Source organism: Pieris rapae, chromosome 2 (assembly GCF_905147795.1).
Source record: "Pieris rapae chromosome 2, ilPieRapa1.1, whole genome shotgun sequence".
Lineage (NCBI taxonomy): Eukaryota > Metazoa > Arthropoda > Insecta > Lepidoptera > Pieridae > Pieris > Pieris rapae.
In genome coordinates this window covers 9,766,165-10,007,500 of record NC_059510.1, presented here as the reverse complement: position 1 = coordinate 10,007,500, position 241,336 = coordinate 9,766,165, and the positions used below count along the sequence as shown (strand labels likewise).

At 33.0% G+C, this 241,336-nt stretch overlaps 21 protein-coding genes across 42 annotated transcripts in view; 10 read left to right on the top strand and 11 right to left on the bottom strand.

Annotated features, from left to right (window-relative positions):
• The window catches only part of LOC111000670, a 66,154-nt gene extending 7,002 nt beyond the window's left edge, over positions 1-59,152 (bottom strand). For 2 of the 5 annotated variants that reach the window (XM_022270206.2, XM_022270209.2), the window contains exons 1-10: positions 58,969-59,151; positions 34,756-34,798; positions 26,430-26,494; positions 7,284-7,420; positions 3,331-3,414; positions 2,483-2,620; positions 1,892-2,028; positions 1,323-1,528; positions 571-732; positions 1-121 (exon numbers count right to left, since the gene is read on the bottom strand). The exon at positions 1-121 is cut by the window's left edge and continues 33 nt beyond it. In XM_022270206.2, the coding sequence (XP_022125898.2) occupies positions 1-121; positions 571-732; positions 1,323-1,528; positions 1,892-2,028; positions 2,483-2,620; positions 3,331-3,414; positions 7,284-7,415 (980 nt within the window). In that variant the 5' untranslated portion in view covers positions 7,416-7,420; positions 26,430-26,494; positions 34,756-34,798; positions 58,969-59,151. Of the gene's footprint in view, positions 122-570; positions 733-1,322; positions 1,529-1,891; positions 2,029-2,482; positions 2,621-3,330; positions 3,415-7,283; positions 7,421-26,429; positions 26,495-34,755; positions 34,799-58,968 lie in introns of all 5 variants that reach the window. The other 3 variants (XM_022270208.2, XM_022270207.2, XM_045631599.1) reach the window with 3 other exon arrangements.
• LOC123689093 (cysteine-rich with EGF-like domain protein 2) lies at positions 42,545-45,769 on the bottom strand. Of its 2 annotated transcripts, XM_022270212.2 has the most exons (4): positions 45,595-45,768; positions 44,536-45,503; positions 44,113-44,151; positions 43,514-43,637 (listed from the first exon to the last, which is right to left on the bottom strand). In XM_022270212.2, exons 2-3 carry the CDS (start codon positions 45,489-45,491, stop codon positions 44,136-44,138), a joined length of 972 nt encoding a protein of 323 aa, XP_022125904.2. In that variant the 5' UTR covers positions 45,492-45,503; positions 45,595-45,768; the 3' UTR covers positions 43,514-43,637; positions 44,113-44,135. The 2 variants fall into 2 exon arrangements, with proteins under 2 accessions (XP_022125902.2, XP_022125904.2); XM_022270210.2 differs by lacking the exon at positions 44,113-44,151 and having other exon boundaries at positions 42,545-43,637; positions 45,595-45,769.
• Positions 59,153-59,841: 689 nt separating the features above from the next.
• Positions 59,842-63,780, bottom strand: LOC111000683 (casein kinase II subunit beta). 2 transcript variants are annotated; one of them, XR_006751034.1, is made up of 8 exons: positions 63,664-63,780; positions 63,421-63,496; positions 63,236-63,338; positions 62,908-63,007; positions 62,230-62,321; positions 61,887-62,076; positions 61,233-61,549; positions 59,842-61,193 (listed from the first exon to the last, which is right to left on the bottom strand). XR_006751034.1 is itself a non-coding variant. In XM_022270231.2 (7 exons), exons 2-7 carry the CDS (start codon positions 63,490-63,492, stop codon positions 61,444-61,446), a joined length of 663 nt encoding a protein of 220 aa, XP_022125923.1. In that variant the 5' UTR covers positions 63,493-63,496; positions 63,664-63,780; the 3' UTR covers positions 59,842-61,443. The 2 variants fall into 2 exon arrangements, 1 of the variants encoding a protein (XP_022125923.1); XM_022270231.2 differs by having other exon boundaries at positions 59,842-61,549.
• Positions 63,781-64,711: 931 nt separating this feature from the next.
• Positions 64,712-69,127, bottom strand: LOC111000688 (xaa-Pro aminopeptidase 3). Its single transcript, XM_022270239.2, has 10 exons — positions 68,942-69,127; positions 68,610-68,860; positions 68,130-68,279; positions 67,851-67,987; positions 67,421-67,659; positions 66,966-67,136; positions 66,637-66,743; positions 66,093-66,230; positions 65,337-65,457; positions 64,712-64,946 (listed from the first exon to the last, which is right to left on the bottom strand). Exons 1-10 carry the CDS (start codon positions 68,985-68,987, stop codon positions 64,777-64,779), a joined length of 1,530 nt encoding a protein of 509 aa, XP_022125931.2. The 5' UTR covers positions 68,988-69,127; the 3' UTR covers positions 64,712-64,776.
• Positions 69,128-70,075: 948 nt separating this feature from the next.
• Positions 70,076-75,290, top strand: LOC111000668 (casein kinase II subunit beta-like). 2 transcript variants are annotated; one of them, XM_022270202.2, is made up of 8 exons: positions 70,076-70,179; positions 70,410-70,485; positions 70,571-70,673; positions 70,920-71,019; positions 71,214-71,305; positions 71,984-72,173; positions 72,778-72,872; positions 75,146-75,289. In XM_022270202.2, exons 2-8 carry the CDS (start codon positions 70,414-70,416, stop codon positions 75,175-75,177), a joined length of 684 nt encoding a protein of 227 aa, XP_022125894.1. In that variant the 5' UTR covers positions 70,076-70,179; positions 70,410-70,413; the 3' UTR covers positions 75,178-75,289. The 2 variants fall into 2 exon arrangements, with proteins under 2 accessions (XP_022125894.1, XP_022125893.1); XM_022270201.2 differs by having other exon boundaries at positions 70,085-70,285; positions 75,146-75,290.
• Positions 75,291-76,132: 842 nt separating this feature from the next.
• Positions 76,133-96,083, bottom strand: LOC111000677 (amidophosphoribosyltransferase). Of its 3 annotated transcripts, none has more exons than XM_022270222.2 (14): positions 95,928-96,083; positions 88,570-88,763; positions 86,553-86,661; positions 84,389-84,535; positions 83,569-83,692; positions 82,786-82,916; positions 82,345-82,463; positions 82,114-82,149; positions 81,038-81,127; positions 80,323-80,481; positions 79,382-79,509; positions 78,497-78,718; positions 77,804-77,924; positions 76,133-77,175 (listed from the first exon to the last, which is right to left on the bottom strand). In XM_022270222.2, exons 2-14 carry the CDS (start codon positions 88,754-88,756, stop codon positions 77,021-77,023), a joined length of 1,728 nt encoding a protein of 575 aa, XP_022125914.2. In that variant the 5' UTR covers positions 88,757-88,763; positions 95,928-96,083; the 3' UTR covers positions 76,133-77,020. The 3 variants fall into 3 exon arrangements, with proteins under 3 accessions (XP_022125914.2, XP_022125915.2, XP_022125916.2); XM_022270223.2 differs by lacking the exon at positions 95,928-96,083 and adding an exon at positions 89,021-89,176; XM_022270224.2 differs by lacking the exon at positions 82,114-82,149.
• Positions 96,084-96,424: 341 nt separating this feature from the next.
• LOC111000679 (multifunctional protein ADE2) lies at positions 96,425-103,228 on the top strand. Its single transcript, XM_045631915.1, has 8 exons — positions 96,425-96,585; positions 97,457-97,660; positions 100,368-100,625; positions 101,118-101,243; positions 101,833-101,918; positions 102,180-102,348; positions 102,431-102,648; positions 102,917-103,228. Exons 1-8 carry the CDS (start codon positions 96,567-96,569, stop codon positions 103,115-103,117), a joined length of 1,281 nt encoding a protein of 426 aa, XP_045487871.1. The 5' UTR covers positions 96,425-96,566; the 3' UTR covers positions 103,118-103,228.
• An 11,380-nt stretch (positions 103,229-114,608) lies between these two features.
• LOC111002089 (uridine-cytidine kinase) lies at positions 114,609-127,858 on the top strand. 2 transcript variants are annotated; one of them, XM_022272195.2, is made up of 6 exons: positions 114,609-114,807; positions 115,571-115,830; positions 116,065-116,204; positions 118,763-118,860; positions 121,084-121,132; positions 121,784-125,161. In XM_022272195.2, exons 1-6 carry the CDS (start codon positions 114,622-114,624, stop codon positions 121,915-121,917), a joined length of 867 nt encoding a protein of 288 aa, XP_022127887.1. In that variant the 5' UTR covers positions 114,609-114,621; the 3' UTR covers positions 121,918-125,161. The 2 variants fall into 2 exon arrangements, with proteins under 2 accessions (XP_022127887.1, XP_022127886.1); XM_022272194.2 differs by lacking the exon at positions 121,784-125,161 and adding an exon at positions 126,016-127,858 and having other exon boundaries at positions 114,610-114,807.
• Positions 127,859-128,704: 846 nt separating this feature from the next.
• Positions 128,705-143,970, bottom strand: LOC111002093 (dual specificity mitogen-activated protein kinase kinase 7). Of its 2 annotated transcripts, none has more exons than XM_022272201.2 (16): positions 143,724-143,970; positions 142,854-142,945; positions 142,364-142,507; positions 141,891-142,118; positions 140,625-140,804; positions 140,088-140,234; positions 139,713-139,789; positions 138,961-139,212; positions 137,944-138,042; positions 137,278-137,359; positions 136,753-136,853; positions 136,551-136,624; positions 136,177-136,255; positions 135,037-135,152; positions 132,750-132,864; positions 128,705-132,365 (listed from the first exon to the last, which is right to left on the bottom strand). In XM_022272201.2, the coding sequence occupies exons 1-16, from the start codon at positions 143,866-143,868 to the stop codon at positions 132,287-132,289; spliced, it is 2,010 nt and encodes a 669-aa protein (XP_022127893.1). In that variant the 5' UTR covers positions 143,869-143,970; the 3' UTR covers positions 128,705-132,286. The 2 variants fall into 2 exon arrangements, with proteins under 2 accessions (XP_022127893.1, XP_022127894.1); XM_022272202.2 differs by having other exon boundaries at positions 132,750-132,792.
• A 338-nt stretch (positions 143,971-144,308) lies between these two features.
• Positions 144,309-173,928, top strand: LOC111002090 (receptor-mediated endocytosis protein 6 homolog). Of its 2 annotated transcripts, XM_022272196.2 has the most exons (33): positions 144,309-144,914; positions 145,556-145,779; positions 149,272-149,439; positions 149,923-150,135; positions 151,085-151,268; positions 151,761-151,949; positions 152,088-152,197; positions 152,810-152,995; positions 153,650-153,831; positions 154,593-154,710; positions 154,950-155,091; positions 155,462-155,565; positions 155,815-155,923; positions 156,467-156,590; positions 157,443-157,546; positions 157,801-157,899; positions 162,635-162,702; positions 163,005-163,131; positions 163,489-163,583; positions 164,230-164,409; positions 164,763-164,975; positions 166,016-166,222; positions 166,811-166,938; positions 167,426-167,588; positions 168,434-168,545; positions 168,957-169,165; positions 169,343-169,485; positions 169,591-169,680; positions 170,231-170,345; positions 170,751-170,898; positions 171,205-171,318; positions 171,814-171,990; positions 172,555-173,928. In XM_022272196.2, the coding sequence occupies exons 1-32, from the start codon at positions 144,621-144,623 to the stop codon at positions 171,967-171,969; spliced, it is 4,818 nt and encodes a 1,605-aa protein (XP_022127888.2). In that variant the 5' UTR covers positions 144,309-144,620; the 3' UTR covers positions 171,970-171,990; positions 172,555-173,928. The 2 variants fall into 2 exon arrangements, with proteins under 2 accessions (XP_022127888.2, XP_022127889.2); XM_022272197.2 differs by lacking the exon at positions 166,016-166,222.
• On the bottom strand, positions 171,779-176,258 carry LOC111002091 (40S ribosomal protein S23). 2 transcript variants are annotated; one of them, XM_045634407.1, is made up of 5 exons: positions 176,151-176,258; positions 175,645-175,804; positions 175,028-175,226; positions 174,526-174,612; positions 171,779-171,988 (listed from the first exon to the last, which is right to left on the bottom strand). In XM_045634407.1, exons 1-4 carry the CDS (start codon positions 176,152-176,154, stop codon positions 174,544-174,546), a joined length of 432 nt encoding a protein of 143 aa, XP_045490363.1. In that variant the 5' UTR covers positions 176,155-176,258; the 3' UTR covers positions 171,779-171,988; positions 174,526-174,543. The 2 variants fall into 2 exon arrangements, with proteins under 2 accessions (XP_045490363.1, XP_022127891.1); XM_022272199.2 differs by lacking the exon at positions 171,779-171,988 and adding an exon at positions 174,173-174,244.
• A 1,107-nt stretch (positions 176,259-177,365) lies between these two features.
• LOC111002094 (DNA-directed RNA polymerase II subunit RPB9) lies at positions 177,366-177,935 on the top strand. Its single transcript, XM_022272203.2, has one exon. The coding sequence runs from the start codon at positions 177,500-177,502 to the stop codon at positions 177,878-177,880; it is 381 nt and encodes a 126-aa protein (XP_022127895.1). The 5' UTR covers positions 177,366-177,499; the 3' UTR covers positions 177,881-177,935.
• A 78-nt stretch (positions 177,936-178,013) lies between these two features.
• LOC111002095 lies at positions 178,014-193,590 on the bottom strand. The gene is made up of 7 exons (XM_045634189.1): positions 193,118-193,590; positions 192,676-192,822; positions 189,560-189,638; positions 185,008-185,157; positions 181,656-181,785; positions 180,796-180,885; positions 178,014-180,502 (listed from the first exon to the last, which is right to left on the bottom strand). The coding sequence occupies exons 1-7, from the start codon at positions 193,513-193,515 to the stop codon at positions 180,318-180,320; spliced, it is 1,179 nt and encodes a 392-aa protein (XP_045490145.1). The 5' UTR covers positions 193,516-193,590; the 3' UTR covers positions 178,014-180,317.
• Positions 193,591-193,608: 18 nt separating this feature from the next.
• Positions 193,609-195,683, top strand: LOC110991868. Of its 2 annotated transcripts, none has more exons than XM_022257415.2 (3): positions 193,609-193,714; positions 194,431-194,500; positions 194,584-195,683. In XM_022257415.2, exons 2-3 carry the CDS (start codon positions 194,438-194,440, stop codon positions 195,568-195,570), a joined length of 1,050 nt encoding a protein of 349 aa, XP_022113107.1. In that variant the 5' UTR covers positions 193,609-193,714; positions 194,431-194,437; the 3' UTR covers positions 195,571-195,683. The 2 variants fall into 2 exon arrangements, with proteins under 2 accessions (XP_022113107.1, XP_022113106.1); XM_022257414.2 differs by lacking the exon at positions 193,609-193,714 and adding an exon at positions 193,858-194,070.
• Positions 195,684-196,692: 1,009 nt separating this feature from the next.
• LOC110991861 (BTB/POZ and MATH domain-containing protein 2) lies at positions 196,693-198,175 on the top strand. Its single transcript, XM_022257403.2, has 2 exons — positions 196,693-196,865; positions 196,946-198,175. The coding sequence occupies exons 1-2, from the start codon at positions 196,848-196,850 to the stop codon at positions 197,909-197,911; spliced, it is 984 nt and encodes a 327-aa protein (XP_022113095.2). The 5' UTR covers positions 196,693-196,847; the 3' UTR covers positions 197,912-198,175.
• A 599-nt stretch (positions 198,176-198,774) lies between these two features.
• Positions 198,775-210,236, top strand: LOC110991804 (protein SMG7). Its single transcript, XM_022257307.2, has 18 exons — positions 198,775-198,957; positions 199,031-199,130; positions 199,307-199,432; positions 199,595-199,713; positions 200,379-200,595; positions 201,068-201,198; positions 201,749-201,895; positions 202,665-202,758; positions 203,674-203,860; positions 204,278-204,418; positions 204,486-204,612; positions 206,260-206,382; positions 206,448-206,617; positions 206,874-206,968; positions 207,692-207,808; positions 207,963-209,126; positions 209,206-209,301; positions 209,671-210,236. Exons 1-18 carry the CDS (start codon positions 198,926-198,928, stop codon positions 209,752-209,754), a joined length of 3,270 nt encoding a protein of 1,089 aa, XP_022112999.2. The 5' UTR covers positions 198,775-198,925; the 3' UTR covers positions 209,755-210,236.
• A 768-nt stretch (positions 210,237-211,004) lies between these two features.
• LOC110991837 lies at positions 211,005-224,500 on the bottom strand. Of its 3 annotated transcripts, none has more exons than XM_022257365.2 (7): positions 224,188-224,500; positions 222,653-222,885; positions 217,843-218,053; positions 216,679-216,798; positions 215,735-215,782; positions 214,592-214,955; positions 211,005-214,298 (listed from the first exon to the last, which is right to left on the bottom strand). In XM_022257365.2, exons 2-7 carry the CDS (start codon positions 222,861-222,863, stop codon positions 214,212-214,214), a joined length of 1,041 nt encoding a protein of 346 aa, XP_022113057.1. In that variant the 5' UTR covers positions 222,864-222,885; positions 224,188-224,500; the 3' UTR covers positions 211,005-214,211. The 3 variants fall into 3 exon arrangements, with proteins under 3 accessions (XP_022113057.1, XP_022113058.1, XP_022113059.1); XM_022257366.2 differs by lacking the exon at positions 224,188-224,500 and adding an exon at positions 223,853-224,120; XM_022257367.2 differs by lacking the exon at positions 215,735-215,782 and having other exon boundaries at positions 224,188-224,498.
• Positions 224,501-225,998: 1,498 nt separating this feature from the next.
• LOC110991825 lies at positions 225,999-229,314 on the bottom strand. The gene is made up of 8 exons (XM_022257349.2): positions 229,047-229,314; positions 228,589-228,909; positions 228,325-228,480; positions 227,993-228,081; positions 227,471-227,590; positions 227,197-227,298; positions 227,036-227,105; positions 225,999-226,845 (listed from the first exon to the last, which is right to left on the bottom strand). The coding sequence occupies exons 1-8, from the start codon at positions 229,167-229,169 to the stop codon at positions 226,669-226,671; spliced, it is 1,158 nt and encodes a 385-aa protein (XP_022113041.2). The 5' UTR covers positions 229,170-229,314; the 3' UTR covers positions 225,999-226,668.
• Positions 229,315-229,504: 190 nt separating this feature from the next.
• On the top strand, positions 229,505-231,716 carry LOC110991799 (iron-sulfur protein NUBPL). Of its 2 annotated transcripts, none has more exons than XM_045632177.1 (5): positions 229,505-229,522; positions 229,844-230,015; positions 230,278-230,443; positions 230,855-231,039; positions 231,132-231,716. In XM_045632177.1, exons 2-5 carry the CDS (start codon positions 229,916-229,918, stop codon positions 231,497-231,499), a joined length of 819 nt encoding a protein of 272 aa, XP_045488133.1. In that variant the 5' UTR covers positions 229,505-229,522; positions 229,844-229,915; the 3' UTR covers positions 231,500-231,716. The 2 variants fall into 2 exon arrangements, with proteins under 2 accessions (XP_045488133.1, XP_022112991.2); XM_022257299.2 differs by lacking the exon at positions 229,505-229,522 and adding an exon at positions 229,529-229,776.
• Positions 231,717-232,094: 378 nt separating this feature from the next.
• Positions 232,095-238,580, bottom strand: LOC110991800 (surfeit locus protein 4 homolog). Its single transcript, XM_022257300.2, has 6 exons — positions 238,426-238,580; positions 237,262-237,423; positions 235,478-235,579; positions 234,525-234,755; positions 233,441-233,620; positions 232,095-233,064 (listed from the first exon to the last, which is right to left on the bottom strand). The coding sequence occupies exons 1-6, from the start codon at positions 238,474-238,476 to the stop codon at positions 232,978-232,980; spliced, it is 813 nt and encodes a 270-aa protein (XP_022112992.2). The 5' UTR covers positions 238,477-238,580; the 3' UTR covers positions 232,095-232,977.
• A 214-nt stretch (positions 238,581-238,794) lies between these two features.
• On the top strand, positions 238,795-240,024 carry LOC110991869 (ubiquitin-like protein 5). 5 transcript variants are annotated; one of them, XM_022257419.2, is made up of 3 exons: positions 238,795-238,950; positions 239,248-239,454; positions 239,818-240,024. In XM_022257419.2, the coding sequence occupies exons 2-3, from the start codon at positions 239,277-239,279 to the stop codon at positions 239,859-239,861; spliced, it is 222 nt and encodes a 73-aa protein (XP_022113111.1). In that variant the 5' UTR covers positions 238,795-238,950; positions 239,248-239,276; the 3' UTR covers positions 239,862-240,024. The 5 variants fall into 5 exon arrangements, with proteins under 5 accessions (XP_022113111.1, XP_022113109.1, XP_022113110.1 ...); XM_022257417.2 differs by lacking the exon at positions 238,795-238,950 and adding an exon at positions 238,991-239,100; XM_022257418.2 differs by lacking the exon at positions 238,795-238,950 and adding an exon at positions 239,028-239,115.
• Positions 240,025-241,336: the final 1,312 nt, after the last annotated feature.

Here is a 241,336-nt window from a genome sequence, read left to right as displayed (position 1 = left end):
ATGGTAGATTGTGGCGATGGTGGAGCTGGGGGTCGTTGAACTCTGACGCGGACGTCAAAGGCGGGCGGCGCGCCAGCGATTCGAGAGTGAGTGTGTGTCGTCTCTTGCGACTCATTGTAGCCTAATGAAATAGTAACGATTTATCATAACATTTATTTCAATTAGACCACCTAAAATGGCACGTTAAATAAAATATAAAGATAATTCTAGTTGCCCCTTCCAAAAGGTATATTCGTGTGGAGAAGAATGGGCAAGAACCTCCACAATAACTCTTTTAAAATAGAATTTACAATACTAGAATACATGAGTTAAATATTATATGTGGGATATATATTTATTTATTTTATTTATTTTTTAACACTTCGTTACATTACAATATAAAAATTTAACTGTGAATAAAGGAAAAAAATAAATTATATTAGATAAGGTAGGCAAGAAGTGCAAATATATTTAATATGTAATATTTATAATAAATTAACAGTGACTTTCTTTGAAATCGAACCCAGACCAACCAGTTACTAAACCATATAAAAAATACACGCTGCAACTTCTAGTATAAACACCAATTACCTTCACTTTGATATTCGTCTACCAAGAAGCTGGGGTTAACGTGCGCATGCTCAGTTTCACTTGGAGTCTCCGATGGATAGTCTGAGGGTATGGTATCTGATGCTACACTGGCGCTTTCGGCAGCCACCGGATAAACTGGGTGTGCTCGGGGTATCTTCACTTCTGTTGACACACAAACATATTTTACTAAACATTATTTCGTAAACCTATAGCTAACATAAATAATATGCAACATAATAATTATGATAATAATAATAATAAGCCTTTTTATTTCCAGTTTAACAATAGTTGGTAGTTGTTATATAGGCAACTATTTTTTTTTTCTTTTTATTTTTTTTTATATCTCATATCAATTTTTATTCTTTTTTTTTATTATTGTATTTAGTGTGGTTATGTGTGTGTGTTTTATATGTGATAAATGTTAAAAAAGTTGCTCTGTTTGTAAAAAAAATGATTTTGTTCGTCCGCTTAGAATTTAGATTATTTTAGTAATATCTTTATATTTTATTTATTTAGGAACTTGACTAAACCTTTCCTGCAACCAGTTTTATTTCATCTTCTCATCTCTTGTAGAATACGCCTTTTTTCTTTTTTCAGTTTTTTAGATTAGTGAAGTAAATCTTCATATAATGCATGAAATGAATTCTCTTTGTGATGTCCTCTATCTTTGTCGTGTTCCTAATGTTAATATTTCTAACCATTTCTTTTGTTTATAAGTAAACATCAAGCACTAAACATAATGGCGTACTCACCTTGAATACTCTCTCTACTAATGATGGAAGCTGAGGAGTCATCAATAAGTCTTCTTGGCACGGGGAGAGCTCTTCTACGCAGACATAAGTAAGAGACGCCGAGACCCAGTAAAAGAAGTGTCAAGAAGAGAATAGCGCAGATTATCATAAGTATATGTGTTCCTGCTAACGGTGCCTTGGCTGGTAATGGACCTGCTGCTTCTGGCCTGCAACATACATCGGATTAGATTCTAAGTAGAGTTTTAATGAGTTGATCAATGAGTTGTTGCTACTCCTATTAATATTTGTTTTTAATTTATTTTATTATTTGATGTCATATGGAACAAGATGTAATGGTTGCAGCTCCTTACAAACGTTGTGTAAAACATGCCGATTAAAAAGAGTGGTGGAGAGTTTATTGCCAGTTCTTTTTTTCTATTCTACGCCCTTGATTTGAGAACTGGCAGTAAATGTTAAATTACAAGCATTTAATGTATATTTCTTTTTTGACGTTCATAAGTGTACATTATGTTACCTACATGAATAAATTATATTTGAATTTTGAAGTTTTTGAATTATTGATTACTTACGTTGCAATAAAAGGCTTAGCAACAGGCACTATGGGTGGCGGATATCTGCAAACGATTGTGATAACTTCATCGCCATCCATTTCCAAACCTGGATGGAAACGAACCACAATGTTGTTCGTGAAAACACGCAATGGATCCTGCAAAGAATGTATTTTGAAGTTTACTTTTTGTTACCACTAAATTTCCAAACCAAACCACCAAACTCACCAAATACCATAAAGCAAAATCAAAAGAACTTCATTTATAAGTTAAGTAAGTAAGCATTATGTATACAAAGATTAAAGGTGGAAAACCCAGGTATATAGGGAGGTTCAAGTGGAAGAAGGGGGCGCTCCAAAAAAAGGTTTATAGAATGAATGGAAACCTTAGCATGAAGCGAAAGAATAAAAGCCAAGGACAAAGATAATTAGAAAGTTACTGAAGGGAGATAGGATAACAAGAAAAAAAATTAATAAATCTAAGCTGTTTTAACGAAATGAGACGCGTTTATTTATATTATAAACGTGACAACTTAATTTCTCGCCCAAGTACATTTCTTGAATAAATATTAAATTAAATTCTTAATCATTTGTAGTTATTTCAATATATTACCTGTTTAGTTCCACATCCCTTTAATGGAAGCTCGAGTTTGTAGGAGGTAGCACCCTTACCAGCAACCTGGCACGCGGAGTTTCTGTCGAAATCTGCGTATGCAATTCCGTAGAATTTCTCGTTAAACTTTAGTTCAATCTGGAATGACACAAATTTTTTTCATTTTAATATAGTAAGAGACTTTTTACATATACTTTGAGTGTTGAGATTAGAGATTTTTAAAGTGAAATGCAAATACGAGAGAAAAAGCAGTATAAGAACACATACTTTAAAACAAAAATACCATTACAGTAAAATTGTAATTATTGGCGCCTACTAAAAATATATAGCAAATACTCGTGGAATTTTAGGCGATATTGCGATGCGACAGAACTACATATTTTACATATGTGAAAGTTAATTTAATATTAGTTTCAGTAGTCTCCATATTATTTTTTATTAATAGTTTATTTCAAAAATCTTGTTTACCACCAAATATCTCACGACGATTTAATTAGTATTTTTAATACAGTTGCTCAAAAAGTGGCATATTGCAGGGACATATAGCGTTCGGGATGAGGGCTGTTACACACTCGTCCTTTTTCTTTACCTTTCCTGCACTCGTGCGTTCTCTTTCCCAACTGACAAGCACGAAGTTTACTAAAAAAAACACCTTCCCGGAACAGAAGAACAGGGCAGACATTTCGTCGGTTACATAGATATAGGCAAGTTAGTAATAAGTATTATGTTATGATAAATTGATACGATTTTTGATTCTTAAATGCCATACTTTTGCCATACGAGATAATGAGTTATGTGTACATAGACAAAAAATATTACTGGGTAGAATGTTTAATTCTAAAACAGACCTGCATAGAACCAGCTGCACAGTTTAACGCCGCCCTCGTTCGATTCAAAAATATAACTGGACTGAGATCATCCAGTTTCGTCACCTGAAAGAAAAAATAAAACGTGAATCAAGATAGTAAGGCACATTATCATTAAATGAAGAACCGTTTCCCTAAGAATTCGCGAATAATACCATATTGCTTTTCTGGTAAATAAAACTGCAATTTCACACTGGGTTACCCGTTATTTATTTTTTCCTTACTGCGAAAGTTGTAGAAAAGCTTTTATCTTATATCTCTTACAAATAAACGGTGGCGCTGCAAACCTTGGCCAACTTTCTGTGCCTGACACACGGCGTCCACTTTTTGGTTCAAAACCATGCCAGTTTCCTGATATTCCTTCCTGATATTTAATGGGTGCAACGTCAGAGATGCTGAACTGCTGTATTATATTATTAATACAATTTTTACATACAATTGAAGATCCTAAATCTGATGTGCCACTAACAAACTAATTAATAACTCTAAAACTATATCGAACGAAAGATGGGGAACGAATTTAAATATTGCACATCATTAGCCAAAACGTGTCCAATATGAGGGGCAAATGTGATGACAGGATCCTTATGTTATACATTATAAGGGTAAATATGCCCCTTATATAATTTTTCACAAAGCCACCAATGTAGTCTAACTTAAAGCAATAGCAATACAGCTAGTGATGTAATGCATTTTACCTAGGTAACACTAAAATGTTTAGAAAGTGAAAAACGGGTTAATGCACAACGGTAGCCAATATTTTTATTGTTTTTTGAAGTTATCTCCGTTCCTCTCTACACATCGTCGCATTCGATGGAACCACTGAGAAAAGCAGTGGGCCCATTTTTCCTTAGGGGTCTCTTATATGGCGTCTTCGTATGTTTTCATCACATTTTTAGGCCTCCTAAAGAGAATACCTCTAATTTAAGGTTTTAATACATTACGACTGAAAGTTTTCTCGCGTTAGCTTCATTTTCAGGTGTAACAAGAGTTTTAGATTTGCCGCCAATTCATAAAAACAAATGACAAATGAATACAATAAACTACATACATAACTTACCAAAAAGTTTTAAAGTTGAAATACAAAAAAGTTTTCATAAGCAATGTTTCTAACTGGCCAGTTCTAAACATTTTCAGTGTTACCCACGTATTGGGATCGACGATGTAGCTAGCTTCAATAAACTAGTGATGTACCTAGAGTTATAATTGCGTTCAGAGTATAGGTGCAGCACTATATTTAGCGGGCTGTCAGACTGTCTCGATAAATCCAGCCCGGCTAATTATTTGCCCGCGGTTATCTATTGGGGTGGATTTCCACTAACCAACGGGTAAAAATTGTTATAATTGTAATTATGATATCGAAACGATTAAACGATTTTGATTTTGTTGTAAGCAGTAACATTGGTTTGAAATATTTAGTATTATTTGTTGTTTTAAAAAAAATCACTTTTCTTTTGATTTTTTATGTTTTATTTTTTTATTTATCTATTAATGTACTTACTTGTTTTCTGATTCATATATATATATATTGTTTATCTTTGTAATGTAAAAGAAATAACCTTTATCATACTATTTAATAGCCTGTTTTCGTCACTACTGTTGCAAGTTAGTTTCAGTCGTAGTTTAGTAGGTACTTTTGGCGTGCTATATGTCTTACAATAAACTATAGATTTGTGTGTTATTTGTTAAATTTATTTTATTTATGATTCATTATTGTTGTTTCTTGTATTCAATCCTGTATTCGTAAAATTACTGTATCGTTATCTGATAAGTCTTCTGTTTGTCTGCTGTTTTACTTTATTTACTAATTTTTTAAAACTTTAATTATAAGTATACATATTGTAATATGTATACTTATAATTATTAAGCGTATTGTACTATTGTATTAGTATATTTTCTCATGTAAGTTATGTAAGTGATGTTCTTAATGACAAATAAATTACTGAAACCATAAGATCTGTTCAATGATTTTCTTACTCTCGTGTCTTTAACTAATTTAGTTATAGTATATTTTTACAAACTATATGAGACTTATAAACTAAATACCGCTTTAAAGTCATTCCTTAAAACACTCATTCAAAAGGTAGTATATATTATCTAATTAGTATATAAAACAAAATGGCGTCCCTTAGTTCATACGTTGAAATCTTCTAAATCTTTAGCATTGACATAATTTTATTTGAATAAAAATCTACTTTAATTGATAACCAAGGTAATAATTTGAATTGTTCAGGAAATAACATCTTACATATTTACCTAAACTGGATTTATTTACACAATAATTATATATGAATATGTATTAACAATAAACTGAAAAAATATGCATCAACGAGAGGGCTTTTTTATTTATTTAAAACTTTAAATTAAAATAATATAAATTAGGGGTGCAGGCGACCTTATCGCTAACAAGCGATCTCTGTCTAGGCAACTCAAGTAAAGAAAACAACAACAAATAAATTAAGCTTAAAGTGCAAGAAGTGCATAGCCAAAAAAAACACACAGCAATCTCTTTGAGACGACCGTTAAGAAAACAGTTTAAAAAATTAAACAGCTAATAAAATATTATAAGCACGGCTATCGACTACAAAATATCGTCTGTCAGTGGAACCAAAGCAAATACGTATTTTATTCGCGCGGTCCGTTTGTGCGTTGTGATTGCCGAGACAATGTATCGTAGTCGTTAAGACATACTGAATAATTTCTATATGCGATCTGATAACACATTGAATGGACTTTATTATCTTTAGACAAGTTGTACACCAAGACTTTAAATATTTGTAGTACTACGCAGCTCTAAATTCAATTCGAATTCACAATCATTTATTCAAAGTACACTTATGAACGTCGAAAACAGAAATGTATATGAAATTCTAATTTTACATATACTGCCAGTTCTCAAATCAAAGGAGTAGATCGGAAGAGAAGAACTGGCAAACTAAACAAAAACGTGGCGAACTCGAACTCAAACGAAATTCTTTTTAATCGCCACGTTTTTTGTTTTACACATGTTTTTAAGGAGCTGTAACAATTATGTTATTAATAATAATAAAATAAATTAAAAACAAAGATTTGTCCTGTATCAGCAGGAGGCTTGGTGAAATAAGAGTACGCACTTACATTCTCTTGGGAACACGCCAATACGTAGTCGAAATAACTAATATCACCGCATACACGAATTCAAGTACAACCAGTCACCACAAGTAGCAACAAATACCACCACAATTAGTAAAAGTTGGACTTCATTAAAATTATTAGCTTTGTTATTAATTAAATTCGTTTTTCATGACTTATTTATAGCCTTATATCAGAATACAAAATAAGTATATACGCCCACGGGCATAGGCCTCCATTTTCCTTATTGTATAATATATAATTGTCAATCCCGTCCAGGTCCTTCCAGCTATTTTTGATAAGTAAAATTATCTAAATCGTAAATTCTATAAGTCAGGACACAAAAAATTAATGCGTATGAACGTCGGGACGCCATTTTGTTTTTTTGAATCCCTGTCTTTAATTGAATATTGTTAACGGTTTACAAGTCTCATATACACAAAAAGTGACTTTATCCTGTAATTTGTCACTATTTATATTTGAAGGAAAAATGGGATCTTTTTTATCTTGATGATTTTTCAATACTTATTTATTAAGTATACCTTGATAATATTGTAATCGTGTATTTACTACCCCTTAGTGGGGCACCTCCCTCATTTCCCGGTACAGTGAGTGTCACCATCGCGTGTTATCTTTTATCAGCCAATACTGAGCCTTACCATAAATAACAGAACTGATACCAGTTCTTCTTACCCGCTCTACGCCCTTGACTTGCGAACTGGTGGTAAATGTAAATTTACGATTAATTTAATTTGTTTTCCTTGATGTTCATAAGTGTACATGTTTACCTAAATGAATAAAAATATTATGACTATGATATTTACCTTGCCATCAAGCACAGTCTGTTCGGGCAGACCATCTCCCTGGTATTCAACGTTGTTGGCCTGCGATCCGTAGTTCGACTGCCCCTGCGCCGCCGCCAGGACACCAGCAATTATACACCAGAACAACGCCATATTGACTGAAACAAGATGGACAATCATTACTGCGAATTACGATACGTGTCAGATTATAATAATAATTATAGCCTTTATTCAGATATTTGTAATCTACATTTAAACACATTTCCATTTTAATCTTCTATTGTATCTGTGTGACCTTTTTTGGCAAAGCCCTACTCCAAATCCCTCCACTCCTCTCTGCACTTGTCTCTCCACGTGTCAGATTATATGACAGCAAATCTGACACTTTTTTTTATTTATAACATAAGCTTCATCCCTGCCCTCTGCAACTTGATTAGTACGGTATTAACCAAAATAATTACCCCATGTAACGCATGTTTTAGCATATCAAGAGCATATCCATATTATGTTACAAACAAAGCAAGCTGGTACAGCCATAACATTTAATGTATCAGACTTAGACATTCCAAGGATGTGGAACAGTTATATTAAGTGTCAGCAAGTAACATTTTATAACGGTGAACCGTAAGATAAGATGTGATTCCTGAAATCCAGCTGTTAATTCATTTTATGACAATTACCGTAATTATAACATTGAATACATAAACAACCTCTCTAAAAGTCGTTAACGAAATGTTGGACTCCGTACGTACTTTATGTATGAAAGTATTGTTTATTTATTTCAACGAAGAAAAAATGACGGTTAGTGCGAGAATGGTAAAAATTAAGAATTAAAGTTATTATATTTTGTATTATATAAATAAAATGAAATATGTTTCTAAGCACGAAGACGACGATCGAAGACGGCTGGATCAATTCGAGTTTTTTTGGTTTAAGAAGTTTTTTATGGATTTCAGTTTAAAAGTTAAAAATGAAAAATTTTTATTTGTTCTATTTAGTTTTTTAGGTTTTTATTCCAAGTAATTATAGTTTCTGAAACATACACAACAATGAAAGTAAGTTAAAACAAATATTGCATTAGATGAGCTTTATTGAACATTCTTCTTCTTAACAAAATCTACAAAGTATAATTGTTTCGTCGTGCTTACACTTGAGGCAAATTAAAACCAAGAACTGAGGGAGTGTTTCACTTGGGAGGACGAAAGATGTCCTGACCAGTACGTGCCAGTCTAGCCTCAGACTCGAAACCAGTGACTACGGTCGAAAAACTGTATATATATACATAATATATATATATATATATAAAATATATATAATATCCTTAGCGACCTGAATAACGTTAGCGCGTTTAAGGGTATGACGGCATCGCAGTGATTTGTACTCTCTTATATTATACGATATGTATATATTGTAGGTTGACACAATATCCTCTATATAATAGTCCTCCTATAACTCATCTGTTCATAGTCAGAACACAGATTGCACGATGCGCTCTTGGAAAAAAAATAGTGCCATCTTAAATGTACCAATTCTTTTATAGAACAGGGGTAAAAGGGCTGTCTGATATACCCATGGATACTCTCAATGCCGAGGGCTCGCAAGAGTGTTGCCGGCTCTTTTGATTGGTCGCTCTTTTCTTGAAGGACGTTCAGTTTATTTCGATGGCCAACTTTATCCTCAGTTACTATATCGTCATGAGCGCTGTCAAATATGTCAAAGTGCATATACACACATCGCTCCTAAAACTAGATTTAATTTAGAATATAGGCTTAAATTTAGGGAAAATAATTGAATTTTATTTCAGAAATTAAAAAAAAAATTGAATTCTAGCAAAGGCCTTTTTAAGTTCAATGACACTGACAAGAAGCTAATAAACTTATTAAAATGACCAAAAATGTACATGACCACTAGTGTTGCCCAATTGCAAGACCAAGACGAGACTTAGACCAGTCTTGGTATTGGTCTTGCGTCAATACACCTGGTCTTGATCTTGGTATTGGTATTGCGCTCTCAGTCTTGGTCTTGGTCTTGATCTTGCAGCAAGAGTCTCGCAAGTCTCGCAAGACTTGCAAATACCTATTAGCCTATTGCTATTTATTCGTCACTCATGTCAAATTGTAAACATTCACTCCGAAAGCAATAAGAATTTAGAGTACCTAGCTAGGTAAATGGGCGAGAATAATAAATAAGATAGACTCGAAGCGAAACTCAATTAGAAATGACTGAAATTGAAATAAAAACTCATATTTATAAGCACACAAGCCGAAGACCGACAAAGAAAAATGCGGCATTCTTTGATAGATAGAATAAATCTTTGAAAGATTAAAAAACAGAAGTATCAGAATCAAAATCAAATAGGTTTTGTGCCTACGCAAAAATAAAGTGTAGATAATTATGCAAATAATATTGTTTATTATGTTCCTTTTTTATTGGAACTATACGTTGCCTGCTGTTTTATGGAGGTTACTAGCTACTAGAGTAGATACGATAGAAGTTGATAAACCGACACTGCAAATCTCGATTTTTGGAAATGTGTGATTTTAAAACCAAATGCGTAAAGCAATATGACGTCGCTCATATTTGGAGTTTTTCCACGTTTCAAATTTGTTTAAATCACCCACCATCGAGACAGCGTGTCAAATGCCTGTGATACACTTGTTGCAAACCGCGGCGTCTTTGTCGGTAAATTATCAAATATAATATCGTATATAATACACCGACCGACCAACAGTTTATTCGCAGAACGTCACATTTTCCCAATCAACCTTGAACCTTATTTCTCTAGTGTTAAAGTTGAAAATTTGATAACGCCCAAATCTCAGTTTGTCCTAACTGCAAGACGCAAGAGTATTGCAGGCTTAAGTATTGTCTTGCTCAAGTCTTGCAGGCTTCAGTCTTGGTATTGGTCTTGCTATGATAAGGCGGTCTTGGTATTGGTATTGGTCTTGCAAAAATGCAAGAACAAGACCAAGACTGCAAGACCAAGACCGATTTTGGGCAACACTAATGACCACGGTTTTAGGTTCGACGACCGGCGAATCGCATTTTGTTTGTTTCTGACCATAAATTTTGGCGGCATGTGCCAAATGATCCTTGGCGTACTGAACGTTTTTATGATTATTACTTCATAAAGGAAGGATATATGTTCCTAATATAAATTTTCGTTTAGCAAGAATACTTCTCTGCTGGACGAATGCGGGAGAAGATAGAAGAATTCTTCTTCTGTATCTTTTCTATATCGTCCGTTCTACTAAGAAACACTAAGAAACTGAGCTCATTATCTGGTTGGCTCTAAAACACATCTACAAATTGAGTTATCATTCTGTTTAAAAGAAGTGTAATAAATAAAATCAGACTAAAATAAAAGTATCAGTCTTAACATTAGATTACTAAGTAAGTATTCATTAAAATAATGACAACAATACTGCAAACATGATTACAAAAATCAATTTGTCTTTCGAAAATTGGATAATCAATCATTTTAAACCATCTATAATACGACGATCATTTGGGCGTTGTCTCATAATAAAATCACAAAAACCTGGTTTAACACATGCAAGTTTTTGAAGTGAAACTTCTTTAGGCGCATGAGGGTAAATTTTTTACAAATGTAACGTCACGCAAGTATGCAACGGAAGTGTCGAAAAAGAGAGAGAGAGCGATCGAGACCGATTGAGAGACTAAGACAGGGCGAACGTAACATGAAGCAACTAGCGATGGAGTGAGAGTAGGGAGCAAGCAAGTGAGAAAGATCGAGAGAAAAAGTGAGATAGAGCGATTGTCGTATTACGCACAGTGCCATGGAGCGAGAGGTGGGAGAGAGCTATAGTGAGAAAAATTAAACGAGAGAGAGAATAAGAGATATTGAGAAATAATACATGCTATATTGGTTTGTGTATTCGTTTACTAGTGTATTTATTTATATATATTATTATTAGCACTTATACGTACAGTGAATAGAGATATACAAATACATACATGGAGTATTAGGGCTTTTACCTTTTTTTATTTATAAAAAAGCTTGCCAACGGCTTACCTTAGTCATTATTAATTCACAAAGAAGTTTCACTTCTGACATGTGTACTTTGTACGCACGCACTGTTTTTTTATAGAACAGGGGGACGAATTTTTTTTTATAGAAAACGGGCAGGAGGCTCACCTGATGTTTAATAATAATAATAATAATAATAATAGCCTTTATTCAGATAATCTACATTACATATTTTATACATTTAAACAAATTTTCATTTTAATCTAATTCAGGTGCATCTGTGTGCCCTTTTTTGGCAAAGGCCTCCTCCAAATCCCGCCATTCCTCTCTACACTGTGCCACTCTCTGCCATGTACCACCTGCCGTTTCTTTAATGTGGTCAATCCACCTTCTCAGTTGTCTCCCTGTTGGCGACTCATATATAGAAATATAAATATATTATAAGTTAGGTTTGAAAATTGTAACTCTATAAATAGAAATTAAGTGCGAGTGTTAAGAGTTATAAGTTAGACAAAATATGTATACAGATTTAAGTGAGAAATATGGTTCAGTTATGAATGTAAATATATTCAATAAATAAATAGAATACTTCGCCGAATAAAAGGGTCACAGCTCTCGACGCGGTATACCGGCGCAAATGTATATAAGCGTAGCTCTCGTCGCGGTATACTTGCGTAGTACTTAAGCTCGGCGCGGGCGAGTCTCGGGGCAGTCGCGGTTCAGACTTGACACGGTGCAGACGCGCAGTCTCGGTTCAGACTTGACACGGTGCAGACGCGCGTAGAGACTCGGGCTCTTTCCTTTATCCCGTGACAACGAGCTGTGATCCAAGAAAAATCGGCGAAGCAAGAAATAAGAACAAGGCGCAGTTTCACTTCAAGACAACATCTACAATTACGCACTAGCAGGGGTGCGTGGGTCGAGGCGGTACCAGCGTTACGTCGAGCCGTCTTGACAAACGAGTACGCAGTCAAACCCCACCGGTATACAAAGCAGCACCGAGGTTACTTAGGTTACCGCACGGGTGTTATCAAACGAACACGATTTAAACGTACTATACCGTGCGGGCCTGAGTATATCTGTGGTGGCGTGGGAGTTGGTTAACAATTTGGTCCTTCGAGCCGGATCCTGCAACGGTTGTCATCAAGAAGTGAATATTGCGAAAGAAAATGCCAGTCACAAGATCACAGAATGGGATGCAGCGAGGAGAATCGACGTTGACTGTTACCTCCGCCACTAGGTCCGAAGTTCAGACCACAGGCGAAGAGAAAACGATCGAGCAGTCCACGTCGACGAGCGCAGCCAGCCAATCAGAGCAAGCATTGACTCTGAGACCAGCGGGTTATACCCGGCGGGCCGCATCGAGAACCGTATCAAAAGCCAGCTCAAGAAGACTAGCCGAGGCCAGAGAAGAGTTGGCTCGCTGCGAACTGCGGGAAGCGCAGGCTGCAGCACACCTGGCCAGATTACGATTAGAAGCAGAAACGGAAGAGGACGACTCCGTTATAGAAGACGTCAACGATGACCATGAAGAAAAGGTAGCAAACTGGATGCGCTCATCGGAACAAAAGCCAGAAGAAATAGAAACAAAGAGCGACATTCGAGCAATAGCCGACGCAATAAAGGAAGTCATGACGAACCATGTAATGCCGCAACCGAAATACATTCAAGAGCTGCCAATATTTGAAGGGGACAGCTCCGAATGGACGGCGTTCCGGGTCGTATACGATGATACATCTCCCATGTTCTCGGACATTCAGAACATGGCGCGACTACGTAAAGCGATTAAAGGCACAGCGAGAGAGAGTATTAAGAGCCTCTTGTACTCAGAAGCGAAGCCAGAAGAAGTTTTTAACGCTTTACGCCGAAGATTTGGTAGACCCGACGCATTGGTGTTAGCCGAACTTGAGAAATTAAAAGCGCTTCACAGAACGACAGAAAATCCCAGCGACATATGCGTTTTCGCAAGCCAAATAAACAACAGTGTGGCCGCCATAAAAGGATTGAAGAAACCGCAATACCTGTACTCACCGGAAATTATGAAAATTATCATAGAGAAGATGCCTGCGATTCTGAGGTTTAGATGGTACGACTACACGGCTGCGAGGGGAGAGGAATCGTTCTCAGATATTCAAACAATAAGCAACTTCCTCAATTTAGAAGCAGATAAATGCGGCGCATTCGCGGTACTCGAAGACAGCAAATGTGTACGACCGAGCGCAACGATAAGAAGACCGGTGAAGCAAGCTACTTTTAATATTGCTGAAAAAAGTAGACCAGAAGAAATCAAGTGCCCTGTTTGTGAAGGCAACCATAAGCTCAAAGACTGCCAAAGATTTCTGAATGCGGCAGTCAACGATAGATGGGAAACGGTTAAGAGGCTTAAGGTTTGCTTCAAGTGCCTAGTTGGAAAGCACCGGAAAGAAAAATGCCGAAGGCCACCGTGCAAGTTGTGTCGAAGATGGCATCACAGCTTATTACATGTGACATCGGAGAGCGAACAAAGTCATGAAGAGGCAGCGACCAAGACAGCGACGGTCCATACAATTAGTACTCCGAAAGCTATTTTAAAGATGCTTAAGGTGGAGATCTACGGACCGACTGGGAGCAAACAAGTACTGGCGCTGCTAGATGAAGGCTCAACGGTGACACTGCTCGACGAAAATGTGGCTGCTAGCATCGGCATTAAGGGTCCTCGCGAAACCTTAAATATAGAAACTATCGGCGGCGGGCAAATGAAAAATCACGACTCAATGATTGTAGATATCAAAGTGAAAGGGATAAGACAATGCGAGAAGAGCACACTTAAGCGGGCAAGGACTATCAAAGAGCTGAAATTAGCCCCACAACTCATCGATAAAACCCGACTAAAGAAGTGTCAGCACTTGCGGGGTTTACTGCAAGACGTGTGCTACGAAGCTGAGGCGCCGAAGCTGCTCATTGGCCAAGACAGTTGGAAACATATTGTCTCATTACAAATACGACGTGGAAAGCCAGGGCAGCCGGTGGCGTCAAGAACAAAGTTAGGATGGGTTATCCATGGCTTCGATAGCAACGGTGTGTCTCCGATCAATTATGTAAACACATGTGCACATGCAAGAGTCGTCGAAAACCAAATAAATCAGCCAGTGAGAGAACATCTTAATATTGAGTCTTTGGGGGTTCAGCCGAAGAAGCCTTCAACCGATATAAAACAGCGCACACTAGAAATATTGGAAAGAAATAGTCAACAATTGGAAGATGACAGATACGACGTCGGACTGTTGTGGAAAAGGAAAGACGTACAACTTCCAAATAATTTCTCAGCGGCCTTCAACAGATATCAAGGAATAGAGAAAAAACTGCGTGAGGACGCTAAGTTTAAAAATGAATATAGCACGCAAATAGATCTGTTGAAAAGAAACTACGCTGAAGAAGTAACAGCCGACAGCACATCGAACAAAAAGTGGTACCTGCCTCACTTGCCAGTGAAGAAAAAGCTAAGAATTGTCTTTGACGGTGCAGCCAATCACAACGGAGACAGCCTCAACGACCTTCTGCTGTCCGGACCGGAATTCAGGACCGGTCTACAGTCAATATTAGGAGTGTTACTGCGAGTACGTCAAGAACTCGTATCGATAGCGGCCGATAAAAAAGAAATGTTTCTGCGGGTGAAAATATGTGAAGAAGACAGAAACAGTCTCAGGTTCCTTTGGCGAAAAGACAAGAAAGCGCTAGTGAAGGATAACAGAATGTTATCAGTGATTTTAGGAGCTGCGTCACCTTGTACCACGATTTATATGAAAAACAAAAACGCAAAGGCTTTCGTACATAAAAATATAGCAGCGGTACAAGCAATAGAGCAATATCGCTATATGGATGACTATTTGCAAAGTTTTCACTGTGTCGACGATTACCAACGAGTTATACAGCCAGTTAACTTGATCCACATGAAGGCACACTTTGAGTTACGAGGATCGGCGTCGAGCAAAAGAGTGATCTTTGAAGACGACACAGAAGCTCGGAAAAGCTATCTAGAGCATATCGGTAGAATAAAAGATAATCGGCTGCCGCGATGTATGTCACTATTCTGCACTGAGCTGGGGGAGCTGCATACTGTCGCAGACGCGAGTAAGACAGCGTATGCAGCCGTAACTGGAGGTAATGGAGAATACTTAGAAAACCTCGTTGATGCCAAGTCGAGAGTAAAGTCTCGGAAATCAATATCTACGCCGAGACTTGAAATGCAAGCAACCTTGTTGGGGACAGAACACATAGACAATTCACCAATCACGAACCTAGCTGAGAATTCGAAAAAGGAGACGCTAAAACCAAACTACATTCTCATTGAACGATCCAGTGGAGCTGCGCGCATACTACATTTTCCTGATGCAAAGCTGGTGGGCAGAAAAGATTTGAAGTCCGTCCATCGACTCTCTGATCACTTTCGGAAGAGATTGCTACGGGAGTACTTGCCCAAACTACTGCCCAGGAAAACGACTAGACTACAGAAAGGCGAGCAGCTGCAACCAGGCGACGTGGTTTTTATCGTAAAACGAACGCTACCACGATGCACTTGGCCGAGGGGCATCATCGAAACTACATACCCCGGGCCCGACGGAATAACCAGAATCGTGGACGTCCCAACCAAAGGGGGAGTGTTACGAAGACCATCGTCGAGGATCCTGATCTTGGTGCCTGCGGAGTCGCCGTGCAGGAACGACGGTGCTTCGCACGAGGGGGAGAATGTTGGCGACTCATATATAGAAATATAAATATATTATAAGTTAGGTTTGAAAATTGTAACTCTATAAATAGAAATTAAGTGCGAGTGTTAAGAGTTATAAGTTAGACAAAATATGTATACAGATTTAAGTGAGAAATATGGTTCAGTTATGAATGTAAATATATTCAATAAATAAATAGAATACTTCGCCGAATAAAAGGGTCACAGCTCTCGACGCGGTATACCGGCGCAAATGTATATAAGCGTAGCTCTCGTCGCGGTATACTTGCGTAGTACTTAAGCTCGGCGCGGGCGAGTCTCGGGGCAGTCGCGGTTCAGACTTGACACGGTGCAGACGCGCAGTCTCGGTTCAGACTTGACACGGTGCAGACGCGCGTAGAGACTCGGGCTCTTTCCTTTATCCCGTGACAACGAGCTGTGATCCAAGAAAAATCGGCGAAGCAAGAAATAAGAACAAGGCGCAGTTTCACTTCAAGACAACATCTACAATTACGCACTAGCAGGGGTGCGTGGGTCGAGGCGGTACCAGCGTTACGTCGAGCCGTCTTGACAAACGAGTACGCAGTCAAACCCCACCGGTATACAAAGCAGCACCGAGGTTACTTAGGTTACCGCACGGGTGTTATCAAACGAACACGATTTAAACGTACTATACCGTGCGGGCCTGAGTATATCTGTGGTGGCGTGGGAGTTGGTTAACACTCCCTCTTTTGCGCTTGCTGTACCTTGGGCACCAGTTAAGCAGTTTTTTGCTCCACTTTTCTGTACCTCTTGCGATGTGTCCCACCCATTTCCACTTTAGCTTCTTGATCGTTGTTGTAACATCTGTTACCTTAGTTATTTTCCTTAATACTGTATTCTTGATGTTTAATAATTAAGGCTTAATAAGTAGTTTATTGAAATATAGCTAGGTTATTAAATGTTACAGTCAACTTTAAAAAGGTAGGTCGTAGAAAGAGAACCGACGCGGAATGCGAGGCTTACTTATCTATCTTAGTTATGTTTTCAACACATCAAAAAGTATTTATTTAAGTAGAAAAGCTTGCCAACGCTCAGCACACTGATACATTGTCACCCGAAATACCATATTTAATGTTATTTCAATGACTTATAGGCAAACACGAAAACAAAAAAAATACTTTTAAAAATTAAAGGAAAATTGACAAAAGACCTAGCTCATTTATCAGAATGCTCAATGTTTCGGCCAAAACGCGGTCTTCTGAAAGGAGGTAAAAATGGAATGATGGGATGTCTATAATATTTAAAAGGTGGACGAAATTTAATTTGTTAAGGTTAATCAAGCTTATTTACAATTAATATCTCCAACACAAACAATATGTCTATTATCTACGATTCTTTAATGACAACAACAGGTGCTCTAGCGGCCCTGGCTGGATTCATATGTAGGCGACTCTTTTTTGAGATGTCAACGACAAAACCTCTTGATCATCAAGAACGCACAATCATCTTGATACTAAATATTAAAGGTATATAATTTTTGTGAATAAATAAAATGACGCTAAATAATTATACTGTGCTCGTGAAAAGACGTAATACTAATTAATGCCACGCCTTGCGTTTCCTCTACTCTTTATAATATTATTATAGATGTGGTGCCTCCACGTTCGATCCACGATCAATGTGTAAACCAATATCTTACATGGTCGCTTTGGGGCAGAATACATTGATCTAACTTTACAGACTCTAACGCAGCGTATTTTAATTCACTCAGACTAAGAATTATATAAATCATAAACACTTGTTGCTTATAAAATAGACAAAGCAATCTTATGTTACCGCAATAAACATAAAAATTCTTCATATATAAATAGCTACTATATAGTTATGTGATTATATAATGTGTGTATACAGACAGGCCACAGCATTCGATGCCTTAAAAAAATGTGCAAAAAACGCGACTCGTAAAGATCCAACACCTCTAAGAACACCTCATTAAGGAATACTTAGTATAATTATCAACACTTATGTATTTTTTGCACTTAATTGTTTCTGAGATGAAATAAAGCCTGGTGTTGCGACAATGTGATTTAACTGCGATTTTAAACACGCACCTACCTAATTAAATTCATAAATTATAAAAAATATTAATTATTTACCTAAATTGATACCTTCCATTTCTCTCAATCACAGTTTCGTACAGCTATATTTCCAAAATTCTGCTAAAACATCATTTAAATGCCTCGCTTTTTAGATCACATGTTTATAGTTTGTAATCATTCTGTTAGCATTATCATAATCTGTTTGCCTATCCAAGTGTGGCAAGAAAAAACAATGACACGCACAAATCAACTTGGCACCTGATTTGGAGATAGTGACACTTGGCGAGGTGCCTAGTTAACTTCTGCGTGTATTTAGACGTAGGTTCCAGATTATGCGTTTCATAATCAACTATCAATCTGCTAGGAAAGTGGGTCATCAGTCTCCTGTGATTGACACCAGCCATTTTAAGGAAAGCCGGTTTTCTCACGACTCCTTCACCGGGTGAGCAAATGTCAATCGCACACATAGACAAAAAGTCCATTGGTAGACAGCCGGGGATAGAACTTACGACCTCTGCGATGACTTACGTCACCGTAAGACAGGCCAATACTGCCGACCGTTTTCAAACATTTTTAAAATAAATATCTTATATCGATTCTTAATCACGAGAAACGGAGTTTGTCTTTGTATAGAACTAATTTTCGACATAGACAGTAAAATAAATAATTTATTAATGTAAATTCATGTGCCGCTACAGGAATGTAACTCGATTAGCACAAATCAAATTTACACGTAAGCATGAGCATAACTATTTGTTAATGATTTTATACACGAGGCAGAAACGCTACGTTTTTAAAACAAATATTAAATCATAATATTTGCGCGTTATTAACTGTCGTGCCAATATCACTGATTGCTTTATTTTGTCTGTGGTCCAGTGTTCTCTTTATTATCTGTTTTTAACCTTTTGACAGTTGTTTGGTTGTGTCCTTTACATGCCTATATGCAAAGACAACGCGCAATATTAACTACAATGTCAACACTGTTTGTAGGTTTAACAATATAACAATAATAATAAAGGCCTTTCATTTTAAATACTTTTAATTACTTTTTCATGTTCAACACTAGATATCTCTGTAAATACTTTTTGGCAAAGACTCTTGCCTATTTTATGACATTTCCTTAGTATGGAAATGATTATGTAATTAGATGCAATTAAACTTCGATATATGTTTTTCAATTCAGATATTAAAAAGCCTACACTACGATCTGCAGAACTGTTATCACCCATATTTCTTGAAAAAATATTTCGATATTGGAGTAACAGGGACTACAATTCATCATTCAAATAAAACACATAAAACTGATTTTAACCACGTGAAAGTACAATGAACATTACCGAAACGCGGATATCAAGCTGTTAATACGCTCGTGTACAGCGGGCCTACTTATTTATAAGCACTTTGCATGTGAATAGAAGCTCAGTGGGCGATGACATTGCACCCACAACCATTGCTTAATATTACAGCTTGGAATGCTAAACTATTGCCAATTCACGCCTAGCTCTTAAAAGGAAGTTATAAATCTTTACGCGAGGTGAAAAGTACTTTGAAGAATTACAGTCTAGAATTCTCATTTAAAATCTTACTCACAGTATACGTTGGAAAGCAGTACAGCAAACCCAAATTATGTATATCTTAAATTAGATATAGTCAAAAATGCCTCTTAAGGTAATGGCTTGTGATATCGATACTAAGGCTTTGACCATATAATATACCATACATATATCTTATATATACGAACAGTGGTAGCCTAGTAGCCAGTGGCGTAGCTATCATATGGCCAGGTGGTGCAGTGCACCAGGGCCCCGGAGCTCAGGGGGCCCTCAAACCTCAGCTTTGAAAACAATGAGCTACTACACGGAAAAAAAGAAACAGTAAATATCGCAGTGTAAACTGCTTAAACAACGGGGTACCCACTTCATTTTACAGTGGAACAGGGAATTTTCCTGTCCAAACTGAGATTATAACAGTTACACTGGATTGTTTACAGTTCGATACACTAAATTCATCAATGTTTCCAGTAAAAGTGTTCAACTGTCAAAATTAGATGACATCACCGATTTTCATACTGTACGCAGCAGCAATGGTTACAGTGTTAGTTGTTACAGTATTGACTACAGAGCGATTCATTTAATTTTACAGTGTGGCACGGTTGTTTCACTGTTCTTTATACGGTTAGTGACGTTATCACTAGTGTTGCCCAAAATCGGTCTTGGTCTTGCAGTCTTGGTCTTGTTCTTGCATTTTTGCAAGACCAATACCAATACCAAGACCGCCTTATCGTAGCAAGACCAATACCAAGACTGAAGCCTGCAAGTCTTGAGCAAGACAATACTTAAGCCTGCAATACTCTCGTGTCTTGCAGTTAGGACAAACTGAGATTTGGGCGTTATTAAGTAAGTATTTGGTTCAATCCCGTTTTTTGAGAGACGTTCCCCAGTATCAAAACCATAGGTATCGTCATAACACTAAACTAAAGGCTGCAGTTGGCAACGTGCCGCTCGAATTGGGCGGGGAATTCTGTTAAAAATCGTTTTTTCCATTAATTAATCTCATCTGTATAATAAATATTCTATATTGTCATGTGCCTCGTTGTTTATTTATTCCCTTTTTCTTCTATTAAACACATGGAGATTCTAATAGAGACGACGTATGGATTTAGCCTACCAGGGATAAGTTCACTTACTGTTTTCTATTCTTATTCTTATCAATAATTTTGAAGGCCAATATTAGTTCAAACTGCGCGGAAAGAGGGGAGGAGGAGGGCCCGATTCTTTCCCTATGCACCAGGGCCCTTGTCCCCCTAGCTACGCCACTGCTAGTAGCTCCAGCATGCGACTCTCTTCTTTGGATTAAACACTCGCTCGGTGAAGGAAATCATCGTGAAGAAACCGGCTTGCCTTAGACCCAAAAAGTCGACGACGTGTGTCAGGCACAAGAGGCTGATCACCTACTTCCCTATTAGATTGACAAATGGTCACGAAAAAAATACAGAATCTGAGGCCTAGACCTAAAAAGGTTGTATTGTCACTGATTTATTGTTTTATTTTACATACATCTTAAGGATAGCTAGTCATTAAAACTGTATCATTATAATCGTAATCGGTATTTCCGGTTCATAATCAATTGAGTTGCGGTTTGTTAAATTTAAATAAACCCTTTTAATAAATGGTGTAACGTAACTTAACACAGACAAGAATGAAACGAAAGAGATATTACATACATTATACATTGAAACATTATAAAAATAATGTTCTTTCAACCTCGGAAAGGAAGATAAGTTTGCCATATAATATGCGCTGGCCATAGACACTCACACTGCTAGAGCGCAAGTGCGTTGCCGGTCATGGGTATTATACTACTTTCGTACAAAGATACATTTACATTGTTGTCTATATTAATATAGCATATTAATAACTAACCTTAAAATGCAATGTTCTACTCCCTTGATTTGAAAACTGGCACTAAATGTATAATTAGAAGCATTAAGTGTATATTTCTTTTTTGATGTTCATAAGTGTACATTGTGTTAGCTATATGAATAAACGATTTTTGACTTTAACTTTGATTTTGACTTAAGACTATAGTTTTTGAAACATAGGAGTCGAGTTTCGCGCCAAATTATAAAAATTTCTTAGAGAATTATACAAGCTATTTAAGCATTCTGATTCACTGTTATTAAAACACATTTTGTGCAAGCCAAAACACACATAACCTTTAAAACCCACGGCTCTAATTTGTCGAGCGATTCTCAACCGAATCACAAAGCAATAAGAGCTAATATAGATCAATATTGTCTGACGTAATACGACCTCCTCTTTACATTTTTGGTTGATACTTTCACTTTTAGTCCAATGTATTATGTATTCTCATTATGTATGTAACCTGCTGTTTTGTAACAAAAGAATGGCTTAAGTTGTTTCTGACTTCGCCGAATACTAAGAATTTCAAAAGATATATATATGTGGCTCGCTTAATAGCAATACAGCGTAAACCCAATTTGGTAGAAAGAGACGAATCAGTACTTTACTTAAAATAAGTTTCTTAAATTGTTTAAAAGTGGCGAGGACACTACTTTAACACATTAAATACTCATCTCTCAGATCCGAGTGGAGCGGGGTCATAGAAGCGGTGCCGCCCACTCGGATTCGTGCTTGCGTTCAATTTTTTAAACCATTGCCTTCGAAGCATCCCTAGCTTTCGAAGCCGAGTATTGGGCACCCAATGTGCTGTATACCGACCACTCGGATCCGAAAAATGTTTTCAATTTTCAACATTCATATTTTCTTTAAAGTTTTGGTTTCCGGCTATTACTTTATATCCATTGCTTAAGCATCCGATGTGTTAATAGCAATACACACAATTTAATTGAAAGAGACGAAAGAGTTCTTTATGTTTCTTAAATTCTCTAAAAGTGGCGAGGATACTTCAATCCTCAATCTTTTAGCGCAGACATCCCGTAACTATATATTATTTATTTATCAATAAGGAAACATGAAACACACAAGATATGTATTACAACTCATTATTATAGAAGCTTCCTTACATTCTTCTACGGATAAGATTTTTTATACGTGAATGACATAAACGTGATAACAAACATTTTTAAAAATCAAAGTGTACCAGGACAAATTTCATATGACAGAATGCTAATGGCGATATAAAGAACAAGACTAAGAGACGGAAAAGATAAAAAGGAACCTCGAAACTCAGAAGTAAGTACAATCTGGAAAAATGGATCTGTTTAATGACAGGCTCGAATTTAATGACGTGGAATAAGTGATACCATGATGATCCTATGTTCCAAAATAAACGTATTTTTTTATCTGAAACGTATTAGCTTTTTCTAAGTAGGTGAGCCTTTGTCTGATTCTGGCCATCGACATAATGGGTGTCAGGCACGCTTTCCTCAGCATGTCTTCACAACTCGAGGCTAAATGCGCACTTAGAAAAGTCCACTGGTGCACAGCTGGTGTAAGAGACTTCGACCACAGGATAGAGAGTTGCAATCACACGCCCAACACACATGATAAACCCTCACTCGATTTAGATTCATAGCATTTGAAAATAAATAACTTATTCTAGCATTTATTTTAATTAATCCCACTGAAACCAGTTGAGTCGAGTGACATACTATTGCAAATATCTTACACAATTCAAACCGGTATTACTGATTTTAGGTCAGATTGTAAGGGCTTAGAACGATGAAGTGGCCTCTAGTTTATAATTGTACAATGAGCCAAAATTACTATGTCACGTGTATTTAAGTGAAAAGTAAAATTATTTTATATTAGTCCATTGTATTTATTTATTCTTCTTCAGTCGCAGTCTTCCGAGGGTCGTGTTAGTGGTGCCGTACAAATGAGGCCTATATATATTTGTCTAGGCCTCAAATTATTTATTTTTTATGTGACGGCAGTCGCGCAGGTGGCTCACCTAATGTTAAGTGACACCGCCATGGACACTCTCGATGCCAGAGGGCTCGCGAGTGCGTTGCCGGCCTTTTAAGAATTAGTACGCTCTTTTCCTGAAGGACCCTAACTCAAATTGGTTCGGTAATACTTCAGTGGGCAGCTGGTTCCACAAAGTGATGGTGCGCTGCAAAAACTGCCTTGAAAAACGCGCTGTTGTGGAACGGCGAACGTCGAGGTGATACGGTGATGAAACTCAGCTGCAGGTATTAATCCGAACAACTCCTCTGACCACTCTCCATGGTAAATGCGGTAGAAGATGCAGAGTGACCCCACATCTCTACGCAACGCAAGAGGATCAAGCCGCACGGCGAGATATTGGTCGTCGACGATTTATTTTTCTCCTTACTTACGATTTTATCTATATCCTTTAATGTATCGCATCGTAAGTCAACGTTCCTTTGTTGCCTTAAGTATTGATTAAAAAACTCGTCCCAATAAATCAAAACCTCAACTACACCCTGTTTTTATCGAACAAAACCTGAATACACTTGTGTACTTAACATTTTTCACACATACTTGATAGGTTTTTATCTCAGTCAGCTAAGTAACGTTGATAAATGTGTTTTTGTAGTTTCTCCCTAGTTTACATGAACATGTTGCCAATTAAGCACGCATAGAGCAAAAATATTCGCAATTAAAATCAACAAAATTTGCTTGAATTAACATTTATATTCTTTATTTAAATTTTTCCAGTGAAACTTCACGAAGATGTGCAGCGTTTTTGAGGCAGAAAAGGGAGAAAACGATTGAGACCGATTGAGAGAGAGTGAGAAAGGGCGATAGAGAAAAAAAAACGTTGATGTTGGTTGATGTATTCGTTCAGTAGTTACATATGTATTAGAACTTTCGATGGCAATTCTGTGTCGCGTGCAGTTTTTATTTATTTCTATTATTATTAGCACGTATACAGTGTAAGTATAAATATATATATATATGGAGTGATCTTAATTTACAAAGTATACATGAATTTTCTAATGCGACTTCCAAAAAGGTTGCGTTAAACGTTATACGCTACCATTGATAGAGAATGAAATCACTATTGTTTAAATAAAATTTACTTTTGTATCTTAAGTAAAGACATATAATAATTAATATAATTCCATTCAAAATCCTATCAATTTGGGTTTTTCACCACTTTAAAAATAATTATTAACAGATGTGATCGGTTGTGAATTGCGATTTTGATAAAGTTTTATTAAGTTTATCACGAAACTGTTACAGAAATTTGTCAGGTAGTAAATTTATATTTTTATTGGCTCCATGTACTCTTTTATACAAGTTTAATACTGGACGCTTCTTTATTCAAGGTATGACAATATTATTTACACGAAGATATAAAAAAGAAGAAAATAAAGTATCCAGTATTTTCATGAATATCCCCATTGAAATGTCCTGTATAACGAGCGATCGTGCGATAGCTTTAAATATAAACAGTTTTCATTTATCAGGCAAATATAACACATGAGTAACGGTAATATAGTCGAGTATTGTGTGAAATTAGAACGCCACAATGTTGCAATCTAGATGATATTATTTAGACAATTTATACTTTCGTATAAAATATTTTCGATAAATTTCTAAGACCGATCCTTCCACAACATTTTTACTTACTACATTTTTTTTAGTTTGAAATCAATTAGAATTCGCCTTTTTAATAATTTAATTGCATTTATTTGACGAAAAGCACTTTAGTATATTCGTCTTTAATAAAATGATAAATGAATTGATCGTTGACATTTAAATTTCGCGCCTTCTAAATGTCACTGTCACTCACAAATGAATATATACTGTCCCCTCTATGTTCTATCTCTCTACTCTGTGATTTTGTCCTTTATATTTTTTTCAAATAAATTATATTTCTCAAAGTGAATCGTATGAATAGTGGCCTACACAAAAAAATATCAATCACCTTTTTTTAAAGTCTGACAAGAAGGAGGCTCGGCTGTCATTATGAAGTGTTAACAATAGTTAAACAATAGTTATAATTATTACGTGTATTTTGATTGATTGATATTGATTGATTTGATAGTAGACATATGTCTTAAAATAAAATAAAAATGTCATCCCAAAATAGGACAAAAACTATACAACAATAGTATAAATAAATAAATATAAATAAAAGTCTTTATTCATTTTCACTTTAAGTATGTACGTACATCTTCTTTTCATAGTGTATGATTCATAGTATATTCTGTATAAAAACAAATTGGTCAATTGTGCGCTATAAAATATAACATTCTATACGGCCTTTTTTATAATACTGTACTGTAATGTAACCTTTGACTGTGTGTCAATACCTACTTTCAAGTTGCTTCCGTTTTAATGTATATAGATAATTAAGCAGTACTGTACGCGCAGATGATATCAAGGTATAAAATAATTTCTATAAAAACGCCCACATGCCATGTCATAATTACATAAATCTAACCGCAATTATCACAATTTGCTGGGAATTTACTTTCAAGTGAGCGGAATTAAATCACTTGTTAAAACCGGCTCTATGTTAGGCACGTTAACGATATATTATTTTTACACTTAAAATGTGCCTGGCTGGGTTAACCATAGAGAAAAACAAACATTTCTATGCATATACCACGCTTCTCTATGGGCATAATCCATAATAATAAATATACATTATAATTATTACTATGTTTGTATTATTATTTATGGTTTTATGTTTGTTAACATAGTTTCGCATTTTTGCTATTGAATCTTTGCTCTAACCTTCCTAGGGTTGGCAAATAGCGATTGTTAGAGATGAACGGGCCTTTTCCTTCTTTCGTTCCCCTATAAATCCTTCATCACGGATAGTTGTTTAAGTTAACCTTTTCTTTCTAACCTTTATAGAAATGAAGTGATAAACTGTACACCAAGGGCTCTTCTTACTTTCCCATCTATGGTGAAAAAACTTACCTCGTTTTTTTATAGAAAATTGTGGTACGTTTTGGTGGGAACAACTTGGTCACATTGTTTTAAAACTGAAACAATTTTTTTATAATTAATACCTCAAGTTATAGTAAATAACATATAAAACTGCATTCACTGTATCAATACATTGAAAAAATGTGTTAACTTACAAAACCCGAAATTTCCGTGAGCTCATAAAAACAAAAACACGTATATTAATAAAAAAACGTGTTTAAAAAAACTTATGTACACACGTTAGAAATTATACTTCTTTGGCATAACAAAAATCTTTTCAAAAATTATGTCTTTTGCCGTTTTATATATATATATATATAGCCTAAGTATTCGTTTTTAGAAAAAACAACACCAGCAATAGAAAAAAAATACTCTTGTCATTTTTCTCTAAAGGGCCAAAAAAGTATAACTTAAAAAGTTAAATGTTTACTATAGCTAACTATACTAACATCAGGGTGTCGGTGTTTTTGTGGCGGTGAGCGCGCGCATCGTAAAAAAATACTCTCATTACTTTTCTCTAACGCGCCAAAAGAAGTATAACTTAAATATTTGCGTTGCATTGCTTAATATATGCATAACAAATGCATGCATGTTTAAAAGTTAATGTTAAAAATAAGATCGAATTCGAGGATTGACGGCGGTGTGGCAACTTATATATAAATGTTGTTGCTTTGAATATAACATTTTTAGAAGATAATAAAATTAACACCAAAACTCTTTTTAAACTGGTACAGATTGTAACATCTAATTTATCTAAATAAACTTTATATAATGTGCGAACTTCATTAAAAATAGATGTATTTAAAGAAACGTACATTTGGCGCGGTGTTATGACAACTGTCAAACGTCAACCTACAGATTATGCAAAAACTTTAATATGTATTTTTCTGGGTGCGTTTTTTTGTGATACAAACTGTCAAATATCACAGATTCAAAATAGATTATATGCAAATTAAGCAGTACAGTATCTATAAACAAAAAAGGTGCTATTGAATTGTAATGTTGTAAACTGAATCTCAATACAGATGTAAAAAGTCAACCGTTATCAAAACAATGGTTATAAGTGCGCTCCTGCTTTGTATGCTGATGACAGGAGAACAATAACGATACGGTAGTTTTTATAGGATTAAAACATCGATTTTTATCTAGAATGTTAATCAAAATGCTTCTTGTAAATTTTATAGACTAAAAAAACACATAACAAAAACCCGTTCCATCCTATGTTAAGTGTGCTTGTTAACGTAATGATAATTTCACAAGAATTTAAAGACTTATAATATAATAAGTCGTTCCAAAAATAATAATTGGAACTTACTACTTAATATATAAAATATATACTTATACAAATAAATAAAATAAAAATAAATAAATAAAATAAACTATGTTTCCTATACACTTATATTTTTCTTAGAAATATAATAATTGTAACTAATTCTTAAAGGGACGGCAACGCACTAGCGTGCCTTCTGGCAAAGTGGGTGTCAATACACAAGCATAAGTCCATTTGCAAATTAGTATTAAGATTTAGTTGAAAAGATGCTTTTCAATCCCATTAACACGTATTTTCTTTAAGACTACTATGCACGTTAATAGGCGACCACATTTGCTTTGTTGAAAAAATACTGAAAAGCATCAAAATGCTATATATAATTAAAAATCCCCTGCCTTTAGGCATTTTTTATTAAGAAAGACAAAATAAGGGAACTCTCAGACTGCAAGTTCATCAAAAAATTACTGAACAAAAATATGCCCACGCCGGAAATGCAACCAAAGTTCTAAGGAAAGCGATTTACAGTATTTATTTGATATTTAGCTATGAAATAGTAGCAGATACAAAACAGTTTATGGTAAGAGCCAAAAAAAGGAAATGACTGTTTAAGTTCAAGCCAAACCGTTTATTACATGAAAATAGCAAATACTGCTATGCATTTATATTCTCAGAAGGTAAGAAGCATTGTTCTAGTGTGTATTGAATTATAATGAACATTGAGTCACAATTTACACACACAGTCTGTCACATCGTACAAATATTCCAAGTATTGACCATCCGGTATTAATCATTATAATTGATATGACATTTTTATTGCAATTTAATTGTTGTAAAACAATCAATATAATAACTCAGTTATAATATTTATGTTTGCAATAGTATTATTTCAAACAATATTGACAGTTTGCGGCGTGAAGAATCACTTAAATTTGTTTCGCTGGGAATTGCAACCCGCTAATTGAAACAATTAGCCATGTCGGTCTTAATTAAATATTAATAAAACAGAGAAAATCCTTACATGTACTTTCATTGCTGTATTTTATAAAAAAAAACCACTAAATATAAATTATAACATAATTCATTTAGTCTTATATAATAACTAAAGTTAATTCATAACATGTTATTTCGTTTAAAATGTTAATTTAATTAATATTAAAACAAAATTCATGATTATTTATGAGATCCAAATCTACAATTAATCACCGACTTGACCTAATTTAAATGATATAGACGATTTAGATAATACTATTCATAATTGACGTTAATATTTCTAACATTAATTCATATCAAGATTTTATTTAACTAACAGGCATAAGGGCCAATTTAAATAGATTTAAAAGGAGTCAATTTAATAGACGATGGGATAAAACCTCCTTTAATCGCTTGTTTATTTTTTATCTGTAGCTGTCAAGGACAAGAACAGGCGGGAAACTTGTTTCATACAAACATCTAGTTAGCTTGAAATGTGACGTGCCGGTATTTTTAAAAGCTTTTTATATTAAAGGTTTGCAGTTTTATTTTGTGATTGTTACTGTTTTTTTCTGAGGTTGAACACTTTAATGAACCATTGATGGTTTAAAAATAGAGAATAATAACTTGTATCATGCTGCGTAAAATGCAGGCTAATCGTTGTTGCCTTAACCACAAAAAATACATTTATTTATTTAAGTACTTACCTTACGCGAACAATATTAAATGTTTACTATACACAGTCATATTATATATATTATTAGAAAACGAGCCAACTAGAAATATATGGATGACAACCATATAAAGCTAATACTATGCCTGACATTCGATTAATACTTCCTAGAAAATATTAATCGAATGTCTTGAAATCGAAGGAATAGAAAATTTCGGTTGGAAAGCATTTTATGAGTCACATAACAAGAGGAATAAGTTTGCCCCATGCCCCTATGTGAGGTCATCCGTCTACAATACTTTTATTGAGTAAATAATTACAGTACATTAAGTAGGATCTTCAAGGTTGTACAAAATGTATTTTCTTATGTCCAGTAACAGGAAATTGACTCAGAGGTGACGACATGACAAGAAAACATACTCAAGGGAGAATATAAATGATGTTTTTGTAGGCTTTTATTGATTTGAACTTATTTCTAAGTATTGTAACTATCGTATCGAAACCTTTATATATATATATATATATATATATATAAAGGTATATAAAGGTTTCGATACATTTCTGTATGTATATATATATATATATATATACAGAAAAGTTGTTTAATTATAGTTTTAATTTTGGTTATTACTGTGATTTTTATCTTTCTAGTTTTAGTTATTATTTATATTATTAGTTATTATTAATAATTAGTTTTTTGTTCTATTTTTGTTTATTTTGTCGCCGTTTCTTTAGTTGCTTTGATATATTGCTTAAGTTCTAATGTAATTGATGTGTATGTGTGTTAAATTTGTGATGTCATATTTTCTTGTATTGTTTAGGCATACACATTGTTTAAGAATGTATATATAAATAAATGTAATTGATTCCAAATTTACATTTGCGCAAGTCGTAGAGCGGAAAGAAACTCTGGAACATTATTTTTATGTGGTTTTATTTATTATCAATAAAAATGCGACGCCAGGAACTCGCTGGTTGGGTGTATAAATAGATATTGTTAAATTTTAACATTAGTAAGAAATTTGTTTACGTACCTATACTAAGACTTATAAACCTTGTAATCGACCTCAAATTATCTAACCTTGGAGATGTACAAATTATATCTTATCATGAAGCGTAGTTCCTTACTGGAAGCGTTGTGTAATAAAAAAAAATAAAAAAAAATGTTTATATTTTGGATGTTTTAATTAAATAAGGCAAATGTTATTTGTTTCTTTGATTAGGAGCGCAGTAGCGTTTATTAAATGAAAAACCTTGATGGCTGGAAATCTTCCACAGTCCGTTTCACAAGGCATTTTCTTTTGCGAACTAGCGAACTGTGGAATCGAATACCGGCGGGGGTTCTCCCTGAGAGACGGCCTCCAACAATTCAAAATTCGAGCGTACTCCTCCCTTAAAGGCCAACACCCACTAAAAATGGGTGTCTATGGGCTGCGATGAATGCCTCTTTGGGCGTCCCGCAGGCTCGTTTGCCCCCCTATTATATTAAAAAAAATTATATATAAGCGCTGACATATGACTTTTGGTCAGAAACGTCCTTATACTAAATATAGTAGGGTGGAAGACGCCAAGCTTAATGCCCGAGTTACAGGAGAGTAGTCTCGTTGCCGGCCACATGAAGCTAGTTCACAAGCCAGATAGTAAAATCGCCCTAATTTTACCCACTTCTTTTTAGGCACTGAAGGCTGATCACCTACTTGCCTATTAGATTTAAAAATGATCATGCAACAGATTAAGAATTTTCAGGCCAAGACCTAAAGAGGTTGTAGCACTTCTGATTTTTTTTTTATGTACTAGCTTACCCCCTACTACTATCCTAAAAAATACAACTCCATCCTATTAAAAACTATCCTGGCTTGTAAGCTTACTAGATTACTAACTCTTGTACTTGTCTACACGAAGCCAGAAGTACTAGCTAGCCAGCTTACTTAGCTTTGTGTGATAAAGGATAAATTAATAAATACTAGCTACTTAATACATTGAAACATTTGCATTACCAGCATACTGGCGAGTTTGTTATGGATAGAAAAACAGAGCTAAATCAACTTAAACGTTTCTAAATGAGTCGCATCTAAAATTGAATATCCAATAGTCCATACGAAAGACATCAACGGCACTGCGGCACGTCACAAGAAATCGACCAAAAATTTAATTTTAGACCTTACTACTCGGTAATAAAAGTCAAAATTAATTTCATCGGATTTTATTTGAAAAATCAATAGATCGTGAACAAACAGTTGAATGTCAAACAATAATAGCAAATACATTCAAACCATTGACTGTTTTATAGAACTTCAAATGAGAGTACCATTCCCGGTTCTCGGACCTCAAGAGAATGCTCGATGGAAATTTGCGCTGATGAAGAGGTAATCGCTGAACTGTAGCCTATTTTGAAGCTACAGACAAATCGTACTAACTAGAAATATGGTATGAAAAAATTCTATGACCGCTTAATCGTTGTATGGCTGTCGAAGTCAACTAAATAATGAAATCAAATTCTATCAACAATATTACTAATGTGTGTATACAACGTGAAACCCCCTAAAGTATCGAAATCACTCGGCATTTGTTGGTTTATCTTGCCATCCATTCAATGATACACTCTACATGGCATTCCACTCTCCATCACGACAACTAAATAATAAAATGTACTTTTTAAGTTGCCGAAGTTAGTTAAAACTGACCGTACATCTGCATCACACGTATCGAATTTTCTAAAAAAAAACGTTTTTTTTGTTTACAAGTTGGGATTGCTTGAACGTGAATTATCACGAAGATGCCTCAATATCGGAAGATATTAATTAAATAAGTATAACATACATAATTTCTCGTGTAGCAAAAGTCGTCAGGCGAAAATAACATACGGGATAGCGTTCAAATAAGAATTGTGTTTAATGTTATTACTAACGCTAGTGTGAAATAAACTTTTTCTTTTTCTACTACAGATTTGTCTTCTATCATTTCACGACAACTCTTTATAATGTAAAATTTGCCCATTACGTGTCGTTATATAGAGTTTACAGTGTATTGAAAAATATTATTTTTTCACTTAATTCAGTGAAAAGGGTATCATATCAGGTAGTTGCATGCAATATAATTATACAAGAATGGAAATAAGAAGATAATAACACAGATCTTGGATTTGTCAGGCAACATCCTCATAACCCTACAAATAATATACAGGATATGTGTCACCAAGGAAAGACATAATTTGTCACAAAAACGTTTAAACTATGGCCTTTTACCTACCCACACCCACCTGCGGGCGTGACCTCATCTTTACGTAACATTGACGAAGTGCTCATGTTTTATACACATAGATCCAGTAGTTCAAAATAGTAGAAATAGAATAGTTGTAAATCATTTTTCAATAATTTGTTCAATTTTTATTTCTACAGCATATTATAATTGATGCATTATTATTCACATTTCTTCTATTATACGCGTATTACAATGTTGATATAGCCTGCAGGTTTCGAGAAAAGTAAACAAGGCAAGTTATAAACGGTAATTGAGTTAGCACTTACAGTAACCTGCTTCATACTTTTTACGATAATTTTAAAGTTGCAGCTTGTATAAAGGAAACAGTTTTGTTCAAATGATGAGCTATCTAAAAACGAATAGTTAAATAGATATATTAAAGTCTTTGACGTAAAAACTACTTTAAATTAGTATAAACTATGAATTTGATAAACCCCGATAACTAGCAAAATATTTACAATATCCACTCATAGTTAGTATCTGTCTTATAATTGTTGTCAAGTACATAAACATAAAAACAAAAACAGATATAATATATATATTTCTTTTTAGTTATTTTTTTTTGTTTTTTCAACTGTTCTCAACACGTACGAGAAAGTGTGTAGGTACATATATTATTTATTATAATTATTATATATTATAATTATTTTTCTTAATAGTCCACACATACTTTTATAGGATAAATAAAACGTAATCTTAAGTAAATCCACAAAAAATATTATATTTAAATCAGTTTTAATAAATTCACTTGCATGTCGCGTCTTATACTTAAAATATAAAAGTAAATATCAAGATGTGATGATGATTGCGTGTTAGTTATGCGATATGCTTTTCTAACATGAAGAATTTCAAGAAACTTTTTGTACTTATTTACGAAATATATATGCTAACGAAAGTACCAGTAAGTAGCTCATACAAATTTCACCATAAAATTATTGTAAGCAGTATTACAAGCCCCTTACTTCATATGAAATTATATATTTTGAAAGCAAATTTAATGCAGTGCGCTGTGCAGTAATTTGACAGGTAATTGGGAGTTAAAAGTCTCTTGTAATGCGATGACGTCTCGAATTTTCTTAAATTGCTATCATTAACCACCCAAGAAGACGGACAAATAATATTTTGTGTTCAATGTTGTGTAGATTTGTACTGTCTAGAAAATATAATGACATATTGAAATAAGTTCAACAAAAACCTGCTCCTGAGAATTGAACAAATGTATATTATTAGCTTCATCCATTTGGAGATTCACTAATATCAATGAACTAGAAAGTCTAATGTAGTAGTAATAAAAATATTCAACTCTTACATCAAAACGTCGTTTGCGTTCGATTTTATGCACAGACCACAAAATAAATCGCTTCTGCAAAGCACGTTTAAAAAATGATTATAGTCTATATTCACCATGGATATTTACAAAGAAAAATTCCGTACCAAGAATAGAGTTAAAAAAAGATAACAGATTAAAAATATCCAAGGCGCGCAATAAATCGGTGGGCATAGACAAGCAACATCGCTCTGTATTATCTCTGCTCTACATTATTTGTATGATTTTTAAAACTTGATAATCTCCCTTATACATAAGTAAATAAGGTCGTATTTCGTTTGAGAGTTGAAGGTCCAGAAGTTTTATAATTTTATTGGTTCGAATATGCTTCGCGTGAATTATTATCATGTTTTAATTGATATACGTAGGTGTTACATTTAACAGAGATAATCGATACAGCAATAGAAATTATTGAGTAATGTTATAAGGGCTTAGTAAATCGAGGTAACGTCTATTTCAGTAAGTATAGTATTAATAACGTATACGATGAGTATCAGAAATGAATGGGCTTTCAGTATCTTAATTTAAAATCTTAAACTCTTATTATGTTAACCGACTATAGCTTAGTGTTTATCTTTTTCTTTTAATAAAAAATAAAGATAATAATTGTGTGACTTCCATTCTGCGTGGTCTTAATTCGAATATATTGTTCAAAATAATGGCAACTGTATTTTCTTTGAAATAAAATATAATACTTCCTTTTCATCTTTTTTAGATTAACATAATTTCGAAAGATTATTATTTCTAATACTATATTTATAAGTAAGGTTCTTTCATTGTATGATTTTTAAAGTGAAAAAAGATAGATATATATTACCTTATAAATTCATTTTACGTCGCCCAAACGGTAGCATCAAAATCTGAAAATTGAGAAAGACCTATTAAATGTCTGATTATTTAAACTGTTAAACAATATTAAATTAAATTTATGAGGTCGTAGGTTCGATCCCCGGCTGGACCAATGGACTTTTTTTCAATGTACGCATTTAACATTCGCTCGAACGGTGAAGGAGAACATCGTGAGGAAACCGGCTTGTCTTAGACTTAACAAGTCGACAGCGTGTCAGGCACAGGCTGATCACCTACTTGCCTATTACATTGAAAAATAATCGTTTAAGAGATACAAAAATGTGGGTATCAGACCTAAAAAGGATGTAGCTCCACAGAATTTCTTTATATGGCAATAAATTTTAAACTAATCTTTACTAATCTGTACTGTTGACTATAATTCTGTAATATATGCGTATACTAATGCTCTGCTGAATATATATAAATAATATTTTACTTTACTAAGAAATTAACTCATACGTCAAAAATTTCAATCGCGTGGCTTGGCCAGACCCTTTCGCGAATTTCAAGGTCCAACCAATGTGACTCCAACGACATTTGGCAATTTCTATATCAAAGGATTTTGCACCTTATTAGCAACCAACAAGGTATGTTTTAAAAGAGAAAAGCTTTTGAAGTTCTTTTTTATTGCTATTTATGGATGCTGATATCGATTTTTAATTCACAACACGGCCAAGCCAGTTCGTGTATATTGTTTATATATTAAACTTAAGTTTTAAAAAATCGAAGCTCAAAGTTTTACTATAGAAATATTTAGTTTTACATTAATATTATATTTTTGTTATAGTTTGCAAGAAGCCTTCCGCAGGTGAAGATCTCTAGGTATCTCTGCCAAGCAAGCTGCAACCAGATCGAACCAACCGTAATGACAGCAATAATAATGCTCCTTATCTTTGTGTGTCTTCATTTATTTCTTTTTTAATTTTGAGCATGTTCCGCTCTTTATCAAGTTATGATTTTTTTTTCATATGTATTATTTCCAAATCTGGCAAGCATATGTTGCGAATTGCTTTTAAATAATTATTCTTTTAGTCTGAGTAATATATATATATACATATATTTTTTTTGTTATTTTATTTTGGACCGGTGTGAAAACTATAATAAAAAATGTTTATCATCTAAGTTTTCTTCCTGAATTCCTCCAATGCAACTCTCCTACTGCATAGCAAAAACCTCCCAATTTAAGTAACGTAAAGTACATAAAAAATCATCATCAACATTGGACAGGTATTCTTAATAAACAATAAACACTCTTTTACTGTCTACCATAATTATGAAGTAAAAGTGTTTAGAGACAAACAGATAAATGTCGGAAACAATTTCGACTTTTAAGTTCATTCTAATAAAAAAATTTCCAACTAAGGGTCTTTCAAGAAAAGAGCGTACTTTTTTAAAAGGCCGGGAACGTACCCGGGAGCCGTCTGGCATTGACGATCTCCATGCGCGGCGATTACACTTTACATCAAGTGAGCTCGATTAGAACACATTGAAGTCGCACACAACACAGATATCCAATAATAAATCAACTAGACTAATACAAAATAAAATTGGAAATATGAAATGTTGATAATATGACCATAACAATGGTTATGGCGCCATTAAATATTAGTCACAGACCGCAGCGTGGGCGAAGTTCAAGGAACGCGGAAATATTATTTCTAAGAGCGATGTCAATCACAATTATATATCTTTACATATGTCAAAGCCTTTACTATTTCTATATCTATGTAATTTATTGGGTTCGTTATAGTTTCAATATTCATAAATGACCTATTTATTTCACCTTATAAGAATAAAAAAATATTATTCCGCAAATATTGTAGTCACTACTGCAAAGTCCTCTTACAAGGCAAAACACATTGTGGGGTACTATATCGTAATAAATAAATAAAATACACTTATTTCTTACAAGATCAAAGTTCTCTTAAACCTACGATAATTTAAATTAGATAATCTTTATATACAGGTACTAAATGATATTTAGTTACTTATCAGTTTGCAAGATTCCTACATAAAATGTAATAACTAAAATATTTTATTAAATGGAGTCCCTTTTGGCAAGTTCAATAATTATATAATTCTTTGTCCGAGGTAGCTGCCAGCTCTTCGGTCTCCTATGATGACTTATCTCTCTATGTTACTTGTCTGTTGTACCTAATAATATCGCAATCTCACTAGATTTCGTTCATAATGTATCGTTCATACACCGCACTAAAAGCTTTCGGTACAGAAATGTAGAAGGTCGTATCGCAAAGTGTAAAAGTCATATAACGGTAAGATCACGACAACGGAACGGTATGCCACGAACGTGCTCGAATTACCCGCTTAAGTACCACACTCGTACAATGTTCGCTATGCTTATCTTGAGGTTTAGTCCACACAACGAAAAGGAAATGATTCTAAGAAAATATATTGGTATAGCAAACACGGAGCAGGAAGCTTTTTGTATATAATACTTTTTATAAAAGCATAGAGTTTATTGCCAGTTCTTCTCTTTCGTTCTACGCCCTTGAGAACTGGCAGTAAATGTAAAATTAGAAGCATTTAATGTCTATTTCTTTTTTTTTGACGTTCATAAGTGTACATTATGTTACCTATATGAATAAATGATTTTTGACTTTGACTTCGAAATACTTGTTATTTTTTTTATGTTACTTATATAATACTGGGGGCACTCGAGCCCTCGGGCATTGAGAGTGTCCATGGGCAGTGGTATCCACCAACCACTTCTATAAATACAATTTAATATACTAAAAATACAATTTAAAAAAATTATAAGCATTTAATTAAGTATAAATAAATTTCTCCCTATGAAAACTAAGTGTGAACTTGAATGGCGATTTTAGTTGTTATACTCGTTTGAACTCGTTCAGTTGAAGGTCCGAATACGATATTATCTAATCTAGTCTACAGTAAAACGGGTCCGACCTGAAACTCTTCCGGGAACGCTAAATGCACATATTGGCAGCCTTATTCAGATGAGCGTGAAGATTACCTTCTTAGAATCGGCTAAATTATACTTAAGTTAAACCAGATAAGTTTCATTCTCCAGAATAATACTTTAAGTTACTTTTGCAGTCTGTCATAAAAACCCGCTAATATAACTTGTCAATGGCAAATCACGCGCCTAAACTTGGGACAGACTTCATGCGAAAATAAAATACTTCATACAGAACTGTAGAGACGTTTGGCTACAAATCGATATAGCCTGTTTAACCCCCGCTTATATTAACTCATATTATACTGTCTAGAAAGGGAAAGGAGTTCCACACTCTTGCTGTTTTGAGGAGGATCATCTGGGGATGTTTATAACGAAGAGGTAAAGGAGAAAATCTAGGCAATAATTTCTGGAATTGTAAAATTAAAATGGTGTAATTTACTATACATATGGTCATATAGAAATCCTGTATATAATCCTAAAAAAATCCAAGATTACGTTCGAGGGAATTTTTCCGCCCAAATATATTTAAGTATTACTTAGGTTTATGAGTAAATAAATGTTCTCGAAACCCGCAGGTAGCAGCAGAGACTTCTGTGATTTGTGTTTAAGTAATGCGTCGCTTTTTTAAGTGTAGTAATACCGATATATCATAGAAATCTATTTACTTGATGTATTGCGACCTCTTGCGCACCCAACCCTTACAAAAGGAACTTGGTAATTCGATATTAAAACATCGATACCTGAATCGAATGATCATATCATTTTTCCTGAGATATTTGCAATGAAAGTTGTACGCAGTGATGTGAAAAAATGTTGAGACATCTTAACGGAACAATAATTATTCACATGAACAAAAACTCTTTTCCACAAGTCGTAAAACTAGTTTGTAAATAAATAGAAATTATCTTACACGAAACATACAGATAACAGACGCAAAAATTACAGATAAATCGGGCATTAGTCAATATCTTAACAAATTCTTTGAGCGAAATTTGTTGTCTAACCCGTGTGTCTTCCTAAGTTGAGATTTCGTATGACTTTCGTATATCCAAAACATATAGGAATTGGTATGAGTGGATACTTACTGAATAACCTAACTTAGCAAGCCTTAGATACTGAGGAGAATTTAATAATTAACAGCGTATAAAATTCTTTTTTCATATGTATTATCTTATTATTATATACTTATACGAGTATAAATATGTATGTAATTCCTATAAATTTAGCAATATTTTAAATAATGATTAATTTTAATAAAATGTAAATGAAAATATAGATTTTCCTTAGATTTGTAAAAGTCGAGTGCAGTGATGTAAAAAAAGAGTAACAATGCAACGTAGAAAGTTGAATTTTAATATCTATTGTTGATTTTATGTCATGGGAGTGTTTTCATATTAATTTAATATTACGACTTCACTTTCTTGTTTTAAGATAAGATATTAATTATACGCACTATAAGTGATACAATCAACTATGTACGCGGAACTTTGGACAAACGAAAATAAAGACAATTATGAATGCGTAACAGTTTCCCACGCCTTTGGCTAATGTTAAAATGATCTTTAACAATCAAACTATTAATAAATAAGTTAATAGATTCGCAAAAACGTCTCCATTGGATTACTATACTCTTCCTTAATTTCAAACCTCTGAGATGACGAACACTCTACTGTTTTACATGACCCATCTATATCCGCGCTGCAGGGGTTTTCCCGAAAACAAATTAAAATCTCGATTGAAGACTATAACAACGTTGACAGACTTATCGTGAACACAAACTACAATATACGACGGCGTGTATCACGCATTGCATGTCGCTAGCAATTAATGAACTTGCCAAGTAACAATATTTATAATTTTTCTATTGTCTTTGTAAGATCACTGCTATGAAGATAACAATATTTATGTAATAGTCAAGCTAAAAATGATTTAACTTCACTTTAGGCGAATGGCTTCTTAAGGACCTATCCGGTCACAAAACTCCAAAGAAGTACTTACGTAAGTAAAAGTTTCAAGGGAAAATGGAAAAAATATATGGTGGAGGTGAGTGGTATATGTATCCGTTTTGAAAGATCGATACACGAATTAAATAACTTCGCTCGATAGAAAAATTCATCCAAACAGTCAATTTTTGACATTTTGAATTCATTTTATGGCAAATATTTATATTTTTTTATTTATAGTTATTATATAAACAACATTTTGAAATTTACACTATATATTTTATCGCAAGCTAAGTAATCCATTTCAGAAAAAAAAAATGAAAAAATTAATTAATGTATTGTTTTACATAAGTAATTGTTATTACGGGCCGGCGCGCCTCAGTACTTCAGTTCTCCTTTGCGCACAGCAGTCGACCCAGAGACACTAACGCTGCAATCCGTGCTGGAATAGGGCCTTCAGCCTTAAGGATGACAAATACCGGTGATATTCATGTGTAAAATATTTCAAGGTTTTCTGAGCCATAGAAAGAAAACTCCACGCTCAGATTGTTGGCTAACACTATCTAAATATCATCCAAAGCATTTAGAAAAGTCGAATCATAGTGCTAAAGGATTTCTTTCGATGTTGTTATTAATATGAACACGCAGTAACTGTACATTAGTACTTTATATAAATTACGATTGACCTCTGATATTAATTGTGAAATGGCAACTCCGTAAAAACAAAACTCGCTATATTGTCTCGAATCCGGCAAAGTCGCAAATCAACCTTCCGTTTTCGGCTCAACTATAACAAAAACTTGTTTTAAACATTATCTGAATTCTGAATACATTATATTGAGTTTTATAAAGTTTTTGCTTTTTTAAAAGCTGGTTTCGGTTTTGCAGTCTTGGTACACAATTTGTGTTTAAGAAATGACCTTGTTAGTTCTTGTTTAACAAGTGTTTAAGGAATATCGATAACAATATGTGTTCCTGTGACTTCTACAAATATATAGATGCTATCAACTACAGTAATATATGTTATCTAAACCAATAGGAACCGGATTGCCAGATTAGATTGTAAACCAACAGACAAAATGGCTCATTTTGCTCAGTGATGCTAACTAGTTCTCTCCCCAAATTTAGGGGTAATCAAGAACTCTTGGGGGGAGGAGGTTCATTGATAAAGTACCTATACAAAAAATGTTTTCTGTAAAAGACGCACGATTCTATACAACTTACAATTAAGCCTAGAAATTACATTTTTTTTACATTCTGTAGGAGTTGCCATCACTGATTTCGCTTGTCATCAAAGACATCTCTAGTGACTGATGCTGACTTCAAACGCGTCATCGTCTTTCGTCATCATACATTCTTATGTGTTTCTCAACCAAAAGTACAGATATCTTTTCTCTAGATCTGGGTTTCAATTGACAGAATACGAACCGCAATTTAAATAATGTATGTTGAAACAAATATTTGTATTTCGTCTAAAACGAGTACACGAAGAGGCCATTCAATAATGTACATAAAGTTACTACTTACATAATGCGTGGGCAATGGCAGGCGACATAAATTATCAGATGAAGCGACGATTTATATTATTACTTTTATATTATAACTTTAAGTAATTATCATGAATTTTAGAAATATGTATGTATATATATATATTATCATGTAACTAGAGACAGACATTTTAAAAATATATGTAATAACTAAAATATATTATTAAAAGGATTCCCTTTAGGCAAGGTTCCGAATTATGTACGATGTCAATTTTGTACATAAATTTGTATTTTCAAAATGTCCTCCTCACATTACAAATACATTAAATTATCTTTAAAGAATGAAGCTGAACCAAACCCGAACGGACTGCTTCGCAAGGAATTAATGCACCTAAAAGTTTAATTAAATTAAATAGTCAATCAATTTACCTAATAATTGTTTAAAGGAAATAAGGCCTTTAATTTAGAAGTAAATATATATTTTTCTTATATCATACTTTCATAAACATACGTACTCAATTACATATATACCTACCATCTTACTATAAACATACTTATTTGTCGTATATATTTTATATCGTTAAAATAAAAAAAAACTAACTTTTTAAATTTACTCGCGATATCTTCTAACTTAAACCTTTCAAATCAGTACCTGCAGGCGAGTGCGGTATGAGCATGTAAATCTGTGTCAGGGTCACACTACACTGATTGACAGCTCCTGTTACATAACTCTTTTGAACTGTTTATTACTTAACGAAGACGAAATATTTTACTTGTACTTCTACGGTATAAGACGCCTTGGTTGATTAATATATACCTATATGTCGCAGGCAACTAGCATAGCTCAGCCATTCAATTAATAGCCTAGCCGTTTAACTAACGGCCTGAAATATGTTCAGCTAGTTGATTAAACAGCTAGGCAAATGGCTTGGATCGATGACGTTTCATTACTTGCCTAGCCTGTTAATTTAATATATATGTAATTTAGAAAGAAAACAATTTTTTTTATTTATTAAATGCCTGAATTCCGAAACGCCTATTAAAACTGTTATCAAGCTATTTAAATTATTATCTTGACGACATAATTATCATTTAATCGTCGTTTCTATAATCCGATATCAATGACACAAAGCTCTATCATTAACGATAGGAAAAGTTATTAAAGCCGTTTTGTACTTTAGAGATACAAGACAGAAATAATTGTGGATGCGCTCTGCCCCACTTTGGGGATTTAGAAAAATAAGTAAACAGGTTAATAACGAAACAGGTTTATATATTAAAAATATTTAAATGCTATAAAATCTGTGGATATTCTGAGGTAGATTTTGTATCTAATGCGACAGACTAAGCATAGTAATTTTTTTAAGGAATAAAAACTAACTATAAATTTTATCACCCATTCTTTATTAAAATCTTAATCTAAATTTTAAATAATACTTAAATATTGATTGTTTGTACAAAGGGACAAAATCTTCATAAGAATTAATGATCACAAAATAAATATATCACAAACCGTTACTTAAACAAGAGAAATATATTGAATTCAATTTTACTCGTTAATAACTGAAACTTAGTGATTAACTTTTGATAAAACAGAATTGTTTAATATAAATTAAATAATACAATATACATCGTTTAAAAAAAGGACAATAATATATAAGACAGCCATTATTAAACAACAAAATCAGTTTTAATACACTCTTTAAAACAATGTTATAAAACTGTTTCATTTCATTTATAACAGTTTATTAAAATACAAGTTATTTCATCATATACCACTTATGGAATACCTGTAATCTTTAATTCACATCTTAATTATTTATACAATTACTATTACAATTTTATCTACGAAATGTGCGTAAGTTTAGTAACATTACGAAAAGTGAAAATGTTTTAATAAAGTCAATAAAAAATCGTGTTTTTTTTAAAGATTTTTGGCACTCCTTCATATTACATAGAATTTTCTTTAAAGAAAAATTACATTTCACGAAATAACTTTTAGTGTTAAATTGACCTAACAACAAGTAATATAATTTATGAAAAAAAAAATTAATTGTATAAATTCCTAAAGAGCGGGTTGATAGATATTTAAAGTTCATTGGTTCATCGATACAGGCAACTAGGCTGGCGATCGCCAAACTATAAGACACAATTATAATTTCGCCGAGAATCGAACCCTCGCTCACCAAGCTATACATTACCAACTAAGGTATAAAGGTACCAAATACATTCATTTATGCTATAGTGCAAAACGAGAAAGAAAATACTCTGCATCATAAATCACTAAATCTAAGTGCGAAATAGTTGCATCAAATCAAAGTCTTTCATATTCACAAGGCCCGCGTGTCCATTAATCATACAATAATATTCAGCACCGACGATATATGAGATTACCATGATGCCGACAATGCCGCCAAGTGATGGTGACTTGGGAAGTAATATTACTGTTGCTATTAACAATCCTATGTATGTGATGTACCTATAATTAAATTCCTTTAATTAAATGTTTTCCAGGTAATGATTCAAATGATAGATAGATAGTTTAAATAAAAATAGGTGTTTATAAGTACACCTAGATTATTTATAGTTTTTTTATAAAGCCCGGCAACGCACTCACGAGCCCTCTAGCATTGAGATTGTCCATGTGCGGCAGTATAATTTAACATCAGGTGAGCCTCCTACCCGTTTGCCCCCTGTTCTATAAACCACAAACTCGGGATAGCAAAACATTAGGGTTTCTTATATGTTTTCACATTATAAATTTAATAATCAAATAAAAGCTGATCACATCATTACTAAACCAACAAAAATATTTAGAATAAAACAAATTCAATATTTGTGCTTTGTATTATACCTACATGTTGATGTAATTAGAAAAAGCAATGTTCCCAAAAGCTGTTAAACTTAGGAGGAAAAATATAAATACCCATCACCAAAATTTAAAGATAAATTACCTAAAATATATAATATCACATGTTTACAGCTCCTCTTTTCTGTAAGAAATATTAAAGTATTAGCAAACAAAAAAAACTTTAATAGAACCACATTAGCTTGAACACTTTTGACTAGTTTTGTACCAAGATAGATTTGTGAGAAACATACTACAATTATACCCTCTTGTTTATTAAAAATCAAATTGGTAAAATTGCACCCTTTTAACTTAAGTACTCTTTAGTCTTATTCTGTGTAGTTGTGTTAACGCTGTGATGAAAATAAAGAAATACTTTAGTTTGGTTCTAAACCAAGGAGTTAAACTGTTTTATTTTTATTTAATTATTATTTAATATTGAATCTTAGACAATTCCTTTTTTTGTGATGTTTTTTTATAAAATCAAACTTATGTGGTTGTTATGAATTTATATCATAGGAAAAATTACCTAGTTGTAGTTAATGTCTCTGACTGATCCTCATCTTCTCTGTCAGCAATACACAACTCTCCTTTTTTTGAGTATCCTTTTGCACATTTTCTGCATAAATCTGGCCCATCTCCATGACAACCATTACAAGACTTATCACAGGCTATACAGGCATAGGAGCCTAATCTATTTTCACAAAATTGGCCTGCGTTACATCTCTTTAAGTCATCACACTCATTTATATCAACGCAACCTTCTTCTGAATCAAAAACATATCCAGATTTACAAGCCACACAGTCTTTGGCTGTGCCTCCACGACACCCACCCATACAGGAACGATGGCAAACAGAACACAACATTTTGTTGTCATCCTTGTAAGACAAATAGTAGCCAGAAGAACATTGGTTACAGTTCTCTCCCATATAGCCAGGATCACATAGGCATGTACCATTCCCTTTCCGAGTACCATCACCCCTACATTTTCCATTGCCACTGCATAAATTATCATGATCACCTGGACAAGGTGTGCAATCTTTGCCAAAATGGTGTTTGGGGCAGCATACTTGTAACTTGTCTATACATATATATTTAAATAAATCATCAGATTCATCAGGATCTTGTGCCCACCACTCTTCAATAAACTCTTCAGCTTTTTCGGCTATATGATGGCATTGAATTGAGTGTTTTGACTCTTTACATAGTCCTTCTTGAATATCTACCAATCGCATCTCACTTCGTTTGTATGATTTTTTTAATTTTTCTTCCTCCCAAGCAGTATCTCCTCCTTCATATTTTCCCCGGGTTGTTCTATCTAATCCCGCTTTGAATGATTCTATAAATAACCTACACGATTGACACTCGCCGAGTGATTTAGACTGGCTTAATATTCCAGGGTTTATGTTTGGAGGCTGTACAGTACAAAGTACCGAAGTGAAAAAAATAACACTAATGTATACACTTAAAACCATCCTCTTCATTGTAATTTTATACTGTAAAGTTAAAAATTAAACATATTATAATGCATTAAATATTTACAAATGTTCAATTACAACAAGTGGAAAAATTACATGGTTATTTTACCTTAAGTATCCTTGATTACAATGGATAATCTGTTATAATTAAATGCAATAGTACTATACTACCTTTTATTAGCGCAAAATAATAATTTAAATATGATTTTCATTCATAATAAATCGTAAAACTGACGTGTTTTATTTCGACTAGCTAATAGCTAACAAATACTGACGTAAGCCTATACGGACGTAGTGACAACTGACAGCTGACGCGTCAATGACCGGCTGAAGTCGGAAAACGTCGGCATGCGATCGATGCGACGTTCCGACGTTATTATATACTATAGACATGTATTTCTGTTAAATAATATATTTTCGAACTTTACACATAATATACAACATTTGTATTGGACATAAAAAGATTTAATATGATACATACTTAATAATAAATGAAAGGTTTAATGTTATGAAAAATAAAAGTGACAAGATAAGTCACAAACCCATCATCAAGTTGAATTGTTCGTGTTCGTATGAAATATATCGGGGCGTACGCGCCATTCCAATGAAAAATTATCGATTTTACCTTTTGCCGATCGTATCTCATTATGCGATTATCCGCGTAAATAATAAATCGAGTTTTGAAATATAATTGACTTTCGCAATACAAAGATTAACTACATACTTTATTTACGTATGTGTTATATTTTTCATTGATCTTATCCTATGGGTTGAGATTTGTATGCCTATCTAGTTTTTTAAAGAGATTAAATAACGCAGCTCTGAGTCTCAACTCTGGGTGTGTTTAAACTGGTGATCACGAGCTGCAGTGACCGCCTTTAATGGGTGTCCCGTAAGCATTCCCCCCTATTTTATAAAAAAATACCCTATTTCTATCATAAAATTCGCAACATAAATGACTTCTACTTCTTAATCTAATAAACGTTACAAATGTAACGTAATAATGTAATGTAAGAAACAAAGAAGTTTGCATACATGTGATATCACATCACAGATATTGCATAATATACAGCTTTCACCGACTACAATGCTCGTTTTGATTTACTAAACATGGGAAAGTCTTCTAACAGACATTTAACACAGTTTAAATAAATAAATTGTTTATTTGCCAAGATAGTGGTACAATTACATCGATCAACTAGAAAAATCCGCATAATCAGTCATGCATGCATGCAAATGTCATATTAATTTTTACAAAGTCATATAATAAGAACATTAACATAATGTGATAATAATAAGTTAAGTTATTTTTAATGATGTCAAACTCATGTTCTACATAGCTACTGTATGTACATGCCTACGATATAAAGGCTTCTTTAAAAATTTACTCATTTTATCTTCTAGGAACGTGATTAAATATTTTTATAGCCATGGCGTATTTTTTTTTTAATATATCTATATTATATATGTTTTATATATTTGTTTTGCCATATTTTGTTTTAAAATATGAGATTTAGTCTAATTAATAATATTATTTATTTTTATGAATATAAAAATATTCTAGTACAATGTTTGTCAATCATAGGTGTTAATATATAACGAAAACAGAAACATTTTATACGTGCATTTGAATCAGAAATAATTGTAATCTACAATTCAAATTGTTCCATGAAGATTATTAAACCCATATACATTAAAAGTCACAGAAAAACCTGAGAAATAAAGAAATGATCTCGCTTTAAGCCTGTTTGTGGGTTGAGATGATATCATAATGATCTTGAATCGTATGGATATAAATAAAATGTTAAATGTTGCTATTATTTAAAACTTAAGTGCAGCTACGATCGGATACTTTTATTTGCAGTTTACCTAAGAATTTATGCCATGATAAATTATAGAGAAAGCGATACTGTAGTGGTTTTGATTATTTGAGATTATTTTAAATTCGAAAAAATTACTTCTTTTATAAAATAATAAAAACTTTAAAAAGGATAAATTTAAAATACGTATACGTTTTATAAGACATTTCTGCTTATGACTGCGTTATGTAAATTACCAATTAAATTTTTTATACATCAAAACCGTAAAACCATTCAAAGTATGATTGTAACTCAGATTATAGATGTGTTGGGTGTTAGTGAATCTCCATTAGAATTCGGTTCTTAAAAGGTTTTGACAAATTTTAGGTAATCTATACAATAAAATAATTGTGTCTTAGAAATAGAACTCTTTTAAATTCGTTTTTACAGCTATTTCAGTACAATAAAACCTTATATATTAAATAAAACGAAAAGATAAATCTTAGATAACGTCTCGAACCGTGACTATTATAATATTCTTTGTTGTCCACTAATTATGAATTGATTGTTCGAGAAATTACGGCCGGATTATTTAATTGCTTCCGATGGTGATTGGTTTTATCCGTGACTTTAATTTGAAATTTGTTTATGTATATACCAAGCACAAATACGATCGTAAGAGGTAACAAACATAAAGGAAATAGCAAGGAAATCTAAAGTCATAAAATTAATTTAATTGTTACCAGAATTCGGAAGTCAACTCAAATTAGAAATCATGATTATAACGTTTTAGAAATTCTAATTTCAAAAAATAATTCGTGTGTCAAAATAAACCTTACAGTTAACAGAGTATGTGAGTGTTAGGAGTGCTGTTAAATAGAATTTTATTGTCTTTGGCAGAATTTGTTTAATCATTCTATAGGTAAAAAAATATGATTTGTTCTTTTTTTTGTTTAAATTTAACGAGCGCATATCGACTTAATTTGAGAGCACGGTATTAAATTTTTTTGTATCTTGTATTTTTAAAAACATTTGTGGCAATTTGTTGAAATACTAGAGGACAGCTTATTCGTTTTAACCGTTCCTATCCCAATTCGGTATCAAGAAATAGAAAAACCCTATTCAAACCCATACTGGCAAACTATTTAGTAAGCGGATTGAGTCACGGCTAAATGACGTCATGTCGCAAATGCCAACCAGCTGGACAAGGATATATTTAATCATACAAGAGACAACCTCGCCAAAATTGTTTATACATATAAAATAAAAGAAATCTTTACAAATCAAGACAATCATTTTACAAGGTATATTAACAATCAACTACAAAAAATAAGTCAAAATTTATTTAATATGGCTTTTCTTTAGATATAGTAAATTGTAATGTAAAAATAATCTATAGAAAGTAAATCTCAAACAAGAGTGCACTTTGAGAAGACCTTTATATAAAACATTTAATACCCTGAAGGCATCTCAAATTTTATCTATGGTACGATATTTTTCATGATTTTGAACTAAAAATACACTAAGCCTTAACCTTTCCTCTAAACACTATTATAAGTGGTATTAGTACGGTATCACCAAACTGTCCGGCTTTTGTTTAAAGCAATATGATTCATTTTTTAAAAAGCTAGTCTTTTGCTGACCACAGTAGCTATATTAAAAAGGTAGATTTTAGAGAAAGTTGAATATTGTACATTTATCATTCTCTCTCTTTACGAGATATTGTGTCTCTTTGCGTTAGGAAACGTGAATGTTCTGAAGAATTGTTTGGTTTCTCCTGTCTCGTTTCAAAGCTGTATGAGCCGTATCAATGCAAATTTTCATAATCATCACCTTGACGGGTGTCTTCCATTGTCCGTCACAAGGCACTTTCTTTTGTTAACTAACGAAGTGTGGAATCGATTCCCAGTGGTCTTCCTTGAGAGACCTCCAACTAATCGAAGTTAGAGTGTGGAGTACACTCCCTCTAAAGGCATACACACTCCCCACAAAAAAATATTCAGCGAAGTAATGAGCATCGCGTAGGTTCTTTTGCCCCTCTATTATATATCACATTTCATTATAATTTTAAACTACATTTGATAATGTTAGACTTAAATAAGTTTTAAGATTATAATCTCATACGTTTGTAACTCAATTTAATGAACTTACTTATCATAATGGTCTGCTAATTGGGATTTCTAAAAGGCGGGCAACGCACTAGCGAAACCTCTGGCATGTAAAGTGTTCATGAGCGGCGATATCACTTAACATCAAATGTGTCTTTTGCGCGTTTCCCCCTATTCTATAAATAAATTAATTTAGTATAAGTACTCAAAGTGGTAGATAATTTATATTCGTTCGTTTTTTACTAATATGTAGACGAAAAAGACATAAAATATTATATTTTATATAAGACAACTAAGTAAATAACTATCGTGGTTCAAACTTGTTTGTCAAGAAACCTTGAACATTATGACATAAATGTTATGTGTCACGATAGCTATGCGATCTAACGATCTATATTAACAATCTAGTTATCATAGAATTACAGGTTTAAGATAAATCATTTTGTTTTGTAAAATCTCCTCAAGAACCTTACATATAGTCAAACACATTTAATTATTTTAGAATTACTCTAATCTTACTTCATTAAGAAAATACAAAAGAAATATATTATATCCACACAAAGCAAATGTAGATTCATCGGTTTTTTTACAATAAATCGTAGTTTTTTAATACGTTTCAATTCAAGTTAGATAAAGCTATTATTCATAACAAATTACCAGAGATCATTTCATATTAGCAATTATAATATCATCTGTGGACTACCGCCGGCGCAATTAACTTTTTTGTTCTGACAAATAATTCAAACCAAAGCCGTCGTGCTAGTAACATGATATCTAGAAAAATATTATGAGATTTTAGTGTTTTTTGAAATAAGTATTATTTTTGTTACCAAAGCATTCCACAAAATTTTGAATAATTAAAAAAAAACGAAGGTATTGTCTTTTTATTTTTTTACTATTGGTAGTCTTTGCCGCAAATATTGTCATATTTATGAACCTACGCAGGATTAAACTATGAAGTATAATTCATTTAATATATTTTTAATTGATTAAACAATGTATGTAGTTTTATATTATATAGGACGGCGAATTCAAATGTTCAGATTTATTCTATATAACATAAATGTATGGTCTACTGATAGCGTCTTCTTTTGTTTCGTTTCAATCACACATTTAACAAAAGTCACATTTACTTTGAATAACATTTATCAGTTTGCTGGCTTATTAAGTCACGTACAAACATCCTGTCTCGAGACTATAAAAAAGCCACATCTAATCAGCGGTCATCGCACTATTTTTACATAGGTTTGAGTATAAGCATTTATTTTAAGAGATTCATTTGAGTATGTTATATTGGAACTACGCCTCTATTAGACAAATAAATATGGCAAATATGAAGACAGGCGTGGGTTCAAAAAGTTTTATTAGTTTTAATATTTTAATTAGATAATAATAGATCATTTCATATTTATTAGTCCAAACAAACCTTTGTATGATAAAAATGGCACTCTAAAACATTATTTTAGACCGGACTTGCAGACACCGCCTCTATTTAGTGTATGCACAAGTGTTGCCAGCAATTGCCTAATTTAGTACGGTGCGAACAAAGAGGTGGCCCAGATCTATTGTGCGATTTAAAAAACAACTTTTAGATTAAAACGACTGTGATGTTCTACATTTGAATTCTTGAGATATAAATTGTCAAATTATTTTTGCTTAGTTGTATTAAAATTAGACGTGATTTACTTTTCTTGTGTACATTTGAGGATAAAATTTAAATATCAACTAGACAGGATACCACTCAACTTGAGTTTAATTAAATAAGGAAGCGTGATGATGATTTTTGTTTGTGGCACGTGGCGTTTTGGATGAGGTACATTATGTTACGCAGAAAGATAAAGATAATAAAAGCTTTTTTAAATACCTTCTTCATTCCTTGGCGTGGAAATAGGTTTTAAGTGGCGTTTATAGCGTTGTGATAGTTTTTTGAAGCACAATATTTTTGGGCACAAATTAATGAAACAGATGCAGAAATCTGTCTCATTCTGTGTGAGGGTTAACATAGTTACTTAGGTATATCATATATATGTAAAGAGATATATGATGCTACATTGTGAAGAAAACTGTCAAACTATTTTACAATATCACATAAAAATTACGTCTTAATGACATGAATGCTTATTGATAGTAAGAATCAAAAGTAAAAAAAAAGTAAAGAAAGTATGTATAATATAGCTATACTATAAAGATATTAGACAAATTCTATATTATCCTCGTATAGCCACTATTCAATTACGCCTTCAGCGAACAATCGTTGCACCGTGATTTGGCTAAGTGCAACAGATAATAGCGCGCTTAGGAATTCTGTCCGGACCACTTTTGTTCACGTTAACCCCAAGGCAACTCTAGTGTGGTCCAAAAACTAAATTGCGAAGGATTTAGTCATTTTATTTTTCACGTTTATATGGGTTAAGCCGATTTTGTGCTATAGTCGGCAACGGCTAGTAGTAGTCGGAAAAGGCTGGCATCTCAGTCGCGAGCTCTCTGGCAATAAATGTCCATGGGCGTCGATATCACTTAAAATTCGTTGAAAGTTATTTGCCTATTGTTCTATATAAAAATAAGTCTTTAGCCTTGCCTCAATTTGAATCAGTAGTTCCTCAATTAACACCTTTAACTAAACAAACAAAACTACTCTATATTTGTTTATTTATTTCGTTAAGCAACCATTTTTTCATTTTTTCATCTGTAATATTTTTAGAGTAGGTACATGTATTTCTTATTTTATATTTTCAAAGTTTGTTTATTCCTGTTCTTCCTGATTTGTCATATCATTATGTGAAAAAATCTTCGGTGTCTCAGAAGCCAAGGCTCACTTTGGGTGCTGCGACAAAGTAACTAAATATATATTTTTGCCGCTCAAACATTCAGGAATTCTCAAATTACAGATAACAAAAAAGCTTTAAGCGCGTTGATGTCTTTTATAACGCAGCTTTCAAGTTAAGTGTTTACTGAATTTCAAATTAGATTAGAAGGTTCAAATGAGCCTTATAGGCATTATTGGAACCGGCTTTAATGTTACGAAAAAGTTAATGACAGGGTAGGCGCCGATTCAAGTTTGAATCCGTGCCTCAAATTGGAAATGCAGAATTATAAAAAGTGGTTGCTCTTGATTTTCATAATTCGTACAACAAACGAGAGAGATTTTGGGTATGTAAAATTACTTTAAATATCAAAGAAGTGCACCAATAATTGATGTGATTAAGATTTTGTAATAGTAATAATACATTTAGTCAGTAAGTGTATGTGCATAGGAGGCAAACGGGCAGGAAGCTTACCTCATGTGGAATGATACCACCGCCCATGGGCTCTTTCATTGCCAGAAGGCACGCAAGTGCGATTGTCTTTTAAGGATTGGTAACTTACGTTCTTTTAGGGGGTTTTAGTAGAAACCCAAACAATATATGCTTTATTTGGAAGTTTTGTATTAAGCTGGTCGATTGACACTTGAAGGTAATTAGTATAGAGATGCTGCTACCAGTATATAATTTGTATCGCTTCCGCAGCTTTAGGTTTCGTATATTTGCGATTTTTTTTTTCAGTGAAATTACATAATACGAATGAATTATACACCTTTTTTGACACTCTTGTTTTTGGGAGTTTAAAGTTTTTCGCATATAGACATACAAACACGACCGGAAACCAACGCTTCGTTTGCATTTCCTAAACATTTTAAACGGTGCAAGGGTGTTATGGTAGAGTGTGCACCCTAAACAAAACGCGGACCAAACAATTTTGAAATATCCAAAATAGTACGTTTTCACATATCACTTTGTGCCTGTGTTTGTAATTAAACTCCTAATTCCTGGACCGATTTTGATGATTTTATTTATTATTTCTAAGCAGGTTAGGAAAATTTGAGTTTACTTATTTATAAACAAAATGTAAACTTCTCAGTATTTAAATGTTAAAGCGGCCGAGGAATGTTTAACTTGAACTATTAATCTATGTAATGATTTTTTTATTTCAGACCGAGATATTTATTACAGCATCCCAATAAAAAAAACTTTGTTCAACGGTGTTCAAGATTTAAAGCACAGACTTAGCGCGATCTATTTTTTGACATAAAGAAGTCATACTTAACGCTTACATTCGACGTGATTACCTAATCAGATATTGTTAAGACAATAGTTTAAAACAATGAATACTTAATATATTTACACGTTTCAATTTTAAGGATGTTAGCCGCCAGTGCGGAACGAATTATATGCACAAAAACCAGGCACATAGTATGATGTCAGAGATTTGTAACATCTTACATTGTAAAGAGGAAAACGTATATTTTCTAGATTAATATGGTATATACATTTTATATGTTGTATAATTAAAGAACAAGAAACGATTGATGTTACTCAAAATAAGATAAAAATTATATCAATCGATGTTCTTAGGCTAACATAGAAAGTTTTTTGTACAGAAATTTCTTTTATTATTTAACTAGCAGCCCATCGCAGCTTCACACGGGAACATTTAAACATTTTTTTTAGATATTAATATGTTTTTTAATATTCTGGAACATTTTTTCAGTTCTATGAAAGATATTTAATTTTTTATATAGGCATTTTTTTACACCTTGGGTAATACATATTACTGTAGTTTTATGTATTAGCATTGAAATAGTGAAAGAAGAATACAAATCTTTCCTCTTTATATATATAATATAATTATAGGTACAAGTTTAAATATGTAATAGTAAAATATTACATAATCTATACCGATAAATATAGTACTTACATAGAAGTGTGTCTGAGTAGATAACACTCACACACAAAAGAGATAAGTGTTACTAGTATTTAGCATTTGTACGATTTGCCAAGCGTTTTCTTTTGTGAAATAATAATATTCTCGTTATACTACAGTGCCATAACAAAAGACCGACTAATATGGCTTATATTAGGTGGCCTGAAAATTTCAAAAGGTAAAATAAAAAAAATGTATTGGCAGAATTTGATTTGACTATTCAATAAAGCCTTTAAAAGTGATACAGTGATAATACCGGTCATACAAATCGGTACCATTTTAATAATACGTTTCATCTTAAGCCTCAAAATAGGCTTTACTTTCGGCGGTCACCTCTTCATCATTTTTATGTCTAGCGAGCATTCTCTTGTGGTCTGAGAAGGGGAAAAGCCTTTAGCTGCGAAATCTGTTGAAAACAGTGGATGCGGAATCATATCAACTAACTAGTATGTTTAAAACACATAAAATTATTCAGCCCCATAAAGTTTAAATCATGTGGGATCCTAGATTGTATGTCCGACGAAAACACATATATCTGGGCATACGTCTCGCTCTTATACCACCTGATGTGAGATATCCAGCCCTTGGAGACCACACCTGTCAAGGATATGCCTATTTGTCCGCGTAAAATGATTCTTGATGGCGCCAGTCTTTAATTATAGAGCAGAGATAATTGTGTATTTTTCAGACACAGTTATGTCAGTTATTTTACAATATATACAAACATATGTTAATAAACTGATAATATAACTAATGCCATTTAAAGTAAAATCCTCATTTCAGACTCCATAAAAACTTCTTAAAGTTTAGCTTCCAAGATAAAGCTTAAAAAAAAGAAAAAAGCACAAAAGCTCATTACAATTCCGAAGTTAACGGCTCATTCATAGAATGTTAAGTTAATCACAACAGCTTTGTGTGTTGATTTATAAGATACAGCGATTTATCGGTGCAACTGCCAGAAATTTAGGCCTTTTCTAAAATTACATTTTCAACATTCCTTGGGTGCTTAAACTTTTAAATACCAAGAAGTTTACATTATGTTTACAAATAAGAAAGTAATTAATATACCAAAATAGCGGATCCAACAATGTCTTGCACACGCATCTTAAATACAAAAAAAAATTAATTGTAAATCTAATCATTGATTAAACAAAAACTAAAAATAAAATCGGTCCAGTCGTTTAAGATGAGTATAATTAACTCGCACAGAAGATCGAAATGAAACTCAAAATGAGCTTAAACAGGTATTTAAAGAATCAAAATTGAGATAAAGACAAAAAGAAGTAGAGAAACAGTAATAGAACAGAAGACATAAATCCTTTACGAAATATGTTAACGCATATATTCACGTAAAATAGTTGTTTATTTCGTGATACCATCAGTTCAATTTTCACGCAGTGATATAAAAAAACGCTCATACTTTAAAATTACATCATGTGCGAATAATACCACGAAAGTACTTCAGAGGCGGAACGCATTCCACTGCCTGAGAACGCCATGTTGTTAGGGTGTACTTAGAAATTGTGAATGGGCAAGGCAGCCATTGTGAATGCCGTACGTCATGTTTTCTGTCATACATTAATATGTAGTTAATAGTAATATTTTTTAAAAACTCGTACCTATAAAAATAAAATAATTTTGACTGACTTCTAAATATGTAGTTAATTAGATAGTAATATTTTTTTAAAACACGTTTAAAAATAAAGTAATTTTGACTGACTTCTATGCTATCTTCATGCTATGGGCAGGATTAGATTTGGGACAGTTGTCAAAATAAAATTAAACTTTTATTCATTATATGTACCTTTGTAATTTTTTAACTTAGCTTTGTTTATCTGTAAGCTTTTTAGCGTTCGGAAGTCGTTAAATCTAAGGTTTACTGGAGGCTTTTAACATAAAGTTACTGAACGTAATACCCTCATCTAATCATAAATCTTAATTGCCGCTACTTAAAATATAAATTATCAAATTCCTCAGCTTGAGGAAACCTTAAACCTTTCATGTTTTAGTTTAAATACTGGATTTTTATATTGTTATTTAAAATAATAAATAATAAAAGAAAAATTTAATTTATTTGACTCAAAACAAATATTACATTCTCCATATTACAATATTCAGTTTGGTTAACCTTATACATAATATACATCTATGAGCACTAACACTAGCCTGTACCTTAAACGCTAGTTTGTCATTAAGAAATTTTAAAGTTAATTTTGTTTTGAGTTTGTTTTGAGTATTATGCTTACTCTTCGAAATGAAAAAGTGCAAAAGGAAATCTTTTAGTTCAGTAATGAATTAGGTAAAAGGCTTAGGAAATCTAAACATGGAAAAATATAATAAAGAGGAAACTAGAAGCGATGAAATCGCTTACCACGCTTGAAAGTCTGATCGTAAATTTTAATGACCGCTGACATTCATTTTAAATTCCTTAGGACTATTTATTGCTTAGATTTTCTTCTTAAACTTTTTCTGTTTACTTTATATTATTTTTTTACTTAAGAAACTTAACACATAACACTTGAAATTTTGATTTTTTTATTAATATACGTGACTTTGCTTCGAATAGAGGCAGAAATTTTCTCTCGTCATTTCTTCTATGATATTATGCTCTCTCGTTTCGTTAAAATAGTGGAAAGTACTTCATGAATGTATTAGGACATTTTAGGCTCTTTTTGTTAGCAAGAGAGGATTCGGAAACAGTTGAAGAACGTTTTAATAATGATGACAGGCCCAGAACAGTATTTTTGTTAATAAAACTTCAAAATAAAAAGCGTATCGTATCGTATTTATTTATTATTTCTAAATTCGCATCCGCAGTGATAAAACAATGTAACAATTGTTAAACACCGAAAATCACGATTATCTATGTAATTAATCGTCTATATTCTGTTATTCGTCTGGGAAGTAGTTCTAGTCTAAAAACAACGTAAACAATTGGATAATAAATATTATTGTTCATCAACATGTTGGATTTCATTAAAAATATTAAATCTAATAGGAAATTTGAGGCGAATACAATTCTACAATTTCCTGACTTAAAAAATTCTGCCAATGTGTTATTAAACCGTAAACACACAACCCTGCCGGCAATCGTTTCATTCATGAAAGATTCAGAGTACTTAACGCAAACTTTGACTATTTTTAATTCCCAATTAGGTCTTATTGTAAGCGCTAAGGATGACTTCGATCTATCAAAAATGTATAACATTTGATATATAGGAATCTCTTCTGTTTCTTCCTCTTAAAATTCCAACAAATCAAGTTAGTTTGATCACTTAGTCCGCTGGCTCAGTGACCCAAATAATGTCTTGGCTTCCAAATCGAGATACTAACAAAACTCCTTTACCACCCCCCAATTTCTGGCTTTCAGCTGCAGCAGGACCTTCTGCCGATCCAACAGTACCTAGGCCGGCTCAGATAAGCTTCCTTTACCGCCCATGCGCTCAATGGTTCCAAACGAGCATTATATTCGCCTATAATGTTGGGCTCTAATAACTTCGTCTGATCACTATTACTAATTTGTTTACCACCGGATGAAGCTCAATACCATTGAGTATGTGAACGGTCTTGTATAAAGCTAAGTTACACAATATTCAAACATTGGGTAATCGGAACCGAGAAAGGCTACAATAACCTCACAACGTCATGCCTTTAATGTGTACTTGCTTTATCATATTAATTAACTTATTTTGACTGAGTCTATAAATTCAGACTGATTGGTTTGCTTCAACGTGCGATTCTTATTCCTGTGGTCGTCGGTTCGAAGCCCGGCTGTGCACCTATGGATTAACTTCTATTCGCGCTAAACATTTGTTGGAACGCCGATGGAAAACATCGTAGGGAAACCGGCTTGTTTTAGACCCAAAAAAGTCGACGTCAGTGTGGCACAGGTGGCTGATTATTTGCCTATTAACGAATGATCATGAAATAGATACAGAAATCTAAGGCCCACACCTAAATAGGTGGCAGAGCCACTGTTTTATTTAATTTTAAGTATTATTTATTTTTAATTTCAGATTTTTTTATGAATTTAATTGTTTGAAGCAATTGTATTTTAGATTTTTCGTTGGTCTAAACTCAAACTACCAATAAAATGCAAAGTTTGACATTGCAAGTATTGACATTTGTTTAAAAAACAGATGAATACGTCTGATACGTCACTAGAATTTTGATAGAATCTACACCATTATATCTTACGTTCATGTTATAATCAAAGTTATTTCAGTCATACCGTGATAGACGTAATTGAGGAAAACATAATGTAATATGAAAATGAGCTAATCGTAGCTTATTATCAAATTATAAAGAAATAATTACATCGTCTGTACGAAAATATATAAAATTATTCATAATTATTATTTGTTAATGATTTTTAGCATAATAATCGCAACAGGGCTACATTTTCTTCTCTATCCGCTGACTTTGTATTTAATCTTAGATTGACTTTATTGATTTACGCCTTTAGATACAAATAAAAATTATTAATATTTAACTGATAATTATTAAAGAGAATAACGAATTATTGTATTAAATATATGCTCTTAAATTATTTCTTCATATCGATTTGCAGAAATAGTATTCAGATTTCTATTAGTTAAAGCAAAATTATGTTACATTTTCCGGAGTTCCTTTCTATTCTCTAAACATACGCAGTTATGTACTTTGTAAGCGACTGCAACAATCTTACGACTGAATCATTTATTCTAACAGGAATTTAATTGCGCGCCGATGCATAGCAAACCATTCTCATATTTACTAAACCTTCACTAAGAACCTTCGAATACATAAGTCATAGACAAATCAATAATTTATAATAAACTTATTGATAACACAAACCTTATAGTTCGATGTTGAAAATCATCCGATCTCGTTCGGATTCATAAAAATACAAAATAAACAATCACAGAACTATTATGAAACACTATAACGGCACGTTGACGGTGAGGTCGCGATTATGGCGCAGAGCGACATGCGTACGCGCTGATGAATCGACACAAACTGACGTTGGCGCGAGAATATGGAGTGAATGTAGTGACCTTCTCGCCTACACTAAAATCTCTTTTCCTTGTACTTCCATATCGGCTTCAAAATTAAAAAAGCTTGCCAGGATCTGGCCTCGGAATCTGTAGATAATTATCACTGCTCTTTAAAAATCAAATGCGAACAATGCATCGTAAGAATAGCTTGCAAAGATTAAATCGCTGCGAATCTTTAAACTATTCCACGGCATTTATTTTTAAATTTATAGATAAATACAGGTAAAAATAATCATTTTTACAATAATAGTTCTTATTAGATACGCCAATAAAGTTTTCTGTCGGGAATACACAAGTTTCTCTTCAAGTAAAAATAATATTATTTTGGAAGATTGGTTACCGCCTTGGTCTCTTGTGTAAATAAAATAAGGCGATAAATTTCATCATCATTATTTTATACATATATATATTGGAATCAAGCTACGTAATATATGTATAATACATATTATCAAATAATATTATAACTGATGCTGTTCTGTAAGTCGATTGTTAAACAAATGTTTGCGTGTTAGCCTACGAACAGAAGAACACTGCGAACAGTCGGAAAACTATAATTACAATATGAGTTTTCGCCAAGTAAGCGAGTTTAGAAATTTTACAAGTTATAATTTATTTATTCAATTCATAGCCTTTTTTAAACTGAAGTGATGGGATTGAACGCAAAAAAATACGATTTATCATTACATTTTATTTGCAATATTAAGTAACCAAGTAAAATACAAAACAAAATAATTATAGAACCGTATGCGATCATAGGAAACTAAAATGAATTTAAATACATGTTGGTATTATAACATAATACAAGACTATTCCCGCGAAGACACTGTTGAATTAGACTCAAATTTTGACATTGATTAATGACATTTTCAGCTCTCTCCATATAATAGAATAAGCAAAACGGAACGTTGTAACCAGTTTAATTTTATTTGTTTTCTATTACTCCTAATACATTAAATACATTGGTCATTAACGATGAGCTATAGCAATACATTAGAAAATATATCAAAATGGTTAGTTTTAATTGGCACTGATTTCTATTTACAGTAACATTGTGCTCCTTGTGCGAGTAGCAGGATGTTTTATTTGGTGTCGTTATGAGTAAAAGATTTAATTCAAATTTGTCTTAATTTAACATTTTAGTCGAAACAAAAACCAAACAAAATAATTAAAGGAGTGCCTAAACTCGTATTCTAACTCTTGAATTCTATACGACATTAAAAATACTCAAGGATTAAGAATACAAGTACAAGCCAAAATGCGGTTTAAAATGATAACGAAATAATTATACAGATGAAAGATCACGTTCCCTGCTGTTATAATTCGCAATTATTCTACTTTTTGTATCTATGGAAATTTTCTGTCACTATAATAAACCTGGCAGATAAATAGTCTTATTTTAAAACAGAATTAACGTTCTATACTTAATTTGATGATTGGCGCCATTACAAGGTGAAATATCGAATCGAAACTCAAATAATATTCAAACACCACAATTTAAAAATTAATTACTTAACTTACTTATGAGAAATCCCTATTTATCCCTTCGGCTACGCCCATAGATTTCTTTGACAGCGAGTCACATGACAGATGACACATTAAATAAGTGACATTTACTAATCTTCTGTTAAAATTGTTAATAAGTTGGTAAATTACCAAGCAATTCTTATTGAGCAAAGTATTAATTTATTAATAATTTGTATTTGTTTTTTTTTACAAAATAAGATCCCTTGAATAAAGTAATACTAGTAAATCTGGTATAACGTCACTTATTTAGTTCCTGACACCTTGAGCATTGAAATAATCACTAACTAACTAACTATAGCAGTTCATAGTGAATGTTGGTACACCTGTATACATTTGTGTGCAACCATAGAGTTTAGTGGTGAAACAAAGATTTTTGTCAATTTTTCTTTCACATGTAAGATCAATGTTTGTAAATTTAAGGATTCAGTGATTATCCTGACTACATAAATAAAATAAATACAATTTTGATTATGACAAATGTTCATATCAGTATTTTGACTGCTTTCATCACCATTTTGACTGCTTTCATTACCATTTTACCTATGTTTCTTTATGTTTGTCTATTTTTGTCTATGTTGCTTTCAAGTTTATACTAAGGTTATTATGAACTTTTTAAAATTTGTTCAGAAAAATGAATTAAGGCCATATTCCTACATTTAACGCTCAAGACAAGTGCCAGTAACCAATGGTCATCCGTTATTTATAGCAACTGCTAGTGTCGCGTAGGTGGGGGTCGTGGCCTGGGTCGCTCCTATCGTTTTCCATTGTTGTATGCCAGAGTTCGAAGTGATTTGTGTCCGGCAGCAGCTCTCGTCTGAATTTGGTAGGCCAATGGGTGGATTTTAAACCCATATAGTCTGAAAATTGTTTATTATATAGTTTTTACCTAAAACATAAGAACATTTATGATCAAAGTGTCCCTGATGAATGTTATCTTCCTGTTATTACCTGCCATATTACAAAAAGTATTTTTTTTTGTTTATGTTTCTATCAATGTATAAATTTGTCAGGTTTTTGTTTTTGTTTAAATTAATTACATAAAGGGGAAGACTCTACTGCTCAGTAAAAGAATCAGTGATTCAGATACATATCAAAATATTTAAAAATATATATGAACTGTATGCATCCCCTTAGCTTTGGCTAATACTATTTCGAACACTGACAAGCACCCATGAATACAAAGATATACTATACCTAGGCACAAACTCTGAACTGGGGCATTGTGGGCGATATTCTGGATGAACCATGAACACCATGTGTGGGAAACCAGTTCCAAAGTAAGCTCCATCTGTGCGGTGGTGACGTGAGGACTTAGGAGTATACACATCCATACAACGAGGGCAATACAGCTTTACCATTGCTGCACCTGGGACATCTGACAATCCTGAAAGAGACAACTTGTAAATACAATTTTTATAAAAATTATATCCAATCAAAATAACAAATTGAACATATATTTTTTGTTGAACTTTAAGAATTTATGTACTTAACAAATTTTTTAGCACTCGCTCATTTCAATTTTTACAAATATGCTTACCAATGGGCAGCATTGGTTGGCATTCACAATAAACACGTGGGCAGCTACCAAATTCTCCAGCTTGAAATTTTTCCAACATTTGGCTTACACCTCTGAAAGAACATATATTTATATAAAATTGAAATATGACAACTTATACTGTGCAAGCAATGTGTTTGTCTTCTAAGGAAATATGTGTTGTATATTGCAAGTAATAGTATGTTTCAATACAAGTGCCGAAAGCCTGTGAGGGTTGACAGTCGGAACAAGTTGCAATGACGGTTCCGCATGTATACTGAACAACTATTTTTAATACAGTTGCGAAAAAATTAAGGAATTAAATAGAACTATTTTTTTTTTCTCTCTTTTCATTAAATCTGATATTGAAACAAATTAGTAGCTTCTTTTTAAAATATTTGCCTAAATCATAAAAACTTGTATGATTTTTTTTTTAGTAAAACGTTTGTGGTTGGTATTTTCTTTTTAATAGACATTGTTTTGACAGTTGCAATATGCCACTTTTTTCACTTTTTCACCACATAACACACTAGTGCGGGAAAGGTAAAGAAAAAGCACGAGTGTGTAATAGCCCTCTTTCCGAACGCTATACGTCCCTGCAATATGCCACTTTTTGAGCAGTTGTATTAAAAAATATATTGTATACTTTTAGCAGATATAACACAACCTGATAGTTGATACCTGTTAGTTAAAATGTAACGGGCATGAATCAGACCATAAAGCATTTCTGCAGCCTGTTCCACCAAATCTGATTGATTTTGATTTTCTTCTAAGTCATCATCTGAAAAAGAAGTGTTTAGTATGACTTAATTCAAATAATATGAACCAACATATTAAAGAATCCAGTGTTTAATACACTCACAAATAGTTTTAATGGATAACCTTATTTATTAATGCAAGTTATATCAGTAGATAGTAAGTAAGAAAAATAAGTATTCTGAGAAAGGTAACAATGAAATGTTTAATTTTTGTTCTAATTAAATAAGAAGACAAAATGTATATAATATACCTGGTTCTAAGTCCAATATCATATCCAAGGCCTGCCTGAAATGTGGAACATGTTCATTGAGACCTGTTAAATTGAACTTATCACTTATATAGTCTTCATCCACCTAAAAAAAAGAATAATTAATAATTTGGTGCACTAACACGACAAAAAAATAATACAAGCATGGACATGATTTAAAATTTAACCTCGCAGAAGTATTCATTTCCTCTGAGCCCGCAGAACCAACTTATCCATGATACCTCCTCCGAGCTGCTCATTTTTCTGAGAAGCAATTAATAAAATTAATACTCTTGACGTAACCCAAAATTTAGGATACAACGCCTAGCAATCACAGTCCATCATCCAAAGAACTGATCCATGTTTAGTTAATGGTGAGACTAATGATCTTCCTGACTTTGGTTAATTTAACTGCGTGTCTTAATTTTTACCTTTGATTCCTTTAAAATATTTAAATTTAAAGAAACATTTAGAAGAAGATTGTCGACTCTAATTTCCAAGTCCCAACTCTCAACTCTCAAGATAATGATAATAATATAGTACTCATAGGTCTAGACAACTAAAACTACATTTAATTATACGCCCTCTTGAATATACCCCCTGAACTAAAATTAAAACAAAATATATATACATAAAAATTCAGAGTGAATTTATAAGAGGAATATTGATGATTACAGACAATTGAGAGGGACCGTAAACCGCTGCTGCAACTACTTTTCCAAATGTTTGGAAATTAAAAAATTAAGTTGTGCCTGCTTCTACTACAAGATGGACGTAATTGATTGCATTAGCTACGTTGTTCGGTTGAATTCGACATTCGTTATTATTTTTTTTATTATTAATAAATTGTAAAGAAGCGTGCGTTTAATAAACTCCCCACTATTTAAATGTACCCTCTTAAAATCGCCTGGACATCTTAATTCCACCTAAATTTCGGGGTAAAGCCTCCACATTGGCATCATTCCGCGAGTGTGGTTGATGTTTTCGCATCCCAAAAACCACAAAAAGCAGAAGGGGCGTCTCATTGTAGGAAGTGGAGTGATGATCTAGACGATGAGCTTTAGTTACTTTGTTTTTTTTTAAATGGAATCGCGCTGTTGGCTTAAGAACCATAACAGCTCAGCACGGGCTGTTTTGGCGTGCTTAGCTCAGCCTGAAAGGGGTTACTTGAGGAGGTCGAACACATATATAGCTATGAAGCGTCGCTCACCCACCCCGTTTCATAACGAAGCTTGGGAGACATGAGAAATCAACGACTTAAACAGGTATTTTTAATAGTGGTGCCAAAGTTTACCTATTTCGTTAAATAAATATGTACCTTGCATGAAACAGCAGTGTTGCTAGAAACACGATTATTGTATTTTATTTATTCGCGTCTTTCATTTCTGAAGATCATATTGGTGTTGCATGCATTTCAGTTTTTAAGAAGCAGGTCCTATACACATATTATATTTCACACATACACAATAAAAACAACAATTAAGTCGTATATTTATTTACAAATCTGTCTTTCTTGTAGACAATATCTATTTTTCTTGTATAAATTAAACATTTTGCTTTCCAACTATTGCCTCTATATCATTAACTTCTTTGACACATGTGTCTGTTAGTATTAGTGGATGTCCATCCGTGATGAGCACATCATCTTCTATTCTTATCCCAACACCTCTGAACTCTGGAGGGACGCTCGAGTCATCTGGACTTATGTAGATACCTGGGAGTATAAATTTTATAGTTAGAACAATTAGAAGAAGAAAATTAGATCGATTTTAAAATTATTCTGTCAACAGACCAAAGTGATTGATTTGCTAGGGCTTAATCTCATGATCTGTGTTTATAATCTTAACGTCATCTTTTATAGTAGTAGTTCATATTGTCTATACTGAAATCCGCCAAAGTTGGGTCATCAGTTTAAAGTAATTTTTTTTTTGGCTTTAATTTGTGTCAACTGGGCACAATTTACTTCGCCAGTGTCGTGTAAATGGAGAAGGCACGAAGGAGATTGATCGGTAAAATTTTAGGAGGAGATTGGTTTAATTATGAACCTAAAAAAAAATTGTTGGAATTCAATTGCAAAGAAAGACAGTTTAATGTAATTACTAACCTGGTTCTACAGTCACTATCATATTATTAGTAACAGGAATTCTTCGACGAACAAGAGGTGAATCGTGAACGTCTAGACCAAGGTAATGTGATACATGGTGAGGACATAGGCGGTAGGCACGCTGTAAAAAACAATAACAGCCGCTGTACACACTAGAAATCTTGTGTCTTTCGTGATACCAATTCTTAAAAGACCGACAACGCACTCTGAGCCCTCTGGTATTGAGTGTCAATGGGCGGCGGTATCACTTTACATCAGGTGAGCCTACTACCCGTTTGCCCCCTGTCCTATAAAAAAAAAGATAACGGCTAAAGCATACTCGTGTTTCTGCGGACACTCTCAGCGTGCAAAGCCTCGCTGATTCCACGTCCTGCCCTTTATGACGCTGTAGGGTTTTAGGCACAGTTAGTAAGCCCCACAAAACCGCCCGCCTCAAACCATCTTGCGAGGGCATGCGTAAGGCATTTCTCCTAATTAAAGAAGTATTAGCGTTTCTGCTGAATATTCATAGCCATAAGGTTCGTTTATCTATAATTGAGTTTATTTTTAATATATCTATATATGTTATTATTTTTCTCACTGGATTTTATTTAAACAGTGTTCAACTTGTAAAACTACCAACATTTGTAGAAAATCCGGGAGAAAATTTACTTTCGAATAGAATACATATTAATTTTATCATCATAATCAAATTCCGGCTCGAAGGACCAGTTTCTATTATTATTACTTTATATATATAATATATAGCTGACTAACCCCTATAAGTTCATTGGCGTCAATGTTCTTAGGTAAGATTCCTTCTTGCTGCAAATAAAGACCCAAAAGCCTACACATATGGTCAAATAGCTGGTCCAATGGCGGTCTCTGCTCACCCAATAGCTCTATTAGACGTTTCTAAAATATGAATAGTATTGAAATCCTTACTGAAAATTCTTAAATTTAGGTATTAAGGTAGGTGGTAGCTAGGTATTAAGCATGGCATTACCAACACTGATTTCGAATTTGAAACCTGGCTAAGAATTTATTTTCCAATCAATCCAAAGAATAAAAATATATAATGGGATAACATCTACACAAGTTGTTAACGAAATAGACATAAGAACCTTTTTGTAATAAAAAGGAATCAGAATAATGTCTGGAGAACAATTATTATAGACTTTGTACCTAACAAAGTTACTTACTTATACAAAGATTACTTCAAACATTGTTTCAGTGTGTCATTGAATTGGGTCTACAGCCATTCAGCAGTGTACACTGTATTAACTATGAAATTGATAGAGTTGCATCAAATAATGTTTACCTGTACAGCAAGCACAAGCTCATAAAGTATTTTATGGTGTGCAGAGAATTTCCCTGACACTGGCCATGTTCGAGATATGTCAGAGTTATATAGCCAACGCTGACAGCCTGAAAATTAAATTGATAAATCTGCACATGTTACTAGATTTCATCATTTCATTTTTAAATCATTTTATCATATGATATAATTATTCATCTTTTTACTTTAAAAATATTTTATAACTAAATTTCCAATCAGAATTTAAGCATTATTTGTAAATAACTATGTATATATACTGAATATATTTTATATTTCTATATATTTTTTCCTTATATGCTCTGTGCACTTACCAGCATCAATAAGAAGCATATCCTCCTTTTGCAGCAGTTGGTTGTTAGCTACATAGTGTATGTGAGTAGCCCTAGGCCCCCCTGCTACCACTGGGGGAAATGCCCCGTGTTCTGCACCTGACATTCGACATGTATATTCAAACACTGATGAAACAGCATGCTCTGATATACCTGAAAAAGGTTTGTATAACAACAAGCCATAGGCAAGACTTAAACAGTAACTTTCAAAAGAAAAAAAATCTATAATTTCATTTTTATACTATTATTATGTAGTTAAATATAATTAAACAAACAAGACTTATCAAAGAAACTGACAAGGCGTACTAATAAACCTATTTCGTAAGCAAAAAATACTACATCTTGAGCCCTATTTTATTTCTATAAAATGTAAGGAAAAGAATAACATTTGTCAAAACTAAATTAAACAAACCATAATAATTAAATAACTCACCCACCAGGTTTCGTGCAAGCCATAGCCATATTAACCGATTGGGAACCAATGTAACATGTTTCCTTCATCAATTCAACTTCTGCTGGTGACTTCACAACCCTCATTTGGTGAAGAAATTTCTGCGGGTCTTCCAATGAGGCATGGCCTTGCTTTAGAGAGCTTCTGACTACATCATGGATATCAGGATTAGCTGGGCTCTCATTGTGGTACCAGAGAACTACAGGTTTTAATGATGATATAGTTCTGAAACAGGAATTTACAAATTTCCAGTAGTAGCTTAATATAAATATACAGATCTGAAGATGAAAGTTATTACATTTCTAGATTTTAACATATATTAGTCACTAAATATCTAATGTTTGGTATACAGGATAATCATTAAAAAAATCCTTAATAAGTTAAGAAATGAAATGAATAACTGAACTATTTTTAACCTGTGCATAAAATTATTGAAGTTTTCAACAGGCTGTGCTTCATCAACAGAGTATAATGTTGTTGCTGCTGAGCATCCTGTGCGAGGACCTTCCCAAAGTTCAGCATGGCTGTCTTTTTCATGTACAAATAAAATTGTCTAGAGAATAATAAAATAAAGTATATTAAAATTTTATTTATTTTCATGACACATATGTATACAATATTATTTTTTTTTTTTTGTAAACATTATTTTGTCTAACTGACAACAGTCTGATAAAGGCAAATAAATAAATTCAAACCTTATAAGTATCTCTATCTGCTGGTTTTATCATAAAAAGAATTGCAGAGGGCTCCAAACATCCAGTAAGGTAGAAAAAATCTGAATTTTGTCTGAACACATATGGTATTTTATCTGACATATACTGTTTCCTAGCTGCTGGTATAACTATCTGAAAATAATAAAGACTTTAGCATTACATTACATACTAATCATTTCATATCAATTAGCATTATTATTTTGTTATATGTGAGTAGTTTACATGGAGTACAATAAGAATATCCTCTATTATTTAAGCTAAAGCAACCTGTTGACCCAGAAACCATATATTGGCCACTCCCTATTAGGTAGATAAATTATAAAGTTGTTTCTTGAAGGTGTTATTCACTATTACAAAAACAAATTCATTAGTTTTAATCCCTAGGGCGAAGTACTGCAAAAAATGCTATTTAACAAAGCAATATAGTCTTAACAGCTTTGTTAATTCAAAAAAGATACACACAACATGAGTTTTATGTAGATTTTCTGCTTCAGCCAACTTGCTGACTAAAGTTTCTCTTCTTTCCTTGTATTCTAACTGTGTGACCCCGCACGTTAGGTTGCCGTGTGATATTAAATGAGGGTGTGTATGACAAGTTGGTTGTCCGAATATACCCTTGGGTATACTAAACTGCTGTATTCTTTCTGGATCTGGTGGATGTCTAAAGCTTGATAAGCGTCGAGGCTTCCACCTTGATATACTTTTTACCGAGACTGAAAGAGAAATAATAAGTAGAAACATTACACTTCAAACAAAAAGAATATACGTATCATGATAATCCATATCCAACGTACACTGATCTATTACTGATCGCAAACTAAATAGATTTAAACGATTCATTTTCAATATATTATGCTTTTATTTATTTAATTGTATTTTTGTATTTAGTTTTACATTGATCATTGATGTATTCTATTCGGCATATGCACACTGCACAGAATATATCACTTATCATAAAACTAATAACTATGCGATAGTTTTCGTATTTGATTGGATTTCTAAAGTAAAATAATAGTCAGCTGTCAAACATAAATAAGAACTTACTCTTGAACACTACATTGATTTATAGTCGATGGTACACGTAACTCTGTGGGTCTTCTTAACTATGTATTATACTATATATAATAAATCGGAATTACAGCAATTTCACCTTTTATATCGACGGAAAGAGGGCATATGGGTATTGATTTTAACGTTTTCTTATAAGTAATTCTTATAAACGAGTAGAGTAAAAATCTTGTAAGTCTAGGCCGAGTCTGAATATTCGAAATCATTTTCAACGGTCTGTCTAAGGGGTAATTAAAGATTCCTTAGAGGGATCGATTTGGCGAGATGTCTCCAAGAATCGGTAGTATATTAATTCCAAGAAACCCAAAAACAAGATAACAAAATAAAAAAAATCTATAGGGAAATTGTTGTTCTTCAAGTTCAGTCCATTATTTATATAAGTTTTATAAAAAAACATATACGAAATCCTCACCTAAATCACGGGCTATATGGCACCAAGCTATCAATGAGCATCTGCAGAATAAAGTTAACCGGAACAACGGAATGCGTTGGATTGAGGATTTAAAACATTATAACATAGTCCTTTCTGGGAATATCTATTAATTAATTTACCTAATTTTAATTTAATGATTCTAACCTTAGCTTAAAAGATTTATTAATAAGAAAAGGTTTTTTTATTATTATACCTTTTAATCTTTTCCTATTTGTAATTTTGTACATACTATATAAGTAATAATACGGCTCCACGCTGATGCCACTGTATATATCATGCCATATATTTTTTTAAGATCTTGTGCGGGATACATAGATTTTAATGTTAAAACAATTTCCAATGTTTCTATTTAACTGGGGATAATTTTTAAAAGTACTGTTAACAGACTGACATTGACGTAAAACTCTAGTCTATGAAATATTGCCAATACCATAGACAGGTCAACACTCAACACGCATCAAATTGAATTTTCTCCCTCATCCCGAGGCAGAATTTCCTCCCGTCAAGCGTGGCTAATCAAGGTACCAAAAGGTAAAGTTTCTTGTGAATTTAGTACGATATATCTCGAAATTTTGGCGAAATATTATGTTTGAATATCGTAAATGATATTTGTAGCGTCAAAAAAATCGAATCTTAGGTAAAAAATGAAGTTAATTTTACCAAAACATAAAAACGCTTTAGATTATGTGCCGTGTTTGCTAGGCGTTGTATTCTTAATTTTGGGTTACGTCAAGATTACTAATCTTGATAATTGTTTTTAGAAAAATGAGCAGTTCAGAGGAGGTATCATGGATAAGTTGGTTCTGCGGCCTCAGAGGAAACGAATATTACTGCGAGGTAATATTTTAGGACGATCACCATATTTGTGTTCTATAAGTTAAATACTATACAACTAATTAATTAACTAATTTTTTTTATTTAGGTGGACGAAGACTACATAAGTGATAAGTTCAATTTAACAGGACTTAATGAACAAGTTCCACATTACAGGCAGGCTTTAGATATGATATTGGACCTAGAACCAGGTATATTAAATTCCATTTTTTTCTTTAATTTCAACAATTCTTAAACCTTTTTTACATCCTACCAATTCTAAATGGTTGTAATTGTTTTATGTTTATATAATTACATAGGTATAAAAAAGAGACTTGTTTATTTAGAATGTTCTTTAAAATAGAATGTACTAAAAAGTTTTTTAATTGAATACATGGATTCTTCCAATATGTCATATCAACTATTTGACTAAAGCCTTGCTAAACATGCCTTTTCAGATGATGACTTGGAAGAAAATCCAAATCAATCAGATTTGGTGGAACAGGCTGCAGAAATGCTATATGGCTTGATTCATGCACGTTATCTTTTAACTAATAGGTAAGAAAACTAAGGTTGTATTATACCTGCTAATAGTATATAAACTTTAATTACATTATGCAACATACATTTTCTATCATAGACATTGATAATCTATTACTTCTCTAACTAATTATAAATTGTATAATGGTAAATATCTATAAATGGGTTTCAATAATGTATCATTTGTTTATAATATTTTTATATTCTTTCAGAGGTATCGGCCAAATGTTGGAAAAATTTCAAACTGGTGACTTTGGAAACTGCCCACGTGTTTATTGTGAATGCCAACCCATGTTGCCTATTGGTAAGTTTATTCAAAATTGTATACATATATGTATATCTTATTAATTCATGTAATTTACTGTTCACTTACAAACTTAAAAACACATTGCACTTCATTTACTGCCAGTTCTTAATTGAAGTCCATTAAACAAATGTGACGAGCAGGCAATAAACTATCCGTCACTGCTTCAAATCACCAAATATTTATTAACATTATAAAATACAAATAAAAACCAGAAAATAAATCTTTATTCAATTACCTAGGGTTCCATCAAGTATTACACAAGCACTATTGGTTTGGGAGGTTTGGCCTGTTTGGAATTTCTTATTTGGCACTACATCAACAGTAATTATTTACTTTTTTACAAATATTACCCAAACATATTGTGATGTGTATGCTTGGAAACAAAATGCATATTTGAGTATTCTTAAAAAAAATGTTTATATGCTATTAATTTTGAGAGGTTTGCTTATTTATTTATTTAACAATAAGTAACAGCTTATACTTGTGCATATTATAAGATAAAACACTAAGACAGAAAGCTACAACAGATTACATAGATAAACAATATGTGTTTATAAAACAGAAACAGAGCTTACTTTACGAGGGGAAAAATATGTTGTCACACAGCATATAATGGTACAAATATTAATTTGATATTATTTTATAAGATTTATATTTACCAGTGATTTCTTTCAGGACTCTCAGATGTCCCTGGTGAAGCAATGGTTAAGCTTTACTGCCCCCGTTGTATGGATGTATACACTCCAAAATCTTCCCGTCACCACCATACGGACGGTGCTTATTTTGGAACTGGTTTTCCACACATGGTGTTCATGGTACACCCTGAATACCGCCCACGATGTCCCACGTCGGAGTTTGTACCCAGGTTAGTGCATGCAAGAGTTTTCTGGGTGCTTATAGAGTATGGTTTAGATTTAAAACCAGAATTATTAACTCCTAAGTGACGGTTCTGAAGCTTCCTGCTCTGCTCTGCTGTGTGGTATAATATGGTTCTGTGACTGTCTCACTAATTGTTTTGTCAAAGCAGCCAAGGAGATCAGCTTTCTTCCCCTTTTAACATACAATTTTATTTTCAAGAAGTATGTTACATATCTATGTAATGATTATGTGAATGTTCAAATCAATATATTAAGGGCCTGTTTCACAATGTATGGATAAAGTGCCAAATAACTATGCAACACATAAATTATTCGAAAGATAAAAGTGCCGAATAAGATTCTTGGCATTTCATGACAAATAGCTATCTGACAGTCGTGAAACGCAAAAATACTGTTAATGCTACAAATAAGTAGCAGTAGTAAAATAGCTTATTTGGAACTTATCCGGACATTGTGAAACAGACCCTAAGACTCACAGAGACAGAGATTAATCTCAGTAAATAAATTTAGAAAATCATTTTTAAGATAAGTTATGATTATGATATATTGTACATTGGTAGGCGTAGGCTATATATAAACAATAATTTGCAGACTATATGGGTTCAAGATCCACCCGGGTGCCTATGAGATTCAGACTCAAGCAGCTGCGGGACACAAATCACTTCGAGCTATGGCATACAACAATGGTAAACGCTAGGAGCGACCCAGGCCACGACCCCCGCCTACGCGACACTAGCAGTTGCTATAAATAACGGATGACCATTGGTTACTGTCATTTATCTTGAGCGTTAACCAAAATACAGGAATGTGCAGACTTAATGATGTAAATTTGAAATCTGACAGCTGTCGATTATGAGTTGACCTGCCAACTAAACCACTTTGGAGGTGTTAAATCAACCATAAGCAAAAAATGGTGAAGTGAAAGTCAAAATATTTGGTGTACAGTTGCCATTTATTCATACATATCTTAAAATGACAATACCACAAATATCTTCTGAAATGTGGGAAAGCAGACTGAAAAATTATTAAAATTAGACACTATTTCTCAAATAAAGTTGCTTTGTTGTCTATTATAGTGTACATGTATCAGTAATTGCCTCCTCTATACAGAACATACATAGAGTTTTGAAGTATTAAATAGATCTTTGCTTTTTTTATGTCTATTATCTTAGAAAATACAAATTTGTCATACCTAAAAACTAATGTCAAATGTTAGTTTCTTCAACGCTCAAGATTTGTGTCGTAAATTTAAGTAAGTGACGTTATGCCTAGTATTTGTTCTTTCTACAGTATAAAATAAAAAAAATAATAAAAAGTCCTCTTTGAAAGAAAAAATATTAACTAAGGCACAATAAGAGTACCCACCAATATACCTTTAATGCAAATCCTTGGTAAATGTCACTTATACCTCTTTGTGTCATCTGTCATGTGACTCGCTGTTAAAGAAATCTATGGGCGTAGCCGAAGGGATAAATAGAGATTTCACAAGTAGGATAAGAAATGATTTTTTAACCTATGGTGTTTGTTTAATGTAATTCTTGATTCGATTTTTGAACTTCGATAAGTTTGAATGATCTGTCAAATAGATTAATAAGACCGCGTTTTCGTATAAAACGAACAAATTGATTAATGAAAAACCGTAACCAAGCTACGCCCAAATTTCTTGTATTGGTTTTCCATGGTTCCAAAAAATTTAGGAGCCAAAGGTGAAATTAACAATAGAACATTTGATTTACTTCTAAAAATGATACTTATCTATTTGCATATGGTAATACGGTGAATTTCCATAGATAATAAAGATGGTACATAATTATTAAAGCGGGGAGCGTGGTCTTACATCTGTATAATTAGACAGTATTTCGTTGTACTCATTGTTATAGCTAAAATCATTTTAAGCCGTATTTAGGCACGCATTTTAAACCATTGATAGCTGAGTATTTTCAAATATGTTTTAGAATGCGAGTTTAGGTACCCCATTAATAATTATGTCATGTGTGCCGTACGGGCATATGGCACTTTAAGTATCAGATTTAGATTATCATTTAGATTTAAGCTAGGTTTTTGTTTTTTTAATTGTTTCTACACTAATATTATTAAAAGATAAATTTTATATTAATCTTTTATTCACAACAGTACCGAATATTGATTTAAAGTTCTGTGTAACAGTAAGTATATTTCTATGTCGTAAAAACTAAATATATACATATTTATTTCAATCAATAGAAAGTTAATGTGATATTTCCCTCGCAGTTAATTTGTATAAGCTATCGACAGGCGAATAATTAATGTTTTTTTAAATATGAAACAACAGTAAAGAACTGTTTAATTTTTACCCTTTATCGACGTTTGCTGAATTTTTATTTATTGCTTATGGTTTTGATACTTTAATGACCGATTTATTTAAAGTAATAAGATTTAAATATTTTATTTTAAATAAAAAGTTCACCTAATCTATAATTTTGAGCGGGCTTGAACTGTCAAATTTTGATGATTAATAGTAATCTGTGTCTTAAGCGGGGATAGCGCTGTACACATTTTATAATACTAGTAGTTAAATTCACCTTAGTTTCTTTTTGGTTACTTGATATGGCAAATAAAAGTATATAATGATAAATCGTGTTTTTATTGCATGTAATCCTATTTGTTTAATATCTCATTATTACATTTAGTTTCTCTCTTAATTCATCTCTACAAGGACATTATCACGTCCAAAAACTAAATAAATTTGTTAGGAACTTAATTAATTTTGTGTGTAGTACGTATTTAGAAAGCTAAATTTTCTAATCAGTTTTGGTCTATGACTAGAATTAGTCCTGGATCAAAGAAAAACTCGAAAACCTTTGTCTGACAAATTTCCTAACTTATAGCGTCAGGAGATGATATAATATCTAACGCGATTACTTCCCTTTTTTACAAAATAATTATGTTTAATGTTAATTGCATTCTTTTGTTTATACAGAGACGAAGACGGCGACAAACCTTCCAAAATAAAATTAATTTTATTTGAAGAGATTTTTTTTATTTCCGGCAGAAAAAAACGGAAGTTATTTATTTATTTATTATGTAAGAATTACTAATGTTTTCAGTATAATAAAATGTTTAATTATTATTTTTTATTTTATTTTTTAAAACAATGTTAGCGATATAAAATGGTTTAAGATGAACAGTTATTATGGAGATTTGTGATTGCCATTAGACAATTTTTATTTTACCAATGATTTTTTTTATTTGAACCACAACATTAGGACAAACAATATGTCAAAATTAACATACAAACAAAAATATAAAAAACGGTGTCGTCCTTAAAACATGTGGACACGACCAGCGAAATCGGGTAGATAAAATTAAAAATACTATAAAGAAATAAACTATTCGAATCAAGAAAATAAATCATCGGTATAGTGTCCTAATTCTACTCTTAGCTGAGGCCAGCGAACCATGAGAAATGTCAAAACTGTGCAATATCATGTAGTAGTGGGATAACCTATTTGGAGAGTTTCAGCCAACGTTTGTTCGACAATGTGGACTGTGACATCTTCGAATCTATAAACTATGGTATAAACGACTCCTAATCTTTATGATTCCGACTGAAGGACTCTGTATCCATGGTTATGAAATAAATTATTAAAAAATATATATATATAAACGACTCCCGACGCGAGCAACGTCTATGGATACACGTTCTAAAATTTCTGGGCAATCCACAATTCCGTTAATCACTTTAAAAAGGTATGGCAAGTCGATGTTTACCCTATGAACGCTCAGAGATTCCATGTTATAAAAGTTTAACCTATCCTCATATTTACTGAAGATTGCAGTTGTACATTTTTTTTTAAATATGATATTCATAAGGATAAATAGTATAAAAAAAACATCTCTAAGTGATCAATGATAAAATGATCGTAAGTGCGAGGTCAATTATGGAACAAAATAAAACTCATTTAACATTTGTACTTGTAATTAGTAATAAAATAACTTCTTAATATAATCATAAACATCTATCAAAATATCCTAATATTTTATAAAAATACAATGTTTTTACATTTGAATGATAAACTGGAATGTATTAACAGTCCGTTAGTTATCAAAATTCAGATCACTTAACTTTATTCGAAAGGCACTTTATTGCAAGAAATGATAGTCGATCTAAAAATATAATTCTATCATAAATTGCGTAAAACAAAATTGACCAATTGTCAACCTTATTACTTTGCGCTTAGGGTCGAAGCCAGCACGACCTCAAAATACTCTAATATATGTACTAAACAAGTAAGGCTCTGAAGAAAGAAACTAAGATATGATTTAGTAAAATTTCATCGTTTTATAGGGCGCGTACATATTATTTCAATTATATGTATAGAAAAAGATATATATACATGTCATGTTACAGTTATAGCCCTTTCTTTGAATAAAACACAAAATAGCAAATCTTAGCTTATCACTAATAACTCAGCCATAGACAAATATTTCTCAACCACAGATTAATAACCTCTATAATATTACAAAAAAATTGGAAGCCCATATTTCATTATGATTTAAATAATATTATGTTGGCTATTCTATGGTTTTGTTGGTGAGCTCCACAAATTTCAGATTAACTTCGTAATTTGGATACACTTTGATTGTAAATATTTCTACGCTTCAACCGGAATTATACTTGGTATCTAGTGGATCAGAATGCTTATTTATAAAAAATAGTATCCGTATACGTACGAACACGTATTGAGGCTACGTATTAAAATCTAGAGACGCCTTAACACTACATAAAAAAATAAACCGCTCAAAGAGTCAATATATTTTGGGGTTCCCAGATGGACCACCCTAATATAATCCATCACCAGTCGACGTCCTCCGGCAAACCGCCCGGATAATCTCCAGTGAGACATGCAGTGCAATGTCCCCCAACGCCGTCGCTGGGTGTCGCCTTCATATTGTAATGTATGGCACTGACTAGACCCTCTACGCTTAGATATTCGAGACTGTCCGCGCCTGAAAAGATATTGTTTATTTAAATATATTTTTAAAGGTATATTTTTAATCTTTTTCCGAGTAAAGAAACCATTATGGTTGTTTGTAAAGTCGGTTTACGGACGATAGTTAACGTGACAACATCATTACAAAACATTGATGACATACTGGCATATTTAAGTCGTTAAGTGCAAAAAAAAAAATAATGCGGCGCGTACGTACATTGAGCGTAACCGGACAATGAGTCACGTCTAAAAATTTTAATTTTTTTTTATATTCAAATTTCAAAAACTAGTATTAGAGAAAATAAACCACATTTAATTACAATTTAATTAATGTTTTAAGCATATTGTATATAACATTATGAGGCCTTAATTTATTTTTAAAGTAAAAATATATTGTAACCTCTATATAATATGACCTTAGTAAGGGTTTTTATTTATTTTTACCGCTACGCTTGCGAATACCTTAAAAGAAATCACAAGTACGATATAGATTTCGTTGTTATAAGTTATTTATTTTTTCTTTTTTTCCTCCTGAATTACTCCAATCTACAACTCTCCCACTCAGCATAATTATTTACGAATAAACGTATACGTATACGTAAACTGGGCGTACAATGTACGTTCGTGTGGCTAAAATCACTTACCGACGTGCTCAGCCAACTTAAATGTGTCCATCTTGTTAGCGATGAGTTCTTCCCTTGTAGGAATATTGATTCCCATGTAACATGGGAACTTCAGTGGGGGAGACGCTATCCTTATGTGAACCTATAATAAAAATAAAAATTGTTTATATTATAGAAGAACCGTTTATCTTAAGGCAAAGTTTATTTGCTGTAAAAGTAATTAGTCTGTATTTTTTATATAATTCAACAAGGCACAAGGCACATTGATCTTCGCAAAGAATCCCTTCCCAAGAAAATTGTACAAGTATTTGGTTTATAGGTTATAATCATTGCATGAGTATTTAGAAGTTTTTTTGCAAATTATTGTCTTCCCAGAATATATCCGATATTAAAGACGTCATTTTCAGTATGAACTAAGATACTGAAAATGACGTCTTTAATATCGAGCAGCGAAATGTAAAAAGATTTATCGGTGTCATGAATACACAAACTTATGCAAAACCATAAACAATAAAAACAATAAATCTGCAAGACTGCATATGATCACGAACTTTATTAGCGATTACATATTTGTAACAAAGTAAATTGAGGGAAATCAATCTAATTCAACTGTTTTAACGTACTCTATCTCTTTTCATCCACAGCACAAACACAATTTGACAGATAGAGATGAAAAGAGAAGAAAGATAAGCTCAAATATATAGTTATACACACCTCAGCTGCACCCGCATCCCGCAGAAGTTTAATAATTGGTCCAATTGTGTTTCCTCTGACAATAGAATCGTCTATGAGCACGATTCTCTTTCCGCGGACATTCTCCGAAAGAGCACCAAACTTCTTCGCAACACCCAGTTGTCTTAGGCGAGTGGAGGGCTGGATGAAGGTTCTGCCCACGTATCGGTTCTTGCAGAGGACTTCCATAAACGGTATACCCGACTGTAATGTATAAGCCAATGTGAAGTTCCAGTCAACGCGGTAAACCAGGGTATAAAATATATGCCATTATAACAATAAATAAAAAGGCAAACAATGTTATAAATAATTTAAAAAAAATCAAAAACAATTAATAAAATTGCAAATGTAATTAATGCATTAAAAAAAACATTTACTTGATAAAGAATGAAAAGTATTTTCCTCTGCAGGACTGACTTAAATTCAAAGTAATACCGACACATAAAATTACAATGAGCATATAAAACAAATGTATGAACATTCCTTTTGACTTATCAACAGCTTCTATATTTAGGAACGTATTTACCATTTGAACAATTACAGATACCGGCAAACATCTTCAACAAATGTCCTTGCCTGCGCAGAAGCGATATTTAGGTAGGGAGAGGGGTGGGGGGGCGGAAGAGTGACGTGTCGATCGCGTAATCGGTAAATCAGTTGACGTTTGTGTCCCGCATTACGATGAGCAAACTTTCCCCCACTATCTTTAATTCTCAGGAAGTTTGCCGGTATCTGTACAGGCAAAGCCCAAATCAAATCATTCTGTAGTTGAACGCGTAAAATTTAGTTTTACACAACACCACGTTAAGAAAATGTTATTATGTAAATTGAATTTTTATTCAGTAAATAAGACTTTTTATAAAATACCTGTCTAGCATATCCATGTGCAGCGGCAGTGCCAGACTCTGGTACAGAGGACACGATGTCAGCGTCGATGGGTGACTCCCTAGCGAGCATACGCCCGCACTGTAATCGCGCCGAGTACACCATTTGACCTGGATTGTTAATTTGTATGTAGCATATAATATTTTCATTAATTCCACCTAATATTTACTGTATAAAAATTATTTCAAATTAATTTTTTATTCAAACTTTATCGAAGCTTTAACTCGGTAGGTGAAAATTGCGTACGCCAGTCCGCTTTGTGACTTATTGATGGACGCCCATATGCTTGATATTTTATATATTATTTTGTAATCTTCAAAACATTAAATCAATTCATTTAGAAATGGAGGTTATATAATCTACCCATCTGTTTATTTAGAACTAAGGTAAATATAGCATGGTATGTTCCTAATAAAACATAAAAGAAGACATTCGAAAGATTGAAGGAATCTTTGCCATTAAAAGGGAGTACGCTTTAAGTACATCTGTCACTTTTTATCAAAGAGATAACACAATGTGAGTGAAAGAGGTGAAATAGTGCTTTATAGTTAGAACTGCTTAATTCTTTATCTGTCATATATCGGTTACAAAAACCAACTAAAAATTAGTTTTGTCAACACGCTTGACAAAAAGAAACAAATACCTGGCACACGAAATAATTTAAATTATATTTGGAAATTAAATGCAGTACTAAATAAATTTGCGTTTAATAGCATCATCAGCAATAACGGTAATCTTTTTCTTTGACATATCAGAGAAAGGGGTTCTGTATAAGAGAAATTACTTCAATTATATTGTGTTGACAAATCCTTTACGGGTATCACGTCCACATATAACACCACAGAAAAATAACTTTTAAAATATGTACTTCTTTATGGAAAATTTTAAAACTGGTTATCACATCCAAATAATAAATAGTTTACCTTCAAAAATACTATCCGCCCGAGCGAAATAAACGTATTCGAAAATACAAAAAGCCTGCTGCTTGCTCTCTGGTCGTTCCACAACATCCATAGTCCGAATCCCGTGTCGGGACATCTCGATTATTTCACCTGGCAACACTTCGCGCACGTATCGCGCACCTAAAGAAAAAAGTAATTTAAAAATACAGTTCATAATTACATTTTACATAAATAATTGGACAAATTTTATCATAAGAATACAATGATTTAAGATACTTTCCAAAAAGGAAATTAGATTTTTTTCATTGATTGATGATGATACATTAAGTCTGGAATGAAGGATCTAGATTATAATCGTATATATAAAGTTGTACTTTTAGTAGCCAAAGAAACCTTATATCGAATATGAATTCTCAAAGAGTACTGGTCAGTATTAAAAAAGTGCGTGCGTACAAAGTACACATGTGAGAAGTGAAACTTCTTTGTAAATTAATTAGTACTTTGTTAAAAGTCACAACTAAACGAATACATCAACCAATAGCGTGTATTTTTTTCTCGATCTCCCTTTCTCACTCTCTCTCAGTCGGTCTCAATCGCTCTCTCCCTTTTCTTCGACATGCTGCACATATTCGTGACGTTCCGTAAAAATTTTACCCACATGCGCCTAAAGAAGTTTCACTTCAAAATGATACTTAATTTACAAATGCAGACGTAATAGTAGTAGTAATAATATTACCAATAGATAGAAAGCCACAGGACTCCGAAGATACGACCCAGCCCTCGGCTTTATCATCTATTCCGTTCTTTGCACAACCATTTAATAAAACTGTAAAGAAAAAATATATAACTTTATATTATTATATGGTAAATGTGGAAGAAAAACAATAATATAAGAAGAATGGACTAAAAATATATGAACATTATATTTTCATGAATATTAATGTAAATTCATTGTTAGTATAGATTTGTATAACTAGTCACGTAGTTATCCAAGTATAATTAGCCAACCAATAGTTAAATTACATGCATTACGAGATGTTTTATTTATGATACGGTTGAGCATCATGCTGCCGGAAGAGGAAAATATGTAATGTGCTTTTAATTTTAATGATTAAATATATAACCTTTTTTGTGCAGTCTTTCTACAATATTTTGCCCCCCCCCCCCCCCATATCACATGCAAAATTTTTATTGTTAATTGATAGGTTTCACGAAGAATTTAAGAGGAAATTGTTAACACAGTAAGATGAAAACATTATTAGCGAAAATTTTAAATATCGATCTGCCCTTCTGTGGGCCCCATGTTGGCATATACTGTCCTAACATATCCTACTAATAAAATATTTAGGACAATATTGTAATAAACAATAATTAATGAATGTTGTCTGATTGAATAATTAAAAAATTATTATAAACAGATGCGAATATGTTATTGAAGGTACACTTCTTTTGGCGCGTTAGGGAAAAATGATAAGAGTAAATTTTTACGATGCGCGCGCGCACCGTCACAAAAAACGGATACTTTTTAGCTTTAGTCAACATTTTAGATTTTTTTAGTGTTCATTTTATAGACATATAAGACGAAGCGTAAAATTATTAAAAAGATTTTCTCTTTTTACGCCAAAGAAGTATTACTTCTAACGCGTGTACATAAGTACACACATGTTATTGTGGTGTTTCTTTTATTTTGTGAAATGGCAACTTTAAAACAATAATGAACGAATTTATATTCCTATTTAAATATATAACCAGAGCGTGCTGTCTGAATGATAATAATATATAATAATGAAATGATAATGATTCATGCATTACCCTCGGCATGCTGCGCTGATGATTCTTTGTAGACATCTGAAAAGGTTATCATTATTATAGTTTATCATATTCTTCACGTCCGAATGGCGGATTTAATCAAATTCCTGCAATAATTTCCCACTATATCGAACACATGCTATTTTTACGACTATTTTTAATTTAAACAATATGTTTTATTTGTCAATATTCCCTTTCAAATGAGCAATCATATCATTGCATGGCAACACTTACACGATGAGCCAAGCGGTAGGATTTTGCCGAGACAAAGTGGTCTGTTGCCATATGGATCGCGGACAGCATATATCTTGTCCTTCAACATTATTACCAAAGAGTAACTTAGAGGTGCCAATCTGAAATCAAAGTGATTAGCAGTCTCTTTTCGTCACATGAAAAACTCAATTTGACAGAAAGAGACGAATATTCTATAAATAAGAAAACTGCAAAACAGTTTTTATGAATTAGGTTAAGAAAATTAAACGACTATTAACGGAATCACATATATATATATAAAATGTATATATCTCTTGATATTTCTGTTGTGTATTATAGACAGTAATAAGTATGTATAGTGAATGATTATCTTCTGTGTGTTACATTGTAACACACACATTTGGTAATGGTGTCAATCGTTCTTTGACGATAATGTACTTAGTTTTTATTTTTTTATTTTACCTCATCAGATGATTGATTCTCGCAGGCCAGTCAGGGCCATTAGTTTCGCCTTCGGGTGGGTTGAGGCAGAGGGCTTGTGTGATGAGTTCCGAGTCTGAATGAGTTGACAATCCCACGCCACGGCCTAAAACCTATTGAGAAAATAAATATGTATTTTGGGACCTGGTTTCCTCCAAATTATTTTCCTTGACTTTTTAAAATATTCAAAGTAATATTATTTGTATGTAACGGCGAGTAACTAGAAGAAATATCTGACATACGTTATCCTGTACACACACGCACACACACGTCTTACACACAAACAAAAATCTCATTACTCATTCTCTCATTCTCAGGCAGTGTTGGTCAAATGGCTTCTGCGTGCGACTCCAATCCCTGATGTCGTATTGTTTGATTCCCGGATAACAATGGACTTGTTGACTTCTTACTGTGTGCGCATTTAACATTCGCTCGAACGGCGAAGGAAAATATCGTGTGTCAAGAACATGAGGCTAATCACCTACTTGCCTATTGTATTTACAAATGATAATGAAACAGAATTTCATCAAAATCTGTCCATACAGGAACTGAATTACGAACACATGCACAGAAATTATATATACGAATCATTTAGTCATTGTCATTAAGGTGTTTCTTTTTTTCAAATATTTTAATATACTTAGACAATGATTATTTTATCCACAGCCAGGTTACTCTGCAACTTCAATATGAATTATCGCAACGAAAGTTGCAGGGTATCCTTGCACATCGGACGATTAAATGCGATTGAAGGAATCTAAATACCATCTTCCGAAGGCTGCTGCAATTAACAAGCTCTCCATTGTGAGCGACGGCCAAAGCTCCGTGAGCTGTATGAACGACGAACGGTTGACAATTGACTTCCTCCGAGGCCGCGGAGGTTGAATACCTGACAGAAATTTAGACAATTATATTCAATTCAATTTCAAAAATTCTTTATTCAATGTTCAATAAAAATTAAAAGTGTAATGTCCAGTGTACATTAATAATTCAAGAGATAAATAATTCAAGACAGTTATATTAACAAATCTTCTCTTGACAGCTGTCAGAAATGATAAGTACGCAGAAATGAACGGTTTTCAGGTGTCTAGTTGAATTTCACATTTCAAAATATTAAATTTAAGAGATTTTAAAGACTTTTGCGTAGTTTTTTTTATAGAACTTGGGGTTGATGTTAAGTGATACCACCCATTGACTCTCATGGAGGGCTCGTGAGTACGTTACCAGCAGAACTGCTTTCAACAACTACACATTCACATACAAGTTTATGAACTGTTATTTTTGAGAGCTTTGCTAACTTGACAAGAGAAAGGGCCGGGGGGTAGTAAATCTGCTTACATGATACTTGAACGGTCTCCATAGGTCCTACTTCTGTGCCTATCATTTCAAAACTCTTTCGCCGGGTGTCAAATTGTATTTACGCAGTGACAACTGAGTAATTTAACTAAAATGATTCAATTAGAAAAAATATAATGTAGGTAAATAAGTAAAAAGGCAAACGTTGTATCGTATTGTAAATTACGAGCAGACATGCTTTTATAACGATTCGTTACGACAAAATTAAATATATTAAACGTTAACAAACCTAGTGTGTCCAATTCCGAGATTCCCTTTAAGTTTCTTCATGGCTTCATCGTTAAATATATTGTTGATAAGCCCCATACCCTTGTGGGAATTGAACGTCCGCGCACTTTTGCCCTCTGACGTCACAATGCCAGCTGATTCTTGACCTCTGCAATAGTTTACAAACGCTTATTCAAAAACTATTTTAAAATAACTTTAGACACATCACTACATATTATTATATTGTTGTTCATGTTTGACTCTAGAAAAAAATATATACTAATACTCTTTTTAAATTGAATTTTTCAAATTGAAAAAAAATTTCGTTTCATTACGAAGTAGGTTTAGAAATTTCTACGTTTTTTAAGGCACTTTTTATCGCGCACTACTCTTGTGCGACCAGCTGACGTAAGGTCCTTCAAGACGAGTGTTTGAGTTCTTAAAAGGCCTGCAACGCACTCGCGAGCCCTGTGGCATTGAGTGTCCATGGGCGGCGGTATCCCTTAACATCAGATAAGCTTCTTGATAGAAAATATTCTCGTAATGTTTTTAGAGTAATTATAATGCTTGTTCGTAAGTCCAAAATTTAGTAAGACTATATTAATTAATACCTTATTACACATTGTTTTAGCTGATACTTTTTTTAGTTGCTAGAATTATTAAACGTATTAATGTCAAGGACATTCGTTTTCTTAATATATTTACAGATAAATAATTGTTAATACACTTGTTCAAATATTTTATTCTCATAATAAGAATTCGGCTAACATTTTAATAAGCGTAATATGTAACAATGAATTCCGACTGAGACTAATAAAAATATTATGAAATACGTGTTTTAGGTTAATTCTTAATTTTTTTATTATTTCTAGGTTAAGGATATTTTCATTGTTAATATCCACTGTTTGTGATTAGACTATCAGAAAAAACAGTAATGATTTATAAAGTCAAAATTGACTTATGCTAGGTCATAGAACTATAAATAATAGAACATTGTGCCAAATGGACGGAGACTTTAGACAGAATCACTTTTGACAGTCGTGACCCCACTATCTGTTAACGAATTTTTCACGTGACCAATTTCATACAAATTCATATGGAGTTATTAGGTCAAGCCGGACCAAAATAATCTTGTCTAAGCCACAGATTAGATTACGATTAATCGCAAAAACGTCGTTTATTGTGTAGATAGTTCTTTACCCATTAGGGTCCAAAATATATATATTTTTTACTTACTTACTGTTGTTTGTATGTAATTAAAAATGGTTAATTATTACCAAAATCGCGAGTGGCCTCCTTTTTAATAGTTATCAGTGCACATATTTAGAAGCCTTTAGTTATTAACCTGTGCAATTCTTAATTTTTTTAAGAGTCTTTAACAAAAATTTATAATGGCCGTTTTGCTTTTCAAAACGTTTTTTTAGCGTACTCCGAAAACCTCATTCATTGCGAATGTTTTTCCGCCATTTTGAGATATATTCGTCCAATATAAAGGGCAACACCACACAGACTATAGAAATTTTAGTCTTCTTATTTTTCATCTAGGTATCTTATAATAGACGTTTACTAGTTATTATTTGAAAATTATTTTATGTAGTTAACTACCAAGTGGAGTCAAGAGTCTAATTATCAATACCAAACAAGCATTTTTAAATTATATACAGTTTTTGCGAGAATAATATTATGTAACTCAATTTCTTTATGTCACCCAATCATCAACTGATAGTTATTTCAAAGTAATCACGTTTTAGATAAGAATTATCATCAAAGAGCCGTTTTCACCTTGTCTCAAACCAAGGCTATGGTCCAATTAAGAAGAATAACCGCATTTAAGCAGTTTTTATCACTAATATAAATATTGGCTATCAATTATCATATATCCGTTATTTTATGATTTAGAGGTTAAGGCTATATATATTCGTTTTGACCCGTTAACCTAGCCATCGATATCTGTGGAGTATATGACCATTTCCAAAGAGAAGATTGAGGGACAATTGCACAGAGATATGGTCGGGGGTAATTCGAATTTCACTTTCATTATGTTATGAAAATTTACTTACTGTTTTTCATTAACACTTTTTCTAGCAATTTCTTCCAAAACAATGACATAGATACTGTTAATACGTGTAATAATTTATCTTGAAGATTCCTAATCATATATTTATATATCTAAGTAACATATATACCTGTGCTGTAACGCCACCAGTCCCAAGCATATGACCTGTCCCACATCCACTTGTGTGGGCCATTCTCCCGTCCCAATCGCACCGAATACTCCGCACTCATGCGTCAAACCTGTATTAAAAAAAATAACTTGCTGATCAACTTACGGTCTTATTAACATGCTATAAGTGCTAAATTTAAAAAAAACAAATATGAAAATATGCCTACAGTAACGATGTGTCGTCACATATTCAAACATTTCAGTGAGTTTTTAGGTGATGAACAAATGATCATTTTTTTATGGACCAGGGGCAGGCAGAAGGATCACCTTATGTTAAGTGAGCCGCCCATGGACACTCAATGCGAGAGGAATCGCGAATTTTTAAAAATTGTTACACAAATCAAAATAATTCTTATTGATTGCCGTATTGGTTCGGAAATACTTCAGTAGATAGCAGGTTCCACAAATCTGGAACGACGGACATTAAGGTAATATGGAATTTCAAAGACTGCCTCGAAGTCCGATTATGAAACTTTCTTATCTACCCTCGTAATAGAGTTGGTTGAAGTTAAATTGTCTTTTTAATTAATGTCAAATTCAATGCCATCTGTTATGGTAATAAGTCTATTTAAGTACTGATAAATATGTATAAGTAATAACATTTCGCATGCATAAAAACACTTAATTATTTATTCTTATGTAAATAAGTAATAGGGGTATTATATATTCTCTATTTTTGCTTAAACTACTTCTCATATAAACTACGCGCGACGATATAAATGGCAAAAACAGGCTTTGTAAATTATCTAAAATAATTCTCGAAATCGGCTCCAACGATTTTCATGAAATTTAGTATATGGGGGGTTTCGGGGGCGAAAAGTCGATCTAGCATGAGGAATCATTTCTAGAAATTCTCATTTTATTCGTGTTTTATCAAACTCATGATTTTCTTCTTTAAATAAATAGTTCATATTTTTTTATTATTCTGTCGGTAAGATCGAAAAATATTATTCATTTTTCATCATTTTATTAGTATGTAATTCGTACTTAAATATAATTTCCAAAAAACAATTTTAAAAAAAAATCATCAGGTAAATAATTCGCGATACCCAAATATTATTATCAAAATATAAATATTACACTTTTTGTATGAATCATTGAGAAAAAAGCGTCGGTTTCGGGTTTTTTGAAGTTATAAAATATGTGTTTTAAATGCTGCCAGCATTTAAGGTTAAATCTACTTACACTACACAGCAATCTTTTTAAACTTTGTTTAATTGTCTATTTATTATTATTATTAGGTTAAGAATAATGTATATTTGTGTATTAGATATTAAATTTAAGCGTAACCCTAATGTTCATTGTCTAATATTTAATAAAGTCAGCATGGCAAAATCCTAACGTAAATTTTTAAACTATAGTCAATTTAGATCAGTCGATTTTATTGTGAGTTTAGCCATGTCTGTAATAAATAAATGAAGGCTAAAAATAGTTTGTAAGATTAAACTTTTAAAAAAAGGCGAAGATTACATAATCCTAACTTTGACAAACAGTGTTGGTATGGTTTCTGCCATCGGGCTCCGATTCACCCTAAATATCATGAGGATTGAGGATGTATCCGGACTAGTTGTCGCCCGGGCCCGGCAAGAGATGCCAAGCCTACCAGACTTAGTTTAAGAAATTAACAAACAAACATAATATCTTTATTCATCTAATTTACTACCAGTTCCCGAGTCAAGGGCGTAGAGCGGACAAGAAGAACTGGCAAGACACTTTCCGCAACTCTTTTCAATCGCCAAGTTTTTAATACAAATTGTTTGAATTGGAGAAAATCAATCCAAAGGATTAGGATCATTTAGGTATTCGTCACATTTATAAAAAGCTTTATTAATTAATTTACTATTAACGAGGGCTTTGAATTTATTTAGTGATAATTCTCTAATTTCCCTTGGGAGTTTGTTGTAAATAAAAGTATATTTTTAAGAACAGGGACTTACTATGGCAGTACCCATCGAAATCTAAATATAAAAAAAAATTACCTGATTCAACGGCACCTCGGCCGAAGCGCTTGCTTTTGATCTTCACTTCCCCTTGCGAATCACACTGGCAGTCACTTTGACACATCTCCGGTCTGTCATCTATGGTTAATCTGTCAATTTTCGCGCCAACAGAGGGCGACATCCTACTTTGCAAACTACATGGATTTGGTCTCGAGGGACCGTCCATGTTTAATCTGTAATAAATATATGATATGTAATGCGTTTTTATGTATTTTAAGTTCTGACAAGTTCGATCACAACAGATTTTAAACTTTTAAAAACGAACTAAATACAGAAAAATCGATCAAGAAAGAAAATATGTAACGGTCTATTTCTTACAACACCGCAACAATTTTTTTTTAATTAAAAAAACAAATGAGTATAGGTTAATATTACATAAATTCCCTTCTATATATTATGTAAACAATTTTTTATTTCTATGTAAAATTACCTGTATTGAAAACTTCTAATATTAATCTATTGAACTAACTATTGCTTAATTGGCACAACGTCTGATTCGCAACGTACGTTCACTGATTGTCAATTAATGCGGCCTTCAAGCCCAAATAACATTCTCCGTCTATGGCAGATGTTATACTAACCAGAATCCACCCCCATCTGAGATTATATTTACGTCAAAATGTCAATAACATAAAAGCAAAACATTAGTGACGTCAATGTCAATATGTTATAAAAGAATTATGCGTATTGACCTCAAAATGAGGCCATTCAACGCGTTTACGCTATGTTTATTTAGTGTTACCATGTTTTTTAAAATATTTGTTCGATGTCGTTATTACAGATTTTGACTGTAGAAACAAACAAAACAAGAAAACATAAAACCTAAACCTTCTTATAACTAATTATAAACAATGCACTTCTTGGGAATTCAGCTAGTGCGCAACCAAATACATCCGTCTCTCATGCAATAAAATTCAGGATGCGCAAGACACGCGAATATACATAATTATGATATCTAAAACCTGCGTAAAACTATTAAAGATTTTTTACGAAAGTACGTCGGTCATTAGAGGCTTTGTTTTGCTCCTATCATAGATAACATAAACATTTTATGACATTTGCTTTTCAAAAAGAACAATGACATTAGTACGCGATTTTACTGGCAAGACGTCACCCAGCTGAGGTCGACATAATATTTAAATCACAGGCTAGCAAGCTAAGCAACATACAGAAATCCTCGGAACAGTGAGGTCGATTCGTGAAGCATAAAGTGCCCAGGAAGCTTCTGTGCTTTTGGAAGGAGTTAGGCTGGCTTAGTTAGCCAGGACTTCACGCACAACGGACCTATTGAGAGTCTAATTGCGGAAACGGAGTCCAGCACACATACATACATACATGTTTAAATCACAATAATAAGCAGCAGGACTTTCCTTTAACAATCTTGGATTAATAAAAACGACGTAATAAATAAATTCCAATTTGTATATCTTTTGTTTGTTATATAGAAACATGACGTCATTAGACTATTTAATAGAATACGCAAGTGATATTCCTACATGTTTCTGACTGATAAACATGAGAACTGCGTTTTTGACTGGTAAATATTTGTTTTGTGCTGGCTTGACCAAAACTGAAACTAGAAACGGCCACTGACTGGGCCTAGAGACAAATGGGTTAAGATTATCAAAACCAGTGTTTTTTTATAGAACAGGGGGCAAACGGCCAGGAGGCTCAACTAATGTTAAATTGTACCGACGCCCATGGACACTCTCAATGCCAGAGGGCTTTGAGCCTTCCAAGAATTGGTACGGTAGGTAACCCACAGGGGGCAATTTTTAGTTATTCGAAAATTTATTAAAATGATTTCGCATGAGAATTAAGTTAAGTTTGTCATTATATGTTTTACTTATTGTGTATCGTTAGCAATTTACTAATAAATTCTTCCTTAAAGGAAAAATATGATAGGTATTATTTATGTTTCATTATTTTAAGGATAATTTTTTAATTTAAAGTTATCTATGTTGAATAGGAATACGAATTGTAGTAAAGCTAAGGTATGAAACCTTAGCTTTATCAAAATGTTAAGAAACACTGATTTAGACTAATTTACTAAAAATATTTAGCCCATGGAACAAGAGACTAATAAAGTCAATATTCACCGAAAAGTACTTTGAGCGAATTTGATTCCGTAATTAAACAAGTGGAAATTAATAACTTTTGCGTCATGTCTGTCACTTATCTTTTGTAATTATTTTTAAGCTACATTACAATGTTGTAATAATCATTATTAACATTCAGCAGGTAACCCTAAGGTAATACCTATAACTTTATGTGATAATGATTTAACAATAATATACCTCGCGAATGATTGATTTCTAATTAAACCAACCGTAACGAACGCGGTCACGCAAAACGTTTAAACGATATGAAACCTATTTAAACAGTTTTCGCTTATAAAACTAAAAAAGAAAAAAACTTTGACGTATATTTGTCGCACTTAGCACTATGTTCCAACTAGTTGTAACAACAAGAATGCGGCAGTGTAACCCGATGTGGTTTTTGAGGAAATCACAACTCTTCGAGCATTTAAAGAAATCGAACTTACAAGGGATTTCAACCTTTAACGATAAAGACAATGGAAACATTGTCAATATTTAGTTTTCTTCGTATTGAATAGGATGTCAAATTTATCAGCGTTTACAGTATAAGGGAGCGTCCAAATAAATAGCAGCAGAGAATAGAGGAAAAGCTGTTGCCATAAATTATAGAAAGATCATTGATTTTTTCTATATAATGTATCTTAGCATTAATTTATATCTCGTCTATTGCATTCTATGGGGCTATACAAATGTTGTTTGTTCATCAATTGTAATAAATGATTAAATGACGTAACAATTTGTTTTGCCACATTATTGTTTACAATGCAAAGTATAATTTTAGCAATCATAGCTAAGGGGGCAAGTTCATCTGATGAAACCGAGCAAATATTTTTAACGAAACGCAATCTGTTAATTTATGTCGTCATAATCAGCTTTGCAGGGGGTCAGTTATCAATTGACATTATGATAGTATATTTCCACAGTGTCGTATCATAAACAAGACGATAAAAGGCAGTTACTTTTATCTGTATAATAGCCAAAACATGCTTTCTTGAAATAATTGTAATTGGAAACTAAAAATAAATGTATACAGTTACAGTTAACAAATTATTTAGTGAATAATTATGCAATTTAATTGTAAAGCTATTAAAGTAAATGAAACGACAACTATCAAATAAACATTAAGGAATTTTTACAACGTAGCCATAGATAAATATACAGATAAAAAACTAGTACAGTAATTAAGTGAAATACAATATATTACGACTGCTTACATATATATATATATTGTATAATTATGTATTGACTATTTGTAAATATGTCCTGGAATAATTTACACAAACTCAACATACTTTGATGTAAATGAAACAAGATGGAAATGTCCAAGTCAGCAATACATTTTTCGCGTACGGGAGTTGGACTTACTATGGGAGTTGCAGTTAATGTTTCAATAACGTATTAGATTTTTCCTACAAAACTTGGTCAGTTGCGCATGAAAGAAAACCTGGTAGAAAACTCACTTATGGTAATTAGCCGCTGAGATCTCGGTAGAATGCAGTGGCGGATTTACCAGCAGGCAGAGTAGGCTGAAGAAAAAAAATTCGGTTCCCAAATTTGCCGCCATTTGCGCCATTTTTTTCTTGCAATGAAATTGTAATAAATCTTTTTGATTTCTATAAGCAAGCATGGCATGTTTGATTCTAATAAATAATCTAGGACATTAGCAGAGGCTAGGGCGGCAGAAACTTTACAGCTTATACCTTGAAAATTTCTTAATCCGCCACAGATAATGCAAAAGTCACTCAAGAACCTCTAACGCGGCCACGTATGAACTACTCGAGATGGTTTTACTGCGTTTGCTCTCCCAATCTCTGAATAGCAGAGATTGTGCTGTGGATCGAGTACCACATAAGCTCTGCTACTTCGGGTGCAGTAGATGCGCATTTCTACCTCGGATATCAAGAATAGAGTATTGCTGTTATGGTCGCATGAGCCAACTTTTATATCATTAAAAATATTTGTGTTTTAAATTAGACTTGATACTATATAAACCGATGATATGATAACTGATGACTCCTCATCAGAAACAATATTATATCACACGTACGCTGCACAAATCAGAAGAAAATTTATAGTTTTGCGGCGACGACCGCCTTTTTACTATAAGTAATACTCAATACGTTATATGGCCTTGAATCTGGTATTTTCTCAACAATAGGGACGTTTGCAAGTGCAGTTAGCCGAGACAAGTACTCGATTTGTTGGAATTAATCATTAGTCTGTCATGCAATTGCATAATGGGGCAACGACCGCTAGAAAATCCGACATACGTCTTAGCTAACGTCGTATAGTAAATAAAATTGAACATTTATTCGCTTTATTAATTATAAATACTTATTTAATTTTAAATCGATTTTAGATCTGTATAAAAATTAAAGCGACGATATGAGTCCCCAGAACATCGTTATCATAAAAATTCTAATAGTATGGAGGTTTTCAAAGATATAGAAAATTTAATTGTTTTAATCTATTTTTTTTATCAATTTGGCTTTAAACAAAGACGTTTAGGCTTCGTATAAAACGTTCGATACTCATAGTTTCATATTTAAATAGGTAATTTAGGTAAGGTAAGGTAAATTTTTTTACATTTATATCTTCAATGCGAAGTTCTAAAGTCGTATAAAGCAAAATTCGGATATATGTAATTAGTTTCTAGTATATGTGGTTTGTGGTTTAGTTGCAACACGACAAACCTGTCTAAGTCTAGATTCAATTTGAATAACAAGTCTAAGATACTAGATTGATTAGGACTTTATTTACAGACTCCGTTTACTATAATACACATTTTTTTTAATATGTTAAGAATGACATTTATGCGTTTCGACAAACACAAAGTTAAGTTAGTAATTCTATTACTGGCAATTGAAAAGTTTTATGGTTGAGACGGACATATGATGATATCGACACGTCAAAAATTTGATTTTGACATAAGGGTCAAAAAGTCAAAGTTCCCGCCAATACCTTGAGTGTAACGTTCAGTTTAAGATTATGTTACACGTTTTGTATTCGAATCCTAGTAACACCTTAATGTGGTACGTCTTTATAAAACTTTTACTTTAAATAAAATATTACTAAATAATTACCATCTTTAAGGTTGGCATTGTTAAAAATTTGAAAGTAATATTTTTTGATAGTAAATTCATCCTATTTCGATTAAGTTAAGAACTAAGTATAAGAATAGTTTCTGCAGCGGGCATTAGAAAATATTTTATAGTTAGAGATTTCTGAGTTCTTCAAAACTAGCCTAAGCCATATGGCGCGATCGTTCTAAATTTTCCATATTAACAGTGGTAGTGGTATCTGGCTTTCTGTTGGAAGTTCAAAATTAAGTTAAAACAACAAAATGTGTTGTTTACTTCTAATTGAATAAATCACAATAACCAAAACTGATCAATAACAAATATTTGTGTTTATAACCTTATTAAGATAAATAGTAGTTATTTATGGAAAGCACTCTTATCCAGGCAAAAGCTCGTATCTTTGTGCGCAGACCTATTGACTTGTAGGCCGCAGAAAATAGGCCAATAACATATCAATCGTTAGATATTATTCAATAATGATAAAACGTTATTACGTTTTGCTGACACGCAAAAGCAGCATTTATTTACATTCGACTTATTGCATCATTAAGCAATAACCTAAAATGTTTTATAATATTAATATATTCGAATTTGTTATTTCTATTAAACTCACTTTTTACTATAAAAACACTAATAAAGCATACAACATCCTACAAAAAATATATACTATGATTTATGGTTTTTAATTACAGAGCTGAGTGTTTTTTTTTTGGCTAAGTTAAATTTTCCCTGCATTTAATCTTTATTGAACTAGTGATATTTAATAAAACATTGACGTATATAACTGATTAGTGTATTATCTAAAATTATACAAAATTTGACCCACATCTAATGAAATATACATACATAGATAAACACAATTAAAAAATATATCAAGTGATACCTAAAAATTTAAAAAACAGACATATTGCAACAGATTTGTTAATCATACAATTTTTAGTTAAATAATTTTACTGAAGATGTACAGAGCATAGCAATCACAGCACATCAATTTTTCCTTTTGGATTCAACTGGATAGAGACGCGTTTTTTATCTCACTATCATTTCTCATGCAATACTTTTCATACATGAGCCAAGAAATGTATTTGAACAAATATTGGTCTAATTTTAGTTTTATAAACTGTGATATCTAATATCTTTGTTTAAATCATTATAGTGTTGTTTAATAATTTGTATGAAATGAAATTGGATATAAATAAGGGTTAAACTTGAATTAACTGTGTAACTGTAGTTTGAAGCAAGATATTAGACTGCATAATAAAATTGAATTGTTGAACGCTTGATGTAGGTATTTTACCAGACCTTTTTAATATCAATGGTTTAATGACAAAAAAAATTACCTGTATAGCTAGAGCTAGAACGAAAGAACTAAACTTTAACATAATTTGCATTGTTTCTTCCATAAAACATAAATTAATATTTTTAATAACAAAATATACTTTTTTAGTAATTATAACAATGAAATTTATAGTTTTCTATACCTACCTACCTATTCTTAATAGTAATTTGTAAAGTTAAAAAACAGAGATGATGTTCTCCAATATTTTAATTTTTTCAACCCTTTTACCTAGGCTAAACTAATGGACCATATTTTATAGTGGTCTCAAAGTTGTGTATAAACTTTGGAACCGGTACCAGTTTAAGTTCTTATTACTTTTAAATAAACTATTGCAGTTTATAATATGTAATAGGCCAAAGAAAGTTAATAAAATACATAAATAAAAAAAAACCTGATCTAATAACTATATATGTTAGCAGAACAAGTTTAGTAGTATTTTGCAGTGTTTTTAATACAAAAAATCAAATCTGTAATCTATGTATTACAAGATTATAAATAAACTTTTATATTATATTATTTTATGAAGAGTTAAGTTTTTTGTAAGAAAAAGTTACTATTTATAATCTAAATTCATAATTTTCTAACTTTTTCTTCTTTATAAAAACTTTGAACAAAAATTAATCAAGTACATACTTCAAGGTCTTAATACCATGTGGGTTGTGTATTGACAATTTAAAGTGATTGCGAGTTTAAAACGCCAAAAAACCTACTAAATATACGATCTTTAAGAAACTTTTTAATTTAGTCGTTTTGTACTAAATCACCTGATTGCGGGCAGGTTATATATCGAATAAATATATTTTGATAAGTTAAACTCACCTATTTGAAGAAGAAAACACAAACAAATAATAACAAAAGTTTTGTAAACAATGTGAGGCGTAGCGGAGCGACAAGTATCAAATTGTAATTGAAACTAGGCTCGTTCTCTGTTTGAATTTGAATCGAAAGTTGACTGCGATCTGCGCGTGCAACTTTTGACAGTGACAACCGTATGTAGAAAGACGGAAATGCTGTGATACTTTAATATTTTGTTTTTTTAACTTTGCCTATCATTATGAGAATCAATATTTCAACTGCAAAGTCAACGAAATCGAAAGCTTTCTCTCTTTCTTATCTCTTTAAAAAAGATATTTTAAAATATGTATGAAAAGTATAGATTTTTTTTTGAAATAAATTTTTGAAATCACAGGTTTTTTAACATTTACAGACACAGAAGTCAGTAGTTATAAATAGTTCTGCTATGTAAACATCATTTTGAAAAACACTTGCGTCGCAACACTCATGATTGTGTGATCCGGCTATAACAACTCGTTATCTAAAATAGCAGTCAAGTAGGTAAGTGCGTCAACGGAACACATGGCGGTCTACGAGGCCTGAACAAAATTTATAAAAGGCACTCGCTGTTCAATTGTCGCGGGAATTTGTCGACTACCAAGAAATACTAGCTTTCTCTCTATTATGGCAGCACCAAAGGAAGGTGAGTAAAATGTTTTTTCCATTCATAAGCACATGGTTATAAGCCGACAAATTTTAAGAGATATGTAGTTATCAAAGTAATAAGGTAGCGATTATACAATTTTTGTCGACAAGATTATAACATCTCCGGTGTTTTGTTGCGATACAGAGGCATTAATTATGTTCTTGAGTCTTGACCTTGAAACAAATTTACAATTCAACACTAGGGTACTTGGTCATAATGATTTATTATATTTTATTCATAGCGAATAATTTACATTTTAGGTAAATTTGACGAATCACGGCTCCACCTTTAAACAGCTCTATTTTATTTAATTTCTATTGTTCTCTTGTATGTACCTCAAATAATATAAAAGACCTCTTAAAATAATTTAAGGCTCTAATAACATGCATGATTAAAGTGACCATTTAATGATTCCATTCAATGAAAAAAATATATAGGTACCTAAAGCGTTTAGTTATATTTAAATTTATCAGAAGAACAAATGTGTTCTAATATAGCTGTTGACGATTTCGAATAAGAATTAAACTTTTGGTACGTTTTTATATTCAGCTGTTTAAATTTTTGAGAAGTTTCTGAAAACGGGACAATTTTGCGTCCCACATTTCGGGGACACAGAGACTCGTAATTGCGAAAAGGGACCGTCCCGTTTAAAAGGGGACGTCTGGTCACCTTATGTTGTAAATTATATTGTCTCAGTTCCTAGTGGGTCCACCGCGCCACCACATTACTGCATGGTACACCATTGCAGTTTTAAAATGGACCCGTGATTCAACAAATTTATAATTTATTTTTTATAAGGTTGAACCTAGTCCAGTCAAAAATATACATATACAAACTTTTTGACGAATACTTTTCATTTTTCTTCCAGTCGCGGGTTGTAAGCTCGGTAGCTTGATCATTGAAGGCAAAACGAAGCAAGTATTTGACTTACCAGAACAACCAGAGCAATGTATTCTCATCAACAAAGACAGAATCACAGCCGGCGATGGTGTCAAAGCTCACGATATGGAGGGAAAGGCCGCCATTTCAAACCAGACTAACGCTAAAGTCTTCGAAATCCTAAAGGCAGCAGGTAATTTATTTTTAATATGGCCAGTGTTTAGAAGTTTAACATGAAGGTCTTATTGCTTACATACAATGGTTAATGTAAGTCTTAACAAGGAATCATACGGTACTTCGTACGACGGTTATATGGATTAGGTACTAACTTTATTCTTATATTACTGTTTAATGTTTTATGATATTGAATTATTAGCAAATTTTGACTTTATATTAAAACTTGTATCTCAACTCTACTCATACGCGTCTATATGCATCACAGACGCTCATTTTTTTACTTGGGGAAACCGCAGAGCGACTGCTTAGTGCGGGAGTGTTATAATTATGAGTTATGTCATTATGTGGGACTCCATAGTGTAAACCGGGCAACCGTTGAAGGCCAAACTTTAGCGTGAAACTAAGTTCGCGGCAACTTGCAACTCGGTGTGCAAGGGATGCCAGTATTAGACATTATTAACCGTTCTAACAAGTTATATCAGTCATTACACAATCTGTTTACACAGGCGATTGCGTTTAAATCACTAGCTCGAATGAATTGTATTATGAACGGTTGCCCATTAGTTTAAAAAAGTTATCGAACCAGTTAGCATAACGCACATTTTTTTTATTCTTACCAATAATGTTTATTGTTATTTTTCGGTTAGTTATCAGTGTTGGCCTATTGGCTTTCGCTTGCTACTCTCATGCCGGTCTTAGGTTCGATTCCCGGCTGAAGACCAAAGGACTTTCTTTTCATATTTAATTTTTTCGAACTGTGAAGGAATCATTTTTCAACTTAAAAGCTACAGACTCAGGTCATTGGGTCATGTACAATGTCGGACAAGAAACCCCCATGGTTCTTACTAAACTCACAAACTGGTGGCAAGAGAAAATCCGATAGACCTCGTAACAATAGTTGTTCAGAGTTGCACGCACGATTTCCATTTTAATCCTCTTCTAGGGTATCTTCGTGCCCTGTTGCAAAGGCCTCCTCCAAATGCCGCCATTCCTCTCCGCCATGTACAACCTGCTATTTCTTTATCCACCTTCTGACTTCTCCCCCTTTTTTACGTTTGCTGTACCTTGGGCACCAGTTAAGTAGTTTTTTTGCGCCAGTTTTGTGTTCCTCTAGCCAAGTGCTCCGCCCATTTCGACTTTATTTTATTTATTGTTATTGTAACATCTGTTACCTTAGTTATTTTCCTAAACGCTGTATTTTGTCTCTTCTTTTTTTCACAAATATTAAATTATTGAATTTAATCACTTATAATAGAATCTTAACTTAAACTTAACCTGTGCTAGACGACGAAACACCTTCACCTATTACATCAGAAGCTGGTAGATTGCACAATGTATGCCCAGAAGGATTTAGTAAACAAAACTATATTCAGATAATTATTACGCAAATAAGTGATTAAAAACCTTTAGTCAACAGTTTAGTTAACTTTGTGACCTTTTGATATAGACACGATAGTGAAATAACCATTATTTATTATATCATATTTGTAAGGTCATTGCGATTAAAATACTAAAATAAATCTGTAATTACCAAGAGCAATATCCAATAATAAATCAAAAGTCTTTAAATACGTGCATTTATTGCTGACAAAGCAATACAAATTCAAACACAATGCATAGGTAACCAAGTACACTTATGAACCTCAACAGAAAATATGTTATATTTTATATTTGTAATTCTTCTTTATTTAAAATAAATAATACATAAAAATATACCCAATAACTAACCTTAAAATTTAATAATTAAAAAATATTATTAAAGTAGTCCTTTAGGCAAGTTTCCGCAGATACTGGCAGCGATCCCCCTTTGAATAGCTAGACTAATTCTTTCTGCGAGGTAGCTGCCATCTCTTCGTTCTCATGTGATGTTAAATTGATTCTAAATTTACATTTACTACCTAGTCAAGAGCGGGCTAGAAGAACTTGCAAGAAACATTCCGCTACTCTTTTTAATCGCCAAATTTTGAGTCAAATTGTTCGAACTAGAGCAAATCAATACCAAGGAGTAGGTTCAATTATTATCAAATTTATAAAAGGCTTTATCAATTTCCGTTTAACGCAAGCTTTGAACTTATTCAGTGATAATTATCTAATTTCGCTTGGGAGTCTGTTCTAAAAAAGGTTAGCAGAGATTTTCTTGCAGTTCTTATCATTTTTGATCTTAAGTGTACAATTATTGTTATTATTATATATCTGTACAATAGGAATAAATACATGTATAATTAGACTGGCTGTACCGTTAAATAAAAAAATTTCTCGTCTTTAACTTTTTAATTGCACATTTTTAATTTGGAACACGTATATTAATTTGAGAAACTTTAGATTTTGCGCTATTTCACATATTTCTTCGTGTGTATTATTAAATTACAATATGAAATGGGGTGTTGGGGTGTTGGGGGGTATGGGGTGTTAAAGAAAATAGCATTGTAGTCATCGCCTTGCACAAAGTGGGCATAGAGCTGCTCCAAAAGACACGACGACATTGAATCTAACAATGTTTTTTAAGGCAGTTTTATTCAGGTATTTCAGAACCAATTCCTTTAGGAAAAGAGCGTACCAATTCTTAAAAGACCGGCTTCTTACTCGCGAGCCCTCTGGCATTGAGTGTGTCCATGGGCGGCGGTATCACTTAACATCAGGTGACCCTCCTGCTCGTTTGCGCCCAATTCTATAAAAAAAGAAAAAAAAAAGAAATTTGAACTAAAACACTTATAATCTTCTAGGTATCAAAACGGCCTTTATAAAAGTCGCCTCAGCAACAGCGTTCATCTCAAAGAAATGTGAAATGGTACCCATTGAATGGGTGACCAGGCGCCTCGCAACCGGTTCATTCCTTAAACGGAACCCTGGGGTACCAGAAGGATTCCGCTTCACTCCACCAAAGCAGGAGACGTTCTTCAAGGATGATGCTAATCACGACCCTCAGTGGTCAGAGGAACAGATCGTTTCTGCTAAGTTCAATTTTAATGGACTTCTTATAGGTAAGAATTTGCCCGGTAAATTTTTGTTTATTTGCCATGGCCAAACTCCAAAAAAGTACATTGTTTCTTTCCATTTTTTTTCATCGTTTCTTTAAGTAGGGTAAATGGAAAAAATATATCGTGGAGTTGATAGTTTATGTATCCTGTATATGTATATACCTATATATTATTTATGTATATTTAGAAAGATCAATACACGATTAAATTATCCCTCGATGAAAAAAATAAACAATCATAGCCAATTTTTGACACTTTGAATTAATTTTATGACGAAAAAATATATAGAACATGATTTTCAAATTTACCAGATAAATTTTATCGTAAGCCAAGCATTCCATTTTTGAAAAAGACATGTCGAAATAACATTACAATAATTGTTTCCATAAAAACGAACATGGCGGGTTAAAACTTGATTCAACCTTTTTAGCAGCAAACCACAGACCACAGACGGAAGCTGATAATAACCTCAATACTAAAACAATTTTTTTTTAGGTCAAGACGAAGTAGACTACATGAGACAAGTAACGATCCTTGTTTTTGAAATCTTAGAGAAGGCTTGGGCTCTTCGCAATTGTGCACTAATCGATATGAAAATCGAGTTCGGTGTTGATTCTGATGGTAAGTTATTAATATTGTATAATATTTTATTGTGTGAATTTATGCAAACTACGATATAAGAATCGTGTCTAAGTTCGTCCTTTGACAGAAAAAGTTATACAGGTTTTGCATATTTCGTTGAGTTTGAGTTTAGTTTGTTGGTTGGGTTCCAGGCTTAATATAAATTGTATAATCGTTTTTTTTTTAATCTTCGATAAAGTACCCTCTTAAAAACGTCGCAGATAAATGTACCTTCAAAAACCCCGAAATACTTGATTCCTCCTTTTGGAGTAACCACAGATAACTGATTTTTTTGATGCTCAGCTTACTTAGGACGTAGCCTCTTCTTTGTTGTTATCATAATTTGAGTCTCAGGGCATCAGGCTGTTGAGTCCCATAATTTAGTTAATTTGGACGAGAGAGACAGACCAGTAGATGAATAACCCCGAATTCTCTTGTCGTCACTCCTGCCATTACCAGTTTGTCGAACTATCCGGTTCTTCTATCAAACATGGCTAGTAGCACAAGAAGATATATATTCTGAAAGTACAGTACATAACTGCAGATAACACATTATGTCCACATATTTACAGAAACTTTATTTTTCTAGGAAACATTCTCCTCGCTGATGTCATCGACTCAGATTCATGGAGGCTGTGGCCATCTGGTGACAAAAGATTAATGGTCGATAAACAGGTAAACAAATAATTTGAAACAAATAAACACGTAATAGCTAATAATATAACCTCGAGTTTAACTGCTTCTGCCCTAGTTACCAAGTTTATCTGATAATTATAAATTGTCATTAAATGCTAAAACATGTCTCTCGTTCATATTCATACAAATTAATTATGTTCTGTAAAATTTCATGATAGCTATGCATATTGGGTCATATAGCAAATATATATAGCAAAATCTCCAATAAAATTCCTGGCTAAAAATTAATAATTCTTATAGGTTTACCGTAACCTATCAAATGTCACCGCTGCCGACTTAGACACAGTGAAACGCAACTTCGCCTGGGTCAAGGACCAACTCGACCACTTGAAACCCAACGTTCACCACAAAGTCGTCATCATTATGGGCTCCCCTGCTGATGTTGAACATTGCAAGAAGATCGCTAAAGGTAAACGAAAAGGGAGAACCTCATTAATTTTCTTAAGTATCAAATTCAATCAGAACAATCATTTAATAAATTTTATTTCCAGCTGCCAAGGAACTAGGTCTAGATGTTGACCTGAGAGTAACTTCAGCACACAAAGCCACAGAGGAAACTCTGCACATCATGCAACAATACGAAGACACACATGGTGCTCTTGTCTTCATTGCTGTTGCTGGCCGATCCAATGGCCTTGGTCCAGTTCTATCTGGCAACACTTCGTACCCTGTTATTAACTGCCCGCCACCATCGGATAAACTAGTTCAGGTAAGTGGAAATACAATTTATATGTTTTAAATATGTTTAATCGGCTTTTAAAAGTACTTTAAGTTACGTTTTCTAGTAATTTACATTCACCTGTAATCCTTGACCACATGCACGCAGAATATTAAAATAAGTTTAAGACTTAAACGGTATAAACACTAGTTACTATGGTTAGTTGAATTAAATAGTTTACGACACATTTCGTTATCAATAAAATAATGTTATAACTAACCAAAAAAATCGCTTTAAATAGTGTATTATTGATTTTTAGGATATTTGGTCATCACTATCTGTGCCGTCTGGTCTTGGCTGCGCAACAGTCATCTACCCAGACAGCGCTGCTCTCATGGCAGCACAAATAATTGGTATCCAAGACTACATCGTATGGGCTCGTCTACGAGTAAAGCAACTCGAAATGGCAGCTTCCTTGAGAGTCGCTGATAAAAAAATAAGAAACCTTTCCTTGGAATAATAATTCTTGAGTTGTTAAGTTTTTAAAAAATGTTGTTTTTGTATTATTATAGTTATCTGATATCACGTATATGTCATTCCATATTTAAATAAAAGCTTAAGTTTAAAAATACATTCTGGTTGTTTTTATTTTCTAACGTATTTGCAGTACAAAATACGATTAGCTTACTGCAAAATACAGTATTTTCCTTACCAATTACTTATTTTAAACAAATTATCTTTAGCAAATTCCTCTTTCAAGGGGAAGGCGAAATCAATTTTTAAAGGCAAGCGGAAGGTGCTTTTATAGCGTAGGCGAGTATATAGACCATAAGTTTTTTTTTTTTTTTTTTTCTATTATGGCCCGCACGGTTTGTGCATTGTGGCCCAGGGTCAAAACAGGGAAACGGGTAAAAAAATAAACGTAACGGATGGAACGGAATTAAGGAAAGGAAAATCTATAAAATAAAAGATCAATTCTTATAGAGATAGATATAAAAGGAGTGTAAGAAAAGATATTTACATATATACACATTCATAGGATCTAAATTTTTATATCATTACTTAAGATAAAAGCTGCTAAAAGTTTATATATATGTGGGTCCATTGTTGAAAGTAAACAGGATATGGATGAAGGGAATGGAATTTGAAGGGAAATGAGACCGTCGATAAGAGCCGACCTTTCGCGCCGAGAACAAACAAAAATGATGTGATTCAAATCAGCTTCAGCATATCCACATTCGCACGTAGGGTTGTCAATAATATTAAACTTAGCAAGGTGAGCTGGGGTGCAGACGTGTCCCAGACGCATACGAGACAGTATTGTTGTAACTCTTTTACCGAATCTCAGTCTCCAAAACCAGGGCTTAATGGGTATAGAAGGTTGAATAGCACGATAATGGCGACCTTTTGAACGATCTTGATTCCAGGATTCAGTCCAGGAATTCCGGAGATAAATCCCAGAAAGAGCCATCAAGTCATGCGCATAGTTTCCAAAAATATCCACATCTCCACTATCCACTGCCTCATTGGCAATACGGTCGGCTTTTTCGTTTCCAGATATTCCACAGTGACCAGGAATCCATGCAAACGATACGGAATAGTTTTCTTTCAAACATCTCAATAGTAAGTTTCTAATTTCGGAAATGACAGGGAATTGATAATGTGATCCAAATGGGAACCGGGCTAGGGCATTTAAAGAACTAAGTGAATCTGTAAAAATTACCGTTTTTTGAAGTTTCAGTAGAAGGATGTATTCTATATATAGCTTTGAATAGGCCAATACATTCGCCAGTGAACACGGAGGATTCAGGAGGGAGTTTAGTTTTTTGGACAATATTGTAGTTAGAATGTATTACACCAACACCTACACATCCATCACTGGAATGTTTAGATGCATCTGTAAATATTCGATGCCATTGTGGCCACTTAGTGTCAACAATATAATTAAATGTTAACTTTTGTTTTTTTTCAATTTTAACAAGACCTATGCTAGTATGTATAACAGGAGAGATTATAAGGGAATTGTAACTATATTTAAACAAAGGATTGGAAGTCGCTTGGTGAGTAGGAGCCTTAAGAGAAGTAAATCTTTCGAAACTTTTAACCAAACATGGTGTGCGTTTGTTTTTCCAAAATTGAGAAGTGTGGATTATAGATGTCAAGGATGTTAGTTTAGATGTAAGGATATGGTTACTAAATTGCATACAGCGGAATAGGAATTTATCAGATAGAAATTGTCGGCGTAAGTTTAATGGTGGCTCTACACATTCGGTTCTCATACAGTTGATTGGCGTTGACTTCATAGCTCCTAAGACTATTCTCATTGCTTTTGCTTGAATACTATCCAATTTTTTGAAAGCAGAAACATTTCCTGGTTCCAACAGGAAAGTACCGTAATCCATTACACTTCTGATTATGGCGTTGTAAATCAGTTTTAAGGAGTGTGAATGCGCTCCCCACCAAATGCCCGATAAACATCTAAGAATATTTAAATTTCGTTCACATCTCGCTGTTACATACTCACAGTGGGATACACCGGTGAGTTTAGAATCTAGAACTACCCCCAAGAATTTGATATTATTAGTCGAGGAAATCAAAACATTATCAAACTTTACCTGGACCGGGGGAGGCTTACGCATTCTGGAAAACAACACAACCCTGCTCTTGGATACAGATATGTCTAGACCATTCGAAGTCAGCCATGAGTTTAAAAATGAAAGGGAAGATGTTAGAGTTTGACAATTATTTTCAATTGATTTGCCCGATTTGTATATAAGAAGATCGTCTGCATATTGTAGTACGTTTGTTGATGCCTGCAATGATGTTTCTAAATCATACGTATAGATGTTATAGAGCAAAGGACTGAGTACAGAACCCTGTGGTAATCCTTTCCATACGGTCCGAGATAGTTTGACATCTTCAATAAATAAATTTATGTATCTTTCACTGAGCATATCTATAATAAAGTTTGTTAGAATTGGTGGTACGTTTAAGCATAGCAGTTTTTCCCTGAGAACCGATATAAGAACATTGTCATAAGCTGAGCTTATATCTAAGAAAGTAGCTACTACTGACTCATTGTTTGAAAATGCTAATCTTATGTCTGTAGTGAATATTGCTAAGCCATCCATTGTGCTTCTACTTTTTCTAAAACCGAATTGGGTCGTTGCTAATAGATTTTTATTCTCTAAAAACCATTCTAAACGGATTTTTACTAGGTGTTCTGCTATTTTCATTAAAACAGAAGAAAGGACAATGGGTCTGTAAGAAGAAGGATCATCGGTTGGCTTATTCTCTTTTAAAATAGGTATAATTGATTGAGTGATCCAAGACTTGGGAATGCACCCAGAAATCATAATAGAATTTATAATATTTAAGTACAGCATCAGCACTCGGTCCGAAAGATTTTTCAAAAAAGAATATGGAATCCCATCTTCTCCTGGAGTAGAGTCTTTTACCTTATTAAGCACACCTTTAAGTTCGATCAAAGAAAACGGAGCGTTTATTCCACTTAGGTCATCAAAAATGTAAGCAGGAATAGTTAATGGAGGAAATCTCTGTTCCGGTACAGAAGGGGGAGCAAGATGATCCATAAACTGATCAGCTAGAGTTATCGGTAATTTAGAAGAAGGGGAATTATTATATGCAGATCTAAATCTACGAATATTACGCCAGACCTCTGACGGGCTGACATCTGGACTAATGGAGGCACAAAATGATTGCCAACCATCGTATTTCTTTTTCTTAAACAATTTTTTAGTTCTACGGGCAGATTCTAAATATAACTCGAAATTTTCTTCTGACATATCCTCGCAGTATTTTTTTTCGGCCTGTTTTCTTTCTTTTATTGCAGCTGTGCATTCATGATCCCACCAGGGAGGTGAAGGAATTTGCGATCGGATCTTAGTTTTAGTGCAAAAAGATTCATCGGCAGCTTCAATCAAAACCTGAGAAAGAATTTCTGCGGAGATCTGGCTACCTTCTTGAGAATAAGTATTAGTTTTCTGCTCTACTATTTGATTGAATAATTTCCAATCTGCGTTGTTTAATCTGTATTTAAAACGAGGAGAGCGATTGGTTTTGATAGGTTTGTATGAAGGAAAAGTAATTACAAGTGGAAAGTGGTCACTACCATACGAAGATGCTAGAGGGTGCCAGTCCAAAGTTGAAGCTAAATCAGGTGAACATAAAGATAGATCAGGCGCACTTGCACCATCGCTTGGACCAGTAACACGAGTTGGCAGCCCAGTGTTTAAAATACATATACCATGAGAATCTATAATATCTAATAATTGATCTCCATAATAGTTGGAAGAAGTGCTTCCCCAAGATTGATGTTGGCAATTAAAATCACCTAGGACTAAGAAAGGCCTTGGGAGGATGGAGAACAGTTGATTAAGATGAGAAAAAATATTTACATTAGGACGAGAAAAATAAATAGATACTATACAAATTTTATTTACAATAGCAGCAATGACTGACAAGTCATCACCGAATGTGGGAAGTGGAAATAAGGAATAGGGGAGATTATTTTTAATGACTATGGCAACACCGCCATAGCCGTCAGGTCTGTCCTGTCGGAGAATAACATAACCTGGAATTCGAAATGTCAATTTCGGGCGAAGCCATGTTTCCGACAGAGTTGAGACAAAAGGTTCAAATTTATTATGCAAATAGATTAAATCGTTTTTATTGCAGATTGCGCTTCTGCAATTCCACTGGATTATTTGTTCGCGTTCTGGACGCATAAGTGGATTTTAATTGAGTTAAGGAAGCAAGTGTTGGGCGGCGTTGTTCGGTTACATTGTTGTCAGAGTTAGAAATGGATTTTATTTCAGTCAAAAGTTGGATAACATCAGAGATTGAGAACATTGTTTCATTATTGTTGACGTTACTGTTTATTAAAGCGACCCCGTTAGGAGAAGCTGGAGCATCATAGTCCTTTATTAAACTGAAGTGTTCTGTTTTGTTATACCCCAGTCGTTTTAGTTTGGGGGTTGTTGGTTTAACAAATATGTTTTTCTTATAAGATCTACTATACGACGGAATCGAGGAAGAGGAAGGCGATACAGATGGCACAAGAGAATTAGGAGAATTATGCATGTTTGAAAACTTTACTATTTCAGCAAATGATTTTGAGACAGGATCATACACTTTGTTTGCTTCTGCGTAAGATACACATTTCTGAGCCATATATAATTTAATTTTAGTCTGTCGTTCATATTCTGGACATTTCCTATTTGTAGCAAAGTGTAGACCTGAACACAGACAGCAAGATGCTGCATCATCTTGTATGTTGCATGTGTCCCCAGTATGGCCTTGGCCACACTTGTAACATCGGGGTCGAGAGTTACAATTGGACTTAGTATGACCAAATCGGCAACAAGAATAACACTGAATAGTGGGGTATGAATAAAGTTCCACCGGTAGGGCATTGTAGCATACAAACACATGTTTTGGTAGAGCTTGGCCATCAAAAGTTATAACAACAGTCTGTGATGGCTTCCACTCAGGTGGGGAGCTGTTACGCACTTTATAATTTAGGCGTCTAATTTTTATTATTCCTCCGCTGCCTACAGGTAAAGAGATATTGTCTAATATATCTTCAGGAGACCATTCTGCGGGAACACCCCGCACAAGCCCTATTCGAGTCACATTAAATGAAGGAATAAAAGCTTTAAAATTATTAATTGTCAGGCAAGGATTATTAACAAATTCATTTGCAAATTTGTGGTCTGAAAATGATAGGGAAATTCGGTTTCTGCCTATCCTTTTAATGCTACCGTTAATAATGTTTTTAAATGAATTTTTCTTTAGGAAATACCCAAATTGGACTGGGTGCAAGGAGGCGATGCCAGTATCTGAAGAAACTTTTTGCACATGAACTACAAATGGCCCTATGTCATAGGCCTCATAAAACGATCGGCCTGTAGGGTTTTTTGGAGACTGAGAACTATCTGATGGGGGGTGTTGTTGGGTATTAACAGTTACACTTGTATTATGTGCTGGGTAACCTTTTTGCTGAAAACTATCTATATCGTTAGCGTTCTTAATCTCAGTACATAATGGGGGAAATTGGGGGGGAAAGGGTGTCAAGTACACGGTGGTGTGCATCGATGCTGGATGCATGCTTAAAAAAAGCTGTGTTTGATAGCGTACGCCTTGCGAGTGTGTAGCTTGGCTATATTGCGCGCACCCGAAAGTCCGATTCACGGGCGTCCTAGTCGCCTCCCCTGGGAACTGTACAGATCTGTTAACGGGTTTCACACAAAACATCCTCCCCGGGGTCTGTACTGCTGACTGTGACGGGCGAAGGCGAGTCATCGGCGCCTCAAAACCGATCAAGCAGCAAGTGTGTCTCGAAAGAGTCACCTCATACCGTAAACCTACGGGTACGGGGGTCTGGACTTTATCATCTGGGCCGCGAGGAAGAAAACCTCTATAATAAATTACCCCTATCCTACGGTGGGAAACGTGCCAAGGGATGTGTTTGCTCCTACATGGGGTGTACATGGCTGATGGGATAATTCAGTCTCTAGCGTCCAACTTCAACGAACCTGGCAAACGTTGTCGTAAAGTGCCTTCTTCTGGGGAAAAGGGCGTCACCCTAGAAGCGACCAGTTTATTCGACCCTACTCGTGGGAACATAATGCAAAGAACACCACCTAAATCTTCAAAAATCGACGACATCTCAAAGCAAACCCCAGACTGCCCCTCTTATTCTGAGGGGGGGAAAATTTTGCCTCACCAAGTGGATTTAACCACAGCAAAGAAGCAAAAATTTTTGACTCAGCAGCTTTTTCACCCTGCACTATTTAATAGAACTCGTTCATCTTCACTCAGTGATGTTTCCAAAGTCCAGCAGGAACATTTGATACCTGTTACACAGGCACCTACACAGGAACAAAATTTAAACAACCCTAGTGTGCCCTGGCAACGAGTGCCAAAGCAAAAAAGAAATCGGTCTCCTGAAGAAAAAGACTCAAGAAGGCCTCAAGCCAAAAGGACACAGCAACGAGAGGCAATCATTAACAAACACCGAGATATAAATACTCCTGAACAAAATACCTCATTGAATATAGATACCAACAACAGTTTTGCTCTGTTAGATGTCGAAGTTGGAGAAGCCACAGCTAAGAGAACACCTAAACCTCCACCAATAATTTTATACGGTGTTGATGACCTTGCAAAACTAACCCAACTCATAGAAGAAGTCATTGAAAAAAATGATTACACCTTTAAAATCGTATCCAAAAACCAGCTTATAATCTCCTCTAACACGGTTGACAAATATAAGATTCTAATCGAGCACATAAGAAGTAAAGGGCTTATAGGCCATACATTTACACGCAAAGACCAAAAATGCATGAGGATTGTTATCAAACACCTTCACTTTAGCACACCTAAAGATGCCATTATAGAAGCAGTAGAAAAAACTGGAAATAAAGTACAAGGAGAAATAGTTACTGCCCGGAAGCCAGGAACCAAAGAGCCCCTAAATACATTCTTTGTAAATGTGGCTCCACACGTAAATAATAAATTTGTCAAAGAAATAAAAGTGATATATAACCAGAAAGTCTCTATAGAAGACCCACGAAGAACAATGACAGTGGTACAATGCAAAAGGTGCCAGCAATATGGGCACAGCAAAAATAACTGCATGAGGCCTTACAGATGCGTAAAGTGTGCTGGGGCACATAAAACTACTACATGCACAATAAATGAAAACACTCCAGCAGTATGCGCACTATGCTCAGGAAGCCACCCTGCTAGTTACAAAGGATGCCAGGTGTATAGAGAAGTCCTAGCAAGAAAGCAAATTGGAAACAAGTTTCAGCCAAAACCAAAACCAAAACTCGCTTTGGATGAGCGGCCTAACAACACTGAAATGAATGAGCCCCCTAGTGACATGGATGCGATGATACTTGATTCTGATAATAACTCCAAGTCTACTGAACTAAAACATCGGCTACCAAGCGTAAAAGAATCCTTGGGACCCTATAGTGAGGCTCTCAAAAATTCAAATACATCTGCAGCATACCATACAGAATTACAAAAATCATACATGAGAAATAACTCTGACCAAACGAAACGAGAGATAAGCAGGAAAGATAAAGTTGACCTTACAGGGTCACAGAGAACAAATACGCAAAACCACGTTGACCATGTGTCACAGAGAACAAATACGCAAAACCACGTTGACCATGAGTCACAAAGAACATATATGAGAAAAATAGAATTCGGGCAAGAAAATAGACTCAATCTAGAAGCACTTATAGTGAAACAGACTGAAAGAATCGACCAACTCATTTCACAACTCGGCACAATGATGAACCTCATCATGACACTCATCAGTAGGCTACCACAATGATATCCCTGCGTATCGCCACCTGGAATATCAATGGCCTAACGCCAAATAAAAAAGAACTGGAAATACTGTTAAAGCATAACAAAATCGACATTGGTCTAATATCCGAAACCCATCTAAATGATCGTAAGAATATTAAGATAGACAACTATGACGTATATTGTACTAATCATCCCGATAGCACGTCACATGGAGGGTCGGCAGTCATTGTAAGGAATAACATCGGACACCACCTCCATGCCAAGTTCCGAGAAGACTGGATGCAGGCCACTACCATCACTATAAATTCAAGCTTGGGCCACATCAATGTAAGTGCTGTATATTGTCCGCCAAAGCATAAACTGAAACAACACATGTTTGACCGCTACTTTCAGAGCTTGGGAAACAGATATATATGTGGTGGGGACTGGAACTGTAAACACACTCATTGGGGCTCAAGATTAACGAATAGCAAAGGACGTGAGTTGAAAAAATGTGTCGATAAACACAAACTTATAACACTAGGAACAGGAAAACCAACTTATTGGCCAACAGATGCCAACAGAATACCTGACCTACTGGACTTTTTTATGGTGAAGGGTCTGTCTGATGTGTATTTTGACGTGGCTCCTTCGTCTGATGGTGGGTCTGACCACACGCCTGTCATAGCAACATTTAGCGTTACGGCTATACACAGAGAACAGAGACTGGCACTATATAATCATAAAACAGACTGGGACGCATTCGCTGAATACCTGGAAGATGAGGTGGATTTAAAGGTTAAGCTCAAGACAGAAGAAGATATAGATGAGGCAACATTCTACATCACGAATCTCATCCAAGTTGCTGCGTGGCGTGCCACCCCGACACTGAGCTCTCCCAATCAAGTAGATAACATACCAATGGAAATACGCAACAAGCTGGAAGAAAAACGGAGACAAAGAAGGCGATTACACACCAGCAGATCAAATGTAGACAGGTCAGAATTCAATAGAATATCTAGAGAACTAAAAGAGTTAATCAAAGAAAATCAGAACACAACCTTCCAAGAAAAACTCTGTACACTCTCGGCGCACAAGAAAGATAATTACTCACTCTGGAAAATAACTAAAAACTTTAAAAGACCACAAAACCATATACCGCCTATAAGGACATCTACAAATGACCCGTGGGCTAGGAGCGGCAGTGAAAAGGCTGAACTCTTCGCTAGCCACCTTAGTGAAGTCTTCAAACCAAACCAATCATCGATGACTGAGTTTGAAGAGGAAGTGGACAGAATTATCAATAGTGACCAGCAGTTATCACTACCGCTAAAACTTGTCACCCCACCGGAACTAATGCGAACAATAAGCTACCTGGAAAACAAAAAGGCTCCTGGTTTCGACCTAATAACAGGTGAAATCCTTAAAAAAATGCCTAGAAAACCAATCGTATTCCTAACAATGTTATTTAATGCCATTTATAGAATACAGTACTACCCAAAGCTATGGAAGATATCACAAATAATTATGATTGCAAAACCAGGGAAACCACCAACAGAACCTAGCTCATACAGGCCTATAAGTCTTCTTCCTACAATGTCAAAGGTTTTTGAAAAAACTTTCCTGCGGAGACTAAAACCAGTTCTGGATGAAAATAGGATTATACCCGATCACCAATTTGGTTTCCGGGAAAAACATGCTACTGTAGAACAAGTACACCGAGTGGTTCACAAAATAAGGCAATCGCTAGAGAAAAAAGAGTATTGTCCAGCAGTATTCATAGACATTCAACAGGCTTTCGATAGAGTTTGGCACAAAGGATTGCTGTACAAGCTGAAAACGCTCCTACCAAACTCATTTTATATGATCCTAAAATCTTACCTTGACCAAAGAAGATTTCAAGTGAAGTATGAGGAAGAGCTTTCAAGGCTTTATTGCATCACTGCCTCAGTTCCACAAGGATCAGTGCTTGGCCCGGTCCTTTACTCGCTGTATACGGCTGACTTGCCTGAAACGGAGAATGTTGTGACGGCAACATACGCGGATGACACTGCATGCCTCGCAAGCGATGTAAATCCGTATAGCGCCTCAATGAAACTACAGGAACAACTTGATAAGGTGAACGAGTGGCTACAGAGGTGGAGAATCAAACCTAGCATTGGTAAATCAGTCCAAGTAACATTTACACTGCGAAGGGGCGATTGTCCACCTGTGTATATGGAAGACAAACCGTTACCAAGCAAAAACAGCGTGAAATATCTCGGACTACATCTGGACAGAAGGCTGACCTGGGCTAATCATATAAAAGCCAAGAAAACAGAAGCCACCTTGAAATTTAAAGAGTTATCTTGGCTTCTAGGCCAGCAATCTAAACTGAACCTCAGCAACAAATTGCTTGTTTACAAGGCCATAATACAACCGATCTGGACATACGGAATAGAACTCTGGGGCTGTGCATGCAATTCCAACATCGAAATTCTCCAAAGATTTCAAAACATTGCACTGCGAACTATTTCAAATGCTCACTGGTTTGTAAGAAACATCGAAATTCACGATTACCTGGAGATGCCAACCGTAAAAGAAGTGATCCGCAAAAACAGTTGTAGATACCGAGAAAGATTAAGGAAGCACACAAATGAACTGGCCAAGAATCTGTTAAGTCCAGGAGATGACGTGACTCGCCTAAAAAGATGGCAAATACTAGACCTAGACCAGAGAAACTAATCTAAAATCTAGTTTCTACAACACATACGGTGCCCTTCAAAGGAATCGCACCCTACCATAACTACCCTCGGAGAATATCTGATTATGGCTGATAGCCGATTGCAGATGAAAAAAAAAAAAAAAAAAAAAAAAAAAAAAGTAGATAAAGATGGAAATACAATATCCGGTATTTGGCACGAACAATCAGTCTCTTTTTGCTTGTTACGACGCGTCGGGTCAAATCTTTTTTTCCTCTTATTACAATGTTTGCAAATTTTACCTAATCTCATTCTTTTACGGTCACTCCGTTGATCCACATCTGTGTCTACACTGGACTCGTCCAGTTTAGAAAATCTATTTTCTACTATAATATTACACGCAACCTCAGGGGGCGAGCCCCCGATATCCGGGGGCTCGTTCATTTTTTCGCCTGATTCCAGGCCTTGAGGAAAAAGTATAAAAACTTACCAAATGCTGAAGAATATATACACAAATTAAAGAAATAAACAATTAAGTTAAACTACTACATACAATATATACAAATTGATCTTTTATATCAATTAAATTAAATTTATAAATTTTACTAAAAAACAAAACTCCCGCCACGACCAACGTTTCCCGCCTTTTTTCAGACCATAAGTTTGACATCAATTCTAAATAACTTAACTTATTATGACATGATCTTAATGTTCTGATTAAATGACAAATGACAAATTTAAAGACATTTGCATGCCTATTTATGAATGGCTGATTTTGCAGATTTTTATAATAAATCTATCTAATTGTAATCTTGGTCTTAGCAAATAGGTACACGATTTCATTTTATTTCAAACGCAAATAGAGTTTTTCTGCACATTATAAAACGAAGTATATAATAATATACATTTAGTATTATAACTTAGTCAGAAGTGATATTTTTAATAATTGCAACCCACTGCAGATATTGTCGCTGTCAACATTTTGTATTGTCAGTTGTCAGCACTCTGAAAATAAATGTCAATGTTTGCTATTACAAGAAGTGCAACTGTGTGTTGTGGATTTTTAGGTTTAAGATTAACGCGCAGATATATTTTTACGTACAAAATGAGTGAAAAACCCGCAGATTATAGTTTAACCAATGGATTCGAGAGCAAAACTCCTTTCTTAATAGGTGTTGCCGGAGGTACTGCTAGCGGCAAGGTTAGTACTGCAATCTATTACTAATTATTTTACCAATCAATCGATTTTTGTATGGCACTTATGAGTTGCATAATATCATTCTCATTTATCTTTACGTATTGATATTTTTGGTGTATATACAAAACAAACTGCCGAGAAAGATCTTTGTTTGTAAAAAATGTGATATAACCTTCAATGAGCATTGTTTAAAAGTAACTTCCGTTGCTGTTTTCACTTCTCTCTGTAATTAATCAATAATAAAGGCACAAATAGTTATTCGCAAATAGTCCCATCTAACATTTATAAAGCTAAAAGGAGCTGTAAGTTTTTTTATACTAAATCAGCTGAACCAGGTCTTGAGATTTGAATACATAACAAATTTTATGAAATCTTGTTTATACTAGTGTTAATATGTGTAATATAGTAATTAAACTGTGTAGTTTAATTATTATCCTCAATGCACAAGGATTAGTTTATCATTTCTAACATTCTGAAGTAAAAGTTTGATTAATAAATAGGATAAATAAATATTTCAAACTAATAGGTATTTCAAAAACAATACAAAAGAACTCATTTCATGCATAAGTAGTAGCAGACTATTCTTAATAAAGTATTATGTCAACTGGCTAGTCCAAAGATTATTAATATTGAACCAATGAACCATGAACATTTGTATTAAAATTGGTAACAGTAAAAAAATTTACAATAATCTTTTTATTTGAATTTAATGTTGAACTTATATTTTAAATTGAAAATAATATAAGTATTTAATCTTTAATTTTAGTCAACAGTATGCCAGAAAATTATGGAGAAGCTTGGCCAGCAACAAAAGGAACAAACAGAAAGGCGAGTGGTATGCATAAGTCAAGACTCATTCTACCGTAGTCTTACACCATCCGAGAGGGTACGGGCTGAAAGAGGTCAATTCAACTTTGATCACCCTGATGCATTTGATGACAAGAAACTATTGACAATATTAAAAGAAATTCTTGCTGGCAAGAAAGTTGAAGTTCCTGAATATGACTATGTTACCAATTCTATAAGGTAAGCTAAACGAAAAACAACTTACTTATAAATATATTACTTATAATCATTTTAAGTAAGTATAACAGTATCATTACTGTTTAAATAAACATGGTCTGAAATGAAATAACTAAATAATTGTTATTGCTTGCCCAGGAAACAATATTTCCTATAAAGTTTATGAATTACTTATATAACTTGAATAAATTGTTGTCTCACTAAATGATATTTTATTAATAATATAATTTTGGACAGTGATCGTTCACACACCATCTACCCAGCTGATGTGGTGCTAATTGAGGGAATCCTGGTGTTCTACTTCCCAGAAGTAAGGGACCTATTCCACATGAAACTTTTTGTTGACACAGATTCAGATACAAGACTGGCCAGAAGAGGTATGTCAAACTTTATTATCAGTATATGATTCCTTTTATAGGTCACATAAATCCAATTTTAAAGCTTCAATATAAAGTAATTATTCAAACTCAACTAGCTTTTATGTTTATGTACCATTATCGTATACCTAAAATACTTATGACTTTTCAACAAAACCAAAACACAACCAAGAGAAATTAGTGCATACATAAGTTTAATTACAGAGATAAATCCGACTTAATTTAATAAATAAGATTTGAGTGACCACTTAAGGTAAGTAAATAATTGTTTAAAAAATTACTGGGGCTAATTGAGAAATGAGACTGTCATCCATAGATCAAAATCCAATAGGTTTTTGACATGTGAGAGTCATACTTAGCCCCTATTATATATTGTTACTAGTAGACTTGGCCAAGCGTTGCTGCGGTTTTTGTTATATTACATAGTAGTAAACTATTTAAGGGAAACGGTAGGAGAACTTATGTGAATCGTAGGTACTTTTAACACACCGCCATCTGTTAGAATTGTATCAAATAATAAACAAATATTTGCAATAAAATAATATTGCGGCAATAAATTGAGATTTAAGCTATCCTATCTTTTAAGTTAGATCAAACTGCACACGGTGTGCAAATTTGATTGATATCAGTTCGGTAGTTTAGCAGTCCATCACGAACAAACAACGTGACACGTGATTTATATATATAAGATTATTATTGTCTTATATTCATAATACTAGGCACAATTATTACATTAATTAAGGACTTACCTAGGCCTAATACACACAAAGTGATCAAAATTAAGTCTTTAAAATTCAACCAACAGCATCATATTTGTTCACGCCATCCAATCACCTTAGTCCTCTCTGTCCTCATTTTCTGTCCCAACCGCACCCGTTCCTTAAACACCACTCTCTCTCTCTCTCTCAATATTAAAGTGTGGAAGGAGGGGACATGAAACTTGCGCCCGCGCCTCAGAGAGAAGCCACTACCGCCGTCGCGAGGTCACGCTTGCTCACTTCTATTACTGTGTTTCCGCTACCGCAGAGTACCAAGTACTTACCGCTTAATATTCTATACGTGGTCTTCTCCCACGGAGACAAGTGAAGTGCCTGAGGACTAAAGGTGAGTGGTGTTTCCCATATTTCTTCTTTTTACGCCGCATTCCACTTGCCCCTCGGCCCACCTTTTCTTGGTCTCCGCCATTACAATATTATTTACTGTATACATCCGAGTGCAGATAAGGCAAAATTTTCCTAACGTCTTAAAATATATCTATGACGTACATCCAATAATTGCAGTACATCATTGCGCCTCGTAATCCTGGCATGTTAATTGTAACTAATTACTTAGAGATTCAAATGGGCTTGCTAATGACTTCGGTAATTAAAAGGCAGTAAAATATAATATTTAGCATGAGCTATCACTCCAACTGTTACTATATGGAAAATAGCGCAAAGTGACGTCTTTGTTAGTATTGGATTTCACATACTCAAGTCATGTATACAAATATAAATTATAATAAATCGTTTATATGCAAAGAAAGTTTCACATTTAGATCGATTAATTAAAAATATCGGCACAATCAGTCATATAAAAACAGGCAAAATGCAAATGTCATATTAATTTTTACTTCACTTTATTTTTAATGGTGACTTCTGTGAAAATCTCAATTCCGCCAATGTCGCGTTTTAAGTCTTAACAGGGTGATGATAGATTTAATGGGTTGATTATTATTTTTTAAATTTATTCCATAACCGTGGATAAATAGTCCTTCAGTCGGAATTATGGATTGAACTTAATCTAAACAGAGTTACCGTACACGAAAATTATTTCACAAAAAAGACAACACACACAGATATATAATAATGTATACAAGAGGCTAACATTTTACTATAAGTTATGGAGGGGAGAATCCTAAGGTAAGTTTAATTTATTAACAGAAATAAATTTCCATAAAATTTTGACGATAGGGCTGGATGGGAGGGAAAGAAGGGAGTTAAGGTTACATGGACGAGGGAAATTTGGAGAAAATGGTCAAATAACGAGTCATTAATTAAAGAACAGTTAAAAATATATGGTCTGTCGAGCCTTTGTCCATACCACACTAACACAGAGAACTCTATTTAATTTTAATTTTGGCTAAGTGAACGGGAGTACATGCTAGCCCTATACGAAGACGGCAGATTATGGACGTGATCTTTTAGCTAAAAAACTTTGTTTTAATGTAAAATATTTATTGCTTAAAAACTTAAGTAAAATAAAATTATACCAGTTTTTTCCTAAGAACATTTCCAATCAATAGTCCAGGATTTTAAAAGGTGAGAGTACGCAAGAGCTGTTAGGTCGTGGGCTAAAATGTTAGGATGCTGACAAGATCCGCAGATTAAACTTATGGTCCAAATAAAAATAAACTTGTAAATTGTACCTCAAATCACAAAAATCTCGAGCGGTGTCAAACATATCAAATTTCATTTTGGAAACAATGGTTTGACAGCTCTGAAACCTAAAGTTGAGTTTGACGTTTGACGGGTGTATATTATCAAGTAGCCAGATATTGCAGGTGATTTTTTTTTCAGTTCCACGTGATATAATGGAGCGTGGACGGGACTTAGAGCAAGTACTCAACCAGTATATGAATTTCGTCAAACCAGCGTTTGAAGAGTTTTGCCTGCCGGTGAGTAATATTTCTTTCTCTATCTTTAGGTCCAAATGGCTTCAGATATATTGCTAATAAGAGAGCTAAAAACGGTTACACGTGATCTCTGTTGTTTAATTATTAATTCATTCTCGGGAATCGTTAAACCTTTTCCGCCGAAAACCTAGAAAGTATTGAAAAAACGATCCATTGAAGAAAATATGTATAAGGAGAATCCATTAAACAATTTTCATTTTTAAGGTGTATTAAAACGTATAATGTATTAGATACCTTTACTAAATAAACAAAGGAACTGTATGTGAAATTAATATAATTATTCGTAACTATTGTGTTCGCTATTAAAAAAATAAGATTCAAAAATTAAGTACAATGTGTCAAAAACCAATTCGTTTTTGACTCAGACAATAATTAATTCTTAAGACTCATCAAAATATTTCTACAACAAAATTACGTAAGAAAAACAAATTTCCGCAGCTTAGAAAATTTGCAAGAAGATTGATTAGTGCGTTTGGCAGTACTTATAAATGCGAACAGTTCTTTTCATTTATGAGAGTGAATAAATCAACACATCGTACAAACCTGATGATATTCGGAAAATTCTTTATTTAATTATAATGTACCATTTTTTTTAGATTTCATTTTGTTATTTTAATAAATTGTACTATATTATATGCATATTGTCATATTATATAATGCCTATTATCTATCGCAAAAATTATCGCTACTTAAAATGCACTAAGTACTATTAAACGCAGCCCGCAAACGTATTTGCAGGCTAAAGTTCGCCCCTCAACATGTCAATGGTTGCCCATACCTGATATAAATCATTTACACGATAGTTAAAAAACCGTTATAAATACACATTAAAGGCGCGATTTAATAGCCGATACGAAAATTGTGGCCAGTTTTTTTTTGTAATATAATAGGAGGCAAACGCACAGGAAGCTTATGGCTGTATGGCGTCTATCCTTACTATCCTTTAATGTACCCAACATTATTTGTATTAGGGATGGTGGGGTACAACAAATTGGAAACCAGACGGGACTTACATTTGGCCTACTACGTACTGAAAGTCTTGAGGGGGATAGTGTGTAACCCGAGTGTACTCCAGGAACTGGGCTTCTTAGTACCTATGGGATATGTGCGACGGCGACAGCGAAGGTTATTTGCGATACCAAAGGCAAGAACTAGTCTGTTGCACAGATCCCCGTTATCCAGGACGTTGCGCTTACTAAATGCTGTCTCCGATACTATCGACATATTTATATGTTCGCAGAGTGAATTCACAGTAGCGATATTGTGTAAATTATGTGTCTAATTTTTATGTACATTATTATATTTTTATTAAATGTTTCTCCACATTGTCGTATTGGCATAGGCTGTAAAGATAATGTGTATGTTTGAAATAAATAAATAAATAAATTATCTAATGTTAAGTACACCAACGCCTATGGACACCTAACACCTTTAAAAAATACAAAAAGTTGTGATACATGGCGTGTTTAAGCCGAGCAGTTTAAAGACGTGATTCCAGAACATTCTAAGATTCGAAAACGAAGCTTAGCCCAACGTCTATCCAGGGCCGGGAATCATAGTTCACTTTAATTCTCGTTTTCGAATCACAGTCTTACTATCTCCATAAAATTTAGCTTGCCCACAAAAGAGGCCTGCTTATGCATATCGATCCAATTCGAAAGATCGAACTGAAATATTTATCGATTAGTTTAAAAATTGTCTTTAAATGATTCAAAAATGTAGCAATAAGCAATAATGTCAAAAAAGTATGAAAACAAGAAGCATCCTCACAATAAAGGCCTGTATTCACTTTGCAGCGCATTGATTCGTGTTAGCGAGTCCACACAGAGCGTGCCTCGCGAGGCATTTGCCGTGCGAATCAGGTCGATTACTGTGGACGTGCCTCGGCCAAGACAAGCGCGCACGTTGCCGCAGGCGAGCGACCTAGCGCCCGAGCCATCGAGTGCGGGCTTTTTGATTTGCTAAAAGGCCCCTCATTCGTTTACCGCGCGCTCTCTGGAGCTTGAAGCGGGCTTACCGTACGCGGCCGCCTCGCGATATGTTTCTTCGCGCGGCAAATGCCTCGCGAGGCTGCTCGCTCTCTGTGGATCCGCCTATTGAGGATGATTAGTTCTCCTAATCACTAAACACCTGCACTAGTCACAAATCAAAGTGAATTCAGGTCTAAAGATACGTGAAATTTCAGATTAGCAATTTTATTTTCAGACCAAAAAATTCGCTGACGTCATCATTCCACGCGGAGCCGACAATTTAGGTAAGCATTTTCTTTTCTATCGATCGTTTTATTAGTGTGTTTTTTGATTGTATTTACAAGAACGTTTATACCTCTCTAAGGTGAGTACACTGTCATAGCCACTGCAATAAGCGTTTTTCTTATAAATTGACGTACGACGACGACGAATAAAGTGGTAGCAATTTATCAAAAAATAGTAAATCAATATAATATAGCGTTAATAAAAAAAACCTATATTGTTAGTAAAGTAATATTTATGACTATGTTAGTAAAATTTAATTTTTCATGCCTTTTTCAATAGGTAAATCGTGGTTCAGTAATTAGAATTTAAATAATAATCTACTCATGCTAAAATTAAAATTTACAAATCAATGGAGTTGAAAAACATCTTTGGATAAGTCGGCATGTTGTGTATAAACAAAAAAGGCAAACTATTTTGCCACATAAATAATATTACAGTATTAATATCGTGATAAAAAATGGGTTTTTTTGGTAGTAAGGTGAAAATGATGGGTTATATTTTTGTTAATGTAAAGTTAAAAAAAATGAAACTAAAAACGCGGGTTTTAATCAAAATCATTAAATTCTCGATTCCGTTACCACTTTATTTGTCGGAGCTGATTTGCAGCGGCTATGTACTAAGCTGCTATATAAGTAATTTCGTTGTTGCAGTGGCTATTGACTTAATTGTCCACCATATTTGGGACATTATGTACAAGAAACGACCTCGTGTCAACGGTTGTAATGGCTTCGACGAAGACGGCAGGCGCCTCTCAGGAAGCTCGGAAGATACGCTTAGCCGATGAGTATTGTATTAAATTCATATGAGCGTAGTGTTAGGTTAGTGCATAGAGTATAAATCAAGGAATAAGCGCGGTTTTAATGTCAACCATTGACGTATCTATGGTCATATGAGTTATCTATGGCTCACGTAATGATTGATTTGTATAATGACAGTTCTAATACGCAGTTTCGAATGACGTATTTGTTGACGAGATTTTTGGCTGAGTATGGCAATATTGAGGATTCTGATAAATGGCGACAGTTATATGCACACAATATGATGGAATTAAAAAAAAAACAACCAATAGTTTTCGGGGTAATATAGCATTGTATTTTTATTAACATAGCTTTACTATGTATATAATACAGTTTAACTAAGAAAACAGTTTTTTTACCAGATTGAAGCTATGTATTGTTATAAACTTATAATTATTTAACTTCATTATTTTTAATTATATAGGAAACATTTAAAATTATATAAAATAATTATATGTTTTTAACGTTTATAATTAAAAGTTTTTACTTTTCGGGGTAAGGTTATAATGCTTAATCTTTTTTACGTTGTTACATAGTTCTGTAGCTATCTGGAACTATTAAAATTTACCAATTAGAATCGGAAATCTCTCTTGATTTCCGTATTTCGATAAAAATTGTATCTTGGCGAAGGTATGGTGTGGAGCGTCTAGAGTCGTTGAATTTGAATCGAATTAAACAATTGTTTTTACAAAACCGAATTTTTTAATAACTTTTTCTCGAGACTGCTTTATGCTTTATTTTCCCATAATGTTGAAATATTACGAATATTTTTACGTTTATATACTTTGAAACGAATTTTACATAAAGCTATTCGTGTCAACCATTTTAACAATACTTATAACCTAATACTGTGCTCATATGTAGGTTACCGATATCAAAAATATGTTATAAGCTTTCTTACTATCTCAACAGATTTTTGTTTACATCATTTGTATGATAACAAAACAGCACTAAACAAATTTTGATTACCTAATTTATTGGTGATTTGAATTCAGCTTACATATTTTTGGTATTGGTTATTTAAGAATAACTTTTGGGAATTTAAACTTAAACTAGGCGATAACTTGGACTTGTAATATTATACATGATTTCCGATCAAAAGAGATAAGATAATTATTTTGGAGTTCAGAATGATTCAGTATTGGTCTAGAGAATTTATCATTATTTGTACGGCTTCTCTGTACGATTCACATCGTGATGAATGCACGTGTGTCAGACTTACTGCTTAGCGATTGTCAAAATCTCGGTATTGACAGATGAGTCATACTTTAGCGCTAAGTATGGCTCAACTCTTGACGCTAAGTACAAACAATCAAAATCATATTAGATTCATATAGGTAACAATGTACACTTATGAACGTCAAAAAATAAATATTCATTAAATGCTTTTAATTTTGCATTTATTGCACATAATGCACTGGCATAAAACTGCCCGTCACTCTTTTTAATCGCCAACTTTTTTGTTTTACACACTTCCATGTTCCACATGACATCTTAAGTCATAAAATAAATCAAAAGCAAAGATTTTTCCACTATCAACAGGAGGATTGGTGAATAAGGAGCACGCACTTACATTCTCGTGGGAACAACACACAAATACATAGTCGTACAACTACAGTGCACTAAAAGATTATAGGTACTATTTGAGACTAAAAAACGTTATTTTTCTGAATCACGGAGCGTAACTCGGAACGTTCCTATTCCTTATTCGTAGTGTTTGAGTTGAATAAAAAGAAGTAAACGAGTAAACTGTACTCTGATTTTTAACTCCGAAGAATTCTGACAGCTGTCATTTTTTGACATGTGATTAGAAAAATTTTTGGCCGGGCACATTTTTCAATTTCAATACAAGTCTGAACAAACATTTTATTTTGTAGTTAATGTATCAATTTTATTGAGCGCGGTGCTAAAAACTAAAAGTGCTTTTTATGGCGAGTGATAATTACGTACTTTTTCGTAACAAACAGTAAAAAACGCACAAGTAAAGACAACATTTTTCAAAGGTTACTAAACCTGGAATTAGTAGACAGTGATGCCAGCTAAAGAATAAAATAATGTCATTTAATTTAATTCGATGTATTATTCGTCATATTGACATATTTGTTATTTTTGTATTAGGTCACTTGAGTATTTAGATTTACATAAAAATACGATGCATTTCATTTTTTTATTACCCTCTAATGGCCTCAAATTTGTCCCTTTTTTGGTGGACCACTGTTTTAGTAGCAACACTTATGAAATGTCAGAATTCTACGGAATCAGAGTTTACGTACAAATTGTGTGCATCGGTTTTACAGTAAGTAAAAGACCTAGTGTAGACACTAGACCATTTCATTAATGATGTAAAATGAGATAATGGGAGTGAGGTGTACAGTAGATGACACGGCAAGTAAAGTCCTGGCTATAACCTGACATAAAAACCGAATAAGATCGTATATATCGCATTTATCATATGAATTTTTGGTCGGAAATCCTAGTATTTATCAATTACGTTATAATAATATATAGATAAGCCTGAATGTAAAATTATTACAGCATTTATGTATCATATTTTTATACAATACTTTTAAGATGTATGTGACTATGTTCAAGAATATTTTAGTTAACAATAACTATGTATTGAAATGCGTAATCGCCCACGAAATACTTTAAAATGATGGGTAAATCTATTAAAATAACTGGCCATTCAATACAAATTTCTTGGAAGGATGCCAGTTCTTCTTGCCCGCCGTATAATTTTTCGGTTTAAAAGGGAATTTATGATGTATGAACTTTATGCTTGCATTGTCACCTCTTGGCATCAGCGCCATCTGTTAATCGTTATGCACTCGCTATGTCTGTAATTTTCAATACGTAAAGCTGTGTGAGACCGTCTATAATCTATGTGTATTGCTCTATTTTGTCTATTGGCTTTTTACTGCAAGGACTGATTCCCCCAATTCCAGTGTGCTAATAAATTAATCGAAACCTCCAAGTGACTGCTTAATTTTTATTATTTAGGTTTTTTAAGTTAATTTTAATTACCAACGATATATAAATAATACATGCATTTATATAATAAATACAGTCTCGAATATGTATTAGTACAATTGTTATCGCAAATATGTTTTACTCAAAGCCAATTTGTTTGTATGCTTGGTATATTGTAACCGACATCAAAAACAACACGAAATGTATTATGTAGTATATTTTGTATGTTAGTGCATAAGCAATAAATATTTGCAAGTGAAACATTTTTTTCTATTTGGAAATGTTAAAATCATGTCCCTTTGATTATAAAGTCTACATACGGCCCTAAAAAGCCTCGTCTGTAGGAAGATCGTATCCAAATTTTATTATAGAGTTTGCTACTGATTTCTAATTCACCACAGCAACTATCGCGATATCGGCACTGATTTAAGGGCCGTGTATACAAGTTTTAACGCCCAAACCCAATAACATTACTCTATCAATTTTTGACCATCTAAGATAGACATCTCATAATTTTGAGATTATATTTAAATAACTTTTGCCTTAAAATTATAATAAAACTATTATATATTATAAACTATAGACTTATAATCTTATCAATTTTTATTTTTCTTAAAAATGACATGCAATTATTCTTAATTTTATTTTCACAGCGGGGCTTGAACCGGGAACTAGAGGTTTGTCTAGACTTCTCAGTCTGTATCTAGGTCTCACTAGCTAAACACGCCATGTAAAGGATGTTGAATTTTAGCATTCACACGTAACAAACTTCGCTATAGTCTAAGCTATAATTGGATATTATTATTAGCTTTAACTAGTAAACATTAGTTAGAAAACTGAACGACATGTTAACTGCACAGTTTATATGTAGATGAAGAATCTATACTGGGTTCTATTTCCAAATCGATCAATACAGTCGTTAATCTAACGAAAGTCCAAACCAAAATCTATTTTGGATATATGGAGTTTGTATATATCATTACGATAATTGTAATTAGTTATCTATTAATCGCTAGTATTAAATTGTCTATGTATTTTTAAAACATAAGCTAGTTTTCTATATAATGCGACAAATAAACATTTCGGAACTTATATTATAATGTTTAATTTTTCAGTGGCCATCGATCTGATTGTGCAGCATATATCTGAATATTTAAAAAGGAGTCCGACAGAGAAACCTCAACTGGAATACGCGGTGTTAACCCGCTCAACCTCAGTACCGGGCAGTCCACAGAAAAGCGGGAAAAGTGGTCGACCACATTGAATTCGATTCCCATTTTAAATATATGGCATCTGTGGTTATGTCTATAAATCACGTCTGCGTATTTTTAGGCGCGAATTATCACAGATTATATCATTACTAGAATTATTTTATGCACTTACAATAGATATTTAAAAATGCAAACTTACTCAATATTTATAAGATTTCTCATATTTATAAGAGATATTTCAAATTTAAAACGAAACATTTGTTTTGTAAATATTTTCAATTACTAGTCGAAATTAGGCTAAAGAGGCTCAAAGGCGCTAGTACTTAAAATTTTTAAATTTGGCTTCGCTTTCTTTAAGAGATAAAATTTTGGGCCTTTTTTAGATTTATGTAATTTTTGTAATGTGATGATGTTTTACAAGACGGCCTAGCTTTGTAAAGTGTGTATGTCCAGTATGAGTTAGCATCAAATGAACAATTTTAATCATGATTGCGGCGGTGTCACTTAACATCAGGTGAGCCTCTTTGCCTCTGTTGTATAAAAAAAATTTTGGGAAATTATTTTTTTTATAATAAATCGAATCTAGCTTTAGAATATTATAAAAGCAATGTTGAACGGTTTCTAAATTTTAAAATACACATATTTGGATAAAAAAATATTCTAATAAGCGTATATTTGAAGCTAACTTATACTTAAGGAAATATTGATCACATAATTAATCGTTTAGACAAGATTCTAAAAACCAAAGTTGTATGTTTTAGTTGACATTCGTGTTTATTTGTCTGCTGTGCACAGCGCATTAATTTTAAATTCGACATAGATTTTGTACCAAAGAAAATGATTAGTTATAGTGTTTATTATTCCTAATCTGTGGAAGCTATTTTAATCTGTAAAATCAGAAGTTATATTTGAGACATTGTGTGATTAAAACCTTACCTGGTTGGTAAGTACTTTATTGTATTTAATTTTAAAGAAATACGATATAAATTATTTTGCCATAATTTTTTGAGATCGTCACGCTACTGATTGTGCTTATCACTACAACAGTATTCCAGCCATGTCTTTGACAAGTATATAAGATAAAAAAAAAACTGTGAAATGCTTTTACGACAAATTTAATTTTATTACATACAAATTGTGGACTAAGTTTTTTTGTAATACTTCGTCAAAGTCATGTTAGAGCTACAGATAATATGTCGCCGTCGGCTGCCGGATGAAATAAGTGTGAGACACTATTTTAGCGCTAAGATTGTTGAATTTGCAATTATTTATTTTTTTATGACATGTTATTGTATTTATGACACCTATAGTTGTTTTAATGTTTACAGTACCTAATTTTGTATTTTGTGTGATTGCTTAGTCAATATTAAATTCTATTTTTCTAACTATTTCATATTTAAGTTTTGAATCCTCGAGCCTCGACGAAAGTTTTGTGAATTGTAGTGTTTTAAATGTTATTCGGTCTTTAACTTTACTAAGTGCTTACTTGAATCAGCATGTCAGCCGTACTCAGAGTTAGTAATTATCTTTAAGGTAGTTAAATTATTGTATTTAAAGGTTCAACTTCGCTACTTTGTTTTTTAAAAATTTCAATCAGAAGTTATAGCTAACTTCTTAATAAGAGATCTTTGAGCTGATTACTTCTCAAATGTTAATTTTATTTCACTGTTATGACCGAATATTCAATTTCCACGTGTTGGTAGCAAGTAGTGTACAAATATTTATGCAAATAAAGTTATTTTGTTAATATTTGTCTTTTAACTATAACCTACATTATTATACTATACCCTATTGTATTATTATCTTACCCACAACACGATAATGTCCTAATGCGATCAATCATAGGCAATATTTGGTGCACGCAACGCTGTGAGGATGCGGCACTTGCCAAGATCATGTTTCACTACTTATTCTATTTAACTGTTTTATTATATATTATATTGATATATTGTATATGAATGATGCAATTCTTTAAAGCACAATTTCGGCCTCACATGGAGTAGGTACTGTTCTCTCCCCTGGGCGAGAGCTCTCCAATTTCTACTTGACGGTATACAACGAAGAGTAATTTGAATCGTCGAATCAACCCATGGCGTAACGAACCCGAACCAACCCATTTCCGAGCGAATTTATCTTAGGGTCCTGAAAGATAAGAAAGTACAAAATACCAATTCCTAAAAGTCTGTAAACTCGCTTGCGAGCCGCCTTCCCGTTTTATAAAAAAGTGCTTCTGTACAAAGTACACATGTTAGAAGTGAAACTTGTAAATTAATAAGCTAAGTATAGAGCCCCAATAGATGATCATGTACCAGTATATGATCACTCCATGTATTTGTATATCTATATTCACATTGTTTCCACACTGTATCTTGCAGATGAATAAATAAATAAAAATACTGCGTTTACTGCACAAGACGTTCTGCGGCAGAATTGCTATTCTAATTTGTAAGTACTAAACGAATACATCAACCAATAGCGTGTATTTTTCTCGATCTCTCTCACTCACCCCAATCAGTCTCAATCGCTGTCTCGCTTTTCCTCAACAAAAACGATGCACGTTGTTTGTATATTCTTCATAGAATAAAACACAATATAATTAAATTCGCATTTATTTCAATACACATTAATTACATAAAATATACAAAATAAACAATATAAATTAAAGCAATAAATTCTGTAACTGCACATTGCGACACAAGACTAGACGCTGAAGTTAAGATATATTCATACCAAAACCGTTTAATATTAATTATTGCAGCAGTTACATACATTGCTATGGTCTTAATATTACCTACACATAATAATACTATAGAAAAATGCTATTCTATTGGCGACTGTACTAGGTGCTTAGACAAGATGCAAAAAAAAATTGTCTACACAAACTGTCATTTTCATACAAATTTAGTTTTCGAATTTCTACATACACTACTGTTAAGGCATCTTGACTGAGTCCCCTCATCGCGACTCTTTACCGGGAAATGTTTGTACTCCCGTATGTCAAAATTCATTATGTGTTTGACGTACAGGACGTACTGAAATAAAACCATCTCAGAGTCGTGTCATTTTTTTAACGTATTGCATTTTTTATAGGCTTATAACATTGGCTTTTTATTCGCTAAATAGTAATAATGATACGAATGTGTCATGCGAGTGTGTACAGCCGCCATAAGGGTCTATGCTTTGGTGTCTATCATTGACGAAACATATAAAACTTAAGGTTGAATTTTCTACTTTGATTCGAACATTTCTATAGTATTATTAGATCGTGCCTCTGTTTCACATATTCCGAATCATTAGTGAGTTTTAAACGCGGGAAAATGACATGTATGAAAAATTATACTAGCCAATAGGCGTACGGTATCTTTTATTTTTGTACTTTATAAATCTGTGAGTTATCTAGAATAATGTTCACAGTGTGAAATTTAACGAGCATATTGATTTTCTAATATAGAAATAAAAAAAGGTAAAACAGCTAATACTTAACATCGCGAAATAATAATATTTATTCAAATATAAAAGATTTTTATTTAACTTCGACATCTCACAAAAATGCAACAAAAAATGACTTAAGTTTAAACTTCAGATTGACGTAATGAGGGCTAATTGAGTGACTTCGTCTCCGCTAATGATCTGTGAAACAGGGCCGATACAACAACTTAATCTGAAGATAAAATCCATTCCAGAAACTTCGTAAATAAAAAAAAATCCATATTCGATATTGCAAAGCTAAACTATTCTACACTGTACATTTGGTCAAACGCAATATACAATACATTTGTACATTAATTTCAAAGAAACTAAATTCGCTTTAAAATGTTCACGAGTTAAACTATAAACGATATTTACATAGGAATCCCGCTGTTGCCTCATTCCCAATATCAGACATATTTCTGTGGCAAAAAGTAAATTCTACTATTATTTCTACGTTTCTTACAGTATATATTTCAAATTTATATCAAAGACAGATTTTGACATACGATAGTCAGAGTATGACTATCGTATGTCAAAATCTACTTTTGACACACGAAAGTCATGCTTAAGTAAACGTAACACGTCTTTTACGGAAATCCGTATGAAAGTTTTTCCAATTATGTCCCCATTTTAACTCTGCGTGAAGTAACAATAAATGAATAAATACATCGCAACGAGTTTCCTCCCACATTTGATTCTTAGAAGTGTTTCTACCTCGGTTTGCGATGGATGTGTTTGGCGTATTCGCTATATTGAAGAACATCCTTAACCACACCAACATCATCCAATTCATAAGAAAAAACAGGTTCTAGTGGTTAGGACATGTCCTAACTGAAATCACAACCTGGTGGCAATAGAAAACCCTGTAGACCAAGGCTGCGTTGGTGGGATGGAGTTTTCAATGACCTCGAAGCAATAGGGGTTCAAAGTTGGACGCAAGCACTAAATGGGTTGCGATGGCGAAATATACTTGACAAGGCTAAAATCCACAACACCCATTGATGATGATGCTCCCAAAAGCAAATATTAATCTCAGTTTCTATTCAAACGTGTATAAACAATCGATTTGACTGCGTACTGTTGACGTCTCCCGGAAATAAATCTCAGGAATTCTAGTCTACCGTACAATCTCAAAAAATTCACTCACACCCGTTCAGCCGTTCTACACATCATTAGTAGCGATACAAAATTCTATGTCACTTGTCGTATAGTGCGTTTACTAGTATATACATTCTTAGTCTAAATAAATTACAGAAAAACAGTCGCCGGCTATTAAAGATTGAAAAATTGAAAATCACTAGAAATTAGGAAAATAAACGAAATCCGAAATATAGTGGACTAAACGTGCTTGTTACCATGGTTACCATTTTCTTTTTGTAATAATAAATTATTAATTAATATAATTGATAATTTTTTCGTACACATTTACAGCAAAAAACATTTTTTGTAAGCAAAAGGTTGAATAGTAGTCGCTCTACTATTTGAAGAAAACACTGAAAAACTGGGCTAGTTATCATCCATTTTACATATTAAAAAACTTCGTAACCATGGTAACAGTATCCACGGCATAAAAGGGCGATTGTAACTTAGAAAGATTAAACAAGAATAGAAGAAAGCAGTTATAAACGTGCCTTTAGTATTTAGTAATTTTTTTGTGATATTTGAGGCTTAAAGAAAAAATTCTAGTAATTCTCAATTCGTTACTTAATCTACGCGAATATTCAATCTTTTTCAGTGAAAGCGTATATTTTCCTCGTATCAAAAGCCAAACATTAACATTCTATGCCCGGATTTCGCAACATACCAATCGAATAACGACACGTAGCTATTACGACTGGTTGAACGTTCTTAAACCAGCACAAAAAATAGCTGTTATATTATTTTCTTATATGTGTTAAGAGGACTATTTAAATTAATTTTAATAACTCAATGGCACTTAATAAATATTACTTTCGTGCTCAACCCAGTTCACTAATATAATTCCCAAATTTCATTATTCGTTTGGTGATTTAGACTATTTATTAGTAAAAATTAACTATTGCCATTAAAAAAAAGTGAAAATATTGAGGATTAATTTTATTGACTTTGCATATTATTGCTGGGACATTATGTAATATACTGAAATTACTAGAAAGTACTCTATACCATATTGACACTCGTTTTACTATCACGAAAAATACTATAATAATTCTGATAATTAATCGCGTGTTTATTTTTGGCATTTTCTATGAATTAATAATTGTAATGCAAATTCTCAAAATACGAAAAACATCATATAAAATAATGTATATAACAATAATTGCGCATTGACCTAAATATATACGACTGATATCTTACTTGGGAAATAAAAGCATGGTTTTATATAACATATCATAAAACTTCAAAATGACATCTGTCACTGTCAAGTCGTAAACTTCAAAAAGATGGATTTAAGAAGCGTCTCTGCTGAAATATTTTTTTCCCACAAAAGTATTTCTTTTATCATAGAAAAATCGATTAAAACCCGCCATGTGCGTGTAACATTTGACTCTTCCGTCTCTTATTAATTTGGAAAGCGTCACGAGAGCGATAAAGACAAAAAATTGAATTTACGGGTCAGGTTTAACAGCCATATTTCCCATTTATAAACATTTGTACTCAACTAGCAAGCATTCGCAATATTCCTTCGCTTCATATCCATTTTCAGTTCAACTATGTCCGTGTGTTAGTCCGCTGGCCTCGGCGGCGGCGCACGGGGCGGTAACGGCGACGCAGGAACCGACCAACTTTCACTCGTTCCCCATCTACATAATTCGTATTACTTTTAAACTTATTTTCAAACAAATATTTCAATATCACGAACAATACATCGAATTATCTTTAATTACTTTATTATTTAGCTGGCATCACTGCTTATTAATTAAGTAGAGTAAACCTTTTTAAAAAATAAATGTGCTGTTTGTGATGAAAAGGGACGTAATTATCACTCGCCGTTAAACATCTTTTAATGTGGAGCACCGCACTTAACATGAATACATTAACTAACAAATAAAATATATGTTAGACTCAGATGTTCAGATTCTTATCGATATTGAAAAATGTGCCCGGCCAAAAAGATTTGTAATCTCTGACATGTCAAAAAATGACAGCTGTCAGAATTCTACGGAATTAATTCTAGAAATACATACCGCGTGGCAGCCGTGTGGTGCGCGTGCGGCCTGTCCCTCCTCGCTGCAAGATGATGCCATTTGACGTACCCGCTGAGCCGGCGCTTCACCAGCCCGGCGAGCGAGTGCAGCCAGCCTACACCCCACGATCAAGCTTAACCCCTCGCCCACGCTGCCCACTCTACGCTGCCCTTTGGCTGTCTACTTTCGTTTTAACTTATAAACGCTCATACGGCATTCTAGAATTCTCTTTCTATAGCAAATTTTTTAACGAGAAATCTTCGGTTAACCAACTAAAGTTTTACATACAAACATTTGACTACAATTAAATATAGTACTAAGTTATACGTAAAGAAAATTATACGCGTATACGTACAACGTGCAAATTTAAATATCTGATGATTTTAACTACTTTCATTTGTTTTCGACAACCAAAGAGTGTGAGTACTGAACCATATGCCTTGCTGGTGGGAAATGATGAGCAAAGCGACCAATTGTGATGAGCTACCATACACCACGCAAAGCTTTATATGTATTAGACAATCCAGTGAGAATTCATTCAAGAGTCAAAAACGTGCATTTCGTACGGAATTAAACATGTAAATTCTCGCACTAATAGCATCTGAGAGGATTGTCCAACACATTCTACAGTTAAAGCTTTGTTCCTGCCATTGAGACCATTATTAGCATGGTGTTAAGGTCGTGTTTAGTGTAGCGAGGCATGTGACAGCACGGATGGCAGGCGATGGGCGTGAGGAATAGCAAAGCAAAGGAATATGGCGAGAATGTTTGAACATAGTTGTATATTTTTTATTCCAAAAACCTACAGCGGATTATAGTTCAAATACACTCGCTAATTGGATTAACATAGTTACATTTCAATAACTCTAAGTGTCCAGACCACTTTGAACACGATTGTGACATTTTAATGACAAATGTCAAATTATGAAAAAATCTGACAGATCTCAAAACAGTTGAATCGCGTGTTTTTTCCTCTTTCTGTCTTGAGAACTATCAGAGTGGTTCCAAAGCTCTTAAGACTAGGGTGATTCACGTTTAAAAATAACATCTATCTATAAGATTATTTAAGACATACAGGGTATATTTCACAATGTATGGATAAAGTATTAAATAGCTATTGAACACATAAATTATTTGAAAGATAAAAGTTCCGAATAAGAAACTTCGCGTTTCATGACGAATAGCGCTATCTGACAGTCTTGAAACGAGAAAAACACTAGTTTATCCTATCAATAAGTAATAAATAGATTTGGAACTTAACCGGACATTGTGAAACAGGCCCACAGTATCGCTAAACTTGACTTTTGTCTGTTTGCCAGTGATCATAAATCCCCTTAAAAATTATATAAAACTGTCCTCTTTCTCTCTTACTCTACGCGTGAGAATAAAAAACAAAAGAAATGGCGTGGCTCTTTTAAAACTTTAGTGTTTAATGTAAATATTTAGTAATTTACATCTAATGTAAATATTTAGGCAGCCGTGCCTGACACACCTCGTCGACTTTTGAATCTAAGTCAAGACGATGTTTTCCTTCACCGTTTTAGCAAATGTTAAATCTGCACATAGAAAGAAAGTTGATCGGTGCACAGCCTGGGATCGAACCTACGACCTCAGATTCGCACGCTGAAGCCACTAGACAGAAATAAAAATAACAATTTGTATAGCTTTAATAATCTGAAATGGGTTTTAGATTCTTGTCAAATAGCCCTTCAATTTACCGAAAGAGATAGCAATAGCCACCGATTTCAAGTGCGAACAAAGTACGCAAGAGTAAGAGAGACAGCTATACCTCCCACAGCTAAAGCACAGCTGCGTTAAGCTTAGAATTGCAAGGCTAAGCTGTCATATCCTTTTATTTACATGATATAAAGGAAAATATAAGAAATAATATTAAATTATATGAATGAGCGAATATTTGGCAAATTAATTAAATGGGTTAGACATTTTTTAAATTTAAAAGATACCTTTGTATAATTTGCCAAACATTAAAAATGAAAAGAGTGGCAAGCGCAGCATTTGATAACACAGACATATTATAGGCTGGCTGCCCTCGGTACATACATACATACAACATGTAAATCGTGAAAAAATTAATATAAATAACAAAATATAGAACTGTGTCATATGTGATTAAAATATATAAATAATAAATAAACTTTGAATAATTTTTTTAGGTATGGTGAAAGACATTTTTTTTAAAAATTCTAATTGAAGTATCCCCATTGGACTTATATATAAAATATTATATTAACGTTATAATTTTGAAGACTGTTGTATATATACTCACCTTGGTCATCGTGATGATGTTTGTGCGTATGCGCAGGCGCAGGTGCAGCTATTTCTGCCCGGAACCCGTTGCGCAGCTCAGCCCGAGTTAAGCTCTGACTTCTTCCTTCTGATAACCTGAAATTATTATATAAAAACATAAATAACCCAAAAGAGCTATAAAAACACTTTATTCTTAATTTGAAGGCGATTAGTATTGGACTTTTAATTACATGATATATTATTAATCCAGTTTTGTGATCAATTTGGCTACTACTAAAAATAATTTATAAAATATGTCTGTCCTATACCCTTTTGGTGGGCATGGAACTGACTACTAACGGGGCTTTAAACAACTGATAAAGGGACAGATAATATATCATACAATCAAGAAAGGAAATAAAGTGTAACAATAACTATTCATAATAGTGTAAACTCTTTATAACACATTTCAAGAGACCTAGTATTATATATTTCGTTTAAGTTAAAGGAAGAAAAAACACAAAATTTAACCAATATATATAATACATAGGTGACAATTATTACGCGTTTAGTAACTAAGACCAGAATTTCCTACAGGCAATGTAATCTAAGAATAATGGCACAGGTGTTCATGCAATTAACAATAACAAAGGCTGTTTATGAGCCCAGGTGTCTTTCTAAGTAATTTTCTTTCCAAGTAATTCTATTTCTAAGTAATTTTCTCTCAAAGTAATTCTCTTTCTAAGTAATTGTATTTATAAGTAATTTTCTTTCCAAGTAATTCTATTTCTAAGTAATTTTCTTTCAAAGTAATTCTCTTTCTAAATAATTTTCCTTCTAAGGAATTTTAGTATCTAGTATTTTTTTCCAAGTAATTTTATTTCTAAGTAATTTTCTTTCCAAATAATTTTCTTTCTAAGTAATTCTCTTTCTAAGTAATTTCGGACCTCAAAAAATCGGTTTCGTAGGCTGATTATAAAACCAATTACACATAATGTTGTTGATGTCTAAATATGAAAATATTTCTTCGTAATAGAAAGTGGCTATTGCGTTATAAAGAGTAAATTTATGTATGGGGTTTGTGTTAAACGAAACAAATATCTTTTACGTTTTTCGTTAAAGAATGACGTTATAAAGAGTGAACATAGTATTCAGGGCTATGAATGTTTCATTGTCTTACCTATCGTTAAGCAGTAAAGGCGATGGTGGGTGCAATCTATCGTGTAAGGGAGGTGGTTCTAATTCCATACTGCCGTTCACTGCAATTGTCAAAATAACTCATTAAAATAGTCAACAAAGCTGAAATTTCAGTTAGGTCTAACCAAGTTTTCTTTTATACAATTATAAACGTCAAAAAATTTCAACTTTTAATTTCTACCAAAACTTAGTTGATGAATTTAAAAAAAAACATCAATATTCATCCTTGGTATTTATAGCTAAAATCTTGAAACATATATTATGAATACAATTCAAATGTCAGAGAAATAAGTTTGAGGAAATATTCAATGAAACGAGGGTAGACTCAAATTGAGGGTAGCTCCAAATAAAACATACCATGTGGCCTTGCGTGTCGGGAGGTCCTCGGCGGGGGTTCTGGAGACCTTCCAGCGCTGTGCTCACGACTGACACTAAATTAAAAAAAAATAGTTCTAGAATTAAAATTTGACTTAAAATACGGATTAGAAAATATACCATAAAAACTAAATGAGTTTCATCTTATCGTTATCACATTTTGACAGAAAGCACAATTTAGTACCTTCTATGCCTGGGAGTGGCGTGCAAGTCCACTCTCGAACGCCGCTGTTGACTCTGATGATAAAACCTTTGCAGAACTATGGGACTAGTGTTTCCAGAACTCTGTAAATATGATTATGATCATTAAAAAAACTCTTAAAGTTATAAAAAGAAGGCAATATAATTAAAGATTCGTTACGTAACCTATATATTAGTAAATAATTAGAAAAGTCAACGAAATGTAAACCCTTAACTTTTAACATACTCATAAATGTATTTAAACATTTAACCATTTAACCATTAAAGACACTTATAACCCAGTTTTAAACAAAGTATTTTATTTGCTCTATATAATACTTGCAACCGAAATGTTAGTTTTTTTATAATAAATTATTTAATAATAATACGCTTTTAATGTAACTTAATATTAAACTACATTGCCCTAGATTTGATTTCAATACAAACCTTAGTATATAATAGGCTAAAAAATGGCGCACATAAGACGTCAACAGCCAGTACATAATACAGGATATAAAATTAAACCAACCGTTGGCGACGCCCTCCATCTGTTATCTGTGGACACTCGCCTCACGGGGGCAGGAGGGGGGGATGCGCATGCGTCTATTGTTCTGTAATATTCATTTATTCAAATCACATCAATAATATCAATAATCTAAAATGAAAGTTTGAAATTCGATTAAATGAAAAAGCGGCAGTAAAAAGAGACTGTATAATGCCTCCTATCTCTTTTTCTCCTACGTTAAATCTTATTAATTTATGTTTCTGTCTCTTTTTACTGTCGCTTTTTTCGTTGCATCCGGTTTGAAATCACAACGATTCCAAAGAAGTTTCACTTCAATAACCTTAGCTTTTACGACTTTGTTCCTCGGGGCTTACAATATGATTGGTAATGATAGAGTGAAATTAAAATCCCCCATTATTTAAAGCAATCCGATACCCAGTAACAGAAAATCTACTTATAAATGGTGTATATTATAATGACTATTGGGTTTACATTTAAATTCTTAAATATTTTATAATTTATCTATTGAATACTGTGGATAAACTAATAAATTTACTTGACATTAAGAGACTTCACAGCATTTATCAGTGTAAAGTATTATTAAATAAGGCAAATACTATTATTAGTGTAACGAAGTATTATTAAATAAGTCAAATACTATTAACTAATATTTTACATAAGCAAAAATACCTTCTCCTAGGGTAAGGGGAGTGGTTTGAGAGTTCAGCCTCTAGGCTAGTTGGCTGTGAACTACTTCCACCGGGACTGGCGTTGTTCGCCCACCACGCTCTGAAATTAGATATAATATCAATATAATTTTTTTATTCGTGATCATATTTTTGCGTGGGTGATCAGCATGTGCCTGACCCGCCATCGTTTTTGAGTCTAAAGTCGTTTCCCTCACGATGTTTTTCTTGTGCAACGTGAACCGAGATAAGCCGTGATATATATATATATATATATATATATATATATATATATATATATATAATTGGAATCTTGGAATCGGCTCCAACGATTTTCATGAAATTTAGTATACGGAAGGTTTCGGGGGCGATAAATCGATGTAGCTAGGAATAATTTTTAGAAAATGTAATTTTATTTGTGTTTTATCAACTTAAACATAGAATTGGTCGTTTAAAGATATCGGTCAAATAAAAACTTAAATATGAATAAAATTATCTTCATTCGATAATTATATTCATATTTCATAATTTTATTAGTATGTAATTCGTACTTCAATAAAATTTCCAAAAAACACAAATTATAAAAAAATAAATACCGAGCTAAGCTCGTTCATCCAGGTACTAATACTAATATAAGATGTTTTCCATCCGTATTATATTTATATTCTCATTTTAATACATAGCAGTGCATGTCTTGCACATACCGAATATTATGCAAGTGAGACGGACATATTTAGTTGCATACTGGCTGAATTCACAAGAATTGCATTATTTATAATTAGTAATAAAAATATTTTTTGGTTTTGTTTCTAGTGTTTTCTTTATTGTATTAGTATATCATTACAGTTACAGAAAATCAGGAAATAAATGTTTTTTAATTACTTAATGTGAACTGTATTATAACGTTAAACGTTTCTAACATTCTTAGGTTATGATTTAATAATAAAACCATTTTCATTAATATTTAACGAATTTTCCATAATAAAATTTGTTATTAAACCGATAAAAAATTGTACAATACCTTGCAGGCGTGGGCGTAACTTGTTCAGGCATCCAATGCTGTGAGCTGGTGACAAAATTCCTGACAGGTTGAGGTGTCATAGGCCCATCACCATTATTCACTGATAAACTGGATCCAGCCTTACTTGACTCACAAATAAACAAGGTGGAGTACCAATCTCCCACTGAAACGGAACTTCTGGCCGACTTCACAACGAACGGGTGTTCCAGAAGTTTCGCGTACTTCGGACGCTGTCTGTAGTTCTTTGTTAGGCTGAAAAATTCAGAAAACATGCAATAATCACTAAACGTCTGTCAAATACAGTGTAAACTCTATATAATGACACTGAAGGGACTGGTGTTATAGAAGACTTTTCGTTAAATAGAGAGAAGAAAAACGTATGGTTATTCCATGACTCCTACCTACTATAGTCATGGTCAAAATCAGTCTACATGTGCAAGCAATGCCAAATTGTAAAGAAAAGAACGAAGTCCTTAAAAAGTTCGTTTGCATGATGCCAACAGTCGAGCTTATAAAGCGACAAAAGAACTTACACAGCTTTTCCTAATTCCAGCAACTAAAAACGTACTTAATTACTCAATAATGTTCGTTATGTAGAGTGTGTGTAATGCTATATAGAGTGTATCATTGTATGGAAGACAAACTAAACCAACCAAAGCCAATTAATTTCGCCGTTTCAAGGAGTTATTCGTTAATGCGATGGAGGTTGGATGTAGTTTACTGTATATCGTTTTTATATGTGTGCTACTTACCACTGAGATACAAATGATTTGAATTCTGGTGTAAATTCATTGCCTTCAGGTAGTTGTGGTGGATCGTCTGCTATTACCTGTTATAATAAACAAAAATAAAGATTTAACTTCAAAATTTAATTTAATTGTAAATTCGAAATAATTTTAAATATTTAACTTGCTACTTCGCTAAGTGAATTATTATCAATATCAAGATTTCTAGTATTTCCAAATGGTAGTTTCGTGTGGAGAAGATTGAGCAAGAAACTCCACACTTACTCTAAAATAAAATAATAATTATATGTGAAGACAATGCACTTCTAAAATAAAACTACTATACAGTTAAATTATTGTTTTGTTAGTTTACCTACATATGACATAACATAATATACGTACCCTGGTGAGTACTTCGAAGTCATTCTGGCAGTCCCGGTAAGGAAACACTCCAGTAGCGAGTTCCACCAGCGATATGCCCAAAGACCAGACATCAGCACGAATATCGTAGTCTGGTCTTGTTGGGTCCGGTGGGTCTATTCTTTCTGGCTGTAAAATCAATTTCAGTAAAAACTCTATATAACGACACGCAAGGAAGTGTGGATATTATGACATTTTTTGCCGCGCAAAAAAAAAACAAAGGTTGTGGAAGTAAAAGAAAGAAGCAATAATTTTATAATTAAAAACCATAACCTTCTCAATTATCAGTTATTTTATATAGATGTTCTGTTTATGAGACACATATATAATGTAACAACATACTAATAAATATGTAATCTTTAAATGTATGCTATTTATCTATTTAAAAATATTGTTAATAAATATTTTTTCCTAAATTAACAATATAAAACGATATGTTAAAAAAACTTTGTTTTTATATTTTTGTTTACTATATACAGATTCTTGATTTTAAATAATTTAGAAACATATACAACTTACAGCCATATACGCGGCACATCCCGCGCTGCGTGTCTTCGCCTTGGAGTCAACTAGTCGTCCACTGATACCAAAGTCACACAACTTGACATTTCCACGCTCATCCAACAGAATATTACTTGGCTTAACATCGCGATGTATCACACCGTGTGTGTCTTTCAGGTACGATAAGGCATTTACAGTCTGAAATAAATAATTATATTCAATAACCAGAAAAAAAATTCTCTAATCGTGTATACATTTTATCCACTAATGTATCCAACTTTGTTTTTCTTGGGTATGGTAGGATATACAAACAGCAAACTGCTCCTTACAACATTATGTAAAAAAAAACTTGGCGATTAAAAAGAGTGGTTTATTGCCAGTTCTCTTCCGTTCTACGACCTTGATTTGAGAACTGGCAGTAAATGTAAAATTAGAATCATTTAATGAATATTTCTTTTTTTTTTGAGGTTCATAAGTGTACATTATGTTACCTATATGAATAAATGTTTTTTTTTTATAACATGTTAGAAGTAAGGAGGGACCTTACTATAACATTATATTTTTTTAAGGTTCCTAGAGGTTAAGTATATAATGCGGAAATGTTGCAGAGACTGGGGCTGCGTGTGCCAAATAACCACACTCGGCGTGGTAAGCGATCTCAATTGCTGGCAGTACATCGGTCTTGTACGAACTTACTCAGAGAATCACCATTTACGCGTCTCTTGCGCACCCTACATATTACTGCATGTGAGACAGATGTATTTAGGTGCACACTGGCTGAATTCACAAGAATGGCATTATTTATAATTACAAGTTATAAAATGGTTTAAGTTTTATTTTTTTAAGTTTCGTCTTCTATTGTATTAATATTAAGTTAATGTATAATAAATAAATATATATCTGGAACTATTTATTTTATATATAAAGAATACATTGCAGTTAAGGTTGCCTATTGTGTCGATTTTTTTGAGTTTAAAATTGTTTGAGTGTAAAACAATGACAAAAAATAAAAAATAAACAATGTAAATAGTTTTTGTAGTTTGGCGTACGGATAGGTCTTTAATATAAAAATTCATATGAGCTATTATTATAAATGCTATGTTTATGTAAAAAGATAATTAATAAATAGATATACAGAAATAAATAAAAAGATATTTATTCATAAAAGCTTTACACACAAACACAGTCTTTTGTTTAATATAAAATACAGCAATGAAAATAGTATTGATTATAAGATATAATCCATAATAAGTAATTAGTAGTAAAATAGAAGATACAACTTACAGCAACAGTAACTTTTCCCAAAATCGCTTCTGGTATTGGTGCTCCAAGCTTCTTTAGTAATTTATCAAAGCAAGAAGCCATCAACTCCATACATATCCAGACATCAGCATCGGTAACAAAACAACCAAGGCACCTCACAATATATGGGCAGTCATGTGATCTCACTACAACATCTAAGTCCATTAAAATTCTTTTGGTTTCTTCAGAGTTCCCTGAGCGACGCATTTGCTGAAATTTATTTAATAGTTCAATTGATTGGCTGATTAATTTCCTATAGGAATAGACTATGTATGTACATACACAAGTGTCATATCCCAATAGTTTCAATAAGATTGTATTTGTTGGAATTTCTAATTATTTCTTGCTATTGATTTTAGTATTTGTAGTGTATAACTCATACACTACTTACATTTATTTTACTATATTCAATACGCTGCTAAATTTTGTACAATATTGAGGAGAACTATTCATACCTTGACTGCAATAACAGCTCCTGAAGACTTATGAAACATTTTGACAACATGTCCGCAAGTGCCACTACCTAATTCTCCTAGTTGTTGTAGTTCATCTATACTGGACCTGTATTCCACTCCTTCAACATTTAGCTTACCACTCACCTAAAAAATTTCATAAGTATTGTCTAAGGCTAATGCTTAATAGAGGAATAGCATATGTATATTGTGTATACATTAATAGTAAGAATTATAAACACGGGAGCTGTAATCTAATTACAAAGTGGCAACTGGCAATTTATTATTATTACTTAAAATCATTAGCTTTAGATGAACTGTCAGCTGGTCAGCCAGTTATGGACAGAGACTATTAATATGCAAAAAATGAATTCTCAAAGAAAACTTCACTAATAGCTTGGTACAGCTAAAAATATTAACATTATGAACTAACCTAATTAACAAGTAAATACCCTTAAAGTATTTACTCAATCAATTAACATATTGTGTGTACCTTATAAACCTCGCGCATCCTGTGTTCAGTGTCAGTGGCCTGAGGTGACCTTGGTGGGAATGCTGGTATGTCTCTGGTAGAGAACATGGGTGCTGTAAAAATGTAAGAATGGATTAACTCTTTAAAAACTGTTATCAAACAAACTGTCTGATAAATTAATGTTTATTCAAGTATGTCAGATATAATATATTTACCTAACTTTATTTCAAAATTCTTAACCCATAAAAACTATTTGTGTAGGCAATAAAATATTTTTTAAATTGTAAAATAAAAAACATGCATTTTAACAAATATTGTGTACACAAACTTTTTATTCTATGGATTTCTTTTGACATTTTCAATGTGAATGTGGTGATTGAATTTTATGTAGATCATTCATTTGAAAAATATACAATAAAAGGATATACATTGTATGTTCCTTAAGTTAGTGTTAACTTGTTTATCTTACAATGATCTACTACTTGAATAAAAGTACACAAAAACTGTTAATATTTTTAAGTTAAATTTAAAATTTATCCCAAAATTCAGTCTTCATGACTAAGTTATTGATAAGGGTAGTAATTATGTATTTAAATAAATATAACAATGTACTAGGCACTGAATAAGTAAGTGTATACTGTACATTCTGCTAATTGTAAGATCTTCAATGGCAAACTATATGAATATTACCTAAATATGCTGCTCAGGCATAAGTACTAAGTACTAAATAATAACCTAAACAATAAACACAGTGAAAATCAGTTTCTATTTCTCGATAATCAGTAATAGCAGCAGCACAATATTCATAACAAAACAATCGCTTGGCAAAATTACTTAAGGGAAGGCAAGACCGGTTCAATATCAAGAATATTTATAAACATGAACACTTACGAGGTCTAGGCCTCCGGGTGCCGCCAGCTCTGGCAGCTCCAAGACCACCTTGGCTGTGGATTGCATCCTCTCTTCGAACACGCAATTCATTTTCAAAGCGTTCTTGTAATACTTTAAGTTTTCCTTCAAGTGAAGTATTTGACATTATAAAATGAAAAATAACACTTTAATTACATCTAAACACCCTTTTTTATACATTTAACAAATTATTTACACAAAAAACTCTAAGTAAAGCAGTAAAAAAATTTCTTTCATGAAAGCAAGTACCAATTTACCACAGATGTTATATATAGCCCTAATTTGGTAGCTATAGGATATATATTTGCTATTCATACATATAAATATACATATACGTATAAATAATAATAATCTTATTGTATTATAATAATTTGGACAATTTTAGTAACATCATATTTTGATAAAAGAGTTTACATGTACCTAGTGTAGTATTAAGATCATACTTCCCAGTTCCCAATAAAAACCTACGGCTACAATTAGCCCCATGATGCCAATCTGTGGCCTCACCGTGTTCCGCAGTAATCTGTCAGCTAGCTGTCGCTGTCAAACGTTATTGTCAATTTAACATTTGATTTTCGTCATTTTGCGATTTTCATTCGCTATATTTATCGGTTTCTAAAATAACGTAGTTACGATTACCTACTGCAAGTCCGATATTGCAGTTCTCGAATATTGTTTATTCCGCCTCTATCTCCACAATTATTTTAAATTTTAGTTTTACCTTGATTTCAAATGTTCTATTCAGGTGAATGAGTAGGTACTTGATGCTCAATAACTTCTTTGTGTGAACTGAGTGTTTCCTGTGTTGAAACTTGAAATGCGAAAGTTATTAGGTTTATGGATAATGTTTAACTATTAAGGTGTAGTGAAATCTTCAAAATGATGCAGTTACCTGCTGACGGCTGTATGAATATCGCTGAACTCGCGAATCAATTACGTCGAGAAAAAATCTTCATTAATTCAGAGCGACAATTGTTACAAAATCTTAATGAAGAGTTGGAAAAGAGTGCTTTAGAATTGCTACAACAATCCTGGATTTGTTCACAACAAAGACAAAATCTTACAAACTTAATAACATCAAGATGTGAAGCAGATTCGGTAGCAGCATGTCAAAAGGCTAGTTTACTTGAAGGAACAACTTTTATAGATGTTTTTAAAGTCTTAAAATACAAAGTAAGTACTATTTAAGAAAAACTTTGATGAAGTATAATATAATTGTGATTTAATTTATTCATTCCGCCAAATATTACTTTTGTCCATTGATCCACCCACTTTTCTGTACCAAATCTATTGCCCTTAACTCTTCCATAATAGCAAATTAATTGTTTTTCGAAAGTCAAATTTCATTTCTTGAATGTATATTATGCTATGAAATAATTCAATGAATTGAAATAGAACAATTTTTAGTGTTGTAGTTCAAATTCCAGTTTAGGGTTCTTTTAAGACATCAATATTTTAAGAAAAAGGTCATGTATGCCCATAATTATACTAAGGTATAAGCTTAGTTTAAGTTAAACTACATTGGGTATTAAAATCTTATAAAAACTGTTACACATTACTGGTATTCTAAAGAAATGTATAGTCAAGTTGTAGCACACCAGTATGTCCCAATATGATGTAATTTGACACAAAGTAGTGATAGCAAGCTTGTTCATTATATTTTGACCTTAGCTTTAGAACTTTATTTTAGAACAAAATAGTCACATGTCAAAAATTGTCTTTCTTCCAAACATAACTAATTACATAATAGTATGACATCAACATATGTCAACATGTCTGTTTTTGCAACTAAATATTTTTATATTTATTATAAGGAGGCCCTGACCCTTGGTGAGCTACTAGGATGGCTCCGAGATACTCCACATCTGATGGCATTATGTCTGATGCTTGGAGAAGATCAAATGTCAGCATCACTGCCATCATTATTAGTTTCTGGCTTATATGGAAGTTGCAGATCTGGGCCTGACCGAACCCGATTCCTTGCTGTTGTTCGGTCACTTATAAAATATCAGTTGGCATCATCAACTGATCCCAGAAAGTAAGTATAAATCTTTTTGTAATATTTTGTAACAACAAAAAATACTTCGCCCGAATTGAAGGTTGCGAGTGGAAAGGGGCAGGGGGCCAGGATGGGTAGGGTTATCGGGTTATCACTGTCATGCGCCGGAAACAGCCTTAGAAGCTACGGCCTGCATAATGCCTGTGCTTTGTTACTTTGTTAGCCATTAGGAGCTGCTCTTCTTTCGCACCTACGGGTTTAAAATAACGTTCTAGGTATAGAACAGACTAGACAGTAACCCATCTGTTGAGATTTACTAAATCAATATTGTCATAAAGACGGAACTAACTTAACCAAGATCTAGTTAACAAGTAGTTAATATTCATGAATATTCCAGTCCAAAAATTCCAAATAAAATAAACGCAGAAGCATATTGCACGTAAACTACATAATGTATTGAATCTGTCAGTGTAAATTCTTTTAAAATGTACATCCATAATGATGGTTTGCATTTTGCGTTTCGTTTCACATGTTTTGAAATACACGCTGCTTGAAAAAAAAAGTATAAAATGTACGTTTCGTTTAATGAATTACAATACTATACACAAATTTTTGCTACCGGAGATGTGTGTATAATTTTTTTATACACGCAACCACGGTAGCAAAAATTAATTGGGTTCCAAATTCCAATTAAGGTCCTCCGAGATACCAACATAATCAGTATCATCAAATTCAGGCGACGTATTTATAAATCTAACCCTTTATAAAATTTTGTATGAACATTTGTATGCTCATAACACATTTGAATGAAACATGAGGCTCGATATCGTTTTGCATTTAAATAAAATAATATAAATGAAAAAGAATGCTAAGCTGGAGACGAATCTACGACAAAAATTGAACTCTCTTACCTTCTAAACCATAGATATTTATATGAACAAACGATTAATTACTTTGAGTATTCATTGAACAATATGCAAATGACGTTACTAGATTTAGTGGAAGTAATCGTCTGTGACTGATGAACAATGTTTAATATAACAATTCCAAAATCGGTATCGTGTTAGCTTTATGGTATGTAATAATGAAAAATAGTTTGAACCTGATTTCTTATAATGATAACAAAAAAATATGATGATATGATACATAAAATCGTCTCTTGGAAGCGTAAAATTTAACACTGCCCATGATTGAGTGCGTTTAGTGCTTTTGTTCTATAATGCCCAAACCCAATAACCTATCTCAATCCATCTTTGACCATCTGAGATAGACATCTTATCCATATATTGATATAAGTATGCCAATAACCAATCAACGGATTATAATAGCCATCTGTTGATACAAGCTATCCATGGTAGGTCGGATCGGTGTATGTGGATAGAGCTTTGTATGAAAATGACAGTTCAACTGTGCCAATATCCTATTTTAAGATTTTAACTTACACCAGTTTTTAAAATAATTAAAAAGATATTTAAACATAAACATGTATATTTTAATATTATTTATTTTATTTGGTTTATTGATTATCAAATATGAGTGTAAAGAGCGATGAGATTGCATTCTATCCGTCGCCGAAAATGGATTGTCTTCGTAGGATTTGGTTATTGGCATGCATATCGATCGACTGTCACGGTCAGATTGTTTTCAATCTGAGATTGTGGATTAATTATTGGGTTCGGGTGTTAGTTTGATATACATAATTCTAAAAGTATCATTTGTATCTGTCATATGAGTATCTATGGATAATGATAGTAATCAGAGTGTCTGTGTAACGAACGCCTGTACAAAAACGAAATAATATATTTTATTTTAACATCGATGTTTTTGAGTGACCTTTGACTTTTTTCGCATTTAATCTTATATATAAACTCCTGAGAAACGGTTTTCCCGATTCTCATGAAATTTTGTGTGCATATTGGGTAGGTCTGAGAATCGGGCATCTATTTTTCATCCCCCTAAATGTTAAGGGTAATCCACCCCTATTTTTTTTTAAAATTTTACTTAGATAAACAAAAAATTTCGTTTTTTTTATATGATACAGCATTAGTATATAACCCTGAATTTTCCACCCTGTACAATTAAACCCTATTGTTTATTTGATGATACTAGGGTAGCGTAGCAAAATGTTCCATGTTGGTTAAAGCTAGGCATTAAGGAAAAACGAAGTTCGCGGGAGCAGCTAGTTTCAAAATAAAAAATATAAATGAAAAATCGTATCAAACCGAAGTTCGTATTACGTGGTTAATGATGAAAGTGTGTGATTTATAAATCTTCACTTTCTAGGAAGTCTTGACGATAGATATATAGCTGTAATTGCATTTTAATGACGCTCTTCCGTAGTAACAAGAACTGAAGTGCGTTTTGGATGCCATTACTATATCTACTTACTACGGAACAAAGCCAATGCGTTTCAACAGCAAATGGATGTCCCGTATAAAAATCATCAAATATTACAAAATAAATCAGTGGCGATTTCTGAGTCATTTGTCAAACTAATATGCACGTAGGTGATTGGCCTCCTTTGCCTTCACACTCCGTCATATTTTTGGGTCTAAAGCAAGTGTTTTATAAAAAAAATCTCCAGGCGTCTAGTAACTTAATTTTTAGTTATTACGGTTTGAAATTGAACCACTAAGACCAAAGAGAACAGACTTATTATTTCTACATTGTTCATGGAACAATGTTGTCTGTTCCGAATTGCTTAAAATATTAAACTTAACTCATATATTGAGATTATTAAGATTACCTAAAAACACATACATATGTATAATGTATAGGACATTGTACAATCCCTCAAGAAGTAAATTATGAGTACATTCTCTTTGTTAGGACATAATATTCTTCGTATATATTTAATTTATTTTAGCTATATTATTCAAACTCAAACTCAACGTTCATATAGGTAACCAAGTGTACTTGGATATGAATGAATGAATGATAATGGATATGAACGTCATCAGAAAAGATGTTAAATTGATTCTAAATTTACATTTACTACTGCACAAGTCAAGGGCGTAGAGCGGGTAGCGGCACCAGTAGAGTTTTGAGTCATATATAGTTTGTAAGGCAGTCATAAATAGTTCAACTGAAGCAAATCAAATATAATTTATTAATCTTAAAAAGCTGTGGATCAATAAACTGATTAATATATAAATTTCTATAACAAAGCGAAGTTGTGTCGCCAGTAACATGCCGTATTATACGTAGACTATAGTGACGAAGTCTGTTGTTTATTCGCTAGACCAGAGTTTCCCAAACTTTTTTGTGTCGTAGACCCGTTGCCATGTTTTTCCGTGTTGGGTTGACACGCAACTTACCTGATATTGATTTCCTGTAAATTTCTAACTGGGGAAATGGGGGTCCACTACCGTACCCCATTTTCATTTCATGGACCCCCAAATTTTTTTTTCGCTGACGTAGAGCCCTTGCAGGTTGTCATAGACCCCTACGGGTCGATACACTTTGGGAATCACTGCGCTAGACGTATGAAGGGCGAAATTCTAAAATCTAAAACAAACAATTCTTCCTTAGATTGTTCCGTACAAACAAATGCGCGCTATCTGCCATATATGCGGTGTACCGGGATGGCCATACACCAGCCAAGCAGTTCCTCATCACGGCACTCCAAGGACCAGTAATGGCTGTCCTTCATGAAGATGAATTCTTTTTGGATGCGGATCCTGATAAGGCATTAGAGAGGTATGTTTGTTAATAACAAATATGTTGACAGATGTGAGAGTGAGCCCTTTGGATTGTCTTTGAATATTATCTTTGTTTTTTGGGAGCGTTCAAGTATTACGTAACGAAGTTGAGGGGGGGGGGGGTTTAAAACGTTACGATGCCAGGCGGGGATTGAATTATGTGTTATTTTTAATATTATTCTCGACTTTCCGATACTTTACACCACATAAATTGCATCTTTAAGGAATAATAAGTACCTGGGTAACGAAACCTACTATTTGGTACAGAAGAACGTTGTGGCGCGTTACATGGGGGGGGTCAAGAATCTCCAAAAATTTCGTGACGTAATACTTGAACGCTCCCTTTATTCAGAAAATATTTTTTCCCTTTTTTTACACGAAGAGATCAATTATTAAACACAAAAAAAAATACTAGTAAAACAAAAAAAACTTACAAGAAACTAAAAAAAAATCTGTTTTAATGTGTGAGTCCCTTGTATAGGTTTACTCTGTCGGATCGTATCAAGAAGTTCGGTCAGCCGAACAGCAGTGAGTATCAGGCTAAAGTGGCCAGATACCGCAAATGGACTGTTCAGGCACTGTACAACCTCACCACCAAGTTTATAGTAGCGTTGCGCGAATACTGGCCGAACTTTCCGACTACAATCGCCTGGATCGTGCAGCAAATTGTGCATCTGTTGAAGCAACATTCGAGGTAATTGTGACTAACAACATGAATATTCCACTTTAGACCATTTATTTCTTTATTTGGAAACAAAGTAGATACAGTAAAAAAAGTTCAATTGGATTGGACAAAAAGTTTTACTGATAAATATAAAATACAAAGCAAAACAAAACATGAATAACACATAATTTATAAATCCAAAAAACTTGTAGCTATAATAGAGAAGAGAGATACAAGGATTAGGACATTAACAGTCGTTTTAAAACTTTTTTTATGTTTATGTGGAACATTAAGTATTTTTGATTGAAGTTGTATTTTTACGCAGGGAAAATGTGTAGCCCGCTTTTTGTATAGACGTGATGACCAAATCAGTATACTTGTGTGTGTAAATTGTTGTGTTGAGGAATACTCTAATAAATTCGTAAAAAATTGCTTTCATTTTAGAACTCAGTTCATTTTTTTTTATAGAACAGGGCTGAAACGGGCAGGAGGCCCACCTGATGTTAAGTAATACCGCCGCCCATGTACACTCGATGCTAGAGGGCTTGCGAGTACGTTGCCGGCCTTTTAAGAATTTGTACATTATTTTCTTGAAGGACCCTAAGTCGCATTGATTCGGGAATATTTCAGTGGGCAGTTGGTTCCACAAAGTGATGGTGCGCGGCAAAAACTCCCTTGAAAAACTTGTGTTCATCTTCTATTATTAGTTGATACGAACAAATACATATATTTATATTTTTAATGAAAGATTTTGGGGTGGACACCACGTATCACTGAGGAGTTTGAAAGAAAGTAGTCGATTCTCTGTGTTGCTGAATATGCATACAATTTTAAAGAATCGGTCGAGCCGTTTCGGAGGAGTATGGGACAAACATTGTGACACTAGATTTTTTTTATTTGTACACACTTTAACAGGCAAACATAGCATGGTATTTTAAAAGTGCTATTAATTTGGAGTACATTTTAAATAAATTTCCAGGATAACGGAACGAGAGCTCCACGCGATTTGCACCGATATGATATTCAACCACTTCATCTGTCCCGCCATAGTGAACCCAGAAGCGCATGGCGTGGTGGATATTCCAGTGTCGTATATAGCGAGATTTAATCTCATACAAATTGCGCAGATCATACAAATGCTTTGTCTCGCAAAGTATCAGGAGGTGAGATTATTAAGACCAAATAATTTGTTTTTTAAATCTCTATGGATATGTCGCAGTAAAGTAGTTAAATCAAAGAGTTGATTTATTTCAAGATTATTTTTTTTTGTTATTATTATTTCGGTGTGATCGTGAAGAAATGTAAATGGTTAGGTTAGGTTTGTCTTGTTGCCTAGGAACGTTTCGTTCACTCACTTGTCTGAACTTTAGCGACTTGATTGAAAGTCGATATTTAATTAACCCTCTAGAGATTTAATTAAGTCTCTGATTTAACTAATTTACTGCGACATATATAAATCGTTTAGAGCAGTGTTGGTGCGGCTTAGTGCAACTCTCATCCCTGAGGTGGTAGCTTCGATCCCCGGCTCCGCACCAATGGAGTTCCGTTTTATGTGCACATTTAATATTTGCTCGAACGGTGAAGGAAAACATCGTGAGGAAACCGACATGTCATTTAAATGCATAGACTAAAAACACTGTATATGTTACAATAAGGTGGAACCTAAAGTCCGCGACCTATACACGAAATTCGAGCGATCGTGTGTATGGTCCCTAATAGAAGCTGTGACGAGCCCTGCGTGTGCGCCGGCGCCGCCCACAGCCACGCCCGACGCTACACTCAGAACAGATGCGCCCCATAGGACCATTGTAGCTATGTTTACTTATCAGGATCTGCATTTATTTGTAAGTATATGTATTCTTTCGTGTCTTTTCTTGCCTGATTGCAATATTGTTTTCCATATTTTAATATGACTTTTTTATAGTTTTTTAATTCCATTAGCCAAAGAAATACAGTTGAAATATGGTTTTTAATACTTTTAGATATCGTTCCTGCGAAGAATCTCATCTAAACTCAATAATAATACATCGAATGGTTCGGGTGAAGACAGACAGAATGGAAGTGTGTCTTCAAATGAAGTCGCCAATTTTGGGTGAGGATTTACTTTCGTTTTAATTAATTAAGCATTTGTTTAAGTTTATTTGTTCACTTACCACAGTTCTAGAGAAGTGATAATTTTAATGTACCGTCACATACATGTTGTATTGTAATTGTAAATTTCTTCCACCTACAAATACTACATTTGTTTTAATATAAGTGTTGTTTCATGATTTCCTATTTGAAAAAAGTACTGAGATTTTTTAACGCTGGCTTTTTCTCTCGGCCTACACCCTCTGGTGTTATTTGCCGATGAGTAGAGATGCCCATTCAATTTTAATGACGTGGAATAAGTTATACATGTATCTTATATTCCAAAATTAACATATTTTATTGTATTTTTACAATTTTAGTGTCCAATTCTGAGTGTTCAACTCAATCTTGAGTTTTAGTCAAATTAACTGGTTTTATCATCCCTTCGAGTCCATATTAATAATATCAATACATCTTCAAAGAATATCGAATATCCCTAATAGTTCGAGGCCCGGGTTATAGAAGACCAGAAATAATTCGGGAGGTGGCAAATGAAAAATTTGATTATAATTGAAAAATAATCGATTATTTTTCACATCCCATCGATATTTAATTTTGGAATTTAATTTGACAGTGACAGCACAGAAGGGTCTAGCCTGGATGTGTCGGAAGCGGAAATGAACGGTTTAGAGCGGAGTGATAGCACTGAGAGCAATGATGGTGCGGGTCGTCTCTCTGCTCTTTTGCAAACACTGGAGCCAAATTACCGGGCAAGGCTGCACGATTTGTTAAGGAAACTTAATAATCTGCCAACTATCAGGTATTTTTTATTTATTAAAACATATTTGCCTCCGCCTCAGTAGCTTAGTGAATAATCTATTATGTGGTTCTTGGTTCAATTCACCTTGAATGTATTATAATAATTATATATATACAGTCTAACCTCTTTATAACGAATTTCAAGGGACCGACCACTTTTTAAAATTATATAGAGAGAAACATTTTTTTACTAATTATAAATTGATTGAATTTTGGCTTCACACTCCTTGCCGTTCCGATTGTTAAATCGCTTCTTTGTTTATCCAATTGGTAGCAACAGTAGATGGACTGAGGCATAAACATATTCCAAGATGAGTTTTTTTCTCTCTTTTCTATCGCCCGTCAAACTTTTTCGTTAACACATAACGCGTTTCTTTTACTGGCCATTTTGACAGTGTCAATGTTTGTTTGTTGCTATTGCGTTATAAAGAATAAATTAATGTATGGTATTAAACCAAACAAATTAATCAAATGTTTGCGTTATACAGAAGACGTTATAAAGAGGTTGCACTGTATTTTTTTATATATGACCTACCCTGTACCAAAACTTCAAAATTAATGAAACTGGCGTCAGATTAATTATTTTTCTTCTTTTTTCTGCGAATATTGTGAATAATCCTTAGTATTCAATTGTATTAAAATGTTTTGCTTACAGACCGTCACCACCAGAAAGCAAAGAATCTCCTGAAAATGGTCCCGGCCGGCGTGGTATTTTGGGGAAAGTACCAAAACCCAAATTGCCCCGGTCCAACGGCTCTGAAGAGAAGGAGGCTCATTTGGAGTCACCTGAGGTGCTGCTTATCAAGCTGACGAATGTTGATGAGCAGGACTATGTTGGTAAGAATGAAATATGAGATTCTAATGGGATTGATTTAAATTTTTTATCTGTGACACAGGTTCTGGTAGTCTTTATATTCTGTATTTCCTTTTTCTTGCCATGTTTCTTCTTTCCCTATGATTTAAAATAAAACTATCAGTGGCGCTTCAACCTTTTTAGGTATCAGCCTCAGATTTAGATAAATGAGCAAGTAATGTATCACCATCCTGTGCCAGACTTCCATATAAATTAAATATTTTGATAAATGATTGGGTTATTGGTGGTATCTGGGATACCTCGACGATACTCAGATTACCCAGATAATTATTTATCTTGAAATATTGTTTCATCATTAGGATCTTATATTTCTTTAATTGCAACAATTATAATAATAATAATCATTTGAGAATCAATAATCAATCCTCGAATAATCATTTTTTTCATTAAATATACCTTCTTCAATTGAATGATACCAAAATCTTCCGCCAGCAGAACATTCTTATAATGAATTACCAATTATAAGTAACTTCTAATATGGCAGATAATATGTAATGGATTTAAACCCCATTTATAAAGGTTTTCCTTTTTTTAGAAATGGCAACTTGATTAAATTTTAATTTACAAAATGGAGCTTCCCCTCTTATAGAACAAATAATTTTTTTTCATGAAGATAAAATGTCGGCAGGAGATGGATATAAATTCGTTATTTTATATATATTTTAACCTTGCATAAGCAAAGTTATATACCGCCAACAACAGATACAAGATATGTTGTTTACAGGTTTAGTACCGGAATCTAAAGTCCTCGAATGTTACTATGGAGGCAGCGACGCCGGTGATACTGAGGACGCGGCCGCCTTACCACCCGGACCTACCACGCCCGTACAAAAACGTACCAGGTTATAAAACATTTAGACTGTTTTATAAATAATTGAGAAAAAACTTTTTAAAAATATTTTTTTTTACCTTTGACGCTAAATAACTTTTGTAGCACATATAGGATCGATGACTTTTAAAACTATATTTGTAATGGTAAATCCCAGCTCCTAGAATGTTTTGTATTTGACCACTATTTTTATGTCTAATTTGACTGGACTATAACTGTAATATAATAATTAATAATTTATTTATTTTTTAGATTTTCAGTGTCACACGATGAAGTATCTTTGGGGAATACATCGGATAACTTGGAAGCTGTGTCGGAAGCGGCCTCGAATCACAGCGTTACATCCAGTTTGGAGTTGGAAACTGAAGATCAAAATGATAATCTATCTGATATGGTAATTTGTAACTTTTTTCAAGATTTATTGGAACTTTTTTTTTGACACCATCAACAACTCCTTCATTGCTTTGGGTAAGCTTAACTGAATGATTAATATTGATTGGATTCTCTTGTCAGTTCTAAAAAAGAAAAGAGTGGCGGAGTGTTTATTGCCAGTTCTCTTTCATTCCGGCCTTGACTTGAGAACTGGCAGTATACATAAAATTAGAAGCATTTAATGTTCTCTTTTGACGTTCATAATTGTACATTGTGTTACCTAAACGAGTAAATGATTTTTAATACAATAGAGAAAAATTAATTTGCAAATTTAAAAACAGTGTTTCATTTCTTTTAAAGTATTAATATTAAAATTTTCTTGTTTCTCAAAGGTATCAGCAAATGTAAGCGGTAGAGGCAGCCCTAATATATCGGGAAGGGAGACACCTTCATCTCAAGTGACAGACGGAGATGCGGCCAGTGAAGCGGTACGGAGGTACGTATAGCTGTCCCGCTCTAGCACAATTATTTAATGTATATCTCTTCCTTTCTAATAAGATCCTTAAGATTTAAATTTTGTCAGCCACTGTGGTTACTAACGTAATGAGTAATCCCAGAGTTTTTGAGTTTTATTCGTAGCGAAATAATAATTTTATCGGGTTGGTAAATACGTAATTTTTTAATTTTTTTTTTTATTATAATTTAATTTTTTTTTTATTATAATTTAATTTTTTTTTAATTTCAGAGCCCCACCGAATGTTCCAGTGAATCAAACCTCTAGCGCTAACCAGGCTAAACTGCTTAAGCAAACCCGAAATGAGATTGAGGATAAATTCTGCAAATTCGAAATTAAGGTAATTTTTGTCCTAGGTGTATAATAAAAGATGGCGTAGTCTTGCTCTTTCACGAATTTTGTAAACAATTCATTCATGAGCCCTAAAACGCATCTTAACTTAATAAACGTATTTTGATTGTTGTGTCTACAAATGTACGTAAACTATATACAGTGCGTAGAAAGATGGGTCAGTATGGCTGGCTAAAAAAAAATGTTGTTTTTTTTTAAATAAAAACATTTTTTCTAAAAGATTCTTGAATAAAATGTATAGGTATACGATAATGGTGAATTACGTTATAAAACAACAAAAAAAAAACACACACTTAAACAGGATTTAAGAAAAAAAGATTAATATGTCTTATCAGTCATTATTCTCCCTAACTATTGAGATATTTCAAATGCGATGCGCCAGCGCCGATAATGTTGATCTTGTTTCCTTGAGTACTGCTTCAAATTTCCAAATAAAAGTCTATTTTAACTACTTTAGTTAGGTTACGCAATATTCGTGATAAACATTTTTCTTAATTAATTCTAAAGATTGTAACAAAAAAATACATTTCAGAAACTCTTGGAAGGAGATGAAACTATCAGTATTATGTCAGACACGTGGAGCACCGATGTGTTGGCGTCCGATTCTGAAACTATCGGGGACACTTGTGAGCAAACAGTCAACTCTAATGCACAAGGTACATATTTTTTATTATAAAATATTATATTTATATAAATATATATATATATAAGAAAGTTTTATATTGGTTGGTACAAATTTATTCTGTTCTCTCTCCTAACCTCATTTGTTTTATTTTTTTATTGTATTACATTAAAAGAAAAACAAATTACTTAAATTGTAAGGGGTTCAATGGGCTTTTTTAAAAAAAAAAAGTATGTTTTAACTTGAAATTGGTCCCTTACTGAAACTTGATAAAAAAAATTATTTGTTACGAATTTTTTTTTATATCTGTTATTAAGGTTTTCTTTGTTTTTTTGTATGATATAACTGTGACCCTGTAACTTGACTAATGAATTAATAAAAGCGGCGACACTCCTAACAGGAGTCATGTCTCGTTTCATCACAGCGTAAATGCAATTTGACAGAAAGAAAGTATAAGTCTATACTACAGTATCGTTAAACCACGTAGTACTTAACAATAATTTAAATTAATAAATAAAAAAACTAAAATAATTCTCGCAGAAATTCCTCGCTGTATTGCACTATCTACCAGACGCCAATTCAAGGGCCTGTTTCACAATGTATGGATAAATTACCAAATAGCTATGCAACACATAAATTATTCGAAAGATAAAAGATCCGAATAAGATACTTGGCATTTCATGACAAATAGCGCTATCTGACAGTCGTGAAACGCAAAAATACTGTTTATCCTACAAATAAGTAATAAATAGCTTTAAATAATCTTGAATAAGCACCTGTGCACTTAAACCCCACGACAAGTCTCTAAAGGGTACAAAAAAAACATAGTATAAAGATTCATATAATTTTATTAATACACATTTAAAATGTAAGCTTTAATGTCAAGGTACTACGGCAAATAACACGAACGCACCGGACATGTCCGAAACAGCGAGCGAGTCCGCTTGGAGTATGGACGTACTCGCTTCCGACAGTGACAGAAATACTGAGGTAAATTTCAGAATTAAATCTATTTTGTCTCTATATTTAATACCAATAATTATTGTTTATTAAAAATCTTGTGGTTTTGTTTAATGCTTAAATAAATACTACTCATAAACGCGTTTTAGTGCTAATTGCAGTTAAAAGTATTGAAATTCTTATCCAACTTTATAGTCATAAACAGGGGTTTTAGGGTCCTATATCAGACATTTTTGAGTTTTTTTTTTCAATCCAGACAATTTTATTATAATAAATGCTTGTAGGTGGACACAGATGACTGCGTGTCTGTTGCTGCTCGCTCTGACACCTCCTGGCCAAGACGACCCTCGGGGCAAGATGACATCATACTAAGAGTGCATCAGGTACATTCCATACTTGACCACCGTTTTGTATAATATACTTTTAACCGGCTTTAAAAATGAGGTGAATTATTTGACAAAATATTATATATTATGTGATGCTGTTGGGAGTAATCTATTTAGACTACAAAGTATGTCTGTTAAATTTATTAATGTATTTATGTTTGTCCATCTATATCACAAATTAAAGTCACATCGAGATGATGATTAATTTTAGTTATGTTCCAATTTGAGAAGTAATTTATTTCATCCAAATCGCTTTACTGGTTATTGATACAAATCCACTTGGCTCTGAATTAAATGAAAATGTTATTTACCTGAAATAACATTTTCATTTAATTTGTTTAATGTTTAAAGAACTTTATTTCTCATTACAAAACAGAAATATTTTATTTACATGAGAAACTTAATATTAATATTTATATATTATATACGAGCGAGATACACGTCGCCATTAGCCGTAACAATTTTAGTCAGCTATGTTAATTCTAACATGCATCTTTAATGCCTTTTTGAATTTGTCAAACACTCCAATATTGCGAATTTGAGATGGTAATTGGTTAAATAATTGCACACCCTCATACCTAATAGATTTCTTCAAATAATTTGTACGCGGCTTCGGTAAGATAAGCAAACTCGCTCGACGAGTATGGCGTGTCGTTGTGTGTTTGATTTTTTTAAACGACAAGCAACTATGGATAGAGTTATTTAAAATTTTTTTTATCAAAATACAGGTGCTATATACATACAATTGTTTAATTGTCATAATTTTGGTTTCTTGGTAGATTTTATTAGTCGGTGTTAAAAAATTGTATCTAAATAATGATTTTATTAATTTATTTTGTAGTGTTTGTAAGTTAGAAATTATGTTTTTACATGCCGTACCCCATATTTCAATTAGATATATGAAATGTGGCTTGACTAAACAATTATAAATTAAATGACGTACGGATTGAGGAATACATTTTGATATTGACCAAAATCTGCCTATAAGTGATTTTAGTTTGGTAATTATGTGTGATATATGAAAGTTCCACTTTAAATATGTATCTATTCTAAGACCCAGATATTTTTCCCATTTTTTGTTAGTGATTTCAACGTCTTGAACTTTTAACGGTTGAAACATAGGAATGATTTTATTTTTTGCTCTGAATATTACATAAGATGTTTTTGAGATATTTATGGTTAGCAGATTTTGTTGAAACCAAGAATATAGAGAATTTAGGTCTGACTGAGCTCGAGCAACCATAGTCTGGATATTTATACCGAAATAAAATAAGCAGGTGTCATCAGCGTAGAGAGTGATTTGGCCATGTAAACCGAGCTCGTGAATGTTATTAATATATATTAAAAATAACAGTGGACCCAGTATAGACCCTTGTGGGACGCCGCATGTTACTGGTATTTCTGAGCTTTGAGCATTACCTATTTTGACTATCTGGGTTCTGTTTGATAGATAAGATTTGAATAATTTTAGCGCACAACCTTTTATTCCTATACGATCTAATTTTTTAAGCAATAGATTGTGGCTTACGGTATCAAACGCTTTTTTCAAATCTATAAAGACACCCAGCGCCATTTTTTTAGAGTCAATGTTTTCCTTTATATGGCTGATAAGATCGACTGTGGCTGATAAAGTGCTGCTTTTTGATCTAAAACCATATTGGCGTTTAAAAATAAAATTGTTAGTTTGTAAGTAAGTATCAAGTCTTGAATAAATAATTTTTTCTAATATTTTTGAAATTGAAGGTAGAATGGATATTGGTCTGTAATTGCCGGGGTCAGTTTTACTGCCTGATTTATAAATAGGAGTAACTTTGGCTTTCTTTAGAGAATCCGGAAATTCACCTTTATGCAGCAGCTTATTAAAGCAGACCGAGAGATATTCAGAGAGATCATTGATAATGCATTTTATGGTTTTAGTATTGATTCCATCTATTCCAGTACTGCAATTTGCGTCTAGTGTTTTTATTATATTTGTTATTTCAAGTGTTGTGCATGGACTGAAGTTAGATAATTCAGCATTAAGACTTTGAGGAAGTGCTAATGTAAAATTAGTGTGAAATTGTGTTGGTATTTCATTAGCTAGTTTCAGCCCTATGGTAGAAAAGTATGTATTAAAAGCTGCACAAATATCGGTTGTTTGAGTTAACTCTTTGGTGTCTATTATAAGTTTTGAAGGTGTGCAATCTTTGTTTAATTTGTTACTAGCCAATTTATTTATTAGACTCCACATTTTTTTTGGGTTATTAGCGTATTTAACAAATTCGTTGGAGAAGTAATTATCTTTAGTTTCCTTTATCTTTCTTTTGACCTCGTCTCTTGCAGTAGTATACTGTGCTTGAACAACTATATTTGTAGGATCTTTTTTCAGTTCAGCCCATAATTGGTTTCTATAATTAATTTCATTAATAGCTTCTCCATTTATCCAATCTTTCTGAGGTGGATTAAGTATCTTTTTCTTCACTTGTTTACATTTCCTTACACAGTCCTTAATGGTCTCTTCTAGTAGAGAATAATCAAGTGTTGCTATATCTAAATTGTAGGTCTTGAATAATTTGTAAAATCTTGAATAATCAATGGCTTCATATTCAGAATATATCAATTGTGGGGCTTTGGATTTTTTTAATTCAATATAAAGTTGCCTATGGTCAGACATTCCAGTCTCAATAAATGCCATATGAAAACAGTCATCTCTTAGATTTGTACATACGTGGTCGATTATTGATTTTCGTGTTTTCGAGTCACGTGTACAATATTTTTTCTGAATTTTGTTTATGATGCTATATCCAGCCTCGTCCATTACATCCATATATTGCTTAGTTTGTTTATCACTCTTTTTCACTAAATCTATATTAAAATCCCCGAAAACTACAGCCCTCTTTCTTTGTACTAGTTGCGATCGAAGATCTTCTAAAAACTTTAGGAAGTTTGTATCTCCAGGATTATATACAAGTCCAATTTCGGTGGCATATCTGTCTAATTTGACCCACAGATAGTTGTTGCCGTCTTTATATGTTGACTCAGACAAACTATGTCTTATACTGTTATGGACATAAGTTGAGACTCCACCACCTCTAAAATCCGATCTATAATTGAAATAATGAGTGTAGTTTGGTAGATTCATCTCTTGGGCCTGAGTTTCATTAGTGATCCATGTTTCTGTTATGAGTACGATATGAACAGTTTTAGAAATTGTTTTTAAAATGCATTTGAGTTCATCAAATTTGCCTTTCACTCGGATACTCCTAGCATTAAGGTATAAGAACGATAAGCGTGACTTGTGCGGCTGTAGCTGATTATGGTTTTCTAAGACTTCATAGGTATTCGTATCTGTGTTGAGATGTTTGATTGTGTTTGTTACTTCGAGTTTTTTGAAAACATTTTGGTAATAGTGGGTATTCCAGATCTGTATTTAATAGTGATGTCAGTATCTCCCGCAGCCTGACGTCGCACTAGTTCATCGTTTAAATTTTGCAGATATTTTTGCTGAGCTGGAGTTAAGTCTGAATAAATTTTAATGGCTTCTGGAAATTTAGACTTGTTACGTAATAAGAATTTAGCCGTACTATTTGTTTCGTAACAAACTTTGATTCTACGGTTTTTGCCTGGATTAAACTTTCCTATACGAAAGACCTTAAGGGGTTTTGGTAGATTTGGGTTTATAGTGGAAATCATTTGTATTATCTTATCTTCATCCTTAAACTTTCTTTCCTCTGCGTTAATGGTTATTTGTTCAGGTATACCTGCAATAATAACGTGTTTCTCCCTTTGATTGCGATCTCTAATCTCATTGATCAGAGTTTCATTAGAAAGATGCTTGTCGGTCAAATCGTTTGGCAACAATTCATTATTGGGCGATTTTTCTTCCACTTTCAAAAGTCTGCACTCCCAGGTATTCATTCGAGCTTCAAGCGAGATTATGTCATCCCGGAATTTCCGCATCACCTCGAGAATAGCAGCGTTGAGGTCTTCCCGCCATTGCTGCCTCAGATCCGCGAGTTTACTATCCATATATTTGGTCAGTATCTCAGTGTCGACGTTTAATGAGGATGCCAAACCTGTTTTTGGTGACACCGATGAAGTGGGAGTAATCTTTTTGCTCTTGCAGGCCGAGCACTTCCACTTTTTCCTATTCATTGGAAGAATTCTTTTAAAATCCGTTTCAGAAAGATCAGCGCAGAAGAAATGCAACACAGTGAGACAAGATGTGCATTTAATCATTTCAGCATCAGAGGCATGTTTTAGGCATTTGCCACAATCCATCTTGTATTATTCAAAAAAAAAAAATAAAACCAATAATAATTAAATAATACCAAAAGAAATAAAAAATAAAAATAAAAAATGTAATGGTTGACGAGCAGTTTTGATCTCGCGTCGTATTGATTGTGAGTACCACGACGAGAACGTTGCGCCACTACGGCGTTGATTTCACAGGCGAATAAATAGTACAGTTCCTTGAGATACTATAACACTGTTACGTGACTAATGTATGATTAATCACAAGTCACGTATACACTTTACATCAAGTCCCAGAAGTTTTGGTAAATAAGAACCGTTTCTCTCAGCAAATAGCACAGTTAACAAGAACTCCACTATTACATCTGGATAAGCACTTTTGACTTCGTATTTTTAAGGAAAACTATTTATTTGGTATTTTATTGCGAGGACACAACGTTCGCACCGCGACTACCCGTAATTACTCGTAATTGTTTATTTGGTTTTAATCTTATCACAGAATGGCAATGCGAAGAGACCAGACACAAATAGTCCAAGACACACACCGAAAGCGAATAATCCATACAGGTAATATATTTGTATATTAATTTCCATTAAAACGCAATTAATATTTGTAAAGAATCATTAATTATGACAAGTTCTATATACTTTTAATATAATTAATAATTGTAATACCGTCGCTATTATAGATATTGTATTGCCTCTCTAATTAAAGAGTTGCGCTCTTCTATATTTCTTCTATAAATTTATTATTTTACTTAGTGAATTAGATTTAAGAATACTATCATTTTGTAAGAATAGCATGTAAGTTGAAAAGGTCTGAACATAAAATTGGTGGTTACGGGACTAAACATAAAATATTTTTTTAGATCTGGTGTATATTTGAGTGCTACAGCGGCCTTATCTCGTGGTGGTGAACTGGATCTAGCCTCGCAGCCTCCTCACGCACATTATTCTATTGAAAACCGGAAGAGCATACTCGTTAACGGATATCCGGTAAGTTCTTTTACTCTGTGCAGAATATAACTTGGTTTCTTAAAAAGTTTAATTATTACAGACCACGCAAAAAATATCTTGCGTTGATATGTTAATATGGCCTATGGTAGGATAAGCAGATTGGTTTAAAGAATAACAAAAGAAATTGTCACCTCGGTAATGAATAGTAATTTTATTAAATGGCTTTTAAAAACAATGATAGCCTAACTTACGATGTTAAATTTTGAGGTCCGTTACTTGGTCATTACCACTGAATTCGTACGCAGTTATTTTCTCGTACGTAATTAAATGCGCACGTATATACGGGTTGGGCCACTAGTTAAGCGAAACTTTATGGTGCATATGATTTTTATCTAGGTGATGACGTGTTATGCGACATCGGCGCCTGAGAGCCCGAGTACTGCGCCTGCGCAGCTTTCCAGTGACGTCTTTGATTATCCTACACAGAACAAGTAATATTTTTTACGATACTTCCATATTTTATCTACGTATTAATTTGTAATTCGTTCATTTAGTAAAATTATATTTAATAGGTTCTTTGGTCATGAAAAAAGCTGTAGGAAGGAATGTGTTTTATATATATAATAAATTAAATTATTTTAGGAAAATATCCTTTCTCCTCTGTAATTTTAATATAGATAGGTATCACTCTTGTATATTTACTGATTGGTAGCCTAGTTTCAGTATACAGTATGGATTGTTTCCAAGCACATTTTATTGAATATAAATATTTTTATTAAATATATATATATAAGAAATGATAACTACTTATGTTGCCTTTACATAAATCTTCTACATCTATTAACCTATGGAATCTTGTCTGAATAAATCCAATTATGTATTTATTAAATTAAATTATAAAATATTATTATAAATATTTCCAACCTTCATATAAACTAACTAGCATTAGCCAGCCGGTTTATTAAATGTTTATTAAAATCACAAACTCTACGGCTGAATATATTTTAGAATTTAATTAAATGGCGCTGTTTTTGAGAGAGGCTGGGACAGACATATTAAAAGTCCATAAAACAATTTAAAAATATTTTTTTTAAAGTACAAGTGAGACTACGATAGCAAAGTGACTTCATCTTTCAGCAACAATACAGCTTCAGAAAACACAGTGGATGACGCTCAGGGCGAAGGTCACACCAGTACTGGTTCAGACGCTACCAGTCAGTGGGTCACCGACAGCTTCCCTAGGTTGGATGGGTTTCTGGGAAAGTATCAGATGCCATCAACATCCAAGGCATATGAGGACAACGATCTTATGGACAGGTAATGTCATTTTTTATGTTTTTTTTATTTTTGTTTGTTTAAAAAACCAAATTACCAAACCAAACCGCTTACGTTTTAATTAATACATCCGTCACTTTCCATTGCAGAGAGAGCACAATTTGAGAGAAAGAGACGAAAGAATACTTTAATTAAGAATGCAATTAAGCTGATTTTTTTTATGACTAGGTTAGGGAATATTCAAGTATTACGTAACGAATTTGGGGGAGGTTGGGATAAAATGTCATGTGGGCGGGGATTGAATTATGCGTTATTGTTAATATTATTTTCGACTTTCCGATACTTTACACTACATAAATAGCAACTTTAGGTTTATGATAACTTTATATTTTCAGGTCTCTAAACTCCAGCGAAAGTTCTTTCAACGCCCTCTCAGTATCACAGTATGGGGGTCGAATCGACTCTGGCATTGATACAGAGAGACAAGACACAGAACCTCGGTCCAATATGTCGGATCTGGTGACCCGTATGGGGTCAATCTCGATGGGCCCCAGTCGGGTCGTGAAGACGGAAATAAGGACCAGTATTGTCAGCATTAGCTCATCCAGGTATGTCATTAGGGCTCACAGAAATACATTATAGTTTGTAACTCTTTCTGTTCCATTGTGTTAGTGTTGGGATAAAAAGAGAGATGAGTGCAATTGAACTTTGTGATTGGGGATAAATTAGTTATAGAATACACTTGTCATCTCAAGTTCATCATTTGATGTCGCTCGTTCATAGACAATTTCTAATTCATTAGTCACATAATGCCTGTTTTAATAGGGCTGCGAGCTACTTGCACTTTAGTAAAAAATATTGTGTACATAACTTTTTGTTAGAAACTAATATTATGATTTTATATATACTCTGATTTTTTAATTTCGTAGAATTTTGACATTTCATTAGTGTTGCTACTAAAATAGTTCTCCACCGAAAAAGGGACAAATTTGTCCCATTTCCGGGCAATAAAAAATAAAATACGTTTTTTTGTTTTACCTACAAAAAAGTCACGAACAATATATCGAATTAACTATAACTTTTTTACTACTTTATTTTATTCTGTAGCTCGTATTACTGCCCTACTGCTTACTATTTGTGTTTTTTACTGTTTGTAATGAAGAGGTACGTAATTATCATTCGCCGTTAAACCACTTATGTGGAGCACTGCGCTTATTCAAATACATTCATTGAAAAATGTGCCCAGCCAAATAATTTTGTAATCTGACATGTCAAAAATGATAACTGTCAGAATTTTACAGAATTGAAAAATCAGAGTATATCTTATTTTTAAATAATTTCATAACACGATTTACATAACTAAGAATATACTCTCAATTTTCTCGTTACGTGAATGTAATTCTTTGAGAAAAAAGTATCTTTGAACCGAAGCTTCCATAGATTTCAAATAATGGTGGAATTATTTTAAACGGTGTCGCGTTGTATACGTTGCTCCTAAGGCATTTATTTTTGTAAATAACTTTAGAACTCAACAGACTAACAATTCGTAAATTAGTTACATGAAAAAACATTGGCTATTAAAAAAAATTGGTAAATGTTTATTTGATTTTGTATATATATCGAAATTCTTCCTATCACAATAATGTAGGGTCGAACGAAGACGTGAAGCGAGCAACATGTCGCTAAGTACATTGTCAGTGAACAGCGAGACGTCCGCATCCGGTGCCAGTTCGAGCCAAGACGTCAACTCGGAGAATGTGACTGAGAGGAGAGTGAGTCCACCACCGATCAAACTCTCCACAGGAGCAATACCAAAGAGCATCAGTTTCGATGCCTCCGCCGAGAAGTCGCAGAGGTATGAGGCCTTGGATTTACATTTGAGTTATTAATTTATTTATTAACACTTTGTTGCATTACATAAAAGGAAAATATTAAACATAATTTAATGACAAGCAACTGGCGGCCTTATCGCTTTAGAGCGATTTCTTCCAGACAACCACTGTTAGTAAAGGAAAAAACCACTATGAGTATATTAGATAAGGTAGGCAAGAAGTGCAAAAATAAAAAAAGGAAAAAAAAACATACTTAACAGAAACTAAAAGAAATAAAAATAAACTAAACTGATACAAGTTACATAAAACAAAACAAAAAGTAAACAGTGCACATGAATCATGACAATCTAAGATGAAGAAGATAATTTGTGTGTGTTAAAAATATGTATTTAGCATTTGTGTTGAACAGTGGTTCATACCGGCTATGTTCGCCTTAGGAGCAAAGTTAATATCGCGTCGGAAAATTTTGCACAGACTTAAGAATCGCACGCGCATACATTCAGAAAGAGTTGACTGCTACTGTCTCGCTCATACTGCATATGTCATATATTTTACTTTCGGATTTTTTTTATATTTAATATGGATTTTGTTTTCAATAATAATCCCTACAGGCGACGTATAGTTGGCGAGGAAATTGTCGGCAATTTGGATGAGTTGAAGAACAATGTTAAGCGTTCAGGCGGCAATCTCCTTCATAAGATCAAGATGTTCCGGCAGAAGGGACGCTCACATCACACTGGTAATTATTAATAAAAAATATCTTTAACGAATGCGAAGTTTGTAGTTTAGTAATAATGTAATAAATAAAATGTGTCCCATGTATATTCATAGTTGCTCCCATCACACTTTTAAATATTTTTATAATTTATGAATTAAATTATTTTCTCTTTGTCTTTGCTATGTTTATCTATGCTTGTCACATTAAGTCTTGTAATTTATTTTTTGTTCCAACATACTACATGCGGGTCCATCAATACACACATTTTGTGCAAATGTATAGATTAAGAAATTACCTAGTAATATATAAAAATCATATATTTATGTAGGCAAGAAAAAGAAATGTGAAATGCTTCTAATTTTACATTTTACGCCAGTTCTCAAGGATGAAGAACGAAAGAGAAGAACTGGAAATAAACTCCGCCACTCTATTAGTCGCCAAGTTTTCGGTTTTACTCAAAGATTGTAAGGAGCTGCAAAAATTTAAATTTATTATCTAAACCTTCCAGTTCCCGCCGAAGTCAAAGTTTCAGAGGAAGATATTCGCGATGAGCATAGTACTGAAACGGGCGAGAGTTCTGAAGAAATTCTAGCGAAGTATAGGCGACACCCGGACAAGAAACGACATTCTACACGGAGACCCTCGGATGTGCCTGATGCTGAACTGGATAGGTGAGTTATCTTTTTAGAAGAATGCTTTGTTTAAAATTTAGTTTTACTCTTATTAAGTAGATAAGAGAAATTGAAACTCTTTTAATAAAAATTGCGTGCTATTTTTAACGAATATATTGTATATATAGTTTGTAAATATAATACATTCTCTTCGACTGTTAAATTGCATAGCAATTAACATTCTATTATTTAAAGCACCTGATTTTTCGATTTAGAGTAGAAACTTAACTAATTCACAAACCGCTGTCATACTTAGCGCATTAGCATCTTATCCTAAGTATATGTGCTCGTAATAGGAAAGAAAATTTATTCATACACCGGATTCTAACCGGCGACCTCAACGATTAAGAGTCATCTCTTAGTCTACGGTTAGATAGTTGACGCATTTTAAACTACGTCATCGGCCAATAAATGTAACTAACAGTATGAACGTGCACGCAATGCGACTCGTAGCCAATACGTACCTACCTGCGTACGCACTCGTCACTCCTGATTGGTCGTTACGAGTACGGGTTGTTATTTTTCTATGAATATAAGATTTTTGTTACGCACAGCGGAGAATATATTATCTATCGTGGTTTTGATGAAATTAAATGGTGACATTTATCTAACAAATTCAAAACGTTTTCACATGCATTCTTCCTATTTATACTTAACATTAGCATATCGATCTCTTTCACGTATTAGATATAGATTCTCATGTACATCACACCCTCTCTATAAGATTAGTAAGTGCGAGCAAGACAGACAGATAAATATAATTTATGACCCGAAGCCTCGGTTCATATTGCGTCGACTATAGGGTTGTCAAAACGAATGCTATATCTAATAAATTTATATTCCAGGTGTGAAGGTGTAGTGGATTTAAACGAGCCAGAAGTATTCAACAGTATGAAGAGGAGGCTTCGCATGGTTTTGGCCAACACCGACTACCATTGTGTCGAATATGTGCCCAATGTGAGTATCCTAAATAAGACATTCCAGTAGATGCAGCTCTTCTTCTTCTGCAGCTCAGATATCCTTAAAATCTCCAAATTTATTCATATAGGTAACACAATGTACACTTATAAACGTCAAAAAAGAAATATATAATATATGCTTCTGATTTTACATTTACTGCCAGTTCTCAATTCAAGGCCGTAAAACGGAAAAGAAGAATTGGAAAAGAGAGTTTTTTGTTTTGCACAACGCTTGTAACGCTGCAACCATTACACTATGTTCCATTCTGGGAAATCATATAAAGAAATAGGAATTTCATATTTCAAATATTTTGTCTTATTTCTCTCAGGTGCAGATGAAAGAGACAAAACATTCTTAAACTATTAATAAATGTATAAGCAATAAAGTTTAAATAAATGTATTGTCTAGCGTTGTACAAGCACATCTCTATCCGACTGGGTACGCGCGGGCAATTGCGCAGAGGCAGCGGCGACTGCTCGCGCCTTAGCCTCGGCCGGGCCGCGAGCAGCCCGCTTAGCCGCTGCCCTGCGAGCAGACCTGGCTGCTAGGAGGCCATACGCCGCCTATCTTGCTTCTTGTCGGGCAGCGTTGGCGCATGCCCATCATGATCTTAGAGCGTAAGTACAGTGTAGCTTCAACAGTTATAGTATTTGATTTTCGCGAGGCAATATTTTACATTTTGGGAGGAGTTGAATTATTTAAGATCGATTTATTTTGCTTATTTATAGATTAAAATTGGTTTTAATCACGTTAATCTTCCAAATACTTGAACGATTTTTTATGTGTGTTTGCAGACAAATAAAACTAGTTCGCTGGGAATGCGCGGAGTGTGTTAGATGCGCAAGCGCAGCGCGGGTGTTGGAACAACTGGAACATGGTGCAGTTTTACGTCGCCTCGCCAAACATCATGCGCACTCTTCACATCATACAATCAATGGTCAGTTTATCAAATAACATAAGTTTTCAGTGATTGGTCCTTCGATCCGGAGTTTCCTAAATAGTTTCTGAAATGTGTTAATGGTAATTATATTAATGTTGCTAGGCGGAGAACTAATGGATGAGAAAGCGACTCGTCTCACGGCCAGTATTAAAGCAATCACCGCTGAAGTAAAAGCTGATCCATCCTGGGAAGGTACTATTTTTTATTTTGTTTTTTAAACAGCTTTCTTAGATTATAAATATCTAAGTTCCATATTGAGATGTTTTTCAATTTTCGTTTTGGTTAAAACTCAACATTAAGGTTGAACATTTGATGAACCATCTAGCTGGATATCCGTAGTTGCTCTCCACGCGTTGAAATCAATTTCCTTTGATTTGTATAATTAGTCAATGTTTGTATTTCTCTTTGTGTTTGTTCTGTTTGTGTCACATTAAATCTTGTATTTTATTGTACTAATTTATCAGTTTGAAAACTTGTAAATAAAATCAATAAATCGTAATTGAGGTACGAAAAATAAATCTGCTTTCTAAAATTCATTTAAAACAAATATTTTAACCAAAATCTATACCGCTACGTGGACTCGATCAAAGATTATCTTTTAATTTATTTATTTTTACAATTTAAATGTTAAATTTGAATAAATTTTAGATGTATAACACAATTCATTATTCTTTTATTATGTATATATTTATATATATTTGTTATTCATATGCAAGATTACGAATACGTTTATTTTGCGTAGGAGCAACACCAACGGTACTAGAAAGCGCGGAGATTACTGTGGAAAGAGCTGTCTTTGCACGACTCTACTTGCAAGTGCTATTTCCTAATGGCGACGGAGATATCGCTCGAGATCAGTAAGATTTTTATTTTATATACATATATAGTCATTTGGGTCATATTATTTAAGTCTTGATATTAATTTTCTGCTAGAATTACTGTTTTCTAATATTTAATGCAAACGATAAACAAAATCTATTTAGGTATAAGTTTTTGACATTTTTGTTACACGCCTAACATATCTAATAACGAATTTTTTTCTACACAATTTGTACGGATTTATTGTAGAGCTTCTATCATTATTATTTATATTATAGTAATAGAGAGAAAAATATATGCTGATTAAAAGTCTAAAATAAATTTTAACAAAATTATTTATTCCAAAATATTTATTATTAATTAGACTATATTTTAATATTCGCGCACGTTTGTTTAGTTAATTATATTTCTTTCCGATTTTAATTTTATCAATATATCGCCAGAGTGCTGAGCGAACACATGCGTCGACTGTCCGCGTGCACGAACGCGGTGCGAGCGGGCGTGGCCCCTAGGCACTTGTGGGCCGCGCCTTTCCCTCACGCCCAGCTCTTGCTCAGGCATCTGCCCGTCTATAGGACTCCGAGGGACAAGGCTAGTATACATTACTCCATATTTTTCATATAGAACCACAATTTTCTTTAATGTTTTTATAAATCAAATTTATCTTACAGTTTTCTTGTATTAGGGTTGTCACACGTACATGTGCAATAAAGAAGTAGAAATAGCAAACGAATACGAACACATATTTACATAACTCGACGTTTTGAGTGCTTTTTGGAATCGTAGTCAGCGAGCGACTGCCTTATCATGTTGACAGATAGCTGATAGTCAACTTCTAGACTGGCGTGCCCTCCAATAGGCCGCATCTCAACTTATATGAGAATGTTTGACTTTCAGGTGTCGTGTATAATGCGAGTGGTCTCTTCTCTAATGTCGGTTCTTTCTCTTACTGACGGTTCGCCACCGGCCGCTGATGATCTTACACCCGTTTTAGTATTTGTTATACTTAAGGTAAAGTATATTTATTTTGCAAATTTCTCAATTTATTTTCTAAAATTCTTTTGAAAGACAGTTGTACACATAATTTTTAATATTAAAATTAAAGAGTTGAATTGGTCATTTAAGAAACTTAAATAAAATAAGTAAGTACAGTTCTAAAAGATATAATGAAACCCTAATTTTAAATTCCATAATCTCCCCCAAAAAGTCAAAAGTGACATATCCTCATATTTTTACCAAACAATATATTACCTTCTGTGCTTTCATAAGATGTTATTCCCATTTATTATCAATTATTAAGACGCTGAACTAATTGTACAATACTTCTAAAAATTAATATTTTTTTACGTAAATTAATTTTGCAACCGCCCTGGCAACTTTCATTTCGCGTTAATGATATTTTACTTTGCTATGCTTCAAAAAAGAAATTGAATTCCCCATAATATCCGAATTAATGGAAAAAAAACTCGAATTGGCAATATATTTTTATTAATATTAAATTTCTAGGTGAATCCGCCATCCTTATTATCGACGGTGGAGCTAGTGAACGCGTTAGGAGGCAGCGTGTTGTCCGGCGAAGCCCTGTACTGGTGGACTCAGTTCTGCTCAGCCGTCGCGTACATCAAAACTATGGACTACGTGTCCGCCTCTTCGTATACGTAGCCACGACCGGCGCCGCTCCCTGTAAGTACAATTATTTGGACATGAAAATCATATTGATATAAAAATGGACTATTTTTTGTGTTATGACGTCATTAGGTAGTATATACAAGGAATTTGTACTATTTTAATTTTATTATTATTTCTAGTTCGGAATGGTGCTTTGTAATTTATTTATCTTGAGAAACTTTGGCTGTACTGATATTGATGATTTTTATTTTTATTAATTTTCACTCCTAATAGATGAAAGAAATGAAGAGAAGTTAAAAACATCTAAATAAATTGTAACAATTTTTCTTCCCGAATTTTTTTTTAATTGTATGCCCTGCTTTATACTTTATACCAACTCCATAGACAATATTTTTGTTGAGCTTTGTTGTTCATGTTCAAGGTATCACTTAGTCCATAAGCGATATAAAATTCGGCTGGGGCTTGAGACCAAATCACTTTACGATATACATATATCTATATTCTAAATAGATATGTCTCTTAAACGTATCCTAGATGGACAAGTTTTTATTTTTTTATTGTGTTAAATATTTTCGAATGCCATATAAAATATTGCATAATTTTTTATGTTCCTTGCAGAGGTCAGCGCGCCCAAAATTCGAAGATGGTGTCTCCAAACGTGAGCGCCGCAATACAGTATAAAGTCGATGTTAGCAAAATTTATAAATTCAGGCAGACCCAGATAAAATATTTGCTATTTTTACAGCTTACAACCGCGTCCTGATTATTCGAAATTACTATTTGGTTTTATTCCACACAGCCAAGCGCCATATTGTTTTTAACAAAGCGACTTTAAATTCGATAAAATTGTCTTTGCGTGTAACTTTTTTTAATAAGTCCGGATTGTTGGTTCTGTGTATATGTAAATATTTTTTTAGATTAAGTGAATAATTTTTATCCCGTTTCCAGTGGTAGTAAGCAATGTATTAACTAAAACACTAAAATTATTGCTTTGTCTTTTAGCTCAATAGTAAATAGATTAAGTAGAATAACATAGACCGCGGAATTATTTTTAATAACTGTTTTCAACTAACTTAAATAAGATTTTATTTATATCTTCACTTATTCGGATTTGTAGATTAAGGTTTGGAAACGCGTAACTATAAGAATCTACGTACTGACGTAACTGTGATGTGTGAAATAGGTGATGTATTTTTGGAACTTGGATTTGGCTTTACGCGTTTGGTTCAAATTCAATTTTGCTACTATTCTTGCTATAACTATTAATTAATCTCGATATAACTGTATAATTAGTGTTTAATAAGTGCGAAATAATATTGCACTACAATTGTAATCTCAATGTCATATAATACAACGAAAAGGGTTCTAATATTAAAAAATTTGAAGAAACTAGAGCTCATTAGTTTTAAGCATTTTATTTGCAATTAGTTCATTCCACTTTTATATCAGACTTCAATATTCTTCGTTTAATATGGTGTAGGGAAAACCTATGTAGTGAAAATCGGCGATTCGAATTTACGTGGTTTTCAATACATTATATACTTTTGTTGAATGTAGGTTAAGTCATTATGTAAAGTGCCTTTTATTTAAATTATTTTAATAATAAGTGTAATCTAAAAGTATGTATTTTGTAAGTGTGGATATTGTATTATTTTGAGTCAATTTATGTGAAGGTACAAATTACGTAATTTCTTATTACCTATATATTTTTAGTTGTTTATGATTGGTCATATCAATTTTACTGTAGGTACCCGATTCCGCTTTGCTACATGCAAATATAATCCTTTATTCGGTGTATCTAAATTAATATAAATCGCCGTCATCAATATAAACAAATCAAAAACATTAGTTTTATTATAGTTTTCATAATTATATTCTGAATACTAACTCTTGCCTAGAACGAAATTTAAAAATGTATAGATCTATTTTAATAGCTAACAGTGTTACTTGTAATCAAAGATTATACTTTTAGAAATATAATCATTAACTAATTATATTGCTTTTATTTTAGTTTTACGAACTTATGGACCTCTTACAAAAAAAATATACAAGCCTATTAAATATTGTAAACAATTTAAAGTCGGATCACAAAACTTAGCTAAGATCTTGGCCGCCTCTTGTATCATTGATCTTTCTAAAATCTGGTGACTAAATTGATGCCTTGGCTTGGTTGGTCATCCAACATCTTGGGAATGTTAATTTGAGATGGAAAAATATATATAAATGAAAGAAAAAGTGGTCGTACACAGTTTTATTGCATACTTGATTTTAACAATTTAAAAAATTTACACTTAAGAGCGACGCTGCACTGAAACAAAAGAGAAAACAAGGTAAGACATCTATTCATTGCCCAATTGATTAAGTCTATTCTGTGAAATGCTAATAATAATCAGAAAAGTTTGACGTCATGGCACTCAGTAGTAGCAAATAAAGGTAACATCATTTTATTTAAAAACCTATTGACAAGTTGCTCACATCAGTAAGAAATAGAAATTAGTTTAAATATATTATATGTATCTCAAATTGATTATCAAGTTAATCTAAACATTTTTTTAAAACAAATAGAAGTAAAATTTGTTGTCGGTTTACCTTATCACAATGTATGACCTATGACCTGGGCCTCTCCTTTTTCTCCTTGTACAGAGCTAGCAACGACACATTTGCAACTTTGACCACCTGAAAGTCAACAAAGTTTTTTAAATGGATGAATAAATTACAATTAACTATGTCTACCTGCCTGTGCGATCAGAGTAGCAAATACTCAAAACTCATTGGCAAATCATCAACAAAACCAAGATAACACCAAATTGTATTTTAGTATTAAAAAATAATTTAATCAATGTTCTTCAATTTCTGGGTACAAGTTATAGGTACAGGATGAAGCTAATTATATAATTATCTGTCTAGCTACGTAGGTTCAAACCAAAGAGATGGTATAATCACATAATATGCATAAACCCGATTATATGGTTTCACATGTATCTTATGTACCATGTTACTTTTACAAGCCAATTTCTTAATGTAACAAAATATAGGAAAAAAGTAAGAAACAACATAAGTTGTAATAATAAGTAAATTACAGGTAATTTACCTTAAACCGAACTCCGGGAATGTCACCAACAGCATGACCCTTACGACCGAATCCTGCTACTAATACTTCGTCGTTCTCTTCAATGTGGTTAAGACAACCATCACGAGGTACGAAGGCTGTTACTTTCTTGCCGTTTTTGATCAGTTGAACTCTGACACACTTGCGAATAGCCGAGTTAGGTTGTTTGGCTTCAACACCTCTGTAATAAATTAATAACATTCATTTCATAGTTCACATGCTTCAGTAATTATCATACATATCAAAGTTAAATCATGTCATCTTGTTTAAAAATCAACTGCAGCAAGCACTTAATATATTGAAATGAAAATAAAGTTAACAGAAAGTAGTGGTCGTAGTAGTAGAGAACACAAACAAAACAGTTATCAATGAACTTTTTCAAACTGTAAACAGCACGCTCCAGAGGTCAATGACCCACGTGTGATCCTCGACGACGCGCAGGACGCTACTACTCGCAGTATTATCCTGTGATTGTAGATAAAACACATTCACAGAAATAATACTGCGTGCAGGAACGCTATGATCAGTTGATATCTTCTTTACGATTCTTCATAACACCTGCACAAATTATGAACAGTTTAAGACATTTTACTACTTACACCTTTTCCAAAACGATGCCCTTAGCGTGTGAGGCTCCACCAAATGGATTGGCCTTCCATCTTGTACCCATGTGGGCTTTTTTGAACTCCTTGTCCGCCCATCGCTGCTCACGACGGTGATTCACGTGCTTACGAGCCGTACGTATACCGCGGGGTTTACCTGCAAATTGAAGTCACCGGTTCTAACCAATGTTTTGGAACAACACAAAAATCAACACTCAACACTTCGATCACCACTTCATGCTCAGAGAATACATTCTTGTACCTCAAAATCAATGGCAATTTTACATGATTCAAAAGGATTTGATTATGCACCACGAGAAAAACATGTCTACGCCATGGCCGACACCTAGGCATGCAGATATTTTTAACACAGAATTTTATACAGCTAATTGAGATAGTAATTTCCACTTCTGAAACGCTAAACTTATTTACACACTTTTTAACACAAGATAGAGGAATGTATAATTAAAACTACAATAATTTGGCGCAAAACTACCGCTTACCCATTTGGATAGCGTGATACCAATCGGCTACGGATAGGAAAAGAAATAAAAATTGCCATCCACAAGGATCTATGGCACATGGCAGCCAACTGCAGAAAAAAAATGTGTTGCCAGATTAGTATTGACAATACATTCAAATAAAAATTCAAGGAATAATTCGATTTATTTTTTTATCCCGTTTATTAAAACACACAACTAAGCTATGAATAATAAAATCATAGATAAAAATAAAATCTATTGATTAAAGGAATAATAAAAAACGTATGTGAACGCATTAGATGATATACTTCTTTGGCGTAACAAGTTAAAAATCTTTAAAAAAAATATTCTACGTTTGTAGAAAAAACAACACTCAGAATAGAATATTCTTTTAAACGTTTTAGTTAAATGGTTCGAGCCTGTGAAAGCGAACTATTCTAAAGCTTGTCAGTGGCTACGTCCAGCAAAACCTTCTTCCGTGTTGTGAATATTACGATCCGCACACCAACACCCAAATTTGACACCGTAAAGTTATTTCTAGGTGGCATGTAAATCGATAACTATGTTGTATATTCTATTATTTTTATATTTAAAACACGTGTTCGGTAACAGTACAATTAAACAGTGTAAATAAATAAATATTATTTTGGTGTTTTTAAATCGATTTCATATGCGTCAGTGATAGTATTTACTAATAATTTATTTATTTAAATAAAATCTTTTTGATAAATTTTAATATTTATCGTTAATAACTACTTCATTTTAGTTTCTCTTCCATACGCCAAAGAAGTATAACTTCTAACGCGTGTACTGAAGTACACACACTCTTTTTAAAGTGAAACTTTTATTACATCGTATCAAACTTTTTGGTCTGTGTGGCGCATGTCGCGTGTTGGTCGGCCGCGTTTTAATTTTAATATGTGTATATAATCTAAATATTTGTAAAGTATTATGTATGTCGTACTATCTAAGACACAGAATTTTTAAGCAAACCTGTATCCCTGTAACCAATAGTAGTAACAGAGCTATTTTTTCTTACCATTTTATCACTTTAAATATTATTTTGCCAAAAAAGTGGCAATAATCTAAATAAATGTAACACTTTTTGGTCTATGGCTCTTACTTTATATTCCGAATTTAAACCAGATAAAATAATCTAATGTAATGTCAAATTATTTTGATTGTCTATTAAGTGACATTGACACATGTAATAGCTTGACAGTTCCAAAAAAAAGACATTGTGCATAATTGTTGACATTGTTCATTGTTGTCTGTTGATGTTATCAAGATAAATTCCTGCTATTTAATAAAAAAAAGAACTACTGGCGAAAAAATTGGTGAAAAACGAGATTTTTTACTTAATTACCACGATGACCCTTAACCTAGGAAGAAAAGATGGAGGGCCCGGATATGTTGGTATTCAGTTTTGCCAAGAATGTAATAACATGCTTTACCCGCGCGAAGATAAAAATAATAAAGTATTGCTATATGCCTGTAGAAATTGTGACTACAAACAATTAGCCGATTCTAATTGTGTATATGTTAACAAAATTATGCACGAAGTTGACGAATTAACTCATATAAATCCTGATGTCGTGAGTGATCCCACATTGCCCAGAACAAAAGATCACATGTGTCCAAAATGTAATCATCGTGAAGCTGTGTTCTTCCAAGGGCAAACAAGGCGAGCAGAAGAAGAAATGAGACTTTATTATGTCTGTACAAGTTGCAAACACAGATGGACTGAGTGAATATGTTTTAGAGGTATTGTATTAATTATTAACCAAAATAAAGATATTTCTTTTCTCTTTGTTTATATTTTTTAACAACATACCCAACAATATTAAACCTCCATGGTGTAATTATTAAAACAAGAAATTATTACTATTTTATTAATTCAACTTAAAATATTGCCAAGCCACATATTAGTATATCAGTTAACAATTCACAGCCATTACTTATGAAACTAATAAGTAATAAAAATTCATAAATCAGTCAATCCAACACTAAATAATATGCTTAAAGAATATTTTTCAAAATATAGTAACATATTGTTAGAATTACATCTAATATACATCTCTTGAGATGATTATGTGCAAGTATGTTTATTTTTCATATTACAATAACTAATCATGTTTGCAAATAAAGTGTACAATACAAAAACTATTTTTAAACTAAGTTATACAAAAGCTATATATACCGCTTAAAAAATTACATTGATACTAGTATTATAAAACTTAGAGGGACTTTTTATAACAATAACATACTAATATTCTCTCAATGCACAGGCTTTTTATCATAAGCATCTATATTCTAAATTATTTTAGTAGGCAACCTATGTCTTATAATAAAACCCTATATTTTTAAAAGCTAATTCAACAGTTGTAATTAAAATTGTGCATAAAAATTAAAGGTAAAAATTAATAACTAGAAATCTCTTGTTACAACAATTTTTAAACAACTACTTTTACTATTACTAACGCAAGTTATTTTTATTTAGAAAACAAATTAGGCATTGTTTGGCCTATTATAAATAAAAATAAATCTCTTATAAAACTAAAATTTCTTAAAATATATTTTTGGACAACTCTAATAACTCTAGACAATACATCTATATAACAACATTACAGACAGCACCAAACGTAGTGAAACTACTAAAAACTTATGTTTTTATAAGTTGACTTTGAAAGAACATCATAGTCTATACTCTATAGCAAGACATGTGCATCATCATAAACTTGAAAACTTGAAACATCCCTAAACTTGCGGATGACAAACATTTTTGGACATAAATGTTTCCAATTGGCATTTCCATAATCTTTAAGGGGTGTTTACTTCAGTAAATATTTATTTATTGGCAAGTATCAGTAGTCTACATCTCAATCTTTAGCAATTATAGTTTTGCTGAGAATTCCAAAACTAGGCCTTCATAGCTATATCCATTATTACAAAGTCGCAGCAAAGATGGTTACAGCATAATAATGAATGCATTACTCTGGTTTACACCTTTTCTATAATAAATAATCCTCTTTCATATGGCATATAATACTCTAAGGGATTTTTGGTTGAGTTTAGTGCTATCTGTATTAAAATACATTTGAAAATCTATACCTAGGCAGGATAATATTTAACAAGTGTACATAAGTATATCAACCTTAGAGGAAGACGGATGTTGGGTGAAGGGAAGAGCGTAGATTTAAAACTATTCTATATGCAGATTAGCAGAAGTATTTAGTAATAAAACTATTCTTGTACAGCACCCATTTAATAAAACGAGGCATAACTTGGAGATATATAGCACTTGTTCACAATATCTACACTAAGGAATCCGTCTAACTGTTTTTTTTAATATAAGCTATTTAACTTCTTTAGCTTCTTTCTTCTTCTAGCTAAGCATAGATAAGATATTGTGACTATGACTCATTGCAGTATTGCCATAATAACCCGCAATCTGTTATTATAGTACTTGTGATAAAACAAGCCTATATATCTCTGCTTGTAAGTACATATTTTAAAGACTGGAAAACTGACAAAGTTTAATTTTATTTTGGGCTGCAATAACTAACCTTAATATTAATCTCGATGTATTTAAAATGTGCATAAAATTATTGCTTTTAGCAAAAACCGTTATCAAATGTAAGCTCAGGCGAAACAACCATTTTCTAATAATTTTTATAACATATCAAGCTTGATTCAACTACTAAACACTACACATATATTTTAATACTATTTGTATTTCCCGTCTGAAACTTTGATTTTTAAATTTCAGTCATGTTTCGTTGGCTAAAGAAAGCCAAATTATTCACATTAAAAAACGTTTTATCAAAAAGTTTGATTCTTAATTTCTTTATGTAGGTAAAATAATAACGGGTGACGATAATAATAATAAAATTTGATCCATAAAAGGAAAAAGTTATCGACTATTGATCGCTCCACATTCCGCAATTGATATTAAATTGAATCGTCAACCGTTTCTAGGTGCTTTTAAATTTATTATATATACTGAAACTGGCTCTCCGGAACAACTATTTTCGTCAAGATAAGAGTAATATATAGTATATCAATTCTGAAGCGGTATCAACACAGTACAATAATAATGCAACTTTCTTTAGGCCTTCTATAGGATACTTCTCATCTATTCATCGTGGCATCGATCCTAAGTCTCCTACCACGTATGGAGAACCTTCGTCACTGTTCCGGTGGTAATTCGGGAGTGTTGTCCGGAAGCGGTGGAAGCACATTGGTCTCGAATTGGCCAGAAGCATTGCCAGGTGGTGAATAATTAGCCACCACTATTACCTTACCAGCGCGGGACCGCGCTTTTCCGACACCAAAGTAGCGAGTCGATATCCACACCATTTGGGTAAAGTGACCTGAGTTGGCAAATAATTATATTACTATAACCGCCGGTCATAGGCACATAGGTTATTACCATTGAAAAGTGTTCCTCCCGCTATGTAAAAATTTATTTCCCTGTACAAAGGGCAGTTACATTTTATGTAACTGCCCTTTAAGGATAGGACAACAAGTTCTACGAACTGGAACTAACAAATTGGTAAAATATAATACATAAAGGAAATAAAACGTCATTTCAAGGATAGAATTCAAAGTAGGAATCGGACCAATCGTAGCGATATCGAAACGAAGAAAAATCAGAAAATCTTACCAGCATTAACATTAGCATGGAGGACATCTGGCTCTTTGAAAAACCTGTATTGACGCACCGCTGCGTACCAATATGATGATACTTCTTGCCCTGAAACAATTACAATGCTTCTTTCAAGGGTTTAATTCAGAACGCAAACAATTAGTCGTTAACTAACATACTAAGAAAAGAAGTCAAGGCCATTTACTTATTGATATCTTAACACTTATTTGCAGAAACCATACAATTGACATAATTAAAAGAAAAGGAGGGCAACTGGCGGCCTTATTGCTTTCGAGCGATCTCTCCCAGACAACCACTCTCTTTATCTCTTCTATATTCTTAATGTTTCGTCTTTAATAATTTGTGGTAAGGTTTACATATAATATTTTAGTCGTGTACGTTTTTAACGCGTCTGTTAAATATTTTCCACCAAAAATGACTCCAACCGTGCAAAGTCACAGTCAAATCATTTATTAGACTTACTTATGTCAATTTGACTAATTAAAAAGAGCAGTTTGGAAAGTCAAAACTACAAGTTGAAAATATTATAAAATAACTAGTTTGCCTTTGCCTTTAGTTGTAGTTTCATATAGAGAAAGGTGAGCAAGAAATTCGATAAATTCTTTTAAAATAGTTTTCACAATATTTTGTATACATTGATTTGATATGTGAAAACCATGTACCTAGAACAAATGAATCTAAAACAATAGAGCAGATATCTAAATTATTATGTACACATGATGCTTATATATTTACGTGCATCCTACAAATTCAATATCACAAGTCTTATAACCTCTTTTTTTAAATAATAAATATTTATAATAATTATAAACTGCTTAAAATTCCAATAGTGGATAAAGGTGTCAATAAAAATATACCTGTAATATCTGGTTGTATATCGCTCACAGGTCTCTGGTACAGGTTCTGACCGACATCCCGGTCGTTCCTGTAGTGGAACTTGTTGGTGTGTGCCAGGTGGTTTGCCCAAGCTTGGGCATAGTCACACAACTACAACACAAAAGATTTTTTATTATTTATTTATTTATAAAAACACTCCTGCCTGAACAGGTGACCCTAAATTGGCACGAGTGAACAATAAGTAATATACTATAAAAACGAAACACAAAAAAACATAAGTAACTATAGGCACTAACAAATAATATAACTTTCGACAGCTCACTCAACGGACAATGACAAAGGTACCTATGTATGTTAAGTTAATTATATTATTATTATTATACACCGAATAATATTATGTACCCTTTGCAAGAAGGTTAGTCCTAGCTGTGGGCACATGAAGTAACGGCGGAGGATGTCGCTTTCTGACGTAACAATCGGGCACATTGAAGCTAAAGTACCTACTGAAATACTGCCGAATTACTTTCCTTGCCATGTAACAACTTTATTAAGTACATCACAATAACGACTGTACGAATTTTCGGCGTACTGTTAGCTCGTTGTAGCCTACAGAATCAAGTATAAATAATGTTGGATACATGAGTGGATAAAAAGGATACACACAATAATCGTAAAATACATGTGCCTAAAAAAATGTACCTATTTGTGATCTTTATAACCCCACCAAATTTCGTTCAGTTCAAGTTACATACTCTACGTCTTATCATCTAAATTAGCTATGGGTAACCTTTGAAATTTTGAGGGCCAAACTTGCGTACAAATACGTCCGCGAGCCGCCTTTAAAAGTACCTACCTACTTAGTGCATTTTTAAGTAGTGATAATATTTTTTGCGATAGATATTACACGTGAAATAATGCGACAATGTTATTAATGTTAATGGTACTACCCGCTTACATATAGGCAAAATAAAGGAATAATCTGGAATAAACTAGTTTAGAATAATTAAGAAGCAATAAATATTTTTGTGTCGCCCGTGAGGCGGCAAATTTTTTTTATTGATTTGAAGTTTGCTGCCTCACTGTCACTCCTGTGAGTATAAGTACCTAATGTGATCTTCTTAATTGGTTTTTTTCAAAATGTCTCCCAGGCCAGATCATATCTTACAACAGGCCGAATCCGGCCCGCTGGCCGGTGGTTGCCCATATATGACCTAAATCAACAGCGTGTACATAATACTTGCTTAATACTGATAATGTATTTTTTAAATTTCGAAGACAATATCGTATTTAGTTCTAAACTGCGATTTGAACACGATTACCAGGAGATACCAACCGTAAAAGAAGTAATCCGCAAAAATAGTAGCAGATACTTGGAAAGATTAAGCAAGCATACAAATGAACTGGCCAAGAATGTGTTAAGGCCAGGAGATGACGTGACTCCCCTAAGAAGATGGAAAATACTAGACCTAGACCAGATAAACTAATCTAAAATCCAGTTTCTACAACACAAACGGTGCCCTCCAATGGACTCGCACCCAACCCAAATTAACCTCAGAAAATATCTGGTTGATAGCCGATTGCAATGAACGAGAAGAAGTTTGAAGATAACTGTAGACTACTTTACTAAAAAAACAGCTATGCAAAAGCAGCTTAAAGGCGAGCGTAAAATACTTAAAACGTTATAATTAGTGAAGGCTCCACTGTGAAGCAAAGACATATTCATCTTGCCTACGCTAAGTGAGATGTAGGCCAGAGCCTTATTATTTTTAAATAAAAAGCCTTTGAATATTTGTTTGGGCTTTGGCCCTTTCATAGAACCTTAAGTCGGCAGCTCGTTAGTAAAAGCGGGTTTATTCTCTCATTACTTTTTGAGTTAAAACGTAATACGTGACCTGTTATCCCACAATATGTCATTAAATAATATAATAATATATTATAATGAGTTCGATTGAATTGTATGCCGTAATTTTTATTGCTTTACAATACTTATTTCGTAAAGGCATTGTATAATTCTATGGCGGATCCGACAGTCGTTGTCAATACCTGCGTCGAACAAAAAAATCATCTAATACAATTAATCTGAATAATGCTCCAATCGACGTACACAAATATCATCACAATCGGTCCAGCTGTTTAGGAGTATAATCACATACACAAGCATAGATAATTTATATTAATATATAACGAATTCGTTTTCCTTTTTTACACATTATTCGCGCCACACCTAAGGGGCTGCAAAACCCACACACCCAACAACAACAGTGGTAGATCGTCATCAGATCATCTCATGAAGTCAGCAATATTTGAGTGGCATAACCAAATTATTGGACAATAGAAGTTAGTTGTATGTATTACTGAAAACAATACCGTATTTTTTTTTTATTAGACATAGACAACACTTACTAACAAAACACATTAATACAGATTTACAAAACGATAATCAAAGAAAAAAAGAGATAATTTGTACGATTTAAGTATGTAATGCGTGTGTCCTATTATTAAGATATTAAATTAATAAATATTTTCCCATTATATTCGATTTGAAAGTCCAACTAAACTTATAATACGCAAAAGTGTATAATTGTGATTTTCAGCGCATTGCAGATCAAATGAGAAGCCAAGCGCGTATGATCAAACATTATATAAAATTTTAATTAGTATTTCAACTGAGTTCAACAATTGAAGACTCGTATTGTTAATGGAATAATAATTGTTTTATTCATACTTCGCAAACAAGTTTAAATTGGCTCGGCATTAATGCACACAATTCTCAAGTGGCGAAAAAATATAGGAAACTTGGGGTAAAATAACTTTTACTTTGCGTAGTGTTTTATAAATAGCTGTGTTTATTTTAAGCTTCAGAAATTTTATTATTTATTAAAGTTTTATACAGCTAAGATTTGTATTTAAGTGCAAGGCACCAAAAACCTTAAAATTGTTGATTAACTTAACACCATGAAAAGTATATATATACTTTGTATAATCTATGTTCTCTAGACCATCACCTATCTGAAGTAAATTCAGTACTCGATAACTGTCAATCATGTTTTGACAGGCACGTTCTGAGTGAGGGGATGTGGCTACTCGCAGTTCACTCACAAAAAAATAGAACTCGTTTCTAATAACGTTACTACGCAGACCAACTACACTAATCACATGCACTAATCACTAATCAAAGTGAATACAGGCCTTTCGCCGAACAAAATACCTACATTCAAGCCAAATTTTGGGCGCTCCTAATGGGCCAATATGTTCCCTTCTGATAAAGTATCTAGAAAACTTGCTAAAGAATTATGGACATTTCGCCTATGCAAAGCTTTCAATTGTTTCAAGGATATTTACGTAAATATTTATCACTATCTAAATACTGACCTCAGGCGCCATATACAATTGGGGAGCTCCATGCCTCTGCCGGTAGACGTTATGCCAGCACAGACATTCCGTAATAAAATCACTATCCTGCCACGCTGTCCTCACCTCACTCCACTGCACCACCATGCTAACAGGCCTTGTTCGTAGTACCTGCGTGGTCGTAATCTTTAAAATGTTTTAATTGTATTGGATGTGTTTCATACAAAATGTAATTATCATAATCAAATGCAATAACTAAAATATATTATTAAAAGGATTCCCTTTAAGCAATGTTAACGTTCCCCCTTTGAATAGTTAGCCTAGTTAGCTTTTCAGCCGCAACACAAACCACCATGTACCAGCTCTGTTCTTGGTTCCATGTAGATGGGAAGGGGCCAGTGTGTTTGAACAGGTTGCATCCCATACCAGCACCCGGCCCATCTTCCATGAAATCAAACTCATACTGTCCGGTGTCTTGCCGTCGTCTCTTGCAATTCCAGTCAGCTAAAGCCGCAGACAGGTTGCGATTCGGAGCGTGTCAGAAAATAGTCGTACTAAAATACACGGTACCAAGAGCTTCAAGATTCAGTCACTTCAAATAGGATCCCATTATTTTGGCGATCAATAAAAGCGACTTGCTGCTGACCAGTAGAATAATTCTATTGGTGATGGTCCATTTTGGATAGCTCTTATTATGTTCCTTAGTGATGGGATGAGTTTTTTTAATTCGATCGCGATTCGCGTTATTTTGCCTACGTACGAACTATCTGGTTTCTGTAAAAAAAGTGTTTGTTTTGTTTGTAGAGACATTACATAGACAAATAAATTAATTGTCTAGATTATGTCGTCCCAAATTCTTGTCCAGACTTTATGTAGTTATGTAAGTCTTTTACATGCATCATGTATGTGAATGAAATATAAGATAGCGTTGGCTCGTAGCCAAATGTGGTAGCCAAAAAGATATTTCTTAAGCTCGAGGGTGGCTTTGTGGCTACTGAATATAAAGAACCATGGAGTAGACTTTTGTCATAATTAGTAAAGAATATAATATAATAGATAAATACAACATAAAATTGGGATACATCCGGTTAAAAGGACGAAACGGAAATACAATGGCGGGCAACGCATTTGCGAGCCTTCTGTATCACTGAGCCTTTATATTCTGCCCGTTTGCCTCCTATTACATAAAAAAATGCATCGAAAAGTGTTGTCAAAACGTCTGTATCGTTATTTCTCCAAACCTAAATACATAATAAAATAAATGTTATGCTAATTGAAATGTTATAGTTCACTTAAGGTATAAATTGCAGGTTATCCGAAATAAATAAATCGTAACTTAAAAAAAACTATACTCCATTCTACTTTAATCCTATTGAAATTTTCAAAAAATTATTAGATATGGGATATTTATTTGAACTGTAGTCACGAGGTCGCATGCAATAATTCTATGCTTAGTGTTTGTAAAATCCGAGCCATTAATTCAAAATAACTGCATTTCGTGCACAAACTCATAATCATTTAAAACTACAAAATTCATACAAAATGTTATCTTCTTTTTAAATAATTTCTTCTCGAATTTTCTATTCGAAAGCTTCTCTTTAAATATTATCATTTGATATTCATTACTAGAACCATGACCTTTGGATTCTCTTATTTACATCTAATGTATTGTTACAAGAACCTCAAAGAACATTTAAAACGATCTAAAAACCAATTGCCGCATTCACAAAAGCTAAATGCAGCATCTTATTGGCAAATGAATGAGTGCGGGTTTCTGCAGTCTGCGTAAAGCCTCTACGTCAATACTTTAGTATTCATATCTTTCGGCCTATAGACGCCTGGTAAAAATAGGTGTATTTTTCTGAAAATAGACCTATTTATACTATTCACAAGTTAATTATTTAGCCTTCGTATTTATTTATGATTTTCAAAGCAAAACTATGTTAATTTGGTACCTAATTGGACTGACTAACTGTTTAATTATTTTACGATTAAAGGCAGCGTGCACCAAAGTTTTATGACGGATTATGATGATTATGCATTTGTAATTCTTTTTCAGTAATTTTAATAATTGAAAAATATCTTCATTGCTGTAGGCACTTTAAGGAGCCTGAGCATGTCACGACTTTCTGGTCTTAGTGTAAGGTTCAGAAATGGGAATTCACACTAACACTAACTAACTTACAGAAATTCAAGCTAAGTGTAATTCCCGTAAGTAAAAAAGGAAACGCTGTATCTACGGGAGTTATTAGTTCAAACCCCTAAGCCAACACGTTTAATTATAAACAATGTTTAACAAACCGACAGCTGTTAAAAGTTGATATTGGCTACGAAACTTTCAATTCAGAGCTGACCTATTTCAAACCACCAAGGCGTTTACCTTGAACCACTTTTATGGTACCTCGAAAATCCCAACAAAAAGGCTCGTTTCAGTATATCTCTGATATAGGTTTTTACATAAAAATGTGATAATGCAGCCTATAAATTATTAGAATTGAAAATGTTTTCAAACGATTACAGTATTTACAAAACTCGACGTTTTGAGTGCTTATTAGAAATCACGTCTATGTTACTCTTGTTAGTATCCTTTAAAGAAATTGTATTTATGTGTAGAACTAGTGTAATCCGTAGACAATAGAATAAACAACACCCCTTCCAGCACTCAGATTCGTAGATTTTTTACGTACACAGGTTCTAAACGAAGTGGAGGTTTTGCTTCTGTTTTTCATACTATTGTTAATATATAATAAAAATAATGTTCAACATTAGGTTAAGAGGCATCTTTTTGGGATGAACTGTAAAAGTCATAAAAATAGTTGTTAAAATAAATAATTAGGAAGTAGGTACCTATTGTTTAATCATCCGAGTTACCAATACCATTTGCGCAAGATATTTAATACCTCCGACGACTAAATTTAGAATAATATTAATAATAAAAAAAATATAATAAATAATAATTTCGTGGCATACATACTTAGGCCTTGGCCTCAGATTCCTTTGGTCAATTTTATTATTTAAGAGAAAAGTAGCCTTAAGCCTGACACGTGTCGTTGATTTTTTTTATTTGAGACATGTTTTCTCATGTTTTACCGTACAATCGAGTGTTTGATCCGCACAGACGGAAAGTCCATTGGTACACAGCCGGGGCTCGAACCTACGACCTGAGGAAGAGCTGAGAGAGTTGTTTACTTCAACTGTCATACATTTTAGATGGAAGATTTTCTAAAATATGTCGTAGATTAAGTACTAGGTATGTATGATATGGTAAACTTAATAAATAAATAAGTAGCATACCGGCCCCGCGATTCAAAAAAGTCCTCGAAAATTCACGCGATATTTTATATTAAAACCAATTATTTTCGCTTACACTTAAAAGACATTGTTTAGATTTTATTGATCTATTTTCGTTGGAATGGTACTATAAAAGGGGGACTCAGGGGTAGGTCATCAGACGCCGCGAAGGTCAAGGGCAAAGACATCCCTAAAATGCAAATTGCTCCTAATCACATCCTGCTTTTAGGTTTACTTTCTTATTTTTACCTTTGAATAAGGAAATATACTGAGAGTTTATGTATATTACCATATTAGTAAATCGATTGAATGCATATGCAAATGCTTACCTTTGAGGCAAGTAAGAATTTTTCAAAATCAGGTGCGAAAAATTTTATGACTTGTGATAGATAATTAATTGTATTCAAATTTTCAAATTAATGATAATTAAATTAAATGAAAATATTAATTTTCACTTCAATAAAAATTTATTGAATAAGATAAGATATCTATCGAATCTTTTCAGTAAAACACATGGAATCAATTCTGATTCATTATCAAAATATAGGCAAGTTCAACATAAAATATTGTACATAAGTAGAACGTCTATTTTTGGCATAGCAAATTAATTTCAGTTGGAAAATCCAACCGGATCTGCTCATATTTTATGAATGACATTTGATTGGTGCATTTGCAAATTACCAATTACCAGAGATATATCGGCGTATTGACTACGAATATAAATATACTTCAATTTTTCTTCCTCAATGCGGCATGGACACATTTTTGCATCTCTTTTATTTAATATTGTTACTTATTAAAACTTCTATGTGTCGGTGTTATTGTTCTCATAAAAAATGGCAAAATATTCTTTCCCCCTATTCTGCCCCTAACTAGGTTGAGAAACCTCTACATCTAGGGGGAAATTCCCTGATCTGTCAACACTGGTAGAAATATGTAGACGGTGTAGAGATGTTGGTGCGGAGTTTGAGCAAGTGATAATGAAGATGAAAATAATATGTGCAAGCAGTGATGCCAACTTCTACAGAATGGTCCTCCTAAGAACAATTTGAAATAACACTAAGTATCGACTAAAAAGCTCTTAAATTCTTGTAAGCACGGTATAAGAGGTTATTTCAAATATGCATCAAAATACATATTAATAATACATCATATATAATACATGAAAATAATCAAATTTTAGTATTAACAGAATTTTACTTAGCTGTCGATTTCGTAGCGGACTGACCACGTACTAGCCGCCGTTATAAAAACATAGATACTCGTAAAATACGCCACTTACCTTTTGTAACAATTTGGGTCTGTTATCAAGCGGCTCCGTTTCATTGTCCGCAGAGTCGTTGTTGTTTTTTATTGTCCTCCTGAAATATAGGATCACGTAGAAATTGTCGGAATACAGATAAATTATTACGAATGAATAATTTTGTATCTGTATTACAAAATTGTTCTTAATAACTATTTAACGCCGACTTATTGTGATTAATTTAGTCAAGGATGTTATAATTTTTTATAGTGATTGCTTTTGCTTTCTTCTGTATTTATAATATGAATATTTTTTTCTTAACATTATTTCAATTTTTTTTTATAAATATTGTTAAGTCTTTGTTTTGCACGGTTTACTCTGGGTAACGGGTTCGATGAAATACCGGTGTTGCTTGTTTGTAATAATCCAGTATTTATCAAAGTATGTTATTTTTATTTATGTACTTGTAATTCTTTAAATTAACCAGATCTTTTCTGGCCTTTGACAGTCGGAAGTGTTGTTTTATCTGTGATATCTAGTACGATATACGAACATACAGCTGATACTAAGCTTTTGAAGTGTCTGGAATATGACGGACGGCTTCACTTTGTGCAAGGTGATCACTGCAATTCTATTTTCTAAAACACCTCATTCCATATTGTAATTTGATGAACCCGAAAAAATAGGTGAAATGGCGCCAAATCGAAAGAAGTTTTTAAAACAATATACGTGTTCCAAAATCAAAATACTAATTAAAAAATTGAAAAAAGTGAAGTTTATAGGTAAGAAACAGTATTTATGGCCAGAAACAGACGGCCACAATAAAACCAAATATAGAAATGTTTTTTTTTTAATAAAAATAAAATACGTTTATTTTGGAACATAAGATCTCTAGGTATCACTTATTCCACGTCAATCAATTCGAACTTGTAGGCATCCCTACTCATCGGCAAATAAGACAGATGGTGTAGGCCGAGAGAAAAAGCCGGCGTAAAAAACTCTCGGTACTCTTTTAAAAAAGCAAATCATCAAACAATATTTAAAACAAATATATCAAATTAATTAGAGGTAGCCTGCCCAGCACTAGTCCCAGGCCCTTTTATCAACTAGATAATCAATAACTTTATAGTAAGCCTTTTTTTTCTTAAGAAAAATCTCGTAGGTTAGGCCTACCTATTTTTCGTAAAACTGCAATTTTGTAATACTTTAATTCGACTGTAATCTAGCTATTTAATATATTGTAATAGTCTTACATAAATTACGAATGATTTGTTTAATTTTAAGTCCATTCATTAGTGTCCTTGGCTGTCTTAGAAACCTCATTCTTATATAAGTTCACAGTGTTCTGTAACTTAAGCTTTACTCATATTATAAAACAAAGTCGCTTTCTCTGTCCCTAAGTCCCTTTGTATGCTTAAATCTTTGAAACTTCGCAACGGATTTTCATGCGGTTTTTTTAACAGATAGAGTGATTCAAGAGGAAGGTTTATATGTATAATAACATCCATTATATTGTGGAGAAGTACTTGTTATTTTTGAGGTTTCTGTGATGTCGTAAATAATTACATTTTTTCCGCTTACATTGCAAACGCAGGCTGAACCCTACGAGTTTTATCAAAATAATGTACTAAGTATTGTACACATTGAAAAGGTCTACAGAAAAGTCCATGATAGTATATGTCTATCTCTTATGGATAACCCACAATAACTTTTTTTTGTCATTTACTTTTTACAAACAATAATGGCTAATTTTCGAAGCGATTTTAACCAATACTTTTTATAACAGAGTCTAGGAGTTACAAAATGAACTTAGACGTATTATTTCAAACATCCACCATGCAAAAATAAGTAAATCGACAGGGAGAGAAATTATTAAAAGGGTGAGTATTTGTATACAACAGAACGGATCACATTTTGAGCATTTGATAAATCATTTTTTTTTATAAAATGTAAAATTTTATGTTTTTAGTTTCATTTAATATGCTAGGTTATTAAGGAAAAAATAATGCTTATGAGTAGCCCTTTCAAACGCTATTATAAAATACATGTAAATTTACTGTCACATTTGGCGGGTTCGATTTCCGGTTGAGGATTTTTAAAAAATCTGTGAATGCAGTTCTACTTATTATTAAAAATTAAACGATGTTTTCTTTCAGTAAAATATCCTATCATTAATATTTAAGGTACTTTCCCTCCGTGTGGCATCGCCGTGGGACACCCTGTATTCTAGTATTTTTATATTTAGAACACGTGTTTCGTAACAGTACAATTAAACAGGGAAAATAAATATTATTTTGGTGTTTTTAAATCAATTTCTTATACGATGGTGATAGTATTTACGAATAATTTATTTATTTAAATAAAATATTTTTGATCAATTTTAATATTTATCGTTTATCCTTACTGCATTTAAGTAATTTTTTTTCCATACGCCAAAGAAGTTTAACTTTTACCACGTGTATATAAGTACACACACTCTTTTTTGTGATTCAGTTGTAGTTGGTTTATGTAACTATTTGACAGGTTAAAACGACAAATATAACAACGTTTTGACACAATTAAATAAGGCTTTATCTTTTAACATCGTATTCGTGACAAGTTCGGAAATGGCGCGCTAAAGAAAATTACCCTGCCAGGGGTGCGTGTCTGGATCTAATAATAGATGTGCGATAAACTTCAAGGTTTCTTAACAAAGTACAATATGTTAATTAAAATAAGTAGTTTAATTACGTAATTATATGTTAATTTGTGATAAAGTAAAGGTGTAAAGTATGAAATAATTTACTGATAAAAGGTTTATAGTAAATATTAATTAGGTGTACCTACCTATAACACTATCACCTTTAAATAGATTTTGATTAATTTACAAGTTTGTAAAGACTAAAAAGTATTTAAGTAGGTATTTAAAAGATTATAATATGAAGATTTACAATGATTATATTATGTAATTCGGTCAATTTACATACAATTAATTTTACACATAAACCTCCTCGCAAATTATATTATCTATTGGTTAGAGTATAAAAAAATCTGATTTACACCTGCTGTAATATTTTATAACCGAATTTGTATAACCAAAATAGCAGGATATGTATGCGAGTATGTTTATCTTTAGTACTGAAGTAATAATGTAAACATTTTTTTCTTAAAGTTACCTATCATGATGTAAGAGTGCAGGAGCCACTTTTTTCTTCAAATTAGCAAGAGCTGCTATCTCCTCCCGTTTTCTAGAAGGCGGAGGAGCACCACAAAGTGTCAACAGTGGTGGCATCGTCGAGGGCTGAGCATTTCTTGATAAAAGCCTTTAGAGATAATATATTAATGGTAATAAAACTTATTCTTGTTCTGACAAACTCCTATTACCTACTGTTACGAATAATTTATATTATATTATACATTTTAATTACCTACTATCTGTAACTCAATCTAGCCAGAACAACTGAATTACTTGAAAGTGTTACATACATTTACTTCATTTACCGAAAAACATTGTAAAATCGTTATGATTGAATATATTCTTCATACGGATAATAAAGTAAAACACTATTACTTTTTACTTAAAAGATATTCTGGAATGAAAGGATACAAAGAAAATACCGCTTTGAGGCCGGCGTGCGTTTCGACAGGAGCGTATAGTCGTTAAGATTAGAACTCGACGGAATATTATTAATGGTTGGAGCCGGAGGATAGTACACTTCATCTTCCCTGTAATTATTATTCACTAGCATAGATTTCAAAGGTAACAATTCGACATTGTCGTCACGGCGATCGCGTTGTGCCGTCATAGCGATATCATCGTGTATCTCGCTCGGCTGCTGGCAGCCAACTGAATACTGAAATCTGAATATGTACTGATAGATATGTCCTTGAAAATGCAGCATTTCTGAGATGTTGTTGATTGAATGAAAAGGAAATTTCTTGCCTGGCCTGAATTTTCGTTGTTTAAATTTGCTTATTCTAATTAAGTACCAGGCGCTTCGAATTCGTATTTTCATTATTCTTAGGCCAGGCGAAGAACCCAACAAAAATGATCAAACAAAACTTACTGCTTGGTACGTTAAGTTAACCGAAAAAAGTGTTAATATTTTAGTTTAGTGATAAAAGCATAATTTACTGCGATGTTCGTTAATACCAAAAAAATCCTCAAGAAAGGTGCAGCTAGCAGCTATCGTCCTATTTCTGTTAACCAATCAGGTTAAGTTACTAAGTTTTTATTACCTACGTTTCACGTTTTTATACTTTAATGAAGAATTTTAGTTATCTTGACATATTATAAGTGTGGAATTGTTTTGGAATCTGACATCACGACATTGACATTAACAATAAAAACATTAAGTAGATTTTGGAAATACGTTTTTTATTTTGACAGGAATATTATCACTTCGTCTAAAATTGTTTATTTTTCCTTGTTGATTAGTGAGTAATTGAATGACCTAAGAGTCATTCTTTTTAACTGGTGCTTCAATACAGTCAATAATTAAATAAGTCTTAGAGTCTAAACTATAGTTCAAAATTTATTTCGTCCCTTGTGGGCACTTCAAGCACTAGTGGTATGTAAATCATTGCTCTTCTTATGATTTATTTTTGTAAAATAGAACAAATAGATACTAAAATATTATTCAAAGAACGCTTTATGATAATTAGAACTAAGTAATAGTAGCATATATATCATTCTAATATTGGAAATGAAACGAAACTGTTCTTAACATTAACTTAAATATATAAAGTTGAGCACCAGGAGGTTTTTTAATCATCTTATACTTACATACATATTTGAATGAAATTCAATGTGTATGATGATATGACAATGACAATAATAATATTTTAATTTATGTGTTGTGATGCAATATATGTCTCATTGAGACATATTTTATCATTGTAAGTTGTCTCATCTTTGTAATATTTTTTAGTATAAAAATGGAAGACAGTGAAATGGCTACACCAGAGGATACTATGTTAGAGAGTAAAAAACCTTTAAAGGTTTGTTATATTCATCAAATGTATAATTACCCAATTGATCATTATAGTGAGTTCTACCTTAAAATAATTTTTATTCATTGCAGTTCCAAAAATCTACAATATCGTGTATTCAAGAATGTGAAACCAGTGATGCTGAAAGGCTTTGTATCTTTGACATAGGATATAAGCTTGAGTATTCTGATGAATATGATGTAGCTGGTACATTTACAAAAAAAAAACCAGAGTTATGGTTCTACATGATGACAGAGATTTGTCCGTCGGACAATCTTTTACTGAATCTTTTTGTATGCCATAGAAATGTTGGATTTTTCACTGTTGGTATTAGTAACTCCAGTAAATTGAAAACTGAACCTAAACATGAAGATTATGTTTTTCTGCATGATGATTTAATATGGTGGTCATTCAAATCATCAAAACCAGACCAGTGCCATTTCATAAAAACATTTAACTTTTATAAAAAAGACTTGGAAGGTGTTTTCAATAATAAAGCATTAATAATCCCAATTAAGTTAGAAGTCACACCTACTTTTGGACTAGGTGTAACAATTGTTGAAAAAGTTCAGGCAAAACATAATATAGGAAACATAATAAAACAACAGCAGTCAGATTTTACTCTAGAATCTGCTAGTCATAAAAAATTCCCCACACATAAAATAATGTTATGCACTCATAGCCCTGTTTTAAGAGATCTAATTAAATCCTCTTCAACTGATTATATGTTTTTTGATATAAAAGATGAAATTATTGAATTGTTATTGGAATATATATATTCTGGCAATATACAGGATATAAACAAATATGACAGTGAGGTATTATTGGAGTTGGCAGAAAAATTCAAATTAAAAAACTTATATCCGCTTATAGAGACAACTATCAGAAAGAAGGTTTGTATTGAAAATGCTCTGGATATTGCAAAACTGTCACAAAAATACCAACTTAAAGAGGTGGAGAAAAGTGTTTTTAAATTTTTCAAGGAAAATCCAGAGGTGCTAGAAACTGATGCTTGGAAAAACCTGAATGATATTGTTTTAACTAAGAAATTGTTTGAACATATTTATTTTGATAAATAATTATATGTAAATTACTAAACATTTATTTAAGTAATTTAAATCATTTGGATAAAAAAAATCATCTTATATAAGTGGCATTTTAAGAATATTTATTATAAGCCAATGTATTATTTTTTAAAACATGTTTTATAATAAAAGCTAAATAATATTATTTTATTTTAAATATAAATTGAGATCTGACAGTTTGTTATGTATTTGTGACCATAAAATTCTTAAATACAATACAAATAATATATTTATTTTTTTTCTCACAAAAAAATAAATATATAGTAAAATATATAGATGTATTTTATAAATATTTAATTTATTCAAGCTGTTATTTATAGTGAGCATCTTTATTTCATAATATTTTATTAATCATTCGGTATAATACCGTCAACCAAGATAACATTTTCCTGTAGCAAGCTTCTATAGAGTATAGACTATACCCTCTGACAATTACTTTTTTATCTTGGGTCTAGCGTTGCCAACTGCGTATATTTACGTATTTTAGGACTTTCCTACAAATTTACGAAATCTATACAGAATCTACGTACATTTAGTCAATTCGTAAAATTTTGCACAATATCCAAATTCTTTAAGCTGAATATACATAATATTTATTACTTTCGAAAACTTGAGAAGGTACGTACAGTACGTAAATAAATGAAATGTTGTTAATTGATACTAGGGCCGCTTACCAGTACAAATCCGTATAATTGCAGTAGCTAGGAAAAAAAAACAATTTTGTCAACCGATTTCAAAAAAAAAGGATAAATATTTATAAAATATTTGATTTTGTTACATCATAACTTTCGATTGAGTCAATCAATTTTGTTGTTTTAAATTTGATCTAGTTCTGACAATTTGAAGGCGGTTTATTTTTTATTAAAAATATAACTATGTAATACCTATTTGTGACCTTTATATTTCTCCGGATTCGTGCTAAAAACATGTACAATTTTAATTTGCCAGAAAGTAATAATGAAGAAAAAAAACACACCTTTTTTTAGTTTTACCTTCCCTACTGTCTTCATTTCACTTAAAAAAAAGTAAGTAGATCTACGAACTTTTCCTATAACATTTTTACTAAATCTACGTAATTATCTAACTAGTAACTAGGCCTTCGTAATTTTCAAAATCCGAGTTGGCAACATTGCTTGGGAGTTGGCTGTTGGAGTCCAACTGTTGGACTTGGGTTAATCATATTATCATAGTCAACCGTTAAGTTTACATTCTATAAAATTCAACATAAGTTATATTTCATTGATATTATCTTTCTATTCCTACCTCTTGTTATGGAAAAAATGGACTATGTAAATCTTTGTTCCAAACGATTATTTTTTATTAATATTCAAAGAATCTAAAATAAATATAATTATTGTTTTTATTTCAGAATTATTTCATTTTTGGACATCAACCCTGTCAAACACGTGAAGCTAAGTATTTATGTATTGATGCTATTTATGAAAAACTTCATCGTCCTAATTATTATGATGTAGGAGGAACATATATGCAAGAAATTGGCGAATACTGGTTTGTTACAAAAACAGACCAGATTGGTGAAGTATTTTTAATGCACATTTTTATCACTAACAAGCTGGAAGGTGTTGTCAGTTTTAGTATAAGTAGTGACAGTTCTGTTATATTTGATAAAGACCTAAATTTTGCATTTCTAAGCTCCGATTTGAGCAAGTGTGATTTTGGAAAACTAGAAGAATCAACTTTCAAATATGTGACTACATACAGTTTTGATATTATTGAAGTAGATATGCTTAAAGGTAAGCAACTTCTTATACCCATATCTTTTGTTGATAAAGACGAGAATACTAGGCCTTTGGAGGCAGTTCTAGATTTTAGCCCACTCTTGGAAGAACCAATTGGAGCTGACTTTACTATAGAATCAGAAGATGGAGAAAAGTTTCTAGTACATAAAGTCCTGCTTATAGCTCATAGTGAAGTTTTTAGGGCAATGCTAAAAGAAGACACTGCTGAGAGTAAAAACAATTGTGTGAAATTAATAGATGTAAACAAAGAGGACCTGCGACACCTTCTATTTTTTATTTATTCTGGAACTCTGAAAGAGGTGGAAAATATAAATTTTTTTAATATGCTTATTCTTGCAGACAGATTTAATCTCTCTGGTTTGAGAGAATTATCTGAACATGCTTTAATTCAACAAATTTCAATAGATAATGCATTGGAAATGCTAGCTGTTGCTGATTCATATAACTCTCATTTATTAAAAACAGCATCTTTAATATTTATAAAAAAAAATAAATCAGCCCTTGAAAATAACATTTTTGATGAAATAAATAATGCTCAATTGATAAGGGAATTGTGTAAATTCTTAGTTTCCTAACCTTGTACAGGGAAAAATGTAAAATTAAACTTATTATTGAAAATTATTTTTATGAACAATGTGATATTGACTTACCAACATGGTCAACTGATTGATTGTGTAAAAATATATCCATGTTTTGGCTCATAATGAGCAATTCTAACATATTATTTTCTAAAATAATTGAAAACTTTTAAAAGATAATTATTGTTTTGTTGATTTTTTGTATTTACAAACAGTTTTGAAGAGTTTGAATAATTAAACCTATATTATAATATTTAATAAAGTTTTAACAAAAAAAAACATGTTTCATTTAAGTATGACCTACAGTAACCTGTCTGGCTACATATTTTTATTTATGTTATTTTTATGTAAGGCTTAATATAAAAATAACATAGGCAAGTTACTTGTAACGCCAATTACATTGTATCGAAAGTTGTCAACCATTTTTTATTGTTGAAATATCAATGAACCACCGCGGGGGTTTAGGTACACAATATTTACATGATTGTAGTCGCCTTATTTTAGAATTTTTATAGCAAAACTATTCAGTCATACGTTGTCATTACAAAATTTTATTTTTTTCAAAATGGTCTTGTGTAATGTTGTTGAATATCCTGTTTTTTATTTGAACAAAAGTTACTCTTTTTGATCGTACTATATAACAAAGATAAGACAATATATAACAGGAGTAGGTAATATAAGTGTATGGGAATATAGAAATAAGCAAGTATAATTTTTTTATTTACTGGCATTAGAATAAGACTTTCTTCATTCCTTTTTAGTTAGTCAGAATCTGTGGGAATCTGTTCTATAAATATACTCTGGTATGAGAATCGTGTTAAATGTCAATCATATTAGTATTACCGTTCGTGACAGCTGTCGTATTATCCTGAAAAATGAAAATGCCATATTTTATTTGATGGCGAATTGTTTTTAGAAAATTTTCTTTTTTGTTAAGGTAGCGTAGGACTAAAATCAATTTTGATTTCCAAATGCTATGACCAAAACTGAGGCGCTAAGCCTCATTTTAGAATGGTTTTAAACGCAGCTGCTCAAGTCTTAAGGTTAGTGTCAGCACAATAATGATTGTTTCTTATATTTTATACATTTGTTATACGCAATAATTCTTAATTTCAGGGATGCAGATGAGTTAAAACAGAAAGTTTTAAGATGTAACAGTGGAACCTCTATGCTGCAAGACAGAAGTCTTTGGGCTACACAACAACAGTTGCAGAAAGTATATTTTACAAATTATTATTTAATAATATCATTATCTAAGCGCATTATAGATTATATTGTACACTGGTATATTATTAAAACTATAACATATTAGTGAACAAAATTATTTTGCATGTCAAAACCTGACGTTTGTTTTGAGAAAATATGTTTCTATTGAATACATATTTATTTCAGGCTTATCAGAAAGTATTGACATTAGATTTGGACTATGCCTTAGAAAAGAAAGTAGAACAAGATCTCTGGAATGTAGGGTTTAAGCAGCAGATTGAGGCCTTACAGGCCATTTCTAAGGACAAAAAGGTGCAGTTATAATTGGTATTTAATTCAGTAATCACCGAAGTTTTTTAAATGTAATACGGGACTTTCCAAAGGACCAACTAACCAATTTTTACTCCTTACTATTATATATATTTTTTAAATGTTATTAATTCATTTTTTTTGAGTGTTGATTCAAACTTATAGAATGCTCAAAGGAGTGAAGGACAAGCAATGTTGTCATGGGTATTGCAGGCTGCAGCAGGATTCTACTTATGTCTACTGCATCAAATTTGTACTACATATAAATTAGATTTGCCATTCAGGTGTGTAGATTATCAAATTTTATAAATTGTAATTTAAAAAAGAAACGTGAGGCACTCGGGGACTGCCGCTAGAAAGCTATTGCATAGCATTTTTATCAACCTATGCAATTATAATTGTTTATTTATTTTTTATTTATGCAGTATTTTTTTTTGTTTGACATTAATTCTATCTACCAGACTCAGACTAACAAGCCTATATAGTCGGCCTCGCTTACGTTACGTTACGTTAACGTTAACGTTAACGATCTCGTCAGAGAGATGTGACACGCAGTATGCGTTCTGTCCTGCTCTAATGCATATTGGGCGCACCTTTATTACGTCACAGTGTGTTAGGTTATTTTCGTTACGGGAATTTCTTGATTCGGTCGCCGCGCTCAATGCCTGCGATACAATCAATGCGTTAGGAAAAAAAAAAGGTACACATGCTTGGTTTCTGTTATATACATAATGAAGAATGAATTTACACATATAAATATATACATACTTATTGACAAGGCCGGCGATAAAAGCTATGCAATAGCTTAAAAAATCTTACGTAACTAAATAGCCTGATTACAGTAAAACCAAAATACTTACAAATATTAATAAGTGGAACAGACCTATACATACACAGATATAAGTAAAATATATTTATTTTAAATAATCGCATGAATCATCTTATCTAGACGCCGTGCATCTCTTGTTGGTGCAATTGAAGGTTGGGAAGTTAGTGGTGGAATGGCCATCAGCAAATCTGGAGTAGCTGGGGCACGATATGCCTGCCAACATTGCCTCGTACATCTTGGTGATTTAGCCCGATATAGACAACAGCTCCGAGTTGCCCACACCTTTTATAGGCATGCTTTGGCTGTGTCTCCCCATTCTGGACAGCCTTATAACCAGGTACTTATATGTTTTCTTATATATAATTAAGTCCATCAATAAAATAAAATAAACTATGATGTCCTTACATTTAATATTTGCTGAAGGTTAATATAAATATTATACGTTAAAGTCAAATATGGACCTCAATAGATCAAGTGTATGTGTATATTTTTTTATGGAAAAGCTTTGTGCCATCTCGTAGGAACAATTGTTTTGCAGGGAATCAACTGTATTTTTGTTTCTAACCACTCGAGATAAGTATACAGTCAAAACCGTTTTCGACGACATCGTTTAGAACCGTTTAGAAATTGTATATATATTAGAACCATACCGGTTAAATTGACCAACATCAATGGTCCCGGCTGAATTCTTCTGTATTAGGTTCTTAATAAATATGTTATCGGCTATTACGACTATCGGTTATAACGACTAAATATGTAGTCCCTTCAATGTCGTTATAACAGATTTTGACTGTATATATTTTTTGTAGCTAGCACTAGTCGCTTGGCGTCGAGGTCGTCGACTAGCAGCGGTGTATTGGCATGTTCGCTCGTTGCTAGTACGAGCACCTTTTCCACCGGCGCCTGCTAATCTTGCACGCACTTTAGCTGCCGCTGCCAGGTTACTATTGAAATTTTAATATTATATTGAGATCTATTTTATCAGCTCTAAATAGTTTTGGTAATAATTTTTTTATGAATTGGATTGTATACAAGCAAATATATATGTACTAAAAATGACTATATTGATCGTTTTTATTTAGTAAAGCAATTTTTAAAACCAATAAAATAATTATCAAACTCCAGATGGTTATGTGACAAAAAGTTAGGTTATTCTTGTTTTCACTTTGAGTACTTTTAGTGTTTAAAATCTTCAGTCAGGTCAGGTCACAAAAATAGTAAATTGTGAAATGCCTTAGAGAAGGCTTTTAAGCCGGATATTATTCACTACTGTTTATGCCTTGTGCCTATATGAGCTTTAGAAAATGAAGCTATATAAAATGATTCTATATTATTATTAATTTCAGGTGATCATAAATAATGTTTGATAATAATAATAACAAAATGGATTAAAATGCTTTGTCAATTTGTATTATTTTCAACTTATTATATAGCTAACAGAGAGTCTTCAATTAAATTATGGTACATGAATCTTAAAATAATACTTTCAGTCGCGACGGCAAAGAATTGACAATTCTGCCAGTTCTCACTGGAGTGACAGAAACTAATTCAGTCGCAGTGACCAAACAAAGGTTGGATTCTCACTCATATGTGACCGAATTATTGCGAGCCATACACCTCCTACATAATGTTGAGCAGTAAGTAAAATTATTTATAAACGTTTTTCAAATATTGTGCAGCGCCATCTACAGCCGAAAAACAAAGATTCAGCTGTTTCATACCTTAAATTATGCCTTTTATCTTAATAAGATTTTACATCATTATTGGAAAAATTAAAAGTCTGGTGCAACCCCTTTACTTTAGTTTCCGTTCGTCTTATGTCATATTGTGTTTTTGTTGTGTCGTAGAGTCATCTTTCCATCCATATCTTAATTACGAAAAAAAACTAATAGCTGTTGAAACTAGATTTAAGTCTGATTGACGTTCTTGTGTATGGGCCTTAATATCTTGATTGTAAAAAATATCAAATAATTTGACATATAATTCTTAAGACATATAATTTTAAATCTTAAACATTAGTATGTTTGTAGTAGTATGACTAAAAAACGTGAGAGTCCTTATGTTTACGTGTTAGAAGTTATACTTTGGCGTAACAATATAAAAATCTTTTCATAAATGTTTATCTTTCGCCTTATTCTACGTTTTTAGAATAAACGACACTAACACTAGAAACAACTTAAATCTTGACTATGGCTAACTTGAGGGTGTCGGTTTTTTGTGACGGCGTTCGCCCGCATAGTAAAAATTTATACTCATTAATTTTTCCCTAACGCGCCAAAAGAAGTCTGAAAAATGTCGAACGCTCCAATTATCATCCTTGCATCTACAAAATTAAGAAAAGTTCCCAATTAGTGTCATGATCACTTCTCTTCTCTACTACCTTAATAGGTTTTTTTTTATTTTTAGTTTGGACAGCGCATCTGAACTAATCAACACATTAAACTATTCGCTATCTCCACTCATCGCAACGGACAGTTTTGATTCACTCACACTTATCAAGGTATGTATTAGGTTTTCTTGGTGGTGCGCAGCGAAAACAAAATTGTATGTAGAATTTATACACTGAATTTGTATACATAGAGTATTTAAAAATATAACTTTCTATCCGGCTCCAATTCCGCCATGCGGCCCCAAAGCATGCGTCAATCTATTCCGAATATCGTCACATATTTTATTTATTTATTGACTTACAGTGTGATTGAGCTAAACTGGATTGTGTTGGACGCATTTTTTTTATTATCTTTTTGCCAATTATATTTGTTAGTAGTTACAACCTTTTTATAATTTTGCAGTGAGTGTTTTGTGCGTTTTTTTACTATTGTGAGGCAATGTATCAGTAGGTCATCAGTCTAATCTCACTTATAGTTGCTCAAGTAATATTAATTTCTCTATATCTTTAGGACTTATATGTATTTATTTCTTAGGACTTATTATAAAATCTTGTATCGACGGCCACCGAACCCGTCTTATGTGTTATTAAGGATCAAATCTTTCTACGCCAAAGTGATAGATTATATAAAGTTGTATCTTTATTCAAAGGAGCTATAGCCATTAATCTAAAAACGGAATTCACCAAGTCTTTGTCCTATTCTCTATTTACACATTTCTATAATTAACAAATTAAAAATCTCTTTATTGCTTACTTACTTACTTGCTTATACCTTTGCCAATATTACATAAGAATACTCTAACTTGATAATAAATATCACGACAATTCCATGCATTGATATAGAACAATTACAAACATATAAATCTGGTTTTGTACAGCCTCTATGACTGTGTTTTCCAACCACTTTCTCATGCCCCACTTTAGCCTTTCCATAAGACCTCTGCAATGGGGCTGGCCTGGCGTTTTCTCTTTCCTAAAGACCTAATGTTACTAGATGAAAAGGTTGTGGCCATACGATGGTTTCAGATGGCCTGCGTCATCATATGGATAGTGCACTCCACAACTGAGGATCTAACGTTGGATAGCGAAGCGCTGACCGAGTCTGAAGGGAAGGCAGCTCAACTGGCCGCTTCCCTGGCCGCCGCGACACTTCTCGCGTTGCTGCTGCCGGCCTATGCTGCGGATGAACTCTTGACGAGAACATTGCCAACGTGTATGTATTTAAAATTGAAATAAATTCTTTGCAAGATAAATATAACCATAATCACTAGAATTTAAAGTAAAGGGAAAGTGTTACACACACACACACACTAACGCGTAAATCGTAATGCTGCCAAAGTTTTTGTTGTATTGGGTTATGTATGTAATATAGGTACATAATATGTTGATATTATTCTCTGTTTTTTTTACTATCTTTTTACTATTCCGTTCTCAATATGAATTGTAGTTAGTATATGAAATATGTGTGAATTTAATTAAACCGTTCATATACATAGTTTTTACGTAATTCCACTCTTTCTATCCATATTATCCACACATAAACCCCATTTTTTTTTAATTTAAATACATACATGCTTTTTAGCTAAAGTCCCATTTAAATGAATGTTTTTTTTTTAATTTATTGTTTCAGTAAAAATATTCCTGCAATGGACGGTTTGCCAAACGAAAGTGATCAAGACATCGGCTTGGAAAACGCGGCCGCAAATTTGGGCTGCGCTTGCGCATGTTTTCAACAAATTAGGGGACACCGCTTCGCTGAATGATGATAAATGTAAGTGTTAAATAATAAATACTTAATGAATTATTGTATGAATAATTTTATATGTAAATATTTATAGTTGACTCGGTTCCACTGCCAGAGGACGAGGAGCTGAACGGTTTCCTGCCGCTAGAGGGCGCTCTCAAGGGGCTCATCTTCGAAAGTCACACCTATCAAGATTTACCGGAATCCGATGGAGATGTCGCGTAAGTATTTTGAAGTGAAACTTCTTTAGAATCGTTGTGATTTCAAACCGGATGCAACGAAAAAGCGACAGTAAAAAGAGACAGAAACATTAATTCATATGATTTAACGTGGGAGAAAATGAGATAGATAAACTTCTTTCGAATCGTCGTGATTTCAAACCGGATGCAGCGGTAAAGAGAGACAGAAACATCAATTCATCATATGATTTAACGTGGGAGAAAATGAGATAGCAGGCATTATACAGCCTCTCTTTACTGCCGCTTTTTCATTTGATCGAATTTCAAACTTTCGATGTTTTAGTTTTTCCCAAATTAAAAATTTATATTAAACTTATAAATTAAAATTTATCATTAAAATATACTGTTTTAAAAGAACACACACATTTAGATAATGGAAAATGATTAATTTATATATGATTAATAATAAAAAAAATGTTTTTGAAGGTTTCACTTCTACCATGTGTGAATTGCACATATGTTTTTTTTATACATAATTATCAAAGGAATTATTAATATTAAAATACTGTTTTTTGCATTTTTATTCAAGATCTTTTTGATATTGTTTAACGGAGTTGTTGTACTGTAAGTTAATTCATTTATTTATTAATTAAATATTACAGCTAACATAAATTATATACAACAAAAACGATATATGAATTTGGTGTTTATATGGGAGGACCAAATTTTTTTTAAATATTATATTTAATGAATCAAAGTACAATTGCAATTTTGCCATGTTATATCTGATCTGGTCTTATATTTAGATTTGATCCCTTTACAAAAAAAATCGATCTCCTGACCGATTCGATTCTGATTCTGTCTGACTGTCAGGAGATCGATTCCGGTCCGATTGACCGGTTAAAAAAATTTGATGACGGTTTCGACAGACGACTTTGAGTTCAAAGTCTGACAAAACGTCAATTTCTGTGAGAAAATAAGGTTAAAACGTTTACAAAACCAAGAAATCAATTTATGTTTTTTCTTCCTGTATTTGACAGAGTTCGGTTGACTAGTTGCTGGGTTCTGTATTTGCTTCGCTTCAAAATATTTGCCAGAATGTTGGTATGCTGTCAAAAATTCAGTAGACATATTCCGAATATGTGTGCTGAATTTTATATGTTCTTTTAAATACAAAAATTAATTTATTTTAAGCTTTTAAATACAAAACAATACAAAAGCTGACAAGCAAATGATAACTCCTAAATGTTAAGGTGTTAATTTTTTTTAAAATTCAAAACCGATGAAACTTCTAATCTATTATTATTAAGATTTGAAAATAAAGGCTATTACGACTATTACATTACTTACTAAGCTTTTCAATACGAATTTAATAATAGCCTTTTTTATCGGACATTTCGGCGTATTCTTTATTTTTATTTTTCGTAGATTGATTCTTTCTTCCATTTCTGCTTGTCCGCTTGCCAGGTGGCAAAGGCCTCCTCCAATCTACTCCATTCTGGCCTTTCTAAGGTCAGAATGGGGTAGAGACCCCATGTTGTTCCCTAACCTGGGTAGAGTTTGTTTACCGTTTTCTTTATAATGTTGTTTTTTACTTATTTTTGGAGGGTTTCGGTCTAATTCCCCACGGGGACCAGCCGGGTTGGGGCTTTTGTTTCAATACGAATTAATTAATAATGAAATGTATAGGCCCGATGTGAGCAGTCTCAGTCTAGTGGGGGAACCGGAATTGGAGCATCGAGTGCGCGCGCGCAGACTTATGTTACTCGGGAAGAAACTAGCAGAACTGTTTCCCGACCATTTAACATATACGTAAGAAACTTTTTTATGTGTATTTTCTTTTTTTTAATTAAGATTAACAAGGTTTTTTTTTACAGCGAAGACGACGATAAAATAACGTTTACGGCGAGCGCAGTCGGCGGTGATCAATTGACTGAGGCATTGGAATCGTTGTCTTTACACACGGAATCGAATCTGGAACCGGTAGAGGAAATAATTGAACCACCTCCACCGATCATTATATCTGAGGCTGATTTTAGAGAAAAAGGTAATGTTTTAACAAAAATAACGAGTAATAACGGTTTCTCTTCTGTTCTGTTCTGCTTTCGCAATGCTGTGACAATTCTTTCCAACCAATCTTAAAAGGCCGGCAACGCACTCGCGAGCCCTCTGGCATCGAGAGTGTCCATGGGCGGCGGTATCACTTAACATCAGGTGAGCCCCCTGCCCGTTTGCCCCCTGTTCTATATAAAAAAGAACTTTAAAAAGTTTTTTAGGATTCAACTGATTTTTTTTTCTTTCAGTGCGAGAAAAACGCGTAGGAATACTAAAGCCCCAGGGTTCGTTGGAGCGAGCTCGTGAAGAACGTGCACTCGCAACAACCAACGAGGAGATCACGGTTGGTTTCTTTTTTTTAAGTGAAACTTCTTTAGGCGCACGAACGTCACGAAGATGTGCAGCGTTTTTGTTGAATTAAAGGGAGAGAGTGACAGAATGATTAAGAGATAGTATAAGAAATATACATGCTATTGGTGGATGTATTTGTTTAGTAGAACATATTAGAACTTCAGATGACAATTCTGTTGCATATCGTCTTGGGCAGTAAACGTAGATTTTTTATTGAAGTGAAACTTCTTTAGAATCGTTGTGATTTCAAACCGGATGCAACGGAATAGCGACAGTAAAAAGAGACAGAAACATTAATTCATACGATTTAACGTGGGAGAAAATGAGACAGGAAGATACAGCCTTTTTTTACTGCCGCTTTTTAATTTGATCGAATTTAAAACTTTCGTTGTTTTAGTTTTTGCCAAATTAAAGATTTATATTAAAATGTATCATTAAACTATACTGTTTTTGAAGAACACAAAATGGAATGGTGGAAAATGATTAATTTATATTTGATTAATTATAAAAACTTCGTTTTTGAAGATTTCACTTCTACCATGTGTGAATTGCACATATGTTTTTTTTATTTATATTATCATTAGCACGTATACAGTGTGTAAAAAGTGTGAATATAGATATACAAATACACGGAGTAACCCTATACCTTTATTATCCTAAGCGCTTGAAATATCAAGCAGGACAACTGTCTTATTATTTATTTACGTTTTAAAAGGACATAGAAAGCAGTGAAGCTGGCCTGAAAACTGAAGATAAAAAAGAATCTCGGAAACCGCGAGTCAATATTGCGATGGCTGCCATCATGCGGAAACAAGAAGAAACCAACAAACAGGTCAGATTTATTTATTTTTATTGCAGTCAAATGGATTAAATAAGTCCCTTTTTGTGGAGAAATGTTTTTGTAGCAACACTTATTAAATGTCTGAATTCTACGAAATGAAAAATCAGAGTTTAACAATTTAAGACAATAACTGCTATCTTTTCAGGTGAAATTTGTAACTCCACCTCCTACACCGGAGTCGACTGATCTCGTATCTAAAGATGACAAACCTGTAACTATTCAACCAAAAGCCATCAAATCTTTGGCGAACCTGCCGATCGGCAGAAAGACTGGTGGAATACTTTCTCTTAAGGACAAGTCTGCCGGCTACCCACATTTGGTCAACGCTGAGCCGGAACCGAAGAAAGTCGAGGAAAAGAAGGAGTCTCCCCCGAATCAAAATATACCACAAAGGCAGGAATCACCGTGGCAGCAAAATTTTGAAGCGCAACGTGTGAATTACCAAAAAAATTTCGGCCCACAGAACGCCGGCGCCAGCTACAGCCCGAATTATGCCAACCAAGGGATACGACTCCCGGTTGTCAACCCGAAGGAGATCGACGTCCGAACGGCCGCTTTACAAAAACAAAACTCCCGTCAAGAAATGTTTCAAGAGGGGAAATTTCAAAATTACCAAATTTCTGGGGACAAAAAGAATTTCTTGAACGATCTGCCGCCGCGATTCGCCAATCAGTACAGATATTGGCAAGCGGCACAAGACACCCAGACGAATGAAAACAAGTTCAGAGACGACAACTTCAAAGCTAACACCTGCCAGCAGAATTGGCCGACGGAGCAATCATACCAGCCGGTGTCGTGGTGGAAGCCGGAGCCCGTCAACTCGAGTTATACGCCGCCGATGATGCCCAATTTCTACCCCCAAGTGCCGAACATGAATCCATACCAGAATTTACCGTTTAACCAAATTCCAGGTCAAAATATGCAGAATATGGGTCAGAGTATTCCGAACATGGGTCATAATATGCAAAATCTCGGACAGAACATACAATTGGGGCCAAACGTACAAAACATTCCGAAAAATGACAGCTTAGTGCCAAACTACATGCAGTCTAGTATTGGGCAAATGCCGACCCTGCAGAACTTGGTGACGTCACCTAACTTCAATACCTCGGTGGGAGGTCTGAGTTACAACGCACCTAGCTATGATGCAGCGATGTACCCGCAGTTTGGCAAATACTACCAACCTTTACAAATGATGGACAAGCCCAACTTCCCAAACAAAGATGTTCTCAACTTCGGCTCCAACCTGGACATGCAACAGAGGTTAAACTTTCAGGAAGGGAATATGAAACCTTTGGATTCTATTGGGGTACGTTTTCAACTAGATTTTTCGTGATAAAACCCCGAATCGAAATTTATCAGGGCTCAAATATTTATTGAATTTTCAGGGTCCGTCTTCGAGTAGTGTTGGTGAGCCAAGCGATACAAATACTTACTCCCTGTTCAGTGGATCTGAAGCACCTAGACACGCCTTACCTCAACAGGTGAGAAAATCCCAGAATTTTTTAGTCTCAAAACAACCTAATCAAATCACAATTGAATGTATAGAAGTTAAACAAAAAATGCATCGATAGAAATACAAAAGCCAAACAAAAATATGTTTTTTCATATAGGTAAACAATTAATTGTAAATTTACATTTACTGCCAGTTCTCACATTAAGGGCGTAGAACGGAAGAGAAGAACTGGCAATAAACACTCCGCCACTCTTTTTAATCGCCAAGTTTTTTTACACAACGTTTGTAAAGAGCTGCAACCATTAAATCATGTTCCAAATGACATCTTGAGTAATCGAGAATAATAAAATAAAATTATGCACACTTACCTAACCGTCTTATTTTGAAATTTTTTCAGTCTCTGTGGTCTGGCCCCGGATCTCCCCTCGAACGTTTACTTGAGCAGCAAAAGCAGAACAAGCATCCACCAGCACCGCGATGATTCTAAATTTAAAAAAAAACTAAAAATACGCTTTAGCAAGTGACTGAGCATTCACCTAATAATTTAAAAATTTGAATCTAATTCGAAAGTGCCTTCTTTTTCTAACAAAACCTGAAAGAAAAGGATAACCTATTTTCATGCTCAGTCTACTGTCTGTGGTTTGAGTTTGCTCAATTATGAACTTGTTTTTAGTTTATGCTTTAAATATTTCAACACAGATTATATCTTATGGATTGTTAAACGTTTGAGACATTTTAACATTGATATAATCTTTTGTGTAACTAGATTTCTTTAATTGTAAATTTGTTGTACAAATGTGATTTAACTGGCAAAATGTATGGATTATTGGTATACCGAGTATTTTCGATTTTGTACAAGTTACCATATTCTGATATTTCCCGTGCAATTGTTAACTTCGTTTTAAGAAAAATGCAAGTGTGAAGTTGTAAACCCATATTTTCTAATATAAAATATCCGTTTTATGGTTTTGTTTTATTTTCCTTTAAATGTCATGAATAGCCAACATTAAATACAAATAAATATATCTATATATTTACTGCCTTTATGATGACCATTTATTAAAATGCCTGAAATCCCATAAAGATCATGGTGCCGCCTATATTAATAATGAATTGTGACGAACTTGCCGAGTTACTACTACACCTAGATGCCAGGCGTTCCACAACACGTTATTTCCGAAGCGATACGACTTACGCCCAAAGCCAATAACCTATCTCAATCCATTTTTGGCCATCTGGGATAGACATCTTAATCCAAATATTGATAAAAGTGTGCTAATAGCCATCTGTCGATACAAGCTATCCTTGGTAGGTCGGATCGGTGTATGTAGATAGACCTTTGTTTAAAGATGACAGATCAACTGTGACAATATCCTATTTTAAGATTTAACTTACACCAGTTTTTAAAATAAATAGCTATTTGACCTGTTTTAAACGGCTCACTACGGCTGAATGTAAATCTCTTGTTATACGTGAAAATGAATCTAACACGACATAATTTTCGGTCAATGATATATGAGTTTTGTTGTGGGCTTACTCAACAACAAAGCTATGATAGGCTGCGATTAGCAGTTCTTAAATAAACCCCAACCTGTGCAAAGTAAGTTCAACGGAGGTGATTCAAATGCCGTATTAGACATCATTAGTTGATGAAAGTCCTACATTCATAATTCCCCAATAACCCCAAAAGCGTTACGAGGTTTAAGCATAGGAAAATATCAAACACACAACACAAATTCAATAATTTATATTTCGTTATTACTAAACAAATGAGATACAATTGTATAGAAGCGTATTTTCTAATTATCATACCATTGTTTTAAGGAAATTATTTACAATTTATTTGTGTAACAATAAGACGTTGCTAGATTAAACAAAAATTTCGTTTTATTAAATGTGAGCATCAGTCAGAAAACGATCGCAAGGATTAGGGCACATAACAATAACTTTGAGTATCTCAATACAAACAATAGATTAAGTATTCTATTATAATGGGAAATGCTGGCAATACTGTTATTGGAATATCTATGGATCGATATTAATAGTATTGCTATTAACAAAATACAAATTACTTGTAATTGAGGTTAATTCGCCTATTTTAACACTGAAATAAAACTACAATCAAATTTTAATAATATTATAACCTTACGTCATATAAAAAGAAATTTACGTGCAAATTATTCTATACGATATGTACAAAAATTGACAAATTTACATAGCACAGATAAAAATGAATATTTTGGGCAATGTATTCACAACCCGTCATTGGATAATTCAGCTATATTGTATATGTCTTATATAATGTGCACCATAACACGGCAATGATATAATTATAATAGATATGTCAAATACTACTGCTATATAAAAAGCATATTAGCCAAATATATGTACGAAAAATAAATTCATCGTTTTAGTACATGCAATTGATTGAGCGACATAAGAAGGACCAAATCTTAAATATATTATAGTACCGTGGTCATATGTATCTACTAAGTTCTATACACTAATTTTTAAATCCGCAGAATTCTGACAGCTATCATTTTTTGACATGTCAGAGATTACAAACCTTTTCGGCGGGCACATTATTCAATTTCAATGCGAGTCTATACATCTATACTTACAGGAATGTCAAAATTCTACGGAATAAAAAATCAGAGTATAAATATATTTAAATCGTTATCCTCCTAATAATCTATTGATTATCCAAGATTTAATTTGTATATTTACTAACATAATTTGTCACTAATGGCATTGTGATTTCATAGGCATAGAGAATAGAACCCTTTTATTAATGAATTAAATTATTATAGACGCCCTGATGAAATAGGCAACTTATTTGTAACGGTGATTAGAATAAACCCGATAATTAGACTGTCGTCGTTGGATGTAAATATGTTTCAAATTGCTAATTAATATAACACCCGCACCATTTTGGAAACCATTACTATTCAATCGAATTTAAATTAAGGCACATATTTCTAACAGGACGCGCAGCAACATCTTACAACTGCCCAAATTCTTGACAGTTTTCAAAACTAAATAAATATTTTTGTAAATTATGTTCGAAGTCCAGATGTTTGTCTATATATACCATAGGCTATCTCCATTCTCTATGACTTAGCACTTATTTGACTAGGATAAAATTGGCTGGCTCTGTTGCCTGGTAATTTGCGTCATATTACTTATAAATTATACGTAAAATTGAACTTTAATTATCAAAATTATTGGCACAATTGAATACTATTAATACAGACAACGGAGGCATGGAAACACAAAAAATAACATACATACTTCATAAATAGCATCTTCAGAAGAGAGATTCAAACCCCTTATGCACAAAAAATAATTGTGTTTACGCCTTAATAAAGGAGAAGATTACTTTAGTTAAAAATGTAATTGAATTGATTTTGATAACGTAAAAATAAACATAATGTACAAAATTTATACATATCTTTTGCTTTGAAATTGTAATAAAATTGATTATGATTCAAATAAATTGTTCGCATACAATCATACATGTTTCAGTCTTTTGCCTTACATCACAATACATGGACCCCGCAATTACAAATTGACTGAAACCTATTTATGCAGCTTTGTATATATGGCGTGGCGCGATCGTAAAATTGCAATTAATTAAAAATTTTGATTAATTAATCAACATTACTATTTTATAAATATTTGATATAAATGAAATTATAAACTAGGTACTTAATTGGAAGAAGCGGTTCTATTCTTTTGTTTTAGTTATAGGATAGGACACGCCCAAAAAGAGCATGGAGCCCATTGCCACCAATTTTAGTGGGAATTTTAGTACCTATGTGGGAAAAAACGCAATAACGTCTTGATGTACACCACAGATTAGATACAGGCCAGAATCGGATGACATATCTTCACCGACCATTCTCGTGCAAGCCGGAAAGTGAAATTTCGACTGTGTATAAGAATAGCTGTCTTTTTACGCAACAAATAGTAATCAGCATTAAGTTACCACATTTGAAGAGAAATTAACCTCAAAATATCTATGTAATAAATATATGGTTAAATTATGAGTGTTTAAACGCGTTTTCAATTTTACGATCGTGCCACGATAAGTTTAAGTACCACCCACGCTCACTAGATGGCGTTAAACATAATTGACACCACTACCCTCTTAACATCGATAATCTTTTCAATATCCGTAGCGCCCATGTATCAACATTGACCGAAGTAATAGATTAACGACGCTTAATGTCGACGACACAAGATTTCATGAGATAAAAATAAATAATAACATTCAAAAATATCAAACGTCGATATTTAAAACAGAAAGTGCAAGTCAATGGAGGCAATTTTTCAAACTCAATAATTTCATATGTCGATTACAAATTCTATACTTCAACGAACCACAAACATTTAAAACAATATATAGCAAACTTGCTATCCCAAAAGGGAGGAAATATATACATAAAAAGCCCTTGAGTATTGAATTTCAAAAATATATATATACAATATACATACCATAATTAAAGGTTTTGAGACATTTTTTCATAACGCGTGGTAACCGCCGCACTAACGCGCGTAGCAATAACTAACTGGTATTACGCACACAAGCTAGATAAAATATTATATTATTAATATGTATTCAAATTAAATACCATGTTGAAAAATCGTGTATAAAAAACTTTCGCATGATAAGTCTTCAAGAAACTACGCTTTACCGGTTTGAAGCATGTTTTAACGACTGAGTAGTTGACTTTAAACCAACGACCATACTACGAACGTTGTAGTCGTACGTACGTACGTACGACAGTCAAATTGTAATACGCTCTTATTGTATACTCATAAACGTCACGTAAAAAAAATTAATATTAATTCTCGGGAAAACAAGACGTCCGTAAAACATTGAATAAACGGGCCGTTAGCACGTAATACAAAAAGTATTTAATTGAAAACAGTTATTCACGTTTGGCGCTCCACGGTGAACGCATAGGAATAATCGCGGTCCAAGTCAAAACGACTTCGTTTCTTTATCACTGGGAACTGGTTCTGAAATAAAATAATATATATAAGACTACAATATATAATAAGAACAATTATTTGGTTGATTTTTCCAGCTCTTAGTATCTCGTTCTTTCCTTTGTATTTTGTAAAGTATAACTTTGTGTCTTTATAATATTATATCTCCGGTGATGGAGTCTCCGGGATTAAAATATAATAGATCCTTTGGAAAAGTTGCCAAATACGGTTATTTGGCAACTTTTCCAAAGGATACGGAGTACCTGTATAACATTAATAGCCTGCTAAATTAAATTTAAAAAAAAATAATAATAATTACTTACCAAAGCATCACTCGGCAAACCACGTAGCTTTGAATTCAGTACAAACGGAACTCCCTCTAATCCATTATAACCACCGAGGGTCTGATAATTCGAGGCTTTAGGTAAAGGCGCTGGGCCTTTTTTCCTCCCATGAGGCCCCGGGGACAAAGGCCCAGGGCTCCCGTGGGGGATCGGAGACTTATTCGGAGGCCGAGGCGCTGGTCTCACTGGTTTGATGTTATATGACGGACTTAGGGCTTCATAATCGTGATCGCTTGTGAACTCCTCGATTTTTGGGTACGTTGAAGGAGATTTCAGATTCAAATTGTTGAGGTCTGACACGAGTGGTGATAGCTTTGGTGGGCGTTCGGGGACTTGTCGTAACCTGGCAACATTTATAATATATTTATACAGGAAAATCAGCGCCAGTACTCTATCAGTTCCAATGTGGATGTCGTTTTAATAACCGAGGCTTGAGACAAAATCAGTTTTCGACAGGCTTGCCCCACTAATGCTAATCTGTATGAGAATGATGTAAGCCCGCGCATGGTCACGTGACTTTTTATACAAATATGTTTCGCGGGGTCAAGCCTGTCGAAACGATTTGTTCTCAAGCCCCCGTATTCCTAATGTTTGCGGCTAACTCTCAAGGTATAGAACCTCAAGTCGAATTCAAGATCGCTAATAGAAGTTACAGATAAGTATTTCGGTTCTAAAATCAACAATATTTTAACGAATAAACAAACAAATCACATGCATAATATTTTAAAAGTTCAAGAAATTCAAAACTGTCATCGCGAAAACTTATAAAATATTTACAGTCGCAAATGTATGTAATATAAATAATTTGTTTATTTGCGGAAACTTTAAATATATAATATATGAATAGCGATAAATTATATACTAGTAATAAAAATATTTCTTTTTAAATTTTTCCCAAATATTTTTATAATTAAAATCTAAATATGTATTACAGGGTAAACTAGTATAAAAAAATCGAATGTTTAATGTAGGTTTATTAAAATTGAAGAGTTGTGAAAACCCTTGATCTTTTGATTTCTTAAAAATGATTAAGAGAGATATTTTTGATAAAAATGTTAATTTTAATTCGTTATTAACACAAAACAAATAAAGTTAGTGATTTCACACGAAAAGAAACAATACCCCGAACATCCATTCCACAGCAATTTAAATTGTTTAAATGTCGATACACTGCAAAACAAATATATAATGTTCAAAACAGTATTTTTATTATGCCAACCCGTGGTTTAAAGTATCCTATATTATGAAGTGGTTCCGTATCTATCAACACGATACACTTAAAACTATTAAATGCATTTTTGTACAGTGTTCACCAATAAATTTAAGGTTCATAAAAAATACAGAAATATAACAATATTTATCGAAGTGCTCGCTAAACTGTCAAAATTCAATTAAGTAACAAAAAAATCGATTATACCGCAAAACGTAATAGATATAATGTTCATTAGACATTAACCACTAAAATCAAATAAATTTTATTATACGCACTACTGAATAGCGTATTTATCTATACAAGATAATAGAGAAAAATAAATATTTACTAAAGAAGAACTATGTAAAATTGTTCAATAATTATAAACCCTATGTCTACGACTCGACCTATGATTAGGAAACATATATATTTATATGAGTTTAGTTGATGGTAATATATAGGATCTTCATTACTTAGTTGTTAATTCATACTGCTAGTAACTCGGGAGAGAACAAAAAAAATATTTTTTTGGACTTTATTCCACTCCTTGTTGCATTGAGGCCTCCAGATTATTTTTCTTAACCAGGCCCTATAATATATATGGGATATGTAACAGGGCCGGGGCTTATAGTATGAAACAGTGTACAAATTATCAATTAAAGTAATATATCAAATTATGTTTTTTGATTTAATACATACGATATGTATGAAATAACAATATGGGTTTGTTTTAACAATATTGGCAATATATATGATATTATATATTGCCCATATTGTTGATCTGAACGAAACGGTATTTAGCAGTAAGACGACCTAACTACATTACTTTTTTCTGTTTTGTGATGTATGTAGCGTTTTATATATTACGGCTTACCTCCTGTTAGCTTCGGGCGTGTTATTAGAAATGACATTTTCATATTCCGCATGATGCGTGGGCGATGTCTCGCCACTCCCCCCGCTAACCTTATAGCACACTACTTTGCCATTTATTTCGCTGAAAACAATTCACAATATATATCAATTCTATCGGAACAAGAACATTTGCGGTCAAATGAGGATGTAGGTGTCATGTTACAGGATAGCATTTCCGAATCGATATTTATTTCATTTATTTATAGGCACAAAAGGCCATATATCTATATTTAAAATTCTCGTTCCCATACTCCTCCGGAACGGCTTGACCGATTCTTATGAATTTTTTATGCATATTCAGAAAGTCTAAGAATCGGCTACGATTTATCTTTCAAACCCTTAAGGGGGCGTCCATAAATTATGTGAGGTGTTTTTTTGAATTTTCTGCCCCTCCCTCCCCCCATGTCGTGAGATTTTATTCAACCCCCTCCCCCATCCCCCAATCTCACGTGAGATTTTTCAAAATGTGAGTTTCTTACGTAAACGCGTTGGATTGTTATTGTAAAAAGAAAAAAACAAATTTGCTTCGTGCGTTTATTTACGACTAGTGATCTTAATCGTATTACGATTACGTTTAAGATTAAATCTTAAGCATGTACAATCTGGATTAAATGGACCAAAATAGTATAATTTTTTTTGTTTCAATCAGAAAAAAAATTGCGTGATATTTGCCGAGACCCCCCCTCCTCTCTCCAACGTAAGATTAGATGAGATTTGACTCGACCCCCTTCCCCCCTTAAACACCTCACGTAATTTATGGACGCCCCCTAAGTGATAAGGGGTGTCCCCCCAAAAATGAAATGATGGATTAAGGAAAAATTTAACATAAGGGATTTAACAATGCCTCTGTTTTGTTATTATAGAGTGTACCGAGCCCATGCTTTACAGTTGTTTTACATTTGTGGTATGTAGATTGTGCAAGTTAAGAGTTTTAGTTAAACTATTGTAGAGATAGACTGAGCGATTGTGAAATTGATTACGTGCAAATATTGCCCTTTTTGGCCTTTTTTTAAAGAGTGTCCGGACTATTATTTATAACGGTTTTGAGAAGCACCTTGATAGAATTTGCTACAGGTCCATCGCTGGCTTAAATCGGCACTGGCTATATATCTACTTATATACTAACCCGGCAAGTAAAAACCCCTGTGGTGCCGACCGCATCCTCGAACAAACAATAACATCAGTCACAGTTGGAGCTGGATGCGGCGCAGAGACCACTCTGGACACTCGGGTGCATAATCGCCGCTTCCCGGCGCGCCCTGCTACACTGTACCCGGCCGGAGTCGCTTCTCTCTCACCCACTACTACCACCCCATCCATTACGTACCCAGGTACACCTGCAAATTCAAATATACTTCTAAACGGACAAGCTACATAAGAGAAATTATATGATTTAATATATATGTTCTACGGTTTCGATAATATGTGCGGAAAATGTATATTAACAATACATAATTGACATGTATAGTAGTTTTATTCTAGGAGTACATTGTCTTCACATATTATTATTTAACTTATGTGTACAAATATTGTATGTACATTCTATTTTAAAAGAGTAAGTGTGGAGTTTTTTGCCCATTCTTCTCCACGCGAAACTACCTTTTGGAAGGGGCAACTAGAACCATCTTTATATTTTATTTAAAGTTCAAAAGTGCCATTTTAGATGGTCTAATTGGAATAAATAATTTGATCGGTAGATAGATAGACCCGGAATTAGAATGACTTCTGTTACATAAAACTTGACGATTGAAAAGCGTGGCGGAAAGTTTCTTGCCAGTTTTTCTTGCCCGCTCTACGCCCTTGACTGACGAACTGGTAGTAAATGTAAATGTACAATTAAAATTAATTTGTTTTTTTTTGACGTTCATAAGTGTACTTGTTTCCCTATATGAATAAAGATATTTTGAGTTTGAGTTTATGAGAAAAAAAATTATTGCGAACGGACGACTAAAACCTATTCTGTTCACCACTGTGCATGTGATAAAAAAAACTTTGATACGATCTTTTACGTACATAACTTTTAATTTTTATAGGATCATTTAAAATAAATTAAAATGTAAAAAACCTTGGGGTCTTCTTCGACCAAACGCTATCCTGGGGTCATCACGTAAAGGTAATCAGCCGTAAACTATACGCCGCGTCTAATTCTCTGAGACGTCTTTCTAATTTCCTTCCTATCCGCACTAAAACTATGTTAGCGCAATCTCTTCTGCTTCCTATTCTCGACTATGCGGACTCCTGCACCTCTGATATGAATGAAGAGCTACTCAACAAGCTCGAACGCCTGCAGACTTTGTGCATACGTTTCATATTTGGTCTTAGGAAATATGACCATGTGTCTAAGTTCCGCAGGCAGCTGGGGTGGCTACCTATTCGACTCAGACGTGACGCTCATATTCTTCAGCTTCTATATTCAATTCTTTTCAATCCCAAAACCCCTTCTTATCTCAAAAATAATTTTAAATTCTTAGGTCCTTCTAACTATACGCTACGCTCTTCTAATAGATGTCTATTGGAAATTCCATCCCACAGCTCTTCCTTCTTAGGCAATTCATTTTGGATTTCCGCCATTAGGCTGTGGAATAAGCTGCCTGAGTCTATACGATTGGCTTCCTCCCTATCGTCTTTTAAAACCCTTCTATACAAATATTTCCTAACCTTATCCTATCCTGATCAATCGTGACCTGTGTAATTCTTGAATCTCCTGTTCGTTTTGTAAATTCTCTATTTTCTTGAGTTTGTAAGATTAGTTTTAGCTAGTTATTATAATATATATAGTTACTAATAGATTAAGGATCTATATTTTAATATAAATTTATTTTGTTTTTTATATAACTTCTGCACTTCTTGCACCCATCATTTTTCTTTATTTATTTCTATTCTTACTAGGGTTGCCTGGAAGAGATCGCTTGTTAGCGATAAGGCCGCCCGTTGCATCCCTTGTAATTTATATATACTGTGTTATTTGTATTTCTTTAGCAACGAAGTGTAAATAAATAAATAAATTGTAAAATAATTCAAAGAAGGCACGGTGTACTATAACTATTGGGCCACACGATATTTGCAACAAATGCATTATGTATGCACAATGTGAACCTCAGTAGACAATCTACTTAATTAATTTTTCACTTACTCCACTTTTAACTCAACTCTAAACTCTCTGGTATAAAATAATTGTCATTTACACTTTTATTTCTGTCGAACTATAAAAAGCGTTCTAAATCAATGAATGCCAGCAATTATGATTGACTGGTGCTGATTGATTTCATTACCAAGGGTAAGGCGGACGCGGTCAATGATTAAACGCTATTTTACGATTTACTTCACTTGATATCAAAATCAATTGGAGCAGTTAGCAATTAATTAAAACAATTTTTTTACATAATGTAATTTCACAGCTAATAAACAGAAAAGTTTAATAGGTAATAGGTATTCACAAACCCACTAATACAATTTTTATGATAATGTTACAGTTTAATACTTGATCAATATTGTAAGTCAAAAATGCTTACTTTTAAATTGTTTGTAATATTTCATAATTTGAATCCTTGATCAAGAATATTCTAAATAATAATGGTGTAATTTAACAATTTATGTCACATTTATATTGTATAGTTACTACATTAATTTCAGTTAACATGGTTGCAACAATGACCCGTACTTTGGAAAACTTTCTCTTCCGTTAGGGATTTTCTAGTCTTATTCGATTAGAGCACAAAGGAAACAATCTCCCGCCTCATGTCTAGACGTTCTAACATTTCGAATCAATAAGTAAATGAACGACGTAATTTACATAGCGTCTCGACTCTCGTCTGATGAGAATGATTTAAATTCTTTACTTTTAATGTGATTGTACTTAAAATCACAAAACTTATTAGAATTTATAAAACTGCGTTTTAGCTTTTTTAAAGAACTTTAAGGACAGTACAAGGGAATATGCGTTTTAAGAGTCTATTTTTATAGAAAGGGGGCAAATGAGCATCACCTTAAGTGATACAGCTGCCCATGGACACTGTTAATGCCAGAGCTCGCAATGCGTTGCTGGCTGTAGCTGTTGTGGCAAGAAGAAATTCCGAAATCAGTATCACACTGGTTTACACAGGTATTTAATACTTATTTTTTGTAATAATCATGGGACATGGGGAACGACGCGTTTTTTCGCCCAGAATCGAAACCGAAGTCAATGGCCGCGGCGTGACTTCAGACTCTAAATTTTTTTATGGGGAATTTTCCTCTCTAAGATCTGCCAAATTTTATAGTCCAAAAGATTAAGGTCCGGACTGGAGAAAGGCCAATCCTCATGTCTAATTAAGTCGATGTTTTGACGCTCAAACCAGGCTTGAGTAGTCTTGGCTTGGCTAGTCAAACATTCAAAAATAGAATGCAATATTTTTATAACTACAGAGCAAGCACAGATCTAGCACACGTCAAAATCTGCCATGAAGCAAGATCCTGGCCAGAGGCACGAATCTCCAAGACCTGCCTCTGTTGAGCTCTTGTCAGAGGCATATCGGCAAAAACTTTATGAAGATATATATGATGTAACATAGAGGCATTGCACATGACATATAACACCGATAAATTATTCCCACGTTCATCAGTCTCATACACTTCGTTATGTTCCCACGGTAACAAGCACTGTGATTCCTAAAGTGCTTAATCAGCTTACATATTAGAACTATCAAACTCAAAGGCTTCTAAAGCTACTTCGTTCACTGCAAATCCTCTTACAAGACAACGTAAATTGATACAATAATCATTAAGTGGGATTATGTTGTGAGTAAAATAATACTAGCGTCTAGGCTGTGCCTTGATCACGTACGTATCATAATTCGCGGCCCTTGTGTTATAACATTATCTAATAATTTAAATAGAGCGAATTACCTACAAAAATACGGTCGATATCCTGAAAAATAACTCGTAATAGAACTATTGACGAAAGCTGTCAAAAATTTTCTAAAGTTCGACAAATTATACCAAGTTTGTTTTTTTTTTATAGAAGAGGGGGCAAACGGGTTTTAAAGTAAGATTGATGAATCACCACTGTTAAAATTGTTATCATTTAATTCATTAATATTTGGACAGAGTAAGAGAACCCTTCTGTCTCACATATTGAGTTAGGTTATTGTCGACAAAGATACGACAAATATAGAAGACAATAACAGACGCACACTTGGTTTTAATTAGAGTCCCTGGTAAAGAATGAGTCATAAATACAAAAAAATAAAGCCTGAACTTGTCGCTTATATAGGCAAATTTCACTTATAGAGGTTCACGTGTGAAAAAATACTTATACTGGTTTCATGTTTCTCACTTATACAGATTTTAGGGGGGCAAAATAACGGGACTGGGTATAAGCTCTCATTAAAAGTTTTTTGCTTACCCAGTAGTCACTTACTCGGGTCTATTTATGATAAAACAAAACAACCTACCGCCATAGCGACTTCTCGGAGATTGTGTTCTATATCTTATTTCATGTATTGATAACCTTACTATAAAGTTATAAATACTTCGTTTACGGCAGTATGATATAAAATTACTTGTAAAGTTATTATAACAATGTTAAATAGTAATCTAAAGATGGATATATACCTAGTATTGGGTATATACCTTGGTTTAAAGTAACATTTGTTTTACTTTTCCATTACCAAGAAAAATTGATTTGTCAAGTCAATTAACTAGGCAAAGCTGTTTAAATATAATGAAATAATAATAGTTTAGTTATTATATATCACGACAGATGATTGCGTAATGCTGATAAAATTGAAATATAATCGTCAAAATTACTTGAACTTGATGCAAAATAGGAAAAAGCTTTTAAATATTTTAGATATCGCACGGTCAAAAAAATGCACAAGGTTGTTACGTAAACTCAGAATAACCATTGACATTTTCCACTGAGTGGACTAAATATTGATATATTTTAAATGAATTACCTTCTGATTTAGATAAGCATATATAATGACTCGGCTTCTTTCCAAATAAGCCTGTCTGGCGCTGAAGGCCAGCGTCGGCATCCTCATCATACGTCCGGCTGACTGGCCAGTATCCTGTTGGACACTTAGCGACACTTTCAACAATTTGAAGGGAGAGTAAAGGTCTCTCATCGGGGAGGGCACCGCCCAATGCAGACAGCACTTTTGACATGATTACTTCATAGTTAAAATACCTGAAATAGTGTATTTAATCAATACTAAGAAATTATTAAATAAGGTAAAAACTAATGTATGTTGTAAAACCTTATTGACTTATGACATTATGTAGAACAACAAAAAAATAAATATAACAATCAAAGCTCTTAAAAAACTTTTAAGACTCAAATAATGGATAATCACATACATACAGTACAAGAAATAAATAGGTATGTATAAGAAAGTTTGTAAAAAATAAACATATAAAATGTTACTTGTGTCTTTGCATAGCACTACATTGAACTCAAAATATACTAACTAAAATAAATTAGAATACTCTTAACAAAGTATGAATGTTTGATAAATATAGGTTGGTGATTCTTAATTATGATTAAAAACAATTTATAAACATATTTCATTGTTTACTCTAAGAACAATGAAATGCCAATAATCACAACATGTTATACTGTTACTGTAGTTCTTCAGAAATATTCATAATTCTTTAATATATTACACTTTACATTCTACAAGTTTTAAGTGATTATCATAATATTGATAATTAATATTTAGATTTTTATCAACCAAGCAAAATATGTATAGGATTTATACTTTGATTACCTTTAAGGTAATGATTTAAGTTACTTTATTATATATTATAACATTGTTACAAACATCAAATATTTAGTCTGCTTATTGTTAAGACAATAAATATGTAGTCCAAGAAACCTTATAATAAGATTCAATATGTTAATTGTGAACTAACCCACTTTTACTATTACTCATTCTAACTGTAACCAGTATTTTAATTTTCAACATATATTCATAAATGTTAATCATTTGCTTTCATCTAAAGTTGACTTCTAAATAATAGTATTCATGACAAATTTCATAGATATATATAAATGAAATTGTACATGTGTATAAATGAAGTTGTAAAATTATATAATAATAAAATAATTACATAAAGTTCTCTCATCCTGTAAACAACAAAAACATACTACTCACTTCAAATGATGGGTTATTAAATCTTGCTCAATCAACCTTTATCGCAACAAAATAAACTCATTCGTTGTCTTTGTATACGTCAATCACATACTACATTCGGCCTCGCCACTCGCGTCCATTCAACAATTGTATTTATGACGAGTCTTGGCGACATGCCATACTCCTCTCATTAAATGGGTCAAAAATTACATAGCATGCATCCCGCTGCGAGCGTTACCTTAATTAAAGTATCCTAATATCTCTAGGGTTCATAAGTGATTTGTCAAGAACAATGACCTCTCATACTTAATTCAACGGACCATTGGTCGAGTGACGGTATAGATAACTGAACTTACCGTTGTCATGGCAATATGAGCCTACTTTCAACTGAAAACACATCCAGATTTAGGAAATCTTATTATTAAATAGAAAGATAACTATTTGATTTAATAACAAACAAAACATCAGCTGTAAGTCTAAATCTTAAATAAACATATCACAGATTTAACGTTCGTTCGCTATTATAATAATTTATAGACACTATTACAAATTACGCTAGAATTTCAGAGTTTAAAAGTATTGAATTAATTAAATAAATGCACTTGGAAATATTACAAACAAGCACGACTATCAAGCGAAACAATTTTAATCATACTCTTCAGTCTTCAGTAATCACTTGATCAGAGTCACAGAGTGCCTCTACTCTTGCAATGAATTATAGAATAAAGAGACAGAATCAGTTGACAATGTCAAACATCCACAGAGTTTTAATGAAAGGCTTTGTCCGCAATTCAGAATTTGTTATTGTTATCTATACTCACATAAAAGATTTGTAGTTTTGTAAGGAATAAACTCAATAGCTACTGGAAAGATATTATAATTTTTTTCTCTCTTAGAATGCTATACTATCAGCTCTGGATGATATAGGCTCGTCAGTGAACAATAGATCAGTTAACAATAACAATATTTTTGAGGTTTCTCATGCGATGTCGTAAATAATTACATTTTATCCGCTTAAATTGCAAACGCAAGCTGATATCTACGAGATTTATCAAAATAATGTAAAAAGTATTTTTACATTATTTTGATAAATCACTTTGAAAGGATCTACAGAAATATGTCTATCTCTTATGAACATTCCACAATAACATTTTTTTGTCATTTTTTTCGAAGCGATTTTAACGAATGCAGCAAGGATTAATCCTTATCCAAATAAATACCTTTAATATTTTGTTGATTTTATATAAATCCATAATATGGCCCTTTACTACTTATTAATTGTGGAACCGGCCGGACGGGGCGGAGGGAGTGTGCCAATATAAAAAATCTCCTTATAAGTTATAGCACTTTGAATTTAGCAGCGATCGGACGCGTTTATAGGAGTACTCTAGCGAGGAAAATAACAATACTTGTTTTTCAACAGCATTGAACCCGTGCGAAGCCAAGATGTCTCAAGAAATAAAAAATACCTTCAAAATGACAGAAGTAAAAAAACACTTTGAAGACGTACTTCAACCTTTATATTATGTAATAAGCGTTTTTTACATTCGTTAATTCTTTCTTTATTTTCTTACCCGTTTCCCTATTTTGACCCTGGGCCATAATGCACAAACCGTGCGGGGCCATGAATAAAAATAAAAAAAGCGGTTTTTTATTTTTATTGCCTACCTATAATTGTTATATTAATTAATACATCTATAGTTTCAACTACATGATATTTAAATATACGAAACACTTGGTATTCAGTACAGGTATACTACGTCATAGTACTTTGTAAGTACATAGTCGTCGAAAACTCGTTGGTATGTACAAAGCACGACTAAAATTTGAACCCCGAAACCGATATCGGCAGTTCGCCACTCAACATTCACTAGAGTCTAGACAATCGCGGCAATTTCATGAATTCAGGAGTTTTTTGAATCATTCGTTTTGTCACAATACTATTTTTATTTCAACAATAACTGACAACACAGTAAACGTCAGTTGACTTCGTCTTACGTCTAATTAAAAATGTGCTTTTCTATTGCACGCGTGTGAAGCCGGGGCGGGTCGCTAGTTTTTAATAAAACAACATTGAATACATAGTAACTATCTATTACATTAATTAACATGTATATAAACTACATATTGATGGCAATCAACTAAATAAATATACAACTTTACAAGAGAGAAGCAAGAATTATTAGATTCCTGCCATAAATTGAATTTATAGCAAGCCAAATACTGTTAAATTAAAATAATATCACATAAGCCATTAAGTAGACATTATAGAGTATCAGGATCAAAAAAAATTAGAAGGGGCAATAGAAGTCAGCAACTGTCTAAATTGTGAGTCCCAACCGGTATGAATGGCTGCTTAATAAATATTTTAAGAATAATAGTTTTATCACATGTTCTACAACCCACTTCTCACAGCTAAAGACCATGAAAACTGCAAATTTTTATATGCAGAAATATAATTCATATAAATGATGCCACCAGCAAGCAGCAGTCCATGCAAATGTTCATTTGTTGATGTTCAAACTTCCAAAGCCTTTATGAAATTCGTTCTGACTATTTATAGCAATATCCATGAAAATAATAACTTCACATTATTTAATTTAAACCCTTTGCTTACTTTTTTTAATTTACGATAATTTGATTCTGATATTTTATTAGGTTGGGTAGGCATTAATTTCTCAAAGTCACTTATGCAAATTGTAAATAATATAACAACCCTTAAGAAGTGACTCATTGCAACAATTCAATTTACCTTCTGAAATTGATATATGTTAATATATTTGGACATAAGCTACCAATTCCTATAATTTTAAAGGTATGCGTATAAATTTTTTGGTTTATTCTAAAGTTTTATAGGGCAATGGTGATATGTCAGCTGTTCCTACAGAAGTAGTGAAATATGGTGTGACATCAGAGAGGTAATTACGGGGAATAAGCCCTACAAGAAGAGCTAGTTTGGCAGCAATTGGTGCTTTCTCTTCATCATCTATTATGGTATCCTGGTCAGGCATTACCTGTAAGAACAAGTTTTTAATTATAACACTACCCTCTACTACCAACATGACATACTTCATGCAGAAATAATTGTATGACAGCCTTTAAAAACTAGATTACAGGGCATTGGGACAATATCCCTTAACTATTGGCATTCTAAAAATGTGGGCCCAATTTTTTAAAGATGTTAATAAAATTTAATCTACTTACTTTATCTGCAATATGTTTGTGAATGAGTCCATCTGAGCCAACATAGAAAGTTGAAAAACCGTCATACCACCTAAAAAATGACTTTTATTAATACATTTCCTTTTTTAATAAAAATTCAATTTCAATATCTATATTTTAGAATACATAAACTTAATTCTCACATTTCCTGGTCCTGGAAAACTTCTTTCATATTCCACAGTTTGTATTTCCAAAACATAAAGAATACTTTTAGACCAGAAATGCCTTTTATACGCCATCTCATTCTGAAAAAAATATCCCATTACATCAGGACTATTGTTAAACAACTTCATTTCAAATGTTACATTTCAGTCAGTGTTGGTATTATGACAACATATAAGTAACTTAATTAACATCTTAGAACAGAATTTTATCAATATGTGGTAATGTTATTTATAATTATTAAAATGTACATACTTAATAGTAGAATCTTCTGGATGTGCTGTAATTTTCATAACATCAAGTTTTACATATGCAAACTTAATATGTCCTATGGTTCTCAGTAGGGCCACTTGCTTAACATAGTGTATTAAACCTCTGAAAAATATGTCAAAACTATACACTATTTTTTCAAAGACATATACCATTATGTTATTTGCTTATACATAATATAAGGGACTACTAAACACTCTATATACCTATACCCGCCCTGTTCCAGGCTGATGAAAAATAAAGTATAAACATGTTCAATTTGATTTGCATCATCATTCCTGTCAGACAGGTCATGTCATTTCTGCTCACCAGAAAATAGTTACCGTGATCAGACTTAAATTATTTTTTGTAATATTAGTTCAGTTCAATATAGGTCTTTAAAAGAACAACACTTAGTTAGATGTGATTAGACCACCCCGCCTGGTTCCAAATACTTATAATAGATATTCAGAATGTTTCTGGTTAATTTATTAAATTATGTATTCAAAGTTAAGAATTAAAACTTACACTGTTGTAACACCCCTAATATTGTTTACAAAAACTAAGTTAGGATGATAAATAGAGTAGTCTATAGGTTTGAAGAACAATTCTGGCATCTGAAAATAAAATCAAATTATCTTAGTATTTTTATCAATTATGACAGCTTCTTGTACAATGGGAGTTTTCTTAAGCTTTGCTGTATTTTTTAAATTTAGAAACATAAATCCCCTCTAAATAAGAAAAATTATTGTTTTCTTTTAAAAGGTCATGCTAGGCATATTTTTTCCTTTACTTCCAAATTACTTGTATGTATTTAGAAAATACTGCTTAATAATTAATTCAAAAATATTTTAACATACATTATTTGACAGCACATGAAATACTTTCATCAATTGCTCTTCACTAGGCTTGCCTTCTTCAGCAGGGCTCTGGTTTGCCAGTGATGGTGTAACAGGCCCTTGACAGAAAGCTATGGCATCCCTCTCAAAGTCAGAAAGACATGTTGGTTCTATCTCCTGAAATATAAACTGGACTATGGAAACTCAATGTGAAAATAAATGAATAAAATAAACAAATCAAAATAAAAAATTTAATTGACATACATAATTATAACTTGTGCTCACCTCATTATATTTTGTAAAATCTATATAATTCATATTAATAGATGGCAAACTATTCAAATTGTAATGTGGCCTCCTTGGTTCCACATAATCATCACTCTTAATCTCTACTGATCTTACACCAAGTTCACTTAAATTTTGAACAGCATTTAAATTGTCATAATTCCGTCTAATACCATCACTTGTTCCATTTAAGGTTAGGTAAATTTTCTGCTTCGTTTTATTAGATAAAGCATGTTCATGAACATAAATTTCGTCAATATTATTGTCAACAGTACTTCTAGGTGCAAGCTGGTAGCTAGAAATACGTCGTTTATTCAGGAACTGAAATTGTTATGAAGAAAGTTACATTTATAATAGGAAGGTCAAACAATATATATTAAAGCAATGAAATCTTTTAATTTATTATATGCATAAGGACTTATATGTTTATTAATAGAATAATTCATGAAAAGCCTTACATCTTCCAAAAATTGTGTCCGAATAGGGATTTTTCGGGACAATCGGTTGGAATGATTTTTAGTCGAAGCAATACCATTGATTGGTAGTACTTTATATGAAAATGTGCGCAAGCAAATCGCCATCCTCACATTTATGTCTGTTTATGCAATATCGAACGAACTTCGATAAAAAACCGAATAAATTCGCTCTAGAAAAATATACATAACACACTACACATGACAGATGAGAAGGGCTGTATTCACAGGTGAGTACATATTGGCAATTGAAATAAGACAGAAATGGAGTAATCAAATTTTGATGTTTCAATTTCTGTCACTTGATGATCAAAATACAGAACTACAAACTACAATACGTATAATTTACATCATGTTTGCAGATTGGTACTAGATATAACAGCTGTTAACCGTCAAGTGTCACTTCTTTGATTGAAATTAAAAGATTGTGATTTGTGTAAATATATTACGTATATTAAAGGGTAGTAACTAAATCTAATAACTGTAAACTGTTAGCTTACAACTTTGGTATTACTAGATAGCAGCGCATGACGACTTTTTATTTAGCAAAAACGAAGTGTTGTTTTCCGCACAAACTTAAGAAAATCGTAAACAGTTTACGAGTACTTTATTATAAAATAACGGTCACACGTTTCATTGTTAGTAGACAACGAGAAAAATGAAGCTGCAAAGAGTTCTACCCCGAATACATGTTTATTTATCTAATTTAAATACTGTAAGTTATCTTCAAACAAGGCACATGTTTAAATATCTGAGTTCTTAATAATTTTAATTTTATTTAGAGCACACCGTTATACTATACAACCAGACTTCAACATGATAAAATTAATGTTAACGAACATAGAGCTAAAATTATGGCTCGAGGCTTACCAGAAAAGAAACCATTACCAGGTGTAAAAAAAATTATTCTTGTTGCATCAGGTAAAGGTGGAGTGGGGAAAACTACTACAGCTGGTAAGATATTATTAATCATAAACTGGGTAAAGTATAATTTAGCTTGCAATGTCTAACTGATAATTAATTTACCTTTAGATATAATAATATCTTTATTTAAGTATAATGTTTGCACTCTAAAATGTATACCTGTAAAGTAACTCCACATTCCTTCTAAAGGTCACATGCCTGTAACATTGTTTATTTTTCTAATTTGTCTCTTGGGTTAAATAAATGTTTTACAATTTTGGCAGGTTAAGTATTTTGAATTTACATATTTCAGTTAACCTTGCCTGTGCAATGAAAGTTATAGAGCCCCATAAAGAGATAGGTTTACTAGATGCAGATGTGTTTGGTCCATCTGTGCCTATTATGATGAATATAAGTGGAGAACCTATGCTTAATGACAATCACCTGATAGAACCTCTTATAAATTATGGTGTTAAATGGTAAGTAAGAAAATAGCTGCTTTTTTAGTCATGTAACACAAGATAGTATCAAACAGTAAGCCAGTCAGGCTCATACAAAAATCAAACCTAAGTAAGATAACTAATACTACACCTCACAAAATCTGGTGAGTATAATACAGTAAATATTATTTATATGACTTTCTTCAAACAAATAAGTTTCATATTTATAGCAATTTGCAATTAATTTTATTAAAGAGATTTATTTTATAAAGCTCTTAAAAGATGGTTTAAAACAACCTCTTTGTATGCAAATCGTATAACTTGATTTCAGTATTATTTTAAATAAGAAATGTTTAGAGATAAAATCATCTTTGCTAAAAGGTCCTTATTTTAATATTTTTTAATAATTTAAATAATATTATAATTTAATTATATTTGCACTTTTTCCAGCATGTCAATGGGTTTGCTAGTAGCTGGCGAAAACGCAGTGGTCTGGCGTGGTCTGATGGTGATGCAAGCTTTGGAAAGACTAACCAGGCATGTTGCTTGGGGGCCACTTGATTGTCTAGTTGTGGATACACCTCCTGGCACTGGAGACACACATTTATCACTTGCACAAAACTTGCCTATTGATGGTAAATTAATTATTAATTTATAGTACAGTGAATGTGAATAAGATTATGAAAAATTGGGACCAATGATGCCAATAAAATTATTATTCTTACAGGGGCTATAGTGGTAACAACTCCCCAATCAGCAGCACTGCAAGTTACTAAGCGAGGTGTTAACATGTTTGAAAAACTCAAAGTTCCCATCATTGGCCTTGTAGAAAACATGTCTCATGCTATTTGCAAGAATTGTGGTACAAGGAATTTCATTTTTGGAAATGAGACTAAACAGTCGGCTGATCAAATGGGTTTAGAAATTATAGAAAGCTTTGAGGTTGACCCTGATATGTCAGAATGTATAAACAGTGGCAAACCAGCAATATATGCCCTGCCTGATAGTATACATGCAGAAAAATATCGTCAGTTAGCAAATAAGGTGTTTAAGTATCTATCAAGTAAGGATCAAAAAGAAGCTATTGCCAAGTAAAGTTAAGTAGTACTAAGGCATAAATTAGGCAAAACTACTCTTTGGAATATGCATAGGAAAATGTATGTACTGAATCGTGAATTGAGTTTGTTATGGTTGCCTTGTGTTGCAAGGAAGGTCTCTCAGTATGCAGCTGTTAAATGTTATTGCATCTTTTACACACAAGGGTCATTGTTTCATTCAACATCTCATCATCAATATAATAATATGCAAGCAATTGGTGTCCTTAATTTGGCATGCAGTTATACAAAAATTATAGAATTTAATTTTCAAACCAGATATAATCCAATACACCATCAAATAATTTCTGTCCATTAGGTTTGCTGGTGTTTGACACATTAAATATCACAAACATAAGGGCTAAGTTTGTATCCTTGGGGAAGAATAATGTTTTAGTATACATATTTACAAACAAAACCCCTAGGGACCAATTTTTTATAGTATTAGACATGTATTGTATGAACCTTAGTATTGGATATCAAAACTATAATATAATCAGATTAATACCCTTTTTATTTAAATGTGAATAAGCGAAAAGGTTTCATTCGAAATATTATTTAAAATCTCATATATTAATTAAAAATAGAAAATCTAGTTGTTTGAATTTTGTTTATTACTTTTTTACAAATAAATCTGTTATATAAAATGATGTTGTCTTTCTTAAACAATAAACACTATGGCAAACTTGGCTTCTTTGTATTCAGGGATAAGACAAAATAAATGAAATAAAAATACTATAAAAATATATCTTTTAAATATGTACAGTTAAAATACATGGTAAATAGTAGATAAATGAATTTAAGTACAGTATTTATACTGTTCCAAATAAATTCGGAATCAATTTTAAAAAACATCAAGACACAAACAACAATTTAGATTATAATAGCGAGAAAGTCAGAGAGTAGTAATAACACTTTAAAAAATAAGTTGTATATAAAAATTGGATTGCTATACTAAAATACAATAATTGTCATCGACACACTATACGTTTCATAAATTCACACGCCGAAAGTTAAATGTATTATAGATGTAAAAACTTATTGCTTAGTTTGCGCGCTTTATAACCCAATAATTGCCTTGAAATCGACCATAAGAAGCTAATATTAACTTAAAACTTTGCAATATAGAATAAGAAAAAACACCAAACAACCAAAATCAACTAAATTTACCTAAAACTAATCGGGCCACCAAAACAGTGAAGGAAATCCGAATTAGTTTTAATAATCTGACAGTCTATATTGGAACTAATGTTAAAGACTATATTTTAATGCTACTCCTAGCCATAAATGGCATTATTTAGATCTTGCACAGGTTAATTGTCAGCAGTCATAGCCTGGTCGTCAATTGTCAGTTTTGAAATTAAAATAGCACAACCATTGAAAACGTGCAAACTAAACAGTATGACGTATATTTACATAACACAATAACCTCATTCACATAAGCCTAGTTAACAACAATGTCCCTTCACAAAGTTCGCACTACCACTTCTTCTTGTGTTCATCCATACTCACGCCACCGGGCCCGAGGTACACAATCATTAGAAGACCACCAATCACTGACAGTGTCTGTAAATAATAACAAATTAAGACATGTAAATTGTCAATTTCAAGTTCTTCTCAGAACAAGGCCTTCTTGTAGTTTTGCTGGATACTACGCAGTCTTGCTCTTTCGCGAATTTTGTAAACGTTTTTGGCATTCATAAGCATGCCCTACGACGCATCTAAATAAACGAATTTTGATTTGATTTGCTTGCTGAACTTTATGGTGGCATTCCATATTATTTTATCTAACTCAAAACAGAAATACAGTTTTTTCTGTTTGACGCTAGTCTTGCTAGTTTCTGTATTGCAATACATCATCGTAATTACTAATTAGCTATTCATTATACATTGAAAATTGTTAAATGTATACATGAGTAAGGAATATCAATGAATAACTCACCTGGAAAAAGTCATATTTAAGGAAGTCTCTGAGTGGTTTATAACTGGGTACAGCCCACCACGCGTTGTGGTACAGATTAAGCACTGAGAGTACCAGCACCAACATTAGAGCAGACAGTTTAGTGCGGTATCCGACCGTCACGAGAATCATGAGAATACTTCCCAGCAAGTCTTGTACGATCTGAAAATAGATCGTTTATTTCAGTCAAGATATAATACACAGAATTTTGTGTATAAGTTAAAAAAAATTACAAATTATTACGTTTTCGTTAAACGTAAATGGATTTAATTTCCGCTGTAAAAATGTGTTGAATCTGAGTTGCTCAGAATTGGAGGCAATGCTATTTTTTAATATGTAAGTATTTAAAAGAGGTTTATGAGGTGAAGCAAAGCTCAAGAACCAGCAACAGACAAAGGCTTGGGTAAGACCACCCAGACTGGGTGGTGACCATAACCAAGAATCATACGTTACGTTATATTTGGGCATTGTAAACACCTTAAATATACAAAAGTTAAATACAGACGATTTATTGATTGCATTTCACAATTCACATTAAAATGAAATTTATATGTAACCAATACATTAAGTCAAAACCAATAACGAAGACATCGTTTAGAACCGGTTTACCGGTTATATTGACCATAATCAAAGATCCCGGCTGAATTCTATTGTATTGATCTTAATAATCGGCTGTTACGACTATCGGTTTTACGATCAAATATTCTCTTCGATGTCGTTTTAAAAGAGTTTGACTGTACATATTTTGTTTTCTAGAGTAAAATGTTGTATGTTGTTTTGTATTATGTTTAGCTATATTTAGGCATTATTATTTACCAAAGCATAATACATTGTAAATTATCCTCGATCATTCTATTTATAGCCAAGACGACTGAGCACGCCGTTCTCATAATTTTACGGGTCACTAGGTAAAGTTATTTTAAGTGTAATACTAACTTTAACGTCCCACAGATTCTGCCAAACTCGCCACAAAAGTTTTATAATCTGTTATTGTTTTAACAAAACAGCAAAAAGTTCATAACATGGCAACTTTATTTTGCAATAAATTCAATCATGTAAATCTTACCTGTAAGAATGAGATTTCGAATCTTAACAAGGTGATAAACATGAAGGCCAACAGGATCCTTCCAGCTAATTGCAGGTACGACTTCGGCTTGTTTTCACCAAGGGAAGGTACGCCAGCGAAGAGGCTTCGTCCCTCTGCGCGAGCCTCTGCTACAACTAGTAACAGGGCTCCAATGAGGGCTAAGTTTCGTAGTAGAAATTGCATATCCCATAATATGCTGTATGCGAATGTCTGAAAAGCAATTCACTGTTACTAAAAGCACACAAATATTTTTGATTGTTCAACATTTATCTAATATAAAAAAATTTCGTGTCACTATGTTCGTTCCTATACTCCTCCGAAACAGCTCGACCGATTCTTTTGAAACGTTATACTTATTCAGTAATTCAGAGAAACAAACTCCTTAGTGATAACGGCCTAATATTGTCATACAAAAATACATACAAGCCTTAATTTTTATCCCTCTGCAATCAACCCCTATTTTTTATTTGTTAGTAAAAATGAATGTCTTGAACTCTCGAGGTTTATACATAGAGAAAAATTTACAGAAAATCCTAAAAAGTTTTCATTTAGGAAAACCGAACATTCATGCTAGTATTATTATATCATCACTGGTGCTCGAGTAAATCATTTATAGGCGAATGCGTGTAATAATTCAAATTAGATTTATCCCTTTACTTTATTGAACTAATCCTCTGGATGACAGAAATTACTTTTGTGCATAATATGGAGACTCTTCCTTAAAATATAATTTATATATATATAAATTATATTTTTATAGTGACCAGCAAGTAATTTTATACATAAATATATATAGTTATTGTGATTTTATCCTTATTATTTTCAGACTGTTTTATTCAGTTTTTCCTCCGGAAATATAATTAGTTTTATGTCACGTTACGGGCGAATGCTAAAAACAGATTTCTAAGTTTAAATTAATATTATTTGGTTACCTGTAACACAACAATAAAGAAAAGTACTCCACATGCGATGTCAACCTTCCATCTTCCCAATACCATGACACATCCACCCAGCTGACCGAAAAGATTTATTATCTGTGAAAATTAAAATACCACAAAAATTATAGCAACAATACGACGTCAAATTCATTATTAAATTAGATTTTTTTTCTCTTTTTGACCACATAGGTAGCTTAAAACATAATGGTACAATAAAATAACACAGTTATAAATTAAAATATTATTGCGTAGATAACACAAAATATAAACCATAAAATAATGTGTGCATTGTGCAACAGTAATATACTACGAAACAATACATTATGCGATTTAAAAAGCTATTTTATATATTTTATTGAATTATGCTTAAAACAACATAAACTAGAATATGTTAAATAAACGTTTAAGTCATTGATTTAAATTAAATAAAAATATCGACGTTATCGTATTTATATAACAGAGCTTTCAAGGTCTCTATTCCTGTCAAATAATAATAAAATTTTTTATCGATACATATAAATTTGTTTTTATTTGTTGTTTTTAAAGTAAGTAAACAACACTGTTGATATTCAGTTTTAAAATACTACTGCAGTACTTATATCTATAATTAAATCCGTTTTTAAATTTCAATGAAAACATTTTTTTTACTGTATAAAATGTAACAATGAACACAGTACTATTTAAACAATCTCCACGCTTTAATAAGTTTGTACAGAAACACGAGTGCGATAAAGGATAGGCGATATAGTGTCAAATTTGTACTATAAACAGCACTACTGTTGTAATCAGTAGAATATTACGTGTGATGTATAAAGAACGATAAGGTGCCACTTTCAACTTCCTACGTGACTTAGATTTCGGCTAGTGAAAGTGGTTGACGCGCCGGCTTTTTTGCGTGGCGTTCCATCAACTTAAATCGGTTAAACGGTCAAGGCTGACCACTTCGTTTCAATGGACGTCTTCACGGATATTCATCAATTCGTTCTGAATACTGCGTATAAGTAATAAATAGAAAATTATACGAATTTTACCCCGTCAAATGGCGCATAATTGACATCACACAAATTTTAACAAAATACAGATAAGTAGTTAATTTTATGTTAGGAGGGAAATTTTAATATGAGCTTTATCCTGAATTGATATGTTTATTAAGAATATTTGTTAATTTAACTAAGAAACCTTACGTTACTAATATTAATTAGTTTTATTTTTTAAATTTTATTTTGAATAAAAATCACAAAGGTGCAACAAAGCACTTAAATAATATATAAGTGTATTTCACAAAACTGTGCAATAATTAGGCAAACATTACAAACTCACAGACCCTGAAATGTAAATGATATTTTAAATAATACATTCATATAAATCAACATTGAATTTTTGATTCTATATTACTACTTAAGATAAAATTTAACAAAACCTAAAATACATGTTTTAAATGTTGATGAGGTGATCCCTGAGGCACTAATTATACACATGCAAAATAAGACAATAGACATGCTAGCTATAACTAATTAAATTTTATTGGTAAACCAATATATTTAATAAAATCATGATTACACTTTTCTCATTTTTGCTCATATTATTTCTCATTTATTCATGAATAGGGGATACCTTGTTATTAGCTTATGATATATATGTGATATAAAGAAAATCTCTTTAAACTGTGTTAAAAATATTGTACAATTTGATATGGTTTAAATAAAAATCAGTTATATAACAAAGCAGCTACTATAATGATCTTACTTGCCAAATAAATATGAAATAATTGTACTTACAACAAACATAGTTGCCAGAAATTTCCCACAGCCCCATGACATGTCCATGTAATCTCTTTGTTCTGACCATTGGAACCACATCCGAAGACCATCTTCAAGGAATGTGGAAATGAGACATAGTCGTGCTACTGTCGGTAGAATATGTTTGCCCTTTCTTATTACCTAAAAAAAATTAATGTTTTTAAAAATTACAAAAATGTCATATTTGTTAGTTCAAGCACCAATAACAGTAACAAAACAATTATATTGTTAATAAATAAAAGATAATCCTTAAACTTATAACATTGAAGCTATCCTACACTAACTATTTATTTTAAATGTTATCAAATTACTTACATAACATACTAAATCTTTTAGAAATAAATGTTAGCTATTTTAACAGATAAGCATGTTCATTATGAATATTGAAATTCATTACCTCAGATAGCAAGATAAGAAATGTTTTGTAAAATTATAATTAAAACAAAAAAATAATTTAAAGAGGTCAACAAATTTATTAACATATTTTCAAGACAACTTGTATAAATTATATTTATAAAAGATGTTAAAAAAAGTCCATACAATGTTATTTTCTGGGAAAAACATTGAGCCAGGAGATCATCTTAAAAGGCCACTTTTACAGTAAATATTTAAACACCCATAACACAAGATTATAAACAAATATGTATACATCTTGATTTTATTAATATTGTTAACCATCCTAAGAATTAGAATCTACTAACTGAAATATACAGATATAAATCTATTGCAATAGTTCTTTTATCTCCACACTTTCACTTATTGAGTAATGCTGAATGATTTGAAGACATTATGTGATATTAAAAATTAATATGTATCTTTATATTTAAATTTATATTCATAAAATATAAGGAAATAAACATGTTTTGAAAAGTTATCATTTTCGTCTTCCGCTCACCTGTAGAGTTATTTTTTTGGCACTTGTAATAACCATACCTACCTTGTGTTTTTGCTATTTGAAAAAAATTGAAATTTTGATTTAAGAGAATTTTTAAAATGCTTATGTCCATCATACTGAGACAAGAAATATAAGGGATTCAGAAAACCTATCCAGTGACGTGACAAAAGTTATGAAAGTACATAGGATAGACGGCATTATCTGGTAGTTTACTTTGCGCATAATATTTATATTGCAGCTGTGCTCACCTGGTCGGCGATGTCTTCAGCGGTAGACACATATTCATTAGGAATCAGCATTTTTCACCATAAGTTCACTAACACTACCACTGCAACGAAATCAGTCTGTCGACAGGTTTGTCGCTGTCGGCCGTCGAATGACGTGTGGACAGTTGGATACACTTCCTGATCAGTCAAGCAATTTATACCCTAAAAATGTTGTAACAAGATAATACACCCATAGTAATATTAATTAAAAACAATGACATATTTTTTTTATTACAAAAAAAAAGTAATTGACTTAAACAGAGCTTAGAGAAGTGATTATATATAATAAAAAGATATATTATACCGGATGTTTTTATAAGATTATATACGTCAAAATTGTGGTGTCACATCTCGTTTCACAATGAGATATTTCCACGCACATATTTAACTAAAATAATTTATGTGGTTATAAACTCATAAGACATATTTATTTTGCTCTGACAAAACTTTAAAAAGGAACATCGATTAATATTAAATTATTTCCTATACTTTTCTAACATCTGTGAGGTAAGACTGACATACGTTATAAATTATAATTCAGATACTGTGAGTTGTGACTACTCTGAAATCTGAATGCCAATTGCCAACGTTGTGACATAAGCATTAGGGTTATTATCTCTCCTCAAACTCAAAAAAAATATTGCCTATTGTTGTTTGGTAAATTTGTTTAATGTAACAACCTGATGTATTACTCCTGTGTTGCTTAATTTACTAGAAAATTAGAAAAGGCATCTTGTTATTATTTCGGCTTGTAATTAATAAAATTTGTCCAAATTTGCAAAAATTAAAAAAACAACTTTCCAGGTTTTATACATACTGTTTCCTAACAAAAAATGCTGGAAGTAACATGTAACGACCGATTAGGAAAGAAAGTCCGTGTAAAGTGTAATCCTGATGATACTGTTGGAGACCTTAAAAAGTTAATAGCGGCACAAACAGGTACCAGGTATGATAAAATTGTCCTGAAGAAATGGTACACTGTGTTCAAAGACCATATCAGACTCTCAGATTGTATCCTTTTGAAATATATTAAACATGTCTGTATAGTGTAAATGAACTAGTTGAAATAAAAAAAAATTTAAAGCTTTAGTACTTAATCTGCCTTTAATAATATAAATGACTAGCTTTTTAAATACCTGCTTCTCAATCTCATGCACCTTACCAAAAAACAACTTATAAACAGAACCTCAATAACTGAGGGCTAATAAGTTATTCAAAAAAGGCTTTTTCTACTTACAAAATGGGCAACTTAATGTTCAGCAGTATATAACAACCTTTTCTTATATAGTCCCTAAAACTTGAGATAGAGGGTGGAGACAGATGCATTTTGCTTTATTCTAATATGTATATAATTTTACTTAACTAGAAAAACAGATGAAATTCACGATGGAATGAATTTGGAGCTGTATTATCAATAGGAAACAGAAAAATTCAATAGCATTTCAAGAAGTGTTATAATGGCATGAATTGATAGTCAATTTTGCGATGTACATGATCAACAAATTTATAATAAAATCAATAATGTGGACAATGTGTCTTATGGGAATTTCTCTACGATATTAAAAACTAAAATTATCAAGATTTTTATTGTCATTTATTTTGAACTTTGATTGTATGATTTAATAATCACAAGTGAATTCAGCAACCAATTCTCAATCCTTAGTTCATTGAAGATTATTTCAAATCTTGGCCGTGGACCAATGAGTTTTCTATCTGTGTACATTTAACACTCTCTAGTACCAGAAAAGAAAACATTGTGAGGAAACCAGCGTGTCTTAGAACCAAAATGTTAAGGTCTGTATTGCACACAGAAGGTTGACCATCTTTTTGCCTAACAGAGAAAACTAACAATCACAAAAATATATCTGAAGTGATTGCTTTTTGTATGTACCCCATACTAATGATTAAATATATTGTCAATCCATTTTATATAGTACATATAAGATCTTTAGTGATGTAAGGCCAGCCGTACACGGACTGCTTCAAGCAGTTATGACCGACTGCTTGACGCCGCGACCGCGCGGTAAACAATAGCCATTCATTCGCTGCCGTACACGCGACCAATTCAAGCCGTCAACTACATGATGAAATTCCATCGTGCCGTCGATCGCTAGGCATACACTGACTGCTCGAGCCGTCGGCTGCTCTAGAGCAGTCGACATTATTCATTTCATCAAACGAAGACACTGACATCCTAAAATAGTTGAAAAATTTTTCTTCATCATTTCTAAGTTCCATAAACAAATGATGGAATTGTCCATGTTGTTCTCTTAATTCCAAAATTGGATGAACCCAAAATTTTCTCTTTTGACGTCGTCTCCGCTTGAGCAGAAGCAGCAAAAGCAGTGCTTTCTCGTCAGAATCCATGACTAGACTGTGGTAGAAATTCAACAGCTCGAGCAGTCAACGCCGAGCGGTCCGTGTACGTCAGTCAGCCGTCAACTGCTCGAGCAGTCCGTGTACGGCCGCTCAGTCATTGTAAATTTATTGACTAATTTAAAAATATGGTAAAATTTATTTATTTAATTAAATAAAAAAATAGACTGAATGATATGCCTATTGTATAACTCTTGATGTATCTAACTAATTTACTGTAATATTTAAGGATTTTAAGCAATTGATTATTTGATCAAATTTATTATATTGTAAGCTTTTAAGTTTACAATAGTGCAACCTGCTCTAATGCTAGCATGTTGTTGGACGGTTCTATTTGAGGGGACTGGGCTCTGGAGGTGAGCTGCTATTTAGCTATTTTAAAACATTGATCATGGTTAATATCCTATATATTAAACAGAAGATCCCAGAAAGAATGGACAATCCTTGAACCCCGCACGGAATAGCTCTCCAGCACTCAGAGAAAAATATAATATAAAATATATTAATATATAATATA

What these genes read in the sequence shown, in the direction of transcription:
- LOC111002094 (XM_022272203.2), top strand. Translation starts at nt 177,500, where the DNA reads ATGACCCTTAACCTAGGAAGAAAAGATGGAGGGCCCGGATATGTTGGT.
- LOC111000668 (XM_022270201.2), top strand. Translation starts at nt 70,251, where the DNA reads ATGATATTTGTAGCGTCAAAAAAATCGAATCTTAG. An exon ending in CGTTATCTTTTAACTAATAG is followed by an intron (nt 71,020 to 71,213) that starts GTAAGAAAACTA and finishes ATATTCTTTCAG; the next exon opens with AGGTATCGGCCAAATGTTGG. An exon ending in CCAACCCATGTTGCCTATTG is followed by an intron (nt 71,306 to 71,983) that starts GTAAGTTTATTC and finishes GATTTCTTTCAG; the next exon opens with GACTCTCAGATGTCCCTGGT.
- LOC110991825 (XM_022257349.2), bottom strand. Translation starts at nt 229,169, where the DNA reads ATGGCGATTTGCTTGCGCACATTTTCATATAAAGTACTACCAATCAAT. An exon ending in GGACACAATTTTTGGAAGAT is followed by an intron (nt 228,910 to 229,046) that starts GTAAGGCTTTTC and finishes TAACAATTTCAG; the next exon opens with TTCCTGAATAAACGACGTAT. An exon ending in ACAAACATATTGCAGATAAA is followed by an intron (nt 226,846 to 227,035) that starts GTAAGTAGATTA and finishes TTGTTCTTACAG; the next exon opens with GTAATGCCTGACCAGGATAC.
- LOC111002091 (XM_045634407.1), bottom strand. An exon ending in GGCATCGTTTTGGAAAAGGT is followed by an intron (nt 175,227 to 175,644) that starts GTAAGTAGTAAA and finishes AATTTATTACAG; the next exon opens with AGGTGTTGAAGCCAAACAAC. An exon ending in TTCCCGGAGTTCGGTTTAAG is followed by an intron (nt 174,613 to 175,027) that starts GTAAATTACCTG and finishes GTTGACTTTCAG; the next exon opens with GTGGTCAAAGTTGCAAATGT.
- LOC111000688 (XM_022270239.2), bottom strand. Translation starts at nt 68,987, where the DNA reads ATGAATCGTTTAAATCTATTTAGTTTGCGATCAGTAATAGATCAGT. An exon ending in ATCTACATAAAACTCATGTT is followed by an intron (nt 68,280 to 68,609) that starts GTGTGTATCTTT and finishes TATTATTTTCAG; the next exon opens with ATAGTTATACCAGCAGCTAG. An exon ending in TTCAATAATTTTATGCACAG is followed by an intron (nt 67,660 to 67,850) that starts GTTAAAAATAGT and finishes TTCCTGTTTCAG; the next exon opens with AACTATATCATCATTAAAAC.
- LOC110991869 (XM_022257419.2), top strand. Translation starts at nt 239,277, where the DNA reads ATGCTGGAAGTAACATGTAACGACCGATTAGGAAAGAAAGTCCGTGTA. An exon ending in CCATATCAGACTCTCAGATT is followed by an intron (nt 239,455 to 239,817) that starts GTATCCTTTTGA and finishes CTAGAAAAACAG; the next exon opens with ATGAAATTCACGATGGAATG.
- LOC111002090 (XM_022272196.2), top strand. Translation starts at nt 144,621, where the DNA reads ATGATGCAGTTACCTGCTGACGGCTGTATGAATATCGCTGAACTCGCG. An exon ending in GTCTCGCAAAGTATCAGGAG is followed by an intron (nt 151,269 to 151,760) that starts GTGAGATTATTA and finishes TGTTACAATAAG; the next exon opens with GTGGAACCTAAAGTCCGCGA. An exon ending in TACTCGTTAACGGATATCCG is followed by an intron (nt 163,132 to 163,488) that starts GTAAGTTCTTTT and finishes ATTTTTATCTAG; the next exon opens with GTGATGACGTGTTATGCGAC.
- LOC111000683 (XM_022270231.2), bottom strand. Translation starts at nt 63,492, where the DNA reads ATGAGCAGCTCGGAGGAGGTATCATGGATAAGTTGGTTCTGCGGGCTC. An exon ending in GAAATGAATACTTCTGCGAG is followed by an intron (nt 63,339 to 63,420) that starts GTTAAATTTTAA and finishes TCTTTTTTTTAG; the next exon opens with GTGGATGAAGACTATATAAG. An exon ending in CGTTACATTTTAACTAACAG is followed by an intron (nt 62,322 to 62,907) that starts GTATCAACTATC and finishes ATGTTCTTTCAG; the next exon opens with AGGTGTAAGCCAAATGTTGG.
- LOC111000677 (XM_022270222.2), bottom strand. Translation starts at nt 88,756, where the DNA reads ATGGACGGTCCCTCGAGACCAAATCCATGTAGTTTGCAAAGTAGGATG. An exon ending in CTCGGAATTGGACACACTAG is followed by an intron (nt 83,693 to 84,388) that starts GTTTGTTAACGT and finishes AATTTCTGTCAG; the next exon opens with GTATTCAACCTCCGCGGCCT. An exon ending in TAAGTTGGCTGAGCACGTCG is followed by an intron (nt 77,176 to 77,803) that starts GTAAGTGATTTT and finishes ATATCTTTTCAG; the next exon opens with GCGCGGACAGTCTCGAATAT.
- LOC111000679 (XM_045631915.1), top strand. An exon ending in TTTTAATGGACTTCTTATAG is followed by an intron (nt 100,626 to 101,117) that starts GTAAGAATTTGC and finishes ATTTTTTTTTAG; the next exon opens with GTCAAGACGAAGTAGACTAC. An exon ending in GATTAATGGTCGATAAACAG is followed by an intron (nt 101,919 to 102,179) that starts GTAAACAAATAA and finishes TAATTCTTATAG; the next exon opens with GTTTACCGTAACCTATCAAA.
- LOC111002093 (XM_022272201.2), bottom strand. Translation starts at nt 143,868, where the DNA reads ATGTCAAATACTTCACTTGAAGGAAAACTTAAAGTATTACAAGAACGC. An exon ending in TGGGAAAAGTTACTGTTGCT is followed by an intron (nt 140,805 to 141,890) that starts GTAAGTTGTATC and finishes TATTTATTTCAG; the next exon opens with ACTGTAAATGCCTTATCGTA. An exon ending in CACCACACGGCTGCCACGCG is followed by an intron (nt 132,366 to 132,749) that starts GTATGTATTTCT and finishes CGAATTATGTAG; the next exon opens with ATGGGGAACGAGTGAAAGTT.
- LOC110991804 (XM_022257307.2), top strand. Translation starts at nt 198,926, where the DNA reads ATGGTTTTAAACGCAGCTGCTCAAGTCTTAAG. An exon ending in ATTCACTCACACTTATCAAG is followed by an intron (nt 202,759 to 203,673) that starts GTATGTATTAGG and finishes CGATGGTTTCAG; the next exon opens with ATGGCCTGCGTCATCATATG. An exon ending in GGCTGATTTTAGAGAAAAAG is followed by an intron (nt 206,618 to 206,873) that starts GTAATGTTTTAA and finishes TTTTTCTTTCAG; the next exon opens with TGCGAGAAAAACGCGTAGGA.
- LOC110991837 (XM_022257365.2), bottom strand. Translation starts at nt 222,863, where the DNA reads ATGTCAAAAGTGCTGTCTGCATTGGGCGGTGCCCTCCCCGATGAGAGA. An exon ending in ATGCTTATCTAAATCAGAAG is followed by an intron (nt 218,054 to 222,652) that starts GTAATTCATTTA and finishes TTGAATTTGCAG; the next exon opens with GTGTACCTGGGTACGTAATG. An exon ending in ACGCCCGAAGCTAACAGGAG is followed by an intron (nt 215,783 to 216,678) that starts GTAAGCCGTAAT and finishes TTTGTTTTGCAG; the next exon opens with TGTATCGACATTTAAACAAT.
- LOC110991868 (XM_022257415.2), top strand. Translation starts at nt 194,438, where the DNA reads ATGGAAGACAGTGAAATGGCTACACCAGAGGATACTATGTTAGAGAGT. An exon ending in AGAGTAAAAAACCTTTAAAG is followed by an intron (nt 194,501 to 194,583) that starts GTTTGTTATATT and finishes TATTCATTGCAG; the next exon opens with TTCCAAAAATCTACAATATC.
- LOC123689093 (XM_022270210.2), bottom strand. Translation starts at nt 45,491, where the DNA reads ATGAAGAGGATGGTTTTAAGTGTATACATTAGTGTTATTTTTTTCACT. An exon ending in GAGACATTAACTACAACTAG is followed by an intron (nt 43,638 to 44,535) that starts GTAATTTTTCCT and finishes ATTTAATTATAG; the next exon opens with GTACATCACATACATAGGAT.
- LOC110991800 (XM_022257300.2), bottom strand. Translation starts at nt 238,476, where the DNA reads ATGCTGATTCCTAATGAATATGTGTCTACCGCTGAAGACATCGCCGAC. An exon ending in TTCTGGCAACTATGTTTGTT is followed by an intron (nt 235,580 to 237,261) that starts GTAAGTACAATT and finishes TAATTTTCACAG; the next exon opens with ATAATAAATCTTTTCGGTCA. An exon ending in TCTTTATTGTTGTGTTACAG is followed by an intron (nt 234,756 to 235,477) that starts GTAACCAAATAA and finishes ATTGCTTTTCAG; the next exon opens with ACATTCGCATACAGCATATT.
- LOC110991799 (XM_022257299.2), top strand. Translation starts at nt 229,720, where the DNA reads ATGAAGCTGCAAAGAGTTCTACCCCGAATACATGTTTATTTATCTAAT. An exon ending in GGGGAAAACTACTACAGCTG is followed by an intron (nt 230,016 to 230,277) that starts GTAAGATATTAT and finishes TACATATTTCAG; the next exon opens with TTAACCTTGCCTGTGCAATG. An exon ending in ATAAATTATGGTGTTAAATG is followed by an intron (nt 230,444 to 230,854) that starts GTAAGTAAGAAA and finishes CACTTTTTCCAG; the next exon opens with CATGTCAATGGGTTTGCTAG.
- LOC111002089 (XM_022272194.2), top strand. Translation starts at nt 114,622, where the DNA reads ATGTCAATGTTTGCTATTACAAGAAGTGCAACTGTGTGTTGTGGATTT. An exon ending in TATGTTACCAATTCTATAAG is followed by an intron (nt 115,831 to 116,064) that starts GTAAGCTAAACG and finishes AATTTTGGACAG; the next exon opens with TGATCGTTCACACACCATCT. An exon ending in ACGCGGAGCCGACAATTTAG is followed by an intron (nt 121,133 to 126,015) that starts GTAAGCATTTTC and finishes TTAATTTTTCAG; the next exon opens with TGGCCATCGATCTGATTGTG.
- LOC111002095 (XM_045634189.1), bottom strand. Translation starts at nt 193,515, where the DNA reads ATGAAAATACGAATTCGAAGCGCCTGGTACTTAATTAGAATAAGCAAA. An exon ending in GACCCAAATTGTTACAAAAG is followed by an intron (nt 185,158 to 189,559) that starts GTAAGTGGCGTA and finishes ACGACCACGCAG; the next exon opens with GTACTACGAACAAGGCCTGT. An exon ending in CCATGCTAATGTTAATGCTG is followed by an intron (nt 180,503 to 180,795) that starts GTAAGATTTTCT and finishes TTGCCAACTCAG; the next exon opens with GTCACTTTACCCAAATGGTG.